The sequence below is a fragment of the Lampetra fluviatilis genome, chromosome 21 (genome assembly GCF_964198595.1).
Source record: "Lampetra fluviatilis chromosome 21, kcLamFluv1.1, whole genome shotgun sequence".
Taxonomy (NCBI): Eukaryota; Metazoa; Chordata; class Hyperoartia; order Petromyzontiformes; family Petromyzontidae; genus Lampetra; species Lampetra fluviatilis.
Genome location: NC_136295.1, coordinates 6,856,499 through 7,144,856, shown reverse-complemented (window position 1 = coordinate 7,144,856; position 288,358 = coordinate 6,856,499). Strand labels below are relative to the sequence as shown.

The following is a 288,358-nucleotide window of genomic DNA, read 5'->3' as shown; positions in this document are numbered from 1 at the left end:
TACAAATATATTATTTCCCTTCTCACGTGACTTTACCGAAAGAACCAAGAATATGTAACATATATCGTCGAGTACAGGACAGCCAAAGGCCGGTCTACTGCCAAATGTAGCCTTGCCAGGACTCCCATTATGCACATATGTAGAACTTCTTTCGCACCGTACGTAGCCAACCGTGATAATCGGAGGTGCCATCTGCTTGGAACTCCCTCCAGTGACGATGACGCACACAACAGATGACTCCAGATGTGTACGTCTGAGGCGGGAGTTTTGGTCAAATTTTTTAAGTGCAGAACCGAATTTGGTTGTGATGGGGTTTATTGTACAATCATTGGGTGACCACAGGTTGAGACTGAAGCCAACTCTTTGAAGAGCTAATTTATTTAAAACATACTCTTTGGTTTTTTAGGTAAAAACAACAAAGAGTATGGATCCTTGCAGTCACGAAAACTTCAAATCTAGAATTATTTAAAACAGTTTTTTTCTGTTTTGCTTGTTGTCCTTCCCCCGCACCTCCCATTAGCACGGTTGGCTACGTACGGTGCAACAGAAGTTCAACATACATCTATATATAAGCCCAGGGTCCTAAAAGTGCTAGCTTAGTGCTCTGACCTCTGAGTCTTTAGACTGAATCCACAATCATTTGTGTCCCTTTGCGGATAATTTCTAGAAGTTTCTATGTTTCCAGGTTATACTTTTTATTTTGTACGAAAGGAAAAATTGCCAATGGTACACTGGCACATGAGAGATTCTGTGAGCATGACGTACACCTACGCTTACATAATGATTACAATTAGTGCCTTTGATCTTGGGGTTAGCGTGAAGATCCCATTAGCAGTCTGTCTCGCCTAACCTGGAATATTCTCTTCGCAAACACATTCGAGAACACTGGTCATCAGAGTTCATAGCGGATGCTTCGATAAATTATCGTAGATGCGATGACCTCACAATTTCATGCGTCAATTATTGCGCAAGATTTTACGTTTTCCGATTCACACGCTCGGAGTCAGAGATTAATTGTGACCCCCCCCTGCAGCCACCAGAGGCCGCTACATTCACCCGCAAAATGTCCCCTACAAAGAGGGACTAGATCGTGTCTCAGTGTGGTCGTAACGTGGGGAGCGGTCGTGTAGCAGGTTAGCGCGCCGCGCTACGAACCCGTCGAATCAATTTTCGATTCCCGCTCACGGCCAAGACCAGTGACGATTCTATAAACTGGCCATTGGTCCCTTCCCCAGTTCGACTCAGCCTCAAACGAGTCACTGGTGTGCTGTGTGAACATCGCCACTACGGAGACGAATGCGACCGACAGGCCGTGGTTGCTGGCCACCCACTCATTCGTACGCCACGTTGGGCACCACATGTGCTGCTCGCGACAAGCATTTACACCACCCAGCAGCCTGTGTGAGCTACACGAGGTGTGTGTGTGGGCGGAGGGGGGGGGGTCTTTGTCTCCTGTTGTAGCACGAACTTTGTTTCATGCACGAAATTGAATTGCAGTATGGCATTCCTTACGGCGTCGAATTTTGTTGTTTTAACGAATGAAAATAATGCGGCTGTTGCCCATCGTGCGTGCATCTTTCACGGCCCACACGACAAACGCCCCCCACCCCCGGTATAGCCTTCCACGGGCTGTTGGGGCAAGGGGCTGTTAGCGAGCACACCTATGAAGGCCGGTGTTGTGGCCAGAACCACACCCAGCAGACGACTCTTTCACGCTGTCGATGTTTACACACCGCACCAATACCTGTACCTGGCGCGGTATGTAAACACCGTTGTGCTGAAAGGCACAAAAAACATTTCATAGGCGACGTTTATTGGCAATGACTCTTCGTCGTAGCGCACGAACTGGAGCCTCGCGTTTTTTTTTCTTAACATGCCTGGGTGTGGCCGGAGGTTCCAGCAGGTGTGTCGATGGACGGGGGAGTCATCGAGTCCATCACTCGCATGGGGCTTTCACGCTGCTATTGCCACGCACCACCGCCGCTGTGCCCGCGAGGCATTTTGATAGTCATCACAACTGAGCTGGAGAGTCATGTGCCCGCGACCCGGTGCAGTGTCATGGAATATTTGAGGAGGGGGGTGAGGGCGGTGGGCGGGGGCGGTGGATAAATGTATTTACTAATTTACTTGAAAAAAATAAATGACTGAGTTGCTCGTCTCTGTTCAGCTCGTGGATCGTGACAACGATAATAATGTTTTGGTGCAATCGATGGTTGACATGTGAGCCCCCCGCTGCAAGGAATGAAATGAGGCCCTCTGTGTCACCCCAATCCCCCCACAAACCTGGCACCTGGGCCCCCCATCCTGTCTACGGTGCAAGGCCCCCCCCCACGCCCCACCCTGCACAAACACTCAATAGCCACGCCACTGGGTGGAATGTCTTCACAACGGACGGACGGATTCATGAATGAATTCGCTGCAGAGAGCACAATGCCAGTGTAAAATCGTGTTCTGTGTTGCGCCTGAGCTTGCGCTAAAGCCACCGTTGTACATTCTTCAGCGAAATCAAACAAAGCTCGCCACACTCATTATGAACAATGCTCGTGGCAAAAATAAACTCAAGATTGACAGTTGGGGCGATGGTCCGTTTTCACGGCCTACATTTGTCGGTCTGTATGTGTGTTGGGCCTTCTTTCACACAGTACGTAGCCAACCGCGCTCATAGGATGTGTCTGCTATCAGGCAGTGTGGTGTAGGTTTTTTTTCAATGATTTGCGCTTGTGAAACACTGCTGATGGAGTTCCTCTGAAACACTCTTAATAGCCTCGATCGTTGCGAGTTATGGGACAATGAAGGTAACGTCTGGGAGTGTAATTCAACCTGATAAACGGATGCACCTCGGCAAGGCCTACACCACGTGTGAGCAGGGGGCAGCCAGTGACAGGAGGAGATGGGGGAAAGGATGACGGTAACGAGAATTCCCGCACAACAGCAGCATGGCTGGAAAAGCTTCTGGAAGTTGTTGGGTTCAGCGTTTGATTCAGGAACAACTTCTTTGAAGCCAGATGTCCCACCATTGTATTGGGGTCGACTCATCAATGATTTTTTTTCTCCGCGTGCTTCTACTCCAGCCATCGAACAAAGACGATGACTGCATCGCACTTGTGCGGCCGTCTGGAACGCTCTTCCTTCCGATATTAGGGATCCATTGGAGCTACGCACTTTTGAATCTGGATTGAAAACGGGGTTTGTTGAGAACTGCTCTATATCTTTAGTTTGTTTAGCACTGCTGGCTACGTACGGTGCGAAATATGTTTAACATACATACTCCGTGCCTCTTCTCGAGTCACATCCATCTTCCGTACATCTCGTTCCACCGCATCCTCCCGTCTAATCGTTGACCTTCTTCCCCTCCCTACCTCCCTTCCTTCCTTCTGTCCTGCACCGGTGGCGTTACCGCAGTGCTTCTCATTGCGTCTCCGTTGTAAAGTTATGCAGCGCCTAAGGTGGGTTCAGTTTTTCGATGCCAGATCTTCAAGCCAAGTTCATTTTCTTTAACTGGCTGAGAACTCGAGAGGCGAGGATGAGGCTCATTTGCAAAAGTGACTTTGGTCTCACCAAAATGACAAAAGCAAAAATAAAAGTGTGGCAATGAAGCAAATAGAATGTCAGCGTGTTCAATCGTACATTCGCTGCAGGGGAGACAGTTAACTGGAATCCCTGGGCGGCCCTGCTATGCCCCTCCATGTGAAGCCTGCGCTCCCTCTCCCTGCTTAGACAACGACAGCGTCTTCGTGGAGGCCAAACCCTCGGCGGCGAGATGTCGCCTCGTGTACAGGAAGTCGTAGGTTCGACCCCGACGCTGACGCCTGCTGCTGTATATTTGGAGTTTGCGTGTCTCTCTCTTACCATCATCACGGTGGCTAGGAGATGTTAACTCCCTCGCCTGGTATACAGGAGGTCGTGGGTCCGACCGCGACGCTGACGCCTGCTGCTGTATATTTGGAGTTTGCGTGTCTCTCTCTTACCATCATCACGGTGGCTAGGAGATGTCAACTACCTCGCCTGGTGTACAGGAGGTCGTGGGTCCGACCGCGACGCTGACGCCTGCTGCTGTATATTTGGAGTTTGCGTGTCTCTCTATCCCCGTGATCGCGTGGATTTTTTTCTCCGGGTCCTCCGCTCCCCCCCCCACCACCACCCACATTCAGCATCAACGTTGCGTGCGCTTGGAGTATTCGGCCGCGATACATTTCCGCGCGATGAGCCACGTCGTTGAGCGATCGTTTGTGGCCAGGTCGCTTCTGAAAAAAAGCGACACAGTTCAGTGGGCCTCACCTGGCAAAATAAATAAAGAGTGAAAAGCCCCAACCACCACACCCCGTACACGGCAACCGCACCCCTTCACTTCATTCTTCTTCATCCCACCGTGTGCCACCTCGCCCCCAACCACAACACCCCTACCCGCACCACCCACCACCACCACCTCATTCAACACCCACGCACACCACGCCCAAATTCCCCCCCTCCCACGCCCGGGTCTTTACGAACAACAACGCTTACACACCCCCGCCACAACACTCAACCACGTCTCCCCCTAAAAAAAAAAGTCCACACCTCGCCCGAAATTCCCAGAAGCCACCGGTAGATCTAATCCGCAGGGGCGTGGCGCGAATGGATGTTGGGGTTGGTGCGTTATTATCCATCGTGCGCGGGGCTACGTTGCACGATGGGAGACTCGGAGCCCCCCGACGGTGGTCGTTCTGTGCATTTCAAGGGTCCTTTCAAAGGTCATTTCAAAGGTCACGATCATTACACGAATGGATGGAACAGGAATGCGGACATTTGTGACGACTGTTATCTGTTATCTGCATCGGGCTCTCGCCTTGTTCTGAAAGTCCCTCCCCCCCATCTGCTGCACTGAATTGCATTCCTGCACGACGAATGCACTTTGGCATGAACGTTTCACGCGGCCGGGCAGGGCTAAACTGCATGCTCTGGTGGTTATTGAAGGCTTCACTTTTGCGCTGTATCGAGGTGGCCAGTGGCGTCGACTGAGCCCCCAGGGTGTGCGGTCCGAGTTTCAGTCGCGTGTCATTGAGCGGCGTTCTCGAAGTGTAGTGGCGAGAAGTCGCTCTCAGTCCAGTCGACTCGCCATCGTAGAACTTGGCAAAACATTCCCGGTTGGGTAGAAGAAACGTAGTGTATTCACGGTATCGATGTCGGCACCCCCCCCCCCCCGAGCGCAGATACGAGGTCACTCGAACGGGTCTCGGAAGCAGTTCTGTGACATCGCCTTCCGCAGGCCATCCGCTTCACACGGTGGGGGGCAGGCGATGTGGGTGGGGGGGGGAGATGACTCGCTCCTGCGCTGTGAGGGTTCCGGAATGGCCACGTCGCCTTCTTGACCGTGACCCCCCCCCCCCCCACGATATTTGCGCGAATAGGAGGCCCGATGAACCCAATAAGAAGAAGACGACGAAGAATAAGACAACAATCCGCGCCGGTTACAGTGTAGCTTGCTGCTGCTTCTTCCTCATTCGCCGCTGCACGTGGCGGAGAGGCTCGAGAACGGGGGGCGCGCGCGTCTGCTTGGTGCCGGCCGTGGACTCGGCCTGACCGCGGCCGCCCTGGGAACAAAGCGAGACCGAGGGCCGCAGAAAGCGAAGCGCGATTGAGATTTGGCGTCCAACGCGCACTGGCGATGTGGCGGCGACGCGCGCTGCGCTACGAACCCGGCGACCCCGGAGGGCGGGGGCGGGCCCGACGCCCAGTGGCGATTTATCTGAACCGGTCGTGGGCCTCGCCTGGGGTCGGACTCGGCCTCGAACGAGTTCCTGGTGCGGATGGCGTGAACGTCGCCGCTGGGGAGACAAAGGCGGTCGGGCGTGTGGTTGCTGGCCACCCACCACCTCGTGTGCCGTTCCGGCCTTCATAGGCTGCTACTCGCTAACAGCACTTGCCCCTACTGTCTATGAAATGCTGAACGATGGATGCGATCTCACCGCGTCGCCGATTTCTTTTATACAGCTTGTTACCTGTATAAAAGACACATGGGAGCCAGAAATCTTTCTGATTGAGAGGGGGTCAAATACTTATTTCCCTCATTAAAATGCAAATCAATTTATAACATTTTTGATTTTGTTGTTGTTATTCTGTCTCTCACTGTTCAAATAAACCTACCATTAAAATCATAGACTGATCATTTCTTTGTCAGTGGGCAAACGTACAAAATCAGCAGGGAATCAAATACTTTTTTCCCTCACTGTATGTTGTTATAAAACGTTTACAACAACAAAAACACAAATATTAAAACACAAAAAATGTACTCGCATAGTAAAGTAATTGTACTTTTTCACTTGCTACACAGCCAGATAATACGACAGATCGCTAACCTTAAACACCCAGTCGTTCATAAAAGTTGAAGGCAGTATAGTGCTATAATAATAGAGCAAGTGCAGAATCACTGAACCGGAATTGATAGATTTAAAGCTTTCGTGACTGCAGGGATTCATCTTTTGGTACTTTCGGTAAAGTCACGTGACTTTACTGGAAATGTGACTTTACCGGAATTGATAGCTTGATATCGATCAGCCGCGTTTCTGCGTCACTACGTCGAAGGGCGTTGGAGCGAGCCGGAGGAGCGGCTTCAAGGAGGGAGTGCGAACTCCGACCGCACCTGTTTTATGAAGGGTGGTGGTCGGGGCAGCCACCCATCCCATCACTGACCAGGCCCAGCACCTGCTTAGCTTGCGGGGGGTCTATGTCGGGATGGGGCGCGCATCACCGGCGCTTGCGTTGCGATCGAAACGTCGTGGGGTTTTGTTTTTGCTTTTAATTTTTGATTTGTGTTTTCTGTCTACGTGACTTTACCGAAAGAACCACGAACGTGACGAGCCCTCCACGTGTCGTGACACCACCGCCGGTGACCGAACCTACACACATTCCCAAATATTCTTCCTACATGCTGAGTGTGAGGTTTGTCTCTTTTTTGTTGTTGTTTAAAGCCCATGATGAGTAAGAATTTCCGGATGTTTATTGGTTTTACTTATACGCTTTCCCCTGTAGCCATAACAATGACACACACGCACGCGCGCGCGCGCGCACAAAACGCGTGCGCGCTGACTTGTTGCTGGGCGGAGGACCTCTGTCAACCTCTGATCTCAACCCTCGGACCGCACAGGCGAATGCGCGGTTGCCATGACGTTGCGTTGATAATAATTATCGCGTTGGTGGTGCTGACACCAGATGCATAGCCGCATCTGCGCGCGCGTTGCTCGTGCCGACGACGACGGCGGCGGGCTGAGTCCAGACCTCGCGCATTCCTCACGTCCCTGCAAGCCGCCTCCGAATCCAGACCCAGATCGGCTTCAACATCGCGCTCACCGCACTCGTCGTCATACCCCTCGTGGACTCACCCATGCCTACCTCTCCCCTCTCGTCTCGCTATACACCCCCCCCACGCACTCACCTACTTCTCCCCTCTCAACTCGCTGTATTACCTCCCACGCACTCACCTACATCTCCCCTCTCATCTCGTTATACCCCCCCCCACCACTTACTCACCTACCTCTCCCCTCTCGTCTCGCTATACCCCCCCCCCCCACGCACTCACCTACCTCTTCCCTCTCAACTAGCTGTACTACCTCCCACGCACTCACCTACCTCTCCCCTCTCATCTCGCTGTACTCCCCTCCATTCATTCTCCCACCTCTCCCTTCTCATCTCCGTGTACATCTATGGGACCCCGCGTGAGTCTATCTATTTGCATCTCCTGGTCTCGATGTAAGCCTGTGTGTCTCTCAGTGAGCGCGTGGGTCCATACGTGAGTTTTTTCCCCCTGTAAGTCTATGGGTTCCATGCGGTGTAGCGAGTGGCTGGAGTGGGCCATTGTACAAAGCATCAAAAAAATGCCCTCCCTCGTCCAATTTTACACCCCCCTCCCCAACCACCGGCACCTCACCTGAGCCTCATCTGGCCCGCGGGCGCAGTTGCACCGCCTGCACACCCACCAGCTGCGCCAGACGCGGCGCTGAGCCACCGTCTAGCTCCCTGATCCTGGCGTGGGGCGGAGGAGCGACCGCGAGGGAGCGCGCGGGGGGTGGAGGGGGGTGGGGTGAGGTCGCAAGCTCGCTCAGGTGGCCGCCAACGCCGTCGCCGCCGTTTCGTTTAATCCCACTGAACAGGGCGGCACTCCGAAAGACCGCCAGAGCAGAGGGCGATTATCGCCGGGAGTTTGGTGGCGGCGGCTGGGCGAGTGGTCGCGTGCGGCGGGGGCTGCCGCCCGGGTGAGTTTGTCCCCCCCCCCCCCCCCGTGAGGCTGTCGCCGCCTTCACCGATCGGCGGTGACCGGTGTGAAGAATGCTCAAACATAACCCCCACGAGACTCGCACCCTCCCCCCCACCCTCCCGGTCCAGCACTGCGTCGACGAAACGCGCTTCAGATGTCCAAACAGTCCCGAGTGATGTCTCGCGCGTACGAGCATCTCCCGTTCACAGCCAGTAGGACAACCGCTCTTGCCTTTCTCACAACGCGGTACATATTTTATCGGCCCTTGGAGGGATTATGGGCTGAGTCATCTCCCAACGAGGGAGTTGAACTCGCAAGCCTTCTGACTGCGAGGCGCTCGCTTCACCGCCGAGCCACCCGGCCGGTGCGCATGTGGACAGGCGGCCCGGCAAATGAGCAGCCAACTGATTTTCCTCCATGCCAATGTGCTCGCACTCTACCCAACGGATGCAGCTTTGACTTCCCAACGAGTACAGCAGCACGTGACTGGCACGGCGTCATCGTGCCCTCCACCACAGTCGGTCACTCACACCGGCAGCGGCAGCAGCAGCAGCAGCAGTCCGTGCCACGGAGCAGAGAGGCCCGTGGCCGACTCGATGTGGCGCAGCCGGGCGTGACGAGGCCGGCCAACTGGGGCCCTTCCAATCGCCACTTTGGCCTCGCTCCGTGCCTCAACTTCTGCACCTCCGATTAGCACGGTTGGCTACGTACGGTGCGAAAGAAGTACAACATACATTAGACTGTATAAAAAAAAATAAGAATAGGTTTTACCCTTTTTGGCAATAAAACAGGTGTTAAGATACATTCAACTGAACTATTAAATAGGTTTTCTCTTCTTCTTGGTTCTTTCGGTAAAGTCACGTAGAATGGAAATAATAAAATAATAAAATAAAACATAATACAATAATTCTCACGACGTTTCGGCCACAACGCAAGTAACCGTCTGTCGTGGAGACACTGTCTCCACGACAGACCTGTTCTCCACATGAGGACGGCTGCTTGCGTTGTGGCCGAAACGTCGTGAGAATTATTGTATTATGTTTTATTTTATTATTTTATTATTTCCATTCTACGTGACTTTACCGAAAGAACCAAGAAGATGAATCCCTGCAGTCACGAAAGCTTTAAATCGAGATTTTATCTTACCAGGTAAGGCCCACTGAGCTACATAACAAGCAACATAGGCCACAAATGATAGCTCAACGAAGTGGCTTGTCGCGTGGATAATGTATAGCAGCCAAATACTCTAAAGGCGTGTTAATAATTGTGGAGGGGAAACCGAAAGACCCGGAGAAAATCCACGCAACCACGGGGAGAGCATTACATCTCCAAATCTACAGCAGGCGTCAGGGTCAGGATGGACCCCACGCCGTCCTGTGTACCGGGCGAGGGAGTTAGCATCTCGCCACCACGGGCGGCATGTGCCGGGGGGGAGTTCTCCGTTATCCGTCTGTTAGAATTACAAACAGCATTTTTGTTTTATTTCGGCTAGTCCGGCTTGGAGAAGTCCCCCCCCCCCCCCACCGCCTTCTCCTGCTATGCTCTCTTTACCCGTCCTGACCATGATTCGGTTTCCATGGCGATCCTTGCCCAGCCAAAACTCACAGACTGGTCCAGCCATGCCCAACGGGTAATCGCGCGCCTAAGCCTTTGATTTGGCCGGCACTCAAAGACAAAATCAGCTTTTCTCCCGACCGCTAAAATTAGTGGCTTCCCTGCCGCCCGGTTCTGCAGAGGCATGCGGCTCCCCTTGCAAGGACGGCTTCCAGCGCGGCCGCAATGGAGCCCCCCCCATCCCCCCCCCCCCCCCCGTATCCTAGGCAGACACTCGGCAATTACGCGTGACACTTAGCAAGATCACCCGCGTGTGTCTCTGTGTGTCTGTGTGTGTGGCCAACGAGTTGGAATCTACTCTTGCGAGAGGCAAACGTTGTGCAAAGTTCTCGTTTGAGAGTTTTGTTTTCACAACGTGGCCATTCGTAACTGGGTATCATTCGCGAGACCTGTTCGTTTTCAGGGATGGGGTGGAGGGGGGCGGCATGAAACGCGTGCGAGGAAAGAGCGCATCACCTGCACTTTATCCATCGTCGTGCAAAAAAGAAAATCACAGGTGTTTTTTTTTTCTTTGCAACAGTTTTTGTTCTCCTATAATCCTGTAATTGCGCCACGACTCATTTTCCATTCTGTTCCATGACATCAAGGCATTCATTTTCTGTTCTGAAGGGACTTGGAAACGTTTCGCATTCATATCCGACAGCGACTTTTTTTGCGAGACGGAACTCTGTGCCAAAAGTGCAGCGCTTTTTTTCAACAACTGACCCCCGATGTCCGAAGCACGGACTCAGCGCGAAACGTGCGTTGTCTGTCGTTCGCTTGCCTCCCTCTTGATCCCGTTGTCTTCACAATGACTGTTCACACCTCCGATGAGCGCGGTCGACTACGTACAGTGCGAAAGAAGTTCAACATGCATGCATTGACAATCTCAGTGAAGATATTCTTCGCTGACGAAACGTCGTATTCGAATTGTAAATGTTGTGGCTTTGCTCTCCAACACACCGGTGTGCTGTACTAGTGATGAATTGGCGACGTTCTGTTTACGTGACAGCCCTTACTAGCTGGCTGTGTCGGGTGGTGGCGGGTTTAACGACACATTTATATGTTTTCGCGATCTAACCCAAAAAACAGTGCTTGGTTTGACTTCTGCTTGAGTACTCGGGACAGGAATTGAGAACACCTCTTGCTTGGTTTTGTGGGGGTGTGTGAATTGAAGCTGGAATGCAGTTGACGTTCAGAAACGTACACCACCAACTCCTATTACGGAAGATATTCTTGTCTGTTTAAAATGAAACCACAATGTGTGAGACCCCGCATTGGCAGAGTGTGGGGGTGGGAAGATTCCACACACATAACACATTCCTGCGGAGGGAGCTGGTAGAAGCGTTGGGTTGCTCGGTCAATGGCCAGGGTCAACGGCGGCGTGGTGTATTCCGCAAATATGGCGGACTGTGAGGGCGGGCACAAGCCGGCGTGAGTAGGTTAAACGTTGAGTTTTATAAGAACACCACGGGGTGACCAGCCCCTCCCCACCCAGCCCCACCCTCCCACCCCCCACCCAGCCCCACCCTCCCCTCTCCACCCAGCCCCACCCCTCCCATTTTTGGATCCACGACGGACGGACGGACACAATACTCCCCTGTGGGCTGGTGTAACCAGGAGGTTCCTACCAGTAATATGGTCCCCATTGGCAGACTTCACAGCAGCGAGCGCAATGGGTGACTCGACTGTGCCGATTAATTTTGGTTTTCTAGCCTGCGCCACCTTTCCCTTACGCCAGGCTTTCTCGTCATTGGCACACTTCATTCTTAAATAACCCATTTCACGTGCGCATCTGCAGAGTGGTTAGGTGTCTCAAGAGATTTCAGTTTTTGTCATTTCAGTTTCATTCATTAGGTATAGCCCTGTGAGCCATGCGGCTCTTGACTCGGGTGCAACCGCAACAACCAAAAACATGAACAAAGAACATCTTAAAGTGACGACGCGCAACAGAAAAATCAAGAAAAAAACAGCAAAGTCTTCCAGAAAAAAAGCACCGTATATCAACTCTGTGTGCAAAAATCCCAGTGGGGTACAAGTCGATCAATAACAACCACAAGACGATTTAGATTAAAGTTATCAGGCTAATTCTATACTTGGCTCAACCATACGTTTTCGAAATCACCAAAATAAAGCGATAAAAACAATGTAACGGTGATCATAGGAACTGTGTCTCAAGATATCAGAGTGCTGAACTGGTAATACCCGCTGACATCGTGGAATTGGATGGCTGTGAATGAATACACCGGGGTTCTCAATTTAACGAGTCCTACTAAGTATGTCAGTCCAGCACATCTGCTCCAATTTACATTGATAGTAACATAAGGCAAGCGGACCGCAATGTACTTGTTTAGGAACTGCTGATGGTGCTTGCATAATGCACAGAAGCTGCGTGATTCAAAGACGGTCACTGCATTGCGCGCGTTCAGATGGACGTCTGTGGCCGTCTGGAACGCTCTTCCGATATTAGGAAGCCATTGGAGCTATGCACTTTCAAATCTAGATTGAAAACGCATTCAGTTTGAACTGATTGGTGTTGTGTTTAGTTTGTTGTCCTTCCCCCACACCACCAATTTGCACGGTTGGCTACGTACAGTGCGAAAGAAGTTCAACATACACGTTTTGTGTTGTTTTTTTAACTGCGTTCGCAGCAGAGCCGGCACTAAAGCGTTGCTGGGATGGGCCCTGCACCACCCAACGTCCCACCTGTGAAGGCCGACAGAGCGCACAAGAGGGTAGGTGGCCAGCACCACGCCCAGTGGTGATGTTTGCACACTGCACCATGTCCTCGTTTAAGGCTGAATCAACCGAGGTGAGGGCCAGGACCGGTTTAGGTATTCGTCATTGGTGTTGGCCGCGGCTGAGAATCAAACTCGAGTGGCCGGGTTCGTAGCGCGGTGCGCATTTGTTCACGGTTATTTCGTAAGTGAACTCAGACAAGAGGACCACAATGCACTTCGTCGAGAACTGCTGATGGATTTGTTTTTGTTTGCAAAATGCGCAAAGGCCGAGTGCTTTTTCCACGTTTTTTTCTCTCCGTGTTGTTTTAAACTCAATGAACGCACGCACACACGCGCACGCACGGTGTTGTTGTGATTCGTACACCGTGTCACGCTCCTATCCGGTTCCCGGTCGTGCACATGCAACCAATGGCAAAGGGTATCGGACTTCATTTACGTCGACTTATATGAGTACGTCTTGCGATACGGTGAACATCAGCGCTGGTGAGATGGACTGCTAGAGATGGTGCTGACGTGCTTACACACCCATAACACCTGGGTCTGTCTCAGGCTTGCCCCGTCAGTGAACCGTTGCCACAGTCACGTGACCTCAACGTGCCCTCCATCCTGGCGCAGACGCCACGGTAATACCAAGGCCCCACAGTAGTGAATGATGGCCATTGTTAGTGACTTAGTATGTGCATTGCAGTTTGCACTCCTTGAGATCTGGTGATAGTTGCGCGGTGATTGTTTTTCATTCCTGTAATCAAAAGTCTATATCCATACAGAGCAATTGCCTGGTACATTAACAATGATTCAACTATATATATTTTTAGGTGGCTGCGGTGACTCAAAGGTCAGAGTGCTAAACCTAGCACCTCTGAGATTCTGGGTTCGAATCCAGGCAAGTAGCATTTGCTTCAATCGCGTTCTCAAGTGTAGCGAGTTGGTGGTCTCAACCCCGACACAAATGTCGGCACACAAAAAAAGCCATCACGTAAAATGTGGATCAGCATTTCATTTGTGTAATTCCCAGCTGTAATAATTAAACGAGTTTAGTTGTACTGTCTTGCGATGGACAGTCTCGGTGTCGGGGTGGGTGGGAAAGTGCTGCGCCCTACTTAAATGTATCTCAGCAGTAGCTCTGTGATTTCCACTTCTGAGGACCATGAAGGAGTGCGCTGCTGTCTGTGAAGATCCAAAAAATTGGTTTGTCCCACAATATCACACCAAAAGCACAATCGAAAGTAAACATTGAGGAAAAGTATAACTTTTTTTAAAATCCCCGAAATACATTACAGATGGTGCGACAGGCATCGCATTGCGAGATGAAGAAATTCCCGTTCGGAACACTCACGAAATGAGGTGGAGCACACCACATTCGAACACAGCCTTCTGGAAGAGCATGTCACGAAACTATGCATCTGAGGTCCCTTTAATCGCCCTTTTGTACGCAGCAAGTCGGGACACCTTCTCGCATGGCCAGGAAGGCATTCAGCAGCGAGAACATCAAACGACGTCCGTTGGCAGGACTACGCTGGAATTTTATGAATATCGAGAATCAACTTCTTGGCTCTTTCGGTAAAGTCACGCAGCCATCCTCAGGTGAAGAACAGGTCTGTCGGAAAGACGCTGTCTTGCGTTGTGGCCGAAACGTCGTGACAATTGTATTTTATTATGTTTTATTTGTATTATTTTATTATTTCCCTTCTACGTGACTTTACCGAAAGAACCAAGAAGATGAATCCCTGCAGTCACGAAAGCTTTAAATCGAAATCGAGAATCAAGTTTCGCTTTTTTGTTTTGTGTAGTAATTGATGGGTAGGAGGGTTGAGACCACCAAGAGCCCGCAAACCGTAAAGTATTTGTCCAGATTGGAACCGACAATTTATGGGTGCCAGCTCGGCCATAGCCCCTTGAGTCACACAGCCACCTGGGCCACCCACACCCTAAACTGGAACATCGTGCACCTTGTCCCTACAGGCAGCTCTTGATTGCCTGTCCGGGTTGCGGATTAACTGTCCTTAATACGATATATAAATATTTATATTATAAGCGCGAGTGCTGGTTTCGTTGCGAACTGCTCCAGCTCCCTCGTCGGGGGGGGGGGGGGTCAGTGACCCTGTGCACACGTGACCGCAAACGCATCGGCGAGTAGAGCAACTGCTGCTCGGAAGCGATAAGGGGCCGTCCATAAATGACGTCACGCGATTGTGGACGATTTTTGACCCACCCCCGCCATCGTCACACGGCGTCACAAAAAGTCAGACCCCCCCCCCTCAAATATGACGTCACAAAGCTCTGCCCCCCCAACCCCAAAAATTTAAACATGCTTCAAATCGCTGTAAACTATTGTCATTGTAGTGCGTATTAATGTGGCGCTGCACTCTGATGTTGAAGGAGAATACATTTATTGAAAAGTCTATTTAATTAAGCAGAACGTGTTTGCTATATTTATTTGAAGTTGCGCATTTTTGATGTGACGTCCATTTTTCAACCCCCCCCCCCCCCTCGTCACACATCGTCATAAATGTCTGACCTCCCCCCCCACCCTAGGTACGTGACGTCATTTATGGAGGGCCCCTGAGAATGGACGACGCAGTCTCCATCCTCACCTTCGTTGCCTCCGTCCGTCGTACGAAGGTGAAATAGTGGACGTGATTTTGAAGCCTGTTCTCCACGTGGTTTTGCATTATTGGTATTTTTATATTGTATCCGCCCCCCCCCCCCCACCAGCACACAGATCAACCCCAGATAATCGAGAGTTGACCGTTCTACCGCGCAGGTTTTTGGAGTTGTCCAGCGTGTTGTTGTGCGGCACCGCCGGACGTTTCGCGCCGCGTGCTCAGAACTTCTTCTAGAAATGTCAATATTTATTTGCGCCCCTGCGTCCACAAACAGTCAACGTCACGGTGGTTCCCCGCTCAAATGAAGGTTGAGGCAGTGCGCGTGTGACGTCACGTTTACAGACATGAGCCAGTGGTGGACATTCCGCATTACTATGGCCGGGGCCGAGTGTAATCCAGAAGACACAACCACTGTCGAATTCCCCATTGTCCCACGGAGGTCACGATGGGCTGAGTTGACCCGCAACCAGGATTTGAACTCGCAACCTTACGATTGCGAGCCGCTCGTTGTACACCTGGACCAGCTGGTCAGGTGACCGGTTACGGTAGACGGTGCAACATACATCCGTCACCTCCGAATCAGCAAACGCCAGACCGGGGTGCAGGATTCTCGGCTTTGTTTTGGAACGTGAGGCAAGTGGCTGCCTCTGATCGCACCCGTGGATGGGCCCTGTGGCTCACTCAGCTGGCAGGAAATAACTCCTTAGACACACAGACACACATTCCAGGAGAACCGTGAATGCTCTGGGAGTGGCTGCCAAGGCACGTCCGATGCTCAGCTCTGTAAACGTGACGACAAAACCATGATAGCAACAGACATATAGTGCCCGTCGGTCGGTCACATTTGTTCACGGTTATTTCGTGAGTGAATTCCGACAACAGGACCACAATGCACTTCGTCGGGAACTGCTGATGGGTTTGTTTTTGTTTGCAAAATGCGCAAAGGCCGAGTGCTTTTTCCGCGTTTTTTTTCTCTCCGTGTTGTTTTAAACGCAAGGAATGTTCATGCATTCATTAATCGTCTAGGACAGTTACCTGCACAAACGCGCCATGACGCGATGTACTGACCGTGGCGACATGTGTCACCATTGTGAGACACAAGGCTGCCACCGTTGAGAGACTGAGTTCTAATCCAGGTTTCAGCTGCCGAGTCAATAAAAGTTCTCAAGCGTTGTGAGTTGACGGTCTATAAACTAATAAACTATTTACTATTTGTGCTTTTTTAACCAGCTAAAGCCAACTGAGCTATTTAGATATCTTTTTCAGAAGCGACCTGCCCTATCCACAAATACGAAGGGGACATCACAGCGATACACACCGCTGCTCCTGATGGGGTGATCTGCTGAGCTTGACCACCTGAATGTGAAATTGTAGTTGTTGCTCTGCCATCTACAGCAGCCGTACAAAAGACGACGATGAAAACCAATCAAAGATTTCTTTCCTCTTCCCCTCCTCCCGTTTTTTCCTTGCAGAATCAACTGCATCACATCCAGCTGTGACCCTCTTCGTAAATTCGCTGGAATAAATTGGATAAATTCCGACTCGATAAAGCATCGCACACCGTGCCAGCAACAACTCCACCAGCCCACACAGCATTCACAGGTTTTCATTTGGACGCTTGTTTGTTGAACTTCTTTCGCAACGTACGTAGCCAACCGTGCTAATCAAAGGTGCGGGGTGGAAGGATTTCGTGGTGCAACTCGAGCATAGCATAGCAACAGTTTCATTGAGAGCGCCTGCCAATCTGATCGCTGTGGTATCTACGGTATCTGCGCCTTGTCGAGATGAGCCTACTGCTGGCCGCACCTCGTCTGTACGATTGCCGCGTACGCACTTACTCTGCACGCGGTCCTTAACACAGAGAGGGGTGGGTGAGTGGGGGGGGTGCCTGGATGTGGCACTGTGTGGGGAGCGGCGGCGTCGTGGTTAGCACACTGCGCTGCAATTCCGGCGACCTGGGCCTCCACTAGATCGACTCAACCATAAATGAGTGCCTGGTGCGATGTGTACACGGCAGCACTGGAGAAACGAAGACGGTCGAGCGTGCTGCTACCCACCCGTGCAAGCCTCGTATGTGCTACTCGCTAACATCACACCTTCCCCAACAGTCTGTTCAAGGCTATACGTGGGATCTTTGTCATTGTAAAATGTTCTGTTTTGCATTGGCCAGAATTTGCGGTGCAACTTTGGCAAGATTGATATGGTCACTTACAAGAAAAGATGAACCCGAATGGACCCTCATGGTTAAATAAAAGTGTCACTCAGTGACACACTCACTAGGTTAGTGCCACTGATGTGTAGCACTGGGTGGGTAGTAGCTGATTCAGAGCATAGGGTGTGGCCCTATACATTGTGCTGGGTGGGTAGTCGCTGTTCATAGCACATGGCGAGTGTGACCCCCATACATTGCGCTGGGTGGGTAGTAGCTGATTCAGAGCATAGGGTGTGGCCCTATACATTGTGCTGGGTGGGTAGTCGCTGTTCATAGCACATGGCGAGTGTGACCCCCATACATTGCGCTGGGTGGGTAGTAGCTGATTCAGAGCATAGGGTGTGGCCCTATACATTGTGCTAGGTGGGTCGTAGCTGTTCATAGCACATGGCGAGTGTGACCCCCATACATTGAGCTGGGTGGGTAGTATCTGATTCATAGCATAGGGTGAGTGTGGCCCATTACATTGTGTTGGGCGGGTCGTACCTGTTCATATCACGGGGTGAGTGTGTGGGTAACCGGCTACTACCAGTTGGGAGTCGGCTGGACGTGCTGCTACTGCTGCTGCTGTTCACTCGAGGCTGCGTGGGTTGCGCTGTTTATCTCTCTCGCTCGGCGTGACGGCACGTGGGAGCGAGCGCTGTTCACTTCGCCGGGTGACTCGCTGAAGGTTTTGTTCGTGAGATGCCCCCACTCCTGTCCTGACAAGGGCGGTGGTGGCATTGCGCTCGTGTCAAGGGCTCGCCCGGACAGCGAACGGACGCGTCCTCTGAACTGAAATTCGTAACACGTAGGGACATCGTTCGTATAATGTTGGGCAAATCGCCCGGAATGAGTCCGGTCTCACGTCAGATCCTGCACGCCAACACGCCGAGCTTAAACTTTACGAAAACAATGTTTGTTTTCTCTTGCTCATACCCGCCGTCATTTCTTGGGGTCGGGAATGCGTTCGTCCGCCCGGTGAGCGGATATTTTGTCCGATAGCACAGTTAGGGATGGGTTCAGCACCGTGCATTGTGTGTATGAACTTCTTTCGCACCGTACGTAGCCAACCGTGCTAATTGGAGGTGGGGGGGACGGCAACAAACTAAACACACGAAAATAAGTTCTAAAGAAATGAGTTTTCAATCTATGTGAGTCTATGGGTCTCTGTGTGAGTCTGTGGGTCTCTGTGTGAATCTGTGGGTCTCTGTGTGAGTCTGCGGGTCTCTGCGTGAGTATGTGGGTCTCTGTGTGAGTCTGTGGGTCTCTATGCGAGTCTGTGAGTCTCTGTGTGAGTCTGTGGGTCTCTGTGTGAATCTGTGGGTCTCTGTGTGAGTCTGTGGGTCTCTGTGTGAATCTGTGGGTCTCTGTGTGAGTCTGCGGGTCTCTGTGTGAGTATGTGAGTCTCTGTGTGAGTTTGTGGGTCTCTATGCGAGTCTGTGAGTCTCTGTGTGAGTCTATTGGTCTCTATGCGAGTCTGTGGGGCTCTGTGTGAGTCTGTGGGTCTCTATGCGAGTCTGTGAGTCTCTGTGTGAGTCTATTGGTCTCTATGCGAGTCTGTGGGGCTCTGTGTGAGTCTTTGGGTCTCTGTGTGAGTTTGTGGGTCTCTGTATGAGTCTGTGGGTCTACGTGAGTCCATGGCATTAAAAGTGTCACGTTAACTTCGCTTAACCGGGGTGCGAAATCAATGGATCAGGATGAGCCTCGCTTGCAAGAATAACGACCTGGGTCACCAAAATGGCAAAAGCAAAAACTACGGCGACGTAAAGTAAGCAGCAATCAGAGCTAGAACATCCCGCACGCGAGGAACTGCAAATACTGTGTTGTAAATCTGAATCAATGTTTATTCAAAGCTAAAATGTAATAAGAAAAAAAACTTCAGATTGATCGTAGCACAAATGACAAAACTAGACTTCAGAATGTTTCAACATCAACCACTGTACTAATACGCAAACAAATAAGGATATGGGTTAAAGCGCAGCCGATAATAGCAGGTTGTTATAGGCTGCTGCGGATCTCCATGGTGGGCAGCAGAGGGCAGTGCAGCATGTGATGGCGATGACGATGCAGTCACGTCATTTATCCAGAATATCTTCCCCGAGTCTCACGTTTTATTTGAAGGACAGTCCTACACTGGCGTCTTTTGAATATGTATCCATTGAGGATGGGTTTGGGTTACCGTGGGGAGGGAATGGGAGAGACCGGAGAATCTCCACACACAGGCGGGAATAACGCTGAAGGTCTATTTTTTTACTATTTTAAAGTTTATTTTATTTTACTAGCCCTTTTCAGAAGTGGCCTGGCCACAAATGATAGTTCAACGAAGTGGCTTATCGCGTGGAAATGTATAGCAGCCAAATACTCTGAGCGACCACAGAGAGAGAAAGAGACACGCAAACTCCAAATATATAGGGATTGCCAGGGCTCGGGATCGAACCCACGACCTCCTTCATACCAGGTGAGATAGTTAACATCCCTGGACCGTGGCTCCCACAGACAGCTGTGCTGCCACCTGCAGCTCAGTGGGCTTGCGAATTTCACAAATCTTTAGGTGATCCCCCAACCCTTGCCACACAGTACATATCTTCTTGGTTCTTTCGGTAAAGTCACGTAGAAGGGAAATAATAAAATGATAAAAATATTTAGTTGTTTCTCTACGTGACTTTACCGAAAGAACTAAGAAGATGAATCCCTGCAGTCACGAAAGCTTTAAATCGAAATTTAAACACAGTACATATTTATAGTAGCATGAGACGGATATCACCTGTATAGCCTTAACAGACTGTTGGGGCGAGTGCTGTTAGCGAGTGGCACCTATTAAGGCCCACACATACAGACATCACCACTAAGATATGTTTTGTAACTGCACGGCTGATAACCCCCATTACTGAAATGGCGTGTGCTTAGGCCTTCATCCAGCAGTGGAATGGCAAACGGGCCGTAAGTTTCGATTTAAAGCTTTCGTGACTGCAGGGATTCATCTTCTTGGTTCTTTCGGTAAAGTCACGTAGAAGGGAAGTAATACAATAATAAAAACAAAACATAATAAAATAATAAAAATAAAAGAAAATAATTCTCACGACGTTTCGGCCACAAGAGGATCAAGCTGAGGACGGCTGCTTGCGTTGTGGCCGAAACGTCGTGAGAATTATTTTATTATGTTTTATTTTTATTATTTTATTACTTCCCTTCTACGTGACTTTACCGAAAGAACCAAGAAAATGGGGCCGTAAGTTACTATTATTCACGCAGTCAAACTTATAGACAGAGGAGAGAGAACGTCCCTCGGAAGAAAAAAGAAAAACCGCTTGAAGCAAAAGTGTGGTCCAACAATTTTTATTGATGTTTTACTACTTGTGTCAAAACGAGACAGAATAACAGACGGGGGGTGGGGGGGTGTTATGGGGGGGGGGGCGTTTCGCGACAGGGGCCGCAGGGTTCGTAACCGGGAGAGCCGTCACTCATCTCAAGCCAGCCCCAGGCTCGCGACTCGGCTTCGCCAAACATTCCGTGCCGGAGACAATGGCAAACCAAGACAACCAGGCCAGCAGCCTAAGGCATTGAAGTGTTTCTCCATTCGTTAATAAAGGCTTGGGGTTAACAACAAACAAAACAAAAACACCCCCACCACGCATGTCGACGTTTCGCAAGTTGATTGTAAACTTTCGTGAGAACCAAACAATGAGTAATATTTTTAAAAAATTTGTTTTTAAAACACGCTTTTATGAAATGTGATAGTAATGGCAGAACTCCACGACTCCAGGAAGTGGCCCCAAAGCTTTCCATAACGTCAGTTGACCGTGAACAATTAGAGCCAAGCCAAAACATAACATATAAAAAATTATGTTTTAAAATATATATATTTTCTTTTTTATGATAAAATATAGTATTGTCATCAGTATGACATAAGTATATCAAGTTTGCAGTCGATACCACATTGGGAAGTTGGTTAAAATTCAGTTACAAGATTTGAGGATACAACAACGATAACAACAACAACAGACAGAGTGAGTTAAATGAAAGCGTGTAATAAAAATAAGGCGACACCTGCAGCCGGCTAGAAGTCTCAAGAACACGGACGGATGATGAAAGTAGCTCCGAGCAACTTGGGAGACATGCGTCGATTATTGGCGCACGAGAGTGGGCTCACCGAGTCCCCAAAACCTCATCTCAAGTGGATCACGCATTGGGGTTTTTTGGCCAATCCATTCAATGGGTGTTTGTTATGCAGGAGGCCCGTTGCCAGAAACGGCACCTATGATGTTTTATTTCTCCTGTTAAAGCCACAGTGTTATTGGCCGATGTGCGGGAAGGCATTTGCCCTAGCAGATGTGCCACACATCGTGTTACATCAATGCCCGTGTGTGCATAATATATTCATGTGGGGAGCGATAGTGTCACGGTTACCACGCTGCACTACGAACCCGGCAACCTGAGTTAGATTCTCGCTCACGGCCAACACCAGTTACGATTATCTGAACCGATCCTGGGCCTTCCTAAGGTCGACTCAGCCTCCAATGAGTACCTGGTGCGGTGTGTAAACATCGCCACTGGGGAGACAAAGGCGGTCGGGCGTGGTGCTGGCCACTCACCGTGCTGCTCGCTAACAGCACTTGCCCCGACAGCCTGTTAAGGCTTTACCGGAGTCCTTTGCGTTATATGATATACGCTTTTATTAAAACGCAATTATAATATAATTGCGGTTTATTAAAAACGCATACATTTTACATGTTGGCGTGTGAATCAAAGAACAGGACTTTGATGTGTACGAGTGCAATGTACATAACGTTATGAGTAACACGTAATCGACTGGTAAATCCAGGTATGTTGGTCGGTATGCACGTAGGCGTCAGAGGATGCCTAGGGGGGGGGGGGTTTCAGCAACCCTCCGATTGCTTGAAGGAATTAGCGGGTGTGGCTGCATTTAGAGTCCTTGGCCTGCACACGTGGGATCTTGGGCTTAACCAGCCGGGATTAAACACGGTTGTCTGTCGAGTGTAAGGGAATTCGATGCGATGGTTGCCACTAAGCGCATAGCATGTCCCTTGTTGTCAATCCGCTGCTGGATGAGGGCCGTGAGGGTTTATTTGAAACTTCACCACATCGGGCAGTGCCAGACGGCGAAGGCGGGGAGCATAGATTCAGGAGTATTGGGGTTGCAGGTATGGAGCAAGTTGTGTTCCTGCAATGTCCTCCGCTGTTCGCCACGCAACCCCGCGGCAGCTCTAACACACCTGATGTGCACGGTAGTCACCAAAGCACTGTCCATGTTCACACCTTCTTAGCTTCTGAGATATGAATGACGAGACGGATTAAGCTAGTGCGAGACCTGTAGTATATGTTAAAAAGGGGCCCTAAATATATATTTTTTAAACATTAAAAACACATTTTTTTACTTGCATAGTAAAGTAATTGTATTTTTTTCATTTGCTATACAGCCAGATAATACGACAGCTCGCTAACCTTAAACACCCAGGCGCTCATACAAGTTGATGGCGGTATAGTACTATAGTAATTGAGCAAGTGCAGAATCACTGAATCGGAATTGACAGCTTCAAAGACTTTAGCGCGGGGCCCTTGAAAGTGCGGGGCCCCCCCTTAGCATGTGCAGCTACTTTTGCTACGAGGAGGATAACGCGACACTGACGCTGCTGGTCAGTGCGGGTGAGCGTCCACTTGGGGGAACACGGGTGTACAGTACAACGGTGTGGTCTGCTGCACTGCCCTCTGCTGCCCGCAACGGAGGGCAGCGCAGCGGCGGCATCTGGCAGCCTACGACTTGACACCTGCATGGTGGTAAAACCACGCAGGTGTCAAAAGTCGGTCGGGGCATTTGATTTCATCGCTTAAAATACAACGCAAGACACCAGAGTCGTACACGTTCGCTTGTGGCAGCGTAAGCTCGCCAAAGCAAGCGTGAGATATAATCACCACGACGACAAAACGACTAGCCAAGGGGCCGTCCATAAATGACGTCACGCGAGTTTTGGACGATTTTTACCCCCCCCCCCCTTCGTCACACGGCGTCACAAAAAGTCAGACCCCCCCTCTCAAATATGACGTCAAAAAATTAAAACATGCTTCAAATCGCTTTAAACTATTGTCATTGTAGTGCGTATTTAATGTGGCGCTGCACTCTGATGTTGTAAGAGAAAACATTTTTTAAAAAGTCTATTTAATCAAGTAGAACGTGTTGTCTGTATTTTTTTAAAGTTGCGCATTTTGAAGTGACGTCACATTTCTCAACCCCCCCCCACCCCCCTAAGTGCGTGACGTCATTTATGGACGGCCCCCAACGTCTTCCAAGACGTCTGTCCAGCGTGGAAGAGTAGGCCAAGCGCCACCGTGCAGAAGGGGCTCTCTCTAGTGGAAGAGTGGTCCCTTCCTCACAGCACACGGTGTTGTGTGTTTACAACTTTACACGCTACAAAGAAGCGCAACTGCCTCTGCCCGTAGCGTCGCCCTAATTGATGCAGCAGCAGCAGTAACACCAGCAGCAGCAACAACAACAGCAGCAGCAACAACAATCAGGTGGCTCGGCTCTGTTCTGACGTTCCTATCGAACGTGCAAACGGCGCACCTGGGCGCGTTCCGAACGCCCCGCGGCAGGAGCGGTGAAGGCATTCGTCTCGGCGGCGGCGGGGTGATGCCTGCCCCGCCTGCCTGCGGACACTCTGGGTGACTCGTAACCTTATATGGTGAAAGCATTCGCCTGCCGTGACACCACCCACACAAACACCACCACCGCCTCCTCCTCCTCCCCGCCCTCCCCAACACACAGAAGCAGTGGAGTCGTATGTAAGGGGGGCATACATTTGGAGGGTGGAGGGGGGGTTAACCCAAATGCGTACGCGTGCGTATGGGGGGGGGTCTACTGACAATGTACGCATAGGAAACGGGGGGGGGGGTGAAGCCTCGATAATAATTTGTCTACATTTGCCTTCAAATGAGTCAGATAGTCCGGCGGTGTGGACTATCTGTTTGCGTCAGATGGAGGGGGGGGTGTGCAAAGTCCGCGTGCGTACAGGGAGGGGGGAGGGGTCAAGTTGTGACGGATTTTTTGCGAACCAACTCTATGGATGCCCCCTATAAGTGGCATTATGGGCTCAGGGGAGTTGGCGGCAATGGGTCAGACGGGGCCCACTAACTTTGATTTGTCTCGCACGGTCGCCAAACGTTGCAGCTCTAAATCAAACTCAAATGAAACGTGAACGTAAATGAAGGCATTTTTTGAAAAAGTAAACCGCGTTTCTAATACGTTTTTGTTCTTATTACACTGTTAGGGGTTTGGGGCAAGGCACTGCCTGCCTGCCCCACCGGGGGGGGGGGGGGTGGGGGCAAGGCACCCCCTGCCTGCCCCAACCGAGGGGGGTGGGGGCAAGGCACCCCCTGCCTGCCCCTACCGAGGGGGTGGGGGCAAGGCACCCCCTGCATGCCCCACCGAGGGGGGGTGGGGGCAAGGCACCCCCTACCTGCCCCTACCGAGGGGGTGGGGGCAAGGCACCCCCTGCCTGCCCCACCGAGGGGGGGTGGGGGCAAGGCACCCCCTGCATGCCCCACCGAGGGGGGGTGGCGGCAAGGCACCCCCTGCATGCCCCACCGCGCTCGTTGCGCTACTGCACGGACCACTGCGTCGGGCAGCGCGACCCCTTCCGTCGCGCTTGCTCCGCCCGCAGTCGCCGGCTTAGTCCGGTTCACCCCATTCGGTCGTTGGTAGCCCACAGCCGTCATTCCATTGCGGGCAAGACCGGGAGGGGCAAGCTGGAGAAGGGGCAGAATAATCGCAATCGAACCGGCGACCTCTGGCATTGCACGGCACCGATTTGACCCCCACGACTCCACCACTACGGTGCCGTGGTAGGTCACAGGTGGAGCGTTATGTTAACTTTTGAGATAACAGCAAATTGACCGCATCGGTTCGATCAACGGACTTAAGTGATTGACGTTTACAATTCGTAGTAGTTATTCTTAACTGGGTTAGTACGTTTGATAATGTCAATATAAGAGCTTTGGTAAATATTCAAATACTGTAGACCTTCCCCTCGTTGCATCTCCACGTGGTAATAACAGATGCTGTTATGATTATAATAATAACAGCATCTATGAATCTCTCAGGCCAATTGCCCTTCCGGCCTCGTGTCAACCGACATCGTTCTTTGTTTAAACGCGTGAATTCTGCGCTGGATTCGTCATTCGAGGCCTCATCCTGTGGCCAGCCTCGCCAGGCAAAGAACAATATTTTTAGGCAACATTTTTAGCTGGGCAGACACGCGCACGCACGCGCCAGTCCGACAGCTACTTAGTGTGACGATTTAATGACTTCATTTTCATCATTTGTCAATCCCTTTTGCACGCTTGTCGCTCAAGGGGGTTTTATGATCACCATACTTCACCATTCTGGTCACATGCAGATTGGTGAAGGGGGGGGGAGGCTCGGGGGGGGGGGCGGATGGGTGAATATTTCTGACCCGCCCCTATTGGACATCTGTGAAAAAGAGCTTCACGGCTCATCGGATTTCTCCCCCAAAAAATACAGATTGATATTTAATCGCATTCGTTTTACTGAGAAAAGTGGCTATGAAGATTACGAGTGAACGTGGGGGGGGGGGGGGGGAGACGGTCCTTCCAGTGTCTTTCAACAAACAGATCGTTGCCTGGGATTGCCTCCCAAACACCGACCTCGACCCGCCTCCCACCGCTTCGCCAAACCCAACAGCCACACTCCAGCGCCGCGTATTTCGACGGTCGCTTGATCTGAGCAGCGGGGTAAAATTCCTTTGACGTCGTGCTGTGCCGTGAGATATTCTGGGGGTATTTCGGGGGGGAGAGGGTGGTGGGAGAGTTGATTTGTCAATAACAAGGTTGGCACAGTCGGGTTTTTTACAATCGTGTTCAATTGTCTTTTTATATTTAACCCGATCATCTGAGATTGGGAGAAATCCGGTTTAATTGGTTCTAATTGCAGAACCGCACTTCGCCAACTTCTCAACGATGGGCTTCATCCATTCCAAGCGAAGGAACTCACTGGCGCCCACGATTGTGGAGGAGAAGCTCGTGTTCATCAAGACCAACCTGCCCGCCGCATTCTACGACTACCCCGTGCCCGACGGCCCCGAGTACGATAGCAGCACCGACGAGGAAGCAGCCTAAGCCTTGGATCAGAGTTTCGTGTTCATTAAACCAGGTTTTAATTCCCCGAAATCGGATTTAATTGTATTAAAGAAAGAACCCGATGCCTGCCGCTGGAAAAATAAGGTTTTTTCCACCCATGGTCAATAATGTGATTTCCCATCTCTGCTCAACGCACAGAGTGTAATGCTGTTAATATAGTTACGGTGGCATTGTCCTGGTGCAAGGAATTAAATCGGAGGGGGGGGGGCCTTCCCCGCCCAAATTTCTCCAATCGTCGAGCCTGGGCCCATTTCGGCCCATGTGGGTCCCGCTGCTGTTTGCACCGCAATCCCAACACTCGATAGCCATGGCGCTTTGCTCACACATTTTCTCTGCAATGAGAGACAGACGCTCGCCCGTTCAACCGAAGCCGTTCTGCAGTCGTGCGCTGCCTTTGACGTGGTGTCCTCAAGGCGGGCGGGGTGCGGCCGGAGGGAGATACGGAGGTTGTAGAGCTTCCACGCCCTAAGCACCCACAAACCTTCCGCACGCAACCCTCGAGTCCACGCCTAGTAACCCGATAAGCCAGAGGATAGTATTCGAAATCTTCCTCTGCAAAAATTCAAATCTCCCCTGTAATCTCACGTGGATTGTGATCCCCAGGCCCAATGATGAAGTTAACTATTTATTTGAACCGGGTGAGGCCCCACTGAGCTATGTAGCTCTTTTTCAGAAGCTACCTGGCCACAAATGATAGCTCAACGAAGTTGCTTATGCGGAAAAACAAAGCAGCCATATACTCTAAACATACTCTAAGCGCGTGATGTTGAGCCTGAATGTGAAGGGAAAAACCAGAGGACCCAGAGAAAAATCCACGCGACCACGTGGAGAGAGACGCAAACTCCAAATATAGAGGCGTCAGGGTCGGCATTGAAGCCACGACCTCCTGTATACCAGGCGAGGTAGTTAACGTCTCGCCACCGCGGCGTCCTCATGACGATAGAAGACCTCCCCATGCCACGTCAGTCAAGAGGCCCCTCTGCCAGGAGTGGCGTGACTAAGCAATTGCAGGGCTGCACCTTTACCTTTTTTTCATTTTAAGCAATCTGCAAGTGGCAGTACAGCAGCTAGGTTGATAATTGTGGGACAATGTATATATTTTTGTTGTTGGCTTTGGATAGCGTTGTGAGATTAAGTTTTGCCTGAAAGACGTTACATAAAATGGCATTACCATTACTACTGATCAGGGACGGTTTGTTAAGGCACGGGGGTGGAACCCAGAATAAGTTCATATTTCAGTCACCACTGATGTTTAGCCGTGGCCGGGAATCGGCCTCAGGTGGGCGGGTTGATAGCATCCATAGTGCAGTGCGTTAACCACTTTAACCATCACTTTCCCCGTCCAATTTAATTACTCATTACTATCCACGATCGGTCAAGATTGCACGCAGTGATGTTGTCCCACTTGCTGCGCTGCCTTAAATGGATAGCCTCGTCAGTGCAGGCACAGGGAGGTTTCCATCTCAGCGCCAGCTCTGAGCCGTCCGGTTGAAAGGCATTCGCCACCACCCAGACGCGCATGTTCTGTGAATTATTATTCCAATTGTGATCATTCAACTCGAGCACTTGACACCTAGTGTGGGTTCTATTTATAAGTTTAAATACATTTTGAATGAACCTTTGTTTTTACATTCTGCACATAGTTGGGATCTAAAGGTAGAAAGCATCACAGGTATTTGCAACATTTAAAAATATATATATATTTAAGAAAAAACTTCTGTTTCTTTTTAGACAATAGGCCATACAAATTTTGAGGCCTTTAGGCCAAGCAAGAATGTCCTTATTGTTTGATAAATCCGATACGCAGTTAAACTGCGATGAAATATGTTTTGCAGCCGTGTTAAAAAAATTACTCTCGGGAATCGATCGATGCAATAAATCACGCAGGTGTCACCGCGGGTGTCACCACGGGCATAATGCGCGGTGACCAGTCCAGTGGTCTAAACAGGTTTACTCCCTCTGCACGTGAACAATTTCGGGCCAGCAAGTCGCAGTGTGGTGACCGCTGCCGCGGTGCAAAGGTCAACAACCGGCGCGGCAGATGACACGCAGGAGAAAAGTTCGTTAATGCATCGCAGTCGATCGGCGGGTTGGGTTTGCTGGGGTAGATTGTGGGTACTTCCACCTCTTCCAGGACGTCTGTGCAGCGTGGAAGAGTAGGCCAAAATGACCGTCTCGAGAGCAGTGGTTCTCAAACTGTTATCCCAGGACCACCAAGTGGTATGCGGGGTGTGATGCAAATTCAGGTTGAGCCGGACAAGAATGACGTTGATACCTTTTTTTTCAGACATTAATTCATATTTTACTGATGATTTTTAAAAAAAGATTACGCAGTTAGGTAAACTATCCTGATGAAACTACCCTAACCCAAAGATCTAAACGCCACCCCTAAAAAAACAATAGCTGCGTTACAAAGAAAGTGTTTTATGTTCCCATAATATGAATCATTTAGTTTTTTCTGGTATTTAGAGAGAGAAGTGAACGCGTTTTGTCGCTAGGGGGTGGACGGCTGGCTAGCTGGCTGGCTCGGGCGGTCCGTGTAAATGTTTGCGAGTGGCCCGCGGGCCAACACAGTTTAAGAAACAACTGCTCTAGAGGGGCAAGTGGAGGAGCTTCTGTCAGGCAGTGGCGGTGAGGAAGGAGTTTGCATTGCTCCAACTTTCTTCACTTTTTTTTGTTCGTTTAAAAAAATAAATGGCTCTCGGCAGCGGTAGAGCAACTGGGTTAGTCATATGAGCATATGGTGAGTGTTGTCATCTCGCGTGTGTGTGTGTGGAGTTGATCCATGTGCTCCCAACTTGCTCACACACGCGCGAAAAAAAATCCCCAGAAAACAAACGAGTCGAACATCGCAGGCAGGACTCTCCTCAAACGAGTCTTGAGACTCAAGAGAGGCTTTCCTGGCCAAACAAGTAAGGCTCTTCTCGGACTATCAAATAACGAAACATTATTACGTTCAATTATTCTGCAAATATATACACAAACACACGTGTGTTTGATCAAACAACAGACGTATTTGGCTCAGTGTTCATTCACGAAAGTTGCAAGTTTTCACGTGTATGAGTGCAATATACATAACGTAGTACTTAATCGACTGGTAAACCCAGGTATGTTGGTCGGTATGCACGTAGGCGTCAGAAGAAGCCTGGGGGGAGTTTCAACAACCCTCCGATTGCATGAAGGAATTAGCGGGTGTGGCTGCATTTAGAGTCCTTGGCCTGCACACGTGGGATCTTGGGCTTAACCAGCCGGGATTAAACACGGTTGTCGAGTGTAAGGAAAGTCGACGATGACATCACGATGGCTGCCACTAAGCACATAGCACGGCCCTTGTTGTCAATCCACTGCTGGATGAGGGCCTCTGCCACACTGCGTGAATCATGGGGGTTACTTCACCATACTTCACCACACTGGTCAGTGCCAGTTGGCAGAGGTGTGGACTCGAGTCATGTGACTTGGACTCGAGTCAGACTCGAGTCATGAATTTGATGACTTGCGACTCGACTTGGACTTGCATAACAATGACTTTGTCCCACCTCTGAGATGTGGACTCGAGTCATGTGACTTGGACTCGAGTCAGACTCGAGTCATGAATTTGATGACTTGCGACTCGACTTGGACTTGCATAACAATGACTTTGTCCCACCTATGAGATGTGGACTCGAGTCATGTGACTTGGACTCGAGTCAGACTCGAGTCATGAATTTGATGACTTGCGACTCGACTTGGACTTGCATAACAATGACTTTGTCCCACCTATGAGATGTGGACTCGAGTCATGTGACTTGGACTCGAGTCAGACTCGAGTCATGAATTTGATGACTTGCGACTCGACTTGGACTTGCATAACAATGACTTTGTCCCACCTCTGCCAGTTGGTGAGGGTCGGGAGCAAAGATGCAGGAGCATAGAAGTGCAATGAAGAGAAATGTCCATAATATACAGGGGTTTATGGGGGGGTTAGATCGTGTAAATATAAATGTATCGCTAGATCCGCCACCACCCGACACAGCCAATTAGTAAGGTTTGTCACGTAAACAGGACGTGCCGATTCGTTACTAGTACAGCACTAACCGGTGAATGTATTGTTCTACAATGTCATCTGTTGTCCGCCACGTAGTCCCGCAGCAGCTCAATAACAACCTGCTGTGCGTGGCGGTCGCCCATCCAAAGCACTGTTAAGTTTCACGACTGCTTAGCTTCAGAGATATGACGCGATCGGACACAGACACAGCACCCGTGCATAGTTTGTCAAATGTCCCCGAGAAAGCGCGAATCAACGTCGTTCCTCTGCCGAGTCTCTAATTAAGTTTGGCGCGCGCGCTAAAAATTGCCACCGAAGTTCAGAGTTTGTATCGCTGTACGGTGTGCTCAGCGGCCAGACGGACGGACGTAGACATGCATTTCGGACTTTACAACCGTTCAGAGCAAGGGAAAATGTTTCCATCGTAAAGTCGTCGTTTTTTTCCCTCCTCTAATCGTCGGTTGTGCGTTCGCCCTTGTGATCACTCACGTGCGAGCCCCACCCCCAGCTGTGGGCTGGACCAAAATGTCCCTAGTTACATCATTGCCCGTCAAGACGACAGAAACATTATTTTCAGTACTGCTGCTGTTGCTTCGGCGGTATACGTCGATAAGAGTTATGAGAGAACACGCATCACGCGCGCCGATTATGTAACCCGCTTGCAAACGCGCTTTGGCCCCCGGGAATGTTTAACTTGGCGGGTTGGAAGCTGCCGAGGCCTGCAGATGCTAAGGGGCAAGTGCCCCTTTGCATACTTGCCATGCAGTGCCTTTTTTGTGTCCCGGTTTGTGCCACCAAGATTTTGGGCAACGCTTTCACCAACTCTGGGTCCTGCCCTCTCGAGGGTTAAGTCCTTGAAAAGCAATGCGAGTCTAGACCACAGATTCGTTCTTTATTGGATCACCCTTTAGGAAAATTCACAGGACCCACCCACGCCTTCAAACCGAGTTGGAAGGCGTTAATTGTGTGAATATTTCATAATAAACGTTTTTGGGTTAGATCGCGTTATTTATAAATGTGTCGTAACCCTCCACCACCCGACACGGCCAATCAGCAAAAAAAGTGTCACGATGACAAAAGACAAATAGTTCACTACTTTAGCCCACCGGTGTGTTGAAGCGTGAAACCACAACATTTACAAAAAAACTTTTGATGAAGGCCCGAACCCGCGTTGTGTCGAACTTGGTTTGTTTAAACGCGCTTCGCACACAATGCTGCTGGCTGGTCAGTGCGGGTTGACGGAGAGGGACCGGTTCACGTCTCACGCACGCGCGCGCGCGCCCGTGACCAGGAATCTCAACTCGGGTCGCCGAGTTTACTGCGCCGCGATTTCTGCCTCTGCGGTAGTTACGGCCGCAAGACGGTGGCTTACCAATTTGGCGGTGAGCTTTTCCCAGACAGCCATAATTTCAGGGCCGGGCAAAAGCATCGTTCCGCACTGGTAAACATTAGAATTTAAAAGTAACTCAAGCGGGGGGGTGGGGGGTGGTCGTTACCCCAAGGTTCAAGGCGGTTTTTGCTTTATTGTGGGAGGGCAGCGATCGCATTGCTTTCACGCATCGGCTCCCACACCCCGAGGACAACCAGGTATCTCTCTCATCCTCCAGCCGTCACACCTTCCTCTCCTACGGCCCATCAAAACTTTAAAACAAAACAACTAAAAACTTTATTTTACCAAGTAAAGCCCACTGAGCTATTAACTCTTTTACAGAAGCGGCCTGGCCACAAATTATAGCTCAACTTTACCGAAAAAACCTAAGAATATGAATCCTTGCAGTCACGAAAGCTTCAAATCTAGATTCAACGAAGTGGCTTATCACGTGGCGATATATAGCAGCCAATACTCGAAACGCGTGTTTATAAATGTGTAGCAAAAAAAAAACGAAAGACCCGGAGAAAAATCCACGCGACCACGGGGAGACGTACATGCAGACTCCAAATACACAGGCATTAGGGTGGGGATCGAACCCACGCCCTCCTGCATACTGGGCGAGGTAGTTAACATCTCGCCACAGTGGCGGTCCACGTTTACCAACTCTCTCCATCCCCTTGCTGATGAAAGTACTCTACAGCAAAACAACATCTTGCATTTATATTGGGGTCATAACTTAAAAAAACTAAAGTGACGTTTGTAGCCTAGGGGACCCACCCCCCCCCCGATGTCAGCTGTCCCCAGATTTGCTCTATCACATTTCATTTTTATGCTATCGGCATACCCCATTTTCATTGATTTTACCCGAAATTAACTCTGTCACTTGTGATTGCAAGCTGTTGCGAGTCAGTGACTGCTGCTTTAGTGTTAAAATATGGTGCTGTATTTTTAGGATAGTGTGTTTATAATATCATTTTATGTAGATATCCCCATTTATTTAATATTTTTCTTCTGCAGTTTTTATTGAAAATGCAATATTTGATTTCTCAAAAACCTGATGTGATAGACAAAAAACTGATGCCAGATTTGGAATCAGCACCCCAAAATTACCTTAAAACAGTTGGAATACCTTATGCCAGAACAAGTGTGTTGACCAGTGTTATCATGGCTGTACTACAGTCCTCTCCCTGCGTGCTTGCAAGGGTGAGAATCAACTACGGTGCGTTATGAAAAGTCCTCCAATTGCACATGCTGCCATCTGGCAGTCATTACACACCCAGATGATTAATCATGCATGAGCTGATTACCGAACGCGTGTTTGTCTTATTTTTTCATAATTCTTATGACATCTGTGCTATTGCCATCGTGCCACCAGGTGAAGCGTCCATGAGGAACAATTGCAATATACACTGTATTAAAGAATGGGCCGCGGAAGGAGATATGACGGAGCTACTTCTGAATCCCATCAGAAGCAGTTGTATCCTCGCTGAGTGTCGTTGCACCTTTCCCACAAACAATGAAACCGATATTGTCAAATCTGGGAGCCAAAATAGCTGGAACGTCAGCTACATTAGGTGCAAAACCCAAATGTAATACGATGCCTTTATCATCCAGTCGTTGATGAGACCAGGCTAAGACCGTCAAATCATTGTGCTTTAGAAGCAGGATTATTTACGGGTGGAAATCCTGATTCAGGATGATGTCATCGGTGCCAGCCCCGTGCTCTGGCCGCTGAACTCTGACCTTTGTTATCAGACTGTAACGAATTTGAGCTCGACTGAAGAAGGTGTTGTTTTTGAGTAAAAGTTTTGCTGCAAGACACGGCCCCTGTAGAACACTGCCATGCCTTCATGAGCTTCTGTCTGTTTATAAACAAACTTTTTTTAATGAGCCAGACAATTGCAGCCAATTGTAACCGTGTAGTTTGTCAATGTCTGCATAAACAAACAACTGCAGCACTGGTTTCATTGGGAGAGGGGGGTGAGAGGGGGTTTTGGAGGGTTGGGTTGGGGAGGGGAGCAGTCTAGTTAAGGGTTCGGCAAACCAAAAATAGCAAGAAGAACAATTTATTTCGAATTCAGTCAAAAATCGCAATATTTCAAGGGCCCCGATGAATGTTAATGACGTCACAAAAGAGCCGCAAGTTGCCGAACCCCGGGTCGAGGTTGTGCATCGATGGTCGCTCTGGGCCACGTGACTTGGAATGCGCTTCTTTAAAACAAAAGTGACCCCTAATTCAGCCCGGTCACAGGGGTGGAGAGAGGGCTTTGATGAGTTGGGGTGGTGTGAGCCGGCACAGTGCAAATGTAACTTGTGTTTGTGTAGATGGCTACGTACGGTGCAAAAGAAGTCCAACTTACATATATCATACACACAGCATGCAAGGGGATGTCGTGACTATTCGGCCAACATTTTTACAAAGAAGAAAAAGGTCACGAGCTTCGCGCTGAGCTCTATTTCTTATTCCATCTTTAGAAACGAACGGCGTGGCCGGGTAGTGCAGTGATGGAGCGTGCGGCCCCGCAATCAGAAAGTTGAGAATTCAAATCCCCGTCGGTGACTTTAAAATGTGCAATTAAGTATTGTAAAGGTGTATATTTTTTTTTTATTAAACTAGAAGGGGTTGGTGCCAATAGTACAATTAGGTAATTAAGAAAAATACAATATAATGCACATCTGCTTATGGCTCAGGGTCGATGAGCTCACGTTCTCCGACCGCAATAGGTGTGGTCCTAGTGGAGTCATTGAATTATTCGCACCTGAAATTCTCGCACGACATAGGGCAGCCCACGCCCGTATTGGGTGAAAATTATCAAACCCTGAATCGAAATTCCTGCTGGCACTGTGATGATGCGTTGCTTCCATGCCCACTTGGAGTGGGGGCCCTGCCAGCCCAACAACTAGCCAAGGAGTAGCACCCCTCCAGAGGTCGCAAACAGGTTTTGATTCCTTACCCGTACCCGTACCCGGCCGCACCAGGGTCGGGTAGAGTACGGGTACCCGTACCCGGCCGGGTACGGGTACCCGTACTCTACCCGTACCCTACCCGGAATGAGTGACAAACGGCTACTCACCAGTAACTCACGGCCTACCCGTACCCGGCCGCACCAGGGTCGCAAACGGCTACCCGTACCCGGCCGGGTACGGGTAGCCGGGTATCAGGTAGGGTACGGGTATCGGGTACCCGGTTACGACCTCTGCACCCCACACACCGTAAGCCACGATGCTCTGTGCACTCAACCTATCCCATCTCGTCTTCCTGGCCCTTTCCACCTCTCTACCCTCATTGGCCGGGTTTATTGGGGTCAATTTCTGAAAACTGGACATATAGGCGAATTGAGGGCAGAAGCACATGTAGTGTGGTGGTGTTTTTGTGACGTCATTGGTTCGCCGTGATGAGACCACCGACTCTAAACTAAAACAAAACATCTTCTTGGTTCTTTCGGTAAAGTCACGTAGAAGGGAAGTAATAAAATAATAAAAATAAAACATAATAAAATAATTCTCACGACGTTTCGGCCACAACGCAAGCAGCCGTCCTCAGGTGAAAACCAGGTCTGTCGAGACGCTGTCGTCGTGAGAATTATTTTATTATGTTTTATTTTTATTATTTTATTACTTCCCTTCTACGTGACTTTACCGAAAGAACCAAGAAGATGAATCCCTGCAGTCACGAAAGCTTTAAATCGAAATAAAACAAAAAAACTGAACAATTTTTTTTATTTCACCAGGTGAGGCCCACTGAGCTACATAGCTCTTTTTCAGAAGCGACCTGGCCACAAATGATAGCTCAGGGAGTGGCTTATCACGTGGACGTGTATAGCAGCCAAATACACTAAACACATGTTTCTAGATGTGGAGAGAAAAAACCAGAGTACCCGGAGGAAAATCCACACGACCACGGGGAGGGGAAAACGCAAACTCCAAATATGCAGGCGTCAGGTTAAGGATCGAGCCCACGACCTCCTGTATACCAGGCAAGGTCGTTAACATCTCGCCACCGTGGCGACCCCAGTCCGAGTTTCAGAAAGCTTGTCCTGGAGCCGCAAGGCGTCTGTGACAATATTGTCCTGGGCAAGAGGTGGGTGTCCCTGTGTGGTGGGCAGGCTGGGCAGAAGGGAAGGCAGAATCCATGAGCATTGTGGGTGGGGGCATTGTCGTCAAGAGCAACGAGAAGGGCCGCTCACTGTGTGAGCAGGGCTAGCGATCGATTGGGCGTCGCTATGCAGAAGTGGGCGGAGCTGACGGAGGATGGAGGCTGCCAGCTCACCGCGTGTCCCGGTTGCGCACCTCCGATTAGCACGGTTGGCGACGTACGGCGCGAAAGAAGTTCAACGAACTTGATACAGATATTTTGCTGTGACAGTTTCACCTGAAGACGGAAGCTTGTGTTGCCTCCGAAACGTCGTGATTTTATTGTTTTTATTTTTTATTAATTTTAATTTCATGTTTTACCTACGTGACTTTACCTAAAGAACTAAGAGTATGAACGTACACACGTACACACATGCGATCCTCCCGGAAATTTGGTAGATTTAGTTGCGTGGTTGATTCTTTTTAGTTTAAACCGTGCTTGGCTCTCCGCCATCACCTGCAAAGACCTCCCACGATGAGAGTCTGCGATCTGTGCACGTGCCCAGCCCTTCCTGAATCTCAACATGCCACGCTGAATCCGCGTGTACGTGATTGACTGACGCATGCTGATACGGTCGTTGCCGGAGGAGTTGGTGGTGTACGTTTCTGAACGTCAACTGCATTCCAGCTTCAATTCACACACCCCCACAAAACCGAGCAAGAGGTGTTCTCAATTCCTGTCCCGAGTACTCAAGCAGACGTCAAACCCAGCATTGTTATTTGATGCTGCAGCGGTGGAATTCATACGAGGTTTTTTTTGGGCTAGATCGCGTAAACATATAAATGTGTTGTTAAAACCTGCCACCACCCAACACAGCCAACTAGTAAGGGTTGTCACGTAAACAGAACGTGGCCAATTCGACACTAGTACAGCACATCGGTTGTGCGTTGGAGAGCCAAGCCACAACATTTACAATCTGAGTACGACGGTTCGCAAGTAACTACAACCAGCTTCATCAGGCGACGGCCAGATTCGTGGAGAAGCCCACCTGTGGTGGAATTGTTCACACGCCGGACTTGCGATGCGCGAGGTCGGCCGCTTCGATCTCTTGGCACGGCGGGTTGAAGCGATGGGCAAAATTTCTTAAATTCGCAACCACCAAGCCCCCCACTCCCCACCCCCCGCCTCCGTCCACGCGGCGGTTATGAGCGCGTGACACTGCAAGTAGTCAGTCGGCAGGGCACGTGCTGTGGGGTCAAGTGCGGCTACACTCCTGTCGCTTACAAGACTTCTGGCCAGCCTGGAAGCGTCGGCGAAATGCTGCGTAGAAAGTGAAATAACTTGCGGTGCTGCGCCTTCAATTTGTGAGCTGAGTTTGTCCGATTAGCGCGGTTGGCTCCGTACGGTGCGACAGAAGAAGTTCAACGTGCACTGGAGCCAGCTCTGGCACTTACAAATATCAAAAATGCAGTATCTCACGCACGCTGGTGTTTGTTAACAAACATATTTAATTGCCTTTAGAGGGGCTTGTCATTTTTCTATAACTTGGCCCTTTATATTAAGACACCTTATCTTTCAGAGGCCGTTCCCCTTTTTGTTTATCTTGGCTGCGTTGCATGTTCACGACGTGCGTTTTTCTCATATCTATCATATGTCATTGTAAATGCACAGACGCATGAAGACCATTCACACGTGACATGCCTGTTGTGTTCTAGCACTTTTTGAGGAAAGGGTTGGTCGACCACAACATATTTGAAACACTCCCAAAACCTGCGCGCCTAAAAGGTGGGCCGGGTGATGTCAGTAGCAGTAAAATGGTGGTTTTAATCCACCACATCGCGTGAATTTCCTCCAGGATCTCCGGTTCATTCCACCTTGGATGCAAGTAGCGCCAGGATTAAGCTAGTGTGGGGCCTGTAGCATATGTTATAAAGGGGCCCTAAATAAAATAAAATAAACACGTAAATATTAAAACACAAATCTGTAACTTGCATAGTAAAGTAATTGTATTTTTTCATTTGTTATACAGCCAGATAATACGACAAATCGCTAACCTTGAACACCCAGTCGTTCATAAAAGTTGAAGGCGGTATAGTACTATAGTAATAGAGCAAGTGCAGAATCACTGAACTGGAATTGATAGCTTGAAAGCATTTAGCGCGGGGCCCTTGAAAGTGCGGGGCCCGTAGCATATGTCGCTACTTGTGCTACTCGGATATTCCGGCACTGGATACCAGCGGTTGGTACTGGCTGCTCGATGCTTCTGCTGCTCCTGCTACTGTTGCTGCTGCTGCTCCTGCTGCTGCTGCCCCTGCTGCGGCTCCTGCTGCTGCTACTCCTGCTGCTGCTCCTGCTGCTGCTCCTACTGCTGCCCCTGCTGCTACTCCTGCTGCTGCTGCTCCTGTTGCTGCTGCTGCTCCTGCTGCTGCTGCTCCTGCTGCTGCTGCTCTTGCTGCTGTGGAGCCACGTGATGGGCAGCAAGAGCGCGGTGCAGCAGGACCCAATTGTTGCACTCGTCTATCCTCCGCGTCTTTGCTCCACAGCTCAGCCAACCCGCACTCACCAGCGTGGTGCATTGTGGTTAAATACCCCCCCCCCCCCCCCCAAAATATATATAAACCCACACGGACGTGGGGAGGCCCCCTCATCCAGCAGTGGATTGACACAATTTTACATTTATTCAGAAAAGCCTCGCCGAGTCTCGAGATCCCCGTTCGGGGGGAGGGTCATGCCACATTGCGACGTTTCGCCGTTGCGCGTGAACGGCACATTCAGTCACATTCGTCGTAATCAGGCGTGCACGTTCAAATTCGCGCATCGTTCGCACGTCACATTACATGTAATGGTTTCTTGTTGCTGTTCTGTTGACTTTTGGGCGCGTTGTGTTTACTCTTGGGTGCGGTGCCTCCCACCCACGCGCGCGCGCGCACACACCTCAAGACAGGGGGGCAAACAGCTGTCTCCTCCTTTGTCGAGGTGGGTGAGGTGGGGGTAGCACGGCAGCTGCTGAGTCGATAGCCGCAACCTGTGCGGAGGGGGGGGGGGGTCGATGCGAGGGGGGGAGTTGATGGGGGGGGTCAATGGGGGGGGTCGATGGGGGGGAATCGCGTCGGGGCTGAGTCCGCGTGCTTGTGCGGCCCTCCCGCTCGGCTCCCTCCCCTCGTCTGTTGTTACGTCACAATGACAGTGACGAGCTGCGGGGGGTGGGGGGCAGTGCCAGGATGAAGCAGAGCGCGGGGACCTGTAGCGGATGTTATAATGGGGCCCTCAATAAAAAAAAACACGTAAATATTAAAACACACATTTTTAACTTGCACAGTAAAGTAATTGCATTTCTTCACTTGCTATTACAGCCAGAAAATATGACAAATCGCTAACCTTAAACACCCGGTCGTTCGTAAAAGTTGAGGCAGTATAGTACTATAGTAATAGAGCAAGTGCAGAGTCACTGAACCGGAATTGATAGCTGGAAAGCATTTAGCGAGGGGCCCTTGAAAGTGCGGGGGCCCGTAGCAACACATGTAGCTACTTGTGCTACTAGGAAGATAATCCGGCACTGGGGTGGTGGTAGTGGTGGGGTGGTGGTGGTCGTGGGGTAGTGGTGGTGGGGAGGTGGTGGTGTCGTGGTGGTGGTGGGGTGGTGGTGGTGGGGTGGTGGTGGGGTGGTGGTGGTGGGGAGCTGGTGGTGGTGGGGTGGGGTAGTGATGTTCGTGGAGTGGTGGTGGTGGTGGAGTGGTGGTGGTGGGGTGGTGGTGGTGGGGGGGCTTGCGGTGCTCCGAGAAAGGTGTGGAGGCTGCGGTTATTGCGGCGAGACATCGTAAACACCGCATACATCGCTTGCGTCCGTGTGTGTGTGCGTCCGTGTGTGCGTGCGTGTGTGCGTGCGTGTGCGCGTGTGTGCGTGCGTGGCTGTGTTGCGTGCGTGTGTGCGGTCGGTGCTGGCCACATGCCAGCACCAATCGGGCCAACACCAATGAAGATTATTCGAATCGGTCCTGGGCCTCCCCTAGGTCGACTCAGCCTCAAATTAGTAACCTGGTGCGGTGTGTAAACAGCGCCACTGGGGAGACAAAGGCGGCCGGGTGTGTTGTTGGCAACCAAACCCCTCGAGTGTCGTGCAGGCCTTCATTGATGCTCACTAACAGCACTTGCCCCAAACAGGCTATATGGGGGATCTTTGTATGTGGTTGATGCTGGTCTAATGCTTGAATGGAACTGCGTCTCTGCGTTGTGCCATGAAGCCAAGTTAATTATTGGATAGCAACATCCCAACATTGACGGGGCACTGAAATCGTTTCACCGTCACGTGCTGCAGTGAACTTGTCGGACATCGTGTCGTTCGGCACGCGGTACGACCGAACCACACACACGCGCCGGAGAGCTGTTGCGTCGCTAACAACACGTGCGCAAAAGGCCCAATCGTCATCAACCGTGGCCATTCCACTGCTGGATGACAGGCCTCGCCAAGCCGCTTGCCAAGTCGCACGATCTCTGCGACGTAACGATCCAACCCGGCACCTGCACAACGAATCGATTTCACTCATCACACACAAAGTGTTTGCCAGAAATGAACCACAACAGCTTGGTGATCTCGTCAAGGAGCATAAACCACCATCACGCGCAACTCCGGTCATCCTAGCAGCAGCGGCTTTTGGCTGGCCATCGAACAAAGACGGTCACTTGCATCGCGCGCTTTCGCGGCCGTCTGGAACGCTCTTCCTTCCAATATTAGGAAGCCACTGGAGCTTATGCGCTTTTCAATCATCTAGATTTAAAACTCAATTCTTTAGAACTGTTTAGTTTTGAACATCGGCCACCCTCCCAGACAGTGACGTGTTCTTTGTTAACGGTTCGAATGGTGAATGATCGGATTGTGCCTTGACGTAAAAAGGAAAATAAATGTAGAGTCACCCATTGCCATTTAATAAGTCACTGAATACCTCTATAGACAATTTAAGTTTAATTGGAACATATCGTAATTTGTCTTGCCCGCGTGCAATCGCTGAATACATATGTTGACAGCTGACACAGTAGTCATCAAAATACACGAGTCTTTATTTCTTCCAACACGAGACACGGGTCTTGTTCAAGGATTCCCTTCACTCCAAGCGACCCGAACTCCCCCGCTTCCCCCCTTTACATGTCCTTCGAGCCCCTTTCCCGAAAGTTCCTCGACCTTCCGCTTTCCCACCCAGTGAATCGTCACCTTCCACCTTTCCTAACGGATTCCCAACCGTTCCCACCTGTGGCAATCATCCCACCGTTTTCCCCTCTTTCCACGTTTATCTTTCTATCTCCAATCCCCTTCAATTCCCTGCCGTTAAAAGCACCCAATCAGAAGCAGGCTTGTGCGTTACCTTCTTGACTGTCCGTGTCGTGACTCAATCTCGACGCACCCCCCCCCCCAACCCCATGAGTCCACGGACTCAAACTGGGGAGCCCCCGTTTGAGTCCTTACACCGCCAGACATCATGTAGCCTAGGCCCCTCCAGCCCTGTGGGCCCCCCGTCTTGCAGTTGCACCTCCTGCACGCACGGCAGCTGTGCCCCGCTGACTCACCCCCGCACCCAAGCAATTTGACTCATTTCCACGAATCTGGTGTGTGACACATTGCAAGACTCATATCTGTCTTGGCTTTTTATTTTGTGTTATCCAATGCCATCTCATTCATGCAGATATTTGGGTGCGCCGGTGAAACTGGATGGGGATGACAGTGATACTGGAACAAGCAGTGTCGTTGCACGGGCGCAGACTGCAAAGGACGTGGGCCACTAGGTGAGTGATAAGGCAGAACGCTTGAATGGGCAGAGATGAGAATGGCCGAGATGGATGTTAGGAATATCTCTACGTGAAATAAGAAGGAATAAGTTCGAGTCTAAGCAGTGATTATTCGTAGTCTTGAGGTCAAGCATTCCCGAATTAGATGGTTTGGGCATGTGTTAACACACAAAGAAGATGCGATGAGAAGGGCCGTGGAGATTAAGAGACCCGTAGACTCACACAGAGACCCATAGACTCACACAGAGACCCATGGACTCACACAGAGACCCATAGACTCACACAGAGACACAGACTCACAAAGAGACCCATACATAGACTCACACAGAGACCCATAGTCAAACCAGAAACCTATAGACTCACATAGAGACCCATAGACTTACATCGAGACCTATCGTCAAACTAGAGACCCGTCGTCAAACTGGAGACACAGACTCACACAGAGACCCATACATAGTCAAACTAGAGACCCGTAGACTCACACACACTCACACTGAGACCCATATACTCTATATATATATCGAGACCCATAGAATCACACAGATACATGTGCTCACAAAGAGATGTTAACTCCCTCACCTGGTATGCAGGAAGCTGTGGGTTCATTCCCGACCTTGACGCCTTTATATTTTGAGTTTGCATGTCTCTCGCATGGAATTTTTTCCACGTCCTCTGGTTTTTCCCTCCACGTTTAGAAAAATGCGTTTTAGATTATTTGGCTGCTGTAAGTGTCCACATGGTAAGCCACTACGTTGGGCAATCATTTGTGGCCAGGTCGCTTCTGAAAAAGAGCTATATAGCTCAGTGGGGCTTACCTGGTTAAATAAAGAAAAAAAAAATTTGATTTAAAGCTTTCGTGACTGCAGGGAATCATATTCTTAGTTATTTCGGTAAAGTCACGTAGAAGGGAAATAATAAAATAATATAAATATAAAACAATAACAAATAAAAATTATCACGACGTTTCGACTGCAACACAAGCAATCATCATCAGGTGTGAAATACACACCTGATGACGATTTCACACCTGATGATGATTGTTTATGTTGCAGTCCAAACGTCGTGAGAGTTTTTATTGTTTTATATTTATATTTTTTTATTATTTCCCTTCTACGTGACTTTACGGAAAGAACCAAGAATATAAACAAAAATACTTTAGTTTATGTACTCACAAAGAGGCCCATAGGTTGGTGGAGCTCCAGAGATGTGACTTGTGCAGGACAAATGTTGTCTAGAGGAGAGGCCATGGAGGATGTTGAGAGGACAGAGGCTGTGACCCCAGATGAGCTGAAGAATAGAAGCACACGGAGAAACACATTGTGAGCAGCTGACCCCATTGCGATACTGGGACATGTTGTCTTTGAAGAAGACCAATGCAGGTTTTTAATTAGATTAGTACAAATATAAAAAAAATCGTCACTGGTGTTGGCTGTGAACGCACTAACCACAACACTGCCGCTCCCACTCGCTGCACACCCTGAGTAACAACCAGTTAGGAAGAATCGTACATACTATGGGTTATGTAACACTTGCCCAACATGCGTTTGTCTTCGTAAGTGTTTAAGTAGTAGCAGTCGTCAGGGCAAAATACATTTACTGTGGTGTCTCCTGGTTTCGGGCAAACATTTTATCAATGTGGCCATTTTTCAACAGGCCGAGTCCCTTATAGCAACATAATCTCACGCTACAATTGGAACATCTTTACGCATATCCATGACCTGACCATTACAGAAGAACGCACGGATAGAGCGCATGCATAAACACTTCTAGCCTGAGTTGGAAAGAGTAAAAAAAAAATGCGTTACACTTTTAACGGCGCAATAATGACAAGCATCAAGGTTTGTGCAATAGGGAGCATAGGAACGTGAGATCATCTCGGTAGAATTCTGATTGTGGGGATGTGACCTCGTTCATTGGCGAAATTAACCCCGCTTACTTTTCCCTTGGGGGGGGGGGGGTGTGGAGTGGTGGCGCAGCGATTAGCGCACCACGCTGTCAACCCGGCGATCGATTCCCGGCCACGGCTAGCAGCCTCGCGCTGGCGTGGCGACGTGTGGACGGTCAACTCTGGCGAGCGGCGCAGAGTGGCCGAGGCCCCTTTTACTTACCGGTGGATTGACAAAGGATGGCACATTATTACGTGACTTCTCTACTCTCCAAAAACAAACCACACTGTGGTTTCCGATGCCCCCCACCCCACACCCGTTCAATGGGCTTCTATCAACCAAGCCAACAGTTTGGGTAATGCGATTTTTTCCTGCAATTCTCTGGGTTTAACTGTCCGGATAAAACCTGCACCTGTTCCAAATTATTGCCTTTTGGGTGGGGAAAAGAGTAAGGGGTTTTATTTTATTCTTTACTTACCCAAGCATTTAAGGGATTGTACAATCGCGCTTTATTCACAGCTTAAGTCTGAATGGCACGAGTTGGGTGGAAATGGTGTATAAGGCACTTGTGCACATTTCTCTCTACCTTGCGATGTGATTTAGGGCACCCAATGCTGCCCACGGGGAAGATTAAGCTGCGCACGCTTGCGCGTGGTCATAGTTTTCCCATGGACATTTTGAATTGTCTAACTCTGACGAGACAGTGAAGGCGCGGGCAAAGTTTTGTCTATTCTAGAAGCTTCCTTCGTGAAGAGGAGGAACACGGCCCGTTCTCTGTTAATAGTTGGTGGAAGGTTTGTTGTGTTATATTGTAAAAGACAGGCGCACAGACACTTTAAATCTCATCAACAAAAATAAAACCTGCTAACACAACGCATTGTGCTGCATTCTCACCGAGTTCTCATTTTAACATCTCGAAATATGTTGGTCAAAAACTTCTTTTTAAAATGGCTGTGCTTCATTTGGAAGGATGCCTACCCCTGGTTTAGAGATTTTGGCTTGCTATATATTTCCACGAGATGAGCCACTTCGTTGAGCTATCATTTGTGGGCAGGTCACTTCTGAAAAAAAAGAGCTACATAGCTCAGTCAACCTTACCTGGTAAAATACAAAGTTTAATTCTAGATTTGAAGCTTTCGTGACTGCAAGGATTCATACTCTTAGGTTTTTTTCGGTAAAGTCACGTAGGTAAAAATAACAATAAATAATAAAAATAATAGAAATAAAATAATAAATCACGACGTTTCGGAGGCAACACAAGCTTCCTTCATCAGGTGTAAAAAGGCACAGCAAAATAACCACTACAGCTACTTGACTTTACGAAAAAAACCTAAGAGTATAAAAAGTTTAGTGTTGGTTTCGTCACCAACACACTGCCACGTGACGACGCGAGACTGACTTGTGCGAGGAACTACGATCTCGTGGTAGGTGGAGCAAAAGGCAGCGGAGGTGCAGCCCCGCAATGTCTTGCTCAGGCTACTGCTGGCGGAAGTGTCCCCACGAGAGGGAGCTCGAGAGAGACTACCCTAGACGTCTTGGAAGTGGTGGACACACTCACACTTTAACCCCAGTAGTGGAGGTGGGGGGGGGGGGTTAATGAACTTTATCCTTGTTTTTTTAAACTATGTTTAAACTATTTAAAATAGTTTTTATTTGACCAGATGAGGCCCACTGATCTATATAGCTCTTTTGTAAAAGTGAGCTGGCCACAAATGCTAGCTCAACGGAGGAGCTTATTAGCACGGTTGGCTACGTACGGTGCGAAAGAAGTTCAACATGCATACACATAGCAGCCGAGTAGTCTAAATGCATGTAGGTTCGAAATGTGGAGGGAAAAACCGGAGGACCCGGAGAAAAATCCACGCGACCACGGGGGAGAGAGACGTGCAGACTCCAAATACACCGCAGGCATCGGGGTCGAGAATGACCCGGTGACCTCTGGACTGCCTGTGCAGTTGTGCTGACCATTACACCAATCATCACACTGCGACTTGCTGCCCTGAAATTGTTAACGAGCATCGGGGGTCAACATGTAGCCACTGCATTAGACACCGCATCATATGCCACGTGATTCATGGCATCAATTCACAAAAGCCAGAAGTTATTTTAAGGCAGCTGCAGCAATATATCCCGTCACATTTGACCACCTGATCGGATTTATCAAACAACAAAGATATTCTTGCGTAGCCTAAAGCCTAATGTCCCCAAGTCTCCTATGGCCTTTTGTCTAAAAACACACACCTTAAAAAATATATTTTAACAAAAGGTGAAAATACTTAAGATGCTTTCCACTTTAAAATTTGAACTCTTGTGCAGAATGTCGAGAAATATTTTTGGAGAAAAAAGTTTTTCAACTCTGTATAGAGGAAGATTTAGAGAGACCCTCGAGGCTACGTAGGCCTACTCTTCCACACTGACCAAACACCTCGGAAGAAGTGGGAGTACCCACACTTTACACAACGCAACCTGTCAACCGCCAAACTGTGGTCTGCACGTTTATACCGCCATGCGGAGAGAGGCGGGTGAATTTAATAAACTTGCTTCTTGTTGCAACTGCCACGCCGGGAGATCAAATCGGTAAATTGATCAACGTTTATTTGTTACACGGAAAGTCACATTTCGCCAGCCACATACTAGTTTGCAAGAAAAATCAAACCGAGGATCTCCGGTTTGCCGAGTCGGCGCGCTAACCATTACACCACAGCAGCATCGGGGTCGGATAAAGACCTATAATTGCATAGTTAAGGCTCCAATCCCATGATGAAGATCCGTTATGACCGGCTCCGACTTAATTGGAGCAGGCATGTCAGGGCCACATGCCCGCGTCCACGTTACACACGGGTTTAAAAAAAAAAATGCTCCATCACCCGCTCAGGAAAAAGTTGAGCAGTAGAATGCAACAGCACACTGGGTGCTTTATTTTATTCATTCATCATCGGTCATGATCAATCCACTGCTGGATGAAGGCCTCCCGCAAACCATCGCCATCTCTCAGTCTTGCGCTGTATCGATCCGCCTTGCACCTGCACGCGGGCTAGATGTATTGTTTTCAAAAAAGAGAATGCAGAATTGATGTTTGCGCGTTTATTTATCTCGGTGTTACCAGGGACTTGGCACGAGGTCATGCACCGTGTCCGCCGCGCGCCGCGATCACCCGCTCAGCAAAACGTGAACTAATTGACGGCAAAGAGTCCATCTCCTTTGAGCGGTGTTCATCTCCTGCGGCAGCCGTGAGCCACACACGCCCCACGATGGATGAGATGAGGCCCGATGAACGAGACTGTTGAAGGAATGGCAAGCCTGCGAGGACGGGCCACTGCGGAAATGGAACGGTGAGCACGGCGGGAGTGAGAGAGATTGTGGTCTCGGAGAACCGTGAGGGATTGTGATACGCGGGGAGGCTTTTATCCAGCAGTGGATAAATAATGGCCGATTATGATGATGATGATGATGATGGAATTATACATTGACGTGAATACCATTAAAGGTACCAGTCACTGAGTTGAATGCTGGTGCAGTTGTTCGCGAACTGCCCCATTAACTTGACAACCTGAGTTTGATTTAAGGCCATGGCTAAGTATTCATATTCTTGCCGGCTAAGTATTCATATTCTTGCCATGGCTAAGATGAGTGGCGAGTGATAACTGAACTGGCCCCGTGTCCCTTCCTTCACAAACCCACACAAACCAATGTGGTGATGTATGGTCAAACAACTCCAATTTAAAACATAAGAGGATATCTTCACCCTGCAATGGATTGTTAAAGGGCTGTTATTATGATATCAGTATTCAAAATCCAGTCCTCCACAAGTAGTTGATTTTTTTTTTCAGACCTTCCAAAAAAAACCTGGGTTATTCTCTCCCATTAAAGCATTTGTTCGGGTAAAAACCGATTAAGACTGCTGCTTGAGTGTCATTATTATATTACGTGTAATTCATGACCTCATTTGCAATATTGCGTCATTATTTAATTTTCAACTTGTGCTACTAAAGCCGTTAACCAAGCGGCCGTACACCCATTGCCGCCCGACGAGACGCATCACAGGGTGTAACCTGGGAATTACACAGGAGATCTTCCACCAATTACCGAGAAACACAGGGCCCTGATTGATGTCGGCATTAGTTGGGCCGATATAAAAGGTGATTCATACGCTTTTGCACGTTTCTCGCAGGCCCCAAAGTCAAATAACCATATCCCCCCCTCCCACCCCGCCACCTCCCACCGACCGACCGACTCAACCACCGATCCCCGCCACGCCAGCCTGACACTTACCACCACGCACCCAGCCCGCGCGCCGCTCGCGTTAATCCCACTCATCATCCGCACCGCGCGCAGCGAGTAGCGCGGCGAGTCGTCTCACAGGCAGCCATGGCCAGCATCACCATCTCCACCGCCAGGAAGGCCTCGGTGCGCAACTCCGTGCCGCGACATTCCGCCGGCTTCAGCAGCCGGTCACTCGGCGGCAGCGGCAGCGGCGGATGGGGCAGGTTCAGCGGCGTCGGTGGCGCAGGAGGGTTCGCGCGTCGCAGCGCGTTGACGTCCGGGTACCGGGCCGGCTCGGCCGCCTCAAGCTACGGCTACGGCAGCTACGGCAGCTACGGCTACGGCGGAGCGGGGGCGGCGGTGTCGGCCGCGGCGATGGCCTGCGCGGCCCCCGTGGACATCGACCGCTCGGTGCTGCCCACGCGCACCCAGGAGAAGGAGGCCATCAAGCACCTCAACGACCGCTTCGCCAACTTCATCGACAAGGTGGGGGGGGGGGGGCAGGGATGGTGAGCGTGGGTTTTTTTTCTTTTAGTAGATTTGTTGGTTCGGTCGGTCGGTGTTGTTTGCTTTACCTGGTGACGTTTATTGTCTTCTTTCACATTTTTGCAGTTGGGTGCTTTCGGTAATTTTCATGTTTGGACCAAATGATGGCCTGCTCAGTGATGTCACAGAGGAAGTAACCTCCACTTTTCAACAGGTGGCGCATTCCCATATTTTTTGCTGCCAGATATTACGATGTGGCTGAAAGAGAAATATCGGATCCATGAAGGACGGATCAACATGATAAAATTTAATTTTGCTCAAAATGGCTATGGGGCAAGCAAACTAAGTAAACGATTTCCTTCTAACATTCTGAAGCTGAATGTGTCTCGAGTATAACGCCTCTTCTGCCGGTCCAACGTCAATAGAGCAAATGGCACAAGTGATGTAATGTCCACAGAGGTACCTTGTACGTGTTTCAGTTTGGATTCTTTTTTATTTCATCAACACTCTCCATTAGCCTTCCAGGACTAATGCATGTTACGCTGAGAACAGAGTAAATTCAGCAGGGTTTTATTGGGTGCAATTGTGACCAATAGCCATATTAGACAATGAGTACATCTACATCGGCATAATCGTCAGTTCACTGCAGCTCCAAGACTCAGTAGTCCCCCCCCTACAAGGCGTGCAGTGAGGTTAGGAGATGCCCCGCGTGTGTGCTCGGCATGTGAAGCCCCGAAGACCGGAATCGATGATTCCTCCGACAATGTGTTCATCAGGGAGGGAGTTCCAGATATCCGGACAGCAGAGTGAAGGGAGCTTATGTACAGCGAGCAATGTTCTGGCAACTCGGGGGGGTGGGGGGTGCGCGGGGTAAGGGCGTGGCTTGGTAGGGTTGTGCATTATGGTTTATAGTGGGCTTTTAAGAGACCGTGTTCGTAAAAATATTTTCAAAGTTGAAGGTCCCATGATCGACTTGGGCACGGTTTGAAATCCACACCACGATTTCCCCATATTTCTCAGCTACACTTGCAATCACACAATGCTATTAGTTGCAACGCGAATACGCGTTTGGTATCAATTTCAGGGAGGTGGGCCCAGTAACGTCAAATGATGCCTAAGCAAAAGAGGCATCAATACATTTAAAGTCACATTTATCTTCACTGATATTTGAAAATTCCAAATCACTAAGTAAACTCAATACGCTGATGGAGACCGATTACATATTTGTTTTTATTTCAGTAGCCTTATAGGATTCATTCCAATAACCCTGTGCCACCTTGCAGAGCCTTGTTGTTGGCAACTCAACGTGGGTACTGTGGCTACTCTCATAACCATAACCACTACAGACACACTACCACCACTATCGCCACCACTATCACCACCACTAACTACCACCACCACTACCACCGACACCACACCACCACTACCACCACTCACTACGACCAACACCACCCACTACAACCAACACTACCACCACCACCAACAACATCACCACCAACACTACCACCACCACAATAACCACCACTATCACCACCACCACCACTACCACCAACACCACCACTACCACCAACACCACCACCACCCACTACAACCAACATCACCACCAACACTACCACCACGACTATCAACGCCACTATCACCAACACTAACTGCCACCACCACTACCACCAACAACACTACCACCACTCACTACCACCACCAACACTACCACCACCACTACCACCAACACCACCCACTACAACCACCACTACAAGAAAATATTTCGGTGGGAGGTCAGAAGTCCAGGTTCATCTCTATGAGTCCCCCTAATTATATTGTTCTATGATTATCCAAGAACCACTCCAGCATTCAACCATTTACCACACACATTATTATGTTTGTACTATTTTTATTTTACCCAGGTTAGGCGCACTGAGCAATACAGCTCTTTTCCTGAAACGATCCGACCCGCAAATGATAGCTCAACAAAGTGGCTTATCACGTGGAAATGTATTGCAGCCAAATACTCTTCTCAGAAGCCTTGCAGTGAATACGCTTACACTACATGCCTCGTAATCCCTCACGATCGTCAACCATGAGGCCACCCACAGCCGGCAGAAGGCTTCCCCCAACGCTGTCGCCCATCCCTCACTGTCCATTACGTGGTGCTCAAAATGGGAATCACGCATCATTCAACAAACATTTACCACACATCCTCTTTTCAGAAGCTGGGCTCATTTTGAAAATCCGTGATGAAAAAGCCACGTTTGTTTAGGCCTGAATTTAAATCATGCATGACATGCATAATAAAAATGCATGACTGCTATGACTGATATGACGGGCATGGCTGATATGCAGGTTGCAAAGGGAGTTGTGTAGTTGTGATTAACATCCTCTACATTGGAATGACCACTGGGATAGTTGCTGAAGTACAGCATAAATATACACCAGGCGGCCAAGAACACTCGTCCAGGAGTACAAACCATCATCACGCAAACGCCGGTCATCCTCGCAGCGGCTTTTGGCTGGCCATCGAGCAAAGATGGTCACCGCATCGCGCACTTTCAGATGCGCTTCTGCGGCCTACACTAGGAAACCACTGGAGCTATGCCGTTTTAAATGTGAATTGAAAACTAATTTCTTTAGAACTGCTTTTTTCTGTCCAGTTTGTTGTCCTTCCCCCGCACCTCTGATAAGCACGGTTGTCTTCGTACGGCGCGAAAGAAGTTTAACGTACGTACCAGAGGTGTGGACTCGAGTCATGTGACTTGGACTCGAGTCAGACTCGAGTCATGAATTTGATGACTTGCGACTCGACTTGGACTTGCATAACAATGACTTTGTCCCACCTATGAGATGTGGACTCGAGTCATGTGACTTGGACTCGAGTCAGACTCGAGTCATGAATTTGATGACTTGCGACTCGACTTGGACTTGCATAACAATGACTTTGTCCCACCTCTGGTACGTACATACATCGAGCTGCATGCAACTCGTGTCCAAGAACAGAATCGGATTCACGTTCCCCCGCGGGGCACGGCAGCGGTCGGCCCCCGCTCGAGCCAATCACCCCCCAATTCCTGAGCCCACTTTGCCTCTTCCTTCGTGTTATCGTCGTTTCAGGTGCGCTTCCTGGAGCAGCAGAACAAGGTGCTGGAGGCGCAGTGGTACGCGCTGCAGGAGAAGACCACGACCGGCTCCAGCGTCGACGAGATGTTCGAGGCCTACATCAACGGGCTCCGGCGGCAGCTCGACGGCCTGGGCCACGAGAACGGCCGGGCGAACGGAGAACTGCACCAGATGCAGGCCGTCGTGGAGGACTTCATGAGCAAGTGAGACCTCGTGGAGGAGTTGTGCCATTGCTCACGGTTGCTGGGCACAGGCCGAAAGGCGGCGGTGGTGATGGTAGCGCTGCTGACTTCCCCACTGGGGGTGCTCGAAGCAGAAATTCATATGCAGGCAGACCTCACTTAGCGCAGCCCCGTCGAATGCCGCTTCGGTTTGCGCTCACACCTCCAGGAACGCAACCCTGAGCACTAAGCGAGGTCTGCCTGTGTTTGGACACGTCACGTGACTACAGACATCACATGCTGGACAAGCTATACAACCGAATCGTATGAACGTTGTTTGAAAAATAGTTAGTTAATGAATATCAATGAAAGTAAAGTTGTAGCGGTTTTAGAACGATTAGATTTATTTTTTTATACGAGTTAGATTTTGAGCTAGTATTTGTTGCAATGCCATATTTTCATGCATCTCTTCCCCCTGAGCCACTTGAGGCCCAATGCATTTGCCTACTTTGCTTATGCCTTGCATCACTAACGTCACACAAGGCCCACAATGCCCAGTGGCCAGGGTAATCCTGGTGCCACTGCACCAGGGTCTACTGGGGTCCACTGGGGTCCACCAGGGTCCACGGGCTACAGGGAGGCAAGGTGCCAGGCTACGTACACTGAACAGGGGCTACAGGGAGGCAAGGTGCCAGGCTACGTACACTGAACAGGGGAATCCCGTCCGATTCCTTGCCCCAGGGCAAGGAACCAAAGAGGGCTGCCAAAGAAGCATCACCACTCATTCGTGGACGTGCGAGTGAATGCACCAGCGCGATTACCAATCATTCAGCGATGATTAGAATTGGGGTGGTGAGCCCGAGTCGCTCTGGTGCCATTAATGATTGCGTGCGCGCGTGTCTGTGTGTCTGTTATATATTTACCGTGGGGAGCGGTGGTATAGTGGTGAGCGCTACGCTGCGCTACAAACCCGGCGACCCGAGTTCGATTTCTGCTCACGGACAAAACACCCAATGACGATAATCTGAACCGGTCCTGGACGTCCTCCACTAGGTCGACTCAGCCTCAAATGAGTACCTTGTGTGGTGTGTAAACATCGCCATTTAGGAGCCAAATGCGGCTAGGCGTGGTGCTGGCCAGTCACCCCCTCGTGTGCCGTGCCGGCCTTCATAGGTGCTACTCGCTAACAGCGCTTGCCCCAACAGTCTCTCAAGGCTACACAGGGGATCTTTCGTGTTTTTGTTATTGACAGGTACGAGGCGGAGATCACCGCACGCATTCACAAGGAGAACGAGTACGTCGTCATCAAGAAGGTGACAGCTCACAGCGCGAGCTCGTCACTTGCTTCTCTCGTGTCGATGGCATCTAAACCGGCGGGTGTGGAGAGCCTTGCCTCTGCTCATTTGGTGCCCATAAGAACAACGGAGCAGTGTTCATCTCCCCCTTAACAGCCCCGAGTTCTTGGGTGTAAAATCCAGACTTCCCTATGTGGGAGGTGAGTCTCTCCATAGGATAAATACGGTTGACTTCCCCCCCCCCCGCAAAAATGGTACTCATTTTATCAACCCCTGCAGGGGATGATTGGCCGAGGCAACCTCCGAGCAGGATTTGAACTCGCAACCTTCCGATTGCGACGCCGCGCGCTCTCTACCGATGAGCCACGTGACAATCTGTATTTAGACTGCAGGAGGAATCCGATGAGCTGTGAAGCTCTTTGTCACAGATGTTCAGTGTGGGCGGGTCAGCAACGTCGAGGGCTAACCAGCACTTTTCAACACCGTTGGCGGGCCACACATTAACACACACACACACAGGTCTGTTAGTTCTGTGGCTGCAAGAGGCCCTTGCGGTAACAGAATTGACTGCGTGCTAAAATTAGAAACACATTTTTTTGTGGCCAGATCGAAAATATTCCCGTTTTGTACCCGGGGCCCGCAGACCGGTGGGATTCCATATGCCGGGCTACGAAGGGGGAGCAAATTGGGACAGGATTGGGGATCCCCCTTTTAATTCCTTGCACCAGGGCCCATGCCAAGCAAGCTATGCCACTGGATCGAGAGGCTCACATATAGAGAGACCCACAGACTCACATAGACACCCATACACTGACTAGCATAAGAGACCCATAGGCTTAGGGACCTTTATACGCAAATGGATAGGCCTAACCCATGGACTTACGTGAGACCCGCAGATTCACACAAAGACCCATAGACTCCCAAAGACCCATACTGCGGTGTAGCTATCGAATGTGCAGGCGGTGCAACTGCACTGGGCCAGATGAGTCCAGAGGGCCGAGCTATGAAGAGGGGGAAATTTCACATGGGGGGGGGGGGGGGGAGGGCACACTTGATTCCTTTCACACGGACCAGAGGTTGCAATCGGGTACCCGATACCCGTACCCTACCCGATACCTGGCTACCCGTACCCGGCCAGGTATCGGGTACGGGTACCCGTTTGCGACCCTGGTGCGGCCGGGTACGGGTACGGGTAAGGAATCAAAACCCGTTTGTGACCTCTGACACGGACCAATATCCGACCACGCTACGGCCATGGTGTCATTAGAAGGCTTTCGCTGCTCGTCAGATTTACGAATGTAGCGTGTGCGGATGCGGCAGTATTCCGTCACCCTTAACGTCTCGTGCAACAATGGCGAGAAGAGCAATGGCCTCATTCTCGTTCACAGGATGTCGATGCAGCCCACGTCATCAAGATAGAGCTCGAGGCCAAAATGCAAGGTCTGGTCGAGGACATCAACTTCCTGCGGGAGATCTTTGCTCAGGTGCGTATCTTATCGCTCGATGCGTTCTACAATCGTAATCACCATCCACTGCTGGGTGAAGGCCTCGCCACGCTGTCACCACTCCCAATGGAGTCGCGATGCCACACCCCATGTCGATGCCACGCGTGAGCTGGTCCCATTGAAGATTCCCTTTCATTTAATTATTTAGCAGCTTAAGCCCACTGAGCTATTAGCGCTTGTTCAGAGGCGACTTGGCCACGAATGATAGTTCACTTTATAGAAATAGCCAAATAACACAAATGCGTGTTTCTAAATGTGGAGGTAAAACCCAGAAGATCCGGAGTAAAACTTCACTCGAGCACCACAGGGAGAACAAGCAAATTACAAGTACACAACAGGCATCATCAGGGTGCGGGATCGAACCCACGCAATCCTTCATAGCAGACGAGGGAGACAGCATCTCACCACAGCATTCATTCATAACGCATGCTCACTTACATCTGCCGTTCATGGCCACGTACTGTAATGGTGGCTAGCACCGCAGGGTCAGTGCTAGCCACCGAACCGACCCTTTGCCCCCCAAAAATTATCTTTCGTGAAGATGCACGTATGTATGTTGAACTTCTTTAGCACCGTACATCGTCAACCGTGCTGATCGGAGGTGCGGGGAAAGGACAACAAACTAAACACAAAAAGCAAATCTTTCAATGTAGATTGAAAAGTGTATCGTTCCAGTGGTTTCCTAATAGCGGAAGGTAGAGCGTTCCAGACGGCCGCAGAAGCACATCTGAAAGCACATGCGATGCAGTGACCGTCTGTGTCATATGGCTAACCAAGAAAAAAAAAGAATGAATTCCCCAGCGATGTTGCCCTCCTAGCTGCTTTCCCATTGAAACTGAAATCTCAATAATTCGCCCGAACGGGCACGGGGCCCTTCGGCAGGAGCTCAGCGAGCTGGAGGCCCAGATCAAGCACACTAACGTGCTGGTGGAGATCGACAACAGCCGCAACCTGGACATTGATGGCATCATCGCCGACGTGCGTCACCAGTACGAGACCATCGCGGCGCGGAGCCGGGCCGAGGCGGACGCCTTCTACCAGGATAAGGTGACCAGCCCCCCCCCCCTTCCCCCCCATAAACCCCGAGGCTTGTGTCCCGGGATTAATATCTCACTGAATGTTTCCTGGGTCAGTTTGGGTGGGTGGGTGGGTGTGGGTTGGTGGGTTTGGATGGGTGGGTGGGTTGGATTTGGGTTGGTGGGTGGGTGGGTTTGTGCATTGGTTTGGTAAGTGGGTGGTTGGATTTTGGTGGGTAGGTGGATTTGGTGAGTGTGTGGGTGGGTGGTTGGCTGGGTGGGTGGCTGAGTGGGTGAGTGGCTCAGACAGACTCGGCTGGTATTCAGCTGTGCAAGCGTTGAGTCATATATACATACGCTCCCTATCAGACAGTGCTAAAACTCTCTTAAGTACACAACAGCGTGGTAGAGGTGGTGCTACTGGTATGGCTGGAGCTGATGATGCTGATGATGGTGACGATGATGATGATGACGTGGGCGCCATTCCCAGTTTGACAGGCTCCACTCGGACAGTGGCAGGAACGACGATGAGTTGCGAATCATCAGGACCGAGATCAACGACAACAATCGCCACATCCATCGCATGCGGGCGGAGATCGACGCCCTCAAGAAGCAGGTGAGGGCGAAACGACGCTCACGATGAACGCGCCGAATCACGTTCGTAAGAATCGACGTTGTTTTTAATTAAATAATATTAATTCGCTCTGCGCACGTGCGTGTGTGTGGAGCGGTAATAAAGTGGTTAGCGCGCTGCACTACGAACCCGGCGACCCGAGTTCGACTCACGCTCACAGCCAACACAAATTACGATTATCTACACCGGTCCTGGGCCTCCCCTAGATCGACTCAGCCTCAAATGAGTGCCTGGTGCGGTGTGTAAACATCGCCACTCGGGAGACAAAGGCGGCGCGGCGTGGTACTGGCAACTCACCCCCTCGTGTGCCGTGCCGGCCTTCATCGGTGCTCGCTAACAGCACTTGCCCCAACAGTCCTGTTCAGGCTACACGGGGAGGCCTTTATCTTCGTCTCCGTTTGTACGCGACAGCGTGCCAAGCTGGAGGCGGCCATCGCCGAGGCGGAAGGACGCGGAGAGGCCGACATCCGGGAGGCGAAGGCGGCCATCGCCCAACTGGAGGAGGAGATCCACAAGGCCAAGCAGGAGATGGCGCGGCACGTGCGAGAGTACCAGGAGCTCATGAACGTCAAGCTGGCTCTGGACATCGAGATCGTCACCTACCGCAAGCTGCTGGAGGGAGAGGAGTCCAGGTGCGTGGAGAGATGTTAACTACCTCGTCCTGGTATACAGGAGGTCGTGGATTCGATCCCGACCCTGACACCTGCTGTATATTTGGAGTTTGCGTGTCTCTCTCTCTTTCCCTGTGGTTGCGTGGATATTTCTCTGCGTCCTCCGGTTTTTCCCTCCACATTTAGAATAAACGTGCATTTAGAGCATTCGGCCGCAATACATTTCCACACGATAAGCCACTTCGTCGAGCTATCATTTGTGGCCAGGTCACTTCTGAAAAAGAGTTGTATAGCTCAGCGGGCCTTACCTGGCAAAATAAAATAAAAACGTCGCGTGGAGTGTCGCGATTGTGCGGCCGTGCTGTGCTGGACGACCTTCAACGAGTGGGGGCACTGCCCGACTGAGAGGAGGCCCAGCGCAGGTCACGTGCACCGCCAGGTCTCGAGCACGTGCCATCCAGCCCGAGGGAGCGAATCAAAAACGGCCGTGCTGACGCTCTTCCCGCAGGCTCAACGTGTACTCGTCACAGATCGGAGGCAACGCCTCCAGTGTCACCTACAACACGTGCGTCGATGCCACCCCCTACTACTACGGAGGAGGAGGAGGCAGTTATTCTAGCACCTCCACCATGGGACTGTCAGCCTCCACCGGTAAGCTCTCTGCGATTATCATAATATTAATTGTCACTTTAAAAATGTATCATCATTTAGTACATTTGGTATTCGAGCTACCGCAGTTTGGTGGGGCGGTGTCACTACGCGTCATCTCAATTGAGTAATTTGCGGTGTCATTTTTCAAATTTGTCAAAGCTGGCACACAACTGCCTAGTCTCTTTTGAAAGACGTCACGGTCCACTGCGATGCAGACGGTCAGTATTTTACGAATGACACACCCGCAGTAGTGACCAGGGCGGCCTGTCGGGTTCGAACCGCGATCCTTTGGCGGCACAGTGGTCGGCTCGCAAGCAGCGCGGGGAACCGTGTGATTCAAGTTTGATTCCCCAGCCACAGCTAAACATCAGTGGTGAGCGAAAACCAAAGCGGGGTCCTGGACCGTCACCGACGCGCACTGACCAGTGGCGGTGAAGTATGGTCACACCCCCCCCCCCCCCCGTGACCAACGCGGCATGGGGAGGCCTTCATCCAGCAAGGGAATCGACATAGGTCCATAAATTATGATCCTCGTTATTGTAAACAATCGCAACCTGTGATTAGACATAACCACAGGTTTCCCGAGCTTTGTGCGGTAGATGCATTCCAAAAAAGGGGCGCGCAAAGCGAAATCGCGTAGGGTGGACCGCACAGTCACCCAGCCCACAATGCACCGCACGAGAATACAGCTGCCTGCCGACTAACACACTCAGGACGCAAACGACGTTGTCCCGCGTCCGACCACACAGCCGCACGCGAGTGAATTCGAACGGCGCGTCGTGAATTTTGGGCAGCAGTAGGTTAGCCGAGCGTGCAGCGCAACATCGCAGACGGCGAACGCGCACGTACAGCGACGGAAACCTTCCGAGTAAATGATCACACGTTGTGCATTGCCGGCCGTGAACAACTGCCCTCTGTCGCTGTCCCGTGCACGCAGGCTACAGCGGAGGCTCCACATACAACTACTCCGTGCCCACAAAGGCGGTGGAGACCAAGCAGTCCAAGAAAATGGTCGTGATCAAGACCATCGAGACCAAGGACGGCCACGTGGTGTCCGAGCAGTCCGAGGTCATCCGAGACTGAGGGCACAGCGAGCCGGAGCCTTCTCGCCAAGCTCGTCATCGTCCATTGTCAATCCACTGCTGGATGAAGGCGATGTTAATGGGGTTTAAAGCGCCCTCGGTGCGAGACCTCTGTGTTTCCCTGGCAACGTCGCGACGTGTCGGATTGGATATCAAATGTTGCATGTGCGATCGGTCTAAATGGAAAATGTATTTCTTTAGAACTGCTTTTTGTGTTTAGTTTGTTGTCCTTCCCCCGCACCTCCAATTGGCACGGTTGGCCACATACGGTGCGAAAGAAAGTCAACGTACATACATCTGTACGGTCGGAAACGTGAACCCTCCAACCACTGGAGGTGCTACGTTCGCCACCATCGGATTAAAGGAGTTACCTGGTGATGCTGCTGCTGCTGCGTTGGCAGTGATGCACAAGCACAGTTGACAGCAGCAAAAACAACTCAACGCATTTATCAACAGCACTGTGGCTTTAAAAGGAAAATACCGTTCACAATAGGGAGACGTTTTGGACAAATGGCCCTTCTTCGCAGCACGTGGAGAGACCAGAGAGAGGCAGAGTCGACAACAGGAGGACTCGGTTCTCGTGTTGTTCCAGTGGCTCTGAACAAAGCTCCAGAAACACATCCTTCTTCTCTGTGAGCTGTGATCCCCTCATTCTAGAGTACAAAGTGGAGGTGCGAGTGCTACTGTAACGACTCTTGACGACGAAGTAAGAGGGGCCACTTTGTTGGGACACGGCCACAATATACCGGAACCCCTTGGCTTCAATCTTGTCTTCAGCTTGCCTTCGCTCAAACGTCCCCTCCCCCCGTTGTGCTTTTTTTATTTTATTTCGTTCCAGTCCCCTTTCTTGAACATTCCCTCACTGCATTTCCCTTCGCCAATCCCTGTCCCTCCCCTATAAAGGATCCCAAACTTCACCTCTGGGTTCCATTCTGTTTCCCGCCTAGTCTCATTCAGACCCTTTTCTCCAATCACTTTAAAAGCCTTCCTCACCGACCAATCCCTGTGGAGGCCTCTTTCGGCCATTCGGAGACCTTGGTTTATTTTTTTGAAGAGCAGTTAGGCTGCACATTGGCTTGGGGTAATTCTTTGGTCGTTACATTATGATAGAGGATGGTCAAGAGACGGGGCTTTAAGCGGGCATGCAAAACGTATTAAAGGCGAAGATGTAGGCATTGCTTGCGCGGATGAAAGCTGAACGAGCTTGAAGAATGTTACGATGCTTTTCGTTTGGAATTTCGCACAGTAAAATGGTCGCCTCTCCACGCCAGAAAAGGTATGCTTTGGTTTATATGGGACCCATGTCCTGTGTTAACTCGGATAATAATCATTGACTTTGTAACCCAACTTTACACGGTACCGAGCTTTACGTGCGTTTTCCCCGAAGACCATGAATAAACACAGACCCACAAAAAATGCACTCGTTCCCCATGACTGAGCTGTGTTCTTATACAAATGTGTGTGTGTGTGAACTGAGGTTGATTCCCAGCAACTGCGAAACGTCAGTGTCAAAGTGAAATCTGCACCTGTCCTGCTTATTTTCTTGGGGTCAGTGGCCGGCAACCTGTTGCTCTGGAGGCTCTTTAATGACCGCAGTGCGGGCTCTTGAAATTCTAAATAGCAACGTCTCTTCTTGGTGTTTTGGTTGAAGACCCCTGACCATTGGAAGTCCAGTTCACCATGGAAGTCCAGTTCACCGTGGCAGTCCAGTTCACCGTGCTAGTCCAGTTGACCATGGAAGTCCAGTTCACCATGGAAGTCCAGTTCACCGTGGAAGTCCAGTTCACCATGGTAGTACCAGTTCACCATGGAAGTCTAGTTCACCATGGAAGTACAGTTGACCATGGAAGTCCAGTTCACCGTGGCTGTCCAGTTCACCATGGAAGTCCAGTTCACTGTGGCAGTCCAGTTCACCGTGGAAGTCCAGTTCACCATGGAAGTCCAGTTCACTGTGGCAGTCCAGTTCACCGTGGCAGTCCAGTTCACCGTGGAAATCCAGTTCACCATGGGCAGGGCAACCTGCGGCTAGGGAGCCGCATGTGGCTCATCAAGCACTACTTTGTGACGTTCTTTATGAAGGACCGTCTCGTATTCACCACAGTGCATTGCGGCTCTTGAAATATTTGTTTTTACCGAATTCGAAAACAATTGGTTCTTATTGTTATTTTGGTTGCTGACCCCTGCCCTAGGCCCAACTGAGCCTTGAATGAGTGTGTGCACATCAGTACTGGGGAGATGGAGGCGGCCCGGGTGTTGGTTCTAGCCACACAACCGCCCTTGCAAACCTTGCCTGCCCTCATCAAAATGCACTCGCTAACCGCACTTGCCCCTACAGCCTGTGTGACTCTTACAAGGAATGTTTGTCTTTGAGTGCTTTGTGTTTGGTTACGGACACAACCACTTTAACGGGTGGTGCATCTGTCAGTCTCCGTTAACCCCGTAAACACCTTGGCCTATCCCATGACCTCCTGCCATACTTCACGTGGCCTCAAAGTCCACCTCGCCTGGCTCAAGCGCCATGTTGATGTAACCATTACTTCGAAAGAAATAGCGGTTGCTATTGTGCATATACGTATGTGTATATGCGTGTGAAAGTGTGCTCACAAGTGCTCGCTAATAGCATTTGCCTCGATAGCCTGTGTAGATTAAAAGGAGGAAGGATCTTTGTGCACTGCCCCTCCTCTATCCCACTTCAATTACAGAGTCTTTACATTACCAGTAAGTAGCGTGCACACACAGATAGGGCATTGCGACCTCAATTGGGCATCCAGTCTGAAACAAGCACTCTGGTGACATCACTGCCAATTCGAGGCAAACGGTGACAGCTATTCATTGGGTTTCACAAAAGAAAGCAAATGGGGCGCGCCATGGTGGTGAGATGTTAACTACCCCTGATGGTCGTGGGTTCGATCCTGACCCCGATGTCTGTATATTTGGAGTTTGCATGTTCTGCCCGTGATCGCGTGGCTTTTTCTCCGGGTCGTCCAGTTTTTCCCTCCCCATTTAGATACGTGCATTTAGAGTATTTGGTTGCTATACATTTACATGCGATGAGCCACTTCTATGAGCTTTCATTAGTGGCCAGGTCGCTTCTGAAAAAATATATATTGCCCAGTGGGCCTTACCTGGTAAAATTTAAAAAAATTGTAAATCGCTTCCGCTGGACGGTAATTGCCTCCCGCACAGAAATGTGTTCACTCACCACCGAGAATAATTACATATTCACCCCAAGAAACCACATTCTTCCTCGCCTGCTCTGTGCTCTGCAGATCCGCACCACTTAACTGTACGATTACAAAATAATTGGGCAATTTCAGCATGACGGGACTTCTTAGGAGTACTAGGAATGAATTAAATGACCAAATGTGGCCGCTAGTCGTTGTGAAAATTGTATATTTCAACCTGGAATCTCCTGAGCCATGCCAGACTGCCTCGGCATTGCTGCAGTCGCCAGCAGGGGTGAGGGTGGTCGTTGCCTCCGACTCTCTCTACGAGTCGCTTTGATTACCATGAAGAGGTTGAAGACACAGTGGCTGTGTGGCTCATAGGTTGCGGCGCTTTGCTAGCACCGCTGACATCCTCGGTTCGAATCCAGGTTTCAGCCGCCCATGAATAAATCGAGTTCTCAACTGTAGCAAGTTAATGGGCCTCAGCCCGGTTATCAATGGCTGAATGAAAAATAATAATGAAATTCGGTTTTGCACTTGATTTTGCTCAATTCCGTCTTTAAACGAATTCCCACTACATTCATTGATCTGACACAAGGGGCATGCTGCTCGGCGAGATTTCAAAATCGATTCTTCGTCTCATGATGTGATGCCCATTATACGACTATTGAAATTATAAAGAAGGCACCCAAGTTGAAAAGAGGAAAATTCTACAGTCATCGAGGGCAGGTGCTCATCTTTTATATATTAATCCTGTCTTAGTATTTTAAATTCCACCTTCCTGTAACAGGAGTGAGTTACATCGGTAGGACGACAACTCTTGACTTCCCAAAAAAGCATTTGCTCATTTGATCTGCAATGGAAAGATGGAGGGCTGAAGTCAACTCTGAGCCAGGATTTCATCCCGCGACTTTTAGACAGCGAAACATTGTGCAAACTGGCCGGACGTGTCGCGCGATAGCGAAAACAATCAAGGTTGAGACATAGTGGACGACAAGGCGCAGCTCAGCTTTGTAGGCGGTAAAAACAAAAAAGCTAACGTCAGGGAGCTGTGCGTGACTATGGTAGTAACATCAAGTTACAGCAGCAGAACGTGTGTTTCTATTAGACAAGGATGCGGGTACAAGGGGCACAAGGCATTGGCGTTTCTATCGGCGCGCAGGCAGTACAACTCATTCCTTGCGCCAGGGGCCATGCCAAAGCCACACGACGCCACGGGTCTCGAGACGCTGCGACAAACGGGGAGGACGGGTTGCTTCAATTGGGGAACAGGAGGCCAGAGGAGAGACCAGTCGGTCATAGTCATTGGCAGTGGTGATGATGATGATGTGATAACGATGATGGTGTTGAAAATTATGGGCAAGTCGGAAGTTGATGATGATGGTGATGATGATGATGGTGATGATGATGGAAAACAGACAGAGTCAAAGTCAGGAAAGAGATGAGTCTTGCACTTGGACTCGACCAGGGGCAGGGAGTCGGCACCACGGCTGTCCCCAATGGCTGTGCACCGCTGGGCAAGTTCCGAAGCTCACGGCACTGCCACTCGTCACGAAGGCGCGGTTGTTTACCTTCACAGCGCCACGAACAATACCCACAACCTAACCACCTTTTTTTTTGTTATAAGCCATTACGGACTTTTCGTCGTCTATTTTAAATTCCATTCAAACGCGTAAATCTGTCGCTACCAAATTTAGGAATTACCCGGATAATACGAAAGGCGAGTCCGTAATTGTTATTTCGCACATTAAACGAAAGAGGGTAGATATATATTTTTTTAAATCGTTAACGCATTTTTTTTTCCTTCAGATTTTATTGTAAGGAAGACGTAGGTGCGGCAAAAAGCCGGGTAATTATTTTTAATTTTTCTTGAGCAACGTAATTCCACAATTGCAGCAATTAGCCACAAGTGTATTTGATATCTCCTCCACCGTCTCCTCCCGAAGGTGTCCATGCAATTTCAACCCAAACCCATGGTGGCTGTTATATAAAACGCCGGTAATTGCGCTCGAGCCTAGGACTGCAAATGACGGCTTATATAAAATATAAGTCCCTTTAAAAGTCAAGACCATGCATGCGTGGCGAGGAAACAGGATCCGATTACATCGAGGGGCAATTGTGTCACATGACGGAGGTGCCGTGCCGCACCCTGCGGACGATCACGACCGTGCATCTCGAGATGCTGTGCAGACGCGGGAGGCATAGCTTCACTTTGCACAGAAACAATCAATCGTCATCGTCGTTGTCGTCGTTGTCGCGCGACTGCTCTACGCACCACCGTCGCTCTCTGTTGCCCCCCCCCAACACACAACCCAATCACCCTCAGCTCGCCCAATGCCATCGAATCAACCGAAGCTAAGCTAAGGGGTCGAGCCTTGCTGAGTACTGCACTTGGGAGAGGCGGGTGAGACAATTGACAGAACATGCCTGGTGTTTGTAAGGAGTCAGGGCTAAGAAATGTGGTCGGGAGATGGCAGTGCCGGGTGTTACCCTCCTCGTATACAGCGCGGTGCCGGGTTATATCCGGGTTATCTTCAGGTTATCTCCAGGTTATCTCCCGGTTCTGCGGTCTCCTCCCGCAAAAAGCCAAATTCTTATTCATGGAATTGGCCAAATATCCCATTTGTAGCAGGATCCTCCTGAAAATGTCCCTAGAGACTCGGTGAATCTTTTTCTGGATAGATAAAGGGCATTGATTATGTTTATTATAATGGCAGGAGGAGTGGTGGCACAGTGGCACACACACGACACCCTGGCGACCTGAGCTCGTGACCTGACCACGGTTAGTGTGGAAAGTGACATACATGAACCGGTCCTGGACCTCCCCTTCACCAACCCGCCCTGACCAGTGTGGTGAAGTATGGTCAAACGACTCCCACGACCTGAATCCAGCAGTGATTGGGTGATGGGCAGGACGCATCACGAGGAAGGGATCATGGTCGACGTTTCACTTCGTGTTCTGGGAGCTTCTTAGGGAACCCAATTCAATTCCTGAAGGCGGCAAACGGCATTTGATCATTTTAGCACTCCGAACATTCCGTGCACCACTCCGCGTGCTGGAACCTGTTTTCACTTCCCGAAGCTCCGAGCACGTGGAAGGAACGAAACGTCGGACAACGTGCCGGTACTGTACAACGCGGTAACACATCGAAAGTGGCTGTGTGGCACAACCGCCTAAAAGAAACCACCTCAGCAGTGGTATCACCAAAGCCAGCCTAACACAGTGACCCAGTGACAGGAGGAGTCGCCAATTTACGCCCCAATTACTAAAGGTGCCCCAAAGTGCTGCTGGTGTTGAAAAACTGCACCCGATCATCATTTTCGGCTGAGTCAACCCCTGTGTGGGAGGAGGTGGGAGGATGTGGGGGTTTCTTGATGACAGGTAAACTATTTGATGTGGTTTGTAGGAGTGAACGGCTGGATGATGGAGTTAATGAACTGTGCCATTTGTCTCCGTCCAACCCTCTGCTGGACCCACAAACACACCACAGTGGCAACGAGGCCCCTCATTTTATCTGTCAAAGAGTCTTGGGGAAGTGTTCATAAGCGAGCTCCTTTCAAAGAACGATGCGGGCGGAAGTGGGAGGGTGGTACGGCCAGCGATTCGCCTGAGTCACCGTTGTTTCTCCGGCCCCTATGTTGACACACTGCTGCTCCAAATCACTTTAGGCTGAGGCGACCTAGAGGAGTCCCGGGACAGGTTCGGGTTTCTGACTGCTGCACACTGGTTACGTGTGCAACACGGCCAGACATTTGAAACACAATTCACGGAGATTGATTGCAATGCAGCGGAACACATTCAGCAAAGCAAAGATTGTCCGTGTAACTCGATCGAGAAAGTGTTGTTTGCGAGCACCTATTAAGGCTGACACTAGGTAGTGGTGTGGCCAGTATCATGCCATACCCGCCTTCCATTCGCCGCTGCTGATGTTGACACATCACGCCAGGCATTCGTTTAAGGCCGAGTTAATCTAGGAGAGGCACAGAACAGATTCACGTATAATTCGCTACTGACGTTAGCTGTGGCTGTGAATCAAACGCAGCTTTGTGACATCTGAGCGTAGTGCGTGGAACAATGTGCCACCGCTCGCACACACACACAAGCAAAAACACACACGGACACACTGCACCCCTGTACTCTCTGCAGTGTGGAGTCGATGATTCGTGGATCTCACACACGTGGTGCGAATCTTCCCACCTATGGGCATCGATGTGTCATACATTGACTTCCCAGGAGAAGGCGGTGCAGCAAAGTGCAGACTAATATTCACTAAAACTATCAACTATTTCGATTTCAACAGGTAAGGCCGACTGAGCTACGGAGCTGTTTTTCAGACGTGATCTGGCCATAAATGACAGCTCAGGGAAGTGGCTTATCGCGTGGACATGAATAGCCGCCACATACTCTAAACGCGTGTTTCTAAATGTGGAGGGAAAAAACCAGAGGAACAGCAAAATAATTCACGTGGCCACAGGGAGAACACGCAAACTCCAAATATACAGCAGACGTCAGGATCGGGATCAAACCCATGACCTCCTGAATAGCAGGCGAGGTAGTTAACATCTCTAATAATGTATGGGATAAAATGTTGCCCCCTCACACCATTTGGTTTTCTCTGGGTGCTTCGGTTTTCCTCCCACAGGTATAAACACTCATGAGTCGACTGAAAACATCTCAATAAATAGAGGACTGCAGAGCTTGGGCAACTGTTGGTCGCGCCGGCTCACCACCTGGGTGCCTTCCACCATTGCCTGTGGTTCCTCAGCTATTGTGAGATGTCATTTGCATGGACGACACAATATACAATCATAAACATTAATTTTACCACCCGATAAATGCTCACTGTCCAGCGGTCACAATGTCCTGAGCTCGTTGGCAAGAGGCCACATCGATGGATTCATATTTAATGAGACATGGCAGTGAATTTGTGAGGCCAATTTCTTATTCCTTGGCCCTTGCTCGGTTAACCTTGACGGCTTGCGTCCCAGGGAGCATGCGCCTGTCTGCACACCAACCACACCGAGGCATGCCAAGTGGGAAGCACACACCCAGTGGTTGTGCACACAAATAACATTGCAGATAGGAAAAGATCCACTGTTAATGTCGATTTGAAATACACTCGTGCTGCGAGCTCAGGTGAAACGTGAAACTTCAGTGAGAGACTGGATGACAGTGGACTCGCATGACCTCTGCCTGTTCCTCCACTTTGAAGTTGGAAGTGGGAAGTTTACTCGGTGCTTCTGCACTAAAGCCATAAAATGCAATAAAATGTGTTTTTTATATGACATTTGTACAGAGGGCATATTTAGCTTATAGCCAAAGGTATCTGCGTGAGTCTATGGGTCTATGTGTAAGTCGATGGGTCTCTTTATGCATCTATAATTGAAAAAGTAAAATCTAACTGTAACCACATCTTGAGACACTACATCTACACAGTGGTCATTGATTTTAAGGACAGAGAGAGGCAAACCGTCATGGGCAGTGGAAAAACCAAAGATATATGAAGCTGTAAGTTTAACATATCTTGCTGGGGAAAGGGAGTTCCAGACTGCAATATAATGCATCACTTTTGACCAAAAGAATTTAGGAAAGTGCCCGATATGTAACAATGTGACGACGTTGCAATGTAGAATGACGGCAAAGGTCATTCAGTCTGCCCTGCTCATCCCTTGCAGGAATTGATTTCCCCTCCCCGCCCAAGCACACACGAACACTCTTTTGCTCGGCATCACTTGCGTGGGTTACAGAATGTTCATCGCAAACGCAACAGCTGGTGCTCGACTAAACGGAATGAATCAGATGCCACACTTGCAGAATGAGAATAACCCAAATATTAAAAAAAACATTTAAACCCCGTGAAGCAATAGGACTTTGCGTGGCTCTTATGCGCTCAGAAAACTAAGACAATACGGGGGACATTGCATGGGTGAGATTCTGCAAATCCCAGCCAATTAAAGCAGAAAGCAGCAAATCAAGAGATTTGGGTGGGTGGGTGGGCACGCATCGGATTAGGGCTGCTGAGCAGAATATAAAGGGAAACCTTCCATCTTCTCGCGCGCCAACTTGCCCGCTTCTCCTGCCAAAGCCAAAACGACCGATCGCCCACCTACTCCCCCACCCGGATCAACCTTCAGAGCAGCAGCCATGTCGGCCAGCATCAAAGTGTCGACCACCAAGAGGACGTCCACCCGCAGCAGCGCGGGGGGCCCCCGCGTCGTCAGCGGCGGCTTCAGCAGCCGCTCGTTCGGCGGCGGCATGGGGGGCAGCCGCTTCGGCGCGGGGGGCGGCTCCGCGTTCAGCCGCCGCAGCACGGCGCTCAGCGGCTCGTCGTACCGGGCCGGCTCGGTCGCCTCCAGCTTCGGCTACGGCAGCTACGGCAGCGGCGGCTACGGGGGTGGAGTGGGGGCGGCGGTGTCGGCCGCGGCGATGGCCTGCGCGGCCCCCGTGGACATCGACCGCACGGTGCTGCCCACGCGCGCCCAGGAGAAGGAGGCCATCAAGCATCTCAACGACCGCTTCGCCAACTTCATCGACAAGGTGGGGTGGGGGGGGCAGTGTTTGTCTCCACGAGAGTTAATGCCAAACTCGGATCGGATTCGCCCCCGCTCAAGCCAATCACCCCCCCCCCCCCAACATTCCTGAGCTTACATTGCCTCTTCCTTTGTGTTATCGTCGTTTCAGGTGCGCTTCCTGGAGCAGCAGAACAAGGTGCTGGAGGCGCAGTGGTACGCGCTGCAGGAGAAGACCACGACCGGCTCCAGCGTCGAAGAGATGTTCGAGGCCTACATCAACGGGCTCCGTCGGCAGCTCGACGGCCTGGGCCACGACAAGGGCCAGCTGAACGGAAACCTGGGCCAGATGCAGGCCGTCGTGGAGGACTTCAGGGCCAAGTAGGTGGCTGCGTTGCCATGCGGACCGAACAAACATCGTTGAGGTGTGAAGAGTGGTTACCTTTGCAGGCAGGGAGGTGTTCCGAGTTGATATTTGAGCACAAGGCCCATATACTGCGTATCTCCCCACTGAGTTGATTTAATTTTTATGTGAATAATTTATTTAAAACAGGCGAGAGGCCACAGAGTCACACGGCTGCTCGTGTGGAAGGGAAATCGTGTGTGGGATGGCCTCATTCTGTAAAAGCCAGGAAAGCGTGTGTGGGATGGCCTCATTCTGTAAAAGCCAGGGGCAGTGGTGGCTATGCACGCCTGGCATCCGCCGCTTTGGAGGCTAAGGTTGGTGGATCACAGAGATTTGTAAGACTCCCAACCTACCAGGCCTGCAATATGGTCACGGAGATAGTGTCGGTTTTCTCTGGGTGCTCTGGTTTACTCCCACATGCAACACACATACAACAAAAAAAATCGCAATGCAAGACCCCCACAATGTATTGTGTCGTGCCAATCTGTGAGGCTTCTCTGAGTAAAGAAACACATGGCATTGTTGTCTGTAAGAGTGCTGCAGTTATTGTACCAGGTGTAGCGAACTGAGCTGTTGTGTAGGTGTGAAATTTAACTTCGTGTTTGGGCATTGATCCAATTACATAGGCTGGGCACTTCAGAAAATTCGCATCAGCCAAGCTACAGACAGTAAACGTAATCTTCTGCTGATCTCGCTTCGGTGTCGGTAATATATATATTTTTAAAAATATGGGGGGAAACCCCCAAGACAAGACGACTCTTTCATTGACGTTTTAAAAGCAAAACTGAGCAGCCACAAAAATGAAATTCAATCTGCAGGATGTTTTCTCTACTAAAGAGACCCTTTTCCACAGGTACGAGGCTGAAATCTCCCTGCGCACGGAGAGAGAGGGCGAGTTTGTCTTTGCCAAAAAGGTGAGTGTGATCAAAGCCCGCGGTGTTTTTGGTGCTATAAAAACCCGTGATGTTTTTGGTGCGAAACTAACCCACTATGTTTTTGGTGCTATAAAAACCCACGGTGTTTTTGGTGCGAAACTAACCCACGGTGTTTTTGGTGCGAAACTAACCCACGGTGTTTTTGGTGCTATAAAACCCACGGTGTTTTTGGTGCGAAACTAACCCACGGTGTTTTTGGTGCGAAACTAACCCACGGTGTTTTTGGTGCTATAAAAACCCACGGTGTTTTTGGTGCAAAACTAACCCACGGTGTTTTTGATGCTATAAAAACCCACATTGTTTTTGGTGCTATAAAAACCGATGGTGTTTTGGTACGAAACTAACCCACGGTGTTTTTGGTGCTATAAAAACCCACGGTGTTTTTGGTGCAAAACTAACCCACGGTGTTTTTGATGCTATAAAAACCCACATTGTTTTTGGTGCTATAAAAACCGATGGTGTTTTGGTGCGAAACTAACCCACGGTGTTTTTGGTGCTATAAAAACCCACGGTGTTTTTGGTGCAAAACTAACCCACGGTGTTTTTGATGCTATAAAAACCCACATTGTTTTTGGTGCTATAAAAACCGATGGTGTTTTGGTGCGAAACTAACCCATGGTGTCTTTTTTGTGCGAAACTAACAAACAGTGTATTTTGTGCAAAATTAACGCACGGTGTTTTTGGTGCGAAACTAACCCAAGGTTTTTGTTGCGAAACTAACTCATGGTGTTTTTGGTGCGAAACTAACCCATGGTGTTTTTAGCATTATAAAAACCCACGGTGTATTTGGCATTATAAAAACCCACCTTGTTTTTGGTGCAAAACTAACCCATGATCTTTTTAGGGCGAAACTACCCCACAGAGTGTTTTTGGTGCGAAACTAATGCGTAGTGTTTTTTACATCAAAATGTCAGTGATTTCCTACTCAATCGAGCATGGGATGTGCTCATCTCTTATTTGCAGCCCTAAACTAGTGTTGGAAATTCCACATTCCTGTCGTGGTGGTGGTGAGTCTATCCATAGGACACCCAATATTGACCACCCCACAAAATGGTGCTTATTTTATCAACGCTGGAGGGATGGTGAGCTGAGTTGATCCCCGACCAGGATTCTAACTCTTAATCTTCCGATTAATCACTCACCACTAGCCATTAAATATCACACCACTAAATTATATATATAAATTATTGACAAACGCCTGTGATTAGCGTTTTTTACACCGTTGTTGATTTGTATGTAAGCGCTGTTCATTGTTTATCCTGTTTGCAGTCAGTTCTGGCGTGGGATTCATGTCAATCACTTGTGGCTGTTTTTGCACTCGTTAGTTTTGCACATCCCCTCTGCAATGCAGAGTCCTGTAACTGCCACCACTGCCATTGGTCTTGGGCTGTGATCGTCCTTGTGAAAGAGCTGCTGAGCTCAATGGGCCACGTCGCACATGCTCCACTCTCTGCAGGACGTGGACGTGGCCTACCTGTCCAAGGTGGAGCTCGAAGCCAAACTCGACGGGCTCCAAGAGGACATCAATTTCCTGAGATCCATGTTTGCCCAGGTAAAAACGAAACGTAGCATCGTCGGCATGGGTTTCAAGGACCACGGTGCAAGCCATGAACTAAATCCGCTTTTTTTTCGTTGTAGATATGGGAAGCCACCCTATTGTCTGACCTGACACTCAAACTATTGTCCCAGAATTGCTCAACAGGACTGTATGGGAACAAGTACTACATATGGACTGAAATAATTAAACATAGGTCTTTGAAACTGTAATCATCGTCGTCAACATCCTTCCTCCGCTGCAATGCAGAGGTCGCAAACGGGTTTTGATTTCTTACCCGTACCCGTACCCGGCCGCACCAGGGTCACAAATGGGTACCCGTACCCGGCTGGGTACCCGTACCCGGCTACCCGTACCCGGCTGGGTACGGGTAGCCGGGTATCGGGTAGGGTATAGGTATCGGGTACCCGGTTGCGACCTCTGCTGCAATGTCATCGGGTCGTCGGTGTACAAATCTTCTTCATGTCAGTCTCCTTCTTTCGTACGGCTGATGTACATGCAGAGCAACGACTATCATTTCACTTTCAGGTGGTCAAGCCAGACAACTGAGTCAGGAGCAGCGGAGTAGTATCCCTGTGATGTCTCCTTCGTATTTGTGGATCGGTCATTGCGTCGTTATACGTTGCATGGTCTGTTCTAGATGGCCACAGTTGCACACTGGAGAATTGTAAAAAAAAAATTACATTTTCCATTTGTATCCGCATCTGCCTTGGTTTGCGCAGATGTGGTGTAGGGTGAACCATTAGCTTCGTGGAAGATCAAACCCAGGGATATTCCTGTCAATGGATCCTCCCATCTCTCCTCCTCCATCACGCTCAAGTCCTCACCTCTGTCTTCCAGATCCTTCCTCGACATTTCACCCCGTAATATTCTCGCACCATCCCCTCGGTATCCCCCCCCCCCCCCCCCCCATTTTTCCATTTCATACAACTCCTTTATTGGGCGACTGTTTTCCTTTCCTCTCATCTGCCTCTTACATTTCGACCTTGCTCTCCTCCTTTCATTCGATAACTTCCTCTTACTTTGGCTTGAACATCTCTGGGGTCGTCTGTTTTCACTTGATCAAGTGAGTGTTAGCACGCTCTTTTGAAACTCATCAATCTCACCAATACTTACAATCTCATCAATCCATGTCTGTTTGCCATACATTTGAACGAAACTTTCCTCTCTACTTCCTACTTATTCGCTACTATAGCAATCCTCCACCACAGCACACGGTTCACTTCCACACGAGCGAAAGATCACGCGTGCAAACGCGCGAGCTTTTAAATCTACATTGAAAGCGAATTTCTTTGGAACTGCTTTTTTGCGTTCGTTTTTTGTCCTCCCACACCGATTTGCACGGTTGGCTACGTACAGTGCGATAGAAGTTCAACATACACGTACATACGTACAGCTCCGTGGGCTTCACCTAGTAAATGAAATAGTGACAAAGAATAAGCAAGCGCCATTCTTTTTACCGACCTTCGGCAGGAGCTCAGCGAGCTGGAGGCCCAGATCAAGCACACCAACGTGCTGGTGGAGATCGACAACAGCCGCAACCTGGACATTGACGGCATCATCGCCGACGTGCGTCACCAGTACGAGACCATCGCGGCGCGGAGCCGGGCCGAGGCGGACGCTTTCTACCAGGACAAGGTGGGGCGGCGTGCCTACTGATGGCGGTGCTGTTATGGCAGTCTCTCTCTGTCCTCCTGTCCCTCTTTGTGTCTCTCTCTGTCCGTCTCTCTCTCTCTTTGTGTCCATCTCTCTCTCCGTCTCTCTCCCCGTTCGTCCTACCCATTTTCCTCTCGCACATTCGAAGAGGAGCCCACGCAGGGCCTTCACGGTTCGGGTGGTTTTCCACTGGCTATTTGCCATGCCAAGCCAGAACAATAGCCATGACACACGCAGGCCTCACAAGTCGTCTGAATATGGCTTGGGGCCAAGCAGGGCCAAGCAGCGCCGAGCATGGCTGAGCAGGGCCAGAGGCGGGGCTCATGATGCACGCATGGTGTACGACGTCAGGTCAGCACACCGTAGGGGACACAGCGTCACCGCGTCACCTGCACGTGTTTCAACTGCGCGCGGTGTCAGCGGCACGGCTTATGCAGTGGAAAAAAATAACCTGATGCCTGCTGAGCTGCACAAGGCTGGCTCAGCAGATTCATGGCACGGTTCACTTGTGCAGTGGAAACGATTTATCTCTCCTCCGTCTCTCTGAATGAGTCTCTCGATCGCGCCGTTTGTTGGCGAGTGGCGGCGTGAGCGAGCGCCTCTCCCGCCGTCGTGTGCGAACAGTTCCAGAGCCTGCACTCGGACAGCGGGAGGAACGATGAAGAGCTGCGCATGACCAGGAACGAGATCACCGAGCTCAACCGCCAGATGCAGCGCTTCCGCGCCGAGATTGAGGCCCTCAAGAAGCAGGTGAGGGGGGCATGCTGATGAGCGGCTCAACCGCCCGTGAACCGAGATGGATGCAGTTAAGAAGCCAGTGCTGAGCCACGTAGCGCGACAGTTTGGTTGATGGTGGGTCATCGTGAACCATCCGTTACAAAACAGATCGACAGCGAGAGTCGGTGCATGAACGCTTTCGAACCTAGTTGGGGCAGTTAATTTTTTTTTTAGAAAATCAGTGTTCACTCAAAAGAATGACACGTCCATGATCTGAAAATGTAGTCAGTTCAGAGTGAAAGCCAGGGCCCTGCAACAGTGCAGGAGCTACCGAGTGTGCCGGCGGTACTTCTGCACCGGGGGAGGGGAGGTGGGCTCACAGGCCTGTGGGGCTCAGATGCCGGGATACAAATAGGGAGAAGGAGAAATTGGATGGAGGGGGGGGGGGGCCTGTGCCGACCCCACAACCTCTGCGCGTGCGACGTCCCGGGGGCGGTCCGCGTCTCACGTCCCCCCTCCCCAACCGCGCCGTCCGTCCTCGCAGCGCGCCAAGCTGGAGTCGGCCATCGCCGAGGCGGAGGGACGCGGAGAGGCCGACATCCGGGAGGCGAAGGCGGCCATCGCCCAACTGGAGGAGGAGATCCACAAGGCCAAGCAGGAGATGGCGCGGCACGTGCGCGAGTACCAGGAGCTCATGAACGTCAAGCTGGCTCTGGACATCGAGATCGTCACCTACCGCAAGCTGCTGGAGGGAGAGGAGTCCAGGTGCGTGGACACCTGCGCAACCGGTGCACAATTTCTTACCGGACGTTTGGCACGTAGCCGGTGGGGGACTGATAGTTGCAGCCACAGCAGCAGTGACTGTGAACGTGGTGTGCCGGGTGAAATGCTATTGTCTAGGTCACCAACGTAAACAGGTCCTGGCTGAAATCAAGTCGCGATGAACTCAATCTGCACATAAAAAGGTCTCTCTGGCCAAATGAGTAATGTGGCAGCGGTAATCTGACATTAGCAACCAATAGAAATTCCACATTGTTATGTTGGGGCCCACTCTCTCTATCAAATGACGCCACTGATGACTTGCCACAAAATGGTACAAATGTTATCAACCCCAGGGGGAAGATGATGGGCAGAACTGACCCTGCACTGGAATGTCAATTTGTGACCTTTTGACCTGCGAGTCGAGCCTGCCAGCCACAGCAACGCCCCTCCTGGGGCAATCTGCATTAGGTCGCGAGCTATCGTGATGCTGCAGGGGAACCCGTGCTCGGGCCGGGGTTAATTCATCCCAAACGGCACCCCCCCCCCCCCCGCCGATCGTACCGCTCGCGACACGCGTTTCCCCCCTTGTCCCACCCACCGCGGGGCCCAGGCTGAACGTGATCACGCAGCACCTGACATACGGCGGAGGGCAGCAGATGCTGAGTCAAGGGGGAGGCGTCTACATGGCCGAGGGGGTCACGGGGGCCACCGTCAGCCGCAAGACCACGAGCACCGTCACGATGTCGTCCGGTAAAGCACGACACGGCACGGCATGGCACGGCGCGGGGAGGGCTCTCCCACTCCCACGTCGCCGCCACCGCATGTTAATGGCTCGCAGGCCATGCTGGCCATTAACAGGCGCTCGCAAACAGCACCTGCCTGCCCCATCAGTCAGTACGTGTATATGACAGATCCCTGTGCGTCCGTGTGTGTGCGTGTGTGCGGCTCATGTGCAGGTGGTTACGGTGGCGGAGTCACCTACGAGACTCTTTGAGGACACTCAGAGGAACGGTCGGAGTCGACACAGCAAGCCTGAAGCTTTCCTATACTCGCGCTAATCAGGGGGGCAGTGAGGGGAGAAGTGGGGAACTTACGGCTTATGGGCTATATCCTTGCGGCCCATGACCTCGTGAAGGCCACTACTTTAATAAGGCCCTCAAATGACATTTATCGATCACTGCATGCACCTTAACTGCACTGATCGGGTACACAAGGGGGATTTTCGGACATGGCAACAACGGCGTGTTTCTAACCTTGTCCGTGATAAATCAACTCTGTCACAGCGAAGGGCCTCTTACTTGCCATTTCAGTGGCCCGGGTCACTCTTGCAAACAAGACACACCCTCTCGGCCTCTTGACTGCTCACCAGGTTAAACAAAACAAAACTAAATCTAAACTCTGGCAGACGCGACCGACACGTGCGGGGTCAAAATGCGTGGCCAGCGAAAGGGGCCCCATTCAGCCCTCAGCGTGGAGACGGTCTCCCCCCACCCACGCACGTGTCAATTGTCGCGCTTCAACCGGGAGCAGTGAGTGGGCCACGTGGGTGGCCGCGATTGCACGGCGAGACACGACGGCACGCGGACGCGGACGTGCGGCGGCAGAGGCCAACGCACGAGACGCGTCGCACGGTTGGCTACGTACGGTGCAAAAGAAGTTCGACGTACATACGTGCTTCTGCTCGGATCGCACATTCAGGGTTTCGCGCTGTTGGGGTTCTTCATGGCCTCGCTACAAGAGCTGGGCAGTGCGACAGGTATGCAGGTGCAGCACGGGCAGACACTACCAGGCTAACATGCGTATGTACGCACGCGCGCATAAGTGCACACGTACGTAGGCACGCTTGCACACGTAAGAACGCACGCCATGACTGGCGATCAAAGCTCACGTTTGAACAGCTCTGGCCAAAAACGCGATGGCATGTTCTAAACAGAACAATGGTCACAATAAGTAATAGTGCCTTTCACAACAAACTGGTAATTCCGCAAATAAAAGCTTACTTAAAAAGGGGAAATGTGTCTTTAAACTTCTGCAATCAATGCTAATGATTAGAATTGTAAGATTTTAAACATATACACACACAATTTCGGATGTGATGTGAAAACATTGGATTGGGAAGGTAATTTTTAAAAAATAGCAATTTGGACCATGCCGCCAGCACACACAACAGACCACCCTTGCGAATGACGTCAGGGGATTCTTAATAAACGTCCACTGTGATGCAGACAGTGCTCGTATTCAATACATACCTCAATACGGTCATTAGTATGGTCACTACACACCGGCGTATTAACCAGGGCGGCTGCTGGAATTCGAACCGCGAGCCTCTGCAACGATCAGCGAACGCGTCGCGTCAGATCGCTAGGGCCGCGTCACAGCCCGGTTCCAGAGGAGACGGGCGCTCACGGCGCTCCCGCGGCGGTCGAACCCCGCGGCCTAATGACAAACGCACGCATCGAACGCTCGGCCCCTCCCCTGCAACTCGCCCAGAAAGCCCGGACAAAGTCGACGATTCGTCGCTTCCGATGGGACGGGACGTGACGTGGCAGAGGCCGGTGGCTTCGCCGTGGACGCCAGACCAGGGCCACGCGCACGATAACGACCGCGGGAAAAGTTGCACCACGAGAGGCCGAGAAGCCTGCGTCACGCGCCGTGAAATATGCACAACCCTTACTGTGTATTTCGTGTCGCGCTAAAACCCCCCCCCCCCCCCCGCTTGTTTGTTTGGGATAAACCCTGCTTGGTTTGCGTGTGTCACATGACTGTCACCGTTTTATACAATAAACAGTTTTTAAAGCTTCTATGATGGTGGTGGTGGTCGCTTAAAACTCTCTATCACATGGGAGTGGTGATGTGTGGTTAAACAGCAACCGTGACCAACACAGCATTGGGAGGCAGGCCCTCATCCAGCAGTGGATTGACAAAAAACGCGGCTGGCTGTACGTGGACATTACCATGCAGTTGCTTGAAGTAGCAGTTGCTTGAGTGGTCAGTGGGGTTCCCACCAAATTATTGGGATAGTGAACTTCATGGCTCTATTTTTCTCTCTGTACCATCCTACAAAAAATTATTTATTTCACCCATGACTAACGCGTAAGAGATTCTCGCAACATTTTTCACATATGATATATTTTTTCAATGACATTGAAAATTATCAAACATTTAAAAATGAAAAACTTTTACAATTTTAATTTTTTTTTACAAATGTTATAACATAAAATTCTGAGCAACAATTGTCCATTTTACCTTCCAGAGTTTTTTTTGCATTGCTCGCAGGTGAAATGAGGTGCCCAGGGTTTGTCTTGATTCCTGACAGGCATGCCGAAATATGTCTTGTAGGCCTCGCACATCTTAACAGATGCGTCCACAGAGTACTTTTTCACTCTTGTCTTGATAAATTGGCCGCAGACATCGCTAAATGTGTCTGCCAGATGCTTCCAGCCTCTCGATGCCACCTCAGAAAAATGCAGATATGTATCCACATAGGCACCTCTAACTAAATTGAACTGGTGGGCTTAAGGCCTCTGTATTTATACGACTATTTATATTACTGGAAAGTTACAGAATGTTCTACAAGTTAATTCAAATTTACTCAGCACTGAATCTATCTGGAATGTTCTGGAAAAAGAGGTACATTTCAAAATATCACTGTCCTGGTCACAAAAGCAAAGTTTGTAGGTGAATAATAGACATTTTCTGTACTTTTGAGGCATAATCAATTAGGAAAAAACACTTACTACCCAGGAGAAAAAAAACTAAAATTGTTACACAATGTTACACAATGTAGTACTGTGCTTGTTTAACCAGGAAAGCCTATCTGAGCCTCGTGACTCATTTTTGCCAGAGGGTCCTGACACGATTCCAAAACAGGGGGCGATGATTGCTACGCATATTCCCAAGTAATTCGCAGGTCACGTTTTGAATTTGGCAAATTTGTATGTACAGTGAGGGAAAAATACAAATAGGCTTTACCCCCCTTGTGGCAATACAACAGGAGGTTTTTAACATGTTCGAACACCAAATAGATACCTATTGCAAGGCATCAAGTCTACATTAACCACACATACTTGTGGCTAAACATGCAAACAAACATGCTCTTATATGCCTTGTCTATCAAACTTATTGGCCTACACCATAGATATAACTGCTCAACCCGAACTATTAAGGCTTTGTATATATGTACGTTGAATTTCTTTCGCACTGTACGTAGCCAACAGTGCTTTGTATGTATGTTGAACTTCTTCCGTACGGTATGTAGCCAAACATTCTATGTATGTACGTACACTGAACTTCTTTCACACCATACGTAGCCAACCGAGCTCATCGGAGGCACGACCGAATTGGACCGCGACACCGACACACGGTGGCCCACTCTTGCAATCGGTGTCACGGGATTTTTGAACATCCACTGCGAAGCAGACAGTGTGAATTATTACGGTCGTTACACAGAAGCGCAGAATTAATCAGGGCGGCCGCTGGGTTCGAACGGCAATCGTCTGCAACAATCGCCGAGCGTGCTACCGCTGAGCCCCCACCGCCCCCTCCCCGCCGGTTGTAAAATAATCAGAATCGAAATCTTTATTTAGACTGGAGGAATCTGATGAGCTATGAAGGGGTGGGTCAGAAAGTTGCAATACAAAAGTATTTTAAAGGTAAGCAAGAAGTCACCAAAATAATTACGTAAAAATAAAGTGTACAAGTGTAAATTCCAAAAGTATATCACTTCCTTCCGATTTTTCAACAATAAATGCAAGCCTGGGCAAGGCCGCAAAACAACAACAGTCCGAGACCATAGGAAGACAACACAAAAGTCCCTAAATAAAATTGCACATTAAAATGTAACCATCGATAGAGGGATAAGGATCAACGTTGCAAATCACATTGGCAAATATGGTTGTATCCAGCATTAATCTTATGCTTCAGGATGTTTTTTTGAAGGAAAATTCACGATGCCAAGGGAAGAAAACAAGGTTGTTTTCGAAACTCAGGTGCTGCAACGGCAAAAGGATTTGCCACCTATTCCAAAGTTCGTTCTTGGGATAGTCAAAAGCGAGCTTGTGTAGGACGCACGGCTCGAAGTGAGACCGCACTCGAAGGGACACGGCACTTGAAGGGACACGGCACTTGAAGGGACACAGCCCTCGAAGGGACACGGCCCTCGAAGGGACACAGCGCTCGCAGGGACATTGCTCAACGGGACACGGCGAACAGTCGAGACGAACGATGGGGGGAGAGAAACGTGCCAGAGAGGGGCGCCCACCACAGAGGCGGATCTCTGATGTCATCGAGTGCAAGTGCTCGGTAGATTATTGCATCGATTGAATGTGGATAATGACGACGATGATGGTGGCAGTGATGTGGAACATCATTTTTAGAACGTTTATTTGTAATGGCTAATAGCACCTCCCCAGCAACAGTGTCGGTTCCGCACGCAGAGTGATCACGCGTCACCAGACCCCCCTGCCACTTAACAGCAACGACACAGCCGCCTGCCTGGAATTCACCCCCCCCCCCAATATAGATAATAAGAGATGTGTTACGTGCGCCGTATTCAGCGAGAGGAAAGCACGGGCGGCACTGACAAAACCAAAACTGAACGTGAGGAGCAGAAGAGAAAATAAATGTTTTTGGGTGCGGTCTGAAAAGCACAAATTGTCAAGGCCTCAGTTGGCATAGACTGCTCCAGACCACGGGGGGGGTGGGGGGGGATTGCAGACAGACAGCTCCATTCTGCTGTGCTAAGCCGAGTGGATCTCACACCCAGCAGCAGGTCCATCGCAGGTTTCGTGATGGCACACATGGGTTCAATGGCGTCGCTCAGTTAAGTTGGGTGACCACTTGCCTTTGCCGTACTATAAGTCTACCGCGACCTGCAAAGGACATGGACCCATACCATTGCTGAATAGAGACCTCCCCGCAACGTGTTCATCCAGCAGTCGATTGGCCGCACACATCGCTGGTGAACACAGCCGCAAGATAATTATGAACAATGGCCTCCCTCAAGGCTCGCTCGGCACTCGCACCCTCACTATTTAACAATACTCGATACAAAATACTCTGACAGCTTATCGACTGTTATTGGAGGCATATTTCCTTCGCTGGAGACTCGGACCACATCCCTCCTAAACCACCTGAACAATCGTGCAGCAGGTGCCACCCTTAATGTGTTCTTGTGCGGTAGACCAGTGTACTACGACCCCACGGCCAAGTATCTAAGAAATATCATGGACAAGAATCTGAACTTCAAGCACCACATCAAACAGATGGCTGAAAAGACCAAATCAAGAATGGCCGCGCTATAGAAACTTGCAGAAATTACCTTGGGTGCCTTAAATGATGTGCTGCGAAAATGCCGCCCTCTCACTGATTATCTACTCCGTGGCAGAGTACTGCGCTCCAGCCTGATCTGGGATCTCGTACAAAAAAAAACACAACATGCACAATTAAATAATGCAATGCGCATCAGAATCAGAACACTGAAACAGACACCAATTCCATGGCTCGCTGTTTCTGGTGAACATTCTGCCACCAAACATCTGCAGAGACCTGCAAACAGAAAAGGAGAGGGGACACCTATTGTTGTGGCCCAGGCTCTACCCCTCAACCAAGGCCTCAAAAGTGTAACCTCACCACTGAATCAAGTCCCAATCTCCCTTCTGGGATTGCGCTGTTGTCACCATCCTAGAGTCCCACCCAGATACCGAACAAAGTTGGCTAAACAGAGTGGAACAACGCAGACATCCAGAATAAATACGTCATTCGACACCCGAACATTGCACCTCCTGGCATTGACATTGATGGTGCAACCTTCAATCGCATCAGAACATCAACAGTAGCTAGCAGGCCTCGACATTTAGCTTCTAAACATATTGCTTCTGTCATGTATCTATGTTTGTTGAACTTCTTTCGCACCATACGTGGCCAACCATGCTAACCGGAGGTGCGGGGGCAGGACAGCAAGAATAGAATTCGTGGATTGGTCATGGCTGCTGATGATAACGGTGCCCATTAATGTCATCTGGATGGGCAAAATCGAATTTGTGTAATCCTCACTCGCATAGTCCGTCGATGGATGGGGGCCTCTGCACACCGCATCAGCCATCGGGATAGTTTGGCCATATTTCACCACGCCGTTGGGTGAAAGTTGGTGAAAGTGGCAAGGTGGGAGGGGGGCGGGTGTCACGGGCACCCGGGACAAGTGTCAGACATGACACACCATACCGCTGCTATCCATGGCCAAATTAAAAGTTATTCCCATTGTGAAACTTTCTGGCTCCACCTGCAAAATGCGGTGATTTTTAGACGCGAGGCGTTTTATGTTTCACCTCCTTTACCACAGCCGAGAGGTTTGAGGTTTGAGTGGGGAGCCGGTGCGGGAGGTGATCTCACTGCCGACAAGGCGTGCAGGCATGCTGGAACACAAACCCGAGTGGCGGCCACAGACGGGCACGGAGCCTCCCTTAATCTGCGCGGTGCACACACGGCGGACCCGCCTTGATATTACTCACAGTCTGGGGCGATCATCTGCTTTCACTCCTCCCTTCCCCCCCACCCCGTGTCATTAGGGCGACTGAAAACGCACTTACATTGCAACGAATGGATAAATGTTCCTCCATTGCCCAACGTCGCAACACGTTCGTCCCCCCCCCCATCTCCCCACCGCGCCCCCCCCCCCTGCCCCCCCCTGCCCCCCCCCCCGCCCCCCCGTGAGAGGTGGCGGAGAAGTGTGCCCGCAGAGCCACTGGAGTGCGAAAGCTCGCCGGGGCGAAACAGAAAACGCGTTCGAATTCAAAAATAGCCCCCCGTGTGCCCGGCATCGCGCGAGCGGGGGAAAGGGGGGGGAGGGTCTGCAATTATGACACGAATGTGTCATGACAATTAATCAATCAGTTTAGGCGAACGAGTGACTGAAGCCTTTGGGTGTAGCCCTGTGCATCATCCAAATTCTTACGTGGATCAGCCAATTGAGCGGTGGGAGCCTCTTTCGGGAATTAAAAGGGGGTTGGTGGTGGGGCTGGGGTGGTCGGCTGTCCGTCGTCGCTATAAAAGCCTCGGCTCTCTGGCTCCGAACCTCAGGTCTCCACCTCCGCTCGTCTTTGTTGCAAGCCCGACGCGCCTGTCCCAGCAGCTGCTTCTATTCCGCCCCGTCTGCAACAACAACCGCTACTACCGCCACCCGTACTTCGCACCCGGCAAAAATCTACCTTCGAGCAGCAGCCATGTCCGCCAGCATCAAAGTGTCGACCACCAAGAGGACGTCCACCCGCAGCAGCGCGGGGGGCCCTCGCGTCGTCAGCGGCGGCTTCAGCAGCCGCTCGTTCGGCGGCGGCATGGGGGGCAGCCGCTTCGGCGCGGGGGGCGGCTCCGCGTTCAGCCGCCGCAGCACGGCGCTCGGCGGCTCGTCGTACCGGGCCGGCTCGGCAGCGTCCAGCTTCGGCTACGGCAGCTACGGCAGCGGCGGCTACGGGGGTGGAGTGGGGGCGGCGGTGTCGGCCGCGGCGATGGCCTGCGCGGCCCCCGTGGACATCGACCGCTCGGTGCTGCCCACGCGCACCCAGGAGAAGGAGGCCATCAAGCACCTCAACGACCGCTTCGCCAACTTCATCGACAAGGTGGGCACGAGCCACACGCGCAAGCGCTCACGCGTGCGCCCGCGCCTTTTTCACTTTGTGACGTGGGTGGTGGGGGCAACGTTGCCCATTTGGTTGACAATTTCGACGCCCTCTTATAGGCTCAATGTGACGAATGCTCGCAACCGCTTTGGATCACGAGAGAGCTCACCACATTAAATGCGGTTCGTTTTTGCGATCCAGACCCAGAATCTCACGAATTTGGCATTAGTTGTTCATCTCTCGACTCACACTGGAATACCGTATACCTAGCTGTTTTAATTGCTTAAGTTTGCTCATCGTTGCCGGCCTCTGCATATAATCTAATGGACTGTAAGTGAACGCTGGGAAACAAACATTATTGATTTGTGCCCAGGTTTTCATTTTGTGATGTGGCACAACATCAGGTGGGGTAGCTAAACGAGTGCCAATACAATCCTCACAATTGCTGGGATTCGATCGACGGCTTTAATGTTTACTTAAGGTGCCATTATGATAAATGCGCTCATTTATAAGCAAGTTTAAGCCTCCGCGATGTCATAAAACGATTTAGAAATTGGCTTTCATGCCAATAAACTGGCCCAATTCAGAGTAACACTACCCAGGTCAAAGTACAAACCGGGGCTCTTTTGCATTAGCCTCTCAATGGATGGTAACTCGTCACCAACAAGCGCAGAATGTCCCAGGTGCACGTGGAACCTACGAGACTCCAGCACGGGGAACTCTCTCCGGTCGCCCTGTGGGGCACGGCAGCGGTCTGTCCCCGCTCGAGTCAATCACCCCCAGGTTCCTAAGCCCGCTTTGCCTACCCCGTCGCATTCTCGTCGTTTCAGGTGCGCTTCCTGGAGCAGCAGAACAAGGTGCTGGAGGCGCAGTGGTACGCGCTGCAGGAGAAGACCACGACCGGCTCCAGCATCGACGAGATGTTCGAGGCCTACATCAACGGGCTCCGGCGGCAGCTCGACGGCCTGGGCCACGACAAGGGCCAGCTGAACGGAAACCTGGGCCAGATGCAGGCCGTCGTGGAGGACTTCAGGGCCAAGTAGGTGGCTGCGTCCGCCTCTCATCCAACATTCGCAGCCGTGTGGGGTTTTTGTTTTTTGTGGTGCAGCAGCGGTGGGGGCAAGCAGCTCGCAATCGGAAGGCTGCGAGTTCAAATCCTGGTATGGAATTGACTCTAACCAACCACGCTCTCCACTCACCCTCGCCTCCCCTCCTGAGTTGATAAAATCAGTAGCACGTTGTGGAGATATCGGCAGTGCTTGCCCTGTGGATGAACTCTCCTCCGACGTGGGAATTTAAAATTTGGACCGCTGCTGAAAACTGGATACGAGCTCTAGCCTGCTCGAATGCTCATTTGAGCAGGAAATCACTTTGCTTTTCATTCGCTGTAATGCAATAATCTGGTCTATTGAAGCGAACGAGTCGATGATGGCAATGGAATGCTGGGAAGTGGAAGGTAAAGGGGCAGCCCTGCAACTGCTTGCCCCACATCACTGCTAGTGGAAGAAGCCTCGACCAGAAGGATCTCCACGCAGCCCCTCTCGAGGGTATTTTACACCCACTCTTCCAACGCGGTCCAGACAACTTTGAAATCACTGAGATTGAAAACTCATTTCTGGAGAGCTGCTCTTCGTGTGTAGTTTGCTGTCCTTCCCCCGCACCTCCGATGAGCACGGTTGGCTACTAACGGTACCCACAGCTCACCCCACCACCCACCACCCGCTGTGCAACCGAACTGTGGTGTACACATTCATAATGCTGGTTGGACGGAGGCGGTGGCAAGGGAGCGGTGGTGGGGGGGGGGGTTGGATTTCAGAAACTTTTCCCCGTGTTGTGTCAGCTGCCGCACCGGGAGATTGAATCGAGGACCGATGGTAACTGTAATAACGTGGCAACGTCTATAGAAGCGTTCCGAGTTCATTTATTATTTTTGATACATCTAAACTAACAAAATATATGTAACGATAATTAAAACTGTTATTTTTGCTTGCAGATACGAGGCAGAGATCAACAACCGCAACGCGGCCGAGGGCGAGTTCGTGGTCGTCAAGAAGGTGGGAAAGCGTCGCGGAATTCTTCCGCCCTGCGCGATGATCGCGAGGGGGGGTGGTTTATTGTTGTTTTTGACGTGCAAAACGAGATCTCGCTGGGGTCGTGGCGCTCACGTAGTCCCACGGCACTTGCAGGAACCCCACGGGTGGCTCTCGTCACCGTAAATGTCCAGAAACCACCCCCACCCAAAACCCACCCACCCCCACCCACCCCAAGATGTCCAGATGCGGATACGAGACGCCAACACATTTTTGGATAAAAAAAATGTATGGTGTCGGCGTTTTTTTTCTTTCTTCCATCAACAAAGGCAACGTATGTGCCAATTTTGTTGACCACGGAACCTTTAAATAATTTATTTGGTGCAGCTGCAGCTGTGTCGGCCAGTGGCGGTGGTGCACGAGCACATATAACAAAACAAGAAACAACTGCGACACATTTGTCATGAACACAGCGGCCCGAAAAGAATTAGACCATTTGTATATGTAGAAATAGGCAACATTTCGGGCAGCAGTGGCCCTTCTTCAAAGCACACAAACTAAGTACAGCCATTGCCAGAAACGTCGCCTGTTATATATTTACCTTCTAAGGCTATGCGCAGGAATTATATTGACGAATGTGTTCAGTTTTTTTCTTTAAATACAGAGCACTGCACAAACAGTGGGCTCAGTGTCGAGTCGCTGACCAGTAGATGCATAAATCCAATAACGAACTAAACTTTTTTATATTACCAGGTAAGGCCCACTAACCTATGTAGCTAGTTTTTCAGAAGTGACCTGGCCACAAATCATCGCTCATCGTGTGAAAATATAGAGCAACCAAATATTATATTCGCATGTTTCTAAATGTGGATGTAAAAAAAGAGATTCACGTGACCACAGGGAGAACATGCAAACTCCAAATATACAGGAGTCGGGATCGAACCCAAGACCTCCTACATACCAGGCGAGCTAGTTAACATCTTGCCACCGTAGCACCCATAATATAATTATGGTACAACAGGACTCCTTTCATCTGACCCCTGACCCCACCGCGAGCAATTCACTGATGGGGACAGCCCCAACATCAGAGGCGTAGCTGCACCACTAACCCATGCCATCTCTCTGCCAAAATCAGAGGCGCGGAAACACCGCTAACCCACGCCATCTTTCTCTCCCACCACAGGATGTTGACGGGGCGTACCTCTCCAAGGTGGAGCTTGAGACTCGCCTACAAGGCCTCGTGGACGAAATCAACTTCCTGAGGAGTATCTTCACCCAGGTGGGCTCACCCTCGGTCACAACATCGGGGGTGGGACATCTTCTCCTCCTCACTGTTGCAGAATAGAGCCCCCCCGTCTGTGAGGCAGGCCCAGTGGCCACAATCGGAAGGTTGCGAGTTCAAATCCCAGTTGGGGATCGGCTCAGCCCATAATCCATCTTCACAGCCAGACTTCACGTGTCGACGTCACCTTCCTCCACACCACAGTATGCTGACACAGCGCGGCCCTTCTGCAGGAGCTCAGCGAGCTGGAGGCCCAGATCAAGCACACCAACGTGCTGGTGGAGATCGACAACAGCCGCAACCTGGACATTGACGGCATCATCGCCGACGTGCGTCACCAGTACGAGACCATCGCGGCGCGGAGCCGGGCCGAGGCGGACGCCTTCTACCAGGACAAGGTGAGGCGGCGTGCCTACCGGCGGAGCGGCGTCGTTACTTGTCTCTCTCCACCCTCCTGTCTCTCTGCGTCTCTCTCTGTCCGCCTATCTGTCCGTGTCCATCTCTCCCTCTCTCCATCTCTCTCTATTTCTACTGCCGAGCACCCCCGCTCCCCCTGCCTCCCTTGCGACAAAATGTCACCCACCAGAATTATTATTGCCCCCTGCGCTACCGGCACCGATCCGTTGTTGTTGCCGTTGGGCGGCTTTAGCGAGCGTCTCTCCCGCCGTCGCGTGCGAACAGTTCCAGAGCCTGCACTCGGACAGCGGGAGGAACGACGAGGAGCTGCGCATGACCAAGACCGAGATCACCGAGCTCAACCGCCAGATGCAGCGCTTCCGCGCCGAGATGGAGGCCCTCAAGAAGCAGGTGAGGGGAGGGGATGGGCGGGGGGACGGGGGGCGCATGCCGACGGGCGGCTCCACCGCCGACGAACTGAGCAGGCGCCGCCAAGAGGCAGGGCTCGAATCCGGTCGACCGCTCACGGAAGCCACAGACATTTCACGCGAACTCCGGTCATCCTCACAGCGGCTTTTGGCTGGCCATCGAACAAAGACGGTGGTCACTGCATCGCGCGCTTTTAGATGCGCTCCTGCAGCCGTCTGGAACGCTCTTCCGTCCGATATGAGGAAGCCACTGGAGCTATGCACTTTTAAATCTAAGATTGAAAACTAATTTCTTCAGAACTGACTTTTGTGTTTAGTTAATTGTCCTTACCCCTCAACTCCGATTAGCACGGTTTGCTACGTGCAGTGCGAAAGATGTTCAATACTTACATACCGAGAGGTATACTAGATGTGGTGTCCTGGGTGTGGAAATATTGTCTGGGTTGCTGACCCAGGTACACCTCGCTGAAATTAAGCCCTGCGTCACCCCTGAGTACAGCTGCTTCTCACAGTGAATCAAAGTTTAATTTAAATAAAGCAAAGGAGAGGTGGCCAGACACGGCTCTTTGATCAATGTAGCTGCTTTTCAGTCGCAAGCAACACAACATTACACTCCAGTTGTGTCGATATTGGGTTATCTTCATGACAGTTATAGTGGCCCCTCTATTAGGGGCGGATGGACAGACAGACAAATCGATGGATGGACAAAGCTAAAGTAGGAACGCTTTAAACCTTCGTTGTGAAAACATCAAATAACACAAAGCATTCCGACAGAATAATGACACGTCCATGGTTTGAAAATGTAGTCAGTTCAGAGTGAAAGCCAGGGCCCTACAACAGTGCAGGAGCTACCGAGTGTGCCAGCGGTACTTCTGCACCAGGGGAAGGGATATGGGCTCTCCTAGGGAGAAGGTGAAATTCGGTCGAGGGGGGGGGCCTGTGCCGACCCCACAACCTCTGCGCGTGCGACGTCCACGGGGCGGTCCGTGTCTCACGTCCCCCCTCCCCCCCCCCCCAACCGCGCCGTCCATCCTCGCAGCGCGCCAAGCTGGAGTCGGCCATCGCCGAGGCGGAGGGACGCGGAGAGGCCGACATCCGGGAGGCGAAGGCGGCTATCGCTCAACTGGAGGAGGAGATCCACAAGGCCAAGCAGGAGATGGCGCGGCACGTACGCGAGTACCAGGAGCTCATGAACGTCAAGCTGGCTCTGGACATCGAGATCGTCACCTACCGCAAGCTGCTGGAGGGAGAGGAGTCCAGGTGCGTGTTCGCCTGCGGCCCTGCGTCACCGCGCCACACCGCCTCAATCTGCAGAGCAGATTTCCTGTTCCAAGCGCTGAACACTTGGCCACAAAAAGTTTTGGAGAACCCGGGCAAGATAAACGAAACGATAATAATATATTTTTTAACAGTTAAGGCCCACTGAATTATATAGCTCTTTTCCAGAAGCGACCTGGCCACAAAATGCCAGGTGAGGTCCCATTGGCTCCCTTCTGAGTCCCCGAGTCTCCCCCCCCTCCCCCCTCGGATCTGAGGCCTGAGCCAAATTGACACTCATGTGCTTATGAGAGCGACAATGTCAGACCCAGTGCAAAGTTGGCCCGCTTAACCAAATGCTGCTGGGGAACGTCAGTTCAGAAGCCACGATATTTTATTGAGAGAAATGCTACATCGGTTAACATTGACTTTTTGGTTTTATCCACCACACAGGTAAGACTCAATGTTCACGTTGGATGTAATAGCATCATACCACTGCCAGAGCCACTAGAGGCGCTGTCCGTCACTGCCGAGTTCGAATTGTTGTGACAAGTTGGCAGATTCCATTCACGAATAGATGTATTTTTTTTGTCCCGGTTTGTCCCATCTCGTTTGTATTGTTTCTTGCCGTGAATAGTTTGTGTTTGCCCACGAGCCTAAACGTAACCTCGACATCTGTACCTGTGTATAATTTGCACATTTTAATCGTTGAGCAATCAAAAAATTAACCCGTAAAAACAAAGTTTTTCACTATAAATCCTTTTTATGTGTGGCATCGGTTTTATTTTATTATTCATTTCTGTTTTTCTTGAGTAAGAGTTTCATTTTTATCACATTGGTATTTTAAAATAAATACTAGCAGGAAGTACCCGGCGTTGCCCGGGTTTTAAAAATATTTCAAAACTACTCTTAATAATGTAACTGCAGTGCGTACTGACTGTGGTGGTACCAGCTTTCACTGCAGCAGTGCATACTGTGGTGGTACCTGCTATGTACCACCACAGTATGCTGACTCTATAGCAGTATTTATGGACTGTATAGCACAAAGTACTCACCTGTCAGAGTGGCGTGGTGAGGCCTAGTCCCGTGCAGAGCCTCCGGCCTCGCCTAGATTGCCCACTCGGCTGAGGCTGGGTACTGGGGCCGTTACCCCCCCCCCCCCCCCCCGCGCTACAATAATACTGTCTAATCGCTATAATTTTATTATCTACCGACCCTATAATAGTAATTGCACACATTTGGGTGGGGGGGGAGTGAAGAGGACGTGAAACTTTGATGAATTTACCTCAGAGTCGCGTGTTAATGCGTGCGCATATTTTTTACGGGAATTAAAAATGGCGTCCACCCCGCAGCGAATGCGTCGCTACCCGTTGCCAGGGGCAACCGCCGTGGTCCGCGATGAATGGGCCAATCGCAGCGCTAGGAAAACCAAACGGACCAATCGTGTCTCGCAAATCCCTCACATTTCGTCCAAGGAAACTGCGTATGGTCCGGCGACACACAGACAGACAGACAGATTTGCGATTTTATATATATAGATGAAAAAAAAAATCCTAAAAAGTAGAAAATTTTGGAAAAAAAATTTCACTAAAATAAATTGTCACGCACAACGAGTCTGTGTGCAAAATATCAGCTCGATTTGATCACGGGAAGTGGGTTTAAAAACGACCGAAAGATTTGCACAGTCATAAGCGCTTAAGCAAGCAAGCAAGTGAACTTAATATAAAGGATTTAAAAATACTAATTTGCTCCCAAGGACCGCTGTCCAAAACGTCGCCTAATAAATATTTTCGTTCCTTTTAAGGCCACAATATTGTTGACGAATGTGTCGACCTTTCATTATTATTATTATCATTTGTGCTTGTGCACCACTGCCAACGCAGCAGCAGCAGCATCATCATCAGAAGATGATTTATCAAAGCAAAATAGAAACGATCCTGGGTGGTGGTAGTGGTGGACGAAAAATCCAGGAGAAGGTGGTCAACCCCAAGCTGTCTCTCATCCACACCAGGCTGAACGTGATCACCCAGCACATCACGCAGAGCGGGGGGCAGCTCCACAGCCAGGGAGGTTCGTCCTTCGGGGGCGACATGATGTGCTCCCTCGGCGGAGGTGGAAGCCACAGCGGAAGCGTAAGCTACAGCGGAGGCGGAAGTTACAGCCAGATGAGCTCCGGCGGCTCCATCAAGATGTCAAGTGAGTGGCTGAGACCCCCCTCCACTCCCCTCGCGCCCCCGCCCCCCCTCCCCACCTTTCTCACTTCATCCTTTACCCCCCCACCACCCTGTCACCTCCACGCATCTGTCAACAGCTAACCAATCACAAGCCGGGGAAAGTACTCCACTTATGGAAGGGCATTTATGATGCTCTGGGGGAATGGTGCGGTGGTTAGTGCACCGCGCTACAAACCCGGAGAGCCGAGTTTGATCCCCGGCCATGGCTCACGTCAGCAGCGAGCGGCATCTGAACCGATCCTAGGCTCGAGCCACGGGGATAAATCATTGAGGAGCGCCGCAAGGGACTCTCCTTCGGTTCTCTATCAGCAGCAGCCATGATCTATCCACGGCTGGCTGAAGGCCGCTTCCATTTTTCTCCCCACACACAAAACAAGCGTGTCTCCCGGAGGGAGATCAAGACGCAGCTCATTTTCGCCTCTTACCCAATCGCGCTTTCGCTGAAAATTAACGCCACTTGCGGGTGGAGGCATCAACGGTGATTGGTTCCACGGATGAACTCACCTCCGTGATGGGAACTCCGAATTTCCACCACTACTGGTGACTCTTGCAGGGCTATAACTACGACACTTTTTTCTTTTTTACCAGGTAAAGGCCCACACTGCTGAGCTGTGTTGCTCTGTTACAGACACGGCCTGGCCATCACAAATGATAGCTCAACGAAGTGGCTCATCATCATCACGTGGACATCTCTAGCAGCCAAATACTCTTAACACGAATGTTGATTCTAAATGTGGAGGGGGAAACACCGGAGGATCCGGAGAAAATCACACGTGACTACGGGAGAGAGAGAGAGAGAGAGAAAGACGTGCAAACTCCAAATATACAGCAGGCGTCAGAGTCGGGAAATGAGCACCGATGCCGCAATGGTCTTTTGGGCCGAATAATCACTCTCGTTTTGTCTTCCACAGCACACTACTAAAGCCTGCACGGTTGCCAAGAGATCCCAGAGGCAGTCGCGAAGAAGGACCGCATCACGTCGACTTTGCTCCCCCACACACATCACGGGCACTCGAACATGTTCATGACAGTGCTGCTTACGCTTCTATTTGCTAAGAGAACTTACACTTTGCTCCAATGCCACGCGGGAGCTTTGTGAAACAATGCTAGAGAGTGGAACGTCGTAGAGACTATTCTTCATCAGATTCACTTGTGATGTCATCCCCCCCACCCCCACCACCATCTCCCCCATCTTTCGCTGGGGGAATTAAAAAGTGAGATATGACACGGGTAACTGATCATTAACACCGCGAGTAGTTATCTGAACAGCGAACTTGTGTCTGTGGCCAGACATCCCACCGTTTGACAGCTTGTTTTCTACTACCTTGCCAATGCTAGAAATGATAAATGCCATCCATTTCTTGTCAAAACATTTTCTACTTTTTTTTTCATGGCTTGCTTAACCATGCACAATCATGGATTATTAAAAAAAATCTTTGTTTTAAAAAAAAAACACGTTCTAAGTTGTGTTTTTTCTCTGCGGTATTTGAGAGGGCGTATTGACTCCTGCTTGGTGACATTACACGGACGCCCCGTGGCAGCTCATCGCGGTACAGCCCTGAGCTCAGCCCTGAGCTCAGAGACTGAAAAATTCAGAAAACGTATTCAATTAAAAAAATGTTAACTCAACACATTCATCAATAACACTGACTTTCAGGCAGCGGTCCCATCTTCTGTGGCATGTGAAGACATGTGAAGGCATGCCACTGGCCGAAGTGTCACCTATTTTTTTATATTTCAAGGCCCCAGTGTTATTGACAAATGTGTTGCGGGTTTTTAATTACGATTAACGTGTGCTTGTGCACCACAGTGGAAGCATCGCCAAATAATTAGCATTGGGTCAGATCAGCCTCTCCCTCGATGTCACAGTTTCTGAAACAATATCGGCCGGTCTTTGAAAGCGAGCTGTGTCACTCAGCATAGAGGAATTGGCAAAAACTAAACAATTTTTTAAACTACACTACACTATTATTATTTTACCAGGTATGGCCCATTGGGCTATATAGCTCTTTTTCAGAAGCGACCTGGCCACAAATGATAGCTCAACGACGTGGTTTATCGCGTGGAAATTTATAGCAGCCAAATACCCCATGCACATGATTCTAAATGTGGAAGAAAAAAACAGATCACCTGGATAAAAATTCACGCGATCACGGGGAGAGAGACACGCAAACTCCAAATATACAGGCGTCAGGGTCAGGATCGAACTCACGACCTCCTGTATGCCAGGCGAGGTAGTTAACATCTCCTAGCCACCGTGATGATGATGAGAGAGAGAGACACGCAAACTCTAAATATAGAGCAGCAGGCATCAGGGTCAGGATCGAACTCACGACCTCCTGTATGCCAGGCGAGGTAGTTAACATCTCCTAGCCACCGTGATGATGATGAGAGAGAGAGAGACACGCAAACTCTAAATATAGAGCAGCAGGCATCAGGGTCAGGATCGAACTCACGACCTCCTGTATACCAGGCGAGGTAGTTAACATCTCCTAGCCACCGTGATGATGATGAGAGAGAGAGAGACACGCAAACTCTAAATATAGAGCAGCAGGCGTCGGGGTCAGGATCGAACTCACGACCTCCTGTATACCAGGCGAGGTAGTTAACATCTCGCCACGGTGGCGCCCGGGAGTGGAGGCAACAACAGCAGCCGGCAAACGCTTAATACGATCTCTCTCAAAACAATTCAGTTACTGAAGAAGCTCCGGGCAAGCGGAGTGGAAACGTCGGACATCACGCCCAACTACGCGCGGTACAACCAGCAGGCGCGCGTGGGGAGAGGGAGCGCGTACCCAGCCCGACATCGCTGCACGAGGACGTTACCCGGTTGCGTAACGGGGAGTGGTTGAATCATCGCGCCAAGCCCCAAGGCTTCGCGGTTCCTATGCATTTATAAGCGGCGCTCGCAATTGACCCGCTCGTATTAAATGTCACTTCTCACGAGCGGGCGCGTCAAAACAGACATCACCGCCGCATTGGCCTCTCGGCTACATGAATGCGGCGTAACTTTGGATGAAGAGCAAAAAGGATGTGGAGGATTAATGTGGTGTTTTTTTTTCAAGGAGGGTAATAGCAGGCCTCGTGACACATTGACGAGTATGCAATCACCTATGACAGTTTGACAACAGTTGTACCCAGGAAAGCCTCGATAAAATGTTTTGTCTATGAGCAATCGACCTTTAACGAAACGCATCTCGCTCGAAAGCTGAGTTGGATTAAGCCTGTTCAGTCAGTGCGCGCGGGGGGGGGGGATAAGGAGTCAGCATTCATGAATTCAAGTAAATCCCGTGAACGCCGAGCTGAGTTAGCACCGTTGGAGAGTCGTATGAGTGACGGTGAAGAATTCCCAGGTGCTGTAGACTTGTAGAGCAAGGTGACCCAGCAAATGACTGTATAGCAATGGATTCTTGAACCCTATCTGTGCAAAGATTTGAGTGATACTCCCCCTCGCATGAAACATTTTAAGCAATTATTCGGTGATGCTGCGTTGGGCAGTGGTGCACAAGCACAGATCACAAAATTATTTACAACCTTCGTCAATAACACTGCAGCCTTAAATGGAAAATGTTATAGTATGCAACGTTTTGACCTTTTTTGCATCAGGCCCCATGGTTTGAAGTGCAGTCTACAATTCGTATACACTCTGTCTCTTTCCCGGCCTCTCTATACGTCTGCTATGATAAAGGGGCAATTGCCCCAAACATCACCTTTTTTATTTTAGGACAGTTTTGTCTCTAACAAGACGCTCACTGATGTAAAGCTTTCGTGACTGCAGGGATTCATATTCTTGGTTCTTTCGGTAAAGTAACGTAGAAGGGAAATAATAAAATAATATAAATATAAAACAATAAAAATTCTCAAATTTTCTTTTTCAAATTTTCTTTCTGTGGATTTCACACCTGATGATGATTGCTTGTGTTGCAGTCGAAACGTCATGAGAATTTTTATTGTTTTATATTTATATTATTTTATTATTTCCCTTCTACGTGACTTTACCGAAAGAACCAAGAATATAAGACGCTCATTGAAGATCCAACCAAGGCACGACCGACATACATCTCAAACACGACAGACTGCGCTGCACGAGGTCGTGCTGGAACACGTGTCTGATGCGCATCGCCTCACGCTATGACTCGACGAGCCATTGTCCAATACCAGCAGCTTTTGTAGGAAGTACAGATGGAACCCGTCTGTCCGCTGCCCTGGTGTCATGGTGAGCACACAGGAGTTGCAATCCAGAGGTGGCCGGTTCGAACTCCCGTTAAGACGATCGGCACGTGTGTGGTGGGGTAAAGTGTGGGATAACACTGGTCAACAAAAAAAAAACATTTTTTTTTCTGGCCTAGACTTTTGCAGCTGTTTAAGACTAATTGCAGGGTGCTGAATTCAAATCTGATCTCAGATTTGCTCTATCACATCTCATTTTTATGCTATCGGCATACCCCATTTCCATTGATTTTACCCGAAATTAACTCTGTCACTTATGATTGCAAGTTGTTGCGAGTCAGTGACTGCTTTAGTGTTAAAATATGGTGCTGTATTTTTAGGATAGTGTGTTTATAATATCATTTTATGTAGATATCCACATTTATTTAATATTTTTCTTCTGCAGTTTTTATTGAAAATGCAATATTTGATATCTCAAAAACTTGATGGGATGGACAAAAACTGATGCCAGATTTGGAATCAGCACCCCAAAATTACCTTAAAAGCGTTGGAATACCTTATTCCAGAAAAGTGTGTTGACCAGTGTAGCCTTCCAAGACAAGGTCAAATACACCTTCATAACGCCTTCTATAGTGGAGGCCTTTCCGCTAGCAGCGGTGTTGAGAAAGAAATTACACGGCTGCGTCTTTGCCTTGCACCACTGGAATCCGTCTGGCGGCGATTGCAGACATTCATCGAATGGCTTTTCAAATTCGCCTTTCGCAGCGATGGAATAACAACGATCATCGCCCCGCGGTGGTGGCTACGCACGTGACCTGCTACTCGGGCACTGTGGGGGCAGCGAGGGTTGGGTGGATCGCACAAAATGTTGTGGAACTCCCTTCACTTTGGCGTCGACGAGGAGTTTATACCCTGGGCTCGCTCGCCAGGAGAAGTCAATGCAATGATGGCATGCGGGCCAATATCATCTGTCCCTTCCGCATGGAATGGAATATTGCCCTCCACAACCTCGCACGCGTAAGGTTTTCTCTGCGTGTTCTGGATCCCCCCCCCTCACGCATATAAACGCTCATTAATTGGCCCGAAATTATCTTAGTATATGGAGGATTGTGGAGCTCGGTCCATTGTGGACAGCGCGCCGTCTCACCGCCCGGTTGCTGTCTTCGCAGCTTTGCTCGTGGGCACCCCAGCGATTAGTGAGACGCGATTTGCATGAACGCGACGCCATCATCGTACACGAACCGACACGGTGCGAGAATCACATTCGTGCGAACACCTAGAAACTCGGTCCGTTGCTTTTCATCTATGCAATACGGTGCAAGAGAAAGGGGGCCACATTGCACCACGTGTCCATTAATCGTTAGGCGCGTGCGGCCTCAGCGACTTACCGAGGAGGAGACGTTCGGTAAGGGGTGGACAATCGGTGGCTTTCGGAGGAACTGGAGCTTGGTGGGAGAAACATTGCGCTCGCCAAACCGGTTTCGCGAGAGAGCGCATGCAGAGCGCGCGTCAACTTCACCCCACATCCATTGCGCGTATTGGGGGAGGGTGAGGGTGGGGGGTAAACATACAGTGCTGGCACTGCCAGTGAGCTGGCACGACACACGAATGGTATTTGAGAGAAGTTGTGTGTTCCCGTGAATGCGGGGGGGTTTCTGAGTTGCACGATTTGCGTGCGTCGCAAAGCAGCGGGTGCCGTGTCGCGTTCACGCGTGGACTGATCCGCCGGTCAATCTCAGCGAGTCGACCCGCGACGGCACCTGGGTCTGTCGCGTAACCGCGCGAGCCTTCGACGCCGCCACGTGTCCAGTGCACGTGGCCTGGCACAAGCGTCCTGGTGACGTGGCCAGTGCACGTGGCCTGGCACAAGCGTCCTGGTGACGTCGCCAGTGCACGTGGCCTGGCACAAGCGTCCTGGTGACGTGGCCAGTGCACGTGGCCTGGCACAAGCGTCCTGGTGACGTCGCCGCGGTGTGTTGGTGGTGTTGCGTTCCCCGTCCGTTGTGCTCGGCTACCGACTGCGTGGCAAGAAAATATAGCGGTGCAGATGAACGTTGAAAACGAAAACGCGCAGCTTTTTGTCAATCCGCTGCTGGATTGAAGGTATCCTCCTACCCACCACACCTTTGTCCGTCGGTCATGGGGGTTGTTTTGACCATACTTCACCAGGCTGGTCAAGTGCGGGTTTTGGTGAATTCTGGAGTCCCGAAGACCGAATCAGATAGTGTTATCTCTCTCTCTCGTCGAGAGTCGGTGAAGACTGTCTTCGTTACTCCCCAAGTGTCGTCGAATTCGGGTTCGCCCGGTAACTCGTAGCCACCGCTCCGAGCGCCCTGGGGGTTTTGTTTCACGCCGGCTCAATGTCACGCATTCCCCACGGCTCGCACCCCCCGCGGGCCAGGTGAAGTGTTTGAAGTTTCTCATCGTTTGTTTTGACGATTCTGCGCCACATGTGTTTAGCCAACACTCCGCAGCTCTGTCGAGCCACGGGGATAAATCATCGAGGAGCGCTGCAAGGGGGACCTGGTCGGTTCCTCCATCGGCACCAGCAGCCATCATCCATCCCACCGCTGGTTGAAGGCCGTTTCCACTTTTTTTTTTCGCCCACACACAAAACAAGCGTGGGCTCCCGGGGGTAGCTCAAGCGCGGCTCGGAAGAGACTCTTGACCAATCGCGCTTTCGGTGAAAACGAGCGCCACTTAAGTGGGGGGCATCAACGGTGATTGGTTGCACGGATGAACTCACCTCTATGTGATGGGAACTCCGAATTTCCACCACTACTGGTGGCTCCTCTTGCGGGGCTCTTAACTAGTACACTGTTTTTTTTTTGTTGCCCACGCACAAAATAAAATGACTCCCGATAAATCTCATCAGCCACACATCCCATGCAGAAAGTGCTGAGACTCAGTGAGGAACTACTGAGGAATCTGACATTTCACCGCCATCGTCGTCACCGTAATACGCCTTGCTCTGTCCGCTGCTGGATGAAGATTTCCCCCTCAAACCGTCGCTGTCGTGCGTCCAGCAGCGGCGCGTGAACTCGATGGATTGTTAAAGCATCAAGGGGCATGCGGAGAATGTGGCTCTGTGCCCTCGTGATGTATTGAGGGCTACGAACCCGGCGGACCCGAGTTCGCAGTCCCGCTCACGGCCACCACCAGCACCGGTGACGATTATCCGAACCGGTTCTTGGGCCTCCTCCCCCTAGGTCGACTCAGCCTCAAATCAGTAACCTGGTAGCGGTGTGTAAACAACGTCACTGGGGGAGACAAAGGCGGCCGGGCGTGGCGCTGGCCACCCACCCCCTAATTTTTTTATGTATTTAACGAGGGACGCCCCACCCTCTCCCTGTGCGGCACGTGGGTCAACACAACACTGGCCTGCAAGTGGACCTTGGTCTACCAGTAGGTGGCGATGCTGCTATTCGTTTTGCGATCCAGTGATTGAGAGGGGAGAGAGACGGGGGGGGGGGGGTTCTGCTTCGGTCTACTCAGGGATTTTTTTCATCTGTGGCCCGTGTCTCGGTGTGACTCAGTTGTGAGTCTCCGTGACTCCGCGTCGAAGTCTGCCTCTGCGTTGTCGCATCTACCTTGCGTTTGTCTCTTTATCTCCACCGGCCTGAGTCCGTGTGCGCCTGTATCTATCTGTATGCGTATCTATCGCTGTTATCTGCATGACTGTGAGTTCGATCATCTCCCGATCTCCTGTGTGCCGACGCGAAACTATCTTCTCTCTCCATCACGGCGTTCGTCTTTTTTTTCCTCTCTGCCTTCTCTGTCGTTTTATTATTTCTCTCTTATTGTTGTTTTATTCTTTCTGTTATTGTTATTTTATTATTTATTATTGCTCCATTTTTGTTATTTTATTATTTCTCTATTATTGTTCTTTTATTCTTTCTGTTATTGTCATTTTATTATTTCTCTATTATTCTTACATTATTTTTTTCTCTCTCTCTCTTTCTCGCTGTCTCTCTCTCTCTCTGTAATTCCATTCACCCGTGCCATCTCCGTGACTCTCGTACCGCACCCTAAGAACAGAGGTGCACGTGTGTGTGTAAGTTCTCGCGAGGAGCGGTGGTGGAGCGGTTAGCGCGCTGCAACCACGAACCCCGGGGGGCGCCCGAGTTCGATTCCCGCTCACGGCCAACACCGGTGACGAATATCTGAACCGGTCCTGGGCCTCCCCTAAGTCGACTCAGCCTCAAATGAGTACCTGGTGCGGTGTGTAGTCAACGTCGCCACCGGGGAGACAAAGGCGGCCGGGCGTGGTATTGGCCACCCACCCCATCGTGTGCCGTGCCAGCCTTCATAGGTGCTCGTTAACAGCACTTGCCCCTACAACCTGTCACAAACTATCCGGGGCATCTTTGTCATTGTAAGTTCTCGCACTGACCTCTGTGTAAACAGCGCACGGGGGCACGGGGAGCCGGAGCACAGGCTTCAGCCGGGCGTGGCCCCCAGGAATGTGCACACGTGGAGTGGAAAGAAACGAGGACTCCGGAATCAAACGCAGAGAGACACCGTGGAGCCCGGTTCGAGCCCTGATGACCTCTTTGGGTGACCCACGGTGGGAGGAGCGGGGAGTAGAGGGCAATTATGTGGATAGGTCAGCGCTCTGCACTATTCGGCTATAATTAATCGTCAACCCCTCCCCGCCCGTACCTCTAAAGAAGGCAACATTTTTGCAAACCAAGGTTACGATCTCATTCCAGCTGCCACCTCTTCCCCCGCAAGCCCGCCCCCGGCCACGGAAAACATTCGCACTTCACCAAACCCGCAATTGACCATCGTGGTGAAGTATGGCCAAGCAAAGCCCATAACCCACGCGGCGTGGGGAGGCCTTTCATTTGTAGCAGTGGATTGGGAACGGTGCCATTTGTGTGCGTGTGTTTTTGGTAAAACCCAGCTCAATAAATCATACTTTCGTGGATTTGTATGGCAGCCTTGTCGTCGCTATCGTTGGTTCATAGCTTGTTCTGGATGTGTTTGCCATGGTGTCATCGTTAACACGATGGACGTGCAATGCATAGCGCACTGGTTCGATTCCATCTCCCGGGCAAGTTTCTTAAATTCCCCTCCCCCCGCACGTGACCCCCTTCTCCCCACCCCTTTGTCCACCCAGGAGAATAGCTTCGTACATCAAAAGCAGTTGATCGGTTTTACGAATCAAAGCGTGGCTAGTCTCACCCCTTCCACGAAGTCCGCTCGGTGTTGGAAGAGTAGGCCAAGCACCCTCTAGACCAGGGGTCGGCAACCAAAATAACAACGTTGTCGAGTGCGGTAAAACAACTCAATATCTCAAAAGCCGCAATGCACGTGAATACGAAACGGTGGCCCCTAAATTTCGCCACGAAGGAATACTTCAAGAGCCGCCGGTTGACCAACCCCCCTGCTCTAAGATAGAGAGAGAGTATCTTGCGCAAGCGTCCCCCTCGCCGTGGAGGCCCTTCCGCGTGGCAGTTGTCTCGAGCGAGCGCTGCACCTTCGCCTCCTTTTCGTCGCACCGAGTTGCTCCCTGTTGGACAAGGACGCGGAGCGACATTTGCGTGCGCCTCGCCCGCGCGCTCAGCTTTTAATTCGCAACGCAAATACCCAAATGAGCTGTGCGAAGAAACTCTCCCTCTCGCGCAAATCTCCGCGCTTGCAACCCCCGTCCCTCCCCCCTCCGCCGCATTTCTAACCCGAGCTCGGACCCGGGCCGGGATTTCGCTTCGTGCGGCACCGTCTGACCCCCACCCCCCACCGTGCGCTCCGTCGCCTCATCTGCTATCCCTCCTCCACGCGTGTGTCGTGGTCGTAGTCGGAGCGGTTAGAGCACTGCGCTACGAAGCCGGCGGCCTGAGTTCGATTCCCGCTCGCGGCCAAAACCGGTGATGGATCATCAGCACCGGTGATGGATCATCTGCACCGGTGATGGGACTCCCCGGGGTCGACTCGGCATCGAATGAGTACCTGTGTAGTGACATGGAATTGGTCACTACGGAGCATAGCGCCGGTTGCTGGCAGGGAAGGGGATCTGCAGCTTGAAGCAGCCCTGACTGACAGCAGGCCACGTGACAGACCCGAGAGGGATCTAGGGGAAAGGTTACGGGGGGGACACGTCGAGAGCCCGCTAGTAGGTTCCAGAAGGGGGGCGTGGCGAGGCCACGCTGGGAGGATAAAAGGGGACCCCGAGCAGGAGCTCGGGGCTGTCGTTTGGAGTGGGATACTCCTCGTGGTCGTTGCTGCTGAAGATCGTCGCCATCATCGCTGTCGCCTCGTGCCTCCTTCGTCGCTGTTGTCGTCACTTGATAATTGCGCTGCTAGACGTAGTTGGCTGTCAGTGTCAGACGGCTAGCGTTGTGTGCAGGCGAGCAACCAGTGTAGAGTTGCATATAAGTGAGAGACAGAGAGTGTGTAACGGTGTAGGGTGTGCATTGTATAAAGTGTACAAAGCGTGATTGGTGTTAAATTAAAGAATTGCCTCCAAGAAGTTACGTCTCCAAGTCAGTCACTACACCTGACAAAGGCGGCCGGGCGTGGTTCTGGCCACTCACCCCCTCGTGTGCCGTGCCGGCCTTCATAGGTGCTCGCTAACAGCACTTGACCCAACAGTCTGTTAAGGCTATACGGGGGATTTATGTCTGTGTGTGTATATATATCCGTGGTACATACAGACACTGTGCGACCATGACCGTAGAGAAAGATGTGAGTATTCAATAAGCTCGCCTGCAGCTGACACGTGTGTAGGAGTGTTGCGTCGCAGTGTGGGTCGTGATGAGAGACGGCCACGGCTTAAGGCTCAAGGGGGTATTCATCCAGCAGTGGATTGATCATAGCCGATCATGATGATGATGATGGGCAAATTCATATTCCTGCAAGAACGGAAAGGTGTGTGCAGACATATTATTACCTCCACTCATAATCCACTGCTGGATGGAGGCCTTCTCCACACACCGTGTCGATCACGGTTGTGGTAGGGGCGGGGGGGGGGGGGGTGTTTGACCATACTTGACCACGCGGGTTTTGCGAAGTGAAGTGGGGGAGCCAGGGCCGCTTCAGATATGACTCGCCACTAACGTTAGTCGTGGCCGGAGAGTTAACCCGAAGTGGATGCGGTTCAGATCGAAGCGTCCAAACTTTTGCGCCTCTGCTATAGGCAACATCCACCACCTACCATCCGATGGATCAATCCGCAGTCCACGTGGATACGTATCGTGCAGGGGTGGCTTAGCACGTAGCCTATAATCCAGCCCCGTGGAGGTGAGGGTTGCTGGATCGCACACTTCTTGTGAAACTCCCTTCCACGTGGCGGTCGAGGAGGTTGCCATGTACCCTGGCTCGCCAGTGTGAACTAATCTCCATCTGTGTCCATCTGTACTGGGGTGGGGGGTAGAGTGTGGCCACCCTGTCGCGCGGTGGGTATTGCTCCGGATTCTCCGATTGCCTCCCACTTGTACAATAAACACAACTCGCAATTGAGGCTGAACACATCTTGAAATAAAACCCCAATGAAGCGACAGGAACATGCTGAAAACGAGTCGTACGACTAAGTGCGGCTCTGCCGGACGGATAAACACGTGCATGGGGTTTAGTAGAAATGGATGAGGGTGATGATGAAATATTGCTATTAAAGGCGGCCATTCATTCCACCCCGCGGCACAAATGCCCTATGAGACGTCATTCATAAAGAGCATCAACCGAAGACTCAATGAGTCGTCAGCGTGCGTCTGTAAGTTTCAATGCCACCTGTGGCTCGGAGTGCCAGAGCGAGCGTATTCAGAATGCCTGACGCGACCCGTGCCTCTCCCCCTACTCCGAGCCCCAGCTTTACCACTAACCCTACCCCTACCCTTTAACCATTACGCATAATCCCACCCCGACCCCCTATCTCTCACATCTCTGACCCGACTAAGATAACCTAATCTGAGTCCTATACCTACCTCTATCCCGAGCCCTAACCCTAAACATTAAACACCTACCCACGACAACTACCCACGTCTAAACTGCCCCTACCTCAAATTCCTACTCCCACTGCTAGAGCCTACCTATAGCCTGAGTCAAACCTGCCTGCACCCCGATCCCCTAATCCCCCGATACTATAGGCGCTGACCAACCCAGCCCTAAAGCTGAACAATGCACAGACCCCACGTTTTCGCCTTAAATGGAAGTGGTTGGGGCTCAGAACGCGAGCCGCTCACGGCGAGGAGTGCATACATCATTCAGGAGAGGTAAGGGAACACCTGAGTGACCCCCTCCCTCCCTCTCTCTCTCGCCCCGCTCCCCTACCGCCTCCATCAATCACACACTCACACGCTCACCCACCAACCCCCCCCTGGCCGCACGCCCCCGTGGGAGGAGGTGAAAGAGACGCACCACTCGCTGCTTCTCGGACCAATGGCAGGGCCCCTTCACGTGTCACTCGGGCGGTGTGTGGGGAGGGGTGGGGGGGGCCCGACACGAGCGATTTGTGGCCACCCGCCGCTTATAAAAATGTTGCGCGCAAACTCTGGCCCCGCGGTTTTGCGTTTCTCGCTGAGCCACCCACACACTCAACTCTCACACTCCACTCTGCTCACTCACCTCTCTCTATTCCCATTCAGAACCACCCGCCAGATCAATCCACCACCACCACCTCCTCCTCCTCTTGCAGCGCACGCTCAACAAGCGGTCCCGAATTTAATCGCACCCAGCCAAACACCTAAATTGACCGATGGCTTCCACGAGGTCCACCACAGTGCGCAGCAGCTCCACCAGGATCAGCGTAGGCGGCAGCGGCGGTTCGCGAGGCTTTAGCAGCGCCTCGCTGTCCGCCGGGGGCCGCTCGGGAGGGCGCAAGAGCGGCCTCTCGTCCGCCAGCTACAGGAGCGGCGGCGGCGGTTTCGGTGGCTTCTCGGCCTCATCGGCAGCGATGCTGAGCGGGCCGCCCCCGGAGATTGACCGCAGCGTCCTTCCCGTGCGCACCCAGGAGAAGGATCAGATCAAGGGCCTCAACGACCGCTTCGCGAACTTCATCGACAAGGTGAGCGGAGCGGGGTCGCACCGGGCGGGGCGCGTGCACGCCTCGCCTGATACCTGCACGTGGTGGGGATAGCACGGCACCTGTACGTGGTGGAGATAGCACGATACCTGTATAATAGCATCCGTGTTCAAGAAGAGCTCCCTACTGTGTCTCCGCATCGGTGCCGCCATGGTTTTCCAAAACAATCTCATCCAGCGGCATTTATTTAAGTAAACTGGTTGCTGCTGAGTAAACATTGGCCTGGAAAGGCAATAAGTAGTCCGATGGGAGTGAAAACAAACTTTCTTGAAGCGCCATTGTCACTTCTTAACCGTGCAGATCATAGCGGAGACTCCGTGTTGACATTCGTTACTTCACGTCGCTTGGGGGACAATAATATACCCCTCTTGGAGTCTTAGTTGGACTCTCACCTGCTTTGAGAATAGAGTCGACGCATCGATGAATGCGTTCGCAACACTGCGATGGTGGTGACGATGATGATGATGACGTTGTCGTGGGTAACTTTGGGCACGTGGCCGTCCGTCGTGTCGTGGCGACATGAATTATAAATCAAGCAGCTGGTGTTGAACCAAGAGAGGCGTGGGGGTTGCGGGAGGGGCGGACAACAATAACAAAACTTGACCGCATGTTGGGCGCTTAACCGAGGGCGGCTAATTGTGGCGGCACGATTTAGGGGTCAGATTTTGTTGGTCTCGGAGTGGCCTCCCTCGCCCACATTTTAAGCGGAGAGGCACCACGTGCACAGACAGCACGGGGCTCTCTCGCTTTTATTCCGATAGAATTTTGACCGATATTCCCAAAGCTGTCACCGCGGGGTGACCATGCGGTTCATCTCAATTTTGCATCTGTTTGCCGAACGCGTGTAAGTAAAGAAAAACGAACTCTGTATAACGTGTGGTGTGTCTATTTCTAGAAGCCTTCTGTGTAACATTATTCATATTCGATTGAAGACCCCCCCCCCCCCGCCACCACCACCCCCAGAATTGCAAAAAATCGCTTTCATCTGCACCGATTGAACAATAGTATCAGTCGTGTTCTTCCCCACGTCTATTTTTGGTCGCAACACGCGCGCACGACGTGCCCACAACGTTGCCTCCACCGACAACGAATTTGTCGTTGCGGTTAATTTCGTTTGACAGAAAGTCGCACCCCTTGAATTAAAGTATTAACCGCTGACTCCCCTCTGGCGGTCGCCGATGCGTCGACCACGTGACTACGACGGGACGGACCACCCCGCGCTGCCCGTGTGCGCTGTTGCACATTGTGTCCAGCTGGTCGATTTTTTTCCGCGTAAAATGTTTCTGTTCGTGCCACCGCGTTTGCCAATGACGCGCATTCGCGGTCGATAAGGACGATTTCGATTCCTCGTGAACTTTTCGCCAACGATCGACTGCGCCGGGCCAGTAATGGCATTGCCGACAGCGGCGGCGAGAGTGTGAGTGGGGTAGATAGGGTTGCTGGTGGTGGTGGTGGTGTGTCGTCCGAATCGTTTGAAACACCGCCCAACACTTCCCCGGTAAAGCTGCTGCCCCCGTTGAACCCGCCGTAATGTCATCCATTACAACGAAAAAGACATCGGCAATACATTAACGCTGCTACAAGACAGCAGGCAGCCTTTAAACACCCGGCAGTACCTCCTCCTCCTCCCAAGGTCTCACGCTAACCACTCGGCAACCTCACGCTGTTCACAGTCGTGACAACTCGGCTTTACCCTGCCACCGGTAGGTATCAGCGAGTCTCCAACTCGCATGCGCGTAGTAACAGCTGTCTACGATGACTCTGCAACTGCCGTCTATAATGCTGCTGCTGCTGTTGCTGTTTCAGGTGCGCTTCTTGGAGCAGCAGAACAAGGTTCTGGAGGCGCAGTGGAGGGCTCTGCACGAGCGCGGGACGGTGGTGAGCGGCCTGGACGGGCTCTTCGATGCCTACACCAGGGGCCTCAAGCAGCAGCTGGAAAGCCTGTCCAACAACAAGCTGGGCCTGCAGAACGAGCTGCAGGCCATGCAAGGACACGTGGAGGACTTCAAGACCAAGTAAGGGCCCGCGGTCCAGTGCACGCACGCACGCGCGAGGTGGGAATTGATGTGACAAGCAAATATAGTGATAGGTTTTTACCCTTTCAACTGGTACAAAAACTGACACCTTTATACAAGGCATCATGTTTGCATTAACCATTTTTGACTGCTTTTTGACTGCTTGTGTTGTGGTTATTGCAAACATGATGCCTTGTATAAAGGTGTCAGTTTTTGTACCAGTTGAAAGGGTAAAAACCTATCACTATATTTTGCCACTGGTAAAGGAGGTCTCATAGTGGGTCAAGCAAAGTTTACCTCGTGTGTGTGGTACCGGCGTTTCCATGAGCGTCATTCATTTGAAGAAAACTTGGTTGTAATAGAATATGAAAGTGCTCGATATGAAAAAAATGGGAAATTCTGTTACCCTACTCGTGCACAGAATGCATCGTATATTGTGTCAAATAAGTTCACTGTAGGACACAGTGGGTAAGTTGTATTTATGGGCTATGAAGAAGCGGCATTGCACTAAACGTCGCCTTTTAAATAGTGGCATTGGCGAGTGTGCTGAGTGTTTTTTTGTACTGTTAACAGTGTTTGCCCACCACTGCCAACGCAGCGGCATCGCCAAGTAATCTGTTTAAGGACGAGTGCTAAGTCAATAAGAGCCACGCGGGCCAAGTTCCGTTTGACCACAGTCAGTCACGGTAAAAAAAAAGTTACACGACCAATTTAAATATAAGAACAGCGCGATTAGAAAAAGTCCCGGTTGATTCTCTGCAGAGGTGGGACAAAGTCATTGTTATGCAAGTCCAAGTCGAGTCGCAAGTCATCAAATTCATGACTCGAGTCTGACTCGAGTCCAAGTCACATGACTCGAGTCCACATCTCATAGGTGGGACAAAGTCATTGTTATGCAAGTCCAAGTCGAGTCGCAAGTCATCAAATTCATGACTCGAGTCTGACTCGAGTCCAAGTCACATGACTCGAGTCCACATCTCATAGGTGGGACAAAGTCATTGTTATGCAAGTCCAAGTCGAGTCGCAAGTCATCAAATTCATGACTCGAGTCTGACTCGAGTCCAAGTCACATGACTCGAGTCCACACCTCTGATTCTCTGAACCTCTGGTGAGATGATAAAGCATCCGTCGAAAGCTTCCACGAGGCTAACAAAAAACCTTCCCTCCAAGAAGACGTTCTCGGTATTTACTTTACGGGCAGGATATGAACGCAATTATTATAGTAATAATTACTATTATGTTAAACGTGTCACGTTCACACGCACACCTGGACACTGAGCCATGCCTCTTCCCATGGCACTCACCTGTCTGCGTTTAGAGACATCAACCGAGGTGCGTAAGGCGAGATGCGGCCCTCTTGAGTAACCCAAGACGGGTGTTTGTTCAGCCCTGATCGTGAAAGCGAGAAGGGAGTGGCTCATACCAGACGGCGATCCCGCATGTTGATTCAGACGCTACTTGCATTTACTCAGCCTTGTACACTGTACAATTCTGCAAATCATCCCGGAAATAATTCACTGGTGAACGCTCGCCTCTCAAACGCCGCCGGCAGTCGCAGAGGTCGTCGATGACCATACTTCACCCAACGGTGAACAGTGGCGGGTTCGTGAGTGAGTGGGTTGTCTGACAAGCGGGGCGTCCATAACCGGTTCAAATATGATTCGCCACTTAATTATAATTTGAGCCATGGTCCTGAAAATCCAAGTCGGGCCAGCCCAGGTTCATAGCGCAGTGCGCTAACCACTGCGACACCACTCCCCGACACCTGTAAAGACCAGTGGTTCTCAACCTGGGGTGCACGCACCCCCTAGAGGTGCGAGATGCCCTTTCTGGGGGGTGCGAGACATGCCAGATTATTTTTTTTCAATATAAATAATCGAAAAAACAAATCACGCATGGGCACGTAAGTACAACTACTTTGTTTCATCAAACCCTACGTATTTATTACAAAAAATTACGATCGGGAACCAAAGGGGTGCAAGGCGGCAGTAAAGGTTGAGAGCCACTGGTATAAGCTGTATGTAACATTGCGACAAGGTACAGCAGCAACAGCAGCAAGTTTCCACTCTTGGCAGGTCCAAAGATAGCAGGGAAAGAAATTAGGAAAAGCAATAATTTCCAACAGGAAAGCCTCACTGAGTCTCGAGACTCTTTTCAAGAGGGTCCTGCATTGCGAGGAGGTAGGGGCGGAGGGGGTGGTGTTTGGCCAATCCTCTTATCAAGTATTTATTTTGGCTTGTTGTGTGGGAGGAAACTGGAGAGCCCGGAGCAAACCCAGCAGCTAAACGAGCGGATGACGCACAGAAGTATTGAATCCACTGCCAAACTTCTACCCCTTGGGGCACCTCGCTAGCGCCGGGGTGGGTGAGCCCTCGTGCGGCAGGGCGTGGTTCTCAACACAAAGAAAAGTGTTGAGAACCATCTTCTTGGTTCTTTCGGTAAAGTCACGTAGAAGGGAAGTACTAAAATAATACAAATAAAACATAATAAAATAATTCTCACGACGTTTCGGCCACAACGCAAGCAGCCGTCCTCAGGTGAAGACCAGGTCTGTCGGGGAGACACCCATTCAGACGCTGTCTCCCCGACAGACCTGGTCTTCACCTGAGGACGGCTGCTTGCGTTGTGGCCGAAACGTCGTGATAATTATTTTATTATGTTTTATTTTTATTATTTTATTACTTCTCTTCCTCATGATGACTTTATCGAAAGAACCAAGAAGATGAATCCCTGCAGTCACGAAAGCTTTAAATCGAAACTTACGGCCCGTTTGCCATTCCACTGCTGGATGAAGGCCTAAGCACACGCCATTTCAGTAATGGGGGTTATCAACCGTGCAGTTACAAAAAACATCTTAGTGTAGATGTCTGTATGTGTGGGCCTTAATAGGTGCCACTCGCTAACAGCACTCGCCCCAACAGTCTGTTAAGGCTATACAGGTGATCTCCGTCTCATGCTACTATAAGTATGTACTGTGTTTACATTTCGATTTCAAGCTTTCGTGACTGCAGGGATTCACCTTCTTGGTTCTTTCGGTAAAGTCACGTAGAAAAAAAACTAATTTTTTTATTATTTTATTATTTCCCTTCTACGTGACTTTACCGAAAGAACCAAGAAGATGAATCCCTGCAGTCACGAAAGCTTTAAATCGAAATGTTGAGAACCACTTCTGTGTTGTGGGGCAAGTGCAGCACCACGGCCGGCCGCCTTTGTCTCTCGAGCGATGGTGTTTGCACACCGCACCAGGGACTTATTTGAGGTCTGACCACCCCTCCCCCCGCCCACAACCGACGCGCACACAATGATGCCCTTAATTATTTATATCCAATTACAATCAACAGCTGTGTTTGCTATTAAAGCTACGCCGGGCGGACGCATGATGCGTTTACCCTTCGCTGACTAAACCTTGTTAATACACGGTTAAATGCATTGCCAATGTTGTAATTGCATTGTAAATGTATGTACACAGCCGGGGAGGGCACGTGCGGGAAAAGAGCACACACATCTGGTGTACGCTACTATACACCTTCGTCAATGTGATTATAACCCTTCAACCCGCACTGGTCAGACGTGGTGAAGTATGGTCAAATTGCCCCCCCCCTCCCACCACCACCACCGCCTGCACGGCATGGGAGAGAAAGGCCCCTTCAACGTGTTGGGTTAGCACTCAAATAAAATAAATGTAGCTCGATTTAACAACCCGACCACTCGGTTTAGCAAATATCTTTCCACTAAAACCGATCCATCCGTGCTGGATATCAACCACCGCACTCACTGCCAAGCTGCTGTTGCTTCCCTCCATCCCATCGTCATTTACCCCCACACCCCCCGAGCTCTCATAATAATACACAACAACAACAACAATCATACTCTTTGGGTCTTTCGGTTAAGTCACGTAGATAGAATTATTATTTTTTAATCACGACGTTTCGATCGCAACACAAGCAATCGTTTTCAGGTGAAAAAATACAGCAGGCGAACGGCCGAGGCAGGATAAATATCTTGTTTTTTCTATCTACGTGACTTTACCGAAAGACACAAAGAGTATGATGAATTCCTGCAGTCACGAAAGCTTCAAGTCAACAACAATAACCATCATCACAAGAGCCTTGGGCAAACTTTCTTTGTTGCCGCTCCGTTTGACCGGTGCGGTACTTTCTAAACCTTGTCAAAAAAACAAATAAAACGCAACGAAAACTGAATTCGCCGGATCGTTAGCAGCGGCCAGGCAATCGCTCTGCTCCTGCATCAGCTGCATAACACAGACAAAGGTCACCCATATAGGCCTTGGAATATTGTTGGGGCAAGTGCTGCGTGAACGAGACAAAGCGTACGCATTTCGATTTGAAGCTTTCGTGACTGCGGGGATGCATATTTTTGGTTCTTTCGGTAAAGTCACGTAGAAGGGAAATAATAAAATAAAAATTACATAATAAGATACAATTCTCAAGACGTTTCGGCCACAACACAAGCAGCCGTCCTCAGGTGAAGAACAGGTCTGTCGGAAAGACAGCGTCCTTCACCTGAGGACGGCTGCTTGCGTTGTGGCCGAAACGTCGTGAGAATTTTTATTATGTTTTTTTTTCTTTATTTTATTATTTCCCTTCTACGTGACGTTACCGAAAGAACCAAGATTAAGGCGCGCGCACTAAAGCACCACCACACCACCCGCCTCCTCTCTCTCTCTCACCCTACCCTTCCACAATCGGTGCCGAGTGATGAGACGCATCCACGCACAGCGGGTCGCATTCTTTGTGCGCTTACGTTGCGAGTCGTGACGATCGGCGAGTGTTTATGCGGGACACCCCCATGCTTGCCAACACCAGCGTTGCCCTCTCCCCCCCCCCGCACCTACGATCAGCACGGTTGGCTCCGTGCGGCGCGGGTGAAGTTCAACAGCAACGCGTGGGCATAGCGCGCCGCGCTCACGGCCTACCCTAGGTCGACTCAGCCTCAAATGAGTATCCTGGTGCGGTGTGTAAACATCGCCACTGGGGAGACAAAGGCGGTCGGGCGTGGTGCTGGCCACCCACCCCCTCGTGTACCGTTCCAGCCTCGCTAACAGCACTTGCCCCTACAGTCTGTAAAGGCTATACGGGGGATCTTTGTCTTTGTTGTTTTTTGTTAGTGTGAGTGTCATAGGTGTAACTCTCGCAGACAGCACTTGCCCCAACAGTCTGTTCAATGCTTTTGGGGGGTGTGGGGTGTAGCTGGCGGGATATTTGTCTTTTGTCATACATCTGGGCCCGTCCCGTGACCTCCTGCCAAGCGAGCGCTTCGAGACACTTCAAAGTGCACCTCCCCTGGCACTGACGTCAACCGCCGCTGAAGGGGCGAGTCGCACCTGTTGCTGGTGACGTGGAGCGGGAGAGGGTTGGTGGGTTGCTCAGCGTTTCCATCGCCCATTGTGTCTGTCGTAGGTTCCATCGCCTAATTTGTCCATCGTCGTTTCTATTTGCCCATTGTGTCCGTCGCAGGTACGAGGAGGAAATCAACACTCGCACTGAGCGGGAGAACGAGTTCGTGGTCGTCAAGAAGGTGAGTTGCACCGGGAGCCTCTGTCGCACTCCCCATGTTCCGTCTGTAGGTACATTCATGTATGCACAGTTGGCACGGTAGGGGGGTAGGGTAGGGGGGGGGGGCACAGGCGGGCGCATCTGCCGGTCATCTCAGTCGGTCAACCCATGATGACACCTGGCGTATGTCCATGGACCTCCTGTCAGCGAGCCTTCGACACTTTCACGTGGTAGCCTCAAAGTGCACCTTGCCTGGCACAGGCGCCGTGGTGACGTCGCCGTCACTTAGTGGCGGAATGGCGGTCATTGGTATCGGTCTTCACGGCACATGCCGAGAAAATAATTGCAGCGCTGCACCTTTACCTAATTTAAATATTTATTTAATGTGCCATGGCTAAATCCCTCTGAACGTGCCCGGTTATCGTCAGAAGTCAAGTAGGTTTTGATCCCGGTTGGTGCTTTAATGGGCTGCGAGGCGTGGCAAAGGGAGATCGGCGGTGCTGAGTGTCACCCCCTCGTGCCCAGCGTGGTTGCTGGGTTTTCTCCACGTGTTCTCCACTCTCTCGCCCCCACCCCCCACGATGCCGAACGACTAATGACATTCAGTTTGGCCAAACAGCCCAATGTAGCACGATGCCCTCCTTGAAATAGTCCCGAGACTCAGGCTTCCCTGGGTAAACAAAGGGCATTACTTGGTGAGATAACAAAACAATATATATCGTTTAGTTTCATTCGTATATATTTTTGAAGTGATTTGTTCACTTTTCACATTCTTCGCACTCCTATCGTGCTTTTGTTTGTTGTTTTGTTGTTGGAACGTTCTGACCTGCTCCTACTGGACATCTGTAGAAAAGAGCTTTACAGCTCATGGGATTCCTCCAGTATAAAACAAATATTCATAACGATCTTTATTACCACAGAGCCCTAAATTCTATCTCGTTCATCCATCCCTCCCATACTCCATACCAGGCAATCTATCACCCTGGCCTTGCCCGGACTCACCTCCCACACGACGTATCTCACGGCCTGCACTTAACCACACACATAACGCAGTAGGGATTGGAATTCGGCGCACTGCTCAGTGTTAACCGCCTGTCGCTTTGCTACGTGGGACGTTTGGTGCTTTGATCGTGGACACGCATCGGCCACACGGTGGGGGGGGGGCGGCAATGGCACAGAAAGTTAAAGTTAAAGGAAATTTGCGTTCACATTTTATTCGGAGTATTTGGAATGCTTTAAATTTCCACATGATAGGCAAATTCGTTGAGGCATCATTTGTGACCAGGTCGCTTCTGAAGAAGAAGCTAATAGCTCAGAGGGCCTTACCTAGTAAAATACAATTTTAGATTAATTTGTAGATATTTCTTTTGTGATTTGCTTACGTTTCCTCTACTTTTCACTCTTATCGTGTTTTTTTTATTGTTTGTTGTAACGTTCTGACCCGCCCCGACTGGACATCAGTGAAGAAGAGCTTTACAGCTCACCGAATTCCTCAAGTATTAAAAAAAATTGCAATTCTGATAACGGGGTTTTTTTTTCCTGCTCAGATTAACGAGAACACGCCGCAAAAAAATACGTGGCTTACACGATCATTTCTCAGGGTGGGAGTCGCAGGGTAAAGACCCACGACTAAGCCACCCACCCTGTGCCGAGGTAGCGTCTTTGGCATGGGCCGTAGCACAATGAATGGAATGAGGGCCCCTGTCCAATTCTGCCACCCCCCCACCCACCGCGCCCTCCCCGCCCTCTGCATTGCCTGGCGACTGGGAATCCCCTCCCACCCATTGCACCGCCTGCACTCTGGGTAGCTCCGACAATGGCTCAGATTCTCGCCGTTTATTTTTTTTGTGGGGCGCAGCTAGGCTGGAGTAGGTGGCTCGTGACCGCAGCGGTCGTGGGAGTAGTCTTAGTATTAGCAGAAGAAGCCACGGCGAGAGGTACTAAGATGTGCTCGCCGCACCATGACTGACCCGGCTGGAATCAAGCCCCCGGTGTAAACCACAGCTCCCACCGGTCAATTGCGAACTGTTGCCGTTCCTAACGACGCACACAGCCACGTGTAAAGAACGCACAACAACAACAACAACAAAAACAACAACAACAAAAACAACAACAAAAACCCATCAACAGTTCCTAGAAACTGCATTGTGGTCTAGTAGTAGGTTTTTACCCTTTTAAACTGGTACAAAACTGACACCTTTATTCAAGGCATCATGTTTGCAATAACCACAACACAAGTAGTAAACAAACATGATGCCTTGAATAAAGGTGTCAGTTTTGTACCAGTTTAAAAGGGTAAAAACCTACTACTATATTTTGCCACTGGTAAAAGAGATCTCATAGTGCATTGTGGTCCTCTTGTCTGAGGACACAATCAGCATACGTTTGAATGAGAGTAGCCCACTGACAGGCAGCAGCGATACAGACGCGGATAACTGCAGACCGGTTTCGTCCTCATTAAGTCTCATCGGCACAGTATAGTCACGAGTGCTCACTGCTGCAAAGTCCGCCTCTGGAAACCATGCGTGTGGAGTCCCCACTGACACACTGTGGGCTTCGTGTCCTTTGGTTCTTTCGGTAAAGTCACGTGTTCGTGTTGGCTGCTGCCGCTGCTTCTCTTGGTCGGTGGGGAGAGTCTAACCGAGGCTTGGTCTTCGATGGGGGTGGGTAGGATGTGGACGACGCATTCCTCAACAAGGTGGAGCTGGAGGCGAAGCTGGAGGCTCTGCAGGACGAGATCGAATTCCTCAAGAAGATCTTCACAGAGGTCAGTGGCATTTGACCTCCGCGAGTGGGAGTGTGTGCGCATGTCAGTGTACGTGATTCATTGAGTCGGCGAGCGAGCGAGATAGTGAGCGAGTGAGCGAGCGCTTAAGTGGGTGGGCGAGTGAGTCGGTGAGTGAGTGGGTCAGAGAGTGAGTGAGTCAATGAGCTATTGGGGCAAACCAGTGGGTGAGTGAGCGTGTAAGCGTGTGACAAACGGGTGATAGAGTGACTGAGCGAGCGAGTCATTGAGTCTGTGAGCGGTAAAGCGGTGGGGCGAATGTGCCAGTGAGCAGTGCCAGATTTTCCTAGTAGCAAAAGTAGCTACATAAACTACGGGCCCCGTACTTTCAAATGCCCCGCGCTAAATGCTTTCCAGCTCTCAATTCCGGTTCAGTGATTTTCCACTTGTTCTATTACTATAGTACTATACTGCCTTCAGCTTTTACGAACGACTGGGTGTTTAAGGTTAGCGATTTGTGTATTATCTGGCTGTATAGCAAATGAAAAAATACAATTACTTTACTATCCAAGTAAGAAAATATGTGGTTCAATATTTATTCACTTATTTACTTTTAGGGCCCCCTTATAACAATTGCCACAGGCCCCGCACTAGCTTACTCACTGCCAGTGAGTGAGTGGGAGTAAGAAAGAAAGAGTCGTCGATTCGGTGAGCTAAGACAGACATCGAGCGAGCATGCGCACTTGCGAACGAACGCGTACACCGGAACAGGGCAATGAGAGTTGGCGAGTGAGCCGTGACCACGTGACCACAATGGGTCCAGAGCTGGGATTAAACGAAATCGCCCCAACTGGTCAAGCGAGATTTTTTGTGTTGAGCCGATTTTAAATACTCTTCGAGAGAAACAGAAACCGTACAATAGACGTGGTAAATATATATAAAACAGAAACCGTACAATAGACGTGGTAAATATATATATATAAAACGAGACAAATACATCCATTTCGAAATATAATCCACGCTGCACCCTCAATCTCGTGCGTGTGTGTGGGCGGGAGTGCATTGTCACCTGCCTGATGGACACGCGTCCAACTATTGAGGAATGGGGCGCGTGTGAGGTCCCTTGCATGCTTTTGGGATTTGGTTTATTGTCCTTCCCCGCACCTCCGACGAGCAAGGTTGGCTACGTACGGCGCGAAAGAAGTTCAATATCCATACGTGCATAATACAAACGCGAGGCTAGTGCTGGTTTAAACACGTGGAGGAGGCGAGGTGTGGAAAGGCTGCACCATGTCTCCTGCGTCCAAATCACACGTCCGGGAAAGAGGTTGCCGATGCTCTCGGAAAGCCCCGCTCCCAAAAGTTGCCAGCTATGATCGTGGGGGGCGGCGGTGGGGGGGGTTCTTCGTCCGCACCGCTTTAAGCACTCCCTGGCGTCGTCGTGTTCCGCCGACGCGAAGGGGGCAACGGACGGAGCCACCTGAGTGGTGAGACATCGGGTGCCACGCCACCAACTCCACCGCGATCTTTAAATCTCGCACAAAACGCACACAGAGGCAAAGATTCACCCCCCCCCCCCCCCCCCGCGTAGCCTGAACCGACTTGACTGCGAAGTCCGGGCACGGCGCACGAGGGGTACGAGCGCATGCACGTGCACCTGTTGACTCAGTGCCCGTTGTTTGTTTGTTTGTTGTTTGTTGTTGTGACGGAGCAGGAGCTGCGCCAGCTGGAGTCGCAGATCCAGGACACGATCCTGACGGTGGAGATCGACACGAGCCGCAACCTGGACGTGGATGGCCTCATTGCCGACGTGCGCGCCCAGTACGAGGCCATCGCCGCCAAGAGCAAGGCCGAGTCGGACGCCTTCTACAGGAGCAAGGCACGCGGCTAGCGCACACCGCGCCCCCCTCGCTCGCTCGCTCGCTCCCTGCAGGCAGGCAGCGCAGCAGAAACAGCAGCGGCAGCAGCAGCAAGCAACAGCAAACAACAGCTAGCAACAGCTAGCCAGCGGTAGCAGTAAGAGCAGCATCGACAGCAGCACCAGCAGTAGAAACAGAAGCACTAGCAGCAACAGCCAACAGCAGTAACAGCAGCAGCAGTGGCAGCAGCAGCAGCAACAGCAAAAATAGCTGCAACAGCAGCACTTACAGCAGCAGTAGCAACAGCCGCAACAGCAAAAATAGCAGCAACAGCAGCACTTACAGCAGCAGTAGCAGCAACAGCAAAAATAGCAGCAACAGCAGCACTTGCAGCAGTAGCAGCAACAGCAAAAATAGCTGCAACAGCAGCACTTGCAGCAGTAGCAGCAGCAGCAACAGCAAAAATAGCTGCAACAGCAGCACTTGCAGCAGTAGCAGCAGCAGCAAAAATAGCTGCAACAGCAGCACTTGCAGCAGTAGCAGCAACAGCAAAAATAGCTGCAGCAGTAGCAGCAACAGCCAACAGCAGTAACAGCAGCAGCAGTGGCAGCGGCAGCAACAGCAAAAATAGCTGCAATAGCAGCAGTAGCAGCAGTAGCAGCAACAAAAAAGCAACTTCGCGAGCATTATCTGTGACATTGCCTGATCATGTTTATTATTGTATAGTGAGTCGTAGGCAGAGAGTAACAGGAAGGCTTCGAGCTTCGGTATCGGGGCAGGGAGCCGGCAGCACAGATGGCAGGGTGGAAGGGAGTTCCTGGCTATGGTTGGCAGCAGACGACATTCATTTCCTGTGAGAGTGTCCACGGCAAGGAAGCGATGGCATTCAGTGACTTGCTTACCTTTCTTATACTTTGTACACCGATCGTTTTCGTGTATTTTTGGTTGTTGGAATTTTCTGACCCGCCCCGGCTGGACATCCGCGAAAAAGGGCGTCATAGCTCATCGGATTTTCCAAGGATATTTGGAAGCCACTGGAGCTATGCACTTTAAAATCGAGATTGATAACGCATTTCTTTACAACTTCTTTTTGTGTTTAGTTTGTTGTCCTTCTCCCGCACCTCTGATTAGCATGATTGGCTACGTACAATGCGAAAGAAGTTCAACAAACATACAAATATTCTGATTCTGACATCAGCCCGCGCCCAGGTGCTCGATGGGGTGTTGCATTGCAGGACGGTGGGAGATGATGACGCCCGAGTGAGGCTTACAATCATGAATTACAATGATGTTGAAAGTGTCTAAATTTGCACACTCATCTCAAAATAATGTGTGTGTCACAACCGTATGGGAAGCGGTAGTGCAGCGGTGAGCGTGCTGCACTGCAAACCCGGTGTCCCGAGTTCAATTCCTGCTCACGGCCAACACTGGTGACGATTATCTGAACCGGCCTTGGGCCTCCCCTAGGTCGACTCCGCTTCAAAGGAGTACCTCGTGCGGTGTGTAAACATCGCCACTGGGGAGACAAAGGCGGCCGGGCGTGGTGCTCACCACCCATCCCCTTCGTGTGCCGTGGCAGCCTTCATCGGTGCCACTCGCCAACGTCACAACTTAATTCTAGATTTGAACTTTTCGTGACTGCAAGGGTCCATACTCTTGTTTTTTTTCGAGACTTTACCGAAAAAACGTCACAACTCTTAACGTCCGTTCGTTTGTAACCACGCGTCTCGCCCCGGCCCGCCTCCTCTCCGCCGCCGTAGTTTGCCGACCTGAACGCGATGTCCGGCAAGGGCGACGACGACCTCCGCCAGAGCAGGAGCGAGATCGCAGACATCAACCGGCAGGTCCAGCGCATCAAGGCCGAGATCGAGGCCCTCAAGAAGCAGGTGCGTGTCGCGACGGAGCACTGGCCGGCCTCCGGCGTTGCCCGCAGACGGCCGCCTCTTTCCGCCACCCCGGGTTGCACCGCGGCGTTGTTCGGTATCCGACGTTTAAAGCCCTGCACGTGGCTGGGAAGGTCGTTCGCGGACTGCGGACTCGAATTGGGTTACCGGCAGAGCTCCCGCCACGTGGACGAAATTGCCGGGGCGCCGTGTCGCAGGACGCGCCGCGGCGCAACCCAAAAACAAGTCGGGCAGCTGTGTGGTTCTTTCTGGATTCACACCGGCTGATAGATTGTAAATGTTGTGGCTTTGCTCTCCAACACACCGGTGTGCTGTACTAGCAAAGAATTGGCACGTTCTGTTTACGTGACAAACCTTACTAGTTGGCTGTGTCGGGTGGTGGTGGGTTTAACGACACATTTATATATTTAAGCGATCTAACCCAAAAAAACCTGCATCATGGAGATATATATGTATACAATTATTTATGCCTATTATTACTCAATACGCCCAATGTTATCGCAGCTCAGAAGTTAAGCAGACTTGAGCCTGGGATGGGTGAACATCAGGGCTTGCTAGTAGTGCTGAGGGTGACCTCTTCGTACGTGTGGCGGGTTTCTCCAGATTATCTGGTTTTCCTTCGACATTAAGCTGCACAAATGATGTTGACCAAACGTGTCAATCCGGGACCATCCAGATAAAAAAAAACACATATTCATAAAAAAATGTATATAAACTACTTAACTAACTAAACTAAACTTCTTATTTCACCAGGTAAGGCCCACTGATCTACATAGCTAGTTCTCAGAAGTGACCTGGCCACAAATGATAGCCCAACGAAGTGGCTTATCACGTGGAAATGTATAGCAGCCAAATATTAATTAGTGCCTGTTGATTCTAAATGTGGAGGGAAAAACCGGAGGGCTTGGAGAAAAATCCACGCGACCACGGGGAGAGAGACACGCAAACTCAAAATATGCAGGCGTCAGGGTCGGGATCGAACCCACGATCTCCCGTATACCAGGCGAGGCAACTGGCATCTCGCCACCGTCCATATTCTTGAGACTCAGCGAGGAAATTCCCGGGTCAACACATTCAAAGTAAATAGTTTCGTTCGCGTTTAGGAATCGTTTGTGCTTCCAGCCCACCCAGTAGGCAACACTCGTCGCACTTTGAAAGCCAAACTAACGACCGGCGATGATGCCCTCTTTGCGCGTTTCGTCGACGCAGCGCGCCCAGCTGGAGGCGGCCATCGCCGAGGCGGAGGGCCGCGGGGAGCTTGCCATCAAGGAGGCCAAGGAGAGCATCGCCCGCCTGGAGGAAGAGCTGCACCAGGCCAAGCAGGACATGGCCAAGCACGTGCACGAGTACCAGGAGCTCATGAACGTCAAGCTGGCTCTGGACATCGAGATCGCCACCTACCGCAAGCTGCTGGAGGGAGAGGAGTCCAGGTGCGTGTGTTGTCTGTGCATGTGCGTTGTCTGTGCGCGTGCGTTGTCTGTGCACGTGCGTTGTCTGTGCACGTGCGTTGTCTGTGCATGTGCGTTGTCTGTGCGCGTGTGTTGTCTGTGTGCGTGTGGCTTAAGGCGGCCGGGCGTGGTGCTGGCCACCCACCCCCTCGTGTGCCGTGCCGGCCTTCATATGTGCTACTCGCTGACAGCACTTGCCCCAAAAAGTATGTTAAAGGCTATACGGGGAACCTTTTATATTTGTGGGTTTTCTAGATCCCATGATGGGAACTTCTGTGCCTGCCTACGATCCATTCTGGGTTTCACCAGACTTGATTGTGCGAGGAGCAAACAGTTCCGTAATAGATCTGGACACAGTCCCAACGGTGAGGTCATTCGGCAGGCGAGGCTACGTCTGTCTGGGTTATGTAGCCCGCATGACCACCAACTGCATGCCCAAGCAGCATTTGCTTGGCGGGATAGAGGGGCTAAACGAGTGCAGAATGGGCTCCAAATATACAGCAGGCGTCAGGGTTGGAATCGAACCCACGACCTCCTGCATACCAGGCGAGGTGTAACAATATAACAATAGGTGTTACCCTTTCTGGAAATAAAACCGGTTCTGTTTTTTGTTTACCTCTGGCTGCAATAAGTCCTCGCCCCTGCAGCACTAGGCTAAACTGGGCAGATAAAAACAATAAACCAAAACGACTACTGTTGGCCAAACATGCCAGTGCTGAAACTTGAACTGCAAATTACTCACTTGGGATCACACACAGTGGCGGCAGCAGCAGCAACATCGCCCTCCAACTCCAAAAAACACATTGCACGGCCATCATGAAAAAGACTCGCGAATGACCAAGGCTCTCCGGGACAAACAGGCGTAATAATACATCATAAGCAATGTGTGTGTACGTGTGTGTGTGTGTGTGTTGGTGTTTTCCACAGGCTGCAGAATGTGACTGCTGGGATGGCCAACCTGGGTGGCATGGGAGGATATGGAGGCTACAGTGTCTCAAGTAAGCCACAGGACCCCCCCCCCCCGACCCCTCCCCTCCACCCCTCCTTCATACAACTTCATAAACTTACACTGCGCAGCGAAACACAAATGTAAGGTAAATATCACTACATTTTCCTTTGTATGTCCAGTACATAGAGGGCAAAGGTAACTGCATCTCAAACGCGGCGATCCGACGCGTTTTCAGGTCGTCGTTGGGCAACGATGTCCGACGTTTTGCTCCACGCCCTGGAGGAGCTTCCTTTTAGGGACTGAGTTCATCTTGTCCAGCTCCTCCAGGAGCCGAATTCGATTCCTGCCAGAGGGCTCCCCGGCATGCCGAGTGAAACGTCGGACATGCCCAAGCAACACGCGGTGCAAAGGGGAAAAAATGCATCCGCGAGTTGCACGTCACAACCGCGGAAACCCGGCGCTCGCTGCAGTTCAAAAACGCCAGCACAATCAGGCAGGGACACAAAAACTAACGCAGGACACAAACCAAACGAGAATGGAGAGATGTTTTGTTGAAGGCAAGTTGAGATATAGCATCATAACACGTGCTGCGTCTTTCTGTGCTGAACAGAATCGGTGGCAAACCATCCATGTGATTGCAGCAACGATCAAAGCATGCACTGGGGCTGAAGAGGACATTAGAGATTGGCTGTCTTGCTGACAATTGTTTTTTTTGCGTTAGCCCGCTACTTAAAGATCCGACCAAATTTGTGAGGTCAAGACCCTCCACCACCCGACGCAGCCAAATAAATTAAATATAATTGTCGCGTGGTGCCGTTTGTTCTTGCTTGGGCTCGCTCACCCATCACCGGTGGGTTCAAGAGCGATGCTCGCAGCCAAATGTCGGAGTTAAAATACGCGATGTTTGGCTTTAAACTACGGCAAGCATCATCAAGACACGATCCAGGAATATCGACACGCATCTGGTCAGATCAGTACCGTCGCCTAAAACACAACAAAGAGAAAGATCCCCCGTATAGCCTGTACAGACTGTTGGGGCAAGTGCTGTTAGCGAGTAGCACCTAATGAAGGCCGGCATGGCACGTGAGGAGGTGGGTGGCCAGAACCACGCCCAGCTGCCTTTGTCTCCCCAGTGAAGATGTTCACTACACACCGCAGGTAATTATTTGAGGCCGAGTCTACCTAAGGGAGGACCACGACCGGTTCAGATGATCGTCACCGCTGTTGACCATGAGCGGCAATCGAACTCCGGCTGCCGGGTTAATAGCGCAATGCGCTAACCGCTTACAATACCGCCTAAAACACACACACACACACAAAAATCAATCACCAATCATAATGCTGTCTTGCGCAAAAACCCTTACCTGTGGTCTTGCGTGCCTTGTGTCTCCGACGCGCACGCACACAGCTTCCTACGAGACGTCCAGCAAGAGAAGCTACTAATGCAGAGCCGCTCCCAACATCGCTCAACCCACCCCGAGGGCCAGCACGTGACATTGTGGCCCGCAGCCCAGGGCGGCTCGGTTCGGCAGTGTGCATTCTAACGACGCGCTCACGTCCCCTTTTCCCACGTGTCACTCGAAACCGCGTTGGGTCAGTGGTTCCCTACCTGGACCGACGGTGGTTCGCAAAGACTGTCCACGGAACTGCCGCAGGTAGAAATGATCCGGTGCTGGTGCGGCTGCGTTGGCAGTGGTGCACGAGCACAGCTAACAGCAGCAGCAGCAGCAGCTCAATGCATTCGTCAATAACACCACCGTGGCCTTAAAAATAAATATATGATAGGCGACGCTTCGGATAATGGCTATTATTGTGCCCTGAAGGGCCGTTGCCCGAAACGTCGCTAATTATATATTTTTTTGCTTGAGGTTTTTTTTTTGCTGGCAGATACAATTTTGAGTCCCTTTGAATAAAAACAGAACAGGTGTGGAACCACTGCGTTAGACGAAGTAGTTTTTTGTTTGCCGTGTCCTGAAACGTAGAAGTTGCTTTTTTTCTAAATTGTTTTGCGCGTCCAATAGAATGTGCACTGGCGACCCGCGGCTTCCCCTCTCCCTCTGGCTGGGTGGTGTGATTCGCAAATTGGCTCAAAAAAGTGAATCGGCGCTTGAGTATGTGGGGCTCTTCGGAGGTGGGTGGAAGTTCGCTTTGGTTTGGACACTGGCATCTGTAGGTCGTTTTAGTCCCGGATTTAAAGGAAAGAAAGAAATTAAATACGGTGGTGTCGGCGGTGGGGGGGGAGGGGTTTGTGGGCGAGCCTTTTAGTAATAGCCAGAATGATGCAATGGCCGGTATAGCTGTCAAAAGTGGTCGTATTTTGTTGCGGGAGGTGCTGCTCACCCCAGCCTGTCGTCCCGCGGGCGCACTTAGGGGGGGACGGGATCTGACATATATAACGACTTGCTGAGCACCAACACAGGAGCGCCCCGAGAGAGAGAAGGTACCGTCAGATCATCCGTCAGCTCGCGGTTGAACGCCATTATTGACCACTCCCGTCTAACGCAGCAAGCGTGCAACGGGGCCCTTCGTGGCAACCGCACTGCGGGGGTCCGCTTGACCGTGCATCGCCCGCGCCGGTTCAATGTCGGGTTGGCGAGGGCGCGGGAGCGTAGAAGTACGGTACAACAACGGAAAAAACCCCGCTTGCGACGCTCGACGATTATTCGGAAGCGCGGGCGGCGTACGGTGGCACTTCGCGCGTGCGCGGGGCTGGGCGGGGTGTCGGTGAGGTCACGTTGACAGCTAAGCGGTCCGCAGAATGCATTGCGAGTGGGCTGATTGGACGCACTGGAGCAGCAGCAGCAGCTCGAGCAGCGGATGTCACAGGTGGCTTTGGTCAGTGCCCACGCATTGTCGTCATGGCAGGGGTTAACCTCTCCTATACGTACTCACGTGTACCGGAAATAATAAAAGCAGCTTCGTGAATTCCCACCGCGGCGCCTGCGTCCGTCTCCGTTGATGATGAATGCGCGCGAGAGAAAGTCGACCCGTGCACACCCACCGTATACTGTCGGGCGATAGTTGCTCGGGTGATGTGTGTGTCCCGGCTTATGTTGGCGCACTGGGCGTGTGGCATTACAAACTCGATGGTAACACATTACAAGCCGTGGTGTCTATTTTCTTCAACACACTGCGCTTGCAATTCTACACAGGCTTGTGTAATTCTGAGGTTGCCGCTTCAACTCCACCCACCGATGCATCTGCCGTCAACCCCTCCCGGCTCTGTCGACCCAGCAGCATGAAGAGGTTCAGCGCAGGCCGGCAGTCGGTGGGCAGGTCCCGTGTGTTGGGGTACAGCGTGGGTGCTCGAAGACGTCTGGTCTGCGTGTAAAAGTAGCAACAACATCCCTCCTGGAGAGGCTCTCTAGAGCTCCCTCTAGCGCAGTGTTCTTCACTCATTTTCGGAATGGTAGGGAGGGGGCACTTTCGCCGATAAGACATCGTCAGTGTGAGGGCCGCCACACATTTGAAACCATTGGGGTTTGACAGCACGACGATGACGATGATGATGGGGGTGTTTACACGTGTCGTTGTGTATTTTCGGGGGCCGCACTAAAGGCCACCAGGCGCCATCAGTGGCCCGCGGGCCATGCAATGGCCCTTCCAGCAGCAGTGGCCGCGTATTTTTTTACTCAAAATTCCCCACCTTGTGGAAAACTTCACTTCCGTAACAGCAATGCATCCAACGATTACGAAATACAACGCTTGCTTCTTTTATTATTTTCAATACGTTCCGATAACATTTTTGGTTAAAGCGTAAAGCTTTTTTTTTTAACCGTGTAAAGTGCACAAGACGCTCGGGAAAAAAAATCCAGGAAACGAATCGTAATTTTATCGAACCAAGAAAATCCTCACTTGAGACCCAAGGCTCCTTTGCAGGAGTTTCCTCCATTTGGTGGTTTGCCCGATTCCTGCTGAGCAGCGTGTTGCGCGAGCCGGGGCCGGCAACCCAAAAAACAAGAAGCGCCGCTTTTTTTTGTTCGAATTCGGTGAAACAAAACAAAAAACCTCCTACAACATTTCAAGAGCCCGCAATGCACTGTGGTGAATTCGAGACGGCGGTTCACTGTTGAATAACGTGAAGCAGTCCCTCAAAGAGGCCGAACGACGCTCCGGAACTGCAGGTTGCCCGACCCCCTGCGCGCGTGGTTAATAAAAGCGATCCAAGTCTCGAGTTGACTTTGCTCAAACAGGTGGCGAGCACTGCCGAGACCAGGAGAGAGTCTCCTGTTTAGCAAGAGAGACCGGAATCACGAAAATTACCAAATGAACGCCTGGGGAAAGCAATAGAAAAAAAAAAGAAACCCCACTCCAATGCAATAGGAAATACTCAAACTCCACATGTGGCATGCCATGCCATTCTATAACCGACGGCATAGTTTTCGCAATGCATTAACACCACCTGCGCCAAACCCCACGTGGTGATGTACCTATGGGCAATAACGTTACACCAACGTGGCTAATGTCAACGAACCATAGACTCACATCGCCTCGTTCACCCTCTTCCCTCAATAACCATCGGGCAACCGATGCTGCCAAATGCGCAGATAACTGAAACGCCTTGCAAGATTACCGCGAGTTAAATACACATAGCGTGCGGGTAATTCTGCACACTTTTGCTTGCACAATGCACGCATTAATGCCCATATCCATATGATGTGCAGATGTGTGTGTGTGTGACCGTATTGAATGCAGGAGTCCAGCCAAGATTTCTCACTGCACACATGCAAACCTCTCCGTCAGTATTCTGTCAAGAAAAACAATGAATTTATTGTAAGGATTATATCCCGTGACCAAATAACTCAGAGTGCGCCCTATCTCGTCAGATCTCAACATCAAAAGCGTGTGTGTACTGCAGACTACACACTGGCTGTTATGGCAACCGCTCTGAGCGAGCACCTGTGAAGGCTGGAACGGCAGACCTTTTCTATAGCGGGTGGTGTGGCTAGAACCGTGTCTAGCCAGTGGTGATGTTCACACACAGCGCCCGGTACTCATTTAAGGGTGAGTCGACCTAGGGGGGGGGAGCCCCAGCACGGGTTTAACATCATCAGTGTCGATGCTGACAATGGCTGGGAATCGAACGCACATCGCTGGATTCGTAGCAGAGTTCGCTAACCACTGAGGCACCGCTCCCCTTACACACCGCACAATGCACGCACGCAGACACACTCTACACACACTATACACTGCAGGCAACCACACATTGCAAAGCTGCACGATGAATTATTGAACAAATACATTAGCGATTAACCAGCGGTGACATCTGCAAGTCATGTTCCCTTTGCTGCAGTGGCCAGCAGCTGCAGCGACTGGGTTAGACTTTTGATCAGCAATCTCACATTGGATATGGGCTCCCTAGGTGGAGTAATTCGATATTTCACACCTTTTTACCACGATAGACAAAAGCACGTGATCTCAAATTACCCATGTCAGCCAAACCTGCTTTTGTGTCAACTTTACCGCACACAAAAACCAGGACCGGATCCCCATTGAGCCACCTTCATCTGGATTGCCCAACCACACCCAGGGGGATGGGAGGGTGGGGGGCCTCACCTGAGACGTGGCTCTCATTCACAGAGCCCGCGGCAACGCTGAGGACAGGTGCGGGATCAGCCCAGTCACTTCTGTCCTTCGAATAAAACAACGCAGCACATCGACATCATCACGATCGACATCATCATCATCATCACTGTCATCATCACTGTCATCATCATCATCATCACTGACATCATTCGACTGACGTTTGTATTTAATTGATCCTTTTTCTTATATATCTGGTGCTCTAAACTGTGTAAAAGTCACGTGTAAAAGCAATCGCTGAATAATAATAAAAAATACTGCCATCATCATAGTCATCATCGTAATCGTTGTCATTGTATTCACGTTCATCGTCGTAATCGTCCGCATCGTTGTCGTCACCATTGTCATTTTCATCGTAGTCATGATCATCGCAGTTCATCAATGTCGTCGTGATCATTATCATGGCTATCATCATCATCCTCCTCACGGTTATCGTCGTCTTTGTCATCATATTCATGATCGTCTCCAATCGTCACCATCATCGACGTGGCGCATTCATCTCAACACAAATATCATTGCCCGAAGCTCCTTGAGATTACGTGCAGTGTCGAGAAAACGGTTTTGCAACGATCGCTTGATGAGTAATCATCACTTTGCTCTGAACCACCCAGAATGTCGGGTTGAGTGAGGGCTGGCCAGTGGTCACGCGCATCATAAGCCAGCACTCTGGGGAGCAAGGGTTAGCGGATCACGTAAAGACACAGCTGGTCTGCGAGGTGGCTTTGAGGTCGCCAGAAACCCAAGTGGGTTCGTGAACTCATCTGTGTGGACTGTTCGATGTTATCTCCGTGTATGTGTGACGGTTCTTCCATTCAGACTCCCTCTACACATTCACTTTATTTTTTAAACTCATTATTGACCTTGGCCAAACATCCCAGATGCAAGAACGTCAACTAAAATAATGGCAATATCCATTGAAGCCTCTGCGGTTAAATACATGGCAGCAGTGTACAACAAGAAAAACACAGTTAGTAAATTCAACAAACTAATCATTTAAATCACCCGGGATTGAGCCCCAATGGCATCAGATCTAGGGAAGCTAAGCAGTGGTTGAGCCTGGATAGTTATTGGATGGGCAGCCAACATGCACTGCCGGTTGCTGTACAGGCTTGGTCCATATGTTCTGTGACCCCCCCCCCCCCCCCCCCAATAAATTGACCTTGAACTTTTTTTAATATCCTTTGCATATTAATTTGTGTTTTTTTTTAAACCTTACTTTAAATACATTCAGTTCTGGAGACTGAAATAGGGGGGGGGGGCGGGGGTCACAAGACACCTGAACCACCCTGCAGAGCTGATGTAGGGGGCTACGTGGCGGGCAGCAGAGAGGAAGGGGCAGGCCAACAGTCTCATCGTCGCCACTGCACCTCCAGCGCTGCTACGGCGCTCCACCATCGATGCACCCCACTTGCACCCAACAGCACCGACCAGCGTGGTGAAGTATGGCCAGACGCAGCTCCCACGACCCGCAGGGCGTTTCCTTGCTGTGGTTGTCACACCTGGTGATGATTGCTCGTGTTGCAATCGAAACGTCGTGATTTAATTGATTTAGTTTTTATTTTATTTTTTATTTTTATTTTTTATTTTATTTTTTCACCTACGTGACTTTACCGAAAGAACCAATGAATAGCGACAAAAGGGGGCCACCTCCCCCCCCCCCAAAAAAAAAAAACTCCACGCACGCATTCAGCTTGTGAGTTCCGTGACCCCATCCAGCCACTGGAGGCCACCACGTCCACCAAAGTGCGTAAAACGAAACGCAAATCTTCGCGCGAATACCATTGCCACCGCACACAAACAAACAACCAACAGCAACAAAACTCGCGAAACTAAACGCATCGCCACGACGTGTTCGTAAACATTGACGTCCGACATCACTACGAAAAGTTGAACATGACATCGAAACCTACCCCAGGGTACTCAATCATTCCCTCCACACGCGCCCGGCCGCCCCCGATGCCCTGCGCTGTAGCCCCGCCTGGTGGGGAAGACGCGAGGCTACGGCAAGCCGCGGTGTCTCGCGGTGTCGCGGGGCAGAGTCGGCCCCCACTGTTTAAGGGGCCGTCCATAAATGACGTCAAGCGATTTTGGACGCTTTTTGACCCCCCCCCCCTCTTCGTCACACGGCGTCACAAAAAGTCAGACCCCCCCCCCTCTCAAAATGACGTCACAAAGCTCTGCCCCCCCCCCCAAAAAAAAACAATTGTCATTGTAGTGCGTATTTAATGTGCCGCTGCACTCTGATGTTGTATGAGAAAACATTTATTAAAACGTCTATTTAATTAAAGTTGCGCATTTTTATGTGACGTCACATTTCTCAACCCCCCCCCCCCCACGTCACACATTGTCACAAATGTCTGATTCCCCGGCCCCTAAGGATCCTGGGAGACTCCGGGGATCCCCGGTCAATTGGGAGATAAACCCACAAGGCCGAGTGGAGAATAAACCCACAACGCCGATTGGAGAATAAACCCACAACGCTGAGTGGAGATTAAACCCACAACGCCGATTGGAGATTAAACCCACAACGCCGCGTGGAGATAAACCCACAACGCTGAGTGGAGATAAACCCACAACACTGAGTGGAGATAAACCCACAACGCTGAGTGGAGATAAACCCACAACACTGAGTGGAGATAAACCCACAACACTGAGTGGAGATAAACCCACAACGCTGAGTGGAGATAAACCCACAACGCTGAGTGGAGATAAACCCACAACACTGAGTGGAGATAAACCCACAACACTGAGTGGAGATAAACCCACAACGCTGAGTGGAGATAAACCCACAACACTGAGTGGAGATAAACCCACAACGCTGAGTGGAGATAAACCCACAACACTGAGTGGAGATAAACCCACAACACTGAGTGGAGAATAAACCCACAACACTGAGTGGAGATTAAACCCACAACGCTGAGTGGAGATAAACCCACAACACTGAGTGGAGATAAACCCACAACGCTGAGTGGAGATTAAACCCACAACGCTGAGTGGAGATAAACCCACAACACTGAGTGGAGATTAAACCCACAACACTGAGTGGAGATTAAACCCACAACGCTGAGTGGAGATTAAACCCACAACGCTGAGTGGAGATAAACCCACAACACTGAGTGGAGATAAACCCACAACGCTGAGTGGAGAATAAACCCACAACACTGAGTGGAGATAAACCCACAACACTGAGTGGAGATTAAACCCACAACACTGAGTGGAGATAAACCCACAACACTGAGTGGAGATAAACCCACAACGCCGATTGGAGAATAAACCCACAACACTGAGTGGAGATAAACCCACAACGCCGCGTGGAGATAAACCCACAACACTGAGTGGAGAATAAACCCACAACACTGAGTGGAGATAAACCCACAACATAGATTGGAGAATAAACCCACAACACTGAGTGGAGATAAACCCACAACGCCGCGTGGAGATAAACCCACAACACTGAGTGGAGATAAACCCACAACACTGAGTGGAGATAAACCCACAACGCTGAGTGGAGATCAAACCCACAACACTGAGTGGAGATAAACCCACAACGCTGAGTGGAGAATAAACCCACAACACTGAGTGGAGATAAACCCTCAACGCCGATTGGAGAATAAACCCACAACACTGAGTGGAGATAAACCCACAACGCCGCGTGGAGATAAACCCACAACACTGAGTGGAGAATAAACCCACAACGCTGAGTGGAGAATAAACCCACAACGCTGAGTGGAGAATAAACCCACAACGCTGAGTGGAGAATAAACCCACAACGCTGAGTGGAGATAAACCCACAACGCTGAGTGGAGAATAAACCCACAACACTGAGTGGAGATAAACCCACAACGCTGAGTGGAGAATAAACCCACAACACTGAGTGGAGATAAACCCACAACACTGAGTGGAGATTAAACCCACAACACTGAGTGGAGATAAACCCACAACACTGAGTGGAGATAAACCCACAACGCCGATTGGAGAATAAACCCACAACACTGAGTGGAGATAAACCCACAACGCCGCGTGGAGATAAACCCACAACACTGAGTGGAGAATAAACCCACAACACTGAGTGGAGATAAACCCACAACGCCGATTGGAGAATAAACCCACAACACTGAGTGGAGATAAACCCACAACGCCGCGTGGAGATAAACCCACAACACTGAGTGGAGATAAACCCACAACACTGAGTGGAGATAAACCCACAACGCTGAGTGGAGATCAAACCCACAACACTGAGTGGAGATAAACCCACAACGCTGAGTGGAGAATAAACCCACAACACTGAGTGGAGATAAACCCACAACGCCGATTGGAGAATAAACCCACAACACTGAGTGGAGATAAACCCACAACGCCGCGTGGAGATAAACCCACAACACTGAGTGGAGAATAAACCCACAACGCTGAGTGGAGAATAAACCCACAACGCTGAGTGGAGAATAAACCCACAACGCTGAGTGGAGAATAAACCCACAACGCTGAGTGGAGATAAACCCACAACGCTGAGTGGAGAATAAACCCACAACGCTGAGTGGAGAATAAACCCACAACGCTGAGTGGAGAATAAACCCACAACGCTGAGTGGAGATAAACCCACAACGCTGAGTGGAGAATAAACCCACAACGCTGAGTGGAGAATAAACCCACAACACTGAGTGGAGAATAAACCCACAACACTGAGTGGAGAATAAACCCACAACGCTGAGTAGAGAATAAACCCACAACACTGAGTGGAGATAAACCCACAACAATGAGTGGAGAATAAACTCACAACACTGAGTGGAGAATTAACCCACAACACTGAGTGGAGAATAAACCCACAACGCTGAGTGGAGAATAAACCCACAACACTGAGTGGAGATAAACCCACAACAATGAGTGGAGAATAAACTCACAACACTGAGTGGAGCAATAAACTCACAACACTGAGTGGAGAATAAACCCACAACGCTGAGTAGAGAATAAACCCACAACACTGAGTGGAGAATAAACCCACAACGCTGAGTAGAGAATAAACCCACAACGCTGAGTGGAGAATAAACCCACAACGCTGCGTGGAGAATAAACCCACAACGCTGTCAACTGCACGTACGCACGTTGAACTTCTTTCGCGCCGTACGTAGCCGACCGTGTTAATCGGAAGGTACGTTGGGAAGTACACAAATACTGAAAAAACGGCGAGAGGTGGCGTGTGCGTTGTGTGTGTGTGGATTTGCGTCGTGGCACACAAGAAAAAGTTGGACGTCGAGGACACGTGTGTTTAGAACTGCACAGATTAGCCAAAGCAAACCTTGCACGAGCCGTAGGAAGGCACTGAATGTCCCGGCTGTCCCGTTGGGAAATCGTTCAAAAGTGAAACCAATGCTTAATGGGTGCTGCAAACTCTTAAGATAACTTTCATTGCAAAGCACATTTCTTGCATTCCTCCTTAAACCCCCTCTGGACCTCCTCCCCCACACCACTCCTGGGTCGCCACTCTCGATAGAGCTTCTAGCTCAATGGGCCCTACACCCAGAGCGAACCAAAAACAATTTAAACTCAACCACATGGGGGGGGGGCTAGAAAAGGTGACGGTATTAATCTTCTTGGTTCTTTCGGTAAAGTCACGTAGAATGGAAATAATAAAGTAATAATAATAAAAAAAATACAGTTTTATTTTTTTATTATTTCCATTCTACGTGACTTTACCGAAAGAACCAAGAAGATGAATAATGTTTTATTTTTTTATTTTTTTTATTTCCGTTCTACGTGACTTTACCGAAAGAACCAAGAAGATGAATCCCTGCAGTCACGAAAGCTTTAAATCGAAAAGTGACGGTGTTCATTAAGAGTCATATTTTAACTTTATTTCGGGTTTGGCACGAGCATTCACACCCGAATAAAGTTGAAATGTAAATTTTACTCAAGGCTGCAGAAACATCCAATCGAAAGTATGTATTCACGATGCATGCTTTCGGAGCGCTGTAATGTGGAGGTTGTACAATTCGCAGCCCCTTTTGCCAATCCACTGCTGGATGAAGGCCACCTCACATCACGCCCGTTCATGGGGGTTGTTTGGCCATACTTCACCGCGCTGGTCAGTGGCAGTTGGTGAAGGTTGGGGGGGGGGAGGAGGTACAGCCCAGGGTCGGTTCGGATATCACTCGCCACTTGATGTTAGCCATGGCCGGGTATCGAACTCAGGTAGTAGACTCACTCCCCTCACCCGCATGTGGTATTAATGCTATATTCTGTCCCGTTCCGAGGCGTCTGCCCCGTTCACCGCTGAATCTCCGAACGCGGAAGTGGTTAGCGTTAATTTCATTTAGAGAGGCTTAGAGCTGCTGTTTTTTATAGACATTGTTACTCACCGCAGAGAACTGTAGCGACACCACCGCACACTATGATAGCTGGCGCCAAACTGTGCCACACGCCCTCCCGCCTGGCCTTTTACTTCCGATTCAGAAAAATAAAACTGATGACGTACACGCACGTCATGGGAATGGGAAAAGGTTCAATTGCCCCACGACACTGAACTGCATTGAGACTTTCGATTTAAAGCTTTCGTGACTGCAGGGATTCATCTTCTTGGTTCTTTCGGTAAAGTCACGTAGAAGGGAAGTAATAAAATAATAAAAATAAAACATAATAAAACAATTCTCACGACGTTTCGGCCACAACGCGAGCAGCCGTCCTCAGGTGAAAACCAGAATTGTTTTATTTTTATTATTTTATTACTTCCCTTCTACGTGACTTTACCGAAAGAACCAAGAAGATGCATTGAGACTGTTGAAGCGCTACCGCATCCTCAAGTCTCACTCGCTTGGGACGGAGTGACGGCATGAGCACACCAATGATGACGATAGCACGCGTTGGTCGGGAACCTCCGTGTTTATTTCAAACGTGTGTGTGCGTTTGTAAATCAACACTCGTCATTTCAGTCAAACACGAATGGGTCTTAACGCGCCATGAGAGACGAACGCCAATATCAACTCATACCCACACAAGGGGAGTAAAAAAAACAGTTTGAGGTGTAACGTTGCACTAATTCAGAATAATAATGTATTACATTTAGCATTCATACCATCGTGCCACCAGAGTGCCTTCGTGATTGCACGGCCGTCACGCAGGCACTGTGTTTCACGAGACACGGTCTGCAGTAGTGTCACAGTAAGCGGGCCATGCTGCTGGGTGTGATCACAATTTCTTTGCGGTGTCATTTAACAAATATGTCTCATTTGGACCGCACGTAATGGCCTGCTCGGTTTTTTTTGTCATGCCAGGGGGAATCTTTAACGTCCTCTGAGAAGCAGACGAGCCCCTCTTTGTCATGGTCAATACACACCCCGCAGTGATCACCGGGGCAGCCTGCCAGCTTCGAACCGCGAGCTACCGCTGGGCCACACAAGCCAAATATGTCCGCATCGACTCGGTGTGCAATCGTCGTCAATACGAGCTGCCCACCCTTCCTCCTCCCCTCGTTGTCCACCCCACTCGCACGAACGCCGCCTTCCCTGTCCCCGACTTCCCGTGGTCACCACCCATCGTCAATCCACTCGTCTCCATCTACGTGTATTCCACGCATCGTCACCACCAGCTCCTCATTTTACATAAATCCCTTCCACTCATCTCGTTTCATCTCCCCAATCACCTTCTACCATGGTTAGTTCATTGTACAGTGCCTCGGTTAAGGCGCTGTAAAAACGTACGATAAGATAATAATCCATCACTTCGATTCACGTTGTGGTCCAATGGGCTTCATAGCAGCCCCATTCCAGCCACTAGAGGACGCTTGCATCTTCCACAATGTAAAAAAAAAAGAATCCGTTCTGAAATCGAATAGTGACCACGAATCGTGACCTTGAGTGGTGAATCTCTATACCCTTAGCTATGTCAACAAACATAAAATACACGAGCAAAGCACACGAATTTCCAACACTGTAATGTGTTGATCAAAGAAGCCACGATACTCGTTGTTTCACACTCTTATTACATGCACGTTTGTTTAACTTCTTTCGCACCGTACGTAGCCAACCGTGATAATCGGAGGTGCGGGGGGAAGGACAATGAACTAAACACCCACAAAATAAACCATGAAATGTAATCTACAATATAAATATGCCGTCTGTGTACTTTTATTTACACAACATTCAGCTGCCGAATCCAGGGAATTCTCATTCAGCTCGGGCTCTCGGGTGCATGAGAGCAGACTCTAATGCACAGTGCAACGTCGCATATCCGACCGTCACTTATCCGCCCTGACCAATCAGCCGCTCTCGAACCCAGTGCAGAATGCGCGCACAGTCTAGCCGATATTTTCTGTAGACGTTCACAATTAAGACGTCTTCGCACACAGGGAAATATTCTTAAATCCCGCGTACACGCAGTCACTTCTAGAGCACGGCGAAGCGCGTTCCTACATTCAAAGCAATCTGCTTTTTGTTATTGTCTAGCAACTTAGTTGTGCCTGCTGGCTGTAACTGTCATCTTCGATAGATGTTCAAATATCCGACATTCATGCATATTCGCCTACACTTCAGGCACCTCATCGAGCCGGATATGCGACATTGCACCGCACGTGCACTTTACTGCTGGTAACGGCACGCCACAAAACCTGGCCTGGCTTAAGAATCCTTGTGGAGTGGCGCCATGTCAATCATAGACGGCGTCTCTGAGAAGCACATGGAAATGTGAGAAATTAAAGAATGGTCGGTTTAGAGTTGACCGCGTGGCTCAGAGAACGGAGTAGACACCACTGACCTCTTGTGTTGGAAGCCGGGTTTCAACTACCCGTGGTTTTAAAAAGAAAAATCTCGCAAATTTATGGTCTCAGCACGGTCACCATTGAGTGCATAGAAGAATTAAAAAAAAAACATCCACCACGTGAAATTTTATTTGGTAAAAAAAATATCCATCTCGGAGAATACATTTTTTTTTCTACTCAGATTTACTTTCCCATGACAAATTTCTCTCTATTGTGGGGCGAGTGGAAACCTATGGCAGCCGAAGTACGGGGAACGAGGTCAATAAAAAATATCTCAGACGTAGTTCTGTCATGTCACCTTCCACAAGTCATTCTTTAACATGGGGGTGACGCAACTGCTTTGCAGGAGTTCCAAACGGACGCAGAAAAGTCTCACAGCTTGGTGCCAAGAGCACAGATTTCTAGTAAAATTAAGGGGGGGGATTGACAAATGATGCTTTGAATTCAAAGAACAATCACGAGTTCAGCTCGGTAAATATCTGAAATCTAAACTCGACATTAAATTTAAATCATCATAGGGTAAGAAACAAATTTTGGCTAGAGCTTGCCAACTTGTGAGAAAACACCTTTGTCAAATTGCACGATTATTTTGTGTTCGGGGGGACTTATTTAATCGCACCAACTTCGGAGCAATTTCGACCCAAGAGGAGCAAACTCATTCACGTTGACTCCACTTAAAAAAAAAATTTCCAGCGCGGATATCTAACAGAGAATATCAGAGGTATGGCCAGCGCAATTTAATAATGTATTCACTACACGCATCGTTAGTAACTTAAATACACGTGTGGAAGAATATTGGTTGAAAAAATCTCATATTAGTAAAAAAAACAAGGTAAATATTTTTTAAGTTGAACACAATTAACCATTATTCTGGCTGTTGCCTGATGAGGCTGGTTGTAATTACCAGTGAAACGTCGAATTGTAAATGTTGAGGGTTTACTCTCCAACACATCAGTGTGCTGAACTAGTAACTAATTGGCATGTTTCATTTCCATGACCTGTGTTGGGTCGTGGCGGGTTTAACGACACATTAATATGTACGCGATTTAACCCAAAAAAAACCTCTATTTTGGATAAATATTTGTAGATGCGAGCATAAAAATGTGATTACGCAGATCGTTTCATCAATGTCACTTCTCAACTTTGTCAAGTAAATCGACCTAACCTTCGTGTGAATGTAGGTTTATATTCATTGAGACGGTGTTACAGACAGGCACGGTAAAAATGACCGGCTCGTGTTTCTAAGAAGGCACCACTTTGTGGAGGTGGCCTGGTGTCTCACAAGTTCAGAGCACTTAAACCGGCACCGCTGATAATCCCGGGTTCGAATCCAGGCGGCCGCCCGTGTGTAAACTTTGTTCTCCAAGTGTAGCGGAGTTGATGAGTCTCACACTGATCACCAATTACTAAATGCAGAAGAACAACAACAACAAAAAGAACGGCAACGTTACATTTGCTCGTGCACTTCATTCGGTTCAATTCCAGCGACGAGAATCATCGAAAGTGGTTCCCGATTGCCTTGCGACGATCATTTTTGTCGCGAAGTTTGCGGTGTCTCTCTCCCCGTGGTTGAGGGCATTGCTTTCTCCGAGCCCTCCGTTTTTTCCCTCCACACTAAGAAGCATTCGTCTATATTATTTAGATTCTTTTGCTGCAATACATTTCCACGCGATAAGCCAACGTCATTGAGCTATCATTCGTGCTCCTTGGTTCTTTCGGTAAAGTCACGTAGGGTATAAATAATTTAAATCACGACGTTTCGGGCACAACACAAGCGTCCGTCATCAGGTGGGACAACCACAGCAAGAAACAATTGCTGAAGTGGGTGGGCATTTTCTGCCGTGCTTGCGTCTTACTTGTAGCCTCCACTCCCCCTACCCCACACCCCCCACCCCACACCCCCTACCCCACACCCCCACCCCACACCCCCACCCCACACCCCCACCCCACACCCCCACCCCACACCCCCACCCCACACCCCCACCCCACACCCCCTACCCCACACCCCCACCCCACACCCCCTACCCCACACCCCCACCCCACACCCCCACCCCACACCCCCTACCCCACACCCCCACCCCACACCCCCACCCCACACCCCCACCCCACACCCCCTACCCCACACCCCCTACCCCACACCCCTACCCCACACCCCCACCCCACACCCCCACCCCACACCCCCTACCCCACACCCCCACCCCACACCCCCACCCCACACCCCCACCCCACACCCCCTACCCCACACCCCCTACCCCACACCCCTACCCCACACCCCCACCCCACACCCCCACCCCACACCCCCTACCCCACACCCCCTACCCCACACCCCCACCCCACACCCCCACCCCACACCCCCACCCCACTCCCCCTACCCCACACCCCCACCCCACACCCCCTACCCCACACCCCCACCCCACACCCCCACCCCACACCCCCTACCCCACACCCCCACCCCACACCCCCACCCCACACCCCCACCCCACACCCCCTACCCCACACCCCCTACCCCACACCCCTACCCCACACCCCCACCCCACACCCCCACCCCACACCCCCTACCCCACACCCCCACCCCACACCCCCACCCCACACCCCCACCCCACACCCCCTACCCCACACCCCCTACCCCACACCCCTACCCCACACCCCCACCCCACACCCCCACCCCACACCCCCTACCCCACACCCCCTACCCCACACCCCCACCCCACACCCCCACCCCACACCCCCACCCTCCCTGTCTCCTCCCCCCCCCCTTATCTTACCTTAATGGCCTCTTGTTGCAGCAGCCCTTTTGCCCACTTCAGCAATTGTTTATTGCTGTGGTTGTGCCACCTGATGACGAACGCTTGTGTTGCGCCCGAAACGTCGTGATTTAATTTATTTTTATTTTATACCCACGTGACTTTACCTAAAGAACCAAAGAGTATCGATCCCTGCAGTCACGAAAACCTCAAATCTATCATTTGTGGCCAAGTCGCATCTGAAAAAGAAGTTAATAGCTAAGTGGGCTTTACCTGGTAAGATAAAAAAAGAGCTTAGCTTTATTTGAATATTTTTTGAGTGATTTGCTTACCTTCACCATACTTTGCACTCCTATTGTGCTTTTGTATTGCTTGTTGTAACGTTCTGACCTGCCCCTACTGGACATCCGTGACAAAAAGAGCTTTATAGCTCATCGGATTCCTCCAGTATATATAAATATTCTGATTCTGGGTGGGAAAGTGCTGCCCCCTCCCCCACTCTGTGGACCAGAAGTCACTGCAAGCAATCTCAGAGGTAGCTCTGTGGTATCCACTTTCCGTGGGGAATGTCTCTAACGCGATGGGGTTGCACTGCTGCTCTGCGAGAAACCCGCTGTGACTGATGGCCCAATCGGGATACAAGTGGGTGGTCAGGATCGGTGGTCAGGAACGGTGGCCATCGAACAAAAAAAGTGGTAACTGCATCGCGCGCTTTCAGATGCGCTTCTGCGGCCGTCTGGAACGCTCTTTCGTCCGGTGTTAAGAAGCCACTGGAGCTATGCACTTTGACATCGAGATTGAAAACGCGTTTCGTTAGAACTGCTCTTCGTGTTTGGTTTGTTGTCCTTCCCCCGTACCGCTGATTAACAGGGGTGGCTACGTACGGTGCGAAAGGCGTTCAACATGTGGACATTATTTTCTCACGCCACTGCTGGCGGAAGAGGCTCTGCTCGAGGCAGCTCTAGGGAGCCTCTCTGCGCGAGGGTGGGTTGGCCTACTCTTCTCTGATGGTCAGACGTCGAAAGAGGTAAAGGATAACCACGCTTTATCCCACCATGTGCGACCTTTCGGTCGACTGATACACAGTACACACACACACAATGATACACAGTACACACACACACAATGCAAAGTGGAATATGGTGTCCGTAAATCGTGTGGACATGTCCAGCCCTGCGGCCGTCTGGAACGCTCTTCCTTCCGATACTAGGAAGCCACTGGAGCGTATGCACTCTTAAATCGAAATTGAAAACTCATTTCTTGAGAACTGCTTTTGTGCGTTTAGTTGATTGCCCTTCCCACGCACCTCCGATTAGCACCGTTGGCTACGTACAGTGCGAAAGAAGTTCAACGTACAAACACACACAGTTTCCAAGTCTCCACAAAATGCCTTTACTAAGTAGAACAGCAATAATTATTACTTAATACATTTGGTATTTGAACCATCCTTATATCGCAGGACTATTAGACATGGGTGTAATCTGCCAGTAGGGAGCAATGTTGCTGCGTGTAACCCTGAGTCGATACTGCGTCATTTAAAAATGTTGATCCATGACACCGGCACACGGTGCCCTCATAGTTTCGTATCACATCACGGGGATATTTAACATCCACTGTGAAGCAGACGGTGTGTGGTCTACGGTTCATACACCTGCAGTATTCACCAGGCCGGTCTGCCAGATTCGAACCACGAGCCTCTGCAGCAAGCGGTGAACGCACACAACGAACCGCATTTGCCCGCCAATGATGATGGCACATACAGTCTCCTCTGTGAATTAACCATAACCCCGGATGTGTCAAGGATGCATCCTAATTGATGAGTTGATAGATAGACAGACTGACAGAAGCGCCCCAAATTAATGGACAAACAAATGGATGGCCAGACTTGCAGAAACACATATAGACAGACGAATCAGATGGATGGATGGACAAAAAGTTAACAGATACACACAGATCGACACACAGATCAACAGATGGATGGATAGGCAGACACACACACACACGGATGCACAAATGGGCAGACACACGAATCGCTCGACAGATAGACACGGACCCACAAACTTACAGATAGACAGACAGACAATATGTCCAACGCACGGACGCACACTCAAACGGACGGACGAACGGACAGAAGACCGGATGGACGGGCGGACGATAGGCGATCGCGCGAACGGACGACGGAACGAGAGCGACTCACGTTTGGACCGGCATCATCGGTGGCATGGCCCCACCCACCACGTGCTGCTGGTAGCCGGGGTGGTACGGCGCAGTCCCGTAGGGCCCTCCTCCAAGCCCCGGGTAGCCGCCCATCGGGAAGGGAGAGCCGTGGGCGTACGGGACACCGGACTGAGGCCAGCCGGGGAAGCCAATGGGCGGCAGTGGCGGCTGCGGGGGACCGTAGTGGTGGTGGTGAACGCCCGGCTGCTCGGGCGAGGAGTCCTGCGGAGAAGCGATTGACCCACAAAGACAGAGGTCACCCCACCCGTACGTGTGCGTGTGTACGTCGAACTTATTTCGCCACCGTACGTATGCAACCGTGGGGAAGGACTACGAACTGAAGACAAAAAATTTGGATAGGCGGACTGAACGCAAAAATATGGATAGCCTTAAAGAACAGACCATTGGGGCAAGTGCTGTGAGCGAGTGTGAGCACCTGTGAAGGCCGGAACGGCACACGAGGGAATGGGTGGCCAGCAACACGCCCGGCCACCTTTGTATCCCTCGTGGCGATGTTTACACATCACACCGGATAGTCATTTGTTGGCTGAGTCGATGTAGGGGAGGCCCAGCAGCGGTTCAGATAATCGTCACTGGTGCTGACGGTGAGCGGGAGTCTAACTCGGGTCGCTGGGTTTGTATTTGCGGCGCGCGAACCGCTCCCCACTTGGTTGTCAAAACCTGGAATTTGTGGTCGAAAATATATGCCATCATTGATCATTGATTTTTGGGTTCTGCCATGTAATGACCTGGGACCAAATTTGTGTTGTTATAGCCCTCCACCACCCGACACAGCTGGACAAAATGTAATTATCACGTGGTGTGCAAGCGTTTAACACCGCGCCAATTAGTATTGTTGCACAGCTCATTCACCGGTAAGCCGATGAACAATTCTCACAGCTAACTTTAGCGACCAAATACGCCGCATCTGGTTTGAAACTACGTCAAACATCATCATGACAAGATCCACGAAGTCAGAATAAAAATCTAGGAAATGAGAGGTCAAAATTAACACCAAAGTGACGAGTTAAATTATATGATCATCACCTTGTATAATTGACACATCATCATCCCCTGCTGTAAATAGTATGTGGAGCAGTGGCAAATTCATGACTGCACTGCGCTATGAACCCAGCAACCTGAGCCCCATTGCCGGTCACGGCTCACATCAGTGGCGAGAGCGATGTCTGAACCAGTTCCGGGCACCTCCTTCATCAACCCGCATCGACCAGCATGGTGAAGTATGGTCAAACAGCCTCCTCGACCGACACGGTGATGGGATGCCAATCCCCCCTCTCCCCCACCCCCGCCCCTCCCACCCTCTGCAGTTACACCGCCTGCACACTCAACAGCTACCCACATGCAACGTTGAACCAAGTTTGGCTTGCGGTTGGAAAGGTTGGCCTAACATTGGCCCAACATTGACCCAATATTGACCAAACGTTACCCAACGTTGGCCCAACGTTGACCCAACGTTGACCCAACGTTGCTCAACGTTGGCCCAACATTGACCAAAGTTGACCCAACATTTGCCCAACCTTGGCTCAACGTTGCCCCAACGTTGGGCCCAACAAGGTCACACGTTCGCACGGTCCGATTGTCACGCAACGTTTGACGAACGCCGGGGCGGGTCGTGAGCACGACGCGTGCCGTGCCGTGGTGAGGCGCTGACCTGTGGGACGGCGCGTGCCGGGGTCGGCGCTGGTGCCGGCATGGCCTTGAGCATCATGTTCTGCATGACCACCTGGTGCATCTGGGCGTTCTGCATCATCATGAGGTCCACCATGTCTGTGGGTGCAGTTGATTGACAAATGGCTGTAAATTGTCATAACTGTGACGAACATTACGCCGCAGCCTATAGCCAATATTTTAATGAACCGTAACATTCACAAATATATGTTCGGGCTTCCGCCTCGTGAACGCATCTGCCAAGTGATAGAGCCGCAAAGGCCGCCAATTAAAAGCGCGCCGGTATGAAAGGCCATTTCGAATTTTTGCACAACAGGTTTACCGAAACACAACCGTCAACACCCGCAGCCGCGACCGACAACGATGTCTGCTTCACGTGGGGCCCGACTACCGTTGGGTCACCAGGCAACCGATCGGCTCAACGCACAACGATCAACAAAGGCGGTGATTGAGTGACTGTGCGTCTGTGTGCGTGTGTGTGAGTTTTGTAGTGGGAAGCGGTGGTGTAGCGGTTAGCGCGCTGCGCTATGAACCCGGAGACACGGGTTCGATTCCCGCTCACGGCCAACACCAGTGACGCTTATCTGAACCAGTCCTGGGCCTCCCCTAGGTCGACTCAGCCTGAAATGAGTACCTGGTGCGGTGTGTAAACATCGCCACTGGGGAGACAAAGGCGGTCGGGCGTGGTGCTGGCCACCCACCCCCTCGTGTACCATTCCGGCCTTCATAGGTGCTCGCTAACAGCACTTGCTCCTACAGTCTGTTAAGGCTATACGGGGTATCTTTTGTCTGTGTGAGTGTGTGTGAGTTTTGTAGTGGGGAGCGGTGGTGGAGCGGTTAGCGCGCTGCGCTACGAAGCCGGCGACCCGAGTTCGATTCCCGCTCACAGTCGACACCAGTGGCGATTATCTGAGCCACTCCTGGGCCTCCCCTAGGTCTACTCAGCCTCAAATGAGTACCTGGCGCAGGGTGCAAAAACACCGCCACTGGGGTGACAAAGGCGGCCAGGCGTGTTGCTGGCAACCCATTGCCTCGTGTGCCGTGCCCAGCCTTCACAGGTGCTGGCTAACAACACTTGCCCCAACAGTCTGTTAGAGGCTATATAGGGGATCTTTGTCTTTTCTGTTTGAAGCATCTGCTGGGGAGCGGTACGACCATGGTGACCCGAGTTCAATTTCCTGGCCACGGCCAATATCAGTGGCGAGTGAAATGTCAATTACCCTCTATCGATCCGCACTGACCAGCGTGGTGAAGTATGGTCAAACAATCCCTCCATAATTCACACGGCGCGGGAAGGCCAGCATCCATTGGTGGACTGACAAAGGGCTGGAATTTGATTAATCCTTTATTTAGTTTGGTATTCATTCGCCAAATAGGAATGCAAACTGTTCAGAAAGTTGTAAAAAAAAAATTACGCAAATGTTGCCTTTTCATTTTTCCGCGATTAAAATGTGTAAGATGATGTCTCTCTCCCGCGTATTATTTATACATTCCAAATGGGTTGTCCTGCCGGACTGAGTTAAACCCCAGGTGCCCCTTGAGCCAGAGACTGCCGGTCTCAATGGACTCTCACCTGCCGCTCATGAAGGGCATCTCTGTGAGTCTACGAGCCTCTATGTGCACGACTATGGGTGTTTATGTAAGTTTATGGGTTGCTATGCAAGCCTATGTGTCTCTAGCTAATCAAGCACTCTTTATGGCTTTTTCAGTGTATGGGTCTTTACGTACGTATCTTTATGGCTCTCTATAAGTGTGTATTGGTCTCTATTTTACATTTATGTGTCTTTATATGTCTATCAGTCAGTTTAGGTCTAATGGCCTCTATGTAAGTCGACTGGTTTATGTATAAGTCTACGAATCTCTATATAAATCTCAGGGGTTTTGCTCAACTTATTTAATCCCAGTTCTCCCTCATTGAGTTCTTATCAGGTCGTAAATATACGTCTACCATAATTGTTTTCACAACTTGGGTCCCACTGATGTGTCGAGCGTGCTGAGGTGTTGTGGAACTCACTGAGACGCTCCATGAAATTACAATCGAACATCGCACGCTACCGTAATGCACCCACCACACATTGTGTGCAGGAAGCATGGTGGGGGGGGGACCACGGTGGCTCGGAGATGTTAACTACCTCGCCCGGTATACAGGAAGTTGTGGGTTCGATCTCTCCCCTGACGCCTGTACGTTAGGAGTGTGCATGTTCTCCCCGTGATCGGCGTGGATTTTTCTCCGGATCCTCCGGTTTTTCCCTCCACATTTATAGACATGCATTTAGAGTATTTGTCTGCTGTAAATTTCCACGCGATAAGCCACTTCACCGAGCTATCATTTCTGATAGCCAGGTCGTTTCTGAAAAAGAGCTACATAGCTCAGTGGGGCCTTACCCGGTAAGAAAAAAAAAGTTTAGTTTTAGTTTAAAATGGGTTGTACGTGCAAAGCGTGTGCATCGTCGTTATCGCTATCATCGTCGTCGTCTTCGTTGAGATGAGAAGACACGGGAGGAGCAGAGACGCTCGCGAACCTTCTTTGATGTTGCCCGAGCGCAGTGGAGGTAGCGGTGCCGGCGCCGCGATCTGCTGGATCAGCGGCTGTGGAGGCATCTGCTGGATGATGGTGGTGGGCTGCTGGGGCATCTGTAGGCGGGCGCAACGTTCCGTTCGCTCACTCCGCTCACTCCGCTCACTCGCTCGCTCGTCGGTGGACGAGGCCGCGCTTCTTAGAATCGATAACCATCACCGTAATTTTTCCGCGTGTCTGTATATACGTACGTTGAACTTCTTTCACACCGTACGTAGCCAACCGTGCTAATAAGAGGTGTGGGGGAAGGACAATAAACTAAGCACAAAGAGCAGTTCTTAAGAAATGAGTTTGCAATCTAGATTTAAAAGTGCATAGCTCCATTGGCTTCCTAATATAGGAAGCGTTTGATATTTGTGCTACCCCTATGGTCATCGGTGTGTTTCGTCAAAGTCTGCAATCGTTTCAGAGAAGGGGGGCGATGCCACGCTATGTATAAGACCAATTGAATATTTCGCAGGCAGCTGTCAAAAAATTTAACTACGACACCACCACACAATGGCCTATTCTTTTCGAATGATGTCACGGGATCTTTAACATCCACTGGGAAGCAGATGACGCGTGGCATTCACTAAACGTTTTTTTACCAGGTAAGACCCAATGAGCTATATCGCTCTTTTTCGGAAGCAACCTGGCCACAAATGACAACTCAACAAAGTGGCTTGTCACGTAGACATTTAAAGCAGCCAAATGTAGAGGGAAAAAGCAAAGAAAAATCCACATTCCAAATATACGGCGTCAGGGTCGGGATCGAACCCACGACCTCCTGTATACGAGGTGAGGTAGTTAACATCTCATAGCCACCGTGGCCCTTTTATGGTTAATACACCCGCAGTAATAACCAGGGCGGCCTGTCGGGTTGGAACCGCAAGAGGTGAATGCGTTACAGCTGGGCCATGTCACCTGCTCCATTTCAACTCTATGCCCGCAAGTGCATTAATACATGTTCAAAAAATATTCGAAAGAGTTCACATTATTTAATTTTCAGTGAGCATTGAGGCGGTGCTCATCTGTTTAAATGCGTGAGACAAGGGGTAGTAATTCCACATTGCTATGGCAGGAGAAAGTTGATCCACAACACAACCACTTTTAATCTTAATTTAAGAGCTTTCGTGACTGCAGGAATTATTCTTTGGTTCTTTTCGGTTAAGTCACGTCTAAAAATAAAATAACATTACATTTCGATATTTTACTAGGTTATTTAATTTTCGTGTGCCTGCCTTCTAATTTTCAGGCTTGCGTGCCCGTGCCGCGTTGTCAGCTTGCTCCTCTCTCTGTGTGCCGTTGTGATGTCTGTCTGCTTGTATGTCTGTCTATAGTTTTTTCTAGTTAGATTTTTGTTGCTATTTCTTTTATGCCTGATGATGATTGCTTGTGTTGCAATCGAAACGTCGTAATATGTTATTTTATTTTAATTTATTATTTTATTTTTAGACGTGACTTAACCGAAAAGAACCAAAGAACAACCACTTTTGAATTCCCCACAAAGCGGCACTCATTTTATCGACCCACGGAAGAATGATCGGCTGAGTCACGCCCCAACCAGCATTTGAAAACTCGCAATCGAGCCACCCGGACACATTTCTAAAATATTAATTGACAAATAATTTTTGCGAGGTCAGCTCTGCGTGTGTGTGGGTGTGCCCGGGAGCGGGAGGAGTGTAGTGGCTACTGCACTGCGCTACGAACCCAGCGAGCCGGGTTCCATTCCCGCTCACGGTCAACGCCAACGATAGCGATTATCTGAACCGGCCGTGGGAGTGGTGTTGGCCACCGATCCCCTCTTGCACCGTGTCAGCCTTGATGCGGTGCCCTCGCTCACAGCCCTTGCCCCAAACAGTCTGTTCGTCTTCGTGGGGAATCAGGATGCATCGTCGCATCGGAAGACCGCGATGGACAACCGACGACGACGACGACCGAACCGGCCATTCCCGCGCGCACGACGCAGCGGCTCTCACCTGCTGCTGGATGATGCGAGGCGCCTGTGGAGGAGCCTGCTGGTAGATGTGGATCGGCTCCAAGCGCGGCGCGGCGGTGGCGGGCGGAGGCGGCGGCGGCGGAGGCGGCTGCGGCGGCGGCAAGTAGCGCGGGGCGATGAAGGGCACGAAGCGCGGCACCACGACGGGAGGCGTGAAACGCTGCCGCCTCCGGCTGTCCCCGCGCGAGCGTGGCCGCGACATCTCGTCCAGCATGTGCTGCTCCTGCTCGCCGCCACGACGCCAGAGTCAATCCGCCGCCGGACGAGAGGCCCCCCCCCCTCCCCGCGCCTGCGAAATTCCTCAAGGCAATCTTGATTTGAAGCTTTCGTGACTGCCGGAATCCATACTCTTTGGTTCTTTCGGTAAAGTCACGCGTTAGGTAGAAAGTAAAATATGTCGCGACGTTTCGATCGCAACACAAGCGGTCGTTTTCAGGTGGTAAAAATATAATCCAGCAGTGGAACTGCTGGACCAGCAACTTTGTCGCGCGAGGGTTCTTAGCGTTCGGTTCGAGGGTGGAACGGATTCGCAGCTCGAGTGAGCAACGGGTTACGCGTTTAGTTGGAGGTCGGAGCGGTGGGGGGGGGGGCGGTGGGTAGGGAGCGGGGGGTGCTGGGCCGTTAGAGGATGAGGACCGGTCGGAGGGGCCCCCTCTCACCCGCAAGCGGTGTAGCAGGTCCCTGCGACGCCTCAGGGCCCCGTGGAGGGCCTCCTGGTTCCCGTCACTGCCTGCAGGAGGAGGCACCGACACACAGCAACCCGTCAGCGCGCGACGCAAGCGCCACGCGATATTGAGAATGGCCATTGGCCGAAACGTCGCCGATTCAACGCCGTGTTTTTTTTCTCCTTCGGAGGCGACAGTGTGGCTGACGAATGCGCCGAGTCGTTGTTTAGATTTAAAGTTTTCGTGACTGCAGGGATTCATCTTCTTGGTTCTTTCGGTAAAGTCACGTAGAAGGGAAATAATAAAATAATAAAAATAAAACATCTTTTATTATGTTTTATAATAAAATAATAAAAATAAAACATATTTTATTATGTTTTATTTATATTATTTTATTATTTCCCTTCTACGTGACTTTACCGAAAGAACCAAGAATAAGTCGGAGAACCTTCGACTTTTTAAAGATATTAACATACATTTGTTATCGCGTTACAGTGTATATTTTCCGTTCTTTTTCCATTAAAAACTATAGTACCTATTTAAGTGTTAGGGTTAGGGTTAGCACTCTGTACGCAAGGCATTTAGAAGATGGGAGTATAGAAGTGGAGTGACAACTATTGATGTAGCTGCCACCGCCCTCTGAAGCAGCCTATAACACCTGTTTCCCGCATGGCGGTCGCCCATCCATCCAAGCTCGATCAACCAGGCTCAGCCCTGATCGCTTCTTACAGGATCTGACGACATCATGCAACACGGGGAGAGGAAAAAGCCTCCCAACTAACTTGGGCACAGCACTTTCTTCAGTTGAAGAGGCAAATGGACTGCACTTCTATACTCCCTCATCTCCAATGCTCTTTACCTTTACCAAACAATCCCCAAGACCGACATGGCATCGGTCATCCAGCAATACACTGACAAAGAGTGCTTGAGTGTGGTGGTGGTGGTGGAGTGTGGTGTTGGTGGTGGTGATTGAATGTGACGATGGTGGTGGTGATTGAGTGTGGTGATGGTGGTGATGTGTGGTAACTATGATGAAGATGTGTTTAGTGATTGCGGTAATGATGTATGGTGTGATGGTGTGTGGTGAAGGTGGTGATGTGTAGATATGGTGGTGATTGAGTGTGGTGATGGTGGTGGTGATGGAGTGTGGTGATATTGGTGGTGATTGAGTGTGGTGATGGTGGTGGTGATGGAGTGTGGTGATGGTGGTGGTGATGGAGTGTGGTGATGGTAGTGATGGTGTGTGGTGAAGGTGGTGATGTGTAGTTGTGGTGGTGATTGAGTGTGGTGATGGTGGTGGTGATTGAGTGCGATGATGGTGGTGGTGGTGATGGTGGTGGTGATTGAGTGTAATGAGGGTGGTGGTGATGGTTACGACCACTGGAGGTGGCCGTGCTAAGTCCGTCCTCCCGTCCCTCCCTCTCCTGCTCCAGTTTCTGAGAACACAGCACAGAGAGAGGTGGGGGGGGCTCTGGTTACACAGACGGTTCAGGGGACGGGGGCTGCACAGGCTGCGGCATGGATACCGTGCAGGAGACATTTCGAACGTCCCCGCGAGGAACATCAGCGCCACGTTGCGGCCAAAGAACGAATACGCGACGTGCAAACACACGCCTCGCCTAAGGGGCCGTCCATAAATGACGTAACGCACCTAGGGCGGGAGGGGGGGTCAGACATTTGTGACGATGTGTGATGAGGGGGGGGTTTGAGAAATGTGACGTCACATCAAAATGCGCAACTTTAAATAAATATAGACAACACGTTCCACTTAATTAAATATACTTTTTAATAAATGTTTTCTCCTACAACATCAGAGTGCAGCGCCACATTAAATACGCACTACAATGACAATAGTTTAAAGCGATTTGAAGCATGTTTTATTTTTTTTGGGGGGCAGTGCTTTGTGACGTCATATTTGAGGGGGGGTCTGACTTTTGTGACGCCGTGTGACGAGGGGGGGGGGTCAAAATCGTCTGACGTCATATATGGACGGCCCCATATCTCGTGGATCTGCACATTCATCTATCCATCTCGCGGCTCCATCTGCGCGGTGCTGGACGTCATTCACGACTCTGGATGCCGCTCCGCCCTTAAAGTCTCGACCACCACCAGCCATTCATCGTCTAACTTTCCTACGCAATGCGTCCCTGACTTGCGTGCGTTCTCTCTAATGCACGTGATTGAGTGACGTCCCTTAAACAACAACGTTCCCCAGGAACGTCGTCCAGTCGTCACTGGGCAGGATATAGATATATACAATCAAACATTTCAGGATCAGAATCTCTGTTTATGCTGGAGGAATCCGATGAGCTGTGAAGCTCAGTTAAACACGAAGGCTTTTGCGACCATCATATTGGTCGCATCAATAAACGCGATCTAACCCAATAACTACTATTAACGTGTAAATGTTCGCGATCTAACCCAAAAAAAACTCTATTATGGAGCGATGGCGCTCTTTTTCACAGCTGTCCAGTGTTCCACGTGTCCAGTATTTCACAGATGTCCACTTTAGACGCATATACCGTGTGTGTGTATATATATACAGCGCATACACACACTCACGCGCTGTGTCTATTACAACGAAGTGAGAGCCCATTGCGACAAACGCCTCTTTTGCAAGGGAGACCTGGGATTGCCAGCATTGCGAGTGTGTTCTCGAATGCCACGTGTGAAAACCTTAACCATCCTTACCCTTACACTATTGGAACCTCATTTGCCAGTAAAAAATATGATAATTGTTTTTTTACCCTTCTATCTGGCAACAAAACTGACATCTTTTTTACAAGGAGTCATAATAATGCATTAAGACTGCAGGTATTGTGGTCTATGCAAACATGACTCCTTGTAAAAAAGGTGTCCGTTTTGTTGCCAGATAGAAGGGTAAAAAAAACAATTATCATCCTGACCCTTGCTAACCTCGCCCCTCCCTGTTCCTATCATCAGCCCTTCCTTGCCATCCCTTCCCCTCCTCAACACTCTCAAACCACATCCCCTTTCCCCCATCACCCAATCACTAATTAACCATTTATCATTTGTGTAAAGCGCCTCGACAAGTGATTTAACAAAAGCGCCTGATAAAATCCTAGATACGATAAGTTAACACACCGGCGGTGTTTGTGCACGAGCCCAGAGGCAGTGCTTACACTAAACATGGTTTAACCACCCAGTCACATCCACCTCGCCTAATGTTGTCCTCATAATATTGCGGTGGTGGTCTGCGCACACACACACACACGCGCGTGTCCAAATAATGTTTGTGGTCTCCAGATTTCAAGGACGTTATTGGAATACAAGATAAATAAATGTGGATTCTGGATTGGCGTACCTTGTCCTCTAGTGGTAGTGCCTTACGCCGAATAGTGCTTACTCCAAGCCAGCCTGAGCAGCGTTGCAAAAAACACAACAATTCGTATCAAGCGGGGAATTACACTCCGTGGTTACGGCACGATTGGTGGAGCGTCCGCAACAGTTTGCTTGAGACGGAGATGATTGGCGGCATGTGTGTGTGTGAACGATGGCCAAGAGGCGATGCTGGGAGGATGTGGAGCGAGAGGCGAGAGGAGACGGCCACTCCATCCTTACCTTCTCGAGCAGCCGAAGCTTTAGCCGCGCCATCTGCTCCATCATGGCACGGTCTGCGTTGGCCATTGCTCACCGCGGTTTGCTGCCTGGCTTTGCAGAGAAGAGGGAGTTTCAGCACATGCTAGCGGAGCGTCGGGGTTGTGTTTGGTGGAGGTGCAGGAGGAGGAGAGAGGTCAGTAGCCTGGGCCAGTGGCCAAAACAGTTCGCTACTCGAAGGGCAGGACGCAGAGGAGCTTGAACGCAGCAATTCGGAATGAACACCTAGAGAATGTAGACACTTGGGCGCGTGACTCTTGTGTCCGTGTGTGTTCGCTAACAGCACTTGCCCCAACAGTCTGTTGAGGCTGTACGGGGGATCTCTGTATGTGTCCTCGTTGTTGTGTTAAAGGCTGTGCGCGTCGGAGTATGTGACGCGAGTGTTGGATAACCTCTGTGTGCCCAGTTGGAGAGTGTGTGTGTGTGGATTGGAATAATGTGTTGTGTAGGTGTCTGTGCGTGGGTTGTAATGATGTTGTGTCGGTGTCCGTGTAGGAGTGTGCTTGAGACTGTGTGTGCGAGTCGGATACTCGTATGTATACTTAAACGACTGGTTGTGTGGGTTGGAGACTATTCGCGTGTCGTAGTCGGATACTCCGTGCGTGTGCGGGAGTGTATGTATGTGTGTGTGTCTGTTAGAGTCTCTATGTGGATGTGTGTGTGGATATCTATGCGAGTCGCACGGGCTCACACCTAATACAAACATCAGAGCGCAACAAGCGGTCTCTAAGGTGCGTCACGGGCCTCGGCACATACCGAGACCGCAATACAGGTGTGTGTCCTAAGGGAGCCGAGTTCACTGAGCACTCATAATGGGCCGTGGCAACACTAGTGTGGGAAACGCGCGTGTGTGTGTGTGCGCCTCAAGGCCGTGATTATAAAATATATTGGGGGGGGGATGTGTCCCCCCCCCCCCAATATATTGCTATAAAATAGATTTCTGTTTATATGATTGTGGTTATGGTTGGACTTTATTAATCCCTAATCTCTGTTATTACATACAATGAAACACGAAAAGGTAAAAAAGATAAAACAGAGCAATGTAATACAATACACGATTAGACATTATTGTAAAAAAATAAATAAAAAGTCGATCCTACGTGTTAGTGAATGTTTTTTATTTTAGGCAGGGCATGGCAGGAAATTCGTTTTCAAATTTAGATTTTTTTTTTCTGGGGGGGGAACCCCCAGGAAGATTTGCCCCCCCCCCTAATGTTGACTCCATGGCTACGGCCTTGCTGTGCCTCAATTGCAAGGAAGGGCCCCGGGTTCGATTTCCCCACTCGGTAACTTTTCTGTGGAGTTTCTATGTCCCCCCCCACCACTCCACCTGTTCTGCGTGGGGTTTACTTCGGCTTCTCAGATTACCTCGCATAGCTTAAACAAAACGTTTACAATACAACTGGTACTTGACTTCAAGCTTTCGTGACTGCAAAGATTCATATTCTTTGGTTCTTTCGGTAAAGTCATGTAAATAGCTGCAAAGAAAATAACAAAAAAACGACGACGTTTCGATCGCAACACAAGCGACCGTCATCAGGAAGATGAACGCCCCTCTCCACCCAGCCCCACCCCTCCCATTTTTGGAATTCAAAACTGACGGGCGGACACAATAATCCCCTGTGGGCTGGTGGAACCAGGTGGTTCCTACCAGTATAATACATGCTGTATAGTCTAGCTAGCATGCTATTGTGTATTTTGAGATTCACTTAGTTATCTATGCATGCAGTACTTTGTACACCTTTGTAGAATTGTTTTCATCATCAGCCATGTTCCATCCATTGCTGTACGAAGTCCAACCCATGGTGATCTGATGCCACGATTCGTCCAAATTTAGCGGATATGCAAAGTTTTCACAGAAATCAAATTACTGTAAGGCAATCGCGGAATGACGCCTCGCTCAAATCATTTTGTTGATGATGATGGGGGGAGGGGCTGAGTGGGGGGGGAGGGGCTGGGTGGGGGGGGAGGGGCTGGGTGGGGAGGATGGGGCTGGGTGGGGAGGGTGCGGCTGGGTGGGGGGTGAGAGGGGTGGGGCTGGGTGGGGAGGGGCTGGTCACCCCGTGGTGCCCTTATAAAACTCAACGTTTAACCTACTCACGCCGGCTTGTGCCCGCCTTCACAGTCGGGCATATTTGCGGAATACACCACGCCGCCGTTGACCCTGGCCATTGACCGAGCAACCCAACGTTCCTACCAGCTCCCTCCGCAGGAATGTGTTAATTGCTGGGCTGCACGTCTATCTTTACTGTGCATACACAACGCAGGCCACACGCCATCAGGGGAGGATACAAGTCGTCTTTATTTTGGGTTAAAAGTCCACATCTGTTGCTCCGAACAGGGTCCCCCGGTGGGCACAGTTTTGAGGAGTCAAACTCGCGCTCAGTAACAAGAAACCACAGCGGAACACGAGAACAAAAGTGCAACGTTTCATGTGGGAACACCTGCGTTTGTGCTTTTTACAAATCTACAGTACATTTGTATTTATCAATTTACTATTCCGTAATTTTGTTGTTTATGCTTACAGGACCAACACCTGAATAACGTGTCTAGTCCATTACACGTTTAGTTTCTCGACCACTGACACTTTTACCGCGAGCCTGTTAATTAATGCACATGTAACCACGTGGTTTTTTGAAATACACCTTAGAAAATGATGATATCGTTCACAATTATGTCATGAACTTCACTAAATGTCCCAGAGAGCGACAAGTTCATTGAGTACCCATAATGGGGCTCGTGTAGAGTCTACCTAGCGTGGGAGAAATATTATAAAATGCATCCAATGCACCATCAGGAGCATGGCCCATATCCTGACATCTCAACTCCAGGACATCTGAACCCTTATTTACTGTTCACTATACCTTGCAATAATTTAATATATGACAAAGGCCGTTCAAGGTATACCGCTAAGGCTGGCTGTGTAGCTTTCAAAGATAAATTCTCATGTTGGGCCAAACGCAGAGTGACGGATCGAACGGAACTTCACAAAATGGCAAAAACCTACCCCCCCCCCCACCTCTTGGTGGCCTACGGTAAAAAAAAATCCTCGGTACCTTCAGCTCTAGTTTCACAACTCTCAGACACAAACCTCCTTTCCGTCCACATACCCCTTCTCATGTCCCATGCAGATATCACTTACTCTCACCATCCAAACAAAAACAAATCCCAACAACGTGTCCAACGAAATGTACTCGAAGTGTAACTAAATAAAAAATAGATATAAAATAGGCTCACTTTGGGAGATAATCCTTGGCCAGTTTTACGAGCTAAATAACTGTTCATTTGCGTGCAAGCGCTGGGCGGATTACGACAACTCAGGATCGTGATCACATGGTGGCAGATTGGGGAGGCCTTCATCCAGTCGAAGAATTAACACGGATGATGATTGGAAATATTGGCTATTTTGAAATAGGAACAGTCAACCCGCGTGTTTACATGCACCTACACATACCGGAAACGAGTATGCACACATGGAACGGTGGCTCGTGGCACAAGGTGACAAGATGTAACAATAGAAAGCACGTGACATTTGCCTGTTGCGTCCTCTTATCATTTAAAACTGAATCCACAATGTGTACTTGAACAGGTACAGAGAAAACCATGACAACAAACGAATCATAAGCGTCGTTTTCGAGAATATAAAAACAAAAGACACGCAGACAATGTCTCTCCCTCCAATATCCATCTCTCCACATAGCAAATAACAGTAGCATTATTATTATTATTTCAACCAGTTTTCACAGTGTCTCTTGAGACACTGAACGTTGGAATCGGTCCAGAGTTTTGCTTGAACCGAATCAATGCTGATGTACGCCCTTCCCCAGAAGGCCGTTTGGCCAACGGATTGTCCAATACTGTTGCTTAAAACGTGGAGAGACAAGAAGTGTGAATGAAACACATTGCCCGCTTACCTAATTTAATAAGAAACCGTGATTGGAGTGTGTAAGCCGAAAGCATTGCCAAACAATACGTTTTAACAGCACGTGGTACAAAAACGTGTTAAAGGACACTTCCAAATGGCTCTTGGCAACGTTAATTCTTTCCTCCCCCCCCCTTCCATTCCTTTACAAACAACGACAATGCATCAACCTTCCATCGCCATCATCCACGACCAATTTCCCAAAAACCATTCCCCAAAAACGATCAACTTTCACCGAGTCTCAGAAATGCATCACTTAGCGCACACCAGCGGATGTCGTTTGCACCGTCAAAAAACGCGAATAACGTTCCATTTAAATGCTGCGCACACACCTGCATCCATGACGATGAAAAAAAACCTCTAATAAATACACTTAGAACCGAAAGACAAACTGGCAAAATGAGGATGGCGAGCGCAGCAGTCATCTGTGGCCTTTGATTGACTCGAGACACTAATCCGTGGAAGCCACGTTGGGTGTAAACGATCAGGACGTTTGCACAACCCCGGGCGGTTTGTTGTATGGTGGTGGTGTATGGCAGAGAAAATAAACCCAAATTCACTGATACCGCATAACGAAGCACATGATGGTCTGTGTAGAGACATCTGCTGCACAGGTGACAATTGCAGAGAGCTTTGGCAAAGACAGTCAAAGCCAGGTCAACTTTTGGTTGAGCAATTTGTTCCAATAATCCAAAAAAACACAAGGTGATAGATAATTGTTATGAATAGCTAAGAGCTTCCACGGATTTGAACATCCCTGCCGATAGCGATTAGTGATGCACGCACATGCACGGACACACAGGCACACGCACACGCGCGCACAGCAAGACTCAACGTTCAGTGCCGTCGTCCAATGACATCGATGTCAACGTAAAATATTTACAATAAACTCTGTCTGAGAAAACACCCGTTTGGAATAAATAATCTCACAAAATTCGCAACAGCTCATATTAAGCATCAACTCAACAGCTTCAGCCCCAGCAGGTGACAATCTACATGTTTGTTTTGTGTTGTTGCTGTACAACACGAGACAATATTCGCCACTTTTAAATGTCGCCCCGTATTCTTCCAACAGAATAAACATTGCATATTTCAGCAAAGCAAAAACAATATTACGCATTGGCATGAAGCAGCGATCGCCTCTTAAAACCAGTCTCACGTCACGGGACATTCTCTCTCCCCGTCGCTGACTGAAATTGCAAGAATTATTACGTTTTAAAATCAAACTGGTAGTGGTGGTGGTGATAATAGTGACAGTGAAGATAATGATGCCAGTCAATAATAATTGCAACAGTTCAAGTCACAGGTATTGCAAAGCATTCCCATATATACATAAACATGCAACAAAGCAACATTGTCAGCATCGAAAAGACAATCGTGATAACACAAAACATAGCCTTTCCAGCCATAGCATAGACAAGCTCGATAGCAATATGGATTTTCATGTGCTCATATGGTTCACAAAACACGCACTTCTATGCGTACTTCATTGGTCGGACAAATGTAGGATAGTTAAAAAAAATCACTTCCGATGTTTTTTTTTCCATTGATTGCCCCATCGCCACATGGATGGATGATGTATTTGTCAATCCGAAGATCGAATCCCAACGAGCAGCAGGCGCACACGACACCGACAACTGGATTTGTTAAACCGCATAAGTGGGCAGCAAGTGGACTAATGAGACACACTGCATGGGTCAAACCCACATCTGGGGGGGGGAATCGCTTCCATCAAATTTTAGGTCGTAGTGTTCACCACAACCAACTCGGCGTCAAATATTTCCGTGCTCACCAATGATAACAAACAATGTAGGCATCGTGCCCTCATCGCGTCACCGACTGACACGCGAGTCGGCGGGCGTGAATGAGATTGGTAAAAGTGAAAGCAGGAAAGGCTGGGAGCCACGGCGACCGTGCTTTCGGACGGCTGGGCATTTTAGGTGAACAGGCAGTTATGAACATTTAAAATGAGTCACTAAACCAATCTATCTATTTATTTATTACAACTGCTTACCCAGGAAAGCTTTCGTCTCTTCAGGACGCTCTTGCCAGGTTCACAGGATGGGGGGGGGGGGACAATTTTCCTCTGTGCAATTCCCACCGAGTAATTTACGGTCCAAATTTTTCCGCATTGGGATTGTTATTTGGCCACTGCCCTGTTCCATTGCGAGTTTGTTTTGACTCCAGGAGAAATCGCAGAACTCGGAGAAGACCCATGCAAACCGGGGAGAGAACTTACAAACTCTACGCAGAAAGATGCCCGAGTCGGAAAATCGAACTCGGGGATTTCTTGCTGCGAGCAGCAAATTGTTACGACTGCGTCACCCTGCCACGATGCGGTGGCTTGGCAGTCGAGCGTGCAGGCTGTGCAACTGCACCCGGTTCCATGGGCCAGATGGCTATGAAGAGGGGGACAATTGGATAGGAGGTCCCATTTAATTCCTTGCACAAGGGCCCATGCCAACGACGCTAAAAGCCACTGCCGTAACATCAATTGAGAAAAACATCGTCTAGTCGAATGCAATATTTATTCCTCCACAATTAAGATTCCCTTTTCGTAGCTGTGCTCAGACCGCGCACAAAGCATAAACACGCGCACATTGCCCACGTATTCCACTCGGTTCATTCGTAGGCTCCTCCTTTGAGAAGCACGTCTGCAACAGCGCATGTTTGACGAGCACAGGAAGCACAGGTGGGAGAGTAGTCCGACCAGATAGGATGATTACACACTCGTTAAAGCTGACTTGTAAAAAATGACTGTTGAGTGGCTTTGTCGCTTCTGTGAAATGTACCAAAACAAATGAAGAAATGACACCCACAATTGAAAGTAGATTTTGTCACTCAGCTCTATCGAAATGTCAGCATCTCATTTAAAAATATGCAATTCCTTCATTGATTTAATGTTCCATTGGAGTGCCATTTCTCTATTTTGTTCTCCAACTGCTAAGTAACAACGTTGGTGACCTTATGAACTCGAATGCCAAAGCTGACTTTTGTTTCTGTTAGCACGGCTGCAAAACAGTTTTCACTGCCAGGCCACTTGACCACACTAAACGGCATGCAGAAACCACCTCTACGATCCAGTGAATATCACACATTCACAGGTAACGCTTATTTACATTTCCCAACTTATATATACACTCAGGAACAGAAATTAACAATTACTTAAATATGTATCCACCTGTAAAATAAAAAAAAATTGAAGGGAAATGGGAGTCGCTTGCCATTTTGGATACTGCAAAGTTTTTACATTAATTTATTTATCATGTATTCAAATAAGAGTTCCCTCCTTTTGTATGGAAGCAGTGGGGTGGATGAGGCGGTCGGTAGGTAGGCTATTGGTCGAGTGTGCTCACGCGTGAGTCTATGACCCAGTTGCATCAACGTCGGGGGTCCTTACGACAACATTAACAACAATTATCTCAGTGTGCAATGTCAATTGCCACGGTTTGTACGACGCAAAATAGATCGCCCGCGTCTTAATTTGCAAGAGGACGCCTTTGTGTCGTCCGTCGCCATGCAATTCAGCGGCAGCGCTGTCCTGAAAAATACAAAACGTAGAAATTATGATCGGAACCCGCGTTCTCCCTCGGGGAAATGCTCCAGAAATGTTTGACGATTTAGTTTAGTCGACGCCGGTGTTTTTATTGCCAAGTAGGAAAGACCACTTTTAAAAAAATGTAAAAATACAGATCGGAGAAAGCTTGTGCAGTTGTATTCCCTTCTGAGCTTCTGCTGTGGCTCATCGTGAGTAACGGAGTTCACTTTCACAGGAGGTAACCGTTTTTCGTGGATCAGTGTTACCACGTGATATTAACGGGAGCACAATCAATGGTGGGCAAATCCCCCAGGCACCTGTGATAAAGTAGATGCGTTCTCATATGGGGCTCATTTGAACGTGGATAGGTAACAAAGGCTTGTTGCTATTCGACACCTCTGTCCAGCGGCCTTCATTAGCCACTGTGAGCACCTCACCGATCGCTGCCCTACAAACATGAGTGCCCATCACAAAACTAGTTGTTCGCCTCAAAGCCGCCGCATCAAAATGAGCATTTTTGTTAAGTAATGGTCTCCGATTGTGGCCTGATATTCAACATTACACGTTGCGGTAAATTCACAAATTCCTCCCATGCAGCAAACATTACATAGTACAACAACAATGGCTAAAATGAACAATTAGTGTTGATAACAATTTCAAATTTTCTTCGCGGCATCATACTGAACAGTCATTGCACTACATGTCGGTCAATGACATTGACGTTTAAGAGTGGCGGCAAACAGTGAATGCAGCCACGGCGTGGACCAGCGACAGTTATGGGGTGGCAACCAAAACTATGCGAGAGCAATTTCCGGCCACTTTGCAGATCGGATCACTCCGGGAGGAACGCATTGCTCAGACCTGTCTCGTCCAGCACGCTGCACTGGAACGGGTTGGTGCCCGCCGGCACGCCGCCATTCATGACCGGCATGCTCTGGTTTCTACGGAGGCCACCCGCTATCGTGGGGAAGCTGTGGTTCCTCCGCATGCTCCCAGCCCTCAACGGCTGCCCTACACCAGTGTCCCCGCGGCCCACCACCGCCAACGCCACGGCCAATCCGGCGGGGGCGACTGCTTCGTCGGCAAGGCCGTCGTTAAGCACTACGGAGGAGCACGGCGGCATGGGCACGGGCGCGGGCATGGGTGCCAGCACCATCCTGCCATCACTCCGCGTCTTGGCGAGGCCCAGCCGCTTGAGTCTCTCCACCAAACCGCCACCCATGCACAGCTCCGTCTGGCTGCCGCTGCTGCTGCGCGCCCGTGCCCCGGCGGCCCCCGCCGCGCCCTGCAGCAGCAGCAGAGACTTGGCCGGCTTGGACGCCAGGAAGCTCTCGCACTGCAGACCCGAGGGGCGCGCCGGCGGGAAGGCGGGCGGCGACGGGCACGGCGAGAGGGCGCGCGGAGAGTTGGGCGGCGTGCACGGCACGGCCATCTCCGCCGACGGCTCTTCGCCGGCGGAGGGCGGGCCGGGCCGCGGACGGCCGACCCGCGGCACGTAGACGGCGGCGGAGATGCCGCGCTCCTTGAGCAGGTTGGCCAGGCCCAGGCTGGAGCTGAGCGTCTTGGTGGAGTCCCTCTGGTTGGTGGACGATTGGAAGAGGCTGGGGCGCGGAGGGCCGCAGGGCGTGCCGGCCTGCGACTCCGACGTCGATATGGCAGCGCCGGGGCCGATGCTGCAGATCGGGATCGGCGCGTACATGCCGCTGTACGCAGAGAGGGGGGTTTCACCGTAAGCCGCCAAACCCCCCGGGAAAGGGCGCATTGCTCTTTCGTCAGAGCTTCGCGAGAGTCGGTCAGTATTCACAATGGTACGGTGGTGCTGTGAAGCCTCTGGGGTTATTTTCTTCAGAGGACACATTCCTTAATTGTGCATCAGTTTAAAATGTTTATCAATCAAACACGTCATGCATGTCATCCGTAAACAGAACGTAAGTTACCTATATTTAAATAATAGGCAAATAGCACGTTAACACAAATATAATTTTAAAAAATACATAGTTACAACCCATTAATTGAAATGGTCATGGACAAATAGTTACAGCTAAACGATCAATAATGTATTACTCGCATCCTTCAGATGCTTCAAAATTACAAAGCAAAAGGTTCTGGTAATCGTCAATGATCACCCTTTCCAAGAGGCATAAATTTGACCTATGGACAACGAACAAACAAATGAATGAATGAATGAGGAATGAATGACTGAATGAATGACTGAATGAATGAATGACTGAATGAATGGGCCTCACCTGGGCGTGAGGGCAGTGAGCTCGTCGGTGGGGTGCAGGATTCGGCAGGTGGTGAAGGTGTACGTGGAGCTGGTTTGGGACAGGCACTTGCCAGGGTAGTTCACTGCACACCCGACACGGCACAGCACGACACGGCGCGTACATTGGATTTGTGTCTAGAAACACCGGCAGTACAGACAAATTTTTTTCCGACTGAGAATTGGCCACTGGTGTTGCAGCATTAAAACGCATTGTCCATGGGCTGTAAAATACTTGTGGACTTGTGTCAATTGAATTTAGGTGGGTGAGGTGATGGCAACTCGTTAATAATTCTAGATTTTAAGTTTTCGTGACTGCAAGGATCCATACATACTCTTTGTTTTTTTCGGTAAAGTCACGTAAGTTAAAAAAGAAACCAAATAAATTAAATCACGACATTTCGGAGGCAACACAAGCTGCCGTCTACAGGTGGAACCGTCACAGCAAAATTACTGTATCACTTGATACAAAATTACTGTATCACTTGATACAGCAAAATTACTTGTGTTGCCTCCGAAACGTCGTGATTTAATTTATTTGTTTTCTTTTTTAACCTACAGAACTCTTTAATAATGTCACAGATGATGTGACCCAGTTGAATTTTACTTTAAGCTTATTTACGACTACAATGCGTAACACAGCTGGTGATGATGAAGCAATAGACAATGGGGCTTTGAGGAGTTGGTTTTATATTCTAGAAAATTAAATGCATGTGACTGAGAATCATAGGATTGACGTTGGAATTCTTGACAGTTCGACACGACTGAACACCAAAATGTCCCTGCAGATGGTATGTTCCATTTGAAGTGCCATTACGCATTAATCGTGTCCCAACACACGAAGAATTGAGACGTTGACTTGTATATTACAATCTGAAAGCGCAAAGCCACACCAACCACAACATAGCCACATGACACAAAACACAAAATGCAGGAAACAACACAACAGAAACACAGATTTCCCTCACTTTACGCGGAAGATGCATTCAGACACAATTTTGTCCCCAGTCCGACCACATAGCCCCATGCAGATTAAATTCAAACGGCATAATACAGCAAATTTTGGGTAGAAGCAGGTTGGCCGCATTTTCGCCACATCGCACAAACCGAAGCTGCACAAAGTGAGAGAATCCTGTATTAAACATCGCGTTCCGCTCTCTAACATGGACGGATAAATGAGCACCAGCACCTGACACAGACTGTGAAGGAGAGGCACAAGAGGAGAGGGTTGATAACCGACGCATCGGTGATGCACCCCACGATGCAATGTGGTTCAGAAAGATGTTCTTTGGTTTTTTCGGTAAGGTCACGTAGGTAAAAAATTAAAATAATTTAAATCTCGACGTTTTGTGTGTCGACACACTTAAGCGGTGTGCTTTCGCAAAGTTTTCCCCACCTGAAGAAGAACGCTTGTGTTGCACCCGAAACGTCGTGATTTAATTTATTTTAATTTTTTACCTACGTGACTTTACTGAAAAAGCCAAAGAGTATGAATCCTTGCAGTCACGAAAACTTCAAATCTAGAACAGAAAGATGTTGAATATGAGGATGACGATGAAAAAGCTCTCACCATCATATATATTTTTTGGGTTAGATCGTGTAAATATAAACGTGTTGTTAAACGCGTCACAAACTGACAGTCAATTAGGAAGGTTTGTCACGTAAACGCACAACATTTACAATTCGAGTACACACAGGTATGCCGAACTAATAACTAATTGGCATGTTTTGCTCGCATGACAAACCTTCCTTATTGGCTGTGTCGGGTGGTGGCAGGTTTAACGACACGTTTATATTTATGCGATCTCACCCAAAAACCTCTACGGATAATATTGTTCGCGAAATCCTACGTGTGAAGAAGCTCTATCAGCAGGCGGCACGGTGTCTTGCCGCTCACCTGGCAGCGTGAAGGGTCGGCTGGCGACCATTTGATCCAAGGCCTCGGCGGGGCCCTGAGGACCAGCTGCACCGCCCACGGGGCCCTGCCGGCTCGCTTGGGGGGGGGCCGTCGCGCCACCGCCACCCTCCTCCGCGCCTGGGCCACACTGCAGAGAACACACATCGGGTGCAATGACGTTTGCCGACTTGCGTACCCACCAATTAATTTCACAAGGTACAGACGTCGCATTGACCGTTAAAGTAAGGTAACATCTTCTTGGTTCTTTCGGTAAAGTCACGTAGAAGGGAAATAATAAAATAATACAAATTTCACATAATAAAATACAATTCTCACGACGTTTCGGCCACAACGCAAGCAGCCATCCTCAGGTGAAGAACAGGTCTGTCGGAAAGACAGCATCTGAATGAATGATCGAAAAGTAAGGTAAGTTGGCCCTGGGCAGGACACATCGCGGTTAGAAGGGATAGTGACCGGTGGTCGAGACTAACGGCGGAGTGGCAGGCAAAAGGTGGAATGGTGTCTGCGAGGATGTCCACTGTGGAGATGGGAGTGATGGAATCAGCCTTGTGTGCAGGTGCCGGATGAATTGCTGAATCGTAATTCTGCGAGAGATGATGGGGGGCATGGGAGAATAGCACAACAGTAAAACATGCTTACCAATTGTTTTTTAATATGCATTTTCCCCAATTGTGCTATTTGAGTCACGTCATCGGAAGAAGTATCCATTCAGATCTCTCGGCAGAGCAGTGCGACCTTTTGTATCAGAGAACGGCCAACGGAAGTGGATATCACAGAGTTACCAATGATGTCCCTTCAAGTGACCAAGTGACCTCTGTTCTACACAGGAAAGGGCAGTACTTTCCCATGTGCTCTGCCACATAAAAGTGATGATTGTCTCAATAAAGATCAAATCAGAATTTAATTGCCACAGCTAGACATGTTGCCAAATTAAGTGGAGAACCAAAACAGAAGTTTACACGATCGAACCCAAAAAAACATAATGGATGATATTGGTCGCGAAAGCCTACGTGTTAAACTGGCAGGTCAATGCTTTGACCTTTGACCTCTGAGGAATCCGGCCATCTAAATGGCTATTTGTTTTCTAACATTCTCTTGTCTGCTAAATAGTGGTAACCATACTGCAGTTTTCCCACCACCGAGTTTTTTTATTCAAACCCAAGATGTCAGCGGTGCGTGCCAGCTCACCGTACCTACTAACTAATCTTACAAGACGCCCAGTGTCCCCACCACAGCTGCCCACACCCCACTTGCTATCAGCAAATGTTCTCCCCGTGGTCGCGTGGATTTTTTTTCCCCGGGTTCTCCGGTTTTTCCCTCCACATTTAGAAACATGTCTTTAAGGTTATTTATATTATTTGACTGCTAAAAATGTCCACGTGATAAGCCACTTCTTTGAGCTGCTATCATTTGTGGCCAGAAAAAGAAGGTAATAAAACAGTGGGCTTTACCTGCTCAAATAAAGCTTTTTTTTTTCTATTTTACGATTTTATGAAAGATTCTGATTCTGATATACTCTTAGCACCAGAATCCCCGCTTGGCACCAGAAATCCCCTGTTGATCCCAGCGTTCCCGGCCGCTCACGTCGGTGCGGGTGGCTCGCCCCGCGAGGTGGGCGGGCGACGAGGACGGGAGGCGGGAGCAGAACGACAGGCCTTCCACGCCGTCGTCCGCCGGCAGATCGTCCTCCTCCAGGTCGCCCAGGCGGTACGTGGCCTCCTCGTCCACTTCCTCGAGCGGGCGGTCGTCTTTGGTGAGCACGCCGGGGCGAGTGTCCAGGATCCCCCCCAAGTGCGGCTGCGCCAGCTGCTGCCACTGGAGCAGCGTCACGGAGCCTGGCGGTCGGGGGAGACAAACGCCGCATTCTGATGTAGCGCACTCCTATAAACTAAAATATTTTACTATTTTACCAGGTAAGGCCCACAGAGCTATATCGCGCTTTTTCAAAAGTGACTTGGCCACAAATGATAGCTCAATGAAGAGTGGCTTATCAGGTGGACATTTATATGTGGAGGGAAAAACCGGAGGACGCAGAGAAAAATCCATGTTACCATGGGGAGATCACGCAAACACCAAATATACAGGCATCAGGGTCGGGATGGAACCCACGACTTCCTGTATAACAGGCGAGGTAGTTAACATCTTGTCACCATGGTGCCCCTATACTCAGGGCCGTCTTACAGCGAATAAAATGGTCTTTAATCTACCAGTAGGGGCCGATGGTTGCAATGCATCATCCCAAGTAAGTAAATTGAGAGTAATTTTCTAACATGGCAAATTTGAGCCAATACACCAGCACAAATGGTCCAGTCGTGCGAATGATGATGGAAGATCTTTGAAATTCAAGTGCTACACACCGCAGTAATAAACAGGGCCGCCGCTGGATTCGAACCACGAACCTCTGCAGCAAACAGTGAACACGCTATCACTTGGCCTCATCATCACCCCATGATGGGCACCGCTCATTGAAGAACAAGGCAATTGAAATAACACAATGCTATGAATTGGCCACATGGCTTGAAGATCAGAGAGCCAAGTCCACACCGCTAAGATCCTGGGGTTTAATCACAGAGCCTGGCAGTGGGAAAACTGCATTACAGGCACCGTCCATCAAAGAACGTGGGAATTAAAGAAAGTAACAAAAGGCCATTGAAGTAGTTGGATGCTCCAGAGGTCAGAGCACTGAGCTGGCACCGCTGAGATCCTGCGTTTGAATCCAAGCTGCCACCAATGATTAAAACTGGGTACTCAAGTTTTGCGAGTTGACTGCAGAACAAACAATAAAACAACTCCTCATCTGGTTCTCCACTCAATTCGGTTAAATTACAACCCCGAGAATTATGAATATCGGTTTGACTGTCATGCGACAAACATTACTTTCAGGGGTGCCCCTTACTGTGTGGAACAAAGGTAACTTAAATAAATTCCAGGGGTAGCTCTGTGTTATCCGATTCCATGGGCCATATATACATAAGTTGAACGTTTTTCCCACAGTACATGGCCAACCGTGCTAATCGGAGGTACGGGGGGAGGACAAACTAAACAAAAAAGCAGTTGTTAAAAAAATAGTGTTCAATCTAAATTATTGAAAAGCGTATATAGCTCCAGTGGCTTCCTAATATCAGACGGAAGAGCATTCCAGACAGCCGCAGAAGCGCATCTGAAAGCGCGCGATGCAGTGACTGTCTTTATTCGATGGTCAGCCAAACTGCGAAGATGATGGGAGATTGCATGATGGTTTATGCTCTATGACGAGATATTATCCTACAGCATTGTGAAGTATGCTCAAACAACCCACACGACTCTCATGACGTAGGAAGGCTCTTGTGCATACAGGAGTAAAGGAACAACCAGGTGCCCGTGCACACCTTCCATGGGCTTGACGATCTGCAGCTTGTCGGGCAGGAACGAGCGGAAGGAGAGGCAGGTGCCGATGGACATGATGCTGTCCGCCGGGGTGAGCAGGCCGCTGGGTAGGACGCCGTAGGCACCATCGGCGCCATCGGCGCCGTGCTCACGCGACCGCCGCCGCTCGCGCTCCTCCTCGAAGTAGCGCCGCTCGCACTGTACGTTTTCCCTTCGCAGCATGAGCCGGTGCAGCGCTGCTTGAAGGTCCCGGCAGCTGGGGCTACCGCGGTCTCCCAGCCGCTGGCTGCCGTCCCTGCACGCGGCGTGGAGAGACGTCAGCGGCGGATTTAAGCAGGGAGCTGGCGGGGGTGGTGGTGGTGGAAAATGGGGCATTTGTCTAGGGACCTAAAACTCCATAGAAGGACCCATGGAAAAAAAACACGTGGATAATACAGCTCCTCTGGTGTGTTTTCCAGCATCGGTAGTTCTGATGGGAGATGGGAAATGTTGGGAGCCGAGATGCGGAACTCACGGCGTGTCACCGTGAGCCCAGGTGGCCGGAGAGCCGGTCTCCCCGGCAGGGGCCTGGCCAGATCCTGGCAGCGGCCGTGAAGAACCACCTACGCAGCGCCGCTTGACCAGCTCGTTGGCGACCTTCACAGTGTCGAACACGCGCTTGTGCTGCGAACTGACCACACAGGCACGCCGTCACCCCGGCATTGACACATTATATATCGATACGTGTTCACATGAGGCATCAAGCGTCGTCAATCGTAATGCACAAGCGCAGCCGGAGTCGTCCCTAGGGTTACGACAAATTGGGGTGACCGCCCCAGGCCCCGCACTTGGGGGGCCTCGCGATTCGACGTCATGGTGTCAAATGTGATACTTTCGGTTTAGTTTGTAGCCATCGGGGGGCCCCACACACGGGAAGTTGCCCTGGGCCCCGCACCCCCCCTATGAACAGCCCCGTGTGCAGTCCTGCATCAACAAACCATGCATCCCCGTGTCATCCACTGCCAGAGAAGGGCCTTTCCACGTCATCCCAATCACGTGGATTTTTTTGACCACACTTCATCGCGCTTGTTGGCGAGGTTTGGTGATGGTGGCCTTCTGAACCGGTGATTTTGATATCGCATTTACCTAAGCAAGCACTCAGTTTTGACTTATTTGAGTACCATCAGCAGAACACGTGCGTAGTTATCTTACCGGTGGTCAGAGAAGCCCTCATCCTCGTGCAGCTCTCGGCGCATGCTGCCTTCGATCTCGGCCGCGAGCGAGTCCTGCCACGCACAGACAGCTGCACCATCACCTCGCTGACCTCGTCAAGGAGCGTAGACCGTCGCGTCAACTCCAGCCATCCTTGCAGCGGCGGCTTTTCGCTGGCCGTCGAACGAAGATGGTCATCCCAATGCGCTTTCAGGTGCGCTTCTGCGGCCATCTGGCACGCTCTTTCTTCTGATATTAGAAAGTCACTGGCGCTATGCACTTTTAAATTTAAGATTGAAAACTCATTTATTGAAAAGTGCTCTTTATATTTAGTTCAGTGTCCTTCACCGCACGTCCGATTAGCACGGATGGCTACATACGGTGCGAAAGAAGTTCAACGTACACACATATACTCTTGGCGGCAGTCCGAAATGGAACCGACGATTTCAGCAGTGCTGAGCTCTCGATGCTCCGAACAACAACATTAGCTATAGTAGTAGGTTTTTACCCTTTTAAACTGGTACAAAACTGACACCTTTATTCAAGGCATCATGTTTGCAATAACCACAACACAAGTAGTCAAAAAAAAAACAAAAAGAAGCAACTCTGATAATGATAATAATATGCACTGTCCTTGAAGTTGATTGGTCCACACCCGAGACGGCTTTCTTTAGAGCCTAGTCCCCATTGGTGTTGGACCAGATGACACCAGAAGGCGTACAACTCAAACACAGTGCAATATCAGAGTCTTGAGAGCTCGGGGTAAGCATTAACACTATGAGATCTCTTTTACCAGTGGCAAAATATAGTAGTAGGTTTTTACCCTTTTAAACTGGTACAAAACTGACACCTTTATTCAAGGCATCATGTTTGCAATAACCACAACACAAGTAGTCAAAAAAGCAAAAAAAAGAAGCAACTCCGATAATGATAATAATATGCACTGTCCTTGAAGTTGATCAACTTGTGTTGTGGTTATTGCAAACATGATGCCTTGAATAAAGGTGTCAGTTTTGTACCAGTTTAAAAGGGTAAAAACCTACTACTATATTTTGCCACTGGTAAAAGAGATCTCATAGAACAACATTAGCTGTCTAAGCCACGAGGGGGCACACCTCCCTTAAGGAGGCACACTCAATCAGAATCAGAATATTTAGTTATACTTTAGGAATCCGGTGAGCTAAAAATCTCTTTTTCACAGATGTCCAGTAGGGGCATGTCTAAACGTTACAACAACAAACAATACAAAAAGCACGGTAGGAGTGAAAAGTAGAGGAAATACGAAAAATTACTTTTAAAAAATATCCGAATAAAAAAATGTTCTTACGAGGTAAAGTCCACTAAGCTATTAGCCTTCTTTTTCAGAAGCGACCTGGCCACAAACGATAGCTCAACGAAGTTGCTTATCGTGTGGAAATCTATGGCAGAAAAACAATGTAAATAATCTAAAATGCACGTCGATTCTAAATGTGGAGGGGAAAAACCGGAGGACCCCTTGAGAAATAATTTTTTTTTTAATAATAATCATTCAGACGCTGTCTTTCCGACAGCCCTGTTCTTCACCTGAGGACGGCTGCTTGCGTTGTGGCCGAAACGTCGTGAGAATTGTATTTTATTATGTTTCATTTTTATTATTTTATTATTTCCCTTCTACATGACTTTACTGAAAGAACCAAGAAGAAAACAAAATAATCCACACTCGGGCACCCGGGGAACCCTTCTGTGGCGCGGCGCTCGCACGAAACGAGGTGCGGATGTCGAGGAGCGTCACCATGGGATAGAGGAGGCTGCCGTTGTATCTGCGCGGCGTGCTCATCACGGTCTGGCTGCGCAGCCCCTTTGACTCCTCCTGCGCCTCGTGCAGCATGTCCACGCACTCTGCGTAGCGCTCCTCGAGCTCCCGCAGCTGCACACCGCGCGGCGCAAAAACAGGCGCGGGACAATCAACTTAAGCATCAAGACATTCGACTGCGTGTTGATTTAACGGTGAATAACCCAACCGGCAACATGTACTGCGTATTCTCAGATCAACAAAATGTATCCATGTGTATTATTGGTTCTTTAGGTAAAGTCACGTAGAAGGGAAACAATAAAATATTAAAATAAAAAATAAACAATTATTATTTTATTGTTTCCCTTCTACGTGACTTTACCGAAAGAACCAAGAATATGAATCCCTGCAGTCACGAAAGCTTTAAATCAAAAAGTATCTATGTATGTTGAACTTATTGGGCACCGTTCGTCGCCAAACGTTCTAATCTGAAATCCGTCAGGGGGGGGGGGGGGCAGCAAACTAAACATGAAAGCATTCCGCTGTGTGTTGATTACCTGTGAATAGCCCAACCAATAATAGGTACCGCATATTCTAAGATTAACATAATCTTTGCACGTAATCAGCTCACAGTGATGACATCACCTTTACTCCTCTTTTTTTAAGACGGAAACAGGAAGACTTCTTCACAATTCTGGCTTATCACCCGAGGCTGGTTATAATCACCAGCAAAACGTCACTCAAATTGTTAAAGTTGTGGGTTTACTCTCCAACACAGCGGTGTGCTGAAGCAGTAACTAATCGGCACATTCTGTTTACGTGACAAACCTTACTAATTGGCTGCGCCGGGTGGTGGCGGGTTTAACGAAACATATTTATGCGATCTAACCGAACAAACACCTTTCTTATGGATCATATTGTTTTGCGAAATCCTACATTTTAAACCAGCGCAAAGCAGGCCTGCCGTGACGATCAGGGATCATGGGTGCTCGTTCACAGCGATGACCAAAACATCCCAAGTAAAAACCGCGTACTTGGACAACTTTTCAGGATCAACAGGGGATGCTGGTGCCAAGGGGATATTCTGATGCTCAGAGGATATCAGAATTAGAATCGCTTATTTATCCTGGAGAAATCCGATGAGCTATGAAGCTCTTTTTCACAGATTTACAGTTGGGGTGGGGTGAGAACGTTACAACAACAAACGATGCAATACACGATCGGAGTGCAAAGTATTGGCGAGGAACGCAAATCACTAAAATTAAATACGTAAAATAGATCAAGTAAATGAGTTAAAATTGCATAAGTAAACCAATTCCTAAGCTTGAACAAGATAGTAAAACAACAGCATGAACAGTCCCAGACCACACCAAGACAACACATAGTCCCTCAATAAAATTGCACGTAAAATATTTAACTCTCGATAGATGTGTAATAACAGCCATAGAGGGTTCACGTGGGGATTGGCTTGCCGGTCCTGCTTTGTAGCCAATAAGGGTTGAGATAGGGAGCATGGCCCCGGCGTGATCACGGCATGTCATCAGGAGTGATTGGCCTAGCCATTCGGGGCCCCAGCTAATGGGGAGCCGGATGAGAGGCGTGGTCCCGGGATTGACAGGGAACCATCGAGAATGGTCAAGGCTGTCCATGGAGGGTTGGCTGGGGGGACCACGTGACGAAGGGATTAAGAGAGAGTGAGAGAGAACGATCGGGAGCAGACTGGGAAACGACAAGAGCAGGGTCATGCGTGTACGGGGGCTCTGGATGCCACGTGCGCGGTGGGGACTTAGTGTGAAGTCTGTCCTCTCTCCGTTGTCTGCCAGCAACGGAGAGTGAGTGAGTAAAGTGTATTGTGGAAGTGGAAATAAAAAGGACTGATTCCAAAGCCATCTCAAGAAGGATTATTACAGATGGGCAAGGATGAAAGTTACAAATCACATGGGCAAATGTAGTAGTATCCAGCACGAATCTTCTGCTTCAGGATATTTTTTTGAAGGAAGATAATTGTTGGCACCGATTCTGGCTGCCTTCCTTGCTTGGTCTGGCTTCCCGTGCCTCCGAAAGAAGAAAAGCTGTTCGTGTTATGAATTGTACAGTGTTTTGAGAAGCAATTTGCATGAATGACACGGTCTAAAAATACTTCATTCTTGTTATTTGCATTCATAGGGCAATTTAAATGCCTGAGCAACTCAATCGCCCCATTCCAATCATTCTAATGACCTACTGCAATCTGGCCAAGGGGCCCCCAAGAGGCAGCTGTCTCTGTGCAGCACACGGTATTCGCAGCACTGAAATACAAATGGGCATTCGTCTGCAAGTCAAGTCGGGGGCGATGTTGCTTTGTGAGATACACAAGCACACAGATTAGTGTTCTTCACTAATTTTCAGAGGGGGAGTCACTTGCCGATACGACATCAGTTCGAGCGCCACAACTCATTTGAAACCAGTGGGTTTGACAGCATGATGGGGTGTTTTCGCATTTGTGTATTGTCAGGGCCTGCACGTCAGTGGCCGCACTGAAGGACACCAGGGGCTGGCCAATGGCCCGCGAACCTTGCAATGAAGAACACTGACATCATAAATGACGGTCATGAGATGGACAATTGAGCAGATTATGGACATAGGATGCACACACACACAAACACAGATGAAGGCCACGAGTTGCAATCACCCCAGACCGCACCGGTCTTCAATGAATCCACGACTCACCTCTGCCGTGAGCTCATGCTGAGCCTCTTTGGCTGCGCTCAGATGTTGAACGAGCTCCTCATTCTCCAGCTGATACTGCAACCAATGAACAACAAAATACAGCGTTTAAAACAAGTTTTAAAAGTCATGCGTGTGCGAGGGTTATGCAACGGTTTCCACTGTGCGTTTCTCTCCGGTGTTTAATTTGCAGTTCAGAAGCAGATGGGTAACAGTCGGAGAAATACATTTGCACATTTTAAAGTCATCCTTTTTGTTATGATTATGTCTTAAGGCTTTGGGCTATAACCCTTAGATCAATTTGGACACTCATCAACAGGGTCCTCTAATAGCAACACAGCATTCAATTACAATATGGTTTTCATTGGATCATGTCCCCTGTTAGGAAGGGCCAGAGAAACACTTTCAACCTCCAAAGTGAAATTTAAAAAATAATTTAGTGAGGAATACATGGATGTTTGCAGACATTATAAAAATGCTAAAGTGCCTTTTTGTTTCTGAAAATGTTCTATCCAAAAAATCAGACAAGAAAGACGGATTTTTTTTACAGCCAGACTGCATATAAAGCCATCTACTGATCAAGGACACGGGAGATGTTAGGTGGTGCTATGGATCCTCCTGAGAATATTATCGCTATGCCGTCAAAGGTAGATTTTTAATGCTGATATGCAGTTCCATTATCTGTGTTTATAATAATGATAACTTCCAGCTTTTATAGCATATTTAACGTTTTATTTGGCATTTACTCGAATCATAAAGTAGTATGAAACGACTGCAGAATTACAAAGAATGTTGCAATTACAACGAATGCCGCAATTGCTTTTACGATGTGACTCGCAGTTGGCAGCGAGGTAGCGGTCGTTGATCTTTTAGTGTTGTTGGTGAAAAGCGTTTGCCTACTCTTCAGCTCCGTTCACGCATCTGAAAAGCACAACACTGCATTTTGAAAAAGGGAGGTTTTTTATCACGTCAATTTTTGGTGTCGGGCTCATCCTACGTTTGGTTCTCAAAAAATTACAACCGCAATGAAGGACAGGCCTCTATCCAATGCATCAATAGTGACATGACGACAACGATCGTTGTGAAGTATGTCCTCACAGCTTTAGCCCTGCGCTGCAAGTCCACGATCTGTGACAGGAGGTGGGTGATCTCCTCCTGCTGGCGGGCGCTGTCCTCGTTCCTCCGTCCGAGCTCGTCCGTCAGGTGTCCGATCTGCAGGTGCGCGTCCCCTAGACGGAGCGCACGGTTCACCGTCACACCACACTTGCTCACTCACGGGTGGCGCTCACGGCAGCATCGCCGCACGGGCAACGGCGAGCGCCCGTTAAGTGGTGGTGACGACAGCATTGATGCTTGTGCCAGCCTAGTCAGTTGATTTCCTGCTTGAGCTAAGTCATCAATTAATCTTCTTGGTTCTTTCAGTAAAGTCACGTAGAAGGGAAGTAATAAAATAATAAAAATAAAACATAATAAAATAATATAATATCTTTTATTTTTATTATTTTATTATTTCCCTTCTACGTGACTTTACCGAAAGAACCAAGAAGATGAATCCCTGCAGTCAAGAAAGCTTTAAATCACCAATTAATCTTAAAACTGTTTATGCATGAGGAAACTGGTGTGTGCGAGGAAGACCCATACACACGGAGAAACCACACCCAACCACCGCACGGACTGCTCAGACACCTGCTGGTTGTACAGGTACCAGATGGTTTTACTGCCTCTCGCATGCGTGTACCTAAGTGTGTACGTGCGTGTGTAAGTAGCAGTGGCACAGTAGTTAGCGCACTGCTCTACAAACCCGGCGACCCGCGTTTAATTCCCTCTCATGGTCAAAGGCAGTGACGATTATCTAAACCAGTCCTGGGCCTCCCCCAGGTTAACTCAGCCTCAAATGAGTTACTGGTGCAATGATAAAACATCACCACTGGGGAGACAAAGGCAGTCAGGCATGGTGCTGGCCACCCACCCATTCGTGGGTCGTAGCAGCCTTCATAGGTGCTTGCTAATCGCACTTGCCCCAAAAGTCTGTTTAGGCTGTACTGGGGATCTTTGTCTTTGTAAGTAGACAGAAGGCGAGGTACGTACGGAGCCCTTTTACACAGTCATTGACCAGCTGCTGCTCCTTCTCCTCATAGCTGATGGTCTCCGTCTTGATGTGACACGCCTGCCGGGCACACGCACAGCCACAGAATAGGAAACCTTTTCCTTACCGAGGGCCAAACAGGACCCTCAAACACCTTTGGCGTGCTCGCACGTTAACACGCACCTCAGCGTTATGCAATAACAATGTGAAAAACAACACGTGTGTCAACAGAGAATAAAGCTGCCTTTGCAGTGACAAAAGTGACCGAGCGCAGCACCCAAATTAGAAACACGTTGTTTGCCAGCTTGAAGATCATGTTGTGGCAGCAGCCCATATGAATCAAGGTTGTGTGCCCTATCTGGCCCACATGCCCTATCTGGCCCATGTGGGCCCTATCTGGCCCACATGCCCTATTTGGCCCATGTGGGCCCTATCTGGCTCACATGCCCCATCTGGCGCACGTGCCCTATCTGGCCCATCTGAGTCGTATCTGGCCCATGTGGGCCCTATCTGGCCCATGTGGGCCCTATCTGGCCCATGTGGGCCCTATCTGGCCCATGTGGGCCCTATCTGGCACACGTGCCCTATCTGGCCCATCTGAGCCCTATCTGGCTCATCTGAGCCGTATCTGGCCCATGTGGGCCCTATCTGAACGGACAAACCAAACGTGGACAGGGCCACTGTAGGCTCCTTAACAGTATACTTTGTGTGCGTTATTCGAGGCAGTAAATGCTTGATATACACTTTCCTCACCCATACATTGTAAGCAATGCACATTAGCGCTATAACAATTAATCTACCAAAGAACCGATGAGTTGGCGTGATTCAGGGCCGTGGTTCGATTCTAGAGTTCATTCTTGTGGTAAACAGCAGCGGCTCTAGACACTGTTGCGGTCACTTCAACCCATTACACACAACATGTATGAATTGAAAAACATTGATGCTTACATACACAATTTGATGGATGCATCGTGAGCGTAAGAATCGATATTTATTATCGATGAGTCAATATGTATACGTATGGATGTTGAACTTCTTTAGAACTGTAGTACGTAGCCAACTGTGCCTATCGGAAGTGCAGGGGAAAGACAACAAACTAAACACAAAAAACAATTCTCAAGATATGAGTTTTCAATTTAGATTTAAAAGTGCATAGCTCCAGTGGCTTCCTAATAATAGTGTAATGATATGTTTTTTGTAACTGTGCCACCTGATACATTCAAAAGACAAACAACGTGAAGTTATCCATAACAGATTTTTTTTGGGTTTGATCACGTAAACATAAATGTTTTTACATTTCTAGATTTATATTTACGCAATCTAACCGAGAAAAAAAACTCTATTGTGGATCATATTGGTCACGAAAGCCGATGTGTTGAACGTGAAGTGAAGAGTATGAACAGACCCTGTGTTTTTTTTTACTCACTCTGTCTGTTGTTGTTGTACTGTATCCTCAAATCTTCTAACTCTATTTTGACCCACTTCCCAATGTGGTATCGACTGCACAGTTGGTATACTTATGTCATACTGATGACAATACTATATTCTATCATTAAAAATCAAATAAAAATCTTTTTAAAACATTATTTTTGAAATGTTATGTTTCGGCTTGCCTCTAATTGTCCACGGTAAACTGACGTTGGCTGTAAATGGCCACGGTCCCTTACATTATGGCAAGCTTCGGGGCCACTTCCTGGAGTCGTGGAGTTCTTCCATTGCAAGTACGGTACATTTCATTAAAGCGTGTTTTTTTTTAAGTTTGTTTATTATTATTCATTATTACAACTATTGTGCACTAGTGTACACACAGCCATTCCGCACTTGTAATTAGCAATGGTTGGGCTACATACGGTGCGAAGGAAGTTCAACATACATAGATACGTAAAAAAAACACGTCTGCCATGTGGTTTCACCGCCATAAAATAATTCATGAAAAAAACTATTACGTCATATTTTATATCTACACTCTATCTGTCCTTCAGTATGGTCATGAGAGAGATGATCTTTACTCCCTTCTTCATAAATGTATCCGACACTGTTTTCCACTCTTGCTTATGAAAGTCACACAAACATCCAAGTAAAACGAACGCTTTCAAGGTTGCTGGCGATTTGCTCGTACAAATTGTGTAAACATGTGAACAAGATGACTATGAATTGGCCCATTGTTTTAGATGGGAGGGGCATATACAATACAACGACCCCCACCTCCCCAGACTCATGGAATTAGCGTGTGAATGAACATCAACAAAGGACACGTGATCGAATTACGTGCGCTCTCGTGTTGATGCCCTGCACTGCCGTACTCTCAGATGCAGCCGTATTCTCAGGATGCTTCACAAAATAGTAGACCATAATACTAATAATGTTTTTATATATAATCGTCGTTCATGCAAATTGCATCTCAAAACGCTTGACATTTTCACCCACCACACAAACATCTTTACAATCCAACAAATAATGAGCATCGTAAAAAAAATTACAAGAATACCGCAGATGAACAAAACCAAGCGCTACCAACAGCACGCGGATGACCAAAGCACGGACCAGGTAGGGCAACGTCAATCGCTCAAACACCCAGGGGCTCCTCACATCCGAGAAAGACCGGGGGTAGCAAAGACAGCAATCATTGGACCATGCCAAGAGGAAGAATATAGATCTGTAAGGGAAGGTGTGACTTAAGAACGCTTTATTGAGAAGATGAGTCAGTCGTAAGCGCGGAGCAGAGGAAGATATTGAGTCTGGGCTTGAATGATCGCAGGGAGCTGGCAGCACGGACGGCAGGGTGGGGGTGAGGTGGGTGGTGGGGTAGGGGGTGGGGTGGGGGGGCGGGGTGGGGGGCTGGGTGGGGGGAGAGCGAGTTTCAGATAATGGCCGAAGCAGCGGAGAAGGAGTGACCTCTCATTGAGCAGATGTTAACAGAGGGTTTTGACAGTAATATTTATTTATTATACTTTATTGCCATACCCACTGTGGCAATATTGAGAAATGTAGGAATAGTTCGCGCGCACACACACACACACGACAAACCATCGTGAGATATACACCATATAAAATTAATCTCAATGTATTAAAACGTTTAACATGTGCCTGCATGCACCAAAGATCCCCCCCCGAATTGCCTTAAAATACTTTTTGAGCGAGTGTTTGTTAGCGAGCACCTATGAAACCCGGCACGGCACACGAGGGTGGCCAGCACCACGCCTAGCTACCTTTGTATCCCTGGTGGCGATGTTTATACACAGCACCAGGTACACATTTGAGGCCAAGTCGACTTTGGGCAGACACAGGACAGGACCGGTTTAGATAATCGTCACTGTTGGTGGCGTTGGCCGTGAGCAAGAATTGAACTCAGGTGGCCGGGCTCGTAGCACGACGCACTCTTCACATAAAGATAAAAGACAAAGATCCCCCGTATAGCCTTAACAGACTGTAGAGGCAAGTGCTGTTAGCGAGCACCTATGAAGGCCGGAACGGTACACGAGGGGGTGGGTGGCCAGCACCACGCCCGACCGCCTTTGTCTCCCTAGCGCGATGTTTACACACCGCACCAGGTACTCATTTGAGGCTGAGTCGACCTAGGGGAGGCCCAGGACCGGTTCAGATAATCGTCACTGGTGTTTGCCGTGAGCAGGAATCGAACCCGGGTCGCCAGGTTCGTAGTGCAGCGCACAAACCGCTACACTACTGTGTGTACATATTTCACACACACACACGCACGCACCTTTGAGCGGAGGCGCAAATTCTCGTCTTCCAGTTCCTTAAGTCGCTTGTGCACCGCATCGAGCTGTGCCGGGATGTGTCCACTCACGAGACTTCCTCCACTGCGTTCAAGCCTGCGCCGGGAAGGGGGCAAGACACACGCGGTTGGGGATAGGGGGGAAACAAAAATCAGGGTCAGGTCAGCACTTTGGCTGGCGCTGCCACTGGGCGTCATCCCCTAGGCAGTTGGACGCACGACTGAGCAAACTAAAAAGGGGCTGGGTTTTAAATTGGGCGCAAAAAAATGCGTTGGATGCGACACAAAAACAGCAAATGCAACAACAACGACAAGCGCCAAAAAAAGTTAAAGCACTGGGCACAACACAGAGTGGCAGGGCACGGTTTTTAGCATACACGAAACAGTTTTGTGAAAAAAAAATTGGGATTGCAAGTAAATTTCAGATAACTTGTTGTGAAAGACACTATAAAATCACGATCTCATTCCTATACGCGTAAAATTATTGAATGGCGGAAAAACCAACAAGTAGCAGACCACGAGGCCTAAATGACGCAGGAGGCTGTGCCGAACTATTTTGTTGTATTTTGATAACATCGGTTTGGCCAAAGCCAGCGTTGGGCGAGCTGGGATTTTACTGCACTCAACTTGTTAAATCTTCGACGGTTACCGCTGTATGTAAATATTGGCTCGTATTTTTAGTGGATAAAACTGGATTGCACTGCTTCCGTGTGCTGCGTTTGCGCGATAGCTCCTCAGGGGCATGCCACGGCCACTCCACCAAGAGTCGTGGGCGGGGTTGGGGGGTGGGGTGAGGTGGACTCACGGAGTGGAGGCACTGGAGTCGCTCTCGCTGTCCTCCACCGTGTGCGTGTAGATGTGCAGCAGTTCATCCTTCATCGACAGGTCGTGCCGCAGCTGGTTCACCTGCAACCCCGCGGAGCACACCGCTCCTTAACGACGCGTCCTTCCGACAAACCCTTGCGCCATCGACCAACTGGGCGGTCGGTTAGACCACAGGTGGGCATAATACAATCACGAATTGGATCTTAAATTCTCGACGCTTTAACGTTTATGTTTTTAACTCCCAGTTTCGTTACGATTCCCCACCCCGCAGGGCTGCATTATTAGCAGGAGAGGGCAGTGCTGCACCACCGTGGTCAAATAAGCCCCACAACTTGCACGGTGGTGGTGAGGCCCTCAATGGTGCTATCGGCATCACGAGACAAACATATTGCCAATCAGAACTCTCACAGCTAGCATTGTCAGATAATGGTGCAGAAGTCACTTCAATAGGACTCTTCATCCACACTTGGGGCACACCTTTAATAAGCCCTGCAAAGATTGTTGTTACATGGCAATTTAACTAAAATTGGTCATTATCAGGGCTGGAATATGCCAAATTAAATGAAGCCCAAATTCATCGGTCTTTTTTTTGGGCCATTATTGATGATTAGATTGAGGCAGAGGTGGGACAAAGTCATTGTTATGCAAGTCCAAGTCGAGTCGCAAGTCATCAAATTCATGACTCGAGTCTGACTCGAGTCCAAGTCACATGACTCGAGTCCACATCTCATAGGTGGGACAAAGTCATTGTTATGCAAGTCCAAGTCGAGTCGCAAGTCATCAAATTCATGACTCGAGTCTGACTCGAGTCCAAGTCACATGACTCGAGTCCACACCTCTGGATTGAGGTGATGTTAGAATAATAATAATAAAGAACCCGACTTGTCACAGGTGGATGACACCCAGATTCGAAACCAGGATCTCAGGGATGCCGACTCAGTAATAATAATAATAATCCATGTTTTTATATCACTGCATCATTCGCGCAATCTGCATCTCGAGACGCTGCACAACCCGTGTCAACTATTGAGTGTGTATACATGCGGGAGGAACTTGGAGAAAACTCAAACGCGAAAGGCGGCAAATCTCTATCCTATACAGATGGAACAGATAGAGATAAGTCCATACCGTAGGTAGCAAATCGTGCTAATCAGAGGTGACCTACACTAAACTATTAAACTATTTTTATCTTACCAAGTAAGGCCCGCTGAGCTTAATAGCTATTTTTCAGAAGCGACCTGGCCACAAACGATAGCTCAAAGAAATGGCTCACAGTGTTAAAATTCATAGCAATCAAATTACTCTAAGTACATGTTCATTCTAAATGTGGAGGGAAATAAAACAAGAGAACCCAGAAAAAAAATCCACGCGACCACGGGGAAAAGAGAGAGAGAGAGAGAGATGCAAACTCCATATTTACAGCAGCTGCCAGCCACCGGGCCTTCCGTACGGTAACTCGAGGCATTAGGACGGGGTGGGGTGGGGGGGTGCGGGGGGGGGAGCTCAGCCACCTGCTCCAGGGTGTGCTCCAACTCATCCTCAAGGTGCTCCACGCGCTCAGACAGACTCTTGTTCTTCTCCAGCAGCGTCTGACCGATCCGAGCGGCCAACTCCAGGTCCCGCTCTTTCTGCGAACGAGAACGCACGCACGCGCGAACACGCGCATATTCGCAAAAGCGAAAAAGGACACGCGGACGTATGTTAAAGCATGTCCACACGTGGCACATAACCACGGCATGTTTGTAGGAATAACACTCAAAACTTTGCAAAAGTACAACCCGTCATCGATAAGTAATTTTAATTAGACAAGCCTGCGGCTAATTTGTGAGCAACAAGAGGGCAACGCGGCAAAATAAATTGTTGTACTGGACTTCTATGCTCCCGCATCTATGCCCTCCGTTTTCAGCAATCCGCACTGACCGGCGGTGGTGAAGTATGGTCGAATAACCCCCCACGACCCTGTAACAATGTGAGGACGCCCTCATCTAGCAGCGGTTTTACAAACCGGCTGTGCATGTACCAGCACGTGCAAACAATACGCATGCACACAAGCACATAATCAAGGATGCTTGCAGGGGAAAAGACTCAAGATTTGCTGAGTGTGTAAATGTAGAAGCGGTCATCAATAATGAATTTAAATGACAGAAACCAGACATGTCTCCTGAGCTGCAACTTGCATGTTAAATTCACTCGTCCTACTTTTTACACGCTTTTATTTAACTCACTCTGTCTGTTGTTGTTGTTCTTGTTGTCGTCGTCGTTGTTGTCGTTGTTGTATCCTCAAATCTTGTAACTCAATGTTTACCCACTTCTCAATGTGGTATCGACTGCAAACTTGGTATACTTATGTCATACTGATGACAGGACTATATTCTATCATAAAAAATAAAAAAACAGACATTTTAAAACATTATTTTTTATATGTTATGTTTCAGCTTGGGTCTAATTGTCCACGGTAAACTGACGTTGGCTGTAAATCACCATGGTCCCTTACGTTCTGGCAAGCTTCGGGGCCACTTCCTGGAGTCGTGGAGTTCTTCCATTACTAGTACGGTACATTTCATTAAAGCGTGTTTTTTGTAAAGTTTTTTTTTGTTATATTACTTTTCCTCGTTGAAAGATAAAAACTTGAAAAAAATATTTCACCGTCGGCACTACGGATAGCTTTTAACACATTTATGGATTTGCTCTGTCCATCCATAACGGTGGAGGGCACAACAATGCTCGTAGAAGACCCAATAAGAACAAAAACAGCAGAATATTGGGACTTATCTGATTGAAAGCCAGCTATATTGATTATCGGGTTCCCCAAAACTTGGAGATGAACAGCACAAACACAACTACTTGGAAATATGCAAACGTCCATTGCCCAGACAACTACCCGTCGGCTTCCGTGCCGCTAATTAACCCTTTCCTGTTCCAAGACGTCTACAAAATTTGCAGGGTGGGTCCCGTCTACCGCTGAATCTCGGAATGCGCAAGCGGTTCGGCGTAAATTTTATTTCTAGAGGCATAGCACCATTGTTTTTAAAGATATTGTACTCACCGCAGAGAACCGTAGCGACACACCCGCACTCTATGATAGCTGGCGAAAAACTGTGCCACAGGCCCTCCACAGCATGGCCTTGTGAGAGCCTCGGTACCGATAAAGTTATAAGTTCTCCGTTCCGATGACGTATACGTACATCGTCGGAATGGGAAAGGGTTAAATACAAATACCTCCAAAGACAGATACATTTTGGAAAGCGTTACTTAACCCTTGCATGCGCATGCTATTTTTCTTCCTTGCTTATATCAACGCCCGTGTATATTCTGCGCAGGCGACGTACGGGGTGAGCAGGCCCGTGAGGCCGCGTGGAAATGGTCGACGGGATCGAGACGCAACAAAAACGATGGTGAGGAATCTCACCTCCTCCAGCAGGTGCGTGACCGCATCGATGTCACTGTACGTGCGCGTCATCTGGCCCACACGTTCCGAGCACAGCACTGCAGCCACGCACACGAGTGCACGCAGACAACAACACACAGATTACACACGTTGGTGGTGCTGTGAGTAGTCGCTAAGGTAGCCCACAGTACCGTTTCTGTATCACGCGTAATAGCAATAATCATCCTTTATTTATGCAGGAAACATTTTTTTCATGATTAATGAGCACAGGTCCAATGGCCCAAAACGTGAAGTGGCCAACGACAAAGACACAACTGAAGTTGCAATGGATAAGAGCAACACGTAGTTGACATGTAACAAAAATGCTGGTAAATGTTTATTCTTGTACATCTGCTCTTGACCAATTATCTTCAGATTATTTTGAGACTTTACTGCATAAATCGCAATCAACACCATCAATAGCCATTATCTATCCATGGCTGGATGAAGGCTTCTCCAAGCCATCGCCATCTCTCGCCATCTCACAATGGAGCAGACCTCCTATCTCCTAAGATGTCCTCTTTGATGAGTTCCCATGAATGTGGATTTCAATTGATAAGTGCAGTGCTAAAATTTGTTACATGCCTAATAATCTGGGAGGTGATCCATGCATAGATACCCAACTAAAACTTCCTATTAGCTTCGTTGGCTAGGTATGGTGCGAAAGAAGTTGTTAAAAATACATAAAACGATAGGCATAAATTATTGAGAAAACAACAAGGACTTCAAAGCATCTACACATCTCCCACTAATCGCTGCAGTCCTCCACAAACTCTGCTTGTATGTAGGTCCTCTACATATGAGTCTCTATATTTAACATGTAGGCTTTCGCGAACCAACATTATTCACAATAAAGGTTTTTGGGTTTGGTGGTTTAACGGCACATCTATATTTACGCGATCTAACCCAAACGCCTTTATTATGACTTCGTCTTTACATTCAACTGCACGTACCCACAATGGAACGGATGAAAGGTGTGCATCCCCCACACCCAGCCATTACCTTAACCTCCTCAGTGATGGCGTAACAACAGCGCAAGATACCCATGTGTTTACATCAAATTGCCGGGCAAGAAACCCACTTCATGCCCACGTCGAGCTTAGGCATTAACTGCCTTTAAAAAGGCATGGCCAGCGCAGAGACTTGTCAACAACAAGAGCAAAAGAACGATTCAAGGACCCATTGACAAGGTAGCTTGCAGAGTGCAAGAGCAATGGAACTCCATCTGTGTAGAGTTTTAAATGGTATCCCCTCGAAGGAATGTGTTTTCTCCAGGTACTCCAGTTCATACCACATGCCAAACACGCATTGATGGAGTTGTCCTAACGTTCCAATACAAAGCCCTCCTAAAAAAGTCTAAGACTCAATAAGCTTTTCCTGGATGAAGGCCAGCAATATTATTACTTATTAAAAGGAGGATTTGTAACAAAACAACCCATGCTAACTGCTGCTCAATTCCAGGGATGGCCTGGATGTTTAAATGAGCGCTCTCCAAATTCCAGCTGGAGATATTTACAGACTTCGCCCAAGCCTCGTGGCTGTACCATTACAATTACACATCCACGTCAATCCATCCATGCGGAGCTTTAAGCATTATCTCCCCCTTGACCAAATGGATTTATCTTGGAATCACGGTTTCCTCCGATGTAAATCCAAACGCTCATTCGTGGAATTATCTAATGCAGGATCCTCTTGACTTAAAAAATGTCTCGTCTTAAAAAATACTCTCCTGCATAAAAGACAGCAACATCGTTATTTATTATTTTGCAACTCTCTAAAACCTCCATGCTAATTAGAGCTCAGTTTCCAAGGATGTTCTGGATGTCTCTGAGCGCTCTCGAGATTCCGGCTGGAAAAATTTACAGGATTACATTGAGCCACGTGACTACCATCGTCACAATTACTCATCCACATGGCGGAGCCTGGGACAGCTGTGGGAATAACAGCCGTATCCTCTCGAGTGCTTTCAACGAATGTTATGAGAGGCAGTAAAAAAAAGCTGCAACGGAGGAATTTTCAACAGCAGCGGTAAAGTCACGTATATAGAATAAAATAATACATCACGACGTTTCGAAGAATCGAAAATTGCCTGTGTTGCGATCAAAACGAAGAATCGAATATTGCCTGTGTTGCGACTGAAACGTCGTGATCTATTATTTTTTATATTTACGTGGCTTTACCGAAAGACCCAACGAGTATGAATTCCTGCAGTCACGAAAGCTTTAAATCAAGATTTGATTACACCAATTTTAACAAAAATGGCTAAGAGAGTCAAGTGTAAATATTAGGGGTTTTAAGTTTCAGGTTTCTTTTGTATAACCAGGTGAGAGCTCAAAAGAGGCAAGTCTCATTTGCAAGAGTTACCTGGGCCACCAAAAATGACAAAAGGAAAACAAACAAAATAAAGTACAGCAGCTAATCAAAACAGGAAGCGGAACAAAAACAACCGTGTCACACGTGACAATTAAAAAACACTGCACGAACACAAATGCTGGCCGAATAATAACTCCATGGATCATAGTAGAATTAGTTATTAAGTTACGGGAACATCAAACAGATATACGGCAACCATTGTACTAACGTGGGTTGGGACGATGGATTGATTCATCCATTAGTAATGGTTCTTAAAGTTGACGATACGCGCATTTAAATTGTGTACATGAGAATCGATGTTTTTCAATTTGTGTATTTTATATTTCATGGGGTTTTGTCATGCCTGCAGCTGATATCATCGCTCCATCTCCTTGGCGGACGTGCTCTCTGGGACGCGTTTCCCTCCTTAGGGTGCCACTGTTGTTTTTCTCACCTGCAGTTCACCTGAATGCCCCGCCATAGCTTACTTCTGAGAGCTGGCAATCATTTTATGGCTCCTAGCAGACGCCTAAACGCTGTAACATACGTCTTAAGATTAGTGATTAGGGCCATAGTGAGGATAGAGGTCGGTAAAGATAACTAGCCAATTTGCCAATGAGCGATAGCCAGGAGAACAACACGACCCACACAGTTTAGGAAGAGTAAAACGACAGCTACCACACACAATTGTTGTGCACCGAATACCGACAACAGGGAACACCACCTACGGCAGAGATGGAGCCGTGAAATCGGCTAATGTGCAAGTTTTGGGTGGATTGTTGCACGGCAAGACCAAGAGGAGTGGTGGCATGCCAGGGGAGGCTTTCATCCAGCAGTGGATTGATCATGGCTGCTGCTGCTGATGATAATGATGACATTAGTACTGTACACACTGTCGATATATATAAATATTAGATTGGTCTCACTGGCCAGGCCAATGTTTTTTACATTTATCAACACCAGGATCGGTGACATAAAGAGCAACGTGAGTTAGACCCGCATGCCGATGGTAATGACTCAGGCTAAAATCAATACCTACACACCTACGATGTACACATCAACTTCACATGTGAGAGTGAATGATTTACAACGGATGCCAATTATGTGCAAATAGAATGCTCTGATTACAGTTAAGCAAATGGCACAGACAAACTTTTTCCTAATTGAGACAGAAAAAAGGATGAATGATAAAAATAAGACAAAAAGCAATCGATTCTAAAGAAGAAACACCGCCCAGATATTGTGACTTGGGGAGCAAATCATCGTATGCCTAAAAAAAAACCATAACGTACAAATAAATACACTTACAAACACACTTCAAGTTTCAAGTCTACTTCGTTTGAGCAGGTGAGAACTCAAGAGACCAGGCCAGCGCCTTGTCATTTGCAAGAGCGAGTGACCTTGGTCAGGGTAAAATGACAGGAGCAGCACAACGCAATGCCAAGCCACATCTTGAGTATCACGCACACATCGTACTGCTGCGAGCCGATTGCCCCGGGAGCGCTCTCGGGAGGCATTACGGAGAAACGGACACTCGTGTGCATTCATGCTCACCAGAGGGCTCCCGCATCACCATCAAGTCTCCACAAGTGGCGCTCGCCAACTGAAGGACGGACGATCCCTGCGTTACGCGTCCACGGCCGTGCGACGGACACACTCGAGCATCCCAATCGATATGGATCCCATCGCCAAGACCGCAACGCTGAAACACGAAATCTAGGGCAAGGAGTGATGATGACGACGACTATGCAACCCTTGGAATTCCGCTGCACCGCCAAACTCCACCCTCCCGTTGAAAACGTCAAAAGTCGTTTACCTTCAAGGTCCGTCGTCAACGTTGGAGGTCAACCATGACGCTTTGGCAATGAGCAGCGGCCTCCAAATGCCCCGTCAGAGCGACGACGTCGCGTGTACGTTCAGCCGAGCTGTACAACGGTGCAGCCAGTGCATGTGGAGAGCCTTGCCGCACAACTTCATTTCAAAGTCTACAGTTTAAAACCACCAACTCCGCTCGTTAATCCGGCCGTCTTTCCCAGTTTACCACCAACGTAAATAGCTGCAACCACCATGACAGTCACAACGCTCCCACTCGCTCACCAATGCCGCGTCGCTAAATCACGGCACGTACGACTTCCTGCTGAACTCTTTTAAAAAGTCCGCCTCCCCCCTCCTCCTACCATGCCCACGAGGTTTCACAGAAGAAGCTGGGATCCACCTGTGTGCCCATCGGGTAAAAATAGCGAGCTGGCAACACGTGCCACCGTGCCACCGAGCGATAACAGAGCTGCGTGACGTGCTCACAGAGGCACAGCCACAACTGGGAGGCTAATGGCTTACACTATATAACGTCGACACTTTAACGTTTCACCGATACGATTAACCGAGTGTTACAATGCACCAGCACACAGTCAAAGTCCAAAATGCGTGACAGATTCATTCTTTCCATAATGTGCGTACTGCGGGTATTGCGCAACGATAAAGCACTTAAGAGTTAATATTCATCAGCCATGTTAAATCCACTGTTGGGGGAACATCTCCCCAAGCCATTTTGGTCAATGAAGGGGGTTTTTTTTAACAAACTTAACTATTTTTATTTTATTTTACCAGGTAAGGCCTACTGCGTGATATATAGCTCTTTTTCAGAAGCGACCTGGTCACAAATGATAGTTCAATGAAGTGGCTTATCGTGTGGAAATTGATAGCAACCAAAAACTCTAAACGCATGTTTCTAAATGGGGAGGGAAAAACCGGAGGACCCAGATAAAAACCAATGCGACCACGGGCAGAACATGCAAACTCCTAATATACAAGTGTCAGGGTCGGGATCGAACCCACAACCTCCTGTATACCAGGCGAGGTAGTTAACATCTCATAGCCACCCTGGGACCCCCACCATGCTTCACCATGCTGGCCAGTGAGGGTTTTGGTGAATGGGAAACAGCAACCAAAACCAGTTTAAATATCACTCACCGGGGTTTAGTGCACCAACCACTGCACCTCCACTCCACCCAAACTTGAAATTCTGATTGAAAACAACTCTTCGCGTGCAAACACAATGCGAGTCAAAGGTGTGGCATGCATGGCCTGGTGTTGCCTGGTCTGAGTACCCTCCGCCTAAGTCGTAATTTGTACTCACGCTCTATGAAAATCGAATTCCTTCATCACGGCTATGCTCATGATAAAATGTCCCGTAAAAATAAACACCACGACAAAACCTGAGAAATAGAACATTGTGAAACGGAGCTGAAAATAGCCTTGGTGAACGCATGCGCGACAGTGCGCATAGGAATCCCTAGGATGGAATACGCATGATACATTTTAATTATTATGTATGTCACTATTCTGCTTTTTCCTCCCATCTATAAAAACTTTTCATTTGCTTTCAATATTTCACACTCACCCTCACAGTGACTAAAGCTAAAGGCGTGTCATATACAACGCTGTCGCTCGCAGACAAAGTTGTCAACCGCTATTTGGTCGCGTGGCACAGCGGTCGTGTGCGTGGCGTGCGATCTGAAGGTTACGAGTTTAAATCATGGTTGGAGGTCGATTCAACGCTTCATCCCTCCCGGGCCAATAAAATAAATAGCAATTTCGTCGGGAAGTCAAACCGCTATTGCACTGGAGGAGGAATGGGATGTCCACCAGTGGCTCAGGGCTGTATGTATGTAGAACTCCTTTCGCACAGTACGTAGCCAACAAGAACAATCCCATGATTAAAGAGAAAACTGACAGATTAGTTTTACTATTTTTTTTAAGTGAATGGCGTAAGCAGGCTTGGATAGGAGACTTCACTCGGAGGGATGATGGGGAGAATCACAACAGAGTGGGAAGAAAATGAACTACAGAGGACGTCCACCAAAGAGACGAATCGATGATATCAGCTCGTGTGCGGGTGGTTGGATTGTTACATTGTAGGATCGTGAGAGAGGAGGCTTCATCCAGCAGTGGATTGATCATGGGTGGTGATGGTAATGATGAAAAGAACCACAATGAGATGGCTGGGTGACTCAGGGTGATAATATAGTGGCAGAGGACTGCGCTGGCACTCCTGACACCATGTGTTCGAACCCGGCTTTTAGCCACACGTGATTAAACCGGGTGTTCATGTGCAGCGCTTTGATGGTTTCAGGCAATCACTAACGGCTGCACAATATAACCCACCACACTAAATGTAGTGCCGTTCTTAATTTGGCTTCGTAAAGCTCTCATGGTGATGATGTTGTACGGCTAATGAAGAGCGACTATTAGACGTTCAGTTGTAAGTGATTTGGCCATTTCATTGCTTTGTCAGAAAATTGGTGAATTCCAGATGCACCACCTTCAAGCTTATGTTAGGGGCAGTGCAAAATCATACGGTTTGTTGTTCATAGCCGCAGTCACATACAGGTGAGTCTCCGATTTCCAAATACATACAGTTTTATTGCAACAAAAAGTATTTACTCGGCACGTAAAATGTGTGCCGAGGTGCATATCGAGAGGCCTAATGCGTTAACTGTTCCACGACGTCACCTCCCAGGCCCGCCCTGACACAGGGTGGTGCAACGCTCGCGATGAGTGTTCCAAAGAACGCATTTAATCGGATGACTTGACGCTCATAGTATGATTGTGACACAATTAGAAACGGGGAGAGATATGGGTAGAAACACAATCCACGACAAATAACTGTAATTCGTTGCCTTGCGATTGGTTAGTGCGTTGGCACTGAGGTTAACGCAGTGCGCTATGAACCCAGCAACCTGATGACAATTCCCGGTCACGGCTAACATCAGTGCCGAGTGATATCCTTGGTAAGCCGCGCTGCCTGGGCACGGTGAAGTACGTTCAAACGAACCCTCGTGACCGACACGGCGCAGAGAGGCTTTCATCCAGCAGTGGATTGATTGAAAAGCGGCTGCACATTGTTAGTATAGTGGTTTTGAAATCAACGGTGCGCACAGGCCCCCCCCCCCTCTCACGAGGGTTCAAACGATCAGGCGAGGTCACAGCATGCAGTGTTCTTTGAACGGCATCGCCCGTTTACAGCTCAAACAGAGACTCCAGCTCGCTCACACACACGCTCGGTGACAACATAAAAGCGATGGTGACCTGCAGCGTCTCCAGTCACACACCCATTGGGCCGGAGGGCTAACCCGTGGTCTTTGTAAAAGGAGATGCTGCCACGGTGTTGTTTGGTGTCGGTGAACTCTCAGCGTGAGATAAAAAAAAGCCACAACTTGTTACATGTAATTTTATTGCAATGTCAACCTTCGAGCACGCCGTTCTAAGATTACCGTCGCTGGTTTAGTTTTTTGTCGCGTGTGCTCGCAGGTTTAATACGGCGCGCTGGAAAATCCCAACTAGGCTTGGGTAATAGGTTGCGCGATGGTGCTTTACCACACTGGAGTGCTTTCGGAGAGCTGAACTTGATCATGAAAAGCGGAGTGCGAACGTGCCAAAAGCAGAACGTTTTCAAATCGGTGTATTTCCTGCACTGGATCAGAAACATGGGCATTGATAAAGATAATGAAAGAAAAGCTGAAAAGTGTGCCAAGAAGCATAATTCACTACGCGGGTCAGGGCAGGTTGCTGACATGGGAGCCCAAGATCGGTTCAGACAGTCACTCCCCCACTGTATGTATGTCAAACTTCTTTAACACCGTACATAGCCAACCATGCTAATCAGACTCGGGTTTGCCATGTTCGCGGCGCCATGAGCTACCCACTGCAAGCAACTCCACCCCTATTAGCAGTGGTGACACAGAGCAGTTTAGTGTTTTAATCCTCACTCAGTGAACGACACACTCAGGGGACTGTAACTGATAAACTTTGCTTGCCACAGCGACGGCATTTGAGGAATTTACGATGCACACCTTTGGGCAAGACAAGCGTGAGATTTAAAATAGATGTACGCGCGATAAAATATGTGCTGTATGCTGAAGTCGAGGCATCGTGTTTGGCGACTTCTGAAATACGACGGACGAAATGTTTCTTTTAAGCACGGAGGAATTGCACACATTAGTGGAGCGTAACACTAACATTCTGGGCACAAAGGCTTCGTTGTCGTGCACGAACGCAACAACATTTGTCGTTCTATAAGCGGCCATACACAATTGTAGATGTTGCAGGTTTACTCTCCAACACCGGTGTGCTGAACCAGTAATGAATTGGCATGTTTTGTTTACGCGACAAACTAATTGGCTGTGCCGGGTAGTGGCGGGTTTAACGACACATTTATATTCACGCAATCTCACCCAAAAACCTCGCGAAAGCCTACGTGTTAAATATACACAGCCTACATGCAATTAAATGAATTTCCGGCATGAACGTCCATACCAGAAATAGACATTCGTACCACTTAGAACGAAGAGTGCCTTGGCAATGATGGCATCTATGTCATGGAACGGTCTCTGCCCGACCATATCACCACATCGGCGATCTTAGGATCCATTCTAGAAGTGACGTGAATTTTTTCAGATTAGCTTTCCGCAATGTCTCGTGTGCGACCGCATGAGGAAACAGACGACGTACTGCATGTTTATTTTATTCGTATAGATATTTGTACAGTAACTGGTTGCTGTGTTAATAGATCTGCAGGCATTGGGTTCACAGGTTAACCCCTTTAGAAAGCGCTTCGAGACATAATGGCATGTGTGCAGTACCTTACAAACATTTTTAAATGAGGATAACAACTTCCGGGGTGAGAAAAAGGAGGAAACTTCTGATTCCACGGCACAGCCAAACAGCCACTTGCTGTGCATCAGCTTGCGTGGGACTCTGGGGATTTCTGAGATTAACAGGTGAGAAGTTTTACACTCAAAAGGGTCAACTTGAGCAGTATATATATTAAAAAGTAACCGATCTAATGATTTTTTAATTTTAATTTAAAGCTTTTGTGACTGCAGGGATTCATATTTATATTATTATTATATCTATATTATTTTATTATTTCCCTTCTACGTGACTTTACCGAAAGAACCAAGAATACGATCTAATGATGTATAACAAATAAAGCCTTTTGTACAGTTTCCTAAGAAACCTAAACAGGTGATGGCATGTATCATACGCACACACGCTCTGTTCATAACAAATGTAATTTCAACGCTGTCATGAACACGGAAGGTCATTTTGGAGGACGTTCAAACAAAACAAGCGACAAGTGGAAAATATGTTTTGCGATCGGACGCCCATTAGCACCCAAGGACATTTGCATATGGGTGCACACTCGCAAAAGTCCATCCAAAGCAGCACCGTGCAGTGCCGTGCAGTGCCGTACCAATGACAGTCCCCATTTTCTGCCAAGCGTGTTCAATTTTCCACTTGAAATTTTGCAGAGCACCAACATTTTCATTATTTATTTTCATTTTACCAGGTAAGGCCCACTGAGCTTCATAGCTCTTTTTCAGAAGCGACCTGGCCACAAATGATAGCTCAACGAAGTGGCTTATCATGTGGAAATTTATAGCAACCAAATACTTGATTCTAAATGTGGAAGTAAAAAACCAGAGGACCCGGAGAAAAATCCACGTGACCACACGGAGAACAAATATACAGAGGCATCAGTGTCGGGATCGAACCCACGACCTCCTGTATACCAGGCGAGAGAGTTAACATCTCACCACATCGGCGCCAAAGATTCGGATGCCAGGATATGTTGCTGCGTCCGCCAGCAAATGTTCACCCATGGCGGACGAGAGCGTAAACAAATACTGCTGCAGTGACTGACATACACTGTGCCCCCAAAACCAGAGTTATGTATTATCAATGTGAATAACTAAAACTATTATTGGAAAGAAAAAAAACCACGCAGAGTTCTCATCTCGTAGCGGTCAAAGTACCCTCCATCGCTACCACTCATCATTCTATCCCGTGTCATCGTTTTGTAAGCTGTGGCAAGCGCCTTGAGTTGAGGGCACTCTATAAATATAAATTAGATAAGCATCTTGGCTCTGAGTTCTGGGCTGTGCAACGTGACTTGAACGCATTGTTGTGAAAAGAGATTGGCGAGCGGCATCTCTTTCGCAGCTCCTCAAACAAGACCACTGACCATCATAGAGGTTTTTGGGTTAGATTGCGTAAATATATAAATGTGTCGTTAAACCCGCCACCACCCGACACAGCCAACTAGTAAGGGGTGCCAATTCGTCACTAGTACAGCACACCGGTGTGTTAGAAAGCCAAGCCAAAACATTTACAAACTGAGTACAACGTTTCGCCAGTAATTATAAACTAGCTTCATCAGACGACAGCCAGATTTGTGGAGAAGTCTTACTGTTTCGTTCCTTATATAGAGGCGTAGATGTGTTGACACCACCCTTCTGCGCTCTTGCACAATGTGGGGGGGGGGGGATTTACGTGATATAACCCAAAAACCTCTATTATGGATGATATTGGTCGCGAAAGCCTCCTACGTGTTAAGACCACTGGTCCCTGCAGCCCCCCCCCCACTCCACGCAGCTCCAATGCCCCCTCCCAGGTGACTAAGGCCACACAATACAGATACTGATCTCATGTCCATGCCTCTATCTAACACGGCAGTAAGGCATGTGTTTTACGCTAATCGTGCCTCCGATTAGCAAGGTTGGCTACGTACGGTGCGAAAGAAGTTCAAGAAAGATACACACATTTCGTCGCCACAACGCAGCGCTGGCGGTCCCCAAGCACGTTCGACATTTCTCCTGCACGGTATCCATGCCGCAGCCTATGTTTCACAACACCCCACCCCAAAAAAAGCATCTTTCATGCCCCCATGGATTGAAAACCACTGCTTTCGATACACAGTCATGAGCTCCATTATAGGTCTACGGTAATGTTACTTCACTGGCGTCGTGTTCGGATGTATTCACGTGACGGAGTGCCTGAGCGTAACTCTAAAAATGTTTTACATTCATGAAGCTTCAAACCTGTGGTGTACAGCCCAGGACAAGCGGCTTAGATAAGCAGCTACAAGACAACCGATGTTAGTTTTTTAAGTTCTGCTATCTTTTAATCACGGACCAGGTCACATGATCCTTGCCGAGAGAAAAAAATCCAAATAAAAGTGAATAATATTGATGGGATTTGAATGTCATATGTGTTTACGAGCTGTCATTCCTCGCAGAAGGCGAGCCAAATCCTAATGGGGGTTTTTCACATACTTGTCATTTGTATATACATGTAGTGACATAGCGCTGACTGTTGGACAGCAGCAGCAACTGCAGGTGGGCACTTAGTGCACACGCCGCTAAGCATATATGCGGTGTGTGTGCCGGCAGGGCGGAGGAACTGGGACAAGGGTCATGACAGACCTCGTGTGGAAAGCCCCTGGAACCCTCCAGAGGTTTCAAGAAAGGGAGGCGCGGCTAGGGCGGAGCCAAGCTGTGCCGAGAGGAATAAAAGCAGCGGAAATCGAGAGCTCTGGGCTGCCGGTTCTAGGATTGGACTCGTCTCGTCGTCGCTGTCGCCTTCGTCCGATCATTGCGCGGCCGGATAGTAGTCGGCTGTCCCAGTCGACGCCGCCGGTGCCATGCGGACAGAGTCGTGTCTGGGATGGGGCTCGCGGCAGCGGGGTCATGTGTGAGAGAGAGAGGGAGCCCGGGTGGTGGCGTGAGCTCAATAATAACGAATAAAGAGGGCAGAGCGGTGCCTCCTGCGACCACCTCGTCTCCGGCTGACTGTGTGTGCGGCGCACGCCACCCGCACGCACAGACGACACTACAAAAAATAAAAAAATCGAATCCTAAATGTTTTATGCTTGATCATCAAGAATGTAATTTATATTAGTCCTGGCATGCATATTTACCTGAGGCACTATGTCTCTCTCACCAGCTCGCACTGATCGGCGTGGTTAAGTAGTGTGGTCAAGTAACCCCTATGAAAAGAACAACAACGCGAGTTGAACCCCGATTAACCTTGGAGAGCTGAATGGAGTTTAAAAGAGCTCCAAACAAACACCCCGTGAAAGGCCCAACGCTGAAGATCTCTGGGTTTGATCTTCCACAAAGCTCACGGTCCACCCTAAACCGCATCCGCTGCACACACCGTGGCAGATGCGGATACCCAAGGCACAAATTAAAAACTCTCCAGCGTGCGACTGTGGTCATCCAGAACAGGCCACACAGAATATGACCCAATGCCCGATCCACAAATACGAAGGAGACATCCAAGGCTATAAACTCCGCTACTGCTGACGCAGTTATCTGGCTTGACCCCATGAATGTGAAATTGTAGTTGTTGCTCTGCATCTACATCCGCCATACGGAAGAAGTAGTGAGTGCTATCCAAGCCGGCACTAGCAAACTCTGCTCTTCACTCCACAATTGCCATCGTGAAGTACAGTTAAACAACTGCCATGACCGACACGACATTGGGAGCCCTTCATCCCAGCAGGGGACTGACAATGGGCTGTGAACTATTATTTTCATAGACCACAAAGAAAATGTGCATGAAAAGACAGGAAGCAATTGTGTATTAGTTTCCAAATAAAAAGCAGCAGTCAGGATACGAGCAATAGCATTGAATCTGGCCAAGTCTTTCGTAACCGACAATTAGTTTCAACCCAAAACAATAAACAAAGGCAACAGTACTACAACTTCCAAACACCAAACCACCACATACAGCTGTAGTATTTGCGTATAATAACAACAGGGCCTCCATATAAACAAGCCGAAGATGGTCAAAAGAAACCTACGTGACTGACTTCTTGACAACATCATCAGCCTTGACGAAATAACCACGGGCTCGCGGCGTAATCTCAAAACTTACTGCATCGTATACCGAGTGCCCGCCAGCGCCCAAAGTGCGTTTGTAGACCACATGCACCAACTTGTCTGTGGACTATGATGTAAAAAATGATTGATCCGGTGGATCCATAGCATGCGTTCGTGCGGGATACTAAGAGTGTTGGCGTAACACGAGGTAAGTGCTGCTTTCTAAACCCGACACTGTCAAGTTGTAAGAATACTGTACAGAACATGAATGTGTATACGTGTTTATTCATGGCCTGCTTTACTCCACATGCCAAGGGGATTGCTGCTAACAACGTAATAATAATTACGAAATCATCATAACTACCCTCAATATTTAGTACTGCTCTGCAGCAGATTGGCCCACAACAAACCACGATCCCAAAACTGCTGGACGGGTCCTCCACATTCCTTAAGTGGGGACAGCATGGGTCCTGGTTGACATCGCCGCTGATGTCAACCAGGACCCAGCAATCACACTTAAGTCAGCGTGTTCAGTGTATCGCGCGAACCGCTGCTTAGCACCCACAACTTTACCAGTGTTACCGTCACAGAAGCTGCTTTGGTGCAGTAACAACAACAGGAAATACCATTGCCGTAGTCACCCCAGAGACCGGCTTCCATCACGCCGTCATCCTCGTCGTCTTCTGTGACGCTGCCCTGCATCTCTTCAGCGCGGCCCGAGCGGGAGCCGGGACGCGGCACACACAGCACGTGGCCTGGGGAAGCCGTGGGTCCCGCTCACTCCGGCTCGCATGGCTGACGCCCCGATTCACGTTGACGTGTGGTCGAGTTCCTCGGGCCCGGATTGTTTCTTTTCTAAACAACTGGAGAGCTGAAGAGGAGGACGCTTGACGACCCATCTATCTGGCCCGGGGAGGAGGGAGGTGTGACTGCAGCTGGGGGCTGAGGCTATCGCATGCCCCTCCCCGTGACACAGCCACACCCACGGAGTTCGCGTGGCCCGCAACCCTGACCTACCCCCCCCACATACGACTTGGTCCCACCCCACTTCCAGGGATTCCGAAGGGACTTACTGGATCGTACCACTACGGACACGGGTAGCATTGACAATGAACTTGAATTTGTAACCTATTAAGGTTAAAACCATAAACAACCCAATGCTGTGTAATGTGTAATGGTCGCCGATGTGCGTAGGGTGCGTTTAGTTTGTTGTCCTTCCCCCGTACCTCCGATTTGCAGGGTTGGCTACGTACGGTGCGAAAGAAGTTCAACATAGATACATACAATAAAGTGTTGCTGGGTCAAGGCACAAAACACAATGGCCTTGATTCACAGCCTGTCAAACTGGTCCACACACGTGGCTTTGAAGACATAGGAGAGCATTATAACCAAAACATGGTCAATAACATTTGTCAAGGTGTTTATCTGCCCTAAAGTTTTTATTAAGATGCATTAGGACAAATTTAGCATCAGTCCAAATGTTTGATTCCAGAATATCACAACAGCTGTCATCACCCACTCAGTAGCAGTAATGTCACCAGGGTGCTTGTGCCAGGCTAGGTGCACTTTTAGGCCATGTGAAGTGTGAAAGGCTCGCTGGCAGGAGTTCAAGGGACAAACCTAGGTGCCCGTGGGTTAGAATTTCACACGCACGCACGCACAATTGCGTACAAGAAGTCTGCATGCAATTCCACAGGGAGTTATCCGAGACAGACACACAACACTTTCGTAAACAGAGCTTTCAACAAGAGACCAAGCCATCAGACAGGAAAACACACACCCTACCACGTCACACCCAAACACACACCGACACATGAACTGCTGCGTGTCACTGCTGTTAAGTCAATGTTGTTTTCAGTGTGTGCAAAAACCAGTTCTATCGTGTGCGGCCCCTTTTGTCAATCCTCTGCTGGATCAGTCCCTCCCACAGTTTCGGATCGTGGGGTTTATTTAACCGTACATCGTCACACCGGTTAGCCTGGGTTGGTGAAGTCAAGAAACGTAGTTGTAGGAACATGTGACAGCACAACAATGGATTGTGAAGTACTGCCCTCTGCTGATAATGTAGCTCCGCAGGAGCCTAAAGCAACTATTTTATGCATGGTGGTGGTCCATCCAAGCGCGATCCAGGACCAAACCTGCTTAGCCTCCGAGATCTGACGACATCAAGTGCATTCGGGGCGATTTTAACGCTTGCTCTCAATGTCCCCCAGGGGTTGTACCTTGCGCTGGAGAATTTAGCCACCGCACGCATCATTGATAATGGATCTGTCACGGTGTAAAGGTTAGCACGCTGGACTCGCATTCCAGGAAGTCACCGGTATAATATGGTGACTTTTTTAAATCCCTCCTCCTCTCTCTATCCAGCAACGTAAATGGGCACGCCACCACAGGTAGTGGTCCTCAGCAAGTCCCGCGTGTTGAGGAACAGCATGGGTACTCCAAGACGTCTGGCCTGCGTGGAAAAGCAGCAACAAAATACCTCCCCTCTAGAGCCCCCTCGAATTTGAGGCCCATTCGCCAGCAGTGGCTGCATAAGACATTTCAGGGCTGCACCTTGACCTTGACAACATAATTCCGGCACTGCTCCACTTCCAACGTAGACCAGGGGGGGGGGGGGGGTCCTTAAAGCTGCCCCCCATCCCCCCCCCACCCGAGCGAAATGAAATCGGCGAGTTCAGCAAGAGAGCGGCGTTGTAGCGCGCGTACGTGCGACGCGTGCGTGCGTGCAGATGCAAGCGAGCAAAACAGGCGCCGGCCAATGGGACGGACATCCTGGCGCTGACATGACAGTCACGTATGGGCGAAATCAATCGCACGTCCCCAGACATGGCTGAAGGGCGACCGCGGCTGCAGTGTACTGTACTTCCCCCCCCCCACACACTCTCCAAAGCTTTTAAGCGGCCCCTGTGCCAGATGTGCCCACACAAGAAGTCAATAAAAAAAATGTAAGAAAAATCATGCATGTTTGGATTACATAATGCATTTCACATTTGTGTTTGTCCCGGGAAGTATTGATTGAGCAGTGGGGAAGCCGATGGGTAGCTGTCAAGGCAAAATGTGTTTGCATATTTGCAAAAAAGTTCCTTTTGCTCTGGGTAGTTTGACCAGGTTTTGGGGAACCTTTTGATAAATGTGGCCACTTTTCAACAGAGTTACGTCCCTCATAGCAACGCAACTGCGGGCTGAATCACCAGATGTCTTTGGAAAGAGCACTCCCACCTAAACGACGAGGAAAACGTGTTCTTGCCTGTGCGATAGCGTTGCCATTACGTTTGGTGCTCAAACCGGAGAGAGCTGTGGCCATATTAACCACTTCCTGTTTGGGGGAAAAACGCCGTTTTATTAATGCGTGAGTGTTTTTGTGTATGTTTATATAAATAGAGTTTTGTGTGTCAATAAATCTGGATTAAACCACCTCCGATTAGCACGGTTGGCTATGTACGGTGCGAAAGAAGTTCAACATACATACGTCCAAGTGTAAAAGCAGACCAACTTAGCGCATGACGTCTCTGTACAAGACAAATAATGCACGGTAGTGTCACTGTCACCGGATAAATGATGTACAGTGTCTTTGTCACTGAGCAAAATTTGACCAAGGATGAAACCAGACTCTTCCACTTAAAAAGCATTAATGTGACCTCCATTTATAAGCTTGAAACTAATCTCGTGCGAAGGTGCATTGTGATTAAATGCTCCTGGAAGCACCAGTCATTTTCAAGCAAAACTGCCGTATGAAGATATGCCGGATGCGATTAAGTGGTGCAAAAAAAGTGTTTAGGGTCCTTTAACCTTCACGGAATATCTGCCGGGCAAATATGGCATTCATCTCACAATGACTGGATTTCTTGCCAAACGATGCGAGTACTTTCGCGGATTTTTTTTTGGCCATACGTGTGCCTTGCAGTGTTGTGCTTCCATGTGGCATCTGGGCAGCTGGCAGAAAATCCCACGTGCCGCCCCAACAAGCGCATCATGAATGCATGTTTACCAACACCGTTGGTATGTAGATCAACTACTGGCATGTTTGTAGATCAACTACATTGCTTTGAATCATCAATTAATAGCACCGTAAAAATAGCAAACCATTTGCATATAATTTATAAAACTAGCTAGAAATGCAGGCTTTAATGGCACTGATGATGATGTCGGTCATCAATGCCGTTCTTGAGATCATCGTCGCCATCACTCATCGTCACATGCTTCATCATCACTGCCTTAAAAGGAAACACCATATAACAGGCAACGTGACGGGCAATGAGTGTGGAAATACTCATGATGTGCTATTAAGAGGGGCCATTGCCTAAAACGACACGTACAGGGACTCCGCTACTTACGAACATTTGACTTACAAACTTTCAGAGATACGAACGAACCTGTCCATATGTTCATTTGCCTGTTCGGACCGAGAGCCGTAAGTTCAACCGCCGCGCAATAGATGGCGGTGGCGGCATCTACATCTACAGAACGTGAAGAACCAGTGGCATCTACAGGAAATTATACAACTTTTAAAATCATTTCCCGTGTTTAGTGTATATGCCATACAACATGTTTGCAGTTGACAGGAGTAAAGTTGGACTTACGAATAAATCGACTTATCAACAGACCTCTGGAACCTAACTCGTTCGTAAGTAGAGGAGTCCCTGTATTATATATTTTTTGTTTTAAGGCTACAGTGTTATTGATGAATGCGTCGAGGTTTTTTGTTCATTGTGCTTGTGCACCGCACCATGGCCAACCCAGTTTCAACAAACAGGAGAATAAGGACATGTGGCTTCCCAGACTCAAAGCCAGGCTCCCCGACGTAGCAGCTTTGTACCCTGAACATGTTTTCCGAAACAATTTCTTTGATAAGAAATGTACAAGCGAGGTAAATACTTTTCACTTATTTTCTCAAATTAAATCACTTTTTTGTTAATATCTGTCACACCTGTGGGTGTAAAATACTTTGTTCATTCAATGGGAAAAGCCCAAAAAAATAATCCAATTTAAACACGGGCTGCAAAAATCGAGATTGAAGTCCATGTTCCCATTGCTACTTGGGTGTATTGACTTGTGAGCCACCTCGAGACGAGATTATCTTGTTATCTTACCTCCAATATTGCTGATGTGACAAATAACGTGACATTACCAAGGGAAGGCCAAACTGTGCAGTCATCATGGCCATATTTATCAGTCAATTAGACAGATACTGTGGAATTCATTCTGAAAAAACACAGCATGCGGCTTAACTGGCGCAAGCAGCCATTCAGACAATATGTTCCAGGCACCTTATGGGTCTCATTTACCAATGTTTTCCCGCAACATTTATTTACAAGGCCACATCCTGCTGATGAGACTCACAGTCGAAGCCAGTCTAGGGTGAGGCCCATCAGACCAAAATGCGATATTCTCAGTTTTTTTCATGGTGAAAGAGGACCCTTGTCAGTTTAACAATTCACGTTATTGGTATTTTTGGGCACTAAGTGTCCTTGAGCTGACATGCCACAGTCCTAAATGTATGTGTACATGTAAATATTCACACAGACCACCGTATACAACTAAACAAAGCAGCACGCAACAAAGTGAGGGTGTGGCAAATGCTACAAAATGTTTGTTCCCAGTTTCTATGACAGCATGGCGATCCAGTCACTGCAATGACGGACACAACACCGTGTGAGGTTGAGAGCATCAACTCGTTCCACTTGAGAACCCATTTTAATCGTGGGTGACTGCCCACATTTGAACCCCGGGATTTCAGCGGTGCCGACTCAGTGCTCGAACCCCTTGAGCTATCTGGCAACGTCGGATATTAAATTCTTACATTTTCATGGGATTGATGGGACAGAAGCATTCTGCCTATACGACTTCTTTTATATGGACTTCTTTAATGTGGATTGCAAAATTGATGTCAATAATGTGCACTTGTTTTTGCAAAGTCACATATCGGGAGAAGACCGCGGGGCCAGCCCAGGACACGTTTAAGAGACGATGTCACTCAGCTGACCTGGAAACACCTGGGAATTCCCCAGGAAGAGCTAAAGTCCGTCGCTAAGGAAAGGGAGGTCTGGACCACCATACTCAACATGCTGCCACCGCGACCCTCACCAGGACAAGCGAAATGAGAAACGAAACGAAAAAACGAAGTATCATTTAGCCCGTGAATGTCTCACTTGAGCGTGTATTCTGTCTTACAAGTCCATGGACCCACTATCACCACTGAACTGGGATGCTGGACACACGTGCAGTGATCCCTGAGCCACTCCGCTTTCTATTTTTGGATCTGGTTTGGCCGGCCATTCGACTTGCCATCGGTCAGCAACCGTAAAACATTTATCTGCACGAGGCTCCCCTTGTGCCCTAAAGCTACCGTGCCTCTCGGATACCGTCACACACCTGCACATGGAGCATGACAATGTAATCTCAGACTTGACTTATGGGAATTCAGACTCAACACGGCAACTACTACCGTAATAATGGAGTCCTAAGCACCAACAACAACACGAGAGGATTGCTCCCCTCTATGTTGACGTATTGGATCTTTGATTCAATACATTTCAACGAACCTAGACAAAGCCCTGTACAAATATGCAATGATAAAGTCAGCCCACGTGCTGCGTGTAGTTGTATGACATTGACAACACTTCATTACAACTGTAGACCTGGCCATCACGACAACCTGGCCTCATTTTATCTGTACATAACGAAGTGAATTTCCAAAAGTGTTGCTTTCATATCCCACTATTTTCCTATTCGCTCTGCAGAGATAAAATGTCACTGAGTGCACACAAAGACAGATCCCCCGTATAGTATTAACATACTTTTGGGGCAAGTGCTGTTAGCAAGCACCTATGAAGGTCAGCATAGGTGTGCCAGCACCACGCCCGGCCGTCTTTGTCTCCAAAGTGTTGATCTTCACACACCGCACCAGGACTCACTTGACGCGCGCACACACACGCAGAGACACCGCCTGCGCTGCATCTGCAGTAGCGGGGGACGGTATGTCACGATGAGGACAGCGCTGCGAGATGAGACGCTACATCTGAGCTGGGCATGCTGGCAGAGTAATCCGTAAAAGCGCTATGTAGGTTAATCCATGCAGGCTGCTGCCAGAGCACAGAGCCCGCAGCACAGGAGCTCATTGGGCACCCTTGGCATGCACATTGAAACACGGGACCGCCAGAAGATGCAACTCGCATGAAAACCAGACGACTGGAGGTCCCTAAAAATAGGATTGAGTGTCCAAATGCGGCCTTATTTGTCAATCCTCTGCTGAATGATGGCTTCCCTACGCCGCGTGTGGGTCATTGGGGTTGTTTGACCACATACCTCACCGTGTTGGGGTCAATATGGGCTGGTGAGGCAAGGAGCACTGGAGTGTGGTACCACAATGGATGTTTCTGCGCCGTCCTCTGCTACTCAACACTCAGCCCTACAGGCCAAAACAACCTGTTGTGTTTGGTGATCGCCCATCCAAGCACTATCCAGGCTCAACCCCGCTTAGCTTCTGAGATCTGATGAGATTTGGTATATTCTGGGTGATTTGGTCATGGAATGAGTGTTTTTACTTAATTCAGCATATTCCAGGTCTGAAACCCTTACATGTTTGAGCTTGATTACAAAGTGATGGACAGCTCTATAGGATGGCGTGGAAATTTGCACCACCACAGTGTGGATAAGAGGCAACTCAACTGACCTCAGTAGTCATAGAATGTAATTTTGTAAGCACAGGGTGATGTACTACTTTCTGCTGGTGTATAAAATCAATAATGAAAATACAACAGTAGTAGTAGTAATATTAATGATGCCAATTATTTAACTGGAAAAAAACTTCAACGAGTCTCAAAGACCGGTTTCAGGAGGGTCCCGCATTGGAAGGTTTGGTCAATTCCATCAACGTTTGCCTTCCCGTGGGAGGAGAGCCACACACACATAATGGGCCATACAAAACACTTACACCACGTGGCCACCTCATAACCCCACTCCCAGGACACCTACCAAGCCCTCATGGGCACCCATCCAAGCACTAACCGGGCTGAAGCCTGCTTAGCTTCCAAAATCACGCAATATTAGGTGCACTCAATGTGCTGTGGACGTCGGCAAAATAAATAAAAAATGTCAACTTCATGACACGATACCGACAGCACAACTGACAGAGGGACTGGAATTTAAAAACAATGAAAATAAAAAATAGATATTTTAATCTACAGCATTTTACCAGCCTTGGCAAAGATCAGGGTGACCGTGTAACATTTACGTCCAGTGCTGCTGCTCTAAATAACACCGTCTGCAAGCGAAACAACCCTTCAAGGCGTCCTCCCTCGCATTTCTGCAACGACTGTGTTAACGATTATGACCTTCAAATGCCCAGGCTGTCGGGAAGCAAAACATACACATGCTTCTGCCAAAGGCTTGCAGCAGTTGAGATACCTGTGCTCAAATTGCATTGGAGAAAATCGCCTGCTATTTCATAGCAAGTTCAACAGAAACGGAGCAGTTGTGCATTTAAACAGCACCCACTACCGTTCAGGAAAGAGATGCGCATTTATCAAATGTATTTTTTTGGTCACGTCGGTAAAGATAATGTTCCGAGATTTTTAAGGCGATAAGCACAATTTTTTTATAAGGCTGCCAGTTCCACATGTTTAACAGACCTCGTTCGTCATAATTCACTCAAGTAAAACAGCATGGGGATTTAAAAAGGTATACATTTATAACTGACAAACTTTACGACCCAGCTTCGCCCGGGACTTGGATTCACCACGCCCGGCCGCCTTTGTCTCCCCAGTAGCGATGTTCACACACCACACCAGTTACTCGTTAGAGGCTGAGTCGACCTAGGGGAGGCCCAGGACAGGTTCAAATAATCGTCGCCGGTGGTGGCCGTGAGCGGGAATCGAACTCGAGTCGCCGGCTTCGTAGCGCAACACGCCAACCACTACACTGCCGCTCCCCCCACACACAAACGCGCGCCCGTCCATAGGTACACATACACGCGCTTGCTGCAGACACACACAACTTTCATGGTGCATACGGCAGTAAACGCCTCAAATAATAAACCAATGCTGCGCGAAGAACGCCTTAGACCTGCAACACATTTGTATGGCCCTTTACTCGCGGAGGGTTGGGGGGGGGATGCGTGACGCTTCCACATGCGGGTGACATCACAGATGTGACGTCACAATTCACTTGCCGTGCAAAATATTTTTTAAAAATTATACTTTTAGCATGGTGTACAGTCTGGAAACTACCCACATGCCAAATTTCAAGATTGTTGCATGTCGGGAAGTATGCTAAACATTTCGAACAGATTTTGATTTAAAGCTTTCGTGACTGCAGGGATTCATATTCTTGGTTCTTTCGGTAAAGTCACATAGAAAGAACCAAGAATATATTTCGAACAGACACACATATTCACAAATTTCCCTTTTATATATATAGATGCCCTTTTGGGAATGTGCAACTACGTGAGTCAAAAAAGTCTGGTAAATGGCAACATGACCAGTGTAATTATGAAGAAACCTGCACTTATAAAGGATGAACAAAGTTTCCATTTTCAAGTTCATTTTGTTTAACCAACTGAGAACTCTAGTGACCAGGATACAGCAGTTTAATTTGCAAGAGCGGCAGTCTGTGGCATTATTGTGCCAGTATGGGGTGACGATGACTCCGTATAATCACAATTGAGCAATTTGTGGGTAATTTTCTAAATTGGCAAATTTGGACCCCGACATCGGCACACAGCGTCTTAACTCCTGCAAATGACGTCGGGGGGGGGGGGTGATGTTTAACGTTAATTCTGAAGCAGACGGCGCCTAGTTATATTCTGTTTATCACACGCGCAGTAATAACCAGGGTGGCCGCTGGATTCGAACAGTGAACCTCTGCAAAACAAGCGGCGAATGTGCCACCACGAGACCACGACAACAGATCGGATTGGAAGCACCAATAGTATTGGCGTTAAGCCTCAAACGCATCCATGTGTCATAGATGCTCCTACAAAATCAAACACGTAGCATAACTCCATTTGAAAGCTCTTTGGCATTATACTATTGGATGAAGGCCACTCTATATCATAACGGTCGAAGGGATTGTTCGACCAAAGTTGACCTAAGCCGGTCAAGTCCAATATGGTGAAAGTATTGCCCAGGACAATAGGTTGAGCGAGCACATTTCCTCGCCTACATGGTCTGCCAGACTCCCCGGGCCGGGTCGCCCAGCCGTAAGGGAAGGGCAGGGGTCACAGATTTGGGCCGTGGTTGAGTTTACTGGCTCAGTAATGTGCATTGTTTGACGGCGGACGTTGCACGATATTTTAAGGATGCAGCAATGATACGTGCAGTTTTACACATACAACAGTTTCAGTTTAAGCTTGCTCATAGACTCAAGTCAGCTGTATGCCGACCAATGCATCACTCAGTGTTTCTGTAAAATCGTTCATGTAACGATATTATATTAAATGCACATGTGTGTCACAGTCTATTGTTAAATTACCTACGCTTCACAATGTCGCTTTGAACTCGCTCATGTTACAGATACTCTATTAAACTGACTCATGTATCACAATCCCATGTAATGTAACCTATGCATCACAAAGTTCGCTATAAACTCACTCACGTACCAGAGTCTCCTATTAGCTCACCCGTACATCACGCAAATTTCCAAGAGTCAAAACTGTGAACGACGAGAAAACCCATCAAAACAGGAAAATAATGCAGGCCGCAAAAAAAACATACGTTTCAAACAATGGTGAACTAAGACAGGGGACCACAATGCACTGCTTCAGGAAATGCTGACCGTGTTTGCATGAAGCACAAAGGTCGAGTGCTTTTTACACATTTTTGTGTGTTGTTTGAAACACAATCTCGCATAATCTCACGGAGCCTCCTGTAAGCTACCAGAGACTGTAAACTCACTCAGGTTCCGTAGTCCTCTGTAAGCTACGACATTCTCCCGTAAACTCGTGTAACCGGGATACTCTCGAATTCTGGATACTCTACTAAACGCACTCAGACACAGCAGTTCCCAGTAAGCAGACCTGTTCATCGCAGCCTCCGATATACTCACTCAGGTACCAGAGACTCCGGCAAGCCAACCCATGCACTAGTCTCCCACAAGCTCAGTCCGATGCCACAGTCCCCCATAAGCTACACCCCCCATCTAAATCGCACATTCTCCCGTGTACTCACTCATGTACCGCAGCGTCTCCTCCGCTTGCTCCGGGGAGAGATCGGGGCTTGCGTAGGCGCCGTCACCATCGCCGTCATCCGGCGAGAGGACGGGCGAGTGGAGCCAGTCTCGGTGCTCGTAGCCATAGACGGCGTTGGCGCGCAGCGTGTAGTGGGGCAGCCGCTCTTCCAGAAGGCTGATGATCTCCACCTCCGGCAGCTCGGCACTGCTGCATACGTCTGTGGTCATAGTGGTGGTGTTGGTGGAGGGGAGACGAAGAAGATGTGTCAGACCAAGAAAAACAGCACACATGACGAGGGGTGACAAACAAGGTCATCATCATCGGCAGTGATCTAGCCACTGCTAGATGAAGGCATATACGAGCCGTCGCCATCGCTCATGGTCCTGCAACCCGACGACCGGTCAATTCTGCATCTGTGCAGTGGACGTCCTCTCGGATACGTTCCCTCCTTGGGCTGGCACTCCATCGTTAGTCTCGACCACCGACCAAGAGCCCTTCTCGCGACATGTCCTGCCCAATCCCACTTATTTTTCCGAACAGTCAAGATGATGTTTAACTTGCAGTGCAGAGTGTTAAGCTCACAGCAAGTGTGTTCTGTGACCGATTCCCATTATAATGCACAAATTCATAGATTAAAATCATGAATTTTCTCATAATAGCTGCATCAAATTACGCATGTTCATCAATCGTGTACAATTTATGTACCTTACACGCAAATATCTCGAACAGAACTGTACAAACAACACAAAAAAAAATCATAAGGAATACCACCAAGACATTTTCTTTATACACAAGCAGTCAATCCTCAAATGGAATCGTGACCCCAATCATGACAATCCATCAAGGTGCTGGGGAGTGAATAGTTACATGTCTACTTAATATCGGACTTTACACGTCCGTTAATTCTACCGATATATACACTGTCAACAAATTCCCCAATGCACTTTACGGTACCTGTTCAACGGCACGCTGTGCGGATGTCCGCGCGTATTCCTAATTTATCCTCAAATCTGGCTGTCCGCCTGAAGATGCCAGTTATAATTACTGGCGAAACGTCGTACTCAAATTGTAAATGTCGTGGGTTTACTCTCCAACACGCCCGTGTGCTGAACTCGGAACGAATCGGCATGTTTTGTTGACGCGACAAACCTCACTAATTGGCTGTGTCGGGTAGTGGCAGGTTTAACGACACATTTATATTTACGCAATCTAACCCCAAAAAAAAAAAAACCCTCTATTCCGTCATTGCCGCGAAGGCACAGTTGAATCTTACGCCGTGTTCGGTCACTCGTGCGACACAACCGATGCGAGGAAGCGAAACAAGCCGCAAACAGCGCGGTTGCCAAAAGCATTGTCGAAATCGCTGCTGCCAACAGGCGTTGTGTAAAGTGCATTGGGACTTTGGCGAGGGTCTGGATATTGTTTACGAGTGCTAAAAATAAATAAAAATCTAAGCATATTCCCTGGCCAAACAAGCACAGGATGGTGCTAATCTGTGCAAAGCCCTGGTCGACTGGTGGAAATTCTACATTCCTATGGCAGGGGTAAGTCTACTCAGAGTATCCACTATCGACTTCCAAAAGTACAATTTTACAGACCGTCAGTTCAAGGTAGAATGATGAAGTTCACCCCGACCTAGATTTAAACGTGTAAACTTCCGGCCGCGAGGAAGTTGAAGCTGTATGTTCTAGCTACTACCCCTCCCAGTGGGATAAATGAGTTGCAGACACTTGAATCATTGGCATGTTAATGATGAAGCAGACCATCAACGACAATCGATTCGTACACTCAGGATACATGCGTGGAATCATGCATGTCAATTACTTACAATTTCCGATAAATATTACACACAATTTGTTCAAATTTTAAGCATTTAGGCTCATGGAGGAACTGAGAAATAATGTACGAGGTAGGCAATGCAAATAAGACAATACAAACGGGACATCAAACACAAACATCGAATTGAATTCTGAAGCCAAATCATGACAATTCATCAAATTGCGCTGAGGGTGAAGGCGGCGGTGAGATGAATCGCCACGTGCCTACTGACAGTCATGATATCACGCAGCCTGTAACCACCCACACGTGGGTCCTACATGCACACATTAACACTACTGACAACAGACATTGACTCCCCAAGGGCCAGAAGCTAAATAAAGGTATGGGACTACAAAGGCTGAAGGGCGAGGCATAGGGCTCTAGGTCAGGGCAAGAGCACACGTTGAAGGCATACGAGTCTTCCGCTGCAATGGGCAGCGCGAGCGCTTAAGTCCAGGCAAGTCCTCTATGTGAATGACCTTCAGCGAAACACAAACAACGGCTACTAGGCAGCCAGAGGAAAAACACAGCCTGGTCTAAATCTGTTACCCGAGTGAGGGCGGGAGAGTGGGTGTCGTGAGACTGCGCTGGCAGGCTGCATGTTTTTTTTTATATGCAGGCGTGATTGTTTAATGAATGCCAACGTTGCAAACAGCAACACATTATCGTCCTGTCACCAACGGCGCTGCCGAAAAGCGCCACGTTTATTTTTCCACTTTACACGCCGGCACTGACACTGCATATTTGTAGAAACAGAATTTTATAAACAACGAAAACAGAGTATGACCAAATAATCCAGAGTGTACCAGATCTTATCAGATCTCAGAAGCAGAGTGGAGCCTGGATCGTGCTTGGATGGGTGACCACCCTATCCAAAGATGTGATAACTGGACTACAAGGCTACTTGCTGAGCAGTGAAGAGCAGTGCAGCACAATCCATCGCGATGGTGCTGTACTGTAATGCTAGCATGTCTTCGCCAATCCATGTTAAGACAGTGAAGTATGGTCAAATAAGCCCCATGATAAATACAGCATGGAGAGACACTCATTCATTCGTAAATTAACAAAATGGCCTGTACATGTAAAAATCACACAATAAAAAATACTTACCACAAAGATTTAATAAAGTTAGGGGTGTAACAATGCATCAATTAAATTGTAGATTTAAAGTTTTTCTGCAAATTTTGAAAGATTGCTGCCATTGAGGACCGGAGCCATGCGCCCCTATTCTACACAGTCCAAAATATTACACTTGAAATGAAAGCATCAAGCTTTCAGGCACAAACCACCACGAGAGGCTCGGACCTGTGATGGTGCTGGCGTCCCGGTAGATGCTGGTGCCGGCTTCGTTCCAGGGACTCGGCGTATCGCTTGAGTAGTAGACCTCAGGCCCGCCCGGCGGGTATGCAAATGCAGGAAGCGGGCGAGCGCACGCCTGCGTCGCGGCCGGACTGGACGAGCCCAGCGGCGGGGACAAGGAAAACCCGGAGGCCGCGCCGGGGTACGAACCGCTCGGCGGCACGGGAAGACCTGGCGCCGAATCGTGGGGGCCCTGACGAGCCGGGTAGCTCGGCAGCAGCTCGGACACGGCAAGGGACGCCGGCCGCCCGGCGGAGAAAGGCGGCGCGGTGCCAGCGGTGGACGTTGCCGAATTAGTAAACGGTGCCGTCCCAGTGTCTGTGAAGACTGGGCCCGAACCGAGCGAAGTCACAGGGCTGTTCGCTGTCCATGTTTGCGTGGTCGTGGCGTAAGGTGGAGCTGCAGGCCCAGGCTTGAGCGACTCTCCGCTGCAGCCCAGGCCGGCTCTCGCCAACGTGGCTGTGGCTGTCAATGTGGTTGAGGTCGTGACTGTGTACGTGGCTGTGGCTGCTGGCCGGCCCGAGGGCCACCCAGGGCTGGCCGCAAGAGAAGGGCCGTTCTTCGTGATGCTGGGCTGGTAGAGGTGCGATGCCTCAGTCGGCCCAGCAGGGAGGGCCAGCTTGCTGGATGAGGCAGACAGGACGCCCCCCTCACTCCTGCAGGGACATCAGCGGATGAGTGCTGCAGCCATGCTCTGCAGGCCCACGGGGTGGTGTTCCTGTTTTAGCGCAATGCAGAGCAGGGGTTAGCTCAGCTGAAAGCATGGTCACAACAACAACATGAATGCAGAGGCACAACCACAACTGAGCTATCTTAATATACGAATGTGGTTTAACAAAATTATCTCAATTACATTAAATTTTTACCTGAAAACGGTTCAATGAGCATGAAAAGGTGCTGCCCTGCAACTGCTTGCTCATACCACTGCTCGTGGAAGGGCCTCAACTAAAGGTAGCTCCGGACAGCCCCTCTACAGAATATTTTGGCCTACTCTTCCACACTCGAAGAGGTGGGAGTACCCACATTTTACCCCATCACACGCAACAAAATGCATGACTGAATGAGAAAAAAATATTAAATAAACATGGCATTCTTCTAAGAAAATATTTCATTGTTGATGTTGAGATTAAGAGATTACATTCGATGCAAATTTCTACAGTTAATGAAAAATATTCTTTAAAAATTCCAAAAAGCATTATTTTCTTTAAAAGGAAACAGGGGCACATTGAAATGTATGCTTAGATAAGTGCATTTGTATGGATCCAGTGTTCAGGGAAATTCAATAACAGCGATTAAAGTCACTATATTCGTATACAAACGCGTGTTGTACTCTGCAGTGTACGGCAACTTGGTGCCATGATGCTGCCTTCAAAACTGCAGACGTTTCAAGTCGGCCAACGTTCGATTTTGAGCAACCGTACAAATTGTACCTTTTTACTTGAATGTTATTTTTTCGCACAGTGACAAAACAACACACGACACATCGACGAAGTTCACAAGTGTAACAACGATGAGGAGTTTGCTGTCTAAATGTTCATTCACGGCAAAGGTTCGTTCATATAAAAATACACAGGCAGGTAGGAGGGAAGGAGGTGGAGGGGGGGGGGACAGTGTAGGGGTCAGGGGAAGGGGGTTGAACTCCTATTCTGCAGCGCGTATTCCAGGCTGGGGGCATAGTGGACATGGGAGGTGCGTGGGAATGATCTCGTCTTCTGGAAGTCTGAGTCTTTCCCTCTCCACCTGTGCCTGAGGTGTTCTGTGCGTCGTAGACAGGGTCTCATGCTCTTTCCAGGTGTACAAATGTATGTTCCTGGCTGTGATATTAAATATTTGAGAGATATTTAAAATGATGAAAATCAAAATACCAATGTTCCAATGCATCTTAAGGAAGAAGAATTATTTTAATAAGTGTAGACTATCTGTAACGACATATGGGTCAGAAACTAACATTTTTATAAAGAGAATGGAAGAAAATCTGAAAAGGTGGACGCTAAGAATTGCACAGAGACACAGAAAGAGGAATGCATAGAAAGTATCCGAAGGCAAGACACGTCACTGGTAGGGATGATGATCACCGATTGAGATGAATGACAGTGCCAACCAAAGGAGAGAGCACACCGAAGATGACGTCCATTATATAGATGGAGCGATGACATCAGCTCGTGCGCAGATGCCATGTGGATTGTTGCATCCCAAAGACCATTAAAGATCACTACAGCTTGGGAAGGCCTTCATCCAATAGCAGAGAGATCATGCCTGATGATGACAATGATGAATGGTCGAAGAACACAGCCCCACAGAGACCTGGCAGTTCTTCCATACAGATGCACTTTCAACATTTTATTTGTAACCAACGTTTTACCGTTGGGCTTAACAAAAGAAAAACCATGCCACCCACAGCTGAAAAAATAGGGAGCCATTCTTGCACATCAATCCCGCTTCCATAATATTACAAGTGCAGGGGGAATTGCGTCCTCGGAGTGGCGGTTGTTCGTAACAAATGTTTTCCCCAAGCGTCATAGTTTACAATACAAGGCAGCTTATCATCGCCTTAAAATTCCTTTTATCATAAAGTGTCGAACAAAAGCAGCGCCTCCCAAGAGCTTATCGCGAATGTGTGTCGAGTTGTTGCCATACATATGTAGTGACGTTAATAATGTAACTATAGCTGTTAGCGCCAGCCACTATCACAGGAGTGCTGCTGGGCGCCTGGAACCTCCCTAGGAAGCTCGAGGGACACGTGACGGGGAGCCAAGAGCTCCTGACTTGATACAGCAGGGGGCGTGGCCGAAGGCGGGGCAAAGCCGCGGCCTCGTCTGTGGGATCGTCCTGGGGTCCCACGTCTCTTCAATCTTCGGCTCGGCATCGTGGGTCAGGCAGCGTGTGTGCTGACTGACCCGTTCGTTAATAGTTAACCCACACTCACATAGTGATAGAGTAGCCACACGGTCCACACCTAACTATAAAACCCGATGCGGTTAGAGTTACCCCGTTGGGGAAGTTGTTTAATAAACGCGTGTGTGTGCCTCGTACATCACACTACACATATATAAATAACCACAACAACCCAACACTAATTTCCTTAACCATTTCATCCACGGAGATGGCCTCTCAATTGATGGGCCTCCTCAAAGTTAATTTAGAAATCAACAGCCATGTATGCACAGGTGATTCATGGCAGATTGTCGAGTACTAACTACAATGGCAGTATCATTTGGAATATCAAGCACAACATTCTGTGACGCTGTATTTATACAACAAAATATGCAAAAAGTCTGGGCCTACATTTTATATTGTTTTACCCACTATGGTAGGTAAAACTATAATATGCACGAGGTAAGATGCATTTCTAATGCATAAAGTATAACGACGTGCCACAGAACTTAAATATTTGGAAAAATGAAAATAAGTGTGTTAATATATTGCCCACATTCAAAAGCACTGGCACTCTGCCGCGTATGCCATTAAAGCTAAGAGCTCTCATGTCGGGGAATACAGCCCCCAGGAAACCAAGACCACTGGTCAGCCAACACACCCACAGCAATAGCATTTAATTGACCATTAAGGCACCAGTGGATTGCGGTTTTAAAATTTCAGCAGGCCCACTTTTTACGGCATAATTGTTGGCCTACAACAACGTCTAAAGGGAAATTCGTACTCACTGTCGTTTTACTGGAACGGACAAAGAATGGGTGGGTTAGACATTTGCGTATGATATGGACTCGGATGAAAATATAAAAGGTTACATTATTTTAAAACATTTTAACCAGTCCCAGAAGCTTCATTCGTTTCCTCATGTTTCTTTATTAAACAAGTTAAGAACATAATTATTAGCATATAATTACATATTCTTGGTTCTTTCTACCGAAAGAACCAAGAATATGAATCCCTGCAGTCACGAAAGCTTTAAATCAAAATATAATTACATCTTAAGTTTAGTTATACCTATTACCGAGTGATATAGACACTAACTGAAAAGGACCAGTCTTGATTTGGGCAATTGTTGCATTATCATTTATGAGCTTTAACATAAAGCATTGGAGTAATTAACTTGGTTGCGAATTCAGTCAATCCCTAAAGGGAACCATTGTAACATGATCAAGCCATTGCATAAATTACTAATGATGTTCCAACAGCCTGCACCCCCTGCCAAAGAAAGCCCTCAAAACCAGTTACTTATAGAGACTTTTAAGGTGAAAACTCAATTTCGATTCAATTCCCATAGTCAAAGTGGAAGATGTTGAAGGTACAAGTAAAATCCATCCACCATCTCTAAAACTGAGATATCGGATTCAAACCCCTCATGAATTACTAATGCTCACGTTTAATTATTGGCATGCAACATTAATCAGACTGCAATGCCAGTCATTCTTGTAATACAATAGGAAACACTGCGGCTTTTTGGGCTAGATAAGAGGAAAGATACTGACGCCCGTCCAAGGGCGGGTGTATTTCAGTGCCTTTAATTTAGTCATTTAACCGGTGGGGTTCATGGATCGTGCGTAGATGAAATATTGTGATGCTCATCTACCTGCAGGAGAAGTACTGCGTATTTACGATTCATAAGCACAAAAAATTACTTTCTCTGGGCACTCCGATTTTCTCCTACTCATAAACCATGCCACAATTAAATTGTCGGGCATTCCTCGAAGCATCTTGAGGCTTCGCATGCCTTTTCCAGGTATGAAGTGACTACCATCCCCGCAGATTTGTATGCAATCATAGACCAGATTTATGTCCGGTCAAAGACGTTTCTTGACTTGCATTTACCCGTTAGATGCCCTTTCCAATTCCGGATACCTTACAGTTTTACTGGTAGGAACCACCTGGTTCCACCAGCACACAGGGGATTATTGTGTCCATCCGTCATACATCCAAAAAGGGGAGGGGTCGGGCTGGGTGGAGAGGGGAGGGTGGGTAGGTGCTGGTTGGGGAGATTGGGGAGGGGCTGGGTGGAGAGGGCGGGGAGAGGCTGGGTGGGGAGGGTGGGGAGGGGCTGGGTGGGGCTGGGTGGGGTGGGGTGGGGCTGGATGGGAAGGGACTGGTCACCCCGTGGTGCCCTTATAAAACTCAACGTTTCACCTACTCACGCCGGCTTGTGCCCGCCCTCACAGTCGGGCATATTTGCGGAATACACCACGCCGCCGTTGACCCTGGCCATTGACCGAGCAACCCAACGTTCCTACCAGCTCCCTCCGCAGGAATGTGTTTGTTAAGAAATATGACGGGATGCAGCTTCACGAGTTTTGTACGTATGTATGCTGAACTTATTTGGCACCGTACATAGCCATCCGTGCAAATCGGAGTTTTAGTGCAGTGTTAGGGGTTACGGTTTAAGGTTATGGGTTCTTATTTATGATTGGGGTTTAGGGTTAGGAATTGTGGTATTAGGGCTTAGGGTTGCCGACAGGAGTACCTCAGACTAATTGTCTCACTTCGCATCTGCAAGGACAAATAGCCTTTGCCATGAGGATACTGTAGCCTGCGTGGGGCATCACTGTCATATTAGATTGCCAGCACGCCACGTTCCTTCAACCGGAATGCCAACACTGCCACAGGAACGCATGACCTTCACGCCTTTGTAACCGTGTTGTGGAAAATCCAAAACAATAACAATGCAGACGGGGTGCCCATTGTAGACAATCTATGGGACAATTTACAATTTCTGATCACGTAAAACCCAACCAAGTAGTCGCGCCACCAAATATACCAACGACCCTCTCTGGTGACACACACAATTCACAAAGTGTCCTGCATTAACATTGCGAAATCGCACCTTTGTACGCAAGGAAATTACTCAGATTGATTTTAATGTTAGATGTATTATCTTAGGCTTAAGCCCACGCGGGCTAAGAAAAAAAAACGACCGACACAAGCCCGTAACGGCCGAGATTAACCGCAATTCACGTCAAAAGTCATCGAACGCCGGCAACTGCGGCCTACTCGAGTCGGTCTCGGGAGTTCTAACCGGTCTCGACTAGTTCTTGTCTACCGGGGAACAAGCACCGGCGCCGGCTGAGCAGCCTTGACCACGCCCGCAGCCCGAACATCTCCCGGGGCTACAACTCGCCGGCAAACGCCGTTTTTTTTTACCTGAACCCTCTCTACCCTCCTCTCGCTCAGCGGGAGAAGCTGCCCGCGTGGCCGGTGGCGACCGGTGCGAGGGTCGCTCCGCGGTGTCCGTGATCCACCACCCCCCGACCCCGGAGCCGGGCGACGAGCCGGGAACGTAGCGGGGAGAGAGCGCGGCGTGAAGTGGGCGGCAAAGGGAGGGGGGGGAGAAGCAGTGGGGTGCGGTGACGTCACCTCGAGACGACGAGGGGGTGAAGGGGGGGGTATGGAGGAGGGGGCATGGGAGAGGGGCGGGGCATGGGAGGGGGAGGGGCATGGGGGAAGGGGGCGGGGGTTGGGGGGGTCCACGCTATACCCGTGGATCCCCAGTAGAAGGCACTGCAGGTTAATCCGTCTGTGTGTGTGTGGGATAGAGAAGAGATCGGCAAAATCTGCGGCTCTGGAGCCACGCGCGGCTCTTTAAGGGCTACCTCGCGACGTTATTCGCATGTAATTGGGGCTATTGAAAAAGTGAGGGTTTATTTTTTTTTTACTAAGTTAGTCATTTTGTATTGACGACCCCTGGGATAGAGTGTTTCCCCCTCGCACGCGTGGGTTTGTAAAACTATTAGTGTTTGACACGTAGGATTTCGCGGACAATATCATCCATCTTCTCGATTTAAAGCTTTCGCAGTCACGAAAGCTTTAAATCGAAATATCATCCATAATAGAGGTTTTTTTGGGTTAGATCGCGTAAATATATAAATGTGTCGTTAAACCCGCCACCACCCGACAAAGCCAACTAGTAAGGTTTGTCACGCGAAACGTCGTACTCAGAATGTAGATGTTGTGGCTTGGCTCTCCAACACACCGGTATTGCTGTACTAGTAACGAATTGGCATGTTCTGTTTACGTGACAAACCTTACTAATTGGCTGTGTCGGGTGGTGGCGGGTTCAACGACACATTTATATATTTACACGATCTAACCAAAAAAAACTCTACTATGAAAACTATTACTACAGTAGTTGTATTTAACCAGGTAAAGCCCAGTGAGCTATATGGCTATTTTTCAGAAGCGATCTGCCCACAAATGAGAGCTCAACGAAGTGGCTTATCATGTAGATCTAAATTAAACCGAACATGCTGCACAAAATAGAAGGATGTGCACCGCAGAGAAAAAACCAAAGACACTGTGTCTGTGCAGTCTTGAGAGGCTTTATAAATCCAGCATGTGGTCAGTATATGTTTAGAGAAGAGACATTGGTGGGAAGATAGGAGGAGGGACTTCAGCCTAAACTAAACTATTTATTATTTTACCGGGTAAGGCCCACTGGTATATATAGCTCTTTTTCAGAAGCGACCTGGCCACAAATGATAGCTCAACGAAGTAGCTTATCACGTGGAAATGTCTACCAGCCAAAGTCTCTAAACGCAAAGTCTCGACGCGACCATGGGAAGAGAGACACGCAAACTCCAAATATACAGGCGCCAGGATCGGGATCGAACACACGACCTCCTGTATAGCAGGCGAAGTCGTTAATATCTCCTAGCCACCGTGGATCCACGCAGGGGTGAGAGAATGCAGTGCGGCTCTTCCGTCTGTATGGTATAGAGTGTTTCCCCCTCGCACGCGTGGGTTTTCTCGGGATGCTCCGGTTTCCTCCCACACGTTAAAAAAAACACTAATTACTTAGCCTATAATACTTTAATATATAGAGGACCGCAGAGCTTGAGTAATTGTTGATGCCGGCTGCCTTCCTACTTGAGCCGTTCACTGCCTTCAAGAGTGACGTGGATACTGTGAGCGTTACAAGTTGAAAGTATTGAATAGACTCAGTGAGACAGCGGGCTGAATCAGCTGTTGGATTGGTTATACTGGTAGGAACCTCCTGGTTACACCAGCCCACAGGGGATTATACTGGTAGGAACCTCCTGGTTACACCAGCCCACATGGGATTATTGTGTCCGTCGTGCAGGGTGGGGCTGGGTGGGGAGGGAGGGGCTGGGTGGGGAGGGTGGGGAGGGCCTGGGTGGGAGGGGCTGGGTGGGGAGGGGCTGGTAACCCCGTGGTGCCCTGATAAAACTCAACGTTTAACCTACTCACGCCGGCTTGTGCCCGCCCTCACAGTCGGGCATATTTGCGGAATACACCACGCCGCCGTTGACCCTGGCTATTGACCGAGCAACCCAACGTTCCTACCAGCTCCCTCCGCAGGAATGTGTTGTCAGGACATACTCTGCCCTCTTGTGGTCTCTACAAACAATTCCTGCACGAAAACGTTTATCCTTTTCAAGGCACTGTGGAAACATTTAAATGTCCCCATTCTTAAATGAGCCTTGGGGTTGTACTCCTGTCCACTGCCCATGCTAAGCCAATTTAGAGAAATTCCATATTTCTAAAACAGGAATCATTCGCCTTCATTGGACTGTGTTCAGTCACTACAAACTCAGCCTCTGGTTTAATTCATTTTTTTTAACGTGAGGTTATTACATGACATGGATTCATTGGATAATTGTTATCAAAAGTACAGAATTGCAAGTTTAAGACCGCATTCCTCTGATGGTCAAGCCTATTTTTTTATGTTTCTGCTCATTGCCAGATGTTCAAATCCAAGCTCGCTTGTTTAGGTGCATGCGGCACCGTGGTTAACAGGAAGTTGTGGGTTCGATGCCAAACCTGGCGCCTGTATATTTGGAGTTTGCATTCTCTATCCTCGTGGTCGCGTGGATTTTTCTCCGGGTCTTCCGGGTTTTTCCCTCCATATAAAAAAATTAGCGTTTACAGAATTTGGCTGTTATACACGTGATAAGCCACTTCGCCGAGCTATAAATTGTGGCCAGATGGCTTTTGAAAAGAGCGATATAGGTCAGTAAGCTTTACCTGGTAAAATAACAAGTTTTAGTCCCTATCTTCTTCTCCCCACATCCTACTATTTCGTACAGCATGTTCGTTTTAATTTAGATACTCATATTATTTGGGTCTCAGTAAAGTCACGTAGATAGGTTCAAAGAAAATGACAATTTTGATTTGATCGGACTTCATACAGCATCTAAATTAAATCTTGAATTAAAGCTTTCGTGACTGCAGGAATTCATATTCTTTGGTCTTTCGGTAAAGTCACGTAGATAGGTTCAAAGAAAATAACAAAACAAAACTACAACGTTTCGATCGCAACACAAGCGGTCGTCTATCTACGCGACTTTACCGAAAGACCAAATACGAGAATTCCTACAGTCACGAAAGCTAAGTCAAGATTAAATTTAGATGCTGTATGAAGTCAAATCGTAGTGTAATTGTATTCTATCTCGTCAGATAGCACGTTATACATTACAAATTCGGTTGTAAAATACGACGCATACTTCGAGCATTTGACAAATCATCTCCAACTTCATTGTCAAACATCACCAGACTCCATGAGCCCAACCTCAGTTCACTTACATCCTGCCTTGACGCCTCTCTCATCTTGGATTGGCTTAACATTTTGCAGGCAAATGTTGCCAAAATACAGCACGCTTAATTGGAGAAAAAGTCGACTAGGCAAACGCTCCAGTTCGAGAGATAACCTCCAAAAATTACATTACACTGGCATTGTAGCGCCTTGCAAATCAGTTATTGCTCCGAAGCTTTGACCCTACGTCCCACATCTCTCAACCCTGCAGTTTATATGTTTGAGGCATATCCCTTATGCCCCAAACCAGCCGCCAGATGCCCTCATCCATTCCTTCATCACAACACAACGAAATACTTTTGCAACGGTCTCTCGACATTTCAAAATCTCTCGCTTCCAAACTCGAGACGATCCAAAATGCCGTTGCCACTCCTGATCCACACACACGAAAAACAAGACCATATCACATCAATCCTCCATTCACTCCTGAAACAAAACTTCCTTCTTAGATGTAGCTGCAATAAATGACCGGCAAAAGCACATTTAACACTTGCTTGTCCGTTCAATTGGAAAGGATGACTGATGCTTTGCTGCATCATTATCAACAAATTACGCCTTCTCTTGCTCATTTATTTTAACTAAAAACATTTAAAAAATTTAAGTGCATTAATTTAAGTGATTTTAGGGTGTTCTTTGCACCCATTTGTGGAGCTGTTAATAGACTACAGCGAGTAGATCAGACTTCTATAGCAGTTTCAGATATGGGCTCAAGGGGCATTTAACCATGTGATACGATTGGAGCTTTAAGTCTGTGGCCATCAGGTGTAGAACTTCTTTCGCGTCGGACGTAGCCAACAGGGCTCATCGGAAGCAGAAATACGAGTCACCTGACCGCAACAACTGCGGTATGCATGTTTAAATTAACAATAATGTAATGGTTAAGTCCATTTCATCTTTCAAACTTTTGTACGGAATGCAATTTGCATCTGTAAAAGGTTTAAATTAATTATTTCCTCATTTGTTCCACAGCGCTCAACTTCCAAACAAATCCATTTCCAATTTGGCAGTTTGCATATTCAAACATTCCACAATGTTTAATTTTAAGAAAATTTCGCACAAACCCTTCCCGATTTGAAACGCCCACTGTTGTTGATAATCTTGAAAGTTTGAAGCACACCCACAAATTCGCAGTGTTTTAGTAAACATTGTCATTCATGGGCACGAGATTTATTTCGTCCTGCATTTGAAGGCTATGGTGTGCCAATGCATTTGTGCAAAACCCTGGACGGAAAAGCATTAACATTAGTCCATATAGAGACAGAATCCTTTATTGGTTAAAACAAAGTCAAAAGCCATGCAGAAGGCAATGTACAACATACAATAACTTGCAAATGATCTCCTGCTACATGTTACTAAAGCAAGCCTCGGCACATTTTAATCCTTCTCAAAATACCAAACCGCAAACGTTTTGATACCAGCATGACAGTAAACTTTGATAAATCCAAATTTCTGCCGGTCTTTTGCCACCAATTAAAAACACGTATGCGTGTTTTATTTCTGCCCTTTCATCTAGTCGTTTAAAATTTGAGGTTGTTCATAATTAAAATCCAATTAAAATTTAAAAAAAACACTTCCGAAGCCCACACCCTGGACATGTTCATCATATAGGCATTAACACACAACTGGACTCCTACCCAGGAAACATCATGCACCTATACGATTAGTGTGGCGTTGGCTTACGTCTGTGCGATATTGCCGCCATTATAAAGCTGTGTATGCACTACTAAGAAGAAAGTGCAAGGTATTTTTTTTTTTATAAATTTAGGAATGGAGATGATCAGTTTATCAGAGCCCCTTTAAACAGCACAAACTGATTAAAATAGAAAATGCAAGTTGAAAGTCAATTCTGAAAGCATTATTTTTACTAACTCAAATGTAAACAATTTAACCGTATCATGGGGAGTGGGTTAACCGTTTTTTTTTTAAAGCCCACTAAAAATTCTGTCCAAATGTCAATCGTACACACATTTCAATGAATAACACACTGTCAAGAGGCGCAAACTCTACCTGAAATTACACTGCACAACTAATTACCATACCGACGGCCACTCGTGATATGGCAAAAATATCTCCAAACAAGTTAATCTGCCGCAGCAGTTCATATTCTCCCTCGTATGCAAACCAAAGCACTGTAGTGATATGCACACAAAGTGGAGTCAACACTGCGGCATATTCACTTAATCACATGAAGATCCATGGTTTGATGCAATGGATATTTAAATTGTAAAAACAATCATTGAAAATACCTTGTATCTTAAAAAAAGTTTAACTTTACTTTGCTCCAAGATGTGCCACATTTTGAATAAGTTAACATCTCCAGATTTATATAATCGGCTTCAGTGAAACGCCACTTCCTGTGATGGTGAGTCATGTACAGAATGTATGCCAGTCAAATGTTAATTTGAAGAACTATCAACTTCAACTCACAGCCCAAGGCATTTGAGGACTATCCATAGGAATGAGTCATGAAGTGGCAGTTGTGGAACAGCGTACTCATTAAGGAAATTGCTTATTTTATTTAACACCACACATGCCGTCCCCACTTGTGGTATTTTTCTGTTACTGCACAGGTGTGGAATGTTTACTTTGGAACACCCTCCTTTTCTGCTATAAGCTGTGAACAAATCAATCCGGACTATTCTGCTCTTTTCAGTGCCAATAATCTGCTGCCAAGTGACCAATTCCCATGGGTCTCACTTAACCAAGCCAGGTCATTGCACAACATCTACACGTACAGGACACTAAAACACACCAGATGCAGCACAATAGGTGAGTGCCATGCCAGTCATGAATTCAATAATACCAAATATTAAAAAGGTTACTACAGTATAACAAAATGTGTTTAAGGATTAGAAAGCTTGTGATCACGCACTACCATGAGGCAATGAGGATTTGGTACGATGCAAAATCTAATACAGTTCTTACAAAAACAACTTCTACTTAAAATAGCCATTCAAAAAATAGCACGTAAAAATAACCTAGTGTAATGAATAAAATTGATCAAATTTGTTTTGTTTTTTTGGAAAGTTTTGGGTCGGGAAGATGAGGCACTTTCAGGTCATCTCAATGGATCCTTCCAAGGTCAACAGGATGAACGGATCAGAGTTTGCCTAAAAAAACGACAAAGAATAAGCACACAGGTCAAGCAGACAAAATCAATTAAAATCACAGCAAGCAGCAAGATAAATCGGTAGCAATGCACAGTTTCCATTAAAGGAGTATGTGGGAATGAATCCCACCAGTGTTAAAATAGATATATATATTTATTTCACCATACATAAATGCTTTAAGATCATCTTAACCGGCTGCTTGTTTCTAAGTGGCTAAATAAAAATAGCCATAACCTTTGTTTTGGTACTTTAGCTCTTTGCATAAATGCAGTGCCTTATTCAATTTAAACATGCATTTGTTTAAGAATCAGTGTATTCCCAATTAACCCATGTCTCGCATTTTTTTCTCTAACAAAGGGTTTCATTGCATGTTGAAATTACAGTTTAAACAACTGCTCGGTAGAATAAGAAAACGATAACTCTGCATCCATCATTAGCCAGCACCCGTAGCCCCATGGTGGGAACAGCTGAATTAAGTAATTGGATCTCAAGCATTGTTGATTACATTACAGGCTTGCTGTGGTTTTCCCACCTGATGATGATTGCTTGTGTTGCAATCGAAACGTCGAAAAATATCAAATCTAGATTATGCACTAAAGGCTGTACTCCAGCACACGTTTGTTAAAACGTTTGTGAAGGGTACCATCACTATGGTTACCCACACATTAACAAAGCAAAGCTATCTATTCCTGAGCGGATCATCCAGGAACCATGGAGAGCTGGGCATTCTCATCTTCTGGCAGCAGCCCAGCCTTCTTTTCAAAAGTCACCGACTCAGCCACTCACCCCCACCCGGTGAGCACTCACTTTCTGATGTCGGCCCCATCCATTGCTCATAGGCACTGCCTACTCTCCTAACCCCACCAACTATTCAGGTAGCCTTGTCCTCTGCACCCACATCATGAGTAAAGTTAGAAAATGTTAAACTGGCACAAAATCCGAATTTTCGCTTCGGGACACCCTTTTTGAAACCAGAAGTGTCGCAGCAAAAACCAGGACTTTTTGTAACTATGACGAGGGTGCCCCACCATCGTGTCATTTGCCAACGCTACGTGGCAGGGGGTTAGCTCACCTGTGCTGCGGTGGTTAGAGGTCCGAGTCGAACCAGGCGACGTGGCCGTTCTCAGTGGGATGTGGTGCCAGGCCGATGTCCACATCAGGCCCGCCGGGGTGGGCTAGCTCGGGCAGCATGTCATGGAACTCAGGCCCATTGCCATGAGGCCCTGCCAGATCGTGGTCCATCATGGGGTCTAGACCCATAGGCTCCCCCATGTAGCCACCTAGAATAAGAACATAAGCTCCATATTGCATCAAATATACAAAGATTAAACATTTACCTGCATCAAGTGAGTTTCTGAGCATTGAGGCAGTACACATCTCTTTACAGCCCTGAGCCAATGGTGAAAATTATACATTACCATTCGGGGGGAGAATCTATCCATAGGAGTGTAAACTACCTGTAAACTTTCTAATTTTAGCATGCACAGCCACTTTCGTCACCGGAATGTCAGTGAGGATCTGCCAATATAATTTAAATGTCCCTCAGTAAGGAAAAGGTTCCTTACCACTTTTCTAATAATGCATGTGGTTCATATACACTCAAGAAGAATGAGAATGCAAAAATGTAAAGTTTGTACATATCCTAAGCTTAGTTTTATGGAAGTGTGGTTGATATGACATATATTTGCATCATATTGTTGTTAATATATGCTTAAGGCCAAAAACTGACACTCATATAAAAAGCAAGATTAGACAAAGGTGCACTTCTACGTACCTCCATGCTGCATCGGGCTGGGCCCGCTATGCAGGCTGCTGTGGCTGCCGTACATGCCGTCCTGGTGGTACTGCGGGTCACCCTGGTGCAGAAGGTCAGCGCCCATTACGCCACCCTGTTGATGCAATACGTGCAATTGTTTATAGCAGTGGAGACTGCTCGTCTGACCCGCGCAATGCTCAAATCCAGCTCGGCGTAAAATGTCCCCGAACACAAATGAAAAAGGTTAAGCTAAATGGACGTATTTGGTGGGACACGGGTGGAGCATAACACACCAGTCCTCATAAAACAGTCTAAATTTGAATAAGCAAATCTGTTGTCTTTAATTGACTCTGTCGCCAAGTCTGACGCAATTCGAAGGTTTATTGTCGACCGAGACTTGCTACAGAAAGGCAATATTTAGTATTGATTTTGGTTCGTTGAATGGAGGAACCGTCTGATCAAGTCTAGGGCAGGAGTCAAATCTGCCTTTTGGAGCATGGAGCAGACAATCGTCATCAGGCTGTTTGCTGCCATTCGGTAACACCGACACTTCTCGTTCAGCTGCTCGAAACATTTGTCTTCCGACTGCTTTGAAATCGAGAAATAATTTTGACGCACCCTGCAAGAGCTTCTGACAGGGGGTTGCACATCGCAGGGAAAATGAAAATTCGTGCAAAAATTTGTTTTTTTTATACTGCGCACCATGTACCGCCAAATACGTGCAAATCGCTTAGCAATTGTTAAAAAATTCCATCGATGATGCTCAAAAACTGGCACAGGAAGGCCTACTGATGTCAACATTGGAGTATAATTTAACTGGTAGATGCTGCATGACAGATGCAATAAAAAATATTGCAAGTACATATCTAGGCTGCGTGTCTCAGGCTGTCTTGGTAGGAGTTAAGTTTAATGAGAATATTTACTTTAAAATCGTGATTAAGCACATTGCCAAATCACTAATGGCGACAACCTGGGACAGCATTTGGAAATATGTACAGAAGCTTTATTTGGGTTGTGTATGCCTTGACAGTTGTCACCGATTACTTACAGAAACATCTATGTTTTGAAATTAATACCGATGCTTGTGCATAAATAACTTGTGAAAAGTTCACACCACAGCAGTTGCTCACCTCACCCCACGCGTTTGGGTCATCACGGAAAAGTGAGTGGGTGAGTTCCACCGACAACCTCTTCTTGAAGTCTTGCGGTTTGTCCTCCGACATCCGGAACAGCACCGCGGCAGCGTATGTGGCTGTGGCGGCAATAATATTAACATAAAATACAAAGGCAAGCGTGAAGTACATATTTACATGTCAATCAACAGACACCACATATAAAACAAATGCAATGAGAACCACCGTTTTCATTATACAAATAGAAAGCAAGATGCAAGATGCAAAAACTACGAGTCAACCTTCAATAAGGTTATTCCTTCCCTGTTCCTGCGCCTGCTCTCTAGAGCTACCTATGACCATCTGTATTGGCTAACTCCATCCCTCGATTCTAAGTCCAAGCTGAAGATCTCCCTCAAAAGGTCACCACTGCCTAGGACTGATCTTTTCCATATATGCAAAAAGGTCATTCACTTCAGTGGTCCTCAACTTACCCCCCTAAACCTTCCAAAAAAAGACCATGAAACATACTTACTCTATGCATATTTTACTTCAAGTACTGTAAGGTGGAATTGATTTTTTGATTCCTAAATTCCTAATATTAATAGAGCAAGAACAAACCCACCAGCCTAAACCACCAGAATTCTACAATAAAATTTTGATATGCAGAGCATAAAATAGAACGCATATCAAGATGCTATGAATAAAAAGTTGGGATATTTATTGTAGAGAATGTCTGTCAAAGGCAAAACAACAAGTCTTGAGCCTAGACTTGAACAGGCTATGGGGGCATCAGAACAGATCGTGTGACCTCCCACTGACCGAATATTCACTGGGGCATTCATAAGAAGACCTTGGTTGCTGGACCAAAGCACATGGAGGGAAGTAGTTAAGATGATAGGGGAGAGATAGGCAGGGGCTGAGTTCAGGAGATCTTAAAAATAAAATCTTCAAATTGTTCGGGGATTGGAGAGCCTGTGGAGGGATTGGAGTATTGAGGAGTGTGATCAAATTTCCAAAAGCAGACCGACACAACGGTACAATGCATCTACAACTCGCGAACAAGCGCAGCGCGCACGCCTCACCGACTCCCTCGTTGCGCGAGTGGAGGAGCTCCGTAAGCGGCGCCGTTGCTCCCTCCGTCTCAATCGTCTCGGCCGCTTCCTTCTCCTGCGCCAGCTCGCACAGGACGCCGGCTGCCACACGCTGGATGTTCTCGATGTTCGAGTAGAGCAGCTGGCAAGGAAGGATGGGGGGAGGCCCCTTTCTTTAACCGCATGGTTTCAGCTTAAGAGCCTGAAAGGGCCAGCTTTATTTCGGGTAGGGCAGAGTGCAGTAAAGTTTTGGGAAAAAATCCATCCCATGGGAACCATGCGCAAGGCTGGCACACTCATCCCACAAGGCATCCGGAGGTCAGATAAACAAAAATGTGACCAATTCAAATCCTGTAATGCACGTGTTGTTAAACAAAAACTCTGTTCCAAGGGTTAGACAGATTATTAAACGTATCCTAGCGTTAGCCATTTACATCCTACTATTTGGCAAGTCCCACACAATGCTCGCCACTCTTCACAATCCATTAAACTCCATCCAGTTTGTTACAAATCTTTAAAACGAATCCCGCAATATCATTGTCTACTTACCACTCATCTTTCCTCCCATTAGTCTACCTCCCGGTTGTTAACAAATGCAATTTGTCATCTGATGTCCGGTCGACAGGTCCTGCCCAACTCCATATTAAAAAAAATAATTGTAAACTACCTCCGTTATCCTAGATTTCAGGCTCAAGTATTCAGTACACCGAATTGTACCTCAATGACATGAAACCACTTGCATGTGTAAGGGACACCCGAGAGGCAAACCCCGTTAAGAAATTAATATATGCTCAGAGAGTCAAAATAGCTTGTGATTAACACGGTTGGCTACGTACGGTGCAAAATAAGTTCATACATACAAATAGCGTGCGCGACTCATTGGCGAGCTATCACAACACGGGAGCCAATGTTGGGCGCAGAATCCAATTGGAAGGTGAAGAACCATTTCAATTAGATGTTTTTAGGAGGTATTTACCCTATTGAAAATTGCCCACAATAATCCAAAGAGTGCCAAAACTTGGAAGACCCAAGCCAAAAGGATAATTTCAAAAATGAAAACAGATTTCCCTGACGGCTAACAGTCACAGCTTCGTATTCTTAATTAAATACGTCTGAAGATAAATGCATGCTGCAAAGTATTACATAGGCCATGCATAATGCATACATTTTCCCCCAATTTGCTTTATAAACAGTTGCTTTAGAATGGACACCCTACAAGTGCGCAACAATGCAATTGCATAAGATTCCCACAACGATGGTAAGAGGAAAGCAGACTAAACAAACTCACCTGGACGAACAGCGGTACGGTGTTCAGGCCGCGGATAACACTCCGGTTGTGCGCATCACGAGCCAAGATGTGCAGCGCACCGGTGCAGCCCTCGACTATCTCCTCCATGCGAATGCCATCCTACAACACAAGCACATGCAGCAGACACCAGTTAAAGTCATAACTTTACTAGCAACAATATTAATATTGTATGAAGTCCACTTGTCACTTTCACCTTGTAAATCAGTGCTCCTTAATTCCATTCTGGAGAATTCACATCGTGTTCTGTTTGTACCTCTGACAGTTTAGAGTATTTGGTTGCTATAAATTTCCACGTGATAAGCCACTTCGTTGAGCTTTCATTTGTGACCAGGTCGCTTCTGAAAGAGCGCTGTGTAGTTCAGTGGACCTTTTTTCCATATAATGTGCCAAGCAGCCATCAATTAGGTAAACGAATTTAAATGAGTATTACACAAACATTCCTATTTGTTTTGGGGATTAGGCTGTGGTAGTTCTATGCCAAAATTCTCGTCATTAACTCTCCATCTCCTGACAAGAGTGTCACAAGTTTACAAATAATTTTGAATACTAGCCAACGTACGGGCATACCTCAAGATGTATGGGTTGTGTTCTTGAAGAACTGAACGTGAAGTGAAACATTTAAAAGATACTTATTTTTTTATACAAGGTCCCATTACATAACAGTTTGTGTTTGGTTTGTAGTCCTTTACCCGCACCTCCGATGAGCACGGTTGGCTATGTATGGTGTGAAAGAAGTTCATACATAACACCTAAGGCTGCATAAGAAAATATTTTGACCAAAACCTGCTAAAATAATCCTTTTTCATGTGTTAAGAGGTGGAGGGTTACGGGGGAAGGCAAGGGAGGGGAAAGTAGGGGAGTCTGCTTCCCCCTGTGTTGCAACACAGTAGTTAAACTGGCTTGCAATCAAGTGATTGTGCTACGAAACCGTGAGACAGGCCAAACAGCCTGGAACCATATAAAATGCAGACAATCGACAATTGTGCATTTACTATTAGTTGTTTTTTTTTCCAAAAAAATATCATTTAGGATGTTAAAGTATCTTCACGAAACAAACGACACGTAAATTTGAAGTCACGAAAACTTCTAATTTAGAATGAATTTACAACCGATGACATTTCACGAACGACTTTGAGCATCATCATCAGGTAGAGAACCTGGGAACCGAGTTTTAAATTAAACACGTCTGAAATGTGAGGTTTATCAAGGTAGGACCTGTGGTTAGACAAGCAAGCTGAATGGACAAAAATAAGCCGTAACAAATAAATTAGAAAAACAATTAAAAAAATAGGAGTGGGCTCAAATAGTTAAGCTTTCAATAAACATGTTATGATGGATCATCTCCTTTGCAATTAAATGAACCATCATGATTAAATGGACAATGATTTTATATAAGAGTATTTACAATACAAAAAAAAATATCTTGTATAACTGTCGTTTGATCCATAAGCCTCCTCCTGCAAGGAATGCGTAGAATAAATAGTGCAAGAATAAAATCACATTTTAGATATGTATTATTTATATATGTAGTCAATTTATTTGCTGGTGAAGCTTAATAATTTCCGTTCATTTAAGTAACAATGCATGTCCACAGCCTTCAATAGGAGGTCCAGCACAACTGCAGCAGCACTCACCACATACTGCGGCTGTCCATTGGCAGCCACTCCCTGGCGCTGGGTGTCCTGGTGGGCACGCACAAGCAGCTGCACAAGCCGCGGGATAGCGCCGTGGTCCCGAAGCGGGGCGTGGTTGGCGGGCAGCAGTGCCAAGTTACGGATCAGCCCAACCACAGCCTGTAGGACACAAGAGAATGCACACAAACAAGATTAAAGCTCCCAACCCACTCAAGCCGTTGGAACGAGTGCTGTTCGTGAAAAACTCCTGACAACCATAAGACATCCAAAGAAGTACCACCAGGCTGCCTTTTTCCAGAGGTGTAATCATTACCTTGATAAGAGGCCAGCGGGAGGGCGGCTGCAGAAGCTTGACAGTGATGGGCAGGCCGTAGTGGAGGCGCACGGCATTCTGGGCCAACTCCGCATCAGGGTGGCGGCTTGTGAGGTGGCGGAGAGCGCACACAGCTGGTTCAGTAATGTCCTCACGGTCACCCGCCTGCAGTACAGTCTGTACCAGTGCTTCGATACCACCCACCTGGGACGAGTGCGGTACAAACACGCATCGCTCAATAAGGGCTTGCGAGCGAGGGGTGGCTCTCACCAGTAACAAAAGCATTGAGGCAAAAAATGCAAACCCACTTGAGATATAAAGGTGGCCAGGAGATGTGCGTGTGGATCTTTTTCACGTTATTCCATGAGAGCTTTGGGCTTTATCTGGGTACTTCTGTATGCAAAACTCACGTATTTGGCCCAATATCTTAAAACAAGACCCATTTTGAAAGTCGAGGTTCAGCAAGGCTTTCCTAGATGAAGAAAATTCATGATTGTACTCATCTTTTCCTCTCGGTAAACAAGCACAATAAACCGAGCTCCTAATGCTTGTAGCCATCGATGGCCACCTTTCAACGATTCGCTTCGTCAGCGGTGCTGGCTTGCTGAAAACACAGGCACACCTGGCAGACGACCATCTTGTTGCGGTAGTTGTTGCATGTGAGGTTGGAGAGAATGCCAGCTCCACATGTCACCACGTTCACATCGTTAGAGCCCAGCAGCTGCACGAGTGATTGTAGCAGACCTTCCATGTTCTCCTGGAGATTCACAACGCACAACTTGCTTTCAGGAACATTCAAACGAACAATATGCGTCATCATGTTGTTTTCATCTGCTGAAACTTGAAGTTGAAACTGGTCCAGTTTATGTACTTAAACAGTGTGTGTGCATGTATAGCCAGCTCAAGCCACTGCTGGATGATGTCCTCCCCACACCTTGTGGGCCATGAGGGATATTTGACTAGATGTCACCATGCTGGTCAGGACTGATTAGCGAAGAATGGAGTGCGCAGAACACCATTTCATACACTGCCCTTTCACGAATGGTAGTTACCCATATAAGCACCATCCAGGCTCAACTCTGCTTAGCTTTCGAAACCTAATAAGATAGGGTGCGCATTCAAAGCGACATGTTCATCAGCACTTGCGCAAATGCTGATGGAAAAACACGGATCTAGAAAGCCCATAGGCTGATTGACACAAAATGTTAATATTTTTTGTGTGGTGAAAGAGAGCCTCGTCTGTTTATTTATTTTACTACCTACAATAAGGAGAGTTTGAGAGTGACACCTTAGGCTTAAATGTCAACTGGCCACAATATTTCATCTCCTGACAAAAGAACACAGCACATAACACAATTACAGCCCCGATTGCTTTTTTGTGGGGGAGACACACGTTTGACAGTTTTAAAGTTCAATTCTGATTACTAACATGTTCACCTTTAAGCAGCTTCACAAAAGGCCATTTTACAAGAATTGCAACGTTGCATAGTACACCATGTACAATGCAGTATACATACTATACATGCATGCACTAGTCTATACTAGTGCATGTATATAACTATTCGCCCCCCTTACGATGTTATTTGTCGTCAGAATTCGGTCACCATGTCAAGACTCCGGTGGTCTACAGGGTCTATGAACCAATTATACACAACAGGTAGGAATTGAAAATAATCAATTCTTACAAGAGAGTTGATACACTCATCGTGAGCTGATCGATCAAGTTTAATAAATTAATCTATGTATGCCTACAGTAGTGGACCAGTCTACTGTGTGCTATACTGAAAAGCAAACAAAGCATCATGAACCACTCCGGCTCTCACGCCCGCCACAAGTATCCACAAAACCCCAGCCCCCCTTCCCCCCACTGTTATTCATCCACCCACACCTTTCAGCAGCCTGAAATGCAGCACTGATGAAGGCAACAAGGGGCTGAGAATCTCATCCGCTTATTCACAAAGATCTTTCACTTCCCGTGACTAACAATGGTGGGTTGTTTACCTCCACGGCTCACTCAGTGGGGGAGCGGAGGTGAACATGGGACAGTGTTGGTGGATTCTTATTGATTTTATTTCACAAAGCCAGATGTTTTATCATGAGACATCCCACGTCAGTATCAAAATACAACGGGTGTTAAGATATTAAAACAAACAGAAACTTTTGGTAAGGAATCATGTCCAAATTACCCACATACTTGTGAACAAACAAACACATGCGCTGGTAATATATGCATCGTCTTTGAAACCGATTGGTCTACACCAGATAGCATTCTTTAGAGCCTGATGTTGCCAGCTCTCCTGAGAATCAAATCACCTGCTTCGTGGCGGCGTCAGAAAGGTTGCGGAGAGTCCACAGGCAGTTCTGCATCAGCCTCTGGCTCGGACTGGTCAGATGGATTCCCAGAGCCTGCATCCCACCTGTGGTTACAAGACATACATTTGTGCCCTGTCAACATGTGTACATGTCTAGCCCTTTTCTCCATACATTTGCTGGAAGAGAGCCTCCTCCCAATTCAATGCGAGCGGTAGGAGTTATTTGACAATACATCACTATGTTGGTTACAGTATGGGTTAAAAGGTGGGCAGTTTTTACATTGGAGCATAGTACAGAACACTTGTTTTCTGCAAATCAGTGTCTCAAGTTTTGTTAGAGTCTTCGCATTGCGATGTTTGGCCCATTCTATTGACATTTGGCTTTATGTCGGAGGAAACCAGAAGTCAAACACCAAAGCCTACGAAAGGGTCAAATTCAAAGCCCCACAAATTAAATATTAAATTGCTGTCCTGTCATCTCATGGTCACCTCAAAACTTTGGCTTAAAATACCTCATATTCCCAGGCAGTACTAACCTGGCCCAACTTCTTTGCTTTCAAGATCAGAAGTAGTAAAGACATTCAAGTAAAAAAAAAAATTGCTGTTTCAGCTGGGACATGCAGAAAGCTTTGAAAATATTACACCATGTACATTGGAGAACAATATAACATTCGAAAAGGGTCTTCAGTAAAAACAGGCTATAGGCACCACTAAAAATGATTAAAAAAAGCGATGAAAAAAATTCTGCCTTTGATGAAGCAAATCTAGATCACAGCCCAAGGCAGCAGCACAAAAGCTACGCACCCCCACCACCACACTTTTCAGCAAATAAACAGGATTGAAAGGAAGGCAATTCATTTATATCAGCATGATCTTGCATCAGTGATTCGCAAAAAAGCCCACAACTCCCTCAGGGGAAAAGGGCTGAACCAGAAAATGCTGCGAACCATTGCATTATAGAATACAGCTGGGAATGACAGCCATGCACATAGAAATATATATATAAGAAAGCACAATTAGGAGATCCATTCTTATACATATCAAAAGGGATTCAGAGTATGCGCTTGTTCTGTCAGTGTACCAATAAACACAATTTGACAGGAACACAATCCGTTCCTCTCGCTTTAGTGGGAGAAAGTGTCAATTTTGATCCACTCATGCAAAGCAAGAGGCACACAGTCACACCACTCCCTCCTCACCATGCACATTTCAAATGGGACTTTGGTGCAATCTCAATTGGCCAGAACATGAATTATAAATGATGTTAAATGTGGGGGAAAATTAAGTACCAAAATAGTGAGAATGGAGGAAAGAATCACAACTGAACATGTATTTGATATTCTTTGGGTCTTTCGGTAAAGTCACGTAAAAAACAAATAATACGAATTCATGCAGTCACGAAAAGATGTAAGTCAACATGTAATTGAATGACATGCTAATTTGTTTTCTGTGCTTTATAATAAAAATGTCCAAATAGGAATTAAATTATCGTACAAAAAAAATGCTACTGCTTTCATTTGTACATAACCTACTGCTATAATTAGTAATACTGAGATCAGAGTTTATTGGTGCAATAATCATGTTTACTCATGTATTCGTTTAAGCTATTGACAATTTTTTTTTTAAACAAAATATTTCGTACAATTTCTGTATTAAATAATTCAGACTCGAAACTGTTATGGGTCAACTGTTCGTGTCATTTTGCATCCTTTTTCAGTAAGCTACTCTCCTCCCTCGTAATGCGATTCATTTTAAGTTTACCTGAAAAATCCTCAATGAATATCAAGGTTATATTTCATAAAGGCAGGTTCTGCATAGGGCTATTGGGCCAATTCCATTGAAGAACATTTTGTGTGTGTGAGAAACCATAAACACCACGTGTGCAAGAATATTAACACAAAAACATCTGCAGAAATAGGTTCATAAGCCCATTTGGCATAATGGAATCTCAACCATCTCTGCTTGACCCACCAACCCTCGTCTCCAAAGTGCTGGAGCATCGGCGTACGCCATCGCCATAATATATTCCCTTCTACTTTGTCCCCCTGCATGCAGCCCACGTAACTCACCAGCCTCCACAATGGCGGGCTTGTTACTGGAGCACACGGACAGCACTTTCAGCACCCGGCTGGTGGTCCACAGCAGCTTCTCATAGCTGTAGGTCCTCATGATGTGCACCAGCCCCGTGGGGCCACCACTGGCAAGGATGATCAGCTGTTGGGGATAAGGGTAGTTTAGGTCAGCCTTGCATTCATCAGCAATAGCCATGAGCAAACCACTGCTGTATGAAGGACTGCCAAAAAAGGGATTACCATTTTTTATAATTGTTATATGGAACAGATAAACTGAGGCTACAAGAATAAATTACCAAAATACATCAAAAGGGCAGCTAGACAAGGAGGACATGCTTTCAAGGTAGATCACAGTCTTGTATTACCACTGCTTAAAAAAAGACACGATTGAAATCTTACAAATGGCACCAAATTAGGTAAGATGAGAAATATATTTAAGGTTAAAAACAGCAGTTATTCCGATTCATATATTTCCATTAGCATTCAGTACAGCTTACATCAAAAGGAACATCCTTGATTTTTTTAATAAATTACGTAAAAAAAATGTTTTTTTATATATATTACAGTTTAACTGTCGCAGTGCTGAACTTTGGAATCCGAAAAACTCTGGTCCAACACTATAGTATACGAGCAATTTTTCAATAAACAGGCTTATTGGGATATGGCAAGCAGCCTCACCTTGCTCTCCTGGTTGCCATACGCCAGCAGCTGCAGGCAGTCGGTGGTGATGGCAAGAAACTTCACGTTGCCCTTGTTCAGCAGGGCCACCATCTTCTGTAGCCCGCCCGCCAGACGCACGGCCATCTTGCTGCCCTCCTGGTGCAGCAGCAGGTTGTGCAGCGTGGTGATGGCGTAAAACAGCACTGACTCCACCGGACAGCTAGTGAGAGTGAAGCCACGTGTCAACAAAAGAACAGGCTCGCTCAACGCAGTACGTTATTTGCCACGACACACTGTGCCTCAGGTGTTTCACGTTAAGTTAATTTAAATATTTCATTCAGATACAGAAATACCGGACAAAAGCCTAAACAATATACCTATAGACAAGGCTCTATGGATGTACATTGAAATAATTCATTGTTGCTATTTACTATGTTGCCAAGATACAAGGCCAGTACCAAATAAAACAATTGTGCTCTGGCATGTGAATAATTCACACTTAGGAGATGAGGGTTGGTGGGTCAAGCAGATTTGAGATACAAACAAATCTGCTGAAATGCAAGATGTCCAGGACATGACAGCACAAGTGTGACTAAAAACATCTGCACAAACGCTTGAGTTTTAATCTGCTGTGTACGAATCCCCTCATGTGAAATTTCCTCCCACATACAAAACTCCTTAAATTGGAAATGGCAAAACATTCCAAAGCATGTATTGAGCCTAGCTTATGCTCTCCAGGATAAATCACCAGCCATGATCAAACCGCTGTTGTGACAAAGGCCTTCCCCCCCAATGCTGTTGCTTCTCCGAGATGCAACAATTGACCTAGCACCTGCACTCGAGCCAATTTCACCTCTTCACATTGGACATTGTCTCGTGTCCCCCCTCTTGGCTGCCAGTCTAGCCATTCTCCACCAGGCCAAGGCCCTCCCATCACGCTTGAAAGTCAAGCGATTGCTGTACCTGAGCAGCTTGACAAGGGCGGGGATGCCACCGGACTTGAAGATGGCGAGTAGACCCTGGCGATGGTGAGAGAGGTTGTGCAGGGCACCAGCAGCATAGCGGGCAGTCTCCATGTCGTTGGTGTTTTGGGCTGCGCGCACAAGAGCCGACACCATCTGCGTCGACCCCATGATGGCGTGGCGGGCAGCTTCCTTCTTTGACAGCTGGTGCACCATCATCGCGGCATGTCCCATCACGACCTGCACATCAGAGTGGTAGATAAATTACATGATTTTAATTCCCACTCGGCAAGTTAATGCAGTTGGCTGCAAAAAGTTTTACATTTTTCACGAAAGGTGTGGCGCAGCAATGGACCAGGATACCAAGGCAACTGACTGCATTTTAAATGTTATGAAATGATAAAGAAAAAAGTGATAAATTAACCCCAGCATGTCTGTCTTCAGGAAGAACCATCGTACCATAACAGTAGTTTCTTAAGTCCTGTACAACAGATAGTGCTCGCAAAAATGTTAACCGGAGCCCTTCAGTGAAATAAAATTGTCACCTGGCAGTGTTATAATTATGCGAGTGGGTATCACAGACAAGAGCCGCCAGGTTAAAACACAAAAGCCTACGCATCCACAGCACTGACGAGCAATTGGCAAGATCAGAAAAACAAGAGCTGGCGGCGGCTGTGCTTACCGGGTCGTCATCGTTGAGCAGCTTGGTGAGCTCGGGTATGGCGCGCGTGGCCACCTCGGCGTCGTCCTGGTAGTTGATGAGGTTCACCACGGCCTGCTTCAGCATCTGCGATGGCTCGGCCAGGCGCTGCACGTTGGTCGGCTGCTCCGTGTCGAACTGAGTCGACGGCACCTGGGCGCCCTCCTCCAGCGTCTCCGGGAACATGGCAGCTCGGATGCGCTGGGCGCGCGACGACGCAAACTGGCTCTCCACGTCTGGGCAGAGGGACGCCGGCGCCATTGGTCCACTCGTTGTTTATACGATACAACTCGCAAGACAATTACAAATGTGGATTTATACAGCATCTAAATACAAATGCATCTCAAAGCACAATTCAGAAAGTGCCCATGTATATTATGTTGAGACGGGGTCTTTGTGAGAGTCCACAAAATAATATTATTTTATGTACACTATTGTAATGCGACACTATACAGAAACAAGTTTGCATATTTATTTTGCGGAGCAAAATATGAAGCGAGATCTGGGTGAGTCGAGGAGGTCCCGACGTGAGCCTACAGGTTTCTATTTGGGTCCATGGATTTATATAAAACCCTTATGGATCTCTGTGCGAGTCTACAAAACAATAGCAGATTTTTTTAGCATTTAAGTGCAATCGCATCTCACGACGCTGTGAAAAATCAGTGTGCGCATTTCGTTTTATAGAGGTAGCTATTGGCAAAGAAAAAAAATATCTTGAGCCCGAACTTAAACAGGGGCAACAGGTCAACAGGATATCACTGGGGGAAGGGAGTTTCCAATTATGGGGCAGTATCGGGTAGGTAATAAGGGACCTTCCACCGAGCAAGAGGTTAACTGGGAATTTAGAAAGAATGTCTTAGTTGCTGGAGTGCACGTGGAAGAGTTGAGCGATTCAAGCAGCGAGAGGTAGGCAGGTCCGAGCCCATGGAGGATCTTAAAGACACCGAAAGCAATCTTGAAATTTGTGGGATTACAATTGGGAGCCAGTGGAGTAACTAGAGTACTGGGGTGAAGCATCTGGCAGCAGTAATTTGGATGCACCATTCTCACAAACAGATACACTCGCTTCGTCAGGAAAGAGACGATTTGTGCGAAGTACCTGCCACATTGTCAGGAGTGAAACCGTGGTTGAAGCTCTGCTCCCACTCATAGGTGATGCGCGTTTCATCCCCCTCATCAGGGTTTCCCTTGCCGCTGAGCGAGGGCGCTGTGGTGTTGACGCCAGACTGGATGCCAGAGTCCAGGTAGGACTGCTGCTGCCATTGGGTCACCTGCACTTTGCGGTCAGGCTCCATTGCCATGTCGAGCTCCATGAAGTCAGCTGCAGGGCAAAAAAAAGGTCAAATTTTCGAACGTAAACATGGTATTGGCATCTGAAGGACAAACGCAAGGGACCACCCCCCCGCCCCCCTTTTGTATAATGGCACAGCTGTTTGATGACGCCGCACTTCACTAATCCCACCGGGGACTTCCCCCTCGGCGAGATGACCGACCCAATTTATGCAGACTTTTAAAAAAGCACATTTTATCTGGCTCTTCTGTATTATGTTAAACGGCTCGTAAGATGTACATCCAAGCAATTTTTGGAATTCTAAAAAAACATTCAATATTTTCCAACTGGCAGCACGAAACATAAGCAGAATGAATTAAGACAAAATATTTGCAGTTTCCAATCATCGCACAGGATGGAAAATAAATAGCGAGGTGGCTTAAAATCAATTTCAATTGAAAATACAGAAGACAGAGCCAGAAAGGGAAGTCCGATTCTTCCCAATTTACCCCTGGTGTACTAAAGCCCTTTACTGGTTTGAGATCCTTGATAAAAAGCACTACACAAATGTCATTATTATTAATGTAACATAAGTAAGGTTTGGGGACAACACACCCCGACGACTGCAATTTAAAGAATGCAGTAGATGTTTGTTCGCCTACAGTTGCAATCATAATGCCATCAACCTGCAATAATAGCTAGCACTTCTGCATACATCCAATATCTCAGCACACGCATATTGGTTATTAATGCTTGCTCTAGGGGGCCCAGCACTTGGCCTTTAATGCATCGCTGCTCTTTCATGCCGATGCTGCTGTTGGAAAAATGCAGACTTTTAGCCCCGGTGTCATTATGGCATTGCCAGTGAACAAGATCCAGTGTCACGCGATGGGAGAGGCCTATTAAAAAATCCAACTTGATCCTCGAATCTAGCCCATAGGACAAGAGACTTTAAGGCTTGGCTAGTGCTGAAAAAAATGTCAGACTTACTGCCAGAAAATTTGAATAAATCCCCTCATGACCTAATTAAGATTAATCTTTAGTAAAAGCAAGAGAATAAGCTGTGCAGATACTGTCCACGACACACTTGAGTGGATCTTTGGGTTCAGAAGGTTAAACAATAAACTTGAAAGCCTATATTGAATACACTGTGGTCATGTTCTAATCAACATGCAAAGCTGAAACTAAATATCAACATCACATGGTCAATGAACAAGACTTGAGAGCTATTATTTTAACGAAGTCAAATGGAAATTAACAATGTGAATGTCAAACACGCGACACCCGTTTCTGCGGGTCAGCTTTCATGATTAACAAAAAACAAATAGGTCCACTAAACATGCACACAAGTGTCATTTGACCGCTCGGACATGTTGCCTTTTGATGAAAACATGACATGTTTACTTCTATATATAATTAATATTGCACTTCAAATCAAACTTACGTTGTACAGCCATCTTATGTCCAGAGTTAGAGGGTTCTGCAATTTCAGAGCAAAGCTGTTGTAAACCGTCACCTGAAAAGAGTAAAAACCACAAAACATGTCAAGATAAGCCAAAAATGACAAAAATTCACTTGTGTATGGATCGGAGATTTTACCACCAAGTACCAAAGGAACTATGCTATTAAAACATTTTCAATAGGGGCATTATTCTACTGTACTACTGTATGTACACTTTACACTGCCGTTTTTATAGAACAACATTTTTCCCGTACAAATACACGTTAAATATAAAACATACATCATTCCAAGTGCATCTAAGTAATGCAACAAGAGGCAGAACCAGACATTTGTGGATTGTGCCATGTTCTGCTTTATAGCAACGACACATTTAATTTAACATCCAGTGATGGCGTTGGTACAAGTGGTTCTAAAATTACAAGCATACCGTATACCCCTACCTACAGGCTCTTCCATATCATCTCACCTCAATGTCATGTGTACGTGCCTGGTACAGAACCAAGCACACCTTTCAGATGTCCCAATCATACAAGAGATTTTTTTTAAATCAAATTCAAGAATGTAACAAGCACTAACCAACAATGCAAACTGACAAGGAGCTCAACATCTAACATATGGCCAACACTTAACTCAGCATTGCCAGTAAATTCCAAACACATCTGCAAATTTATACATAATAGAAACAGCAACAAATCTCATCAATAGCCAGGATCAATCCACTGCTCGATGAAGGCCTTCCATAAATCTGCCATTCCTCACGGTCCCACCTCTGAAAGATACTGGCTGACCTCTCTTATACACACGAATTGACGGTTTTATTAGTCATTCAAATGGGTGTTCTAACCACATGCATTTCTAGATCTCCAAAAAAAATCGTAGGAGGCAAGTGGGTGGGCACCCTCCATTTTACTTCCAGAATATTTTTCATTGCTTAATGCCGTGACTCACAAATACCTTCCATTACCCATTGCTCAAAAACCCTACACTACAATTACCATGACAACTGTGTATTATAGGAGATTAAAACTATTTACATTCTTTCATAGTGAACAAAAGTAAAAAAAACCTCTTAGCTAAAGCAATCCATGCAACGTTACTGGCATGTGTGCGTGTGGGGGCACTTAGCTCAATGACAGGTGCAAATTCTAACCAGACGGTGTCAAATGCTTCTAGAGCGCCAGAAAAGTTGAAGAGACACCCATATTCATCATCAGTGGGTTCACCCTCCAATGACTGCGGTGCACAAAATATCCCAAGACCTTTTTGTCCACTTTGTAATTTCCTACACCGGGATTATTTTAACTACACATGTATTTCCATTAATATTAGATGTAATTAAAGTGTCTATGCCTACACATAAAAGCAAGTAGTTTGTAATACTGTGCAATGATTAGTTATTTAAATCATCATTTTGGAAGAGTTGCAGGCAATGACATAATCAATTATTGAACAACGCTCTCAACCTGTGACACTAACACTTAGGCGAATCAACAATTTACCCTTAAGCATACCCAACACTGCTGCCAGGAGGGATGCCAACATTAAGTTTATTTTTTTAAGTACTTGGGCTCTGTTACTTCACAAATGGAGAGCCTCGGACTACAAATTTTCAGTTGTTTTCAGCTAAAGCATTAAAAGCAGACTTGCCGCCAGGGAGACGTGAAATGGAGGTACAACTGTATACCAAAGGCCCCCAATAAAGGACGGCTACAATATTTAAAAATAAATCAAATATATGCATGATGGTACTGTATACCAATTCCTCTAATAAATCCTAAATGTAGAGCACATGATCATTTTACAGTTGATATCCAAGCGTAGCCATTCTACTTTTTTTTTCAATTTAGCCTATCCCAAAGGCATGCGTGCTTGGTAAATATTTGTAAAAAGCTGGGTAGAATAAAAGTTTCCCTCTTTGCAAACACCGATGCAGTATGGGAAGAGATGCCCCCCCCCCCCAGCCAACACGACAAACCAGAGCTCCACATTTCTCTTGACGTTCTGATCAAAAGTTTACGCCACAGATTTTTCCTTTATACGAAACCAATAAATACTTCACATCATTATCTCATACAGTACTGGTCCCTTTCCCAAATAGAGCTCAATAAAAAAAATCAACACGATACTGCATTTGGAGTTTTGTTGACCTGACAAATCCATTACCAATTTTTACTAAGTTAGCGGTGTTAGATGGTGGAAGGGTTGCGACACATTACTTACGCAATTCCTAAACTGTTGTTGCTTTAGTTTCATGCACGGTCTACTTACCTCCCACACAATTTGGTCATAGCAGCCGGCAAAGAAGCCACGATTAGTCATAGGATTGTGCACGCAACCACATTTACCAATGAGAACTGGAATTCAGCACCTCCACATGATGTGGGGGTATGTTTCTATTTCTGTCCAATCCCCTACATTCCAACGGACATTGGGGATACCACAAAACATGAACTACTTTCTATTTAACGCTTTAGATTCAATCAATATACTGTAGTGGGAACTCCAATTACCTAGCATCATTAGACTCAACTGGTATACTGTAATGTGGCTTGACCGTTTGTATTATCACAAATATACACTCTGCTTATGGACTTGACCTCCAAAAAAAATCCTCCGTGGTAAGCAACCATATCATCTGACCTGTCAAAGAATTGGAATACCAATGAACAATGAAGCATCAAAGCTTGGTTTTATTTTCTGTACCAAAGCCTAACTCCAAACAATTATCACTACTGTAAAGCACAATCGGAAAAAGTCGCGATAATGCAGTCCTATCGGGAGTAAAGCACCCACTTTCTACCACCTTACTGTACAGTATTTAATAGCATTCAACGTAAAAATCAATTTTGTCGATTGGTGATTCAGCACTCACGATTTACTGCAGGTTACACACAATGGCAGTCAATTCGCCTCCTTATTACTACTCTCTTATCACGAATACAGCATACGCACCATGGTTATTCTACCTTCAATCTTCACTCGTGTTGAAACTCACGCTACTAGACGGACCGTTTCATCTCGTACTGCGTTCAACCACAACACTTACTACTGCTGCTCCAAACAATTCGCGGGTTCTCTCCCCCCAGCACTGCTCGACTTTAGAATTCCCTACCTAACCGTTTCTTTTCACCCCCCAAGGTTCTGTACAACCTTGGCCATTTCAAGAAACGTGATAACACGTCTCTATTTACAACGTTTAGTGCCGTTTTATCGCCAGAAGCTTGGCGTTTTGGGTCTATGCTCAGCAACCATGAATGACTATACAGTATATTCAAGTAACTGAATATAATTACAGTAAACTCGATGGCATATCCTGTATATGCAAGCCTACACAACTCTAAATCACATGAAAGGGCCTTTACCAAGCCTCCCGTAAGCAAGATGTCCTACACACCCGTTTTCCATTCAATAAAAAACACTTTACAGTATTTTTCAAGTGTATTAGTACAATGACACTATCTCTTCAATCTCCCAAGCATTGGACTAATTGTTTTAACAATAGACGCGTGTATATTAAGTTAGCGCATTCATTGTAATGGGTTTCAAAAGAAGCCGAAACTAACCGATCCCATTACTACAATAACTGCATGTGCCACAGTGCTGTGCTACATTTACATCAACTTGTTAACTTAAACATCAACCTAAAATCCAGACGAGGATACAGGATGGGTTTCTGCCATCTGCAGATGTAAATGTTCTTAAACTGGTTAATTGTACACTGTATCTACAAAGAACGTGCGATTAGACTCATGACCTATAGTGTGGAAAAGCCCACACTCATATCGTGTGTGTACGAGTGGAAGATTTTGGCCTCTTGTTCCTAACGCAAAACACACAATGTAGCCAAAAGCGGACAAACCACATCATTTTCTTCCTTTCTTTCCACATAAAACCCCTAAGTGTGGAACTGTAGTCACTACATTGTATAGTATTTACAGTACATGCACCGTAGGTGTAGTATTTTCACATTTTTCTGGCTACGATGTTAAACAAAAAGTCAAAACCTATGAAGCGTTGTTCGAAATCACCAGTTCAGAAGGCTTGATGGAGCCAAATGTGGTTTATTTTTGGGTGGTGAAATATACGCAGAGGTCTACTACTATACCTCTCCTCGCACGAGTCCTAAAGGGTTATTTTATCATAATTTAGATTTAAAGCTTTCGCGACTGCAGGGATTCATCTTCTTGGTTCTTCGGTAAAGTCACGTAGAAGGGAAATAATAAAAATATAAACATAAAATACAATTCTCACAATAATGAAATACAATTCTCTTGTGAGAATTGTATTTTATTATGTTTTCTTTTCATTATTTTATTATTTCCCTTCTACGTTAGATTACCGAAAGAACCAAGAAGATATTTGTCCATACTTCACCACACTGGTCAAGAGTACTGTATTACAAGAGATGTGCTTTAAATACAACCAATTTTTTTTTTAAACCACTTAGATAGATCCTCTTATAAAGCGACGCAATATCAGAACTGTTTATACATACGTGGTACATTAAACACGGGTCAATATTAAAACCTTTAAAAGCCACTTGAAGACAAAAAGCATCATTGGGGTAATGGAGATCCCAGGCATAACGTGGTCTTAAGAGGTCCAGCTAATAACAAAATGTACACATTGTACACAGCTAAGTTAGTGTACATCCCTCGTGCGAAAGTGTGTATTAGTAGGTACGCGCTCATGGAGATCAAAGTTAACGTGGCGTTATATACACGAGGAACACTTAAAAAGTACAGCCACACAACACAATGATGCTTAAGGGTTACAACATTAAAGCCATGCAACGCGATAACAATCGCCTTCCTTCCTGTAGACAAACCAAAACCAGTCGCCACCGTCAAGCAAATCGCACGAATAACAACACACAAGATTACAGTAGATGTTATATTACAATGTACGCGTGTGTATGTATATTAATGTAAATAATAATGTAAAGTTAACAACGAATAACCACCATGGGGCCTTCAATAGCGAGACCATCACCGCGTTATTCAAGGCGGGTTTTGACTCAATTCTGTGGGATTCTAAACAACAACAAAAACCTACAATCATCAGCATTCCCAACTCAACCGTGTCGATGTTACTCTTTACACAGTTTAAAACAATTTAGATTCAAGACATCACCAACAAACGAAACACACGAAGCCGCCAGCCGCGTCCGCTTCAACGTTACCGCCTCACGCCAAATGGTAAACCATTACATTTTTATTTTCTTTACCACAAAACATTCAACAACCGCGTCAATCTCACCTCACCAAGTGGTCACGCCACTCCCCCCGGTCACGATTTGCTTCTTGTTCACGAGTTGAGATATTTAATGGTTTTAACCGCGGTGTTCAGATCGCCTCAGAACCTCACGCCGAGAGCGACGCAGGACGGCGAAGGGGGTGGAAAAAAACCTATTGAAAAGAGTTCCGGTTGCCGATACCGGCGGAGTGATACACAGCGCGCGTGCGCAGCGATCGAGTTGACCGCTTCACACGTGGCCGCCCGCCAACATTAGAGGGAGGGGGAGGAGAAGTCCGCCTTGTGCTCCGCCGCAGCTGAGAAGTAGTGCGGGATGACGTCACCCCCCTGTGAGTCACGGGGGCGGGTGAGGGGGGAACGTCACGTGGTAATCCCCCCCGCCCCTCCCCCAGGCCCCACCACTTTCCAGCAGCTTGTAAATTGCAATGAGTCACCGCTCGTCCCAGCCGTGGTCTATTATCTAATTAAATAATTACACTAATTACATAACTAATTACAATGGAACACCAAAAAAACCCTCCCCAGGAACACTTTTTTTTACTGTTATAATAAAGACGGGCTAGCACGTGCACACGCGCTGTCCTCACTGCGCGACAAAGAGCTTAATAGATCATCGGATTCGTCCGGTCTACATTAAGATTCTGACCACTTGCCCGCGTGGCCAATGCAAAGTGATGATCAGTGGCCGTGCAGGACTATCGATGTCAATGGACATGGCGGTGCCGCTTGTTATGTTCGTATGTTGAACTTCTTTCGCGCCGTACGTAGACAGCAAACTGAACACCACAGAAAGCACTTTCAAAGAAGTGAGTTTTCAATCGAGAAGATGATTTAAAAGTGCGTAGCTCCAGTGGCTTCCCAATATCGGAAGGCAAGAGCGTTCCAGACGGCCGCAGAAGCGCGTCTCTAAGCGCGCGATGCGAGTGACCGTCTTTGTTCGATGACCACAGCCTCAAAGATACTGTTACCCTTTTTTATTACATCCAACAGTGGATTGACCGTGGCTGATCATGATGATTTCTATATTTCTAAACCAGCTAAAGCCTTCCATAAATCACGTGAATTCTGTACACCCACCTCCTTTTTATTACACGCTTTTATTTAACTCACTCTGTTGTTGTCGTATTCTCAAATCTTGTAACTCAAGTTTAACCCACTTCCCAATATGGTATCGACTGCAAACTTGGTATACTTATGTCATATACTGATGACAATACTATATTATATCATAAAACACATTTTAAAAAATTTTGTATATGTTATGTTTCGGCTTGGCTCTAATTGTCCACGGTCCCTTAAGTTATGGAAAGCCTCGGGGCCACTTCCTGGAGTCGTGGAGTTCTTCCATTGCTAGTAGGGTACATTTCATACAAGCGTGTTTTTAAAAGTTTTTTTTTATATTATACTTCTACTGCTGAACGAGGGCCTTGGGAGCTGTTTGGACCATACCTCACCGCACTCGACCAACGTGGGTTGGTGAAAGTAGAGGGAGCCTAGCAGTACGGTACAACTATGGCTCCATTTGCCCACCACGTGGCCTGTAACGTGAGCACGGTGCGTGCTCATCCGAGAGCACTCCGAGTCTCCACAACGTCTGAACCCAGGAGGAGTTCAAGCCACCATCCCTGCACACATTTCATGATTGTGACACCATCTACCACCGGAGCATCTGAATCCACCTTAAAAGTTTTATGCCATGTTCGCGGTTTAGCACGGAGGCTTTCGCGACCAATATTATCCATAATAGAAGGGAGAGGGGTTTGGGTTCAATCGCGTAATCTATAACCAACACAAACTCTTATGGCCATTTTAGCACTCTGCTTTAGACGCTCTAAACGCTCCCGATAGAACTCATCATTCATTGCAGCCTGTAACAACGTGGTCCAGATGTCTTGTGACCAGCCATTTCATGCTCTATAATATTTTTAAAAGTAAGGTTTATTTACAACAGAAATGAATATGCAAAAGGAGAAACAATGTTAGGGGTCAAGTAATTGTGGATTATCAGACATCTGGACCAACCTGTACATTAACTCAACTCTGCCCCCTCCCCCCACCGGAAGAGACCATCACTGGACCGTCTTCATCCTAAATGGCCCCTTAAACAAATCCTCTCATTACCGAAAGGACCACTTAGTTTATCTGACTCCCTACCCGTAGCCCCTGAAGTGCCTCCTTATTCATACGGGGGAAAAAATCAATTTCCAAAAACTTTGGTCAAAATAAAAATGATTTCCGTGTTACTGCTCCACGTTTCTGGCCCACCGCTTGCTTCCCTCCCCCTTCACTCCCGTCACTCTTTAGTCCTCTATTACAGGGGTGGGGAACCTTTTATCTGCCCAGGGTCATTTGGATATTTATAACATCATTCGCGGGCCATACAAAATTATCAACTTAAAAATTTGCCTGTTATATTTGGTCAAACATTTAATTAACTCACCCCTAATGTGATGGCTGGAACTGATTCTCTTTGGTGAGGCGTGTGACGTTAGCTGGTATTGATGATTTTGATTTAAAGCTTTCGTGACTGCAGGGATTCAAATTCTTGGTTATTTCGGTAAAGTAACGTAGAAGGGAAATAATAAAATAATAAAAATATAAAACAATAAAATTCTCACGACGTTTCGACTGCAACACCTGATGATGATTTGCTTGTGTTGCAGTCGAAACGTCGTAAGAATTTTTCTTTTCTAGCCTGCGCTATTACTCTGTTACGATGTTTTTTCCCCTCGTTATTCATAAATGTGATTGTTTTATTTCGATTTAAAGCTTTCGTGACTGCAGGGATTCGTCTTCTTGGTTCTTTTGCTAAAGTCACGTAGAAGGGAAATAATAAAATAAAGAAAATAAAAATATATACTTTTATTTTATTATGCTTTATTTTTATTATTTTATTGTTTCCCTTCTACGTGACTTTACCGAAAGAACCAAGAATATGCTATTGATGATGTTGCTACTCGCAACTGCGTTTCCAGGTTTGCTCCTAGATTTATTGAAATTCGAGTTCCGCCTGCGGTTGCCTTGGCAGGGCCACACCAAATGATTTCGCGGGCCTTATATGGCCCGCAGGTCGGACGTTCCCCACCCCTGCTCTATTAGGTCAAACCACAGATCTTACTTGCGCCTGCACTTTTTTAGGCGCCTCTTGCTCCCACGTGTTTTGTACTTTTTCGATTCGCGTGTGTTATGCGTATGACCAGTAAATGCCTCGTTTATGAGTTGTGAAATATTCCTTAAGGACAGTTTAACACGTAAGCTTTCGCGACCAATATTATTCATAATAAAGGTTTGTTTGGGGTTAGATCGCGTAAGTAGCATTTCAATTACTTAAGGACCCCTGTACCCTGAAGGACCCCTTGCACCCGTTTTCTGCAATGCCGATTTTTTTTCTTCTTTCGCTTTTGGTTTCTACTGTGCTCACGCACCACCACCACCACGGATCTTCATTGTCACATAGCCGGGCAGCTGTCTAAACGGGACGATCGGTGGAACAAATCAAAAGCACATTCCTGCGGAGGGAGCTGGTAGGAACGTTGGGTTGCTCGGTCAATGGCCAGGGTCAACGGCGGCGTGGTGTATCCCACAAATATGCCCCACTGTGAGGGCGGGCACAAGCCGGCGTGAGTTGGTTAAACGTTGAGTTTTATAAGGGCACCACGGGGTGACCAGCCCCTCCCCACCCAGCCCCACCCAGCCCCACCCCTCCCCACCCCTCCCATTTCTGGATTCACGACGGACGGACGGACACAATAATCCCTTGTGGGCTGGTGTAACCAGGAGGTTCCTACCAGTATAAGCTCAAAAACTACGCCGAGCTTCCGATATCCGCGGACGAGATTGGACGCAATTCCGTGTGATCACTTCATGCAAGGGCACTGATTACACGCAGCTGCACAGGTGCCACGTTGGGCATCCAGGTGTTTGTAGTTGCACGCATCTCTCTAATAATAATAATTACCGCGTTGAGTGGCGGTGAGTGGCGGTAAGGGGCGACTGAACCTAATTGATACCAGTGCTCGCACAATCATTACGCACCGTCACTCGAGTGGAGCCTCGCTGGGAATAAACTCAATAAATAAAAGCTTTTTTTTAAACGTTTTTTTTTCACAACTTCGTTTCACTCGCGGTCGAGAAGTACGTCAATGATGCGGCGCCTGCTCCCACATGGACGCTTACTTGAATTAATTGATTACTTTATAAATGAATCTTCAATGTACAACTTCTGTTTGTGTGGAGTGAGGGTGCCAGTAACTCGTTGACACGGAGCAGGCGCGCCTGAGACACGTGGCGATTTGAGACACGTGGCGATTTCAGAGTTTAGGGACCGTGGCGTTTTTCACCTACACAAATATATATATAAATAATAAGGCGTCCATACAAAATGTTAATTGTAATAATAGGGTTTTCCCCCTTTTTTCTGGCAGCAAAACTGAAACCTTTTTATACGAGGATTCATGTCTGCATTAACCACAATACCTGCAGTCAAATGCAAACAAAGAACACACGATGATAATATAAGCATTGTCCTTGAAACTGATTGGTCCACACCAAGGGAAGGCTTTCTTTGAAAAATGTTAATTGCTTTAAAGTAGCTATTTAATTGATTTTCTGATGCCGATTCTGATACAGGCATGCATTGTCACCGGATCCGAGTACGTGTGCAAAATGTTGAATTTATTGGACAACAGGAAATAGAGTAAATTTTGATTACAATATTTGACCACGACAAACATAGAAGTCAAGTTAAGTAAGTAAAACCGTTGAAAAAAATTGTGCCTTCGGGCTCATGCAGAGAAGAGCAGAGAAAGCAACTTGCTCCGTGCCATACAACTTCGTTTGTCGTGTCGCTGAAAACAAAGCTGGGCTTATTTTCAATTCGGCAGTGTGCACGCAAGCCTGCAGTTCAGCACGCAATGATGGGCCATCTGTTAGTCGACGCTGGGCCAACGTTGATTGACATTAAGCTAACGTTGGCCCATCGTTTTACCGGGCGGCCCTTTGTCAATCCACTGCTGGACGAGTGAGAGTAGAACTACTGTGCAATGGATTTTACCGCACTGCCCTCTGTTGCCCCAAAAAAATTTGCTCCCCTTGTGTGCATCATCGTTGAAAGTACACGTTCGATCCCTCTTAAAATAATTGTATAGTTGTGGGTACTAAGGTGTCGCAAAATAATTTAACAAACCTGTAACGTAATCGACCGAATTATTTTCCATTTTAAACATATCTATTTAATTCGCTTTCCAGTCGTACAGTAATTTTTCACGTAATTTGAATTGCAATGACACAAATCATAAACTGTATGTGGTTAAGGGGACCACTGGCGCGCAGTGGTTATTGCACTGAGCTGTGAATCCAGCGACCTGCGTTTGATTCCTGACCAAAGCTAAGATCAGTGGCGAGTGTTATCTCAACCAGTTCTGCCCCAACCCCCTCTCCCCTCCTCCAACCTCCATGGACCAGCGAGGTCATGAGGAGATCTTGTTACTTTTATTTACTGTAATACAGGTTTCCTTCGCTTTATGCGGTAGATGCGTTCCAAAAAAGAGCACACAAAGCAACACCTTAATAGAGGTGTTTTTGGGTTAGATAACGTAAACATATAAATGTGTCGTTAAACCCGCCACCACCCGACACAGCCAACTAGTAAGGTTTGTCACGTAAACAGAACGTGCCAATTCGTCACTAGTACAGCACACCGGTGTGTTGGAGAGCCAAGCCACAACATCTGCATTCTGAGTACGACGTTTCGCCAGTAATTACAATTAGTTTCATCAGGCGACAGTCAGATTTGTGGAGAAGTCCACCTCCCTGCCGAATAGCCCATACAGCACACACAATGTTGTCCCGCGTCCGACCGCATAGCCGCATACGAGTGAATTAAAACCGCATAGACTGAAATTTGGGTCGAAATAGGGGAGCAGAATAGACGCGAAATCGCGTAAACCGAACCCGCACAAAGCGAGGGAAGACCTGTATATTGCGTGTACCTGGCAATTCGCAGAAGGTTGCGACCTAGAATACATTATCTTTGGGAGGGGGGGGACCTCAATTGGAACAAGCACAATGAAACAACACGCATTCGTGCATGCAGAATATACACAGCCTGTGCCATATTCACACCACCAAGGTGACCTTGGCCCCTCCAACTCAGTGTTGTTCCCCTAGGCAATTGGGGCGGGGGTGGGGGGGGGGGTGTGATGCGTCAGGGGTCCGGCTGGTGCCTCCTATTTAATTGTGAGAGATGAGCGTGCGTAGTATCGGCCTTGGGGGTGGGGGCAGCCGGGAGCCACGGGTCATCGTCCCTCTGAGTAATCCGCGTTAATGAGGTTCCGCGACGAGCCTCTCTCCTCGGAGCGACAATCAAATTCACCTCCTCGAGGTGTGGATTCCGTTATCTCTGCCGCAGGGCAAAACGGTGCGCGGCGGCGCGCATTCACACACGGGTCGTTACGCTGGGGAGTCACTTGGAAAGAAAAACAAAATCAAACAACGAATTTAATTGTAAATGTTTTTGTGGGTTTACTCTGCAACGCACCGGTGTGCTCAGAGCCGGCCCAGCCACTAAGCGACCCTTGCAATTGCAAAGGGCCCCGTGGCCAGCAGAGGGCCCCCTAGAGTCACTGCTAGCTAGTGGGTGAAAAAAATCATACATCAAAGGGGTCTCCAACCAAATTTAGCTTAGGGCCCCCAAAGGTCTAGGGCCGGTTCTGGGTGTGCTGAACGAAAAACCAATTGGCACGGTTTGTTTACGCGACAAACCTGTCGGGTGGTGGCGGGTTTAAATGTGCATTTGTATTTACGTGATCTAACCCAACACAAACCTCAGTGATGTATAAATAAATGAAAATTTCAGTCATTCTCCATGCTCTGATGAACCAAGGTCTCCCCGTGCCATGGTGGTTTAATTTACGACGCTTCGCCGTGTAGGTCAGTGCTGGTTGGTGAAGAGAAGGGCTGGCAAGGCGTGTTATACCATCACTCACGACTAATGTTAGCCTTGGTCGGGAATCGAACTCAGATTTGTTTTGGGGGGTATTGGCGCAGCACGCTAAACACCACTGCGACACCACTCCATCCTGTTTCTCGCTGAATAATAATTGTGTGTATATTTTTGTTAATTCAAATTTGATGGTGGAAAAAAAAAATTCAATCTGCATCGGTAAAAAAAAACCTCACAAGTGCTGTGCTTGGAATAATAGACAATGCTTGTTCTCATAACCCCTGGACGGCCTTATTTTACTTAAGCATAATCTCACCAGAATACATTGTTTAAAAATCACATTTGTACATGAGTTGTTAAAAGGATATTTGACTACCGGGCTGCTCGTTCAGACGTGCACTCTTGCACGCTTGTGCAAACCTGCATGACAATTATGCATGACCCACTTTCCCGTTTAAACATGATCTACTTTCAAATACTATCATTGCAAGACATCAAAAATTACCGGCAAAAATATATATATATACCCTGGCTTGTTCAACATAATTAACAAAAAAATGACATCAAGTTATATTGTCGTATATATCACTTTAAAAAATGTTTGGCTTTTTTCTGGTTTCTACATATAATGTGCACGTATAATTAAAATGGTTCAAAGCTAAAATACACCTATATATAACAGCCACGTCGGTTAGTGACCCAGGCTCCTGTACAAAACTGAACGAGCAAATCCAGTCTGAATGACCTTCACAGAGTCAACCGTGTCATGCCCTACTAGCAAAACATTTAATGTACATTAACACAATTTACCCAAACAATGTTGAAATGGGTCACTTTGAGGTTGGTTAATTTCTTAAAACATTTAGCCTAATATTTCACCTTCGTAGCTTATGGTTGGTGCACATATTATAATTATCTTCACCCTGTGAGCGGTTCGGGAGCCTTCATGGTGACTGGGAAACTCAATCCGATGTTCACAAATTTTTGCACGGACATCATATTACATTTCAGAATCAGAATATTTCTTTATACTGGAGGAATCCGATGAACTATAAATCTCCTTTTCACAGATGTACAGTAGTTTCACAGTTTATCACTCAATGTATTATATTAAACGTAGTTAATCATATTAAATCTAGTTTTTCACTTAATTTAGCTGCATTACAGCTCTGACAATGTAGCTACGTTTCAGATCTGACAATTCACACATTTGGTTTCGCTTCCAAGTGGCAAACAACGGCTCTGGCAATGTCGGGCAGCACACTCGGTGATCATGGCTCCGGATTAAACACGCTTGAGCGTTCTCTGCCTGGTGCATGTCCAGCACCCACAGCAGTGGATGAAATCTGGCAGATATCGATGGAGAAAATGTCAGTTAAATGTCACCAAAAAAATATTTGTTTGTACTGTGGCTCCACAAGCCTGGTATTTAATGGGTTCTGTAAGGGTCGATCGAATATTGAACACTCTATGTTATGAAACCTTTGGATTTTTTTTGTTATTACTGGGAGGGTAGAGCAGTGGTGCAGTGGTTCCCACACTACGCTCTGAACCCGAGATCCTGGATTCAATTCACGGCTATGGTGGAGGGTATTACGACAAATAATTGACATCAGTTGGTGACCTTACCTAAAAAACAATTGTGAATCGCAATAAAAAATATGCTCAAACAACCCCTCTGAGTAAGGAGATAAGCAGACAATATATACTGGACATCTGTTAAAAATAGCTTACTAGCTCATCAGATTCCTCCAATCTAAATAAAGATTCTGATGTCTCCTTCATATATCTTTCTCTCCACATCGATAATAATCATCAGTATTAATTACTCAACCCATTGGGCCGCAGAGCCTTCTGGGAGTGAATAATGTAAGCATGATTGGTTTCGACAAACAGTGTCTCATCAGCAGGCAGGCCCGCTTGCCTCAATGCTGGTGAATCAGTGATCTTGATTACTTACTTTTATTGACATATTTGCCGTCATGTGGACCCATGACCAAATTAGGAGCTTCTAACTATTATTTTGCAAGCACGGTTAATCTGCAATCCGAATAATCTGCCCAATTAATAATTATAAACAAATGCAAACGGTATGCGCCACTAAGTTTATGCACCTTGGAATTTTTGTTCCAAACAACACACACACATGCGCAAGGAGGATACAACATCTCGTGTGCAAAACAACATCAGCATGTTCCCGAAGAAGTCCCTTGTGGTCCTCTTGAATTAGGTCAGCATAAAAAAAAAATCGGAGCAAGTGTGACCGACTGTCAGCAGCAGCAGTGATGCAGAGATGGACAAGTGTGGACGGTTTCGTCCTCATTAGGACTCTTCAACACAGCATAGCTGTACCAATGCCCAACACTGAGCGATTTGCCTCGAGCAACCATATATGTGGGACCCCCCACTTCCACACTGTGGAGCCCATTAGCTGTGCTAATGCCAACAACAATCACATTTTTCTTCTTGGTTCTTTCGGTAGAGTCACGTAGAAGGGAAACAATAAAATAATAAAAATAAAATATAATAACATAAAAGTATATATTTTTATTTTCTTTATTTTATTATTTCCATTCTACGTGACTTTACCGAAAGAACCAAGAAGACGAATCCCTGCAGTCACGAAAGCTTTACATCGAAATAAAACTATCACATTTATGAATAACGAGGGGAAAAAACCATCGTAACAGAGTAATAGCGCAGGCTAGACAATCTTCGAATGTCACGACTCAAGAATGCACGGCATGGCATCATGCAGTGTTGGTGGGCAGCTGCACACACACACACATTGAGAATGGGGGGGGGAGAGAAACTTAGCCTCGGCAATAAATGCATCGACACGTGCTGGCAGTGGTGCCCCCACTCTGGACGATCGCAGTGTGGCGGTTGAGCACATGGATGGAGCAAGATTACAGGCCCTGGTGAGAACGATGCCACAGTCCTTCCCAGCAGGGTAGCATTTGATAGTTAGGCCATCTCAAGTGGGCCCCCTTTGGCTTTCACTGAACGATTTGCGTGCTCACTCGAACGGCGGTGAGAGCAAAGCCACGGCGATGATATTGTAAAGCAAATCATACTCATGCCACTGTGCAAATGGCCGTTGCTTCACCAATACGTTACAATTTTTGAGGCTGCATAAAGCAGATAGGAGCGATGAAATGAGTTCGTGTGCAGGTGCCACTTGGATTGTTGCATCACGGAACTGTGAAAGATCGGTGACGACTTGAGGAGCCCTTAAAACTAAACCAAAACTATTTTTTTTATTTTACTAGGTAAGGCCCACTGAGCTATATATCTCTTCTTCTTGGTTCTTTCGGTAAAGTCACGTAGAAGGGAAGTTATAAAATAATAAAAATAAAACATAATAAAATAATTCTCACGACGTTTCGGCCACAACGCAAGCAGCCGTCCGCTGCGTTTCGGCCACAACGCAAGCAGCCGTCCGCTGCTTGCGTTGTGGCCGAAACGTCGTGAGAATTATTTTATTATGTTTTATTTTTATTATTTTATTACTTCCCTTCTACGTGACTTTACCGAAAGAACCAAGAAGATGAATCCCTGCAGTCACGAAAGCTTTAAATCGAAATGTATATATCTCTTTGTCAGAAACGACCTGGCCTCAAATGATATCTCAACGAAGTGACTTACCATGCGGAAATGTACAACACCCAAATACTCTAAACGCATGTTTCTAAATGTGGAGGGGAAAACAGAAGGACCTGGAGAAAAATCGATGCGACCACGGGGATAACATGCAACCTCCAAATATACAGCAGGTGTCAGGGTCGGGATCGAACACCACAACCTCCTGTATATCAGGCGAGGTAGTTAATATATCGCCACTGTGGCGCATTTGTCCAGCAGCGGATTGATCATTGCTGATGGTGATGATGGAAATGCAGATTAGGCAAGGAATTGCAAAAAATTCCCTTCTGGGTCCTAAGATGGCATTCCACAAATGTGTCTAACCTTTTAACAATGAAACCAGAATCGATTGGAATGCACAAGCATTCCCGGCATTCCGAATTGTTTATTACAATACAATATAATTTGTGATAAAACAAAATGTGGCTGAACGCAATGGAATCTCAAGACTCTTTACAAAACAGTGGGAAATAAGGAGGAACATCTTTACAGTTTTTAACTGACGAGACAAATGGAACGTAGGTTGCCGAGTTCATTCTGCTGTGCACTATCCACTGTGCCACCACTCCCTCCAGTATTGCAAATTGATTTTTAAAAATGTATGAATATATTAAATATTTACACAAGTGTAGCGGGTTGATGGTCTCAGTCCGGTCACCAATGACCGCACAAGAATTTGATTCTGCACTTAGTTCGGCTCCATTTGCCTCAATTTCAGTTCTGAGAAATAACAATACAGTGTTAGCTTGATTCGTGTGATGAGCACTACTCTTTGAAGCAGACTACGTGGGGAGAGCTGTCCCCCACAGTGTAGACCAAAGGTCACTTTTTGGGATCTCAGAGGGAACCCCGTGGTATCTGCTTCTCTGGGCCGTTGTCCAACATGAAGAGTTGAATTGCTCTGAAAGAGATCCAAATCAATGCTCCGTCTCATAACATGACACCGATCGCACAAACAGGACAAATTATGGGATTTTTTTTTATAATTCCTGAGTTTGAAGTCCAGCAATAATTACTGAGGGCTTCCACACTTTAAAGCTACCACATTTCTGGGAGACTATTTTAAAAAATATATATATTTTATTAAACATGTTTTTGTATGTTACCAGTTAAGGCCCACTGAGCTGTCTAGCCCTTTTCAGAAGCGACCTGGCAACAAATAATAGCTCAACGAAGTGGCTTACAATGTGGAAATGTATAACAGCCAAATACTCTTAAACAAATATTTCTAAATGCAGAGAGAAAAACCGGAGGACCCGGAGAAAAATCCACGTGACCACATGACCATGCAACCTCCAAACATGCAGCAGGCGTCAGAGTCGGGATCGAACACCACGACCTCCTGTATACCACGCAAGGTAGTCAACATCTCGCCATAGCGGCTGCGCACATGGTGAGCTGGCAGCCGGTCAATCAGCTCTGACCACTTCCGATGGCCACGGCCACTCAGCCACGAGCTCCGTTACACACACAGAGCGAGAGATATCAGAACTCATATTCTCAGGTTTTTTCTCGGTAAAGTCACGTAGGTAAAACATTAAAAGTAATGAAAGTAAAATAAAACAAAACAAAAATAAAAATAAATATTTTTATTTTTATTTTTATAATTATATTTATTTTTATTTTTATTTTTATTTTTATTTTTGTTTTGTTTTATTTTACTTTCATTACTTTTAATGTTTTACCTACGTGACTTTACCGAGAAAAAACCTGAGAATATGAATCATTGCAGTCACGAAAGCTTCAAATCTAGAATATCAGAACTCTTTCCGACGTTGGGTCCACTTGCTTGCTGACAAGCCGCATCTGCTCCTCTGGCAACCCCACCCACTACTCGGGTGGCCCCGTCCTTTGCCGAGATCGCCAATTAAGTAGGAAGAACAGAAATGTTTCAATCGGGACAGGATCCCAATTTGCGAACATGCTTCGAGACACCGGGACAGCCTTCCTCAAACTGAGACTGACCGTCCCCCATCCCCCGGCCAAAGCGGGACGTTCTGTAGCTTCACCCCCGTTTGCTAGGAATCAAGGAATCTGCTGGCAATGTTGTAAGCGTTGGGCTCTCTTGGGCCAGACGGGACAGGCCGGGGAAGCAACCACACACGAGGGGGAGTTTGACGTCCCTCCCCCCTCGTCCACTTCACCCCCAAAATCCCCCCACCCCCCCGTGTCCCATCCGGAAAAGGAACAAAGCTCGGAAGTGACCAAAACGAAACGGTGCCATCGCCCCAAGTCGTCGTCTTCTTCGGTGAGAAACTCCGCACTGCACTCGAGTTAATACCGCCGCCTGTCCTGACCACAAATGATCCCCTTCATGTTTAATCGCCTAGCTGTTGGGGTGGGGGGGCTGTGATGCGTGCACATTGAGAATAGGTGTGCGTCTACTTAAAAAAAAATTTGGACGAGCGTTTCATAATCCTGAGTGAGTGTAGGGGAAACATTGAGATATATTTACAACAAAGCCCGTGTGCACATGTGGTACAGTAGACTCTCCTTTGTCAAGGTTTAATGGGATGGGGAGCTAGGGATGGCCCAGATCAATCAAAAACACAAATACTTAAAAACATGTAAATTAGGGCACACACACACACATATATATTTTTTTACCTTTGTGTAATGGGACTGAAGATGTCGAATGTGCAATTCGATTTATGTTTTTATCGTTTCTTAGAGGAAACGGTTTTACTTGCCGACGTGCTGCCAGTCACGTGGGCACCGAGTCACTGACCCTCGACGAGTGAGGAGCAGCAGCTGATTGGCCCAGTGCGTGCGCAAGAGATGCGAATGAACACGGTTCATCCGCAACCCGGAAAAGCGGCCATATGACTGTATTTTGAAACGTGTGTATTTGCACAACAGGGTGTATTCTATTCGATTTAGGGTTCGTATAGCAGCGCCTTTTCCAGGGCACTTTACAACGCAAGCCGACGGCGGTAGTCAAAGGCGCAGAAGGGAAGCGACGGGTGGGGTGGAGCGGCTGTCGGTGAGGGAGGTGACGGAAGGGATGAAGGGACAGGGCCTGGGAATGGAGCTGATGTTGTTGCAGCGGTAGCGAAAGAGGACTAAGATGAAGTGTGATGGTGAATGATATTAGGATGGGTGCCACGTGGATGAGAGGCGGCGGGGTATGATGGGGCGCATGCGTGAAGCGGTAAGATAGATAGCTGCTATGGCCGGGCATGGATGAGGGTAGGTGAAGGGTGATAGGGGCAGAGATCCGGTGGCCGGATAGTTGAGCTGATTGAGGAGCACAGCGGAGGGCTGGGGGAGAGATGTGGTTAGGGGCACATAGAGAATGGTGAGGCCTGGGAGCCGGGTCAGGAATTAGGGTCGTAGGATGAAGAGGACCGGGGGACTGGGCGTGGCTTAGAAGCGGGGGAAGGAATCGGCAGCAGAGAAGAGAAAGGACCTTGAGGGCGAAGCGAAAGGAGGAAATCAGGGGGAGAGTCTAACGTGGAGTGGGAGTTTGAGCCACGGTGCAACGGGGCAAGGAGAGAGAAAAACGAAAGCGAGACTGGGCGTAAGGAAGCGAAGGAACAGTGAGACAAATGGGAATATTGAGATCGGAGGGAGCGTGAAGGGACATATCAAGAAATGAGAGATGAGAGGTAGGGGTGGGGGGCAAGACCGTGCAACGCTTCGAATACTCGGGAAGCCGGCGAAATTGTTGAATGAGAGGAGGAGCAGTGGGATGTGTGTGGAAGGTTAAAGCACAGTGCGTGCGGCTGCGTTGTGGATGTGCTGGAGAGGGATAGAGGCGTAAGCAGGGAGACCGACGAGTGGAGACGAGGGGAGTGTACGAGGAGTTTTGGCAGCGGTGGTAGTGATGAGGGATGCAGATTTTCCTGATGTTGTACAGACGCCAACGGCATGCGCGAGTGGTATTGGCAACGTGAGAGGTGAAGGAAAGAGCGGAATCAAAGGTGACACCGAGAGTGAGGACGGAAGAGTTTGGGAAGGGGCTAAGCGGCGGGGGGGGGGTAAGAAATGGAGGGTACAGGAAGGGGTGAGCGAGAGGATCAAAAGAAAAGCGCCGAGATTTTGTAAGGATTTAGGTAGAGGAAGTTTTTGGGGTCATCCAGACTTGTGTGTAAGAGGATGGCCCTACATCTAGACCAGGGGTCGGTGGGCCTGCGGCTACGGAGCCACGTGCGGCTTTTGAAATATCGAGGTTTGATGTTTTTTGTGACAGCCGAATTAGAAAAAAATGGCTCTTCTTGTTATATTGATTACCGACTCGTGACCATGGGAGTCCAGTTTACCGTAGAAGTCCAGTTTACCATGGGAATCCAGTTTACCATGGGAGTCCAGATTACCATGGGAGTCCAGTTTACCGTGGAAGTCCAGTTCACCATTGAAGTCCAGTTTACCATGAGAGTTCAGTTTACCATGGGAGTCCAGTTTACCATGGGAGTCCAGTTTACCATTGAAGTCCAGTTTACCATGGGAGTCCAGTTTACCATGGGAGTCCAGTTTACCATGAGAGTTCAGTTCACCATTGAAGTCCAGTTTACCATGGGAGTCCAGTTTACCATGAGAGTTCAGTTTACCATGAGAGTTCAGTTCACCATGAGAGTTCAGTTTACCATGAGAGTTCAGTTTACCATGAGAGTTCAGTTCACCATGAGAGTTCAGTTTACCATGAGAGTTCAGTTTACCATGGGCAGGATTCAGTAACCTGCTGCTCCGGAGCATTATGCCGATCTTTAAGGACTGTTTTGTGACGTTGTTTATTGAGGATCGCCGTCTCGTATTCACACGCATTGAGGGTCTTGTGAAAAAAAAAAATTCTACGGAATTCGAAAACAAATTGCCTGCTCTTGTTAATTGGGTTTGCCGATCACTTATCTCGACCAACGGTTTCCCAACCCATGGTCGGCAGGCCGTGCGGGAAGTGGCCCGTGGAACTTGGGAAACAGGCATCACTTTCCAGAATGTAGTGATTTAAAAAATGACGGCTGTCATAATGACAGTCACCGGCATAGTTGACATGGCTAATATTCTGTCCGCTGATACTTTTGCCTGCATCTCACCAGATCCAACTTTAGGAATGTATCTTCTAATGTCGCTGTGAATCACTTTGGTGAAAGCAAGTCTCCTTGTAACAGACTCTGATACACAACATATCAATGTGAAAGGTGCAGAAAAATCTTGAATCGGTGTATATTAACTGCTGTGGCGCATGAATCAGAAAATGTAGAAATTACAAAAAAAGTGTGCGGAGCGTGGAAAAGTTCATTCTTGAAATGACACCGAGACATGAAGAAGAACGCACGGATCACTATTGCAAGTCCAACATATTACACAGTCTGTAGCTCCGATAACGCGTGCTTTTAAAAGCGAATTGGGATATAAAGCGATGAATGTATTCGGGAACAAATGTTTTTCTCACGCGGATGGGAATTTTATAAAACACGATTGAGCAAACAGAACTACGTCGCGCGAGTCGGAATAAGCAGTTGTGCGGCTGCCTCGGTGTAGCATCACACAAGGCGGGATATTGCTGGATGCTTCCAGATGCTACCCACGCGCCTCAGTGTTTGTTCAGCCCATTTCATATATTATTTATGATAACACGATTTCTCCATAACGCGGTGTTCTTCAGAAGCGCAACTACCACCGCGTTACAGGAGAAGAGACCGTACGTCGACTCTGAAGGAGAGCTAGTTCGGGGAGGCTACGTCGCTCGCAGGGACGATGGCCGATGGTCGTGACCATCGACGAAGTGGCAGCCGAAGGAGAGAAACGCACCGGAGAGGAGGTCCGTCACGGCGACAGGGCAGTGAAGTCACCTCGTGCGTGCCGGATCGAGATGGACTCGTTGGTGGCGCCTTGGGGAGGTCCTCATCCGGGCAGCGGATGGATCACGGCGGTGAACAGAACGGAGCGAACGGCCGTTTCACATTGCCGTGAAAAATCCGGCACGCCGAGACGTTAAAAGGACGGCGACGAGGACGAATCGCAACGCTGTGCTAAGCCAAAGCACGATCCTTCTCATGCGCCATCCTGAGACAACGGGGGGGGGAGCGCGGTGAGTGTGGTGGTAAATAAATAAATAAACCCCCGCGATAAATAAGCAATGAAGCAGTTGCGCTCATTTTTAATGGAAGCGCCCGCTTCGCAACCGGGGCCACAATTTTCACGAAAAACATTTTCAAAAAGATTCGGAGATGACAAAGGGGAGAATCCATTAAAAACAGACTACCACCGTGAGGGTGGTGGACCCTGACATGCTCGCGGGCTTACCGCATGCATAGGGATGGGGGGGGGGAGGTTGGCGGATCGCATGAGGATAGGAACAGCGCGCTATCTTGGTGCCGTGTTGATTTTGAATATAGAGTATGTGCTGCGAAATACATTGCCGTTCTGTAACTGTTATAACTGGTTCTCTGCTCCCAGCATTCACACACTCACACTGACCGGCGTGGTAAAGTATGGTCCATGAAACCCCCATGATCCTATCCATACCACATCATCATACCACTTGATTTTCTCATAAGCCTTAAGAGTAAGCCTATTCATCACACGTCACATACTGTGTTCAGTTATTAACCACGCAGTATTCCACCGTTTAACACACATCATCTTTTCATTCAGTCCCTTATTGTTTTCGACCATTAATAAGAAAGCGGAATGTGTTGAGGATAGCTTTAAAGGGAGACCAATCGAGGTGACGATATATCGTACGATGTAAGATTGTACGACATGATATAATGGTCATGTCTGCTTCGCAAAACATCCCTACATTGTGAGTATCATGGTGTGTGTTTATATTTTAAATATATATGTAATTCGAATTCTGAAATAACAAAAGCTCAATAATCAAATTGGTAAATAAACAGCTATTGCACTCAAATTGGTGGCTTTGAGAATCAAATATTTAGAATGAATGCAAATGTTATGCTAATGCTGCTGCAAAGGACCAACTGCAAAATGGATTTGCGTGCTCAGTCTACAGAAGCGAAATGGCCGATGAACCTCAGTCGAACATTCAGCACGACATTAAACGAACATAAAAAAAAACAAATTTGAATTAAATTTCGAATGCTGAATCGCGACAATTCACAGAATCACGGGGCGGGGGAGGGTTGAATAAATCTCAAGCACACCAGTCAGCTCCCACATTACCCATTCGGACAAACAGCGCCCTCTGCTTCATGCCTCACCACCCGTGGCAGCTGCACTGCACCAAATGCGGTGGAAAATCGGTTTGTTTTGGTGCCTGCTGAGCAGTAACCACAACACACGCGTACGTTGAATTTATTTCACACCGTACGTAGCCAACCGTGCTAATTTGAGATGCGGATACAATAAAGGGCCACGCTATCACCATTCCCCTATGGACAATAATCTCTCCAATCCCATCCAACCCCATTTAACAGAAGACACTGGGTCCACAAACTTCCCGCAGCAAGTGCTATGCTGTTGGCGATCGTCATCCTGACGTTTCATTCAATTCCTTTTCATTCGAGTGATCCCTCCTCCTCCTCCACTTTGTCAATCCATCTTTTTTCTAGTTCATCCTTGCCTATTTTCTTTCACGAGCATTGCCAATGATTTTTCCAGATTCCTGTTTGGTGGCGTTTTTCTGGCATAACCGTTGTCCTTCCCCCCACACCTCCGATTAGCACGGCCGGCTATGTATGGTGCGAAAGAAGTTCAACATACATACGTACGTACCATAGCAGTCGACGTTCCGCAATTCTATCATCGTTCGTTCCATATTAAAGTTCTTACGGATGTCGCTCGTTCGTTCGTTTGTTTCTCAATCCGCTTGTCCTGGTGAGGGTTCGCAGTGGCAGCATGTTGAGTAGTGGCGGTCAAAGACTTCCCTGTCCCTGGCGACAGACTCTAGCTCTTCCTGGAGAATTCCCAGGCGTTCCCAGGTCAGCCGAGCGACATAGTCCCGCCAGCGTGACCTGGGCCGGCCTCGGGGTCTTCGCCCAGTGGCACGTGCCCAGTAGCGTTCCAGGGGGAGTCTACCGGGGGTGTCCTTACCAGGTGCCCGAACCACCTCAACTGGCTCCTCTCGATCCGGAGGAGCAGCGGCTCGACTCGGAGGCTCTCCCGAATTAAAGAGCTCCTCACCCGATCACGGAGAGTGAACCCGGCAAGCCTGCGGAGAAACCTCATTTCGGCCCCTTGTACCCGCGATCTCATCCTGTCGGTCGTTACCCAAAGCTCATGACCATAGGTGAGGGTGTGAACGTCAATCGACCTGTAAACCGCGAGCTTTGTCCGAGAACTCAGCTCCCGCTTCACCACCACGGAACAGCACGGTGCACACAACACTGCGGACGCCGCACCGAACCGCCGGCCGATCTCCCGCTCCCACTTACCATCACTCGTGAAAGAGACCCCAAGATACTTAATCTCCTCCACTAAGGGCAGCTGTTCCCCCCTCACCTGGAGAGCACAATCCACCCTCTCCCGTGAGTGAACTATGACCTCAGATTTGTAGGTGCTGATCCTCATCCCAGCCGCTGCACACTCGGCATCAAATCGTCCAAGTGCCCGCTGGAGATCACAGACTGACGAGGCAAAGAGGACAACGTCGTCTGCAAAAAGCAGCGACGCCACCCACCTCCATGCCCCCGTACCGGATACTCTCCGTACCTCGGCTGCGCCTTGATATCCTGTCCATGAAAATCACAAACAGGAGTGGATATGAGACGCACCCTTGGCGGATGGCGGAGTCCAACACCTATTTTTTGTTAATTATTTCTGCAAACCGGTACGCAGTAACAAAAATATATTTTCAACAAACGCCAGCCCATCGCTGAAATTGGCTTTCGCGACCACGCGGCAAAACACCACCCAGTCAAAACTCTCGGCGGAGGCAAAGTCAACACGTTCCAATGTTTATTTACACTAGAAAGGTAGCGAGCAACGTTGGCAATCACAGCTTCGTGCAGGACGGCAGCGTTAACAAGGGGGCACACGAGGGGTGGCAACGGCGGGCGCAGCAGCGACGCGTAAGTGCACCGAGCTGTGCTTCCCGCGTGGCTCAGCCGAAGGCACAAACACAACTCCGGCAATCTGCAACTCTTTACAGAGTTGTGCCGAGAATCAAAGGAGCCAGGTTCCCATCAATGCATATATATTTTTAAAAAAGCACCGAATGTCAACAATGACTTATACCGTATTTGAATGCAATGTTAACAAAAACACCTTTTGCTTTTCAACATGCACTTAACTTCTATCGGCTAGAAATCTGCAAATGTAGAAATGATGGCCGCACATTGTTTAAGCGGAAACGCTCCGACACACGCGACCGGGAGGGGAAGAGAAACGAGGCGCTCCGACGCGTCTTCTCGTCATGCCGCGCGCCGGTCCGGCGCGACGTCTGACGTTTCGCTCCATGCGCTGGGCACTTCTGCAGTTCCCGACGAAGCTCCCAGCAGCCGCAGCGAAACGTCGTGCTAAGCGGCACAAAACCGAAAATACATCGGAGAGCTACGCAGCACAACCGCAGTGAGAACGTTTTATATATGTGATGAAGGTGTAGCACCACTAGCAGTGAGGTCAGCCCCGTCCAATAGAAAACGTGCAATGTCACATTAAGGCGGCTTCGACTGCCACGTCTATCCATCTGTAAGGAGATTATCACCTCCGCTCGCATGCATATTGGGGTTTTGTTGTCTCCGGGTACACCCGTTTTCTCCCGCATGTAATGACCACTCATTAATGGAATTGGCCAAACATCCAAATATAGAACCGCTGAGCTTGGGAAATCATTGGCGATGGTTCTGACTGCCTTCCCGCTCGTTTGTTGTTTCCCGCGCCCTCTGAATCGTAATTTCTCTATCTCACACCGAGAGAGAACAAAAACCATACCTGGCCACATGGGTTCTCCCTCCTAAGCTCATTTAGGAAACAAAAAAAAGAAACCGATAATGTTGCAGCCAAACAGGCACACACAAATCGAAATGTGAATACAAAAATCCTGCTTTGTTGATCTGCCCTTCAAACTCAAAGAATTCCCAAGGAAAAACTTTAGATGTGGTGTTATGAGAGAACAGGCAGAGTGAGCTGACAGGACGAACACAGGCTGGAACGACTTGGGAGTCTACTGAGAGGAGTGGTAGCGGAGGTTCAGCTGAACCAACTGATGAAATAGATTCTGCGAAGAAAAATCGAAGTGAAAAATAGGAAGAAGGGAAACGTGAGCAAGCTGGACGGGACGACGCTGACGATCGTCAACGGTGGAAAGCAACGGTCGTGCGCATTGAACCTCGGGTTATGAGAACGACACTTGATGATGACGGCGATAAAAATCAACATCAGCGCAACGCTGCAAAGATGCAGGCAATTTTTGGGGTTTGTGCTCAGATGGACTGCGGGAGTGAGATAGCCAACAAAGTCCACCGCACGACAGGGCTCCATTTCTTACTTTCCGCGTCACTGATAGAGCGGGCGTAGGTGGCACATTGCAGGAGATATACCGGAAGTGGTGTGCGGCACGCGGAAAATAATTTCTGGGGTGGGCTGACCCAGACAAACCCCGCTGAAATTGAGCCCTGCACCACAGGCTCATTCATACATTCATGGGGGGGGGGGGGGGGGAGGTATTCGGGCAGTTTGGTTAAAAAAAAAGTGACCGTGTGTTCGGCTGCGTGCCGTGCATGGTGACGAGCGACCAATCAGCTGCTGGGCACGCCCACGTCGCCCTTGTGCTGCGGCTCCTGCCACCAGTCCGAGTAGATGGACTCCTCGTAGTCGCCCTCGCCCTCGAACTCCACGTCCGACGTGTCCAGCTCCGGCTCGTACGTCACGTCGCCGTCCAGCTCCATCTGCGAGCGGCGGACAACGACACGCGATCATCATCGGTTAGGTCGACGCGGCCTCGCCAATGGCCTGGGAATGGCGCGCTTAAATAACCCCTTTTCCACTGGCATATCTGAGCCGCGCCAGCGCAGGGCTCAACGCGGATATTTGCCGTGCAAAGCCAGAACTGAGAGCCCGTGATATGCTTGGCTTCACGAGATATCTGAATCTGGCGTGATAACATCAAAGTCTTGTTTGAAAGCATTCAGGCGGTGACCCTAAATGCTTTGGCTGCTGGGCTTTTATTAAGAGTTCATATCTATGTACAGTATTATTGTCTATGTTTACCCATGAAAGTAACACTGGGTCTCAAGACTACTGTTTATAGATTTATTTTCTTTTAAATCACACTTCTGAAATTCAAAATGGAACGGCGCGCAGGGCAATGCTGAGTTGTTGTTAAACGCATCTCTGCGCTGAGCAGACACGTCTCGTGCCAGGCAGTCCCAGCATAACTATTCAAAATGAACACGAATTATCTCGTGGTGCTGCTGCTGTGATGATGACAGTGGTGCGACACGAGCACACTTTACCAAAAACAAACACTCACACGACCCTTCTGGGCCCTCGATGTGCTCTGAAGAACGGCAATTGCCCAAAACGATGCCTTTTGTGTACTTAAAAAAAAAAATTGAGGCCGGTATTATTGACGAACGCATTGACTTTTTTCAGATTTGTACTGCGCTGTAAGCAGTGTGTGTGTAAGTTGAACTTCTTTCACACCGCACGTAGCCAACCGTGCTAATTGGAGGTGCAGAGAAAGGACAACAAACTAAACACACAAATACAAAAGAAAGAAAGTCTCTCGCTGTACCATTGCCCTGACACACCTCCAGACCGAGTTGTTTCTCAGAATATATTTCGTTTGAACAATACTTTACACCTCAATACTATACACTGTCTGTATTTCAAGACGATGTAAATCGCTGCGCCGATCGAAAATGAAAAAAAATCAAAGCTGCAACTTGACTATATTCGCGCTACACGAAAAACGACAGCATTATTGCTGAAGAAAGTGGGACACGACGAGAATTAGGCCGTCACTCCGAGGGCAGGCCGTACGAGTTTATTCGCGGTGACCCACCTCGTCGTCCGGGGCCAGAAACTCGACGGAGAAGTTGTACATCTCCCAGAGGCGCACGGTCAGGTCACGGTACTCCAGCGCTTCCTGGGAATTTAGGGTGGGGATGGCGGTGGGGATGGCGGGGGGGATGGCAGGGGGGTGGGAAGGAGCTCTTTAGTTGTTGTTGTTTTTCCTTCCAAGCTCGATAAATCGGACTTATAGGATTGATGTATTTATTTACTTAGACAGTACAACCCCTCCTAACGAGCACCCCTGTTAACGACTCATCGCTTAAGGACGGGCCTCTATAGAGCCCAATGTGTAGTGTATAGTGTAGTGTATAGTAGTGTAGTGTATAGTGTAGTGTATAGTATATAGTAGTGTATAGTAGTGTAGTGTATAGTAATGTAGTGTATAGTAGTGTATAGTGCAGTATATAGTGTAGGGTATAGTAGTGTAGGGCTTCCATAGAGCCCAGTGTGTTGGCTTACTGACCATTCCCCTGTTAACGACAGGCTGTTGGAGGTTCAGTAGATATTAATTAATGCATTGATTAACCATGTTTCTTTTAATAGTATGTGTTTATAATGTTGTTAGTATATTTATATATTAATATCCATTGTTTAAATATTATCAAATAAAATTTTGGGTGAAAAACGGTAACTTCCGATGCTATCGGAACGAATTAAGCCTTTAGCGTGTATTTCCTATACTCGCTTAACGACCAAATCACTTAACGACCGGTTTCGTGGAACCAATTAGCCTCGTGTTCAGTGACTTCCTTTCCATTTTCTCTACATTTGTTGTCTTGTTTGCTGTTGTAACTCGCTAACCCGCCATACTGGAAAAAAATAAAAAGAGCTTCACATTCTTTAGGTCTTTCGGTAAAGTCACGTAGACGTCTACGTGACTTTACCGAAAGACCCAAAATGTATTAATTCCTGCAGTCACGAAAGCTTCAAGTCAAAGAGCTTCACAGCTCATCGGATTCCTCCAGCAGTCTAAATCAAGATTATGATTGTGAGGGAACGGGATTAAAAGTTACAGAGAAGACGGGGGTGGGAGAGGGAGCTGCCACATTGTTGCAAACGAAGCAAGCGGTAGCAGTTGGTGGTGGCAGTTGGTGGTGGCAGGTGGTGGCAGTTGATGATGGCAGTTGGTGGTGGCAGTTGGTGGTGGCAGTTGGTGGTGGCAGTTGGTGGTGGCAGTTGGTGGTGGCAGTTGGTGGTGGCAGTTGGTGGTGGTAGTTGGTGGTGGCAGTTGGTGGTGGCTAAACTTGTTTCTTCTTTTGGTGGGGAGGTGCCGGCACCGCAGTAGGGGATAGGCAGCAGCAGGGGGGGGGGGGGGCGGTAGCAGCGGCACGATGGACGACACCTTGGCGCAGCAGTCACCGCACTGCCTAGCTCCGGGCCTGCGGTGACGTGGCGGCGGTGATGTCGCGGCGAGTCCTCACCGGTCTGGGCTCGAAGTCGGCGCTCGTGAGCCCCTCCGCGTCCTTGTTCACCTTGTGGTAGACGAGGTTCTGCTTGATCACCTCGTCCTCCGGGTCGAACAGGGAGTAGCTCTCGAGAGCGCGCACGGCCTGCTTGAACTCACCCACTGGGGTCGAGAAGCACCGCCATCACCGCACCGCACGAGGCGCACGCACGGCGCCCGCGTCAGACAAGCAAATCCACGTGCCGCGTTCATCAACTAACGGCGGCCTGACAACAGCGGGCTCCGTGTTTGGGTGACGACCGTATTTTAGATTACTCATTCGGTCGTTCGTTCGTCACGCATCGTCAGCGAAGGACCGTTGGCGCAAAACGCGTAACCTCTTGCGTTCACATAAACTTGCTCTTGGCTGCCATACGCTGTCTGTCTCGAGTGATTTGTTTGATCCACGGATCACGGTGGGGGGGGGGGCGACCACGAAGGCAGCACCAATCCTTTGAAGGTTGCAGTCCACTTCGAACCTCGACCCACCAACTGAAGCGCGCGCGAAGGGAGACACGTTTGGATGACTTTTATTTGGTTTTTTTTCTCCCTCTATATTCCAATTGCGCTAAATAGATTCACCATGAGATGAATCCATTGGGAAATCTCGCAAACTCAGGCCGTGAAAACGACCCGCAAAAAATATTTTTCACAAAGCTTCCAAAACACTCTCCAAGTGGCCTTTCTAGACTTTACACAGTAGGGGGCACACTTTCCTACAGGCTCTACATTTAGACTGTTTATGGCATGATGACGTCAAACTGAGATTGTTTTTTTTACTCTTAGAGCTCGTGTTTTTACGTTCGTTTATCATCCTTTTCCTTTTGTTTCCCATTCTTTACCTTCTCTCTTCCCTTTGCCCTTGATTAAACATTTTCCATTCTTCATATCATTGACTCTACGCCACCTTACCGCGGTGGTGTGCCACGGGTAAAGGGATTGGGACACGTGAAAATCAATACAGGTACCTTGAGTTTTAATAACCAGTATTTCCTCAACGAATAGACACATCACTACACCCACATGAGCCACCGAGCGATGTGCTAATCCCCGCGAGCTGCATGCCAAGCCGGACCAGTGATGGCAACTTAGCGACTTTTGAGTTTCTTCAAGGACAAAATTTTGTCCGAGCGTCGAGCGGAGAAATTCTATCGACTTCCACTGCAGACAATTTAATTCCCTGTTTGTGTTAAATATTCTGCGTCAGTTAGCTCTCTGTAATACACGGTGAATTGTCCATTAACACGATTGCAAGTATGCGTTCAGGATGCTGTATCAGTTACTGTGTAAAACTTGTTCAACTGTCTCGGCGATTGACAAAACATAACATAATGATCATTGACGTTTTGGATTCAGGCCTCGTAAAGGTCTGACCAAATTTGCGTCGTTAAGACCCTGACAATTCTCGCAACCAAAACGGAGCGATTAAGGTACGGTCGCTAACGCTCGTTGTGAGCGGACGAGCCAAAAACAATAAAGGTTCAGCATGCTACTAGAACAGGGGTCGGCAACCTACGGCTCCGGAGCCGCATGCGGCTCTTTACGGGCTACTTCTTGACGATATGTACGTATGTACAGTATGTACTCAGATGCATTGCGGCTCTTGAAATACTGAATTTTGTACCGAATTGGAAAGAAATGGCTCTTCTTGTTATTTTGGTTGCCGACCCCTGTACTAGAACAACCCGTGCACCGCGCGGCAACTCAATTTGTTCGGCTGCGTTGGGTGGTGGAGGGTCTCGACGACACACAAAAAGATTTGGTAGGATCGTTACGTCGTGGCCTGACCCCCCCATATTCAATTGCGGAATCTTTTTTTTATGAATTTAAGGTCCGTCTCGTGACATCAAGCGAACCGTTGAGGTCCGTTGAGGTGACATTCCGCTCTGTTTGGCAGACCCCCCAGGGGGGGGGGGAGGGGGGGAACTCACACTTGTAGTAGCAGAACTGGAGGTAGTGGTACATGGTGGCCACGAACTTGGCCTGCGGCTCTCCACCGGACAGAGGCACCAGGCGCGCCTCGCAGCTCACTTTACACGCGAGGGCCTGCGAGTAATGATCTGCAAGTCAGTGCAACCAGAGAGACAGACACACACACAGAGACGGAGAGATGAGAACCAATGGACATTACGGCGAACAGCTCTTAGTAGACACGGCCCCCTACAAATGCAATACCGTACAGGTTTCCCTCGCTTTATGCGGGTTCGGTTTGTGCGATTTCGCGAATATGCGGCTTACCTAGTTTTATCCACAGTTCTATGCGGTCGGAAGCGGTGACAACACTGTGTGGTGTGGCCTGTGCGTGTTTTGTGCGCACTACTTGGCAGGCAGTTGCCTCGTGCGGTTTCGCTTTGTGTGTGCCCTTTTTTTTTGGAATGCATCTACTACCGCGCCAAGCGAGCGAGACGCGTCATTGGTTTCGGGCCGTCTCTCTCTAATGAAAGGCGCCTCGCGCTCAATCTCCCCCATCCCCTAGTCATGTGGCATACCAACTGACGGTGCAACGAGCTCGATTTGCATTTCCACTCTTACATCTGACGAGTGTAATAGGCAAAGGTGGCATCCTGCAACGTCTTTGTTCGCGCGACTGCTGGTAGAGGAAGGGCCTCCAAGTGGAAGAAGCTCTAGAGACGACCTCTAAATTGACGGGGGCACTTGGGAATCGTTTTCGAAACTGACTGTGCGCGGAAATTACACAGAGAATACATTTATTGCAATGTCCGATTGGCCAATGGATTAAAAGGTAATTTAACGTGGGACATGAAATCAAGCCCCCCTTTTTCCGTGATTGTTGTTTTACTTTGTAACGATCCACCAGAGGGACTCTCTAGAGCGCCCGATAGTGGAAGCCGTTTCGCCAGCTATGGCACGGGCAAACTACTTCACAGCAGCGCTGTTCCACGGTCACCATGCAGAGCGGTGTCTTACAGACTTGTACCGTAAGCAACCGTTTAACTGTGACGGATGGAGCCCACAAGAATGTGGAGGAATTTGCTCTTGCGGTGTTGGGTGGGTGCAGTGGTTGCGTGGAGTTGGGTGGGTGGAGAGGTTGGGTGGAATGGGTGGGTATAGTTGAGTGGGTGGGTGGAATGGGTGGGTGGAGTTGGGTGGGTGGGTGGAGATGGGTGGGTGTATTTGGGTGGTAGGGTGGAGTTTTATGGGTGGAGTGGTTTGGGGGAGTTTGGTGGGTGGAGTGGTTGGGTAGATGCCGAGGAAGAAGAAGACACGATGGGCAAGATCCAACAACATCCATTCAGTGCTCGCCGAGCTGCATTGGTTTTCGGTCGTTGAACGAATACGTTCAAAGGTCGCACTCATTCCACACAAAGTGCTTGCCACATATAAACCACAATACCATCCTGATCTCGTCAAGGAGCATAAACGATCACGCGAAGTCCGGTGATCCTCGCACCGGCTTACGGCTAACCATTGAAAAAAGACGGTCACTGCATTGCGCAGTTTCAAATGCGCTTCTGCGGCCGTCTGGAACGCTGTTCCTTCCGAAATTAGGAAGGCACTGAAGCTATGCGCCATCAAATCTAGATTGAAAATTCATTTATTTAAAACTGATTTTTGTGTTTAGTTTGTTTACATTTCCCGCACCTCCGACATTTTTTGCTCCGTCTTCTTGGTTCTTTCGGTAAAGTCACGTAGAAGGGAACTAATAAAAATAAAACATAATAAAATAATTCTCACGACGTTTCGGCCACAACGCAAGCAGCCGTTCTCAGGTGAAGAACAGGTCTGTCGGAAAGACAGCGTCTGAATGAACACCACCAGGCTTGGCAGCGTATATTTAAATATCGTCGTGAGAATTATTTTATTATGTTTTATTTTTATTATTTTATTATTTCCCTTCTACGTGACTTTACCGAAAGAACCAAGAAGATGAATCCCTGCAGTCACGAAAGCTTTAAATCGAAATTAATTTTTGGCTCCTTTATGTCCACCTGGCACATCCAATTAGCACGGTTGGCTAAGTACGCTGCGAAAATGGTTCAACATACATACACAGACATGGGTGGTTTAGAAACGGCGAGAGAGTCGGTTGGCTAGAGCTCTACAGAAAGTCAAATGATGGCTGAAAAGGCAATAGTGCGTCAGGGTGGTCATGGGTGCGGTAGCCATATGGACCGGTTTGATCTCAAACACCGGAAGTTCCTCTAAATGCTTAACTGCCCTCCTTTGTACAAGGCACAGTAAGATTGGCAGCTGTGCGTGCGTGCTGCAGATGGCCCTCCTCGGAGTTTCACTCTCAGTCTGCGGGGGCCTTGTTCTCTGGCTCAGAGACCCAGACCGATGCTTCCTACTTTAACAAAGAAGAACATGATAGTGTACTGTGCGATTGGTTTCATCACTGACCTTATAAATGCATTATGAATTAATGTACACTGTACATTCACATTATTCATAATTACTTATACAGCAGATCCCTTCCTAACGAGCACCCCTGTTAACGACTAATTGCTTAACGACGGGCCTCATATAGCCCAATTTGTAGAGTATAATGGAGTGTATAGTAGTGTAGAGCATAGTAGTGTAGTGTATAGTAGTGTATAGTGTAGAATAGAACCCCTCTTAACGACAACACACGTTAACTACTAATCGCTTAACGACGGGCCTTCATATAGCCCAATGTGTAGTGTACAGTGTGGTGTATAGTAGTGTATAGTGTAGTATGTAGTGTAGAGTAGAGCCCCTCTTAACGACCACCCCTGTTAACTACTAATCGTTTAACGATGGGCCTCTATGTAGCCCAATGTTTAGTGTATAGTGTAGTGTATAGTAGTGTATAGTGTAAAGTAGTGTAGGGTATAGTGGTGGAGTGCCTCCATAGAGCCCAATGTGTTCGCTTACCGACCATTCCCCTGTTAACGATGGGCTGTTGGAGGTACAGTAAATATTAATTAATGCATTGATTAACCACGTTTTTTTATATTATTTGTTTATAATGGCTCAGAGACCCAGACCGATGCTTCCTTCTTTAACAAAGAAGAACATGATACTGTACTGTGCGATTCTTTTCATCACTGCCTGTATAAATGCATTATGAACGAACGTACACTGCACATTTAAATTCTTCATCATTCCAATTCCTGTGCTGATACTTAAGACTCGCTCTTCAGAAGTTTTTTGCATTATGATGTTTGGCAAATACCATGAATGAGTGGTAAACTGGAGTACCTAGCAATAACCCATACGATGGGATGACCCTGACAGTTCCCGGCATATTCAATCCACACACAAAACAGAGTGAACACAATTTATTATAACGCGGACTAAGTCCATCGCTGTACTGCCATCTTCTGGTCACTGGTGGTCACCATTCCAAATTCTAAGTAGGCTCGAGCCTGCTTAAGCTTCAGAAATCTGACAAAATTGGGTGCATGCAGGGCCATTTGGTTGTAGGCTATGAACACTTTCCCATTCCGATGACGTACGTGTTGTGTTCCGATGATGTACACGTATGAATGGAAAGAAAAACGAAAATAACTTTCTCAAACCGAGGCTCGCACAAGGGCATGCGAGAGGGGGGAGTGTGGCACAGTTTGGCGCCAGCTATCATAAGAGTGCGGTCGTGTCGCTACAGTTCTCTGCGGTGAGCGCAATCTCTCTAAAAACAACGTTTGCTATGTCACTTTGAATAAAATTAGCGATGAACCGCTTGCGCGTTCTGAGATTCAGCAGCGAGAACGGGACACCCACCCTGCAACTTGCGGTCGTCTCGGAACGGGAAAGGGTTAAGTGGGGATGAGTATCAAGGGTTAAAGATCACCCTCGTCGTTTACAAGACCCTCCATGGACTCTCCCCCTTCTCCATGCTCCTGCTGTTGTGGAGTGACTCATGCAGCCAGCTATGGCTGCAGGGTTTTGGTAGTAAGTGTTGTTTATGCCATTTATTGTGAAAATTCCTTCACAGTTCCGATGATCACTGTTTCATTGCTTTCATGGCTTTATTTTGGTGATTCGAAAAGTGTATTGGTTTAGTCATGTTTGTTTGTTGTAGTACAGAGTTAGACTGATGGCCTTAATCTAAGTTGTCTTGTGGTTGTTGTTGGTTGTTTGACTTGCATCCCACTGGGATTTTTGCACAAAGCGTTGGTGTATGGTGCTTTGTTTCTGCAATATTTTGCTGTCTTTTCTTGGATTTTCTGTTTGCACTCAGTCACATATTCACTTTAAGATGTTTTTTGTTCATGTTTTTGTTTTTTGTTTGTTGCGGTTGCACCCGATTCAAGAGCCGAATGGCTCACAGGGCTATACCTAATCAATGAACTTGAACTTCTCATCTCCCTTCTGATCTCCCTTCTTTATCTCCCTTCTCCTTTCTCCGCTCCATTCTCATCTTCCTTAGAATCCCCCTTCTCATCTCCCTCTACTCCCCTTCACTCGCCCGCCACTCCAGCAACAAAGGCTCTTATGCTGAAGCTCCTCATCAACCTTCACTCAGCGGGAGGTTGCGCATTCTTCTCCGCTGCCCCCATTGTTTGGGACCACCTCTCCCTGGCCGTCCATGCTGTCGATGGCCTGCCCATCCTCATCTCCTCTGCCTGTGACTGACTGCCTCTTATCTAGGATATATACATATATATTAAATAAACTATCTCGTATATGCTTTCCTTTTCCCAGGTGATTTGGTCATAGGCACCAAATCTCGCTCAGAAAGCGTCCAATCTCGTCAGACCTCGGAAGCTCATCAGGATTTTTGAGCCTGTTTAGCACCTGCTTGGGTGACCCACAATGCACAGCAGGTCGTCGTAGACTGCTCGCCTATGTGGTAGGCAACAGTGGACAATCCAGCAAATTCCATTGCTGTACTATACTTCTATTGCCCCCCCCACCCCGCATTCTGCTTTCACCAATCCGCATTGACCTACTGTGGTGGGGAGAATGCTCAAATAGCCCCCATGACCCACCCAGTGTAGGGCGGCCCCCTATCAAGGAGTGGATTGGCAAGGGGTTTTTGCACACGTCCCACTCTTTTGTATGATGTCTTGATGATGCAGTTGTGATTTAGAAGATTGTATAAATCAAAACTGTATTGTGCAGGGTGGGGGGGGGGCTGGCAAGATCGAGAAGGGGGGGTGGGGGGGGCTGGGAAGACCGAGAATGTTTTGTTGTTGTTTTGGCTGCCTTGCCAAATCTTTATAGATCGTGCTTATGTAATGAAATATTTCATTACTTATCTATATTCAGCGACTTGCTTACCATTTTCTCTACTTTGCACTCCTATCATGTGTCTTTGTCGTACCGTTTGCTGTTGTAACGTTGTGGACCCGCCCGCACCGGACGTATGCAAGAGAGAAGAGCTTCATAAGATCATCGGATTCCTCCGGTAGCCTAAATAAAGATTCCGATTTCTGAGATGGCATCGATGCATCCGTTCCATGTAAGTAAAAAATAAACGTACAAAACTCAGCGGACAAAACAACATTGACACTTGCACACATCCCCCACTGTGTAAAGTCCTCCGTGCGTTTAGTCGAAGCCACGTGGGGTCGCGGAATAGCGGCTGATCTCTCGTCCAGTTCACGTGGATGGCACGAATGGCTTTCCAGTTTGCTGACGATGCACGTCCAGATTAATCTGTCTGCCGCCAGAGAGCTAAAGGCACGTGGGGCGCCGTGATCACACGACAAAACGACAGATATCGCTACAGTATTGGAACAGAGGCTCAGAAAGCCGAATTATCCACCTTTAGGATGATTCTTAGGGTTTAGTGTCATTGCCTGTGGCTGAAAGGGACAGACTAAGGCATCTTTAGGTTATTAGAGTTCAGTGTTAATGCCCGAAATTCAGAGAGCCAGACAAAAATCACACCTTATGATTATTATCGTTCAGTGTCTATGCCAAACTAAGGCGTCTTTAGGGTTCTTGTTGAGTTTAGTCTCAGTATTCCCCAGGCTCATAGAGACTATTTCGAACACGGTACAGCCACGGGGAACAACGCAGCTTCATCTAAACCTCAGGTGAGAGTTGTTTTTTTCTCCAGGAGAGCTCTGCTCTGCTCTCCTCTTCTCACCTTTGCTCCTTTCTCCACCTCACTCTTTCATTCTGCTCCCCCCTCCCCACCCCGCCCTGCGACACAGTCGCCCCCGAGCCACGAGCCCACTACCGGCGCTATCCACGGCAAACGACACGCACCCCTGCGCCCTTTCTACACGTAAGGAAATCTGGCAGCCGGGGCCGCACGGATCGTGGGACGGGGTCGGGGAGCACGTAGCCGCGACGGCACGGCACGAACTCGCCGAGCGCCCGCCGAGAACGGGACCCCAGCCAGCGAGCGGCTCGCCGGCTTCACGTTCAGACGCGACGGTTTTTCGTGGAACGCGAATTGCTCTCCTTCTCTATCTCACGCTCCACGTGCTCAGGCTGCCCTGGGCTCGCGTTTGCTAACCAGCCACGTGCGGGGAGCTGGTATCCCCTCCCCACGTGTCGAGCCGATGTTCCACGCAGCGAGTTGGCCACCATGCGACACGCGCTGGGCTGGCTCAACTCTAAGGCCCACTGAGCTGTAAAGTTATTTTTCAGAAGTGCTCTGCCTATCACAAATGATAGCCCAACGAAGTGGCTTATCACATGAAAATGTATCGCAGCCAAATGCTCTAAACGCGTGTTGTTGATTCTAACTGTGGAGGGAAAAACCGGAGGACCCGGAGAAAAATCCACGCGGCCACAGGGAGAAGAACACGCAAACTCTAAATATACAGTAGGCATCAAGGTCGGGATCGAACCCACGCCCTCCTGCATACCAGGCGAGGTAGTTAACATCTCCTAGCCACCGTGCTTGCCGCGAGTGCCACATGCACAGGGAACATTCGGCGTTCCCCCTTTGACTGTTTTACGCCAATCCTACCATGTGCTGGGCTGAGCTGCCACGTGCACAGCAGCAATAATAGCCACCGTTGGCCATGAAGAAATGATGACATCACTCACAGCTTTGGTGAGGCTAGGTGCACTTTGAGGCCACGTGAAGTGTGGAAGGCTCACTGCTGGCAGGAGGTTATGGCATCGAACAGACCCAGGTGTTACGAGTTAAGACTTAGATGCACTCACTACCCCGCGTTTTAACTGCACACAAAGCACAAAATGCACGTAGACAAAGATCCCCCGTATAACCCACACAGGCTGTTGGGGAAAGTGCAGTAAGCGAACACCTATGAAGATCGGCACAGCACATGAGGAGGTGGGTGGCCAGCACCATGCCCAGTCGACTTTGTCTCGACTAGCAGCGACGTTTACACACCGCACCAGGTACTCATTTGAGACTGAGTCGACCTAGGAGAGGCCCAGGACCGGTTCAGATAATCGTCGCCGGCGTTGGTCGTGAGCGGGAATCGAACTCGGCTCGCCCGGTTCGTAGTGCCGCGTGCTAACTGCTACACTATCACTCCCCATATAACTATATATACACACCATACACAAACACACAAAGGCAAACACTATATACACAGGTTGCAAAAAATTCCCATACATTGGCTGTTGGAGTGAGAGTGCTATTCGTGAGCACCTATTCAGGCAGCTACACTGACACACCAGAATGCAAAGACCAAGGAGAGGCCCATGACCGGTTCATATAATCGTCACCAGTGTTGGTGCCCGTGAGCGGGAATAAAACTCAGGTCGCCGGATTCGTAGCGCGGCTCGCTAACCGCTCCCCGCACAGGGGCGCACATGCACATGGCCGCCGTCACGTGCGCAGCGTGCGGCAGTGTGCGACAGCGGCGAGTGCACCTCCGATTAGCACGGTTGGTCACGTACGGTGCGAAGGAAGTTCAACGCACGTACGCACGCACGCACGCGCAGCATCCCTGCCGTGTGCCGGGCCCACCTGCCATGGAGGCGTAGAAGTCCTGGAAGGTGGTGACCTCGCGGCCGCCCTCGCACGCGCTCGCGCAGTCGTGGAAGGCGTGGAGGTAGCCGGCGAGGGCGCGCTCCATCTTCTCCACGCACGCCAGGTGATCGCCCGTGCCGTAGGCGCGCACTGCCTCGCGGTACAGCGTCTGAGCGGCCGCGGAGGGGAATTCAGAAAAAGAATGAACGCCGCAGCATTACGAGACGGCACGGGGCATTATCAGTAGAAATAAAAATCGTAATAATTGAATAATAATCGTAATAATTTAATAATAATCGCAATAATAATCGTAGTAATTTACATTTTCGAAGTGGCACATTCATCTGGAGATCCAAGTGCGCCACTGTGCATCGAAAGCAGGGAATACACTGAAGCTGCAGGGTTAACGGCCAGAACTAGCGGGTACAGGCCAATTCAAAGAGGTGAGGTTTTCAAGACGGGAATTAAATAAGTTGGAACGACTCCGATTGTCCTTCTTATCGTCAAAGCATTCCAAAGCTGCTTGATAAGTGGCACAGGCCCTGATAATGCTTTGCTCACATTTGATTCCTGGTCGTGCTAATCAGTGGCGAACATTTTATTTTATTCTGGTCTAAGCGACCCCTAAGATGACTCGGCCTAAAATGAATATTGAGTGCGGTTTAGCAAGGTCAGCTGTGGGCTGAGATCGGAGTGGCTGGGTGTGTGGGCGGTGCTATCCACTCCCCGAGTTCAGTGTCGTCCCAACAGCTCCTGCCTCCACAGAGGGGTCTGTTTTTTATTCATGTGGAGCTCTGCCTCGTTCAGCACATGTAAACGTAATTGTACCTTCCTGAAGACATGTGCAAGTGGGAGAGCGTGTGCGTGTGGATGGGCGTGTGTGCATGTGTGGGCAGAGGAGCGACGCTCACAACAACGAGCGGAGCGCCGGGTGGCTAAAGCACAGCAGGTTGGCACAGTAACGGGCACAGGTGGTGCATCAGCCAGTCATCTCAGTCAACCCATGGCACCTGGGTCTGTCCCGTGACCTCCTGCCAGCGGGCGTTCGACACTTCACGTGGCCTTAACGTGCACATAGCCTGGCACAAGCGTCGTGGTGATGTCACTGCCACTCAGTGGTGAATGGCGGTTGTTGTTGTTGTCTGTGTATGGTAGTCGGGAGCGGTTGTGTGGCGATTCGCGCACTGCGCTACGAAACCAGTAACCCAAGTTCAATTCCCACTCATGGCCAACACCATTGACGAATATCTGAACCAGTCCTGGGCCTCCCCTAGGTCAACTCCGGCTCAAATGAGTATCTGGTGCGCTTTGTAAACGTCGCCACTGGGGTGACAAAGACGGCCGGGCGTGGTGTTGGCCACCCAACCCCTCGTGTGCCATGCCGGCCTTCACAGGTGCTCGCTAACAGCACTTGCCCCTACAGTCTGTTTAAAGGCTATATGGGGGAATCTTTGTCCATTGTGTTTGTGTGTCCATGCGTACGTGCCAATGTGCACATGCTCCAGGACAAAACGTGTGTGCATGGGCACGTGCGTGCCTGCACGCCCCTCGCACATGCAGACTTCTCAAATGCGCGCAGCCAAAGAAAACCAGGGCGAGCATTTGCCCTCGTGAGCAGATTAAATAAATTCTCAAAAAAGGCGCACATGTTATTCCGCTACTTTAAAGAAAAAGTAAAAACAAATTACAGTCCGTTGGTCAATCCACTGCTAAATGAAGGCATCCATATGCTGCTTCAGTCTTTGGAGGCGGAGGGGTGGGTTGACCATACTTCACCACGCTGGTCAAGTGTAGGTTGGTTAACGGGCCTGTGGGGAAGGGGGGGGGACCTAAAACCGGATGAGATATCACTCGCCGCTGATGTTAGCCATGGCCGGGTATCAAACTTGGTCTCCGGGTTTCATAGTGCGGAGCGTTTACCACTGCACCACCACTCCCCTTGTGGGAAGAGATAGTCTACGAGCCCGGACCAGGTATATTTCACTTGTCGGTGCAACCTGAGGTGGCATGGCTCGAGTGCTTCCAATTACGATTTAAAGCTTTCGTGACTGCAGGGATTCATCTTCTTGGTTCTTTCGGTAAAGTCACGTAGAATGGAAATAATAAAATAATAAAAATAAAACATAATAAAATAATTCTCACGACGTTTCGGCCACAACGCAAGCAGCCGTCCTCAGGTGAAGAACAGGTCTGTCGAGAAGACAGAGTCTGTCTTCTCGACAATTATTTCACGTGGTCAATACCGGTGAATTATGTGATAGCCGTTTGAAATTTAGTCGGGTTATTAAATAATTCACTCTCCTTTAGCCGTATTAATGACCGTGTACTGCTATGTGCCACCTTAGACGATACCAATTTCTGCCCCTGGCCCCATTGGCGTGATAAGAGAGGAAGAAGAAGCGAAGGTGAATGGGCGGCCGGTGGAAATCACGAGCGTGGAGCAGATGGCCAGTGAAGAGCCAAGGAGGAGACGGGGAGGGCCCAGGAATGCAAAGAGCCCTGCAGGAAGTGGGAGTGAAGGAGCCAAGACGGGAAGTGGGATGGCCCAGAGGAGGAGAAAAGTAGGCAGTGAGAAGAATGAGTCGCTGGGTGAGCCGATGCAAGGAGGACACGGGCAGGAAAGGGGGGGGGGTGGTGGTGCAGGGTCAGGGCTATGTGAAGGATGAGGGCGGGAGGGGGAGAGGCTCGGCCACGTCGCCGCCGTGTGGTTTGTGTACTTGCGCCTGTGTGGTCTGTGTAAAACTAGCTGTTGGGAACCGGTCCACTACATGACAATGTTGTTCCTATTAAATCGTTGGCAAATCAGGGGGGGGGGGGGGGGCTCGTTTCCTTTGCTCGGCATGGCCGGCCTCGCTGTGCCGACAAACAACAGCGAGGTCAATCTGACGTGCGGAAGAGGCCTATATTTATTCTAGATTTGAAGCTTTCGTGACTGCAAGGATTCATATTCTTAGGTTTTTTCGGTAAAGTCACGTAGGTAAAACATTAAAATTAATGAAAGTAAAGTAAAATAAAAATCACGACGTTTCGGAGGCAACACAAGTTTCCGTCATCAGGTGGGACCGTCACAGCCAGATTTGCTGCATCAAGACTTTCATTAATTTTAATGTTTTACCTACGTGACTTTACCGAAAAAACCTAAGAATATTGTTCCTATTAAATCGTTGGCAAATCAGGGGGGGGGGGGGGGGCTCGTTTTCTTTGCTCGGCATGGCCGGCCTCGCTGTGCCGACAAACAACAGCGGGGTCAATCTGACGTGTGCAAGCGGAAGAGGCCTATATTGATTCCAGATTTGAAGCTTTCGTGACTGCAAGGATTCATATTCTTAGGTTTTTTCGGTAAAGTCATGTAGGTAAAAAATTCAAATTAATAAAAGTAAAATAAAAATCACGACGTTTCGGAGGCAACACAAGCTTCCGTCTTCAAGTGGAACCGTCACAGCCACGACAGCTGTATCACGTAAATGAGAGATTACAAGAGCTACCACTCCGTATATATAATGGTTGAAGAGGGGAAGTGCCAAGTACGGCACACTTTTTATTAGGCCTATATTGCTTGTGGTCAACAAAGCAATACTGCTGGAGTGTGTTCAAACAAATCTGCACGATCAATACGGGTGCGGGAAGGCCTTCATCTAACGTTGAACTGACCGTGCGCTGTCAATGATGACTTTATTCATTCCTCACGCTGCATCGGAATAAAGTGTCACACATTGCACAGTGTGCCAGTGTTAATGAGACCTCAACTGCTACCAATTGGCGATAATTTTCTTCAAATCGTACCTTTATATATGCTTCAATCCTTTAAAACTGTGACTGTTCATTACTAAGCCCTCTAAGAATTCTGCAACGAACAAAAGTGAATTAATAACTAAATATTTATACGATCGTGTTTCAACGGTAACCGGCACGCGCCGAGATTTCACACAAGACGCCTTCTCAGAGGTTCTGGCGATTCCCCACACAGAGCCACTGTGGCCCAGAGGTCGCAACCGGGTACCCAATACCCGTACCCTACCCGATACCCGGCTACCCATACCCGGCCGGGTACGGGTACGGGTACCCGTTTGCGACCCTGGTGCGGCCGGGTACGGGTAAAGAATCAAAACCCGTTTGCGACCTCTGCTGTGGCCCCCCCAAGACCTCAATGCAGCTTCACAGTCAATCAGAGAGTGGCCTCGAGTGATACAGGGTCACGGACGTCGAGCAAACAGCACGCTGACGCCACCACTGCCACTCTCAAGACAGCCCCACTTTCATCGAGGCACCTTCGTCCGTGGGGCTCGCTCTACCCCTACCTCCGATCCCCCTCCCCAAGTTTCCGTTAGCATCATATATCACGGTGGGCACGTTTTAAAATAAGTCAAAAAAATATCCCAAAGTGCCGAGATTGTGAAAAGGCGCAGTGAGTGAGAGGCCCCGTTTTTTGACACGCAAGGTCCCGCGCGTTGCCCATTTGCACACCGGGTGGCACAAACCGCGCCTTTGTGCTACGTCCACTTACATCAGGCTGGAACCCAATTATAGGCCGGTAATCTGAGAGGTGGGAGCGAAGTAATGAGAGGGGGTTATCAACAAATATTTTTTACAAGGATGTGGTAATTATGATATTAATTATTAAATATCCCGCGTGCCTTCGCTCGTACACTGCAGCATTCGTGCTAACTACACACGGGATATATGGGGTGTGCGTGTGCAGTACACGTACATGTGCGGCCCTTTGTCAATCCACTGCTAGATGAGGGCCTCTCCAAGCCGTAAATATAATGTGGGTCAATTGACATTTCACCACGATGGTCAACACGTGAGATGGTAACGGCAGGGTGCAGAGACGTGGAGGCAACACAGTACAGTACAACATTGCACTGCCTTCTGCAGCCCACAATGTGCGCCCTCCAAACTACATATGATCGGGCTCATAAGTGACACCAGAAATGTTTGCACGCGTGGTGGAATCACTTGTGATGATTGATTTGAACTCAAAAGTTGGCTCGCTTTGTCAGCAGCCGCTCACACGCTGGCGAATGGCACCACAAGACCGCTATTCACCCGCACCGGAGCCCAGTTACTCTCCGCATAATGTCGCGCACATTTGGTGGCCGGTGATGCGGTCGCAGCTCCACATTTGGTGGCCGGCGGTGCGGTCGCGGCTCTCGCGCGCTTTCGACACAGAGGCGACAAACAGCGTGCAAAGCACCCCAGAAGAATAATCGGCGACCCACGTGCCGCGCCACGCACTCCGCCGCTTGCCGGTAACCTGGAAGGGATCGGCTTCCAGGTCTCGCAGGTGCTTCTCGCTCGCGCCGGGCTGTGTCCAGAAGAAGTGCAGGTTCTTCTGTGCCATCTCGTCCTCGGGGTTCCGCTGCAGGAAGGTGTACGCCGCCGCCATGGCTGCTGGGAGGTTGTCCGTCTGCGGCGGGAGACATTGCACGGAGGATATATGATTCGCGCGGGCAACTGCAATCGCCGCCCGGTGTTACCGCCGCCAGGAAAAGTCCGCTGGACAAAAGTCAGTGGCAGCGATTTCCTCGAAAATGCACTGTGGTAAGACACGGTCGTAAAGTGGATTCTATTGGCAGCAATGGCATTCTGCTAAATGCTTGCAGATATGGTTATGTGCCTTTCTGCTAGATGTGTAAAGGGATCTTTACGAGGTGGGCAACGATTACCCCTCTTGGCTAATTATGTATTGTCGCGATCCGTGCCGCGATGCAAGTCAACGTTAATTTTGGTCTCATTTTTGTCTGTCTTGTCCAGATAGTTTTGTACGCTCCATTCGCCTAAATAAGTCTATTTAATGTTCTTGTAACTTAATTTGCAATTGTACTATGACGAGTCTAAAAGTAATCTGCCCGAGGGCAACTTACTCTCTAGGGAATGTGTTAACGTTGATTTATGTTTGAGCAATGATTTCAATTTCTCGTGTGATGCAGTTGTTTTGCTCTGATGTTCATTTCCTTCATTGCTGTACTCATTGCTATATTTACTTGTTTTCATTTTGTCATTTATAGTAACCCAGGGCACTCTTGCAAATTAGACTTTACTGGTATCGTGTTCTCACCTGGTTAAACACATAAACTTTAACTTTCAAGTGTATTTCATTTCCGTCAATATTAATACCTAGTTAAATTCTCACACACTTGGTTCAATCAATTCTAAATCTATTTTAATTGACGCCTTCTTAGATGCGTAGTCCTTATATCCGGCGTGTCATTGCATCAGGCTTCTCCACTGGTGGCCCAGACTACTGACTGCATCATTGAGCCAGCATGTGCTGCAGGTAGTGTTTTATATTTTACAACCGAATGGGGAGATTGGCTGCAAATCAATAACATTTACTGCGTGGTCTGAGAGGTCGTAAGATGCCACAACCAGACTTAATTGTTTAATGCCTACATAACAAGTTTCTTATTCCTATTTAACAGTATTATTGTTGGTGTGTTTGCAAAATAGCATGGGGGGAGTGGGGCGGGGGTGGGGGAATAGCGGGCTTGTGGTGCTAACATAACATAACCACAGTTTAATGAAAACACTCTCTTAAGATTCAGCGAATTACACGGTAAGAAGGCACTTGTGGTGGACTATCAAGAGAGTGTGTGGGTATGGAAACATTATAACGAGGCTTCCAGTGGTAACAAGCACACAAACTCCCGGCCTTCATAACAAACAGCACTGGCGCGCTATGTGTGCCATTCATTTACAATTGTTTGTTCACCTGCCTGGACAAGGCCTCTTCAGCCTTTCACAGCTTGACTAAGAGGCCAGCCAGGGCACAGGACGAGAGTCACCGCAAGACATTCCTTTACACGCACCCAATTGCTAGTATTTACAGGCCTCACCTGATTAAATATGTCTGAACTCTCTCCTGACGCCTTCTCGTCTTGGTCAGCAGACCTCGACATTGGCAATTAGCTCCTGAACATGTTACCATAGGCAAATAACTTGCAGCCTGCTGCAGGGCTATACTGCCACAAGGCAGTTGTACTGCATGTACAATGCTCCAGTTCCGATACTCCCTGCCTTCACCAATCCGCACTGACCAACGCGGTGAAGTATGGTCATCATTCCCATGACCTGCACTCCGCACGGCATGGGGGTGACCTCATCCAGCAGCAGGTTGACAAAATAGACTGTCCGTGTACTGTACACTAAACTTTAAATGGATATACACTCAGTAAGTACACTGCTAATTAGTGATTAAGGTTCTTATAATGGTATTACTGTGCAGTAAAATATGTGTAGTAGTTAATTCTAAAATTATAATGCTCTCTGTGGTTTTAACCCATAAAGGACATTCAATTATATAAATATTAATTAGATCTCGCGTCTAACGTGGGGTTGAGCGGTGGCGAGATGGGAAGTGCAATGCACTATCAACCCAGCGACCTGTTTGATTCCTGGCCACAGCTAACAGTGGCAAAGTGGTATCTGAACCAATCCTGCCCCCCCCCCCTCCTACAACCTCCCCAGTTTACCAACCTGAACTGACCAGCGTGGAGAGGTTTGGTAAAACGACCCTAATGACTGACACGGCTATGGAGAAGTCTCCATCCAGCAGTGGGTTGTACAGAAGGAAATGTAAATCGTTACTGTTATTTAACGTGGCATTTGTTGGAAGTCACTGAAAAAACAGAGTGCAACTTTAACATCTTCATCTGCTGCGTTGAATAGCAGAAGATCCCATGGTCACAAGGTCCATTCCCATCTTTCAGATCATTAAACTTGTATGCTTGAACTTTTTGCCCCCAAAAGTGTATATTTCTATTACTGTATTTGGGTCTTTCGGTAAAGTCACGTAGATATGTTCAAAGAAAATAACAAAAATAACAACCTATCTACGTGACTTTACCAAAAGACCCCAAAATATAAATTCCTGCAGTCACGAAAGCTTTCGTGTCTATTTCTGTCTCACTTGATGTCCCAACATCCCCTAGGTCTCTCTGTGGATGCATCTCTATGCCACTTCCCCTCTATGTTCCAGTGTCTGCCTGTGATCTCTCCATGTGTCTCTCAGATTGTCTGTGCACCCTCTGTCTTTATCTCTGCATATACATTGGTCAATGGCCATCTCACCCCACGTGTCTCTCTGTTTCTCTCCGCATTTATGAATCATTGTCTCTTTCCATCTCTCCATGTATCTCTCTCCATCCACATCTGTCTCTCTCATTGTATGCCTCTCTATCTCCGCGTCTCTTTCCCTTGTGCATTTCATTTTCTCGCTCTGCAACCACCAATCTCCCCGTCAGCACAGGGCCCCACCGAACAGCTGGTCAACAACACAGCGCTCTCTGCCACCACCGCACCCTTCACACAGATGTACCTTGTAGTACGCAATCTGCAGGTACTGGTAGGGCGCCCTGCGGTCAAAGTCGGCCAGCATCTGCGGCGACGGCTGCGCCGCACGGAATGCGGGCAGCATTTCCCGGCACCGCTTGAGACACTGCGCCCTGCGGAACACGACGCCCAGCGCCCTCATCTCCCCCTCGACGGCACCACCCTGGGGGAGGGAGCCGGGCCGAGCGCCCAGTCCCAGCTCCATGGGCAGGGATTGGGGCCCCTGGCCCGGCGTGGCGCGGCTGCAGTTGCGGCGGCAGAAAGCGAGGCTGTCACGCACGAAGCGGTGGAGTCGCAGGGCTCGCTCCAGGGAGCTCAGGCAAGCGCCCCACTGCTCCGCCTCGTACTGCCGCAGGGCCAGGGCGTACGCCGCGTCCAACGAGCCCAGCTCGGCGCCCGGGAAGTTCAAGAAGTTGTAGTTCTCGTACTGGGAGCGCACGGGAGCTGGCAGCACCAGCAGCAGCAGCAGTGGCAGAGAGGCGAGGAGCAGCTGGGGCAGCGGTGATGAAGTGGGACGAGCGGAGAGACGTGCCATGGCTAAGGTGTCACTCGTTGTCACGTGTTCCTCAACCACCTGAACAAGGTGCTCAGTTGCTGGAAGGTCCCCACACCTGGAATATCTGGCCAATGTCGAGGCGTTGGAGTGTCCCAAGATCTGGAATATCTCACCAAAAAAGTTCACGCACTCGAGTGTGCCTCTCTACGTTCTAGGATATCTGACTGAAATTATCAGAAATTGTAGTGTCTCAAAGTCTAAATTGCCTGATCAAAAATCTCAACCACCCAAGTGTCTACATCTATTCTATATCTAACCAATATTCAAAGACTGCAGTGAATTTATGACTATGCGTTTCCTTACTACACACCTTTTCGAAAGTAATATGCCTCAATTAAATACAGTATTACAATTGCGATATCAACATTTTACATTTAAAATAAAGGCCACTTAACGAAGCAAAACAATTATTGTTTTTACCTAAATCACTGCAATATTCTCGTGCAAAAAAAACTGTTAATTTTATTTGTATCTTTCAGTGAGATGGACTTTCACAGCAAACCCTACAATGCACCACAGTACTAGATTATATTAAATATTTTTAGTGTTCATGCCATACGGGCATATGCCATACAATGCACGTTATAATACGCCGTGGACAGTGTAATGACCTCTAAAATCCTCTAACGATAGAATTATGTATTGTTCCAGGACAAACTCTATTGGACATATGCTGAAAAACTATATACTTAACGCACTCGAAAGCCCTTGTATAATACAGCCACACACAGTACTATGAAGCAAAAGCATGACTTAATTGCAGCATATACTGCCTAAAGTCCTTCGTGAAGTCTATGAATCGGTTACACAAATCGATCTTCGTCGAAGCAAAGTTCCTCTTCTGAAAAACAATATGCGAATGTACACTCGGGTCACGCAGAGTGTGCACCAAAAAAATGCTTATGCCCTATCTGGGCTGCCCGATCCCCTGTGGCTGGCTGTACGCACACTGCAACCCACCCAAACGACCAAAAAAAAAGGACCTAACAATTTATGTTGACAGCCCACGGTTACCTCCACAGTCCTGACCGGCTGGCCTTGTCGGGGTGGGAGGGGTTTTTTGCTGCCACAGCTGCACGACACACACAACACACACACAAAGAGATGACGGGTGACGATAATGAGGCTGAGATAAGCAAAGCTGATGATCGGTGTTGCGTTGAACTTCGTGGCCGCCGTGAGTTTGGAGTGGAAGAGCCCCAGTGTTGCTGGAAGGAGGCGCAACTTTGTGTGGGTGGGGTGGGTGGGTGTACCCAGATCAGACGAGGTGGATGGAAGGAGGGGATCAGGGGCGGAGTTGCAGTGATGGATTTGCTTCGCGAGAGCCGTTCGGGAAACAGCGCCTCTGGCTCTATAGTGGTTGGAGCCGCATTTTTGTCCTCTTTCTCGCCGAGATGGCCTGGGGATTTCGGGTTAGGGTTTGGTTCCTACTGTAGGGTTGTGAGTGGAAAATGCAGGGGGTGGGTTTGTGTGTGTGGGGGGGTTAATTTCAAGGCTGACAAAGCGCACGTGTTCGCCAAGGGGTGGGGAACGCTTTATTTTCAAATGGGAAAAAAATGGAACGTCACGGCCACTCCGCCAACAATTCCAGAACTTTCTTGTTAAGGACAGTAGAAGGATCCCTGCTATTATTTCCATTTAACCTGCCCTTTGTTGTATAATAATATACATTGAATCACAACCTTTAATTGCACTTTCCATCTAATGTCTTTAATTCAAATTTTTTTTAATTTTTACGTCCCTTTAATATAAATTTGGTTTTCATTTGATGATTTTTTTTAATTATTGTGTTAATTAAATTTGGTGTAGTTGAATAGGCTGAATATATTGGCCATTTGTTGTTTGCACCAGATCTCCCTAAAACGAGATATTTGATTTCACTGGGCTCTCACTAAGTTATGAATATGGGATATTAATGTAACATTGTACGTTGTAGTACAGTATTAGTTCTTCAAGACGAAGCACATTTCCTGGAGAAAAAATCGTGATGGTTGTTTGGCCTCACATGCTGCTTTATATTCGTGGAAACATCTGCAAGAAACATCACAAAGCGATTATTTCGTTTCAGAAAATCTGCAATTAATGTCAAAATAAAAGACCAAGTTCTGGCTCAAAGCGCGACTGGACTTGCGCCCACACAATGCCACAATAGACAATGAATTGTGGATTAAATATCCCCATGCAAGCGTGCAATCAACCCCATGCACGAATTTCGATGGGTAGAACGTTCATGCTGAGTAGATTATAATGCATGAAGGTCCCAGTACTTGGAGCGAAACATCGGACATACCGAACAACACGCCGTATAACCTACAACACATCAAAGTGACCCATATCTGACTTTTTCGTCTGTTTAATTGTCGTTTCGGTTATTTACCATATGTATACTTTGCTCTTGAACAATACTTGCTTTTGGGCTATCAATTCGCATTCCGTCATCGTGTAGGGGTATATGTGTAGCGGTAGCTCGTGCTAATTACAGTTGTGTGCCGATGGGTGTGCAAACCAGTTTGTACAATCACTTTTGAGACATGGGGCCTTCAGAAGCAAAAATGTAGCCACGTGTCACTACCACCACCACCCCTCCCCCAAACTTTCCCATCCATCCCTCCCTCCCCCGATCTCTACCCCCCCCACTCCATCTCCCCACCCTCGGCTGCGCTCTGGTATGAGGTCTAACACCCCCCCTCTTGTCTCGTCTAGTGGCCTGGAAACAAATACTTCGTGGTGCCATTGCGAGCACACTGGGTTTGCAGTATTCGTGTTCGGCTTGAGCGTGCACCCAAAAACGCACACATGCTCTGCAATGGACCCCACCTACCCGCAACAAAGGGCTGATTTTGTAGCGATGTTGGGCATATTGGGAGCCAGGACTAATTCATGACAGATACACCGCGGACAGACACATACGTGGCAAAGGTTAAAATGCTGATGCGAATTCCTACACGCAATACTGTATTTTATTAAAGCCATACAGGCTATGCGAGACCTACTGATTATCATAGCGTGTAATCCCTTTGCCAATCTACTGCCGGATGGTCACAACAACCAAAATACCTCGTTCCGTGTCGGTCATTTGGTGGTTGTTTGGCCATACTTCACCACGCTGGTAAATGCTTATTGGTAAAGAGAGGTCCACCCGGGGGTCATCACCCACCCCCCCACCCCCCCATGGTCGGTTCAAAAAA

At 48.5% G+C, this 288,358-nt stretch overlaps 8 protein-coding genes across 12 annotated transcripts; 4 read left to right on the top strand and 4 right to left on the bottom strand.

The window, feature by feature from the left end:
• The first annotated feature begins 48,038 nt into the window (after positions 1-48,038).
• On the top strand, positions 48,039-58,609 carry LOC144938056 (keratin, type II cytoskeletal 8-like). Its single transcript, XM_078865749.1, has 9 exons — positions 48,039-48,419; positions 51,522-51,730; positions 52,941-53,001; positions 54,372-54,467; positions 55,371-55,535; positions 55,995-56,120; positions 56,550-56,770; positions 57,258-57,400; positions 58,338-58,609. Exons 1-9 carry the CDS (start codon positions 48,039-48,041, stop codon positions 58,481-58,483), a joined length of 1,548 nt encoding a protein of 515 aa, XP_078721875.1. The 3' UTR covers positions 58,484-58,609.
• A 9,185-nt stretch (positions 58,610-67,794) lies between these two features.
• Positions 67,795-75,246, top strand: LOC144938055 (keratin, type II cytoskeletal 8-like). Its single transcript, XM_078865748.1, has 9 exons — positions 67,795-68,187; positions 68,332-68,540; positions 69,419-69,479; positions 70,957-71,052; positions 72,529-72,693; positions 73,336-73,461; positions 73,973-74,193; positions 74,801-74,940; positions 75,147-75,246. The coding sequence occupies exons 1-9, from the start codon at positions 67,795-67,797 to the stop codon at positions 75,182-75,184; spliced, it is 1,449 nt and encodes a 482-aa protein (XP_078721874.1). The 3' UTR covers positions 75,185-75,246.
• A 7,051-nt stretch (positions 75,247-82,297) lies between these two features.
• LOC144938054 (keratin, type II cytoskeletal 8-like) lies at positions 82,298-91,871 on the top strand. Its single transcript, XM_078865746.1, has 9 exons — positions 82,298-82,802; positions 83,633-83,841; positions 84,796-84,856; positions 86,016-86,111; positions 86,348-86,512; positions 86,796-86,921; positions 87,978-88,198; positions 90,207-90,391; positions 91,341-91,871. Exons 1-9 carry the CDS (start codon positions 82,410-82,412, stop codon positions 91,349-91,351), a joined length of 1,467 nt encoding a protein of 488 aa, XP_078721872.1. The 5' UTR covers positions 82,298-82,409; the 3' UTR covers positions 91,352-91,871.
• An 11,229-nt stretch (positions 91,872-103,100) lies between these two features.
• On the top strand, positions 103,101-122,968 carry LOC144938184 (keratin, type II cytoskeletal 8-like). Its single transcript, XM_078865976.1, has 9 exons — positions 103,101-103,600; positions 105,425-105,633; positions 111,111-111,171; positions 113,821-113,916; positions 115,589-115,753; positions 117,494-117,619; positions 118,847-119,067; positions 120,013-120,083; positions 121,443-122,968. The coding sequence occupies exons 1-9, from the start codon at positions 103,292-103,294 to the stop codon at positions 121,475-121,477; spliced, it is 1,293 nt and encodes a 430-aa protein (XP_078722102.1). The 5' UTR covers positions 103,101-103,291; the 3' UTR covers positions 121,478-122,968.
• A 1,768-nt stretch (positions 122,969-124,736) lies between these two features.
• C21H21orf58 (chromosome 21 C21orf58 homolog) lies at positions 124,737-149,882 on the bottom strand. The gene is made up of 9 exons (XM_078865745.1): positions 149,817-149,882; positions 147,610-147,670; positions 146,229-146,299; positions 145,550-145,792; positions 143,536-143,647; positions 140,997-141,112; positions 139,305-139,546; positions 125,591-125,661; positions 124,737-124,781 (listed from the first exon to the last, which is right to left on the bottom strand). Exons 1-9 carry the CDS (start codon positions 149,880-149,882, stop codon positions 124,774-124,776), a joined length of 990 nt encoding a protein of 329 aa, XP_078721871.1. The 3' UTR covers positions 124,737-124,773.
• Positions 149,883-155,764: 5,882 nt separating this feature from the next.
• Positions 155,765-194,538, bottom strand: LOC144938182 (trafficking kinesin-binding protein 1-like). 2 transcript variants are annotated; one of them, XM_078865974.1, is made up of 16 exons: positions 194,247-194,538; positions 180,584-180,660; positions 178,686-178,802; positions 177,155-177,255; positions 176,335-176,446; positions 172,616-172,694; positions 171,626-171,756; positions 170,531-170,605; positions 167,822-167,956; positions 166,051-166,124; positions 165,374-165,529; positions 164,862-165,154; positions 163,078-163,328; positions 161,473-161,620; positions 159,559-159,661; positions 155,765-159,015 (listed from the first exon to the last, which is right to left on the bottom strand). In XM_078865974.1, exons 1-16 carry the CDS (start codon positions 194,320-194,322, stop codon positions 158,145-158,147), a joined length of 2,799 nt encoding a protein of 932 aa, XP_078722100.1. In that variant the 5' UTR covers positions 194,323-194,538; the 3' UTR covers positions 155,765-158,144. The 2 variants fall into 2 exon arrangements, with proteins under 2 accessions (XP_078722100.1, XP_078722101.1); XM_078865975.1 differs by lacking the exon at positions 194,247-194,538 and adding an exon at positions 191,557-191,617.
• Positions 194,539-218,721: 24,183 nt separating this feature from the next.
• LOC144938181 (catenin beta-1-like) lies at positions 218,722-259,081 on the bottom strand. Of its 4 annotated transcripts, none has more exons than XM_078865972.1 (17): positions 258,831-259,081; positions 237,218-237,289; positions 235,603-235,824; positions 234,486-234,739; positions 233,805-234,043; positions 232,860-233,061; positions 232,179-232,323; positions 230,111-230,214; positions 228,420-228,554; positions 227,798-228,001; positions 227,485-227,643; positions 225,830-225,949; positions 224,533-224,683; positions 223,466-223,587; positions 222,354-222,468; positions 221,652-221,859; positions 218,722-220,579 (listed from the first exon to the last, which is right to left on the bottom strand). In XM_078865972.1, exons 2-16 carry the CDS (start codon positions 237,228-237,230, stop codon positions 221,666-221,668), a joined length of 2,379 nt encoding a protein of 792 aa, XP_078722098.1. In that variant the 5' UTR covers positions 237,231-237,289; positions 258,831-259,081; the 3' UTR covers positions 218,722-220,579; positions 221,652-221,665. The 4 variants fall into 4 exon arrangements, with proteins under 4 accessions (XP_078722098.1, XP_078722099.1, XP_078722096.1 ...); XM_078865973.1 differs by having other exon boundaries at positions 258,872-259,081; XM_078865970.1 differs by lacking the exon at positions 258,831-259,081 and adding an exon at positions 242,495-242,652.
• Positions 259,082-261,923: 2,842 nt separating this feature from the next.
• Positions 261,924-286,280, bottom strand: P3H4 (prolyl 3-hydroxylase family member 4 (inactive)). The gene is made up of 7 exons (XM_078865969.1): positions 284,601-286,280; positions 281,538-281,690; positions 276,278-276,449; positions 268,377-268,505; positions 266,423-266,568; positions 264,991-265,074; positions 261,924-263,872 (listed from the first exon to the last, which is right to left on the bottom strand). The coding sequence occupies exons 1-7, from the start codon at positions 285,147-285,149 to the stop codon at positions 263,723-263,725; spliced, it is 1,383 nt and encodes a 460-aa protein (XP_078722095.1). The 5' UTR covers positions 285,150-286,280; the 3' UTR covers positions 261,924-263,722.
• Between the last annotated feature and the right edge of the window lie 2,078 nt (positions 286,281-288,358).

Excerpts from the sequence above, each read along its gene's own strand:
- LOC144938182 (XM_078865974.1), bottom strand. The coding sequence starts at position 194,322 with ATGCAGGGCAGCGTCACAGAAGACGACGAGGATGACGGCGTGATGGAA. Across the intron at positions 166,125-167,821 it reads GCAGCCTCCTCTATCCCATG|GACTCGCTCGCGGCCGAGAT; the intron begins GTGACGCTCCTC and ends TGTGCGTGGCAG. Across the intron at positions 161,621-163,077 it reads GGCGAGCCACCCGCACCGAC|TGTGGCCCAGGCGCGGAGGA; the intron begins GTGAGCGGCCGG and ends TGTTCTCTGCAG.
- LOC144938184 (XM_078865976.1), top strand. The coding sequence starts at position 103,292 with ATGGCTTCCACGAGGTCCACCACAGTGCGCAGCAGCTCCACCAGGATC. Across the intron at positions 115,754-117,493 it reads ACGCCTTCTACAGGAGCAAG|TTTGCCGACCTGAACGCGAT; the intron begins GCACGCGGCTAG and ends CCGCCGCCGTAG. Across the intron at positions 120,084-121,442 it reads TGGAGGCTACAGTGTCTCAA|CTTCCTACGAGACGTCCAGC; the intron begins GTAAGCCACAGG and ends GCACGCACACAG.
- LOC144938055 (XM_078865748.1), top strand. The coding sequence starts at position 67,795 with ATGTCGGCCAGCATCAAAGTGTCGACCACCAAGAGGACGTCCACCCGC. Across the intron at positions 72,694-73,335 it reads ACGCTTTCTACCAGGACAAG|TTCCAGAGCCTGCACTCGGA; the intron begins GTGGGGCGGCGT and ends GTGTGCGAACAG. Across the intron at positions 74,194-74,800 it reads CTGGAGGGAGAGGAGTCCAG|GCTGAACGTGATCACGCAGC; the intron begins GTGCGTGGACAC and ends CGCGGGGCCCAG.
- C21H21orf58 (XM_078865745.1), bottom strand. The coding sequence starts at position 149,882 with ATGGCCAACGCAGACCGTGCCATGATGGAGCAGATGGCGCGGCTAAAG. Across the intron at positions 147,671-149,816 it reads AGCTTCGGCTGCTCGAGAAG|AAACTGGAGCAGGAGAGGGA; the intron begins GTAAGGATGGAG and ends CTGTGTTCTCAG. Across the intron at positions 125,662-139,304 it reads CCGATGATGCCGGTCCAAAC|AAGTGACTGGGCTGATCCCG; the intron begins GTGAGTCGCTCT and ends TTCGAAGGACAG.
- LOC144938054 (XM_078865746.1), top strand. The coding sequence starts at position 82,410 with ATGTCCGCCAGCATCAAAGTGTCGACCACCAAGAGGACGTCCACCCGC. Across the intron at positions 83,842-84,795 it reads GTGGAGGACTTCAGGGCCAA|ATACGAGGCAGAGATCAACA; the intron begins GTAGGTGGCTGC and ends TTTTGCTTGCAG. Across the intron at positions 86,112-86,347 it reads TGAGGAGTATCTTCACCCAG|GAGCTCAGCGAGCTGGAGGC; the intron begins GTGGGCTCACCC and ends GCCCTTCTGCAG.
- LOC144938181 (XM_078865972.1), bottom strand. Across the intron at positions 234,044-234,485 it reads TGCTCAACGATGACGACCCG|GTCGTGATGGGACATGCCGC; the intron begins GTAAGCACAGCC and ends TCTGATGTGCAG. Across the intron at positions 221,860-222,353 it reads CAGCCCGATGCAGCATGGAG|GTGGCTACATGGGGGAGCCT; the intron begins GTACGTAGAAGT and ends TTCTTATTCTAG.
- P3H4 (XM_078865969.1), bottom strand. The coding sequence starts at position 285,149 with ATGGCACGTCTCTCCGCTCGTCCCACTTCATCACCGCTGCCCCAGCTG. Across the intron at positions 266,569-268,376 it reads CCAGTTCTGCTACTACAAGT|TGGGTGAGTTCAAGCAGGCC; the intron begins GTGAGTTCCCCC and ends TCTCGACCCCAG. Across the intron at positions 263,873-264,990 it reads TTCTGGCCCCGGACGACGAG|ATGGAGCTGGACGGCGACGT; the intron begins GTGGGTCACCGC and ends CGCCGCTCGCAG.
- LOC144938056 (XM_078865749.1), top strand. The coding sequence starts at position 48,039 with ATGGCCAGCATCACCATCTCCACCGCCAGGAAGGCCTCGGTGCGCAAC. Across the intron at positions 55,536-55,994 it reads ACGCCTTCTACCAGGATAAG|TTTGACAGGCTCCACTCGGA; the intron begins GTGACCAGCCCC and ends CGCCATTCCCAG. Across the intron at positions 56,771-57,257 it reads CTGGAGGGAGAGGAGTCCAG|GCTCAACGTGTACTCGTCAC; the intron begins GTGCGTGGAGAG and ends CTCTTCCCGCAG.